The sequence below is a fragment of the Emydura macquarii genome, unplaced genomic scaffold (assembly GCF_026122565.2).
Source record: "Emydura macquarii macquarii isolate MOO-44397 ecotype Brisbane River unplaced genomic scaffold, CSIRO-AGI_Emac_v2 contig_374, whole genome shotgun sequence".
In the NCBI taxonomy this organism is placed as follows: Eukaryota; Metazoa; Chordata; order Testudines; family Chelidae; genus Emydura; species Emydura macquarii.
Window position 1 is genome coordinate 11,164,210 of NW_027130511.1, and position 244,722 is coordinate 11,408,931.

Consider the following 244,722-nt stretch of genomic DNA (forward strand, 5'->3'; position numbering starts at 1 on the left):
TCAGCATCAGAGGCCCTTTTACTCAAAGTGAAAAAGCACTGCAAAAATAAGCTTAACTGGAATACGTTGTCTCTGTCTACACTACTAGCACACTCATAGCCACAATTCTGTACTAGTGCAGCTCCGTTGGGGAGCGGCAGAAGCTATGACGTAAAGAGGACTCTAGTATTTTTACCACCACGCTTCCTAGACCTGCTCTGAGCAGGGTTAGCTGGTATGGTGGTAAAAACACTGGTGGATGGTCTACACCTATGCTCCCATAGGCACCAGCACTAATACACCGATGAGAGATTTCAAGAGAATTGCTAGTTTAGACCATTCCATCTACAAGTGCTTCCTCCCAGCATAGATAGGAAGCTGCAGGTACTGCAGCTGCTCCACTTCAGCCAGTTCACCCAAATCCCCATGCAGTGTCCCATATTTGCAAGTCACACAAGAGCCACACCTCGCTGTAGTAGTGCTGGGCATTCTGGGATGGGGCCTCTCATTGCAAGGAAAAGTAATGCAAACAACTATTTAATGCAATGAATGTCCATGCAACAACTTCCTCCCAAAAGTGAAATCTCAGCACCCAGCCTAGGTTGCTGGGCTGGACTCTTAACCACCTTCATAAGGGGAAGAGATGGAGGAATCCTTTCAGACAGTCCATGGAGCAGGCGTGGAGCTGCTCTACAAAGACTCTAGTGGTCTAAACCCACCAAACCCTGAGGCAAGGGACCCTGAGCTGCAGCCCAAGTCACAACATCCACCTTGCCATTTTTGGCGCACTAGCTGTTTCTTTGGAGTTTCCCTCTATTCAGGGAGCAGCTTCCAGCTGCTGAGAATGCAGAAAGCTTTGCCAAAATGCAAGCTTGCATACTTAGCATGCTGGCTCCCACATACGAGTGTATGTAGGAGCCTGGCCAGCCCTTTTGTTTCACACGGTTAGATTTGGAAGGTTAGGGGATAACCAAGCCAATTTCTACAACCTTTGAAGCAGGAGCTACCAGCCCCAACGCCCGCCCCCACCCCCATTCTCCTCATACCAGATTAGGGTGGAGAGTTCAGAGCTGCTGCCATGCAGTGGGGGGCGGGGAGGGGAAGTTAGGGCTAGAGGTTTCTGCCCAGCAGGGAGGGGGTTCTCAGGGCTTCATCCCCAGGGGGCACACCTATCAGGGCTTCAGCCCCATGGTGCAGTGATGGGGCTAGGGGTTTTGCCCTGTGGAAGGCACCTGCTGGGCCTCCAGGCTTCCACCCCACGGGGTGTGCTTGCCATGCCCTGAGCCCCACCACCACTCCACAGGGCTTAAGCCCAAAAGCCTGGCAGGTGCACCCCGGCTCTCAAACGTCTGAAAAGTGTTGTATGTGGCTCTGAGGAGCAGTAAGTTTGGTCACCCCTGTCATAGACTTTAAGGTCAGAAGGGACCATCATGAGTATGTAGTCTGACCTCCCACACATTGCAAACCACAGAACTTCACCCACGCACTCCTGTAATAGACCACTAACCTCTGGTTGAGTTACCGAAGTCCTAAAATCATGGTTTAAAGGCTTCAAGTTACAGAGATTCCACCAGTTACACTAATTTAAACCTATAAGTGATCCGTGCCTCAGGCTGAAGAAGAAGGCAAAAAAACAAAAACAAAAAAAAACCAGGGGCTCTGCCAATCTGGCCTGGAGGAAAATTCCTTCCTGATCCCAAATATGGTATTCAGTTAGACTCTGAGCATGTGGGCAAGACCCACGAGCCAGACACCTAGGAAAGCATTCTCTGTATTAACTCAGAACCCTCTTCATCTCGTGTCCCATCACCGGCCGTTGGAGATACACGTGGATGTGGTGCCAATAGTTATGCATGTAGGGAACCTCCTGTCACTACTATTTGTAACAATATTTCCAATAACCCAGCACTTCACGACACAAGTGACTAGGCCACTAGCTTACTGTACAAGTAACAGCAACTTTGACCTCAGAAGGCCCTAGGCAAAGCATGGTTCTCATGTTGAGCAAAGATTCACGCTAATAAAAGCAGCTGCTTGTGGAACTGCTCGGAACACATTGAGGACGAATAGAGAAGGGTGACCTTGGAAGCTGTAGTCAAAGATAAGCAAACCAGAGGAAACCCAGTACTGGGAACACTTTGAACCACAAAGGGCATCAGTCACATTGTAACTGCTATTCAACTCCACGTGCTACACAAGCCGTTTCAAGCAGCTTCAGGATGAATGGGACTGTTTGGCATTTGGTTACCAGTTTCCTTGTGTCACCACTTACTCCATACGCCTGTCTAATCTCAGGGTTTTCCATAGAGCCCAATACTCTGGTATCTAAGTGCTGACTTACCCTGTGTAACTAGTGAATAAAGGCACGGTCCTTTTTTTGAACAATGACAGAATGTCATAGATATTTCAGTGGCATTTGCAGATTCATCCTACAATACCTGCACTAGTGAGGCTCAAATTACAAAGGATGAATCTGCAAATGCCAATGGAATTCCTGTGCCATTCTGTTGTTGCTCAAAAAAAGGACTGTGCATTTATTCATTAATTACACAGGTCAGTCACAGTCAGCACTTAGATACCAGAGTGTTGGGCTCTATAGAAAACCCTGAGATTAGACAGGCATATGGATTAAGTAGTGACACAAGGAAACTGGTAACCAAGATTTGCTAAACAATCTCTACCATTCAGTGAGTAAATTCCATAATGTATTCGTGCGACATTAGTGAGAATGACTGTGGATTATATGACTCAGAGACTCCTCCTAAAAAAACCAGAGATTCAGCATGAGCACATGAAGCTGACACCAGCCAGAGACTTCTGCAGCAGAGACTGGACATGATGACTTCGCCATAGCAACATACTGAACAGTGTTTTCCCCCCTTTGGACTGAAAGAGCATCACTAAGTGTTTTCTAAAGCTTTTCTGTTCAGTTTTAATTCTTTGTACTATTAGGCCCGTAGTTGTGCCAAAATACATAGAAGTATCTAACATTAAAGCTATTTATTTTGCCTCAGGAGGCAGAACCCCTCCCCCAGAGATAGGGCTGCTTGATAAGTCCTGGAACTCTGAACAGTTTACTGCTAGAATCATCACACCATTTGATTTAGACCCAACCTTCCACAGAGCTCAGGTGTATTTGGATCTAGGGTTTTGTTGTAACTCATCTCTGCTGGCAGCTACTGCTAGATTGCACAAGCTGTCATTGTACCATGGTAGAAGCCAAGAATGCTGGGGTGAGGAATCTGCAGGCCTATCTGGAAGACAGCGGGGAACATCTGAAGGCTTGTCATGTGGGTCAAAAGGGAGAGCCAATAGGACTGACTGCACAATAGCTTGTGAAAACAGAGAAGAGGTTGGGAACCCTGAAGCTGAGACTGTCAGAGAGGAAAAAAGGCTTGGGCTGCGAATGGTGCCTGGGGAAGGTAGGCAGGCAGGCAGGCAGACATGAAGAACTGTCAGGCCACAAAACTCAGATGAAGGGCTGAATCACCATGCTGATCTGTGGAAAGGCAACTGGCAATTACAGTTGAAGAAGGATTCATTGGTTTTTGGCGTCATCACAGCTGAGGGACATAATTAGTATGTGTTTAATTTAGTTATGCTAGACATAAACCATTGTACTTTCTGAAGTACAACCCACAAACACCCTTGCAAAAAATAACCTACCCAGACTTATCCAATGTAAAACTGTTCTGTCCCATGCCATACAGTTCTATTTCCTGGTGTTTGTGCTGCCTTCAGTTGTTAATTTGTGATATTGCTGGAGTTTTTGGAAAGCTTTACCTGCACTCTGTTAGCTCAGGTAACATGGTTTATTTTGAAAAGATGCCTGACATCAGATTAACTGAGCCCCAGCCCTCAGGGGTTTTTCATTAGTCAGTCAATTAATCAAATACAAGCAGTCTCTGCTTGAAGGCCGTGCAAGTGCCTTCATGGAATGCTTTCCAAATTCCATCCGTCCGGAGAGCATGAGGTACAGAGACAAAATGGAAGCCAATTAGCTTAGGGAGAAACCATCTGATTAGAGCCATTGCTGTCAAGGTTGGAAATTTCCGAGGCTCCTCCTCAAGTTAATTGGCCCCCTTTTCCTTCCCTCTGCAAATTTGTTTTGTAGGCATGCCTATATAAAACTAGTCTATATAGATAGAGTAAATGCTAGAGCCACAGACAGAATTTCAGCCCACACAGAACTACTAAAGCAGCTTTGTGGAGAGCTCTCTTGTTAGCCCTGTGCGTGCACATCTGTCTACCTCCCATCTCTGCGTGTTCAGGAGTTTTAGATGGCTTGATATGTCCCAGCTAATATTAAAATGTGGGTTGTGATTGCCATACCAGTGGTCAAAAGGGTAGGTCATTAACTGCCTTGATCAGAGTAACTGAAAAGTTTCAACAGCATGTGGCTGCATTTGAAATATCTGCAGTTGGCAGTAATATTTTATAGAAACCAATAGCACCAAGGGAAAATCAGTTTGTATTTGAAAGATATTGATGGACATTTATCAAACCTTAATCTGCTGCTACACTGCACCTTAACTAAATGGCTGGGGGACTAGAAGAAAGCGATGCACGGCGAGAAACTGACAAAAGCAGGTATTTTTACTGTGAAACTGAACGCCTTTTCTTAGCAACTTGTCAGTGTGGTGTGTGTAGCTTTGTGCCTGCTGTGATTTTGTTTTCGGTACATTAAAAGATGCAATACACAGAAAGCAGTTCTCTGCTGGGGGCAACTGTCATTTTGAATTCCTTCTGGCCAGGCTTGCATTCCTACAACTGGCACTGCGGTGTGATCAAAACATGCAGTGCATCCCACTCTAGCGATTGCATTATAAATGCACACACCCTGTAAGAAATGCAGTGTCTGTGGATTGTTGCACCTATCCCATGGTCGTAGGTTGGCTTGTCATATCCCAGACACTGCAACCTCTGCAGCCTCGGTCCACCTTAGCTCATAACCCTGTCTCCCCCCCTTCAGGGAGTGTATTTCTTTTTAAAACCAGCCAAAGTTCTGTGTTTTCTCTTGTGTTGCTTGAGTCTGGTTAAACCAGTTTGGGTGGCTCACCAGGGACTCAGAGTTCAGGTGTTTGTGGTGCAGCTATTGACTTTTTACCTACTTCCTACATGTGCACAGTCAGCCTGTGATGAATTAATCCCTTATAGACCTACAGTAAACAACACAACAACAATCAGAATAACAGCACATATAATATTCATAGGTTATTACAGCCAGCCCCCCCATGTCCTTCACAGGCATTTTACCATTGACTGCAATGGGAGCATAGTTAGGCTAACTCAGCATTTTGAAAATCCCACCCATAATGTTCAAGGTATATTTTCAACTATTCACGTTTTTGGTTTGTTCTGTTCCTTTCTTTGAATGGTCCTGTCCTGCACCAGGATCTGCTCATGTGACAAGAGGGACACATACCTTTATGTCTGGTGAAGGGTCAGTATTTCTCCTGGCACCCACTGACAGACACATGACCAGGGGACTTGGCCATCATGACAAGCACTGTCACTGCTCAAGGAGATTGGGAGCATCATATTCTTTTCTTATTAGTCAGCAATTTGTGGAACTGAGCTGTTGTTTTTTTCTCCTCTTGCTGGATGTTTTATTTTGTAGCTGCACTTTTGTTTCCCTCTCTCTGGCATTTCCCTCTAGGAATCTGAGACAGACTCCCTCTTATCAGGGTTTGGTGGTAGGGCATTTTTCCAGGCCCCTCCAGTCCAGTGAGATTCCCCCACCTGACCCTATACTCAATACCATTGGGTTGTGTCAGGGGAATAAGGAGTGTAGAGTAAGTGCTGGGGCTCCTTGGTGGGAGGGTTCACTTGGCATTTTGATGCGAGGGTGGGGAGGTGGAATTATAGCCTGGCTGTGCATCTGAACTAGCAACCCTCCTTTGATTTCTCTTTTACAGATCTCAGCAGCATGAGAGATGTGTGGACACATTGCCATGGCAACGCCCTTTAGAATATGTACATAGCTGGAGATGCCGTCTGAGTGTCTGCCAGCTAGCCATGATTTTGCCCATTATTGTTTTTAAGTGAATCACCATGGGACAAAGCAAACAAAAAAGTGTACATCTATTAAAGAGTCTTATTAAACTGTTCTCCTTCCCCTCCCCCAAGAGCATCCCAGACACTCTCCGTTCTGCCTAGCTCCACCTACCCACTGTTCAGGGCAGGCCTGAGAGCATCTAAGGCTAGTCTTAGTCCTGGCCCCTTCCACACAGTCTCCCTACTGTATGTTGAAAGCAGGGGCAACAGAGAGGCTGTGTGGAAAGGGCCATGGCCAGGGCCAAGACCAGACAAATGCTGCCTCAGATGCTTTCAGTCCTGCTCTGAACAGTGGGTAGGTGGGAGTACGCAGCACCAAGAGTGCCTGGCACGCTTAGGGATACATACAGCCAGTAGGGGTGCAGTTCAACAGACTGCAAAACCAGAGCTCGGAGCTGTCAATGCTTTTACTGAAGGGGGATAGGAGGAGTGAGGAAGTGCAAGAGTTACCTAGCCACTTATGAAATACCTACAGAGGTTGTGAGGTTTGACCTGAAATAACTCCCTATAAAAGCATTGCAGCCAGTCTGTAGATAAGGTTCTGAAATACAATGAAAGCTTTCAAAATATGAAGCTTTGGCCAAACAGATTTATTTTCCTAGTCACCAGGCCAATGGGGGAAGCCTGCCTTAATTTTCAAACCAAACACAAGAGTGTGTTTTAACTTTGATAGATATTTAAAAAGATGATTTTGCACATATCTTTTGCCAGTTCCTGTTTACTGTCCTTGGCACCATTTTTTTTTTTTTTTTTTTTTGCTGTTATGATTTCTTTCAAGTATAAAACACTGTCTCTGCCTGCTGCTGCTAAATATCTGAGTTACAGGGTCACGCACATTTGATAACATCTATAAAGAGCTTTTAATCAAGCATTCTGGAAGGCTAAGCTATTTCCTGAGCAATTAAAAAAGGGAAAACTGGTACTTTCCAGTTAGAACAGACATACAGCCTGACAATATCACCAATGCTGTGTTCAGAAATATGAGTCAGTCTCTCTCCCCCCCAAAATCGTATTTTTAAAAATAATAATACATTTAGGGTTCTTTTTATTTACCTTCTGATTTTTAACCCTTTAAAGTGCTTTCAGGTTCACATTTCTCCATAACCATTAGGGCAAGCAACATTTTTTTTTAAAACCAAAACCTGAGATTGTTATTTATTCCTATGATTCTATGCAAGGCTTTGAGAAAAACCACCAAATATTGTGATAATTGGCAACAGTTGCTAAACTGCCACTTTAATGCAAAGCTGTTTAGCTTTGCCAATCTAACAGGGGTTGGGAGTGGCGAGGAGGCTGATTCCAAACTGGCAAGCTGGGCAAAAGTTCTTGTGAAATGCAATACTATAGAGGGGAGTTACGCCTTGTCTGTGTTAGTGGTGTTACACTGGTCCCTTCCCCGCTCAGTATCGATTGCAAAGTACCCACTTTGTCTGTACATACAAATGTGCTGCAGTTAATTTTTGGGGAATGAGCAATTGGCATAACTTGCCCCAAAATTGTATAGGCGAAAGACCTAGAGTAGCCTGATTTGGGGCAGACTGTGCCTGCCAGGGTGAATGATGCACACGGACACACTGGCAAATGAGAGCGGACAGTGCCCTCAGTCAGCAGACCTCATTAGTACAGGAGCAGCGCATGCCTAATGCCCCCAACTGTTGTGCCACTCACACACCACCCCTGAAATTCCCCGGCGCATGCGCTGCCATGCTGTCGCTGCTCATCCAGCTGTGAAGTGCTGGATCAGATGACAACATTTGTCTCTCCCGCTTCCCTCCTCCCGAACTCCAACGTTTTGCTCACCCATTCCAGCCATACCCCAGGCACTGGTAACTGCAGGCCTCCTGATTCATTTTTGTATTTCAAAGAAGCTGCCGCTGTGTTTTCAGTCTGCTGCCCTGAGTGATGTTGCAGCCAGAGAGTCTGTGCTGGATTTAGGCCCAGCTTCCTGAGTACACAGCGTCTTGTGTGCAAGTGCTAGGCATTATTATTCCATTTATTAATTATTAAGCAATTATTTTCCTTGACCACAAAGCACTAAGCACCAGGTTCTGGTCCCAAAATGCCAAATGTCACCGTGGCTCTCTTGCTTTCCTATCTGATGTTGTGTCATTTGAACTGATATAAAAATTATTAGGCATGGGGCATGGACTGTATGTTTGTTCTGTGTTTGTACAGCACCTAGCACAATGGGGTCCTGGTCCATGAGTAAGGCTCCCAGGGGCTATAATACTAAAACCAATTAATAATAGTGATGTTTGCAAATATAACAAAAATTCGTGGGTCACTTGGTCTACAATGTTTCATGTGACTTTTATTTAAAGATCCTTCTACAAAAGATGCCACGTTCTTTAAAGCCTGTGCGAAAAAGTTACCGATCTGTAGATTGGAGGTGAAAAATGTCAAAAGACTGTGCCAGATATTTCTGCTGATTTGTTAGAAACAAAATTAAAGAAAACGTAGCTGAGTTGTAAATCCGGGCTATCAGCTTCACAACGTTTTCCAAAATTGGGCATATGACTCCCAGTTTTCTGGTGGCTTTGCCCCACAATTGAACTTAGTAAGAGCAAAAAAAAGCATCAGCCAAGTGGAAAAATAAAGGGAGAAAAAATGTAGCCCCCTTTTGCTGTTTGCTGCAGCAGAGATAGGGGTAGGAGCGGAGCAGGACAAGCTCTAACATCAGTATAGGTGGCTCATTGCAGCTTACTTGGCTCCTGCTGCAGGGGGAATTTAAGAGGAAGACAATCAGCATTGTAACAAAACCCACCTTCCGTTCTTGCAGTCAGTAACCAACCTCTGGCCTCTAGGAAAGGAATGAAATAAAATGGTGTCACTGCTATGGAATGCTTGCAAGCCACGCTATCAGTACCCAATTTAATACCTAGCAGGGTGGTTGGTGTGGGGGGGATCTAGCCTATGGTTTGTTTTGTTTTTATTTCCTAATTTGTCAGTATATTTAGCTGAGCTTGACGGCAGAACCGGCTCTGGAAATTTGAAGACCTCCAAAAAGATTCTTCTTTGCAGGCAATTTTTCTCCTGCACCTGTCTTATTGGCCTAAACGTAGGTATAGCTGGTGAAGAGCCATAGGGACTTTAGGCCTGTCCTGTAAATCAGTTGGAGAGAGGGCACAGAGTGTATGTTTTGCACATCCAAAAAGCCAGCAGTGGCTGGAAGTTTCCACTGCTTGGGCTGATTCTCTTGGCAGGCTGAAGCACCTTAAAAATGACCATACCAAATCTGGTTTCTAGAGTGCACTTTCCCATAAGAACAGTCAGTACTAACTGCAACACCTTGGGGCAAAATCTGACAATGATCTCTCATTTTTGCATAGAGAACATTTTATTGTTCTGTAATGTCAAAGCCCCTGCATTTCCTCAGAAGGCAGAGTTGAAATGAGGAAGGAAGCTGTGTAAGACTGGGATTTCCCTGACTCCAGTAGTGTCTCATACAAGGGTGCTTCTGAAATAGCAGAAAGTTTGGAAATACGGAAACCAGGAGGGTTGTTTGTTTCCCCCTTTTTTTCTTAATCCTGAGTTACTGACTTCATTGTAGCTTGGATTCCGGTTCTGTGACACATTTCTTCTACCTCAGGGAGAAAGATGGGCTTGTGAGACCTACTCATTGCTCAGAGGACTCATGCAAAGCATTAAAGGGCATGAAGACTTGAAGGGAGACAAATGTGCACAAAGCGCCCTCCACAGACAAATTAACAGGACTCGAAATAATTTTAAGTCCAGCTGCTTCTACAGTAAAGAATGTTGGTTGTCTTATTTGACTTTGGCCCCATTTGCAGTACCAGTCTACTGGCAGGACTAGGGTCAGAATACGATTCTTTACTATGGATATAACATGGTTGATTCTGCCCACATTGGTCCCATATATTTACAAAATCATCCAAAACCTGGCTCCATCTTGCAGTGTAAACAGAACCTAGACACATTTTAACAGTGTTCCCAAATCACACAATCACTTTGAACAAAATCTAGTGTTTAAACATGGTACTTATTGTGGTAGAAACCCAAGAAGTGTTCTAAAATAGTTTGCTCTGAGTTGTTTCCATCAACACTGCAAAATCAACTATACTTGAGGATGTGCTTATAAATGCCATGCTTTAAAACATGATTAGGTTCTATCTACACTACATGATGGAAATGTATTTTACACACAACATAGATGATGTATGTGGACAGGACTATGCTTCTGGTGTTTACACCTTGCAATTGAAATAAATATTGTGATTGCTTGGATGTCATCCTAAACTCTGCAGCTGAGTGGTTTCAGATTGGTCCATTGTCAATAGATTATAAGGTACTTGGATAAAGGATCTCCAAAGGCATGAAGGATATCCAAATGGCTGTGTGCACTAATGTATTTATTTTATGTATAAGCATTGCTGTAGAACTCAGTATGACAGTGCTGATGTTGGTACGTGCTGCTGATCATGGGAATTCCCTGTAGGGTGTAGTCCTGTTTTTTCAAAGGGCGTGACACTAATAAGTTTAAGCACAGTTCTTTTGCTGATCCCTTTGGGGGTGTGCGGGAGGGAGCTTGCTTTGCATCCTCCCTGCTATTAGCATTTTAGTAGCTATTAGGTGTTAAAATCAGTCAACCCACCTAAAAATCATTTAGCTGTTTCTGTTACTTTATAACTTTCTTGCTACTATTAAAGACAACAGCTAAAATGTTTTTCTGGACTTATCATAGTTTTTACATCAAATAAAAGAATATTTTCCTGATCCCCTCTCATCCATAGCAAAGATTCACATCTAGATCACGTGATTAATAGATTTCAAACATGGTCACAATCAAAACTGGTTTAGAAAGAAGTTCATCAGCCTGTGTGGACAACAGCCAAACCATGTTTAAAAAAATGTTTGGTGTTGGCCACATAGCTATTTTGGGTAACTAGTTCCCACAATCACTAGCACTGGGGCTTACAACAGTGGGAGATGTAGCAGCCAGTGAGCAGAGTAAAATGACAGTATTAGGCCAGTAGGAGCCTGTCCAGACTAGCACTATCACCAGTGAAGCTGCACCAGTGTCAGTAATAGTGCACCATAACCAAGCACAGACACAGCTGAAACAAGCTGCGCAGGTTTTGCTGCAAACATGGAGTTGCCAATTTTGATTGGCCGTATTCCTGGAGGTTTCATCACATGACACAATATTTAATTTTCTTTCATTCTGGAGACGCCAGGACGATTTGGCAACGCTATGCAACCATGTTTAATCACTCTTTCTAAACGCTGTTTTACAGCCAACGAAAAGAGGGCTTGTGGGACCCATTGACAGTGCTGTACTGAGGCACAAATGCCATTTCTAGCTTGGATGCTCGCTGATGGATGACTAGTGCAACAGCCTTTGACTGCTGTTAAACGAGGACGTGGTTATTTTTCTTTCCAAATTTACAAAAGTGGGTGACCAAAAAGGAATGCACCATATTGCTCACAGACAGTTATTGCAAATGCAGTTATGGTAGCTGCATACATAAAGGACCAGACAGAGATTTGAGCAAGACTGTGGCTTGCCCTACAGGCCTCCCCAAAGTAGGCATAAGAGCTGGGGCGTGGCCAGAAAGAGGAGGGAAATGGGCAGAACCCTGACTCTGCCTCTCCGCCCAACTTGCCAGCCAGTGCAGCTGAGCTGGCACAGCCGCCAAAATAATGTGCTGTTCGTACAGACCAAGAGCAAATTCTTCCACCAGAGTAAGGGGAGCCTGGAAGTTGTCACAGTTCTGTACCTGGTGTGTTCCTGAGGCAGCTCAGCTATATGAAGCCTCCTCCTGGGAGCTGCGAATAAACTCTCAAATCTTGTCCTCAATGCACCAGTTTTACAAGCAATTGCAATAACTACACAGGTACATTTTGGATGTGCCTTTTTTCTCCATCTGTGTTTCTGAACATTTGGGCCCAAGTCGCAGAACGCTTACTGCAGTTGCAGTGATGACACCTGATGTTACTTCTGTTGTTGGGCAGTGCTACCATATTGTAGTGGGGAGCTATGGGGGATGGGGAGGCGGGGAAAGTGATTTTTTTTTTTTTTGGTCCCATCTCAGCCTTCCAGCTCAAGTTATTTTTTTTAAAATTACCCCCAACGTGTAGCAAGCTGCTGTGTGTTACCCTTTTTTGCATGTACAAGTCCAGGGTCATGTTTTTTACATTTTGACAGGATGGAACTGTGAAAATCCAGCCTGCACTAAGTGAGTATGCGTCAAGCACGTCCTCTCGAAGCCTGAAGCAGCGACTCTAACTCTGGAAGCTGCTCCACCCTCATAAGGCTTTTTTTTAAGAGCACGTTGGCATCGCCAGCACTTTTGCAATCCCCCGGCACACCCGTCACACACCGTGCAGACATACATGCAAATTCCTTCCTGCCTGCCACACATGCTCACACCCCCCACCCCCTTTGCAATGATTACATCTGCTCCCAGCACCTGCCAAATGGGGAAAAGTCACATGCACAATAATCGTTCAAGCAGCTCAAAGAAGGGTTCTAGCCGTAGTTGCCATGTCATGCTGTAAAAGTTTTCTGTCCAGCTGTGTGACATCGGCGCCAAAGCCCACTGCTTCTTCAGTCTCCAGCCAGTTAAACACGTTGGGTGGGCTCCGCGAAGGGACTTAGGCTGCAACACTGAGCCACGCAGCACCTAATGTTTAGGCAACTAGAAAATCACTGGAACAACACTGCTGTGATCTACAGAGCCCCGCGAGGCTTCCTATACCAGGCATGGGGAGGGGCAGGCACCTTAAGGTGCAAGCCCCACAGCCAGTACATGAGGCAGGGAGCCATCTAAGCTAGCCAATGGGAAATGCCAATAAGAGGGGTTTATGCTAAGCCCGGCCCTTCTCATGGAGACAGGCACCTAAATCCAGGTTGCAGGGAGATGCCTCTCTCTGATTAGTGAGCCACCAATGGGAATCTGCTGCCTGGAGGCAGGCAGCTTCGTCACCTAAGGCATTGCTTGCAGGAGCGAGGTAGGTACCTGCCTGGCACCACACAAAATGGCCAAATGGCCCAACGACTGTTCCACTACGGATACATATTTAAATAGCTATTGGGCCAGAGACCGAGAGAGACTCTGTGGTCCAATGGTGAGGGCATCTCCCTGGTAGGTGAGAGAATCCTGGGTCCAGGCCCCCTGCTCCAATCACGCTTTCATTGTTTATCCACAATGGAATGGCTTCAACAGGACCCTGAGGAAAGCCCACATCAGAATACCCCCGAGCTCAGTGGTTAGCGCGCTCATCTGAGAGCTAGGAAAGCCCCTCTTCCAATTCTTTTGCCCCCTCTGGCAGAGAGGGGGAAACTGAACCTGGGTCTCCGAGATCCCAAGCTCTAATCACTAGGCTAAAAATTATAAGGTGGGTGGGCAGCACCACACCACCTCCTCCAGCTGTATAGTGAATGGGACCTGATCTGGCAGGCATGCTCAGAGGCCACCTTCGAGATCAGACCCCCCCATGTGGCTGAGTCATTCTTCATTGGTTCACAGATCACTCTGGGTGGAGCTTAGTTGGGAGATAGAGAGCTGGGCAGCTAGAGGGAGGCAGCAGTGTATATACCCGAGTCGAAAACTTAGGTACCTAGGGAACTTTTATAGCAGAAAGTTAGGTGCCGAGTGTAGGCATCTACAGTGTTAGGCTGCAGCACAGGGACTGTGCTGCCTAATTCTAGAGTTTAGAAGCCTAAATTGCTTTGTGGATTGCACCCTTCATTCATGCTTCCATAAATGTTGTCTTTGGTGCCCTCTGTATCATCAGAAAAGATGATCCATTTTACCTCCTCTATCATTTTGTGCACTGTTCCTTCTCATTCACATCCTCTTTACATTAAACTGTCATAATCTTTTCCACTCTCTCCTCATACTGAAGACTTTCCATGCCTCTAATAATTTTTGTTTCTGGACCCTTGATAGGTCCTTTTTGAGATGATCAGAACCTTGTGTTCCAGGGCATGCCATTGATTTATAAATATTCATTATTTTCATTTGTTGTTTTCTATCCCATTTTTGTACACTCCAACTGGACAGTCACTGCACATTGAGCAGCTGTGCTCATTCAACTACCTACGGAGATGCTCAGGTCTGTTTTCTGAGTGGGAGTGAGGAAGTTGTAGGTGTCTGCAAATAACTCGATGTAAAAAAATTGCCTTCAGTGAGCATTGTGGTCACGCAGAGGATGTGACTATTTTTAAATTTTGAAGGCTAATTTTACAACAATTCCATATCATGTTTATTTAAAATGCTGCTCACTAACATAGCCTGCTAACAAACACCTTGCCATGAGGTGAAAAGGACAAGAGTCAAACAGTCTTACTTAATTGCATCATACACACATTACAGAGGTGCTATTTTTTCTGTCCACAGAAATTTGGTAATAAGCACAAGAAATAGAGAAAACCAGATCAAAATGGAAAACAATTCTTTAGGTAAAAAAAGAAGTACCAAAAAAAATATTCAATCCTTTTCTTCCTTAGACAAATCCAGGTCTGATTTCAAATGATGGTGTTCTACAGTTTTACTTTTGCAAATTCATACAAGTATGACCAAAGTTCATATTCTTATGAGATTTTGGACAGGATGGCTTCCATTGTTTCAAGTGGTATTTGGACTACAAAAGCAAACATTCAGTACAAAACAAATCTGCACTTGCAGAATCAGCTGGAACAAACTGTGACACTTTAAGAACATCCTGTCTGGAAAATGACTGAAATGAAAACTAACTCCTCTAAAAAACATACATAATCAGAGTGATTATGCTACAAGAAAAACAGACTATTGTACGTGTCAGGCAGTAACCTGCCATTTTGAGTTCTCAAAACAGTAACAGCTTTTGTGTGACGTCAGGTAAGAGAAAAATCCAATGCTAATCTTTTGCTTTCCACATGTCAGCAAGCTACATAATTTAGTAGCTACTTCTAATAACTCGGTCTGCCAGGTACACTACCATGTTGAGAATAAGTCTGAAGCATTACAAGAAAGGGTTGGTTTGCTTTTTAAAATAAACTTTTTGTACCAGTAATTCCTATTGTGTCCATTGCAGATGACAGATTTTCTCTCCCAACCAAAACTTTCTCATTGTAGGTACTTTGGTTATCAGATTAACAAGGCGTGGGAGGTATATAGGAATATGTGGGAGGGAGGTAAGGGGAACGCAGTATCTCTTGTCATGCCATTAACAATGTTGATAAGCATGTCACATATGTAGAAAAATCTGTAGAGCATGAATTGGAGTCCGCAGCCATCTTAAATCTCATCAATGACTTTCCCGCGGGCAGACGTCATTCTCATATCGAGGGATAGCCACAGCCAATGAGCATGAATCAATTTAGCAATTCCCTGTACAAGGAAGTAATTGACTTCACTGAAAGCTTTCCAATAAAGCAGTGTGGTCTGGCTTTGTCTACTACAAACTGGGCAAAGATCTGCTCGATTAAGTAGTGCCTGAAATCCTGGAAAATCATACTACTCATAACACTACCTGATTTTCCATCTACCACGATGAAGATAGAAAGAAATTGCCACCATTAACATCAAAACATTCTCTATAGGACAAAGTGCAGATCAAAAATGGGATTTTCATTATTTCTGCAGTTTCAAGTCAGCCATTTGGTAAAAACAAGACATTCAGCTATGATGCTGTTGGTTGATATACTGCATTGGGAATAACTTTTCTCCATCCAGAGCTCAGAGACGTGGTGAAATATGTTCTGATGCACGGATGCAAGCTATAATGCTGTGTGAACACCTACTGTTGTCAAAGGCCACCTGTGAGTTATACAAGCACAAAAGAACTTTTTGCATCCAGCACTCAAGATGTTCAAAGTGAGTTTTAAAACTGGGGGTTAAACATTGAACAAGCTCAGCCATGAGGCAGTGTGAACAGTTGCTTTCTAATCTATGTTTTGTGCAGCAAGGGTAATTATTGAAATTTCTAAAGAGCTGAAATTAATTGATTGTTTTTGTATTAGCTCAATGGATTGTGTTTTACGATAGAATTAACAATTGCTAGGTACAGCCAAGATTCCAGGTATTCTAGGACACTCGAACTGTGGACGTGCCAAACAAAGTCTGAACAATTGTACTCCAGAAACTCAGTTTTCATTTTAAAATAAAAAGTTCCTAGCTTTTGTGTTGGAAAAACCCTTCCATATATAAAGTAAAAACCAATTATCTTTCTGACTAGAAAGATTGAAATAACACTCTTTGATAAGTTTGGTTGACAAAGGTGATTGTGTAGATTTAATAGACTTTTGTAAGGCATTTGAGTACTGCATGACATTCTAGTTAAAAATTAGCACTATACACTATCAATAAAGCACATGTTAAATGTATTAAGAACTGGCTAACTGACAGATCTCAAAAAGTAGTGTCAGTAGGGAATCATCATACAAGGGCATTTCTAGCAGGGCTCTGCAGAGATCAGTGCTATGGCAGATGCTATTCAACATTTTCATCAATGATCTGAAAGTAAATATAAAATCAATGCTAATAAAATTTGTAGATGACAAAGATTCGGGGAATGGTAAATAAGGAGGAGGACAGGGCAGTCCCATGAAGCAATCTAAGTTGCGCAGTAACCTAGGCCCATTCAAACACAATACATTTTAATACAGCCAAATGCAACGCTATACATCTAGGAACAAGGAATGTGGGTCATTCCCATAGAATGGGAAACTGTATCCTGGAAAGCAGTGCCTCTGAAAAGGATTTAGGGGTGATTGTGGTGTGGATGAACATCTCAACATGCGCTCCCACTGCAATGCTGTGACAAAAGGGGCTAATCCAATCCTTGGATAGATGAACAGAGGAGTAGTGAGTAGGGATAAGGAGGTGATGTCTATCTGTATTTAGTATCGGTGTGACCGACATTGCAATGCTGTACGCAGCTCTGGTACCCACATTTTAAAAAAGATGAACTGGAATGTGTCCAGAAAGAGCCACAAAAGTTATTCAAGGACTGGAGAACATGCTTTATAGTGAGACACTTCGGGCACGTCCACACAGCCCGCCTTGACAGACTCAGGCTGGTGGGGCTCATGCTAGTGCTCTACAAAAGCTAGGCCGATAGCACTTTGAAGTTGCAGCTTGCGCTCTGAAGCCTTACCCAGCTATTTTTAGGGCATGAGCCCCACTAACTCAAGTCTGTCCCATTGGAGGGGGGGAAGGGGGGGGGGAGAGAGAGAAGGCTCGCTGCCACACACTGTGTAGACACACCCTAAAAGAGCTCAGTCTATTTAGCATTCCCCTCCCACCAAAAAAAACAAAAACCAACCCCACACAGATTGAGAGGTGACATGATTACAGTGATAAGTACAGTCAGGGGGAGAAAATATCAGGTACTAAAGGGCTCTTTAATCTAGTGGAGAAAGGCATAACAAGCGTCCATGGCTGGAAGCTGAATCCAGCCAAATTCGGGATAGAAATAAGGCAAATATTTAACAATGAAGGTGTCCACTGAACACACTGCAAAGAGAAGTGGTAGACTATCTGCTGATGTCTTCAAATCAAGGCTGGATGCCTTTCTGGAAGATATGCTTTGTCAAACAAGTTATTGGGCTCACTGAAGAGTAACAGATTAAAATGTAATGGCCTGTGATAGCCAGGTGGTCAGACAGATGATCTAATGGTCATTTCCGGCCTTAAACTCTATGAAAAGATTGGCACTGTTCTGTACCAGAGTGCCACAGAATCCAGCAGCTTTGCTGCAGGTTGTAGGTGAAGTTTACAGTGCAGTAGCTGCCACCATTCATACCTTCTACAAGAATCTGATCTATAGCCAGAATGCATGCTGGGAAAAGTAAAACTATGTCATTTCATTTACCAAGAAGCTGGATGTGGTTAACCAATAGCTGTGTCTGTATCAATGGCCTGACTTCCAACAGATTACCTTGCTCTGCTCCACACAAAACCATGACCTAGATTCAGGTAGTCTACGAAGACATCAGGGTGATACCTGATAAATGAAATGATTGTAGTAAGAGTCTTTCCTTTTCACAGATCACATGCAACACAGATTATGATTAATGAACCCTGAGTAAAGTCAGTTGTATAGAATTGGGGGTAATGGTTTTTAAAGTAGAAGTCTCACTGTGCACTTTAAACTGTGAAGGATTAGCATCAGTAAACCCCCAATTTTATATTAAAAGTCCCTTGGAAAAACTTTTGCCTCTAGCCTTCCTGGGGTTAAGCAGACTTTGTGGGTTCTGGTCTAAACTGCATCTGCAGTAAAAATCTGAGCAGCAGCACGGAACAGAAAGACAAAGTCCTGTCCTAGGGCATTGTTTAGTGGGAAAAAATATTCCTCCTCTGCTGAGGAGCCTTAGGTGGGAGCAGAGGTGTAGGGCTCGGAGAGAAGAATCAAATCTATTGGTTCAAGGGGCAGAAGGCTGTATATCTGAGCAAGGAAGTAGAGAATGCCAATTGCTTAGGTCATGGTTTAAGTGACAAAGTTGCCCTTTATCTCTTCTAAGGGATTGTGGAGAACCGAGAGGCAGGGAGACTCCCACAGATGCCTATGGGGTATTGAGAAGCCAAGTAGGGGTGCCAGGCAGGGTCAAGGAGTGAAGCTAAGTCAGATTGGGGTTCTCCTCTGCAGGTTCTTATCCTTCTAAACAACAGCAGAACTCTTGGTCCCATACTTCTTTCCCCTCCCTGCCCCCAGCCTTCCTGACCTCACCTCTGCTGTTCAGACTCAGCTTTTCCTACAGCCAGGGTGATTTTGTCCCCACCTTAAATTTTAAGATTTTGTTGCCCTTTCAACCTTCCCCTTAAGATAGTTCTTTTGGAAGAATGAGGATGAATATCCCCCTTTTTGCCCACCTCTAACTTATGCTTTCATGGCATATATACTGCTGTAACCCAAGTACCTCTTGATGCCAACTGGATGCGGGCAGGGCTACATGGATTCCCTGCATTCACCAACAGGGATCATGTAAGTTTCTACTGAAAGTGTGCATCACACTGGTCATCATCATCAGGTCATCATCATCAGTGTGAGATGTATGTGCAAATAATGCATAAGGAGTACGTATATTGAAAATTATGTTCTTAACACTTTGTAGTTAAAAGGCAGGTCCCTCAGTGTACATTGAGACAAACTTCTGCAGATAGGAGGTGGGAGACACTGGGATTCTGTGATTTTCCAGGGCTGGAGCAGCTGTCAGCTCGGGGACTGCCACCAAACAGCTCATCAGCCAGCCAGAGCTGCAAGCTGAAGCAGCTGCAAGCGCTAGCAGCTCTGTTTTCCCTCCTTCCTCAAGGTATTTTTAGTAAAAGTCAGAGGCAGGTCATGGTTTCGTGATTTTTTGTTTATGTCCCTGACTTTTACTAAAAATACCTGTGACAGAATCTTAACCTTTGTGTATCTTACAATGGAATTCTATTTGTATATTGAGTCAAATGCAAACGAATAGACTGAGTGCTGCGAGAAAAAACAAAAACAGCAGGGGTTTTCCTGTTTACAAGACAATACATTTTTGGAAGTAAAACTTGGGTACAGAGGTACACCTGTTATTCTTCAAACTGAAAAGACCAGGGTAGGAAGATCTCAGCCATCCTGGTTGAAAACACTGGGAAAGAGACTTGGGGTACACTATCCTATGGGAGACGGGGGAATGTCTTCTGAATTAAGTTTATGCTTTAGAAAGCATGTGATGATTTTGTTTTAAATGTAACCATTTGTTTCCAATAATGTTACTTGCTATCAAATGCATCTTTATTCTTTGATAATACTCAAATTCTTGTTTTCACTACAAGTATATCTAAGTGTTGTGTGTTAAGCAGAGTGGTGATCCTGAGTTGAAGTTAGTAAGTTGGTGTGTACTATTCCTTTGGGAACATGGAATCTGAAAGTTCTGAGAGTGTTCAGTGGATGGGGGCTGGGCACTCCAGAGGGACACTTGGAGGACTCATAGGCTGGTGCATGCCTATTGCTAACATGTAGAGAGACAGCAAAGCCTGTGGAGAGCTGAAAGGCAGTACTTGTGCTGCCAGAGGATAATGATATTGGGAAACTCACCCACAATAGACACAGACAAGATGCTAAGGGCTCATGCCCTCATGCTAAGGGCAGGTGATAAGCGTTGTGAGGCACCTCCCTAGGTATCCCTGGGAAGCATCACAATTGCCAAGAATGTTAAAATCAGGAAGCGGAAACAGACATTCAATTTAAAGTCAAATGATTTATATATTTTCTCCTCAACTGAAAGTGCAGAGTGGCTAAACCGAACATTGTGATGGAGAAAGCTGTCCTGTTATATTCAGCATCTGTTCTGAAGAAAAAGTCTGATCTTGAAGAGTGTTGTCTAATGGTTGAGGAGTTTTGTTGCTGTGTCATGGTATGAACTTGGGCAAGTTACTTTACCTTCTCCAATTCTCATATTTTCCATCTAGCATGTTACTGGTTTACCGAAGTGATGAAAGGCTTGTAGTGAATGGCACTACAGAAATGTATAGAAATATTACAGGATAAAATCAGGACTATAGTTCAAAGTAAGCATTTTGGTTAATAGTGACAAAAAATTAGTTATGCCAAATCTAGGGAATCAATTCATTACCAAATTTTCCTTCAAGACCCCATTAAGCAAGAGGCAAATTATTGCAAAGAAATGTCCCAAGCTATCAAATATTTTGAATTATGCTTTCACAGCACTGAAAAAAGGAAGCTCTTGTATGACAATTAATGCAAACACCAAACATTTTCAAAAACCTCTGTTTTATTTGGCCAGAGTAAAATACACCATATAGCATTTTGTTTTCAAACCATAATCCAGAGCCATTAATACATGTTTTTTTTTACCGAACATCCTGGCCAGGAAGCACAGTCAATGTGATAGGAAAACTAGTTAATCTCTCTCTGCTAGAGCTACGAGGTGAGTATCAATCTCCGCTTCTGTAAGGATCCTAAAGGGGGAAAAAGCATTTTGGAAATAGTTTTGTTTATTTTTTCCCTTAACCCACCATCTTCCATCTTCAATGTCCCCACAAATAAATGTAAATAGTACAGTCACATCTTTTGTCTGTTTAAAATAATTGCTACAGCAATGAATGAGCCATGCTGATTCTTTTGAAAAACCAGCAGGAGAGTCTAGGGTCCTGGAGAGCAATGGGGACAATAGTGAGACAGAACAGGAATATATGTCATTAGCAATATACTTGCAAAGCTGATGAGGTAGCTACCATGATGTACTGTGGTGGGACAGAAATAAGAGTGGTCCATAGTAATCAGTAGGATGATTACGCCAAAGGAGATTGAAATTCTGTGGCCCTCTTTTCTGGAAAGGATGACTAACGACCAGCTTATGGAAGGCCCTCCTCCCTCAGCCTACTCAACACACCCAGTGTCAGGGAATGCAAGGGCAGAGCCTTAGCATGGGCCCCTGAATGGCAGCGGCAAAAGGGGAGTATAGGAATAGGTGTTATGTTAGGGAGGGAATCTTCTGTGCCACTTCACACTGGGCTAACCTGCTTTTAGTTTTCCTAAAACGTGTTAAATGCAAAAAGACGGCATTATTTCATCCTTAATGTTGCATTAACAAGCACCGAAGTTAAGAAATCCCAAAAACTGATGTTATACCATGCCTGCACAACCCAAATGTTAAGAAACATACTAAAATTAAATTTAGCTAAGTAAACATGAATAGAAGACATATGCACAACACGGTCAGGTTAGTGATGTACACAGCAATACAGTGCTGTGTATTTGGTATTTCACCTTAAGGGTGCATTGATGCGAGTTTATTTTAAAAGGGAGAGAAAGAAAGAAATCCAGAGCTAATTGAACTAGGAAGCTTACAAATTCCATTGGCTTCACAAATAGAGCCTATGCATTCCTTAAACTTAGGTATATTCTAAAGGTTCCCAACCTCCCAGCAACTCTAAAAGCAGCTCAGCCATCCTCAAATGAGTTCGTAAGAAACTTGATATGGAGCTATTTGGCCTGTAGAGTTTACAAGATTTGCAGGCTTTACCAATGGAATAGGATGTCCTTAACTGGAGTCTCTTTCAAGTGTGCTTGGAAAAAAGTTCCAAACAATGCAGGTAGAGCTATTAAGCTCTTTAGCTTGTTTTATAAAATATGTATTTCAGGTGGGGGTTGGCCATGTTTACATAAAATTTATAAACCAAGTTCATTATTCCTGATTAGCTTTAGAAATCCATGAGTGAAGGACCAATACTATAACTTGGCTTCCAGTGAAATAACAGAAAAGGCTTACATTAACATTAAAAATATTTACACCTGCTCAAAATACAGATTAGCAAACAACTCCGACTAAAGAGCTCTAATTTACCTGACAAATTAAGACAAATGGGAGGGACATGGGAGAAACAAGGGGGGAGTGTGATTCAAGAGTTTTCATTTGGGATTGTCAAACATCGGAGGTTTAAAAAAGAGCTCACAGATAAATCAAAGTCACATCTTATGTGAAGAAATTTCTTTTAGCTCTTGTATGGAGAGTTTGGGGTTTTGCAGTTGTGAAGGATGTGGGAGCAGCCTGTTATATTATACATGTTCCATCTGATAGTTATTTCTGTTGCCTACTATTATTACAAAGCATTTATACAAAGGGTTAGAGTGCAGGCAAGAAGAGGGTAATAGCCGCAGACAGCCCCATTTGCGGATACTAATGGACAATGCAGAAAACCAACTTCGTTGGAGTCTCACCCAGACACCCCTCCCAAAAGCTGACCAAGCCAGTCTGACTAGGCTGAAGGAGCAGAGATGACAAAGGACTTAGAGGGTTTTATGAAGTGGGTAGACAGAGAATGAGACACAAACTACCAGGAAGTTGAACCCCACAACCCAAGAGGGGGTGAGTTTGAGGTAAGCTACACCCTACCTAAATTTAGTTAAGATAAATTGTGCGGAGACCTTTTGTGTTAAAAATCCTGTTCTCTTGCTATGCTTCCTTCCTACTATTGACTTTAAGCAGTATGTGTTTTGAAAGAGCTATCTGCGTCATGGTATTCACCAGTGGTCACTCTTCCTTTTGGGAGCTCTTGCTGGCACAGAACCCAGTCGGGCCTGCTGAATAAACATGGTTGGTGAAAGGGTGCTGTAGCCCAGGGAGTGGGAGAATCACAGTATTCCACCCCAGAACAGGTGAAGGCAAGAGACCCAAAAACTGGAGGGGTAAACTCAAAGACCAAGGGCGGAAAAAGGTGCAGCTAACCCTGAATGGTTATAATGATTTTAAAATGTTTTTTAAACACTGATTTAATCTATATTTTAAGTTGCATGCACCCATAAATCTATTAACTAGCTGGAGAAGTTATGATCTGCCACTTTTCAAGAATGAGCAAGAGTTATCTCGATATTCGCTCCAGAAGATTTACTTGAAGGCCTTCTCTATACTAAGAAAAAGTGTTTTTTTTTTTTTTTTAAAAAAACATTAGCAAACATGTTTTAATGAATGTGTTCAATATCTAATATTTTCATTAATTACTTGGATAATGGAGTGGAGAGTATGCTTATAAAATGTGCGGATGACATCAGGCTAGGAGAAGTTGTTAGCACTTTGGAGGGCAGGATTAGAATGCAAAGCAATCTTGACAAATTGGATAAGACTTGGTCTAAGTTGACAAGATAAAATTGAATAAAGAGAAGGGTGAAGTACTACGCTTAGGATGGGAAAAAAAAAAAAAAAAAAAATCAAATGCACAGACACAAAATGGGGAATGACTGGCCAGGCAGTAAAACTGCACAAAAGGAACTGGGGATTACAGTGGATCGCAAACTGAACAAGAGATAACAATGAGATGCAGTTGTAAAAAAGGCTAAAATCATTTTGGGGTGTATCAATAGGAATGTCTTATGTAAGACACAGAAGGTAAAAGTCCTGCTCAATTAGGCACTGGTGACACCTTAGCTGGAGTACTGTGTCCAGTTCTGGGCACCATACTTTGAGAGATGTGGACAAATTGAGGCAATCCAGAGGACAGCAACAAACATGATAAAAGGTTTAGAAAACATGAGTATGAGGAAACTTCAAAAGAACCGGGCATGTTTAGCCTTGAGAAAAGAAGACTGAAGGTTCGTGATAATCTTAAAATATGTTAAGAGCTGTTATAAAGAGAACTGTGATCAATTGTCCTCCATGTCCACTAAATGTAGGACAAAAAATAATTGGCTTAATCTACAGCAAGGGAGATTTATCTTAGATATTAGGAAAAACTTTTTAACTATAACCACTGGACTAGGCTTCCAAGGGAAGCTGTGGAATCCCCATCCTTGTCCAATCTGTTCTTAAAAGCCTCCAAACACCCGTCAGGGATAGTCTAGGCATATTTGGTCCTGCCTCAGAAATGGTGATGAGGGGCGGAGGGAAATGGATTAGAGGACCTCTGTAGGTCCCTTCCAGTCCTACATTTCTATGATGCTATGTTTCTAAACATAATTTAGCACCTAGCATAAACAGGGTTTATCACCTCTACATCTTAGTTATCATGGTCAACAGTAAGAGAAGAGGATAGTAGACCATGGCTAGTCAGTAGCAGTCTATACTAGGTGCTAATAAGTTTTTAAGCACCACTTAATTAAAACATGATATATAATTTTTAAAAAAGTTTTCCTGCCTAGTCAAGAGTCTCAAACTAGGACCACACTTTCCAACGGCAAAAAATAATCTGAAAGGAACAGTCACCAAACTCTCATCCCCCTACATTTTTAGAAAGTGGCAAGTAATCTTATTTTCACTTTCTTTTCATTTCTATCTATTTTTTATCTAACTTTATGAACAGAGGGAATTAATTATCCATTCATAACCAGGAAAGCACACCAAGATCTACCAAAGTAATTTAACTTACCTGAATTTAGGGTTTTCAACTGTAACTACTCCAACTTCTAGTTCTGAAGGTTTGAAATCAATGGACAGAACAGTAGACAGGCAGGTTATTGCTGTCTAAAAGTAAAAGTCAGGATAAAAGATAAATACTGAAGAAAGAGTACTCAAAACATTTAGTTTTTCTGAATGATACTTGATATTGTCAAGACCTATCCATTTTCCAATTTCAAGTTACCTCATTCCCCCCACTCCTCAACATATTCCCACAGAAAATAATTTTCCAACATAAATTGCTCCTGTAGCAAAATTCAAGTCTCTCTCCTCACCCTAGGCAAACAATCTACAAGGACTCCCTTAATAATCAACGTATCTTGCGTTTTCATGAAAACAAAACACATTTGCCACCAGCAGAAAAAACAAAATAAGCTAGACATCTTAATTACAAGTCCGTTTTAGCCTGTTGGGTATGGGTGTGTTTTTTTTGAGGACTTCGAATCGCCACCATGCTTTTCACAAAGAGATTCATTCACATGTCACTTGTGCAGTTACTATTTTATGTTATTCTTTTTATAACATGGCCTTACTTTGGGGATTTAAAAAATACTGCACTTAATGGTGACTATTACCTTTTCTGTTTTTACTAATTATCCAAGGTTTGTGTTAGAAATTCTCTCAACCTCTCTTTCCATACTTAATCCTGCACTGAAGTCACGATTGTAATGTTGAGGCTATCTTCCCATAATGATAGAGGGAAAGAAAAGATCTTTTGTAGGTGGCTAGCTGGCCGAATTGATTTTAATATTGTGGCTATTTAACTGTATTGATAATGGTGCATTAGGGTGACTAGAGCCTTGGATAGGCATATTCTTAGTTTTTTAGGCCTCATCTACACTTACTGGCAATTCGGCGGCAGTCAACGGGAGTTACACAAGCTACGCAGAGTAGCTTGCATAACTTCCGTCAACTGCTGTGCTTCCCTTCTGCACACCATCTTCACTGCACCGCACCAACGGGAACAAAGTTCCCATTGTTGCAGCGCTATGCCACTTGAGGGGGTGGTTTTACTGCGTCGACTTCTGGATCGATTGAGCAGGTCTTCACTGACTGTTCAGTCGATCCAGATAGGTCGATCTGACGGCGGTGACTTTGCTGCCGTCAGTGTAGATGTACCCTTAAATAGAAAAAAATAGAAATGCTGATTTTGCAATAATTTATGAAGCAGTAAACTGATATGTTATAATAGAATTATGCCTTCAGTGCAGAGTCCAGTAGAAGCCAGATTATGAATGAATTTCTTTTTAATCAAACATACATACAGGACGATCATTTAAAGCCTTCCAACCTGCAAGACTATGAAAGGATTCTGGGAAAAGCATGAAGATGCCATCAGGTCTCTTGGCTTTGCTCAGCAGAGTCACTTCTTATGGCTGACTCACAAATTTTAAAAGGGACATTTAACAGGGTCAACATATGCCCAAAATACAGGTTTATGAAGATTTTTTTTTTTTAAGGTTTTGTAAAAATATCAATAGAAATGTTTCTATGGATTGATTAGAACCGTAATATATTTGCATTTAAACATTCCTTTCAAGCATTTGCTTCCAAAACATTGCAGTGCTGTGCACTAAAAAATGAATATGAAACTGACTATGAATAGACTCATTCTACTTCAACTGCCCAATGTGAGGGACATACAAGATGCCAGCAAACAATGGCAAAAGAATAAATTTGATTTTGAAGACAATTATTTTGAATGGGATAGTCAAAGGAATCTGAGAGAATTATGTATTCCTCTCACAATGAGCTTCAATAAGATTTGAGTACCTAAGGGCTAGTCTACATTTAAAACTTACAGTGGCACAGCTGTGCCAGTACAGCTGTGCGGCTGTAAAAGCACTTGTTTAGTCACATTATATCAACAGGAGAGAGCTCTCCCGCCAACATCATAAAACCACCTAAATGAGCAGCAGTAGCTATGTCGGTGGGAGAGTCTCTCCTGCCAACACAGCGCTGTTCACACAAGCCCGTATGTCTCCATAACTTATGTCGCTCCAGGGTGTATTTTTTCACATCCCTGAGTGACAAAAGTTTTGCCAGCCTAAGTGACAGTGTAGACAAGGCCACACTTTCTTAAGGCTCTTTTGAAAACCCCCATCGTCTTCAGTGTTAATTGTTTCAGATGTTAAAATGTTGAATGTTTATTATCCCTTTAAGGCTGTAATTTATATCTGAATACAAGCAATGTGTGAACATGTTTTAATGTTAAACAAAACTTTTTAAAAGAGTGACTTTTCACTGTATTGCAGACTAAGAAAAACCCCAACAATTTAACTAAAAACCTCTCAACTTCATTTCTAAGCATGCATCTGTATTTAAATAAGACATTTCCCGCTTAATCTTGCGGTGAAGTCAATTTTATTTTAAGGTTATTATGTCACTGCAGTGTTTGGTGTATCACAAGAACAGCATTATAACTTAAGAACAAGATCAGACAGGAGAAATAAATGGGCCATGAAGAGGACTATTTAAATTAAAATCTCCTATGTTTAGCTGAAACAGTATGGAAAATGATGAAATACAAGGTAGAGTGTTGACCTATTTTATAAGTAGGTTACATTTTAAGGCTGTGTTTTGAACAATAATTTCCATAACAGCTAGTGTTATACTTACTGCATATACACATATGCAATAACTGTCATACTATTGCTGAATGGAGTATCACAGGAGTCAGACAGTGCATTTCTACACCCAGCCACTCTCTGCAGTGGTAGTGTTAGGATCATGGTGATTTCCTGGCTCTTCATCTTTCAAACCAGTGGAAAAGCAGGATAAATAGTATCAATGTACTAGAGATTAGAGTGCAGTGGGACTAATGCTCAGTGGGGAAAAATACTAGCTTCCATAACTTATTTTTAGGAGCTACTTATTTTATTGTCAGTTTCACAGGGGGAAAAAATTTACAACTGAAAAAACAACCCTCCCCCCACACCTGATTTATAGAATGTCATTTTAAAGTGTGCCTTGGACAGTAAACTCACCACTTCCTCACTGCAAATGGCACTATAATCTCTGGAACAACTGCACTTTTAGTACCCTGCCTCTCTAACAGGACAAATATTGAGAATCAGGAAGTCAGTATCTTCCTATCCAGGCTTCTATTGGTAGCCCTATGGGTATACATGTGCATTAGAGGGGATGCATTCTTGCCCAAAATAATTCTAGTGCTACTGCTGCTGCAAAAGGCACATCCACACACCACAACACCAGCTGTCAGCACTGGTATCCGAGTAACTTTCCTATTTTAAAGTGCTTTCCAGCATAAAGTTGGTTTAAAGGCCTTTAAAACCATCTGCAGTGGCTTGCTCCTCAGACAGCAAATTCAAGATGACAACTACAAACTGATATGGCACTATTTTCTGGCTTCCACAATGCAGGGAGAGTCCTGAGCAACCCACACACTTAAAATGGCAATGGTGACTCTGCAGTAACAGGCCAGGAGCAGTGAAACTTCATAACCAAGTAAATCACTTTAGTTCAGTTTATGTCAATGAAAGAGTCCTGTTAAAGAAAAAACAGACTGTCTATACTCCGAAGAACTTGAAGGGTGGAACAAAACTAGATTTCATTGCTTTTGTCAGTTTACCAGGAAGGAAAATATTACATCCCAAAATCTAAACAATGACAACATTAAGAAAATCCTTAAGGTGAAGCCCACTACATGTAGATATGGAAGGGCAAATGGTGGCAATCCAATAGAACATTCTAACATGGGTTTCGTTTTTTATAAGGAATTTTCAATACATAGACTAAAGTGTCCCACCAGTGCAATTACCCCACTTGGACAGATGAAAAGCCTTATGAAACATTATGATAAAATGCATAGCACAAGTACAGGCATCAATTTGGTTAGCTCTATTTAAGCACTTTCAAAATTAAGATTTTGCTTAGTATGGCAGTGACGCTGGGCACCAAAACAAAAAAGAGGAAACAAAGAATTGTTTTCATCATAACCCGCTACACAAGTACTACAGTTAGTGGAGTGCATTCAGCTCAGTTTGATTTTCCCCTATTGGCCTACCTCAACTGTCTGTTCAAATGTCCAGTCATATTTCTTCTTCACTTTCTTTTCAAGAAAGCTGGTTGACTCTGTTTGTTTGACTCCTGCAGCTGTGGCCTTGAATCCACAGTAGTAACCTGCAGGATCACACTTGTATACCTGAGGGCCATGTTCTTCATCAATACCAATCAGTATCATGCCTTTTTAAAAAAAGAAAGACTTTTAAATATTTATTATTAGTATAACCAAAGTTTCATGCAATTGGGAAGTCTGACTTTTAGAATGTAGAATGTTAGGTACAAGTAATATTAAACATAGATGCTGAGTTGAGATTTACTAATACATATATATTCAGCATGCACTTTTAAAACAATAAATTAAAACCAGTATCAAAAACAAACTGATGATTACATTCATGTCAAGCTGAAAGCTTCAACAACTTGATGTAGTTCTACTAAAAGAGATCATTAGATATTTCTACAAAGGGAAAAGGCATTTTTCCCATTCATTCTCCTGCAATTAATTAAAAAATTAAATTTTTTTTAAAGTTTTTGCCAAAACATTTTCAAGAGAGATAAAGCATGGAAAATGTCTGAGAAAATTATGAACATGAGAAAACAAAGTTACAACAGAAACTGTACTGCAATCTTAAATATGTAACTCTAGTAGGAACCACTGATGCCTGTTATAATTACCAAAAATAATTCAACATTTCTAAAGTCAATCTTGAAACTATTACAGAAAATTAGATATGTTGTGTAAAAAGTTGGCAGCACACTGTTTCAACAAAAAAGTCATGTGACACAAGTCTCATTCTGGATCTCTAACATTTTAAATGCTGTTACCCATTTGGCAATCTGACACACACAAACCCTCTAATAAGAAAGGCCAAGTTGCAAACACTGTTTAAAAATATGAAACACGAGTTCCTGAAGACTTCATGCATCACCTCTTTTCACCTATCATAACTGTGACTGCACAGACTCTTGTGAAGTTATTTTTATGAAAGTGTTATATGTAGGAAGGCTGAAATTCTCCATTGTTTAGAAGGTCAGCACAAGCCCCATGCATTACTAAATTCCCATGTAAACCCTCAATATAGACCTTAAGTAGCACTTAACTGGCGTACAGGCCTTCTGGTGGACGTCAGCACAAGTTAATTTTACCCTAAATACATATCGAGCTCACACTACACAGATCAATGTAATCAAATATAAATTTTACAGCATAAATTATACATAATCAATTAAATAGTATCAAATTACATTTTAGCTCCAAATAACTGCACTTTTAATTAGGAACATGTGAAGGAACATTGACATTAATACAAGGTGCCCTACATGTTAATTGTACCTTTCCTCCATGGGCCTCAGAGCTCTCTGAAAGGATTAAGCACTCTAAACTAGAGTTGGCGGAAACTCGTATTTTCAGTTGGCAAGAAGTTTGGGGTTTTTAATTGGGGTTGTTTCGCATTGGAATGAAACCAAATTTGCCAAAATTTCTCAGCAAACTGAGAAACTTCTTTCAAAAAACCAAAAGACTGTTTCCAAAACAAAACATACTTCACTGAGCTGCTGCTAGTGCTCCCAGTGTCTGCAGCTCTGGTGCAGCCAAGGACTGGGCTCTCTCTGGCCCCAGGAAAGTCTGCATTTTGGGGCAACCCCAGAGCAACAGACCCTTTAAGCCAGCCCTAGGTCCAAGCTCCCATTTCTGTGGAAGGAAACTTAGAAGCACTGAGAGCCTCAGAGTTATTTGGGGTTCTCTAGGCTTCCAGGCTCCCTCCCGGGGAGTGGGAAGCCCAACCCCAGCTAGAGGTGAGACTCCCAGGGCTTTCAGGATCTTGGTTCCAAGCAGGCAGACTGGAAGCCCTGGCTTGGTCTGGCTACCCTTAGAGCAAAGCTCTCAGGACTTGTAGGCTCCCCATTCTGGTGCACTCCCTGCTACACAGCTGGGAGCCTAGAAGTCCCAGGAGCCCCAGCTCCTTGTTCCATGAAAGGTAGTTAGCTACTTCAGGGTCTCCAGCCCCAGGGTAGTCCTGAAGGTGGGGATACTCTGGAGCTATGGACCCCAGAACCCGGAATGTCAGCAGCCCACTAGGAAACTAGGCAGGTTTCCCAAAAGTTTAGTGACACCTATAATGGGTTTGGAAAAACATTTCGCCCCCTTGAAACAGCATTTTCTGACTAAATTAGGTTTCCTCAGAAAGCATCAAACCACCTCTACTCATAACACCAATTAGAAAGATTGGCATAGAGGTTAAATGGTTTGCCTAAGTTCATATGGTGAGTCAACGGCAGAATCAGTATCCCACAGTGCTGACTCTAATGCCTCCGTTCTAACTATAAGTGACCATTACTCTTCAAATTATGCCCATATCTAGAAAAGCTGTTTAAATAAATGTATGGAAACAAATGCTAAAAAAAATAAAATCAGTACCTGTTTGATTTATCAATGTTGTACACTTTACTATACTTACAGCAACCAAGAGGCCTCATTTCAGCATTTTGTGTGTAGACCTGAGAAATATCCGCAATCCTTTTACACAGCATGTCTACTGGGATATCATAACCGTACTTGTATTTCCAGTTAGCAGCCTCGTAGCGGGCTCTCTGAACCTGAGACCTGCTGTCAGCTAATATAAAAGACAAAATATTTACTTCCACTAAAGTAAGCATTATTTCTACTAAAAAAAAGTTTAGTGAAAGATCCTGAAAACACACCACTTCGTTTTGTTGGATGTGCAATTGATGGCACTAATCTCCACCCTTGAAGATCCCGATGTACTAAATTTATTTAAATAAATTCTTTGTCAGTTTGTAAATAGCAAGTCTCTTAAAACTCATCTCTAGTTTTGGATTACAGGAGTTTGCAAACATCAACATAACGTGAAATGAAGTAACAAAAGAAAAAATATTTAAACATTTTGGATACTTAAACAGAAGGTGAATTAATTACCTGTCATTCCTGTCATTACACATCCAATAGTTTCGGTAATTCTGAATAAATGAGTCACTGTGCTGGAATCCAATAACTTGTCCTAATGGACAAAAATACTGAAATAATTTAAAAGAAACAATAGTCCTTTACCCACATATGAAAGTCCTTTACCCATATATGTTAATATCAGATCACTGAGAACAGGTTTACACTGCAGACCTATGTCAGTATAACTCAGAGGGGTGAAAACCCATATTCCTGAGTGACAGTTATACGGACCGTAATCCCATCGTGCAAATAGTGCTACGTTGACAGGAGAGCTTCTCTTGTCGACATAATTACCACCTCCTGGAAAGGTGGATTAACTACACCTACAGGAGAGCTCTATTGTGTCGGAGCATCTTCACTTAAGCGGTGCAGCTGTATTGATGCAGTGTTTTAAGCGTAGACCTGCTCTCAGACCAATAAGAGCCAGAAATCACAAAATTACGGTGGAAAGGGGAAAAAAAGTTCCAATATCATACTGCATTTGCAAAGAGTTGCTGAACTTCCACAAGTTCCTAGTACATTGTTTCTGCAGAAATGCAGGAAGAATTTCTACTGCTGTGCTCCAGTGAGCAGTCATAAACAGTAAAGGAAGAAGACGACACAGCCCAATGCCCATAAAAGATTTGTCATTGAAGGGCAGTGGAGCAAGATAGAGTCCTCATTCGCAAGGAGGATTTTGAGGCTCTCTATACAAAGATTAAGGCCATGTCTACACTAGCATTTATGTCGGCAAAACTTTTGTCACTCGGGGGTATGAAAAAAACAAACAAACCTCTCCCCCGCCAACAAAGCTATGCCCCCTTGTTGAGCTGGTTTTACTATGTCAGCATAACACAACTACATGAGCACTCTTACAGTGGCACAGCTGTATCGGTACAGCTGTGCCACTATAAGCTTGTGAGTGTAGACATGGTCTTAAGAACCCCATGTATGTTTGCTGCTCTTCAAATTATGAATTAATTTTTTTTCCATGTTGTTTGATTCTCTTCCTCAGCAGTGCTGTGTCACTCCATCCAACATGCTGACAGACATTTACTCAAGTCTTGCTTTCTGTATCATTGATACAGTGCTTTACTGGAAAGGTTTCTATTACTAGCAAATGAAGGAGAACAGCAGCACCGGAAAAATGCACTAGTAAACAGTCCCAAGCCTCAAAGACAGACATATTCTCAGGTGGTCCAACGCTTTGCAATAATAAAAGTAAGTAGTGGGGAGTTGGGGTGCTGAGAAGATGCTTGAGCACCAAATGGGAGACGAGTCAGGGCTGGCACAATGCCAAACAGGTACTGTTCAGTTCACAGACACATGGCTAATAATTTCATTAAATCTACTACTCACATTCCAGAAATGGCTTGTTTGTTCTACTTACAGGTACTTTCTTCTGTGTTACAATTACTGCACAATCTTTCCCACGAACAGCTACTGATGTAAGGCCACCCTGGTTTATAGCCTTAAAAGCATATTCTAGAAAGATACATATAAAAATAATGAGAAATACTTGTACTATTGCCACTAATACCATATTTGGGGGGCAGAGCCTACAAGCCCACCACACACACATATCCCACTGAGGATTGAGCCCTATGTTTGCAATAGCTTGTCCTAAAGGACAAAAATACTGAGTTTTACTCTCCTCTGTTCAATTAGAGTGCTGAACAATATTAGACGTTGTTCTCCCTTTTGAAATTTGAAACAAAAAATTCTGTGTCCCCGCCAAGACAGCATGCAAGCAACATTAAGGTTTTTTGTTTTTTTTTTAATTAAAGAGAGTCAGGAAATACAGATTTAAGTTTGAAAGTTCAACCTTAACTTTACAACTAAATGCTTATGCTTTAACATATGGCCTCACCTTCAAGAAGTTATGTTAAATATAGCATATAAAATAGAATTCCTTATAAACCTTACATATAGCAAGCTACACTACAGTGCAAAGTATTCAGGCTTGGCTTGATTTTTAAGTCTCAACAAGATCTGCAAAACAAGCCAATTTGAAGAAAAGCAGTTCAGTGGTTGATTGAAATGGGCCAATGTTAAAAAATTAGCTTTGAATCTATGTAAAAACTGAATAAAAAGTGTTCAGTTTGCAGGAACAATGTCAATTATAAAACCACTGGATTAGAGATTAATTAAGACTTAAAATTAAATCAAAACTCAAGTTTGTACTGTAATTTATTGTAAGAATCAATAAGCAATTCCTATTGATTATATGATATACCCCACACTGAATCAACTGAAACAATTTGTGACAAAGAGACCATATAAGAAGAAAATCACAAGAGGCCCAGAAATAAAGGTTGAGCTTTCGGCAGTACCTCAACATTTTTTGGCTTTGGATCTTTACACTGCATTAATGGCTTTATTTCTGAACAAGGATTTTTTTATACAAGAAAAACTGACAATTTAGGCTGTAAGTTCACTTATTAGAATTATTTGGCTCCATCTCTTAAACACAGCTGCTGTTGACTATGGCCTCCTAAGCACCACAAGTAAGTTCCCCATGATCTTTATTTGGTAACTTGAGTATTAAAAGATAAGAGTTTATACATTCATATTTACATAATACCCTGATTAACAACCACTTAATTATTTGGTACTAGCTAAATTTATAACTAGTAAACAAAATTTATGCTAATGTTCTGATTAACCATTCATTATAAATTGCTCTACCTCATTTTCCAGGGAGGCATCCCAAGAAAGCCTCTGTTGCAATTTAACTTGTCCCAATAAAGTAATTACATACTGCAATAGGATTTTATGTTTATACAGACTCTTTCATCCATCAGTGTTACTGTGCATATGTACGCAAACTGCAGCATCCTCTGCACAACATGCAGAACTCCACAGTAGTGGGAAAAGGGAAAATTGAGACACACTTTGCAACAAATTCTACTTGAAAGAAACCTCTCTTTTCTAAGACTGACACAAGATAAGACAAAGGAACACCCGTACCCTGATATAGTTTAACAGCAACCAGCGGGGCTTCTGAAATAAACTGTTGCCTTCTCCAAGATCCCATGCATCATTTCAGCAGCAAGTTTACGAGGTTTTGGGAAGCAAAAGACAAAGTTCTTTCTGAAGTCAGCTCTTCCACATGGTATATAATCATATCCAATGTGCTATCCAGTTGTTTTCAACATCTGATTTAGCAAACTAACGTATCTTTTGAATAATTATATTAAGCAATTTGAATTTATAAAGGATTAAGTGGGTAGAAAAAGCCATAGTGTACTACATAGACTGCCCAGTTTATCACTGTGTTAAATCTACATTCTAAATTTAAAACAGTTTTCTTATTTCCAAATCAGATTATCCCAATTCACTAATTATACTGCAAAAGTATTTTGTATTTATTCAGTTCACAGTTATTTTTCTAATCCAATGGGATTCAGCATTTGACTAACTTGGGTATGGCAAGTGAGCGATAGAGCTTTGCCATGCCATGTTCAATTCCCAAGCTTTTGGGCCGTTGGATGACATGGGGCTAGGAATACTGCAGAAACATCACACACAACCACCACCCTTCAAGCCAGTGAAGGTGCTGTAACAGTTGGATCCTATGAATAGTGCTCCCATCTAATCTAGTTCTCTAACTGCAGAGATGGTGACTGTGGAAGGCTAAGAAAGTGAGGTGGGGAAGAGAAAAGGTAATAACTGCAGGAAATAATTGTGTACGTGGTATAGCAGAGGAAATCCTCTTGACTTTGAAAGGAATTCTAGAGACTGCCCAATCTCTCCCCAATACCTAAGAAGTTTGCTAATAAGCATATGCACATCTGAGAACACTGTTAGAATGACATAACTGGAGAGTCTAGCAGGACACTAATCAGTGGTTTGTGTTGTTTCACTGGTATAGAAGCCAACACAAGCGTTTGGAACCTACAAAGATTCATGGGCCATCCAAGTAATTGAAGAATCAACCTGAAAATTGGTGAATTAAAAATATTATTCCTGAGCAGCCAGTCAAATTCCATTACTTTGGGACTAATTCCATTCCTTCAAGTACTTCAGGTGATCATCTAGCAAACCTGGAATCCTAAATTCTCACTATATTTGTATTACTTTATGGGAATTATAGACCAGTCAGTCTATCTAGCTTCAATACTTGGAATGATATTGGAATAAATTATTAATCAATTTATATGCATCTGGAAGATAATAGGGTTTAAAGTAATAGCCAGCATGGATTTGTCAAGAACAAATCATACCAAACAAACCTAATTTCCTTCTTTGACAGGCTTATCAGCCAATGGAAAAGACAGAGATGTGGTTTTAGTAAGGTTTTTGACACAGTCTCACATGCCCCATCTTAATTTTAGTAAGGTTTTTGACATGATCCCACATGACAGTCTCATAAACAAACAAGGGAAATGTGGTAAAGATTAAATTATTATAATGTGGGTGCACAAATGGTTGAAAAACTGCACTCAAACGATAGTTATCAATGGTTTGCTGTGAAACTGAGGGGACATATGTAGTGGGGTCCCACAGTCATCTGTGCGAGGTCCAGTACTATTCAATATTTTCATTAATGCCTTGGTTAATGGCGTAGAGAGGATGCTCATAAAATTAACAGATGGCCCCAAACTGGGAGGGATTGCAAGCACTTTGGAGGACAGGATTAGAATTCAAAATGATCTTGTCAATTTCGAGAATTGGTCTGAAATCAGTAAGATGAAATTCAGTAAAGACAAGTGCAAAATATTACAGTTAGGAAGGAAAAAAAATCAAATACACAACAACAAAATGGGGAACAAATGGTTAGGCAGTAGTACTGCTGAAGAGGATCTAGGGTTCATAGCAGATCACAAATTGAATATGACTCAACAGTATAATCCGATTTTGAAAAAAGCTAATATTCTGGGCTGTATTAACAGAAGTGTTGCATGCAAGACAGAGATGGTAATTCTCCTGATCTACTCGGCATCAGTGAGGCCTCAGCTGGAATACAGTGTCCAGTTCTGGATGCCACACTTCAGGAAAGATGTGGACAAATTGGAGCAAATCCAGAGGCAAGCAACAAACATGATAAAAGATTTAGAAAACCTAACCTATGAGGAAAGGTTTAAAAATCTGGGCATGTTTTGTCTTGAGAAAAGAATTTTTGGAGGACCTGAGAAAAGAGCTATTATAAAAAAGATGATCAATTATTCTCCATGTCTACTTCTTGTCCCACCTTCAATGATCAGCTTAATCAGCAGCAATGGAGGTTTAAGTTGGATATTAGGAAAAACTTTGTAACTATGAGGATAGTTAAGCACTGGAACAGTCTTCGAAGGCAGGCTGTGGAATTCCCATAATTGGGGATTTTTAAGAACAGGTTAGACAAACACCTGTCAGTGATGGTCTAGGTACATTTGGTCCTGATCAGTGCAGAGGAGTGGACTAGATTACCTCCTGAGGTCTTTTCCACCCCTACACAAATTATATGCAGCACAAAAAGTCACAAAAAGTCCTCTCTATGCTAATAGCCAAACATTTAAACAGAAAAAAGTTATATGGGTATGGCAGTGGCATCATCAGTGGAAAAATTATATTAGGACATCAAAGAGCAAGAGGAAAAAATCAAACTGGAGATAAGACCAATTATTAAGCTACCAAGAGGATGTACAAGTGACTGGTGAAAGATTGTTCCCTAATTAAGATGTGTTTTTGTACCATTCATAATCAGAGAGTTCATGGCTAAATTTAATATAAGAATGGCCATACAGGGTTAGACCAATGGTCCACCTAGCCCAGTATTCTGTCTTTCAACAGCAGCCAGTGCCAGGTGCTTCAGAGGAGAGAACAGAAAAGAGGAATTTGACCCATCCCATTTCTAACTTTACTTCTGGAGCTTTTTAAAAAAAAGTAATTGCTTTTTTATTTAAAAAAAAAGTACTTGTGACAAACCCAAAATGCATTCTCTAAACTATTCTTCAATATTAATCAAACTAAATTGATTTGTTCTAACAGATAGTTCCATATCATGTGATAAAGCTGTTTCCTATTATTCTTATCCAGAAGACAGCCTAATTGATTAAATATTTTAAGTGTTTACATACATATTTTTTCATAAAAATGTATACACTTACAGCACACAACATGTATTACATATATGAAATAAAGACAAGATTATCATACACTTGCTTTTAAGCATCAATGGTACCTTCAGTATGCAGGAACCTATGTTTACACTCCCTCCATTATATTTGCGCTGTCTATATTTGAAATGCTACAGCTGCACCACTGTAACGCTTCAATGTGAGGGAGATTTCCAAACCTGAGCCATTCTTTTTAGGTGACAAATCTAAGGAACTGTCCCAGATTGAGGTGTCATTAGAGGAAGTTTTGGAATAAAATAAATTAAACAGTAATGAGTCACCAGGACCAGATGGTATTCATCTAAAAGCTCTGAAGAAACTCAAATGTGAAATTGCAGAACTAACAACTGTGGTAGGTAACCTATCATTTAAATCAGCTTCTGTACCAGATGACTGGCAGATAGCTATTGTGACAACAATTTTTAAAAAAGGCTCCAGAGGCAATCCCGACAATTACAGGTCAGTAAGCCTAACTTCAGTACCAGTCAAATTGGTTGAATCTATAGTAAAAAGCAGAATTATCAGACACATAGATTAACACAATTTGTTGGGGAAGAGTCAAAATGATTTTTGTAAAGGGAAATGCCGCCTCACCAATCTACTAGAATTCTCTGAGGCGGTCAACAAACCATGGACAAGGGGGATCCAGTGGATATAGTGTACTTATAGATTTTCAGAAAGCCATCGACAAGGTTCCTCACCAAAAGATCTTAAGCAAAGTAATATGTTATGGGATAAGAGGAAAGATCCTATCCTGGATCAGTAATTGGTTAAAAGATAGAAAACAAAGGGTAGGACTAAATAGCCAGTTTTCAGAATGGAGAGAGGTGAATAGTGGTGATCCCAGGGGTTTGTACTGGGACCAATACTGTTCAACATATTCATAAATGATCTGGAAAAAGGGGTAAATAGTGAGGTGGCAAAATTTGCCAATGATACAAAACTACTCAAGATAGTTAAGTCCAAAGCCGACTATGAAGAGTTACAAAAGGATCTCACAAAACTGAGTGACTGGGCAACAAAATGGCAGATGAAATTCAATGTTGATAAATGCAAAGTAATGCTGTGACAGGGTGCGCCCACCCTACACTAGAGACAGGGAGTTGCCCCTGCATTATGGGCAAAGGAAGTCCCACCCCTTAGACCATGCTGGGCATACTCCAACTGCTGCCTCAGTATAAAAGGGAGCAGCCCAGCTCATTTGGGGCTGATCACAAGGAAGGAAGGAAGGATGCTTGGTATAGACTCCAAGCAGGGAGCTGCTACAGCCCCTTGCTGAGGGAACTGGAGACCAGCCATCCACAGCTGACTATTTGGAGCCAGACATTCAGAGAGCTACTGACACTGGGAAACCTGAAGGGCCTGATGAGATCTGGGCCGCAGCACCAGGAGGCTCGGAGACGGAGCGAGTGGTATCTCTGGCCCGAGACTGGTCAGTGCATTGCAGTTGGATCCCCGCTGATCAGGATGGGGACCATGCCCAACCAGGCACTGATTCTGGCCGGTGGGCCATATTGCCTCACACCCACAGGCAATTGAACCTTCAAAAGGGGATGGGGGTGCCTACCCCCCAACAAATATGCACTGGAAAACATAATTCCAGCTGTACGTATAAAATGATGGGGTCTAAATTAGCTGTTACCACTTAAGAAAAAGATCTAGGAATCATTGTGAATAGTTATCTGAAAACAGCCACTCAATGTGCAGTGGCAGTCAAAAAAAGCTAACAATACTGGGAATCATTAGGAAAGAGATAGTAAGACAGAAAATATCATATTGCCTCTTAAATCCATGGTACGCCCACATCTAGAATACTGCATGCAGATCTGGTTGCCCGACCTCAAAAAAGATATATGAGAATTGGAAAAGATACAGAAAGGAGCAACAAAAATGATTAGGGATATGGAACAGCTTCCATATGAGGAGAGATTAATAAAACCAGGACATTTCAGCTTAGAAAAGAGACAACTAACAGGGGTGGGGGGATATGATAGAGGTTTATAAAATCATGTATATAAAAACTGGTGTGGAGAAAGGTCTCAAAACACAAGACGTAGGGGTCTACCAAATGAAATTAATAGGCAGCAGGTTTAAAACAAAAGTATTTCTTCCCACAAAGCCCCGTCAACCTGTGTAACACTTTGCCAGAGGATACTGTGAAGGTTAAGCATATAACAGGGTTATAAGATAAGTTCACAGAGAATTGGTCCATCAATGGCTATTAAGCCAAGATTGGCAGGGATGCAAAAACATGCTTTGAAGCTTCCCTAGCATCTGTTTGCCAGAAGCTGGGAATGGGTGATGGGATGGATCAATTGATGATTACCTGTTCTGTTCATTCCCTCTGAAGCACTGTGCATTGGTCACTGTCAGAAGACAGGATACTGGGCTAGATGGATCTTTGATCTGACCCAATATTGCCATTCTTAATGTAGACACCTAAACTGGCAGGCAGGGTTCTCACATCAGTGTAGGTAATCCACCTCCAAGAGGCAGTAGGCTCAACAGAATAATTTTTCCATCAACCAAGCACTGTCTATGTCTGGGGTTGGGTTGGTTTAAGAATGCCACTCACGTGTGGATTTTTTACACCCCCGAGCGATGTAGCTGGATCAACCTAACATTTTAATGTAGACCAGACTTAAAACACTGACTCCTATTACTCTACTGGGACAACTATTTTCAACACTAGCTTAGGCTGGATACCCAGGGGAGTGAGTGGCTACTGCATTTGACTAAGGTGTAAGGTTGTATTTAACAATTAATGTTTCTATGGCACATTTAACATGTACAGCACTATACAAGAACTAAAAACTGACATTCCTGGCCAAATTTTCAAAGTGACTTCTCTTTGTGCTGCTCAACTTTGTGTATACAAAGATTTTTATGTGCATTTTCGTGCCGTTACCTGCTCACACTAGTACACATGTAAGTTCTATCATCCATGTAGGCCAAATGACAGCACATATTTGCATATCCAATGGAATGCAAACACAAAAGCTAGGCTAAGACCCCCTTGAAAATCTAGTCCTTTGCATCAAACAGCAGTTTCTTACAATATAGGTGGCACCCCTTAGCCAATTTTAATACATTTTATTTGGGATACATACTTGCCCAAAGGCATTAAACTCTTGCTATATTAACATAAAGAACAATTAGACCTATTTGTAAAAAAATAATTAATCTATATAACTAGTGATCTGTTTTCTGCAAATGTTTTCTGGTGACTACGGACAGGACTTCAAAATTTCAAAAAAGCTTTTTTACCATCTATTTGATAATCACCTCATTACTTTATTTGTACTAGAGCAGTGTTGAGACTTGAGACAAGATGTTTCTGCACTGGTTTAACTACATTTATTTAAAAACACATTTCAAATTAAACTGGTGGAATTCTCACGTACACAATTCCTCTCTTTAAAATTTGTCTCCTAAAACAGGGAAACGGGAGGTGCCCTGACATCAATGTGATGGGCAGAGCATAACAACCTGGACTGAGCCTTTATTCATCCAGGGTTGAAGACAAGAGAAAAGTCTCTCCCCCCACTCGAGGGCAGATTCTTGAAGCGGGGCGTTTTACAACCCCACCTCCCCGGTGTGGAGAGAACTTTGCTGGGGGATTTTGCTGAGCCCCTGAGGGAGGAGGGGCCGCGCTAGGGGGGAAGCTGACGGGGCGATTCAGCGGGGCTGGTTACACTCCCCCGCCGCAAGCCATGGGTCGGGGTCTCTAGTGGGGCGCGGCGCAGGCTCCCGCGCCCCAGAGGCGGTTGCGGGGAGAGCGTGCTGAGCTCCCGCCCCCCTGACGGTGCAATCAGTGCGGCGGCGGGCGCTGCCCCCATTGCCGCCCCGAGAAGCAGCAGGGGCGGCTTCACCCCGAGCCGGGCATTGTCAGACCCGAGCGCCCAGGGCCCCTTGCCGCTGGGTCAACTCGCACCCGCGGGCGGCCCCGAAGGCGGCGGAGGAGGGGCGGAGCGGGGGAAGGGGGAGGGGCCCGGGCCGCACCATGACGGGGCAGTTCGGCGGCGGCCGGGCCGGGCCGGGCCGGACACTCACCTACTTGGTAGAGGCGGCCCTCGGGGGAGAAGATAGTGATGTGGCGGTCGAAGCCGGCGCTGGAGCCTCGGGACATGATGGCGGCGGCGGCGCAAGGAACCGGCCGGAGACAGAGCGTGCAAGGCCCGCTCCCACACCACCACCGGTCTGGGTCTAGGACTCGGAGGAGCCCGCTCAGGGAGTGCTTCCGGGACACGCAGACACGTGCTCCGCCGCGCAGGCGCAAATAGCACACCGTCGATGCGCCACCAGCGCCGAGGAGCCGCTAGCTCGCCTATGCTCACGGCGTGCAGCGAGAGCACACGCCCGCTCCTTTGCGCATGCGCGTAATCAACAGTCTCCGTCCTCTCCCACATGCAGGTACAAACCACGACCTGCTGCGCAGACGCAGAAGCGTGAGGGCTCTTTGATATTGAGCATGCGCACGAAGGAGGGGGGTGAGCGGTACTCACGGTGTAGGAATAGGGGCTTTCTGCTGTCACCTCTTTCCAAATTCCAGTGTGGTGGAGGTGCCGGCCTGCCCAGAGCGGGCGGGGGGGCGTCGCTGTGACCCATGCACCTGCCCCTAGCGCACAGGGCAGGCCTGTCGGGGGCAGGTGTCAGTGGATCCCTCTGCACCTTTGGGTGCGGGCCCTGTTAGGGCTGGGGTAGCTAGCATTGCTCCTGGGGAAACGGGGCTGCCACTCCCGTAGCCTGGCTCGTGCCCATCATGGGTGTTGGCATGTTGCCACCCATCCACATCAGGATGCTGGCGCAGAAATTGCAAGATTAAAAAATTTAATCCTAATTTGACAGCAAGGCGTGGGGGTGCTGTCATTCACTTGGGCAAGGCTGTCTGGGAAACGGTAACAGCTGGGGCCCAAGGGCTGGGCCATCAAGAACAAACCAGCTATCCTCAGATTCAAGAGAAAATTGCACCATTGCAGTTTACCACTGCCACCCGCCACTGTTGAATGCTGAACAAAAAGAGCAACCACACGGATGCCCCCACTGTGCAGTTCCTACATTGTGGGAGTGCTGTGTGACAGACACATCATACTTGCAACTTTCACACAGTTCACCTGCTACCTTCCAAAAGGATTTGTGTGAAGTGGATGGAACATTAAACTCATGTACAATCAGTGATCCACATAATGCAATTTGGGAAGCCCTGCACTAAGCCAAATTGGGAAGTTGGCCCAGCGCAGGGAAGCTGCATGATCCATTTAGCTTCCACTGTGAACATACTCTTCTGGTTATAGGATTGGGTGGATATTTGCAAACAGACCATTTCTTCTCCCTGGTAGTAGTAGCCACAAATACAGCAACACTTGTTACCTTAAAAATACACCTTTAAAAAAAGGGTGCTTCTCCATATATGCCAATCATGTTTGATCTTGAAAGGGTTTTTTAGATGTATTCCTGGAGAATAAATCCATCAATGGCAATTAGCCAGGATGGGCAGGGATGCAACACCATGCAAGTGTCCTTAGCCTCTGTTTGCCAAAAGCTGGGCGTGGACAACGGGATGGATCACTTGATTGCCTGTTCTGTTCATTCCCTCTGAAGCACCTGGCATTGGCCACTGCTGGAGGATAGGATAATGGGCTAGATGGACCATTGGTCTGACCCAGTATGGCTATTCTTATGTATTTTTAACATATTCCCAGCCTCGGTTTCTGAAGCAGTAGTACCTACCCCAAGCAATCAAAAATCATTAGACAAGCTCCTAAAAAGTCAGATTGGTTTAGAAAATCTTACATTTTAAAAATAATGTATGGGTTCTTTTTATTTGCTTTCTGTTTTTTTATTTGTATGTTTGAGACTTTAGGGTTCACAATTTCAAGCTTTACTCCATAATCTTGAGGGCTAGAAACTTTTTCAAAATAAAAGTTGAGATTCTCATATAAACCTGTGACTCCAGGACCTGGGGCTTTGAAAAAAGCCAGTATTGCAAGACTCATGACAAAAATCACAAGAGACAAAGTCACACTGAATTATCTGAGTACCTCACAAGATTAAACAAAAGGTCTTAGCCTGGCCCCAGTGATTCTGCACTCATGGCGTTCCGCTCAGACCTTGGACCAGGTGGGCATCAAACTACACCATCTCCAATAGACTTTCTCCCCTCAAAGACAGATGTATTTGTTTGAGTGAGAAAGGGGAGAGGAAATGGAACCAACATCCAACCAAGTATTTTGGATCAAACAATCAATATTTCATTCAGACCCAGCATGGATAAAAAAAATAAAGAGCTACCCAATACTAAAGGGCATAAGAGGGTGGATGACAAACCCCATTCAGAGCACCTTTCTATCAGTTGCCTCAGCCCACATAGCAAGTTACCAAACATTACACCATGCTTTTGTATCAAAATAGCAGTCAAGAAACAAAATGGGATTTTTTTAGTCCAGTCCTCATCAGCTCTCTCAAAGTCTTATTACAATCAGATTCTCTGCCACAGGAAATCAGAACTACATAGGAAGGCTCTGATTTTTTTTAGTTAATCTAGGGCACATCTACACAGACCTGGGAGATGTAATTCCCCTCTTGAGTAGATGGACATTCACTACCACTGCTCAAGCTAGCACCTAACAATAGCTGGGTTGGCACAGGCAACAGCTCAGGCTAGCGACCCAAGTACAGTGTCGCCTAGCCCCTCTGGGTACATAGTCAGGGGACTAGCTTAAGCAGCCATCCCTACCGCACACTGCTTTTGGGTGCTAGCGTCTGTCCACCCATGCTGGGAATTACACTTCCCAGCTGCCATGTAGGCATGCACTTAATGCTAATTAGTGATAAGCTGATAGCCCTGAGCCTGAAAATCTATTAAAAGAACAGTAGAATCAGTTCAAGCTTCCTCAGTATTACCCTGCCAATGTGCCTCAATCTGTTCTCAAGGAATCACCTCCACATGTGAGATAGTATTTGATTATTTATTTCCATTCAGTTCTTGGTCTCTTTACTAAAGCTGCCAACAAGGGGGACAGTCAGTGCCATTTGAAATGGTAATATGGGCACAGACTATGCATATGGTTTAGTATGGGCATTTGCCTACTAGTAAATGGACTGAGATCCCTAAACACAATAAGCCACCAGAGATCATCGGATTTTTAATAAGCAAGGAAATAATGGAATCTAGTTGCAAGGGCAACAGTACTATGTGGTACAGTCCCCAAACCTTCCAGTAATCATTTTGTAAGAACATTTTTTTTTTTGCAGGTAGATCATTTTGTTTTGGTCCTCAAATTTAATTTCAGTTGTTTCTTTGATTTCCCTTTAAATATTCAATAACAAATTGTGACATTCACTGCTATTTCCAAATTTTTTTTGGAATCCCACCCATTCAAATTTATCAGCCAAATGCTGTTGGAAGGAGTCAAAACATGGAGTTGTATTCATTTGATGATCTGTCACCTCAGAATGTCAATGACGAGTTAAGTCACTATCCAGTCCTAAATAGACCAAGGCCCCTGCAGCTGGTGCAACATCTCTATGGACAGATGGCATCAAGTGAAGAGTCTGTGGCTTAGACGCAGACTACTGCAATTTCTCTTTGGCTTCACAGAAAGAGGAAACAGTTAATTCCTTTCAAGGACCCAGTAAAATTAACAAGAATAAAAAACAGAGAAAAATAAACAAAAATTGCTCAGATTTGAGCCTCAGACCATTTGACTTTTCTAATATTCCGACACTCCTATCTTCCTCTTCCCCACAGCTCAAATATTAAAAAAAAAAAAAAAAAAAAAAAGATAATATAATGCAAATAAAGAAAGGTTATTTGGTGGCTGCAGTGCCATGTTACTGCATTGAAAAAATTATTCCAACTGATTCTTATATTCATGTAACAGAATAAAATAAATTTACCTGTAATGATATCAATTTCACAAAACTCATAAGAATGGCCATACTGGGTATGTTTACACTGCAATAAAAGAGCTATTGCTAGTCCATGGCAGTTGACTTGGTTAGTAGGGCTATAAAACTGCAGTGAAGACATTTGGGCTCAGGCTGCAGCCTATGCTCTGGGATCCTCTCTCCTTGTGTAACTGGTCCATTTACCCCAGCTTCCTGTTTTCTGACAGTGGCCAGTCCCAGTTACTTTACAGGGAATGAACAGAAAAGGTCAATTATTGAGAAATCCATCCCGACATCCAGTCCGATTCTTTGCAGTCAGAGGCTTAGGGCACCCAGAGCATAGGGCTGCATTCCTGATTATCTTGGCTAATAGTCATTGATGGACCTATTCTGCATGAATTTATCTAATTCTTTTTTTAACCCAGTTATACTTTTCATCTTCACAATATCCCTGGCAATGAGTTCCACAGTTTGACTATATTGTGTGAATAAGTACTTCTTTTGTTTGTTTTAAACCTGCTGCCTATTAATTTCATTGTGTGACCATTGGTTCTTGTGTTATGTGAAGGAGTAAATAACACTTCCTTGTCCACTTTTTCCACAAATTCACGATTTCAGCTCTTAAGATGAAGAGTCCCAGTCTTCTTATATGGAAGCTGTTCCATTCTGGTAATCATTTTTGTTGCCCTTCTCTGTACTTCTTCCAATTCTAATTGATCTTTTTTGAGATGGGATGACCAGAACTGTATGCAGAATTCAAGGTGTGCACACCATGGATTTATAGAGTGGCGTTATATTTTCTGTCTTATCTAACACTTTTCTAATGGTTCCAGACATTGTTAGCTTTTTTGACTGCTGCTGCACACAGAGCAGATGTTTGCGGAGAACTATCCACAGTGACTCCAAGATCTCTTTCTTGAGTGGTAACAGCTAATTTAGACCCCATCATTTTATATATAGAGCTGGGATTATGTTTTCTAACGTGAATTACTTTGCACTTATCAACACTGAATTTCATCTGTCATTTTACTTCCCAGTCACCCAGTTTTCTGAGATCCCTTTGTAACTCTTCACAGTCAGCTTTGGACTTAATTATCTTGAGTAATTTTTTATCACCTGCAAACTTGGCCAGCTCATCTTGACTCCTTTTACCATATAATTTATGAACATGTTGAACAGCACTGGTCCCAGTACAAACTACTGGGGGACACCACTATTTACCTCTCCTCATTCTGAAAATTGACCATGTATTACCCTTTGTTCCCCATATTTTAACCAGTTACTGACTCAGGAGACCTTCCCTCTTATCCCATGACATCTTATTTTGCTTGGAACCTTTGGTGAGGGCTACTACAGGGTAAAATGAACTCCGATCAGCTTAAGGATCAGTGCTAAATTTAACTGGTGGATAGGAAACATATGAAGTGGACCAGATTGCTCAATTTACTGGATCTAGGAGATGTGTCAATGTACAGTAGAGTCACCATGTCAATTTTCATGCTCCTCTGGAAAGCATGATTTCATAAAGATCGTCATAAACATAATGTTTCTCAATCTCACTGCTTATGCAAAACGTAAGTAAAGGGGATATAAGACACAACTTGAAATTCAAAGATGGAAAAATAAGGTTAATTTCTAAGTCAGTTGGTTAAGATAAGGGAAATGTCCTGCAAAGATGCAATAGGCCAAATTTATCCCTGCTGTTACACCACTGACTTTGATGGAGTTACAGCAGGTATGAATTTGGCGAACCATGTTTACTGAACATATAGTCAGCTGCAGGATTCATATATGGTATATTAATCCCATGACTGTACATGAACACTGGATTCTGCCCAACAGCAACAGTGGCAAACAATTGTAGTTTAAGTTTGTAAAACGGCATTCTTTATTATTTCCGTTGAAGGCAAAGCCACTTTGTTGGCACTTCATAGGAATATCTTTCCACCAGCTTTTCATCATAGGGAATATGCCATGTGTCTCCTGTAGTCTGTACCACTGTGTCATAACTGGGAATAGGCTGTGGGTAAAGACAAGAAAAAAATGTTATACTGACTTAAACAAAAAAAGGTTGTTATGACTAGCATACATTTCCTCCCCTTTCTCAACAGTAGAAAGCTGTTAGATGATTCTGCGGAACAGCAAACACAAAAAGCAGAGCATGTCAAAGCACATAGATAGAGGGTCAGACTGCAAGCAACACTGGATATTTCTATTCATAAACCTTGCACCTAAACCACCTAAGACGTGTATAATTCACACTTAATATAAATATACAAAATGTTAACAGAGTCCTAGTATTCTTGTCTAACTACATTCTATTGAACTCAAGAAGCACTATCGCAAGAATCCTTTTGCTGACTTCAAGATTTCTACTGTTTACTCAATCCTTCTCACTGGACCATAACTCAGCTTCTCAATATTTTTTCTTTACACAGAATCTTTCTGGTCTGTGTATCTTTAAATATTTGATCTTGATATGAAGACATCAAGAGATGGAGAATCCACCTTTTTTCTTAGTAGTGTGTTCCAATGGTTAATCAACCCTAATGTTTAAAAACGTGTGCCTTATTTCTCAGTTGAATTGTCCGATTTTAACTTCCAGCCATTGTTTCTTATTATGCTTTTCTATGCTAGACTAAAGAGCCCTTTATTTTCTCCCTGTGAAAGTACTTATATACTGTAATCAAGTCACCTCTCAATCTTCTTTTGATAAACTAAACAGATTAAGCTTTTTTATTCTCTCAATGTAAGGCATTTTCTACAACCCTTAAATTGGTTTTGTGACTCTTTACAGTTTAAAAATAATGTTGAAAAATTGGTGAGCATGCAGTCGACACCATAACTGTATGCAGTATTCTAATATCGGCCACATCAAGGAAACAGCAAATAACTTCCTCCAGCCAAAACTGTGTGTACTATGCTCAGAAAGACGTCACTCATTTAGCTGTATACCGATTGCACACCTGACTAATACCATGTATCTCTTTACTGTACCAAACACTTATCTATGAACCTGCCTGTTTAGAATAATGCTACACTGAATACCTCTATTTGCCTGTGAATACATCTTTAAATTAAATTGGAATTAAAAATGCATTCTATTTTGGGATTAAAAATATGTATTTTACAGAAGAATTGAGAGGAGAATGATCTATTTTCAGGCTTATAACAGATGCAAGAAAATGCAGAATTTGGAACCAGGACATAGAGGGCTCTAATTTATGTCTACACTGCAGTGTAAGCCAATGTTCGAGCCCAAGCTCATGCTCAAGCCCCTTTGCATCTACACTGCAATTGTTCTAATTTAGGGCTCAGACTCAGAGTCCCAGGACCCTCAGGATCCAAGTTTGAGGTGAGCTGGGAACCAGGGTCCAAGTCCTATTGCTGTGCAGTGTAGATGTAGCCCTGCTTGATTTGGGTCTTGGAGTTAGTCGCAAGTATCTCACAGTTCCCTGGGACAATCTCCTTAGCCCTCTCTATCCCGATAAATATGCAATCCACTCTATTGAAAATGTAAAACACTCCTCCCCCCCCCCCCGCCTTTGCGAACGGCAGCAGCTCATATCTGCATTAACCCATTCTCTTCTGATCACGATCTGCAAGCACACTATTGTAGAGCCACATTTCCGGGGTGAGGGGCGCTAGAGACTCTTGGATATGGTTTATTTTACTATGGTTGACATGGGTCTGCGCACGGCAGTGTGGATGCTAGAGCCCTAGGTTTGAGCATGGGCTAGAAAAGTCTTAACCCTTTGTTAACACAATGTAGACATTCAAGCTCAGGGTTCCCTAACATGGGCCAGCTGACTCAAGTCCCACTAACCCTGCACTTACATTGCAGTGTAGACATACCATCAGGGTAAAATTGTGCACCTATGATACACTGTACCCAAAAGGTCTGTAAAGGCAAACAAGTAACAGTGCATGTAAACAGCTGTTTATGCACTTTCTTGTCTATTCATCAGTCCTCTTGCCTACAATGACAAATCACACATTTTGTGAGCAAAAGTGCTATTTGAGCGCCAAACTAGAGTTTTGAGCACACTGCCCCATGTGCTCATCTATACAAATCCTGCCTTAGGCCTCAATAGGATTTTTTTCTAGTTTTTTTATTATTTGTGGCTCATATTTTATACATTTAATGAGTATGTTCTGTGTGTTCTCTGAAGAGAGCAGAGATCTTACGTGAAATGTTATTCTCCTTCCTGGCCTGTAGTTGGAAATCATCATTTGGTGTCCACGCTGCCACTTAAAGAACAGCTGTCGAATAAAGCTGTCGGGGAGACAAGCCTTGTGATCTCGCAGGAGGTCTCTAGTAAGAAACTTACAATGACTGCCTGAATGAAGAGCGGCATATAACAGGAAGGGGTCATCTTCTGATCTAAATACACCACAAGGAGAAAAGACAGATGTCACTCATGGGCACTAGAAGGTTGCGGGAAATGAATCAAGAATTCAACTGAATTTTATGCATCATTAATGAAAATTCCCATCACCACTAAGCTCTCTATTAAAACAAGGAACTTTTCCTGTTTACCATAAAGCATCCAAATGTACGGAAGGAGATTAAAATTTAGCTTCCTAAAAGAAAGAGCATTTTCCCCTCCCATTACAACATGACAATTAACAAAATGGCAACTTGCCATGTGACTTAACAATAAACTGCTACACTGAATAGAAGCACTAAAATTCAAATTTTGTCCTCAGGAGCACCACATTGATGCACAAAACTGTACTGCATCCATCCAGATCAATAATTTCATGTAAGCATCTGATAAAGTGTCTCTAATTTTATGCATACCACAGCGCAACTCTGATTTGTAGACTTGTGGGTGGGTTTATTCCCCAGAAGCTCTAAGATTTTTTCATAGAATATACTCAACTTCATCTTTCATTCAAATGAGGCAGATTTTGGAGGGGGACATGAATTTTTGTATTAAATTTTTTTCTCCCTGTGAGAAAATCCCCATGATATAATCACAGCTCTGCAATTCTACAGTATTTTCCATCCAAGGATCTCAAAATAGGTAAATTAGAAGAACTGTTGCACATTTATTATAGGTGGAGCCAGCAGGTGTGTCTATAGTTAACACTTCACATTACAAGATCCTCTTTTCAGTTGCTTATAACAGTGCCAAACTTTAACCATTCGAGCTGAAATTTTCCATGCTGGATTTCTGCTCAGGTTGGATTTTTTATTTATTTATTTATTTATATTTTAAGTTTCAGCAAAATTGGTTCAGCTGCTTCTGAGAAGCTTAAAGAAAAATACACTGTTTTGCCCATGTCAACAATTATTACAACCATTTTGCTGAGACGCTCTTTAGCACCTCCAAGCTGAAGCAGGAACTCAAAATTTAGCATGGGGATGATGGGGGAAGCACCTTTGTGCCAGGGATGTGACTTTTGCTGTTCCCATGAAAAAGCACCCCATTTGGCCAAGTTATGAGCCTTTGAAAAATCTTAGTTCACACATTCTCAGTAGACACTTGTTAAGAGTTTGGCAACTAAATTCTCTGTAGATTCCATTTACACTGGCATGGTCCATCGCAGGGCTGCAGAGGCTAATGAAATTGCTCCTCCTGACTGCCAAGGGCTGCTGGGCACAGGAACTGGGAGCAGGGATACCGTCCATCCTTTATTCTCAATGCTCCCTCTGCTGGTGCCCAGGCAGCATGTAAGCAGCAGCAGCTTGACTCAAATGCAGAGGAGACAAGAGCCAGACCCGAAGAGGGGGTGAAAGGGGTGGCAGAGGGAGTAGATTGGAACATGGAGATTAGGGGAAGACTGGGTTTGTCTTGGCAAGGAGTCTGGGAGCAGGGGGAGAGGGGTTGGGGACTGAGATTGGATGTGGGGGAAGGGACTGGGACTGGCTGGGCAAGAAGACAGACACAAAGCCAGGAACAGAGGCTGAGACTCCAAGCCAGAGAAGGAGACTAGGACTGGGAGCTAGGGTAGGGAGGAAGGCTGGGACTCAAATGGGGATCCTGGAGGGAAGATTGGGATTAGGAGCTGGTGACCAAACTGCAGCAGCAGAAGGCGGGTCTGTGACCACTAGAAACCCCTTTCCAGCATCTGGAGTAGAACTCAAGGCTCCATATTCTCAGCAATTCTCTGCTGTCAAGAAATATTTGGAAAAGTGTGCATCTCATCCCCTTCTAGTGCTGGTCCACATAGAGGATAACAATCTACTATTATCAGTAACTCTGTTAGCACAACTGGCAGAGGTCTCTCTGTGGATCTAAAGTTTCCTACCCTGCTGATGATCAATATAGGTGTCAATATGGGTACATCTACACAGCAATCCAACACCCATGGCTGGCCCAGCTGATTTGAACTTAGACGGAGGGGCTGTAAAATTGCTGTGCAGACCTTCAGGCTCAGGCTGGAACCTGAGCTCTGCGACCCCGTGAGAGGTGAGGGCCCCAGAGCTTGGGCTACAGCTTGAACCTGAACATCTACACAGCAAGTTTTAGCCTCACAGCCTGAGCCAAAGTCAGCTGACCTGAGGCAGCTGCAGGTCTTTTATTCCACTAAAAGACTCCACATTATGAGAGTTCTGTGTTTTAGCACAATTTTTAATCTGTTTTGTTTTCTCTGTCCATTCAGACTGCAAACTCCATGGAACAAGGAATATGCTGTTCTTTTTTTGCATGTACAGGGCTGAGCACTGTCCGTGCTTAACAATAAATAGTAGTAAGTCATGAAGTCAGCTGGTTTAAGTCATTTAAAATAAAAATGAATCTAGTTTTGACCTCCATTAAGTTTAGTCATCTTCTTCAATACTTACGTATTTTCAGCAAAAAAGAAGTCTGCTTTCTTCTGCACAGCTGCCACAATGTGCCTTTTCCAGTTCCGAGATCCAGTCAGCATATGTTTGCGGCCCAGCACAAGCAACCGCAGATTCTGCTGTGTCAGGTGGAAGACAACATCAAATAGCTGCAGAAAACAAAGCAAAAGCACAGTCTATTTTAGCTGTAAAAACAAGAATGACAGGAAATACATTTTCTTCTGTGTCTCTAGTCAAGGGACTCCTATCATTTTCAGTACAGTCTCCCACAAATCTTTCCCATGGTCAGCCATAGCTAGGAAACTTTCATTTTTAAGTATTAAAAAATTAACTAACCTGTTAACAAGTGTCAATTAGCAAACACATACACAAAAAGAAAAATGTAGTTATTAACTGTTTAAACTTTCACAGTGTTCTTGTAATTAATACATGGGAATTGATGCAGAGCTCCCTGGACAGCTCAGCAGATAAAGAAACAAATGGAAGACTTGAAATCATCTTGGGATTCTCACACCCAGGGCTGGCAATGATGCAGAGATGAAGCCCTTGGTCTTAGTTAAGGAAATGAAGAAGGATTGACTTTTTAGCCTGTGCTGCTCCAGTAGCATCACCTGCTGTAATGGTTTCATAAGTATTAGTGATCAGTACTGCTCTATAAAAGGAAAAATAAGAGCTTAGTATGAAGGGAATGATGAAAGACTTATTCGGACAAGCCTCCCCACATGCATGAATCAATATTCCAGGGTGGCGAATGTTGCCACTATGCCAGATTCTCCACAGAGGGACCTTACACCAAAGGAGTAAGTTAGAATGGCACCTCTGCTATTTTAACTTTTGCTGGGCCCAGGTCACTGAGGATTGGCTCCCTGTCACAAGTGACTCCCTGTGGCCTTCCCTCTCCATTGCACCCAGGCAAAGCTTAGACAGGGTGGAGAACCTGACCCTCTAAGAACACTGAATGCACGTATGGGTTGGTTACAATTAATAGCATTATCATATTGCCCAAAAAAGGAGGAAAATTAATTCTTTATTGATAGACTCCATAGACTGTCAGTATTTTTTCTCTACTGCCACTGACCTTCTAGCTCCCACCCCTTTCCCTCCTCACTGCTTGTTTTTTCTCCCATCTCTGTGACTATCTTCAACAGGCTCCTTTGTCATTGGAACAAGATAGGGTTCACTTAGTAGCCACAGGACCGGGAAAGAGAGCCAAAAATATTTTATGGTTTGTTGTCTGCTGGCTCTCCTAGCTGCTGCTACAGTACTGGAGCTATGGGGATGAAGGCTCTGTACACTGAGCTCTGGTCTAGACTACAAACTTATGTCGGTATAACTCTGTAAGTGTCCACACCCCTGAGTGACGTGGTTATACCGACTTATCTCCCAATGTAGACAGCACTATGTCAATGGGAGGGCTTCTCCCATTAACACAGCTACCACCTCTCAGGGAGGTACAGTACCTACACCATCAGCATAGGTAGCATCTTCACTCGGTGCCACAATGTCACAGCTGTACCAGTGTACTGCTATAAGTGTAGACAAGCCCTGAGTTTAAAGATGGGCCTAGGGGTTCTCGGTGCTACAGCAGATTACTGGAGTTTAATAATGGCTAACAGAGTTGGCTGCCATTTGCAGGCAATCATGTTAGACATCCAGCATTTCTTTGCATGCATGGAGTCTCCTTTCCTCTGCTTGAAAGAAATAGCTCATAATATCGTCATTAGACACTAGCTAAACAAAATGATTTTAGCCTATAAAATGACAGATAAAGTAAGTTGTCTAACTCTCTCTCTCACACACACATGCACACACACAAATGGAGACCACAAATGTTTCAGAACTTCCATTTTGGAGTGCAGAACTGAAGGGTCTAGAAACAAATCAAAATGTTTACAATAAAGGGATACTGTCAGATTAAATATATTTTTAAATAACAAATGTCCTTATCCTACGTTCCTAATAACACAATTAGAGTTGAAATAATTTTAAAGTTCAATTATATTTTCTATTTATGTTATTTACTTTTGGCATGTCCCAACTGTACAAAGGTAACTGATTGGTCAGTTTCACTTTTTTACAGTCACTTTCAGGATCTCAAGCCCAGGTCTGGTGCTGCAATGTTTGGGATGCAAAGCCTGAAGAAGAATATGTTTGGTTTTTTAAAATTGTTTCCACAGAAATTAAAAAACTTAATGGAAATATTTTTTGTTGGTTTTCTAAAAGTTGATTGTCACAACAGGGAGGGCCAGATCTTAAACTGCTGTAAATCAATGTTACTCCAATGTACTGATTTATACCACTTGAGACTCTTAAATTTTAGGCCAAAAGTTTAAAGGAAGACAGAACTCTTCTTTTTGCCATTTACATCATTTCCACTCAAATGCCTATTTATCATAATCCTACATAACTAACCAGTTCACACAGCCTTTTAATTATGCACTAAAACCTTTTTTTAAAAAAAGAATGAATTCTTCAGGGCAAGGTTATATTGCTTTAATAAAACATTGTGTTCCAAGTATTCCCACACAGTAGAATTAACTGCACAAAATGGCTTTCAGGAAACTAAGTCCATCTATGGGTAAAGTCTCACACAGTGGTCTGAGAATAGCAGAGAGATTTTCTGAGTAATCCTAGACAGCAAATAGTGCTTCCTTTCCATTTTTGATAGAGCTATGGTAGCAACTCTATAGTTGATGTAACTAGCTTATTCTTAAAAGCGACCTGAAAAGGAAAAGGAAATGGACTTGTGCTTTCTTTTTGTGTGTTTTTTTTTTTTAAATGTACAAGGCGACTGAAAGCCTGGGGAGTTGAGGGGTGGGAAGGGCTGAATTTTTTTCCCCTCTGCTTGTTTTTTGCCTTAAGAATATCAGAGCTTATGGTAGGTCTGCACACACCACTACCCAAATAACTAAACTGGTTTTAATTAACATCTTCTGCTATTTTGTTGCAAAAGTTTACGTATGGACACTCTTACTTTGAAATACAAGTGTCTTATTTTGATTTAGTATAAATCAATTCCTTACTCACTTAAACTTAGGCCTGACCTACTGGTTTAAATAACAAACAGTGTGATTTTAAACTGATTTAGTTATATCAGACTCCCTTATAACAGTTTAAACATAGCTTATGTTGGTTTAGCTTGCATGTGTAAATTTACAGAGTATTTAAAAATAAATTTATTTTTATTCTGAAATCAGTGTCCACACACACAGAACTTGCACCGAAATAACAAAAGGTGCAAATGACAACCACTTTAGTTATTTTGGTGTAAGTTTGTTTGTAGACCAACCCTCAGTCAATTAGAAACAGGTTTCAACTAAACTTAGATAAACCACTCAAACTGAAATAAATATGTCTACACAGGAGTTTGCACCACTTTAATTTGTGTAGACTGAATAAAGCAGGCTGAATAAAAATAACCCTCCTTATCCAGGGTTTATGCTGCTTAGTATCAAGGGGCTGTCATAATCCTATTTTCTCTACACGTTCAGAGTCTTCCTGGAAAAACAAGAGCAGACTTTTAATGAAAATACAATATTTAAAATTTTTCTCCATCAAACCTCCCTTACTCCACACCCCCCAAAATCCAAACACCCAACTTTCAGGCTTTCTTTATATATTACGAGGACCATAAAACCATTTTAAAAATCCTTTGCAAATCACATTTAGCTTCTCCTCTTCCCTGGAATTTCCCCTATAAACTGACGAATCTTGACTGACTGATGATAATCTTTGTTTCTGACCCCAAAATGAAACTACAAAGGTGTTGGCATTTATCTGGTACCAGAGAGGGGCGGCTATACTTTTTGTCTCCCTGCTTAATAGTAAAAGTAATACTTGGTATATGTTTTTATATCTCTCTGAAAAAAACCCAACCAAATCCTGAGGTCTCTCTGTTTCCTCCACCTCTCTACCTCACACAAAATCCTTAGTTTGCCTTCACTGGGATTTTATATGAATAAAGACCAAAATATGACAATATTTTGGGATTGTGGTAAACTAATTTTTGACTCTATGGTCTTGTGTTATTTGTAGATTTGATGCTCACCACTGTAGCGTCTAGCCGCTGTATAAAATTTTGAATTATAAACAGTTGTACAACCTGCAAAGAGTGGAAAATCCCACCCCTCTGATGCTTATTGGATCTTCCTGTCTGAAGCATCAATAATTATGTGAAAGCTATGCTGGAAAGGTGCACTGCTTTGCACTGTGCCCATAAAGCCATGTACATTGGACTGACAGATTAGGAGAGGGTTGGCCAAAGAGAGGTGACCAGAAAAATTTCAGTCATAGACTTTCCACTGACAACTTCCAGCCACCAGACCCTCCCCCAAAGTTCAAAACTAGAGGCTGACAACAAGAGTGCCTCAACTGATTTTAGTAGTCACAATGCGACACCAAAGAAGAGGCAGTCCTAAGACCAGTCTACATGCAGCCTCAATGCAGCAATCAGGGTAGCTACTTGGTGCTGCCTCCACAGATAAAGGTATGTCGGCATTTGCGCTGATAGGGTTTGCTCCTGCTTGAAGGAGTAAACCCTAATAAGCTCAATTGGTGCAAACCCTTCCAAGACCATGTTTACACTTAGGGGTCAGCACAGGCCACAGATTGTTGAATTGGGGCAACACCCGAATGTACACAAGTCTTAAGTAAGCTAGATTCCGGCCACTAAGTCTTTATCTTTAAAAATCATATAAAACGTGACTGGATTGTAAATGCTAGTCATTTGGACTTTCTGCTCCCACAGAACAGAGCTCATATCTTAGTGGCACCAGTGATTCGCTACTTTAAAGCGGAAGTTACTTCCACTGAATAAGGGAAACAAAGTTAAAGTGTTTGGGAAACATTTTGGAGGTATAAGTATTAAATTGCTTCAGTTTTGCAATGGAAAAACTAACAGTTGATTAAAATAAGAAAATTAAGTGGAATTACTGTAAGAGTGATTAAAAATCCTTCTTGCATAATAACGCCTCCCTCCATCTTCCATTAAAATTAACCTTTATTCATACCAATTAAACATGTTACCTGAACCTTAGAATAATGCATTTTTGCTTGTAGAATATTTTTTAAAACCATGATTTTTCCTGAACTCTCCTGTTCTTGGTGCTACTTGACTGGGTACTTTGTGTCTAATTTTAAACTTGGACATTTATTGTGGTGGTCTATACATAGTCACAGCACTTGTGCGGGGGGATTTCCTAACTGAGTATACTCCCACGCCTGACTGTTTCTCAAGAAAGGAAGACATGAGACACATCATCAAACTGCGTTTAGTCATAAAGAAAACAGGCTATAGCACAAGTAACAAGGAAACAGCAGCAGAAGTCCCTTGCCCCAAAAGGCATGAATAAACCCTTTCTTGATCTGCCAAATAATTCCAAATTATCTAAAAAATGGTGAAGTTACTTAATTACTCTTCCATGTAATTGCATAATGCAAATGTGCTTCAAATAATGAGACTCAATGCATCAGAATTTGTCTAAGGACTTCCACACCACTTACGTGTGCAAATATTAGCTATGCAGCTGGATAATCTGTTCAGCAGAAAGTCTTTTGAAGACAACTGAAAAAAATGCCACAAACACACACACGCCACTTGAGAATTCTCAGAATCAGCTCCTCTCCATCTACAACATTTCATATTAACTTGAGCCTGACAGCCTTACTGACCCCAGTGTGGACAAGGGCTTTTGACATGTTATTTGATCAAATCTAGGATTCCACCTTTACCAGTGAAAATAAATTGATGCTTCAGAGAAAGGTGAAAGCACCCTGTAATTCAACCAATTGTGTGTTGCCATGGAGAAAAAATACTTCCTGATATTTACAGGCAATTAATTTATTCCCTGAAAGTTGAGGATTGCTTTCTCTGCATCATTTGAGCCTGCATAATTATAAGTGTTATCCAATCTTAACAAATCCTCCTAAATTACCTGTCTCAATGCATTTCTGTGTCAGTCAATCCCACATGAAGGATATGCTGTGGTAGGTAAGAGTTTCCTTATTTTTTAAAAAATGTGCTGCCCACTAGTTTCATTGAGCATCCTTTGTTCTCTTATTGAAGAACATGGTAAGGAGGAGGAATCAGTTAGTTCTCATTCTACCCCACATTATTTTGAGGAGACCTATGAAATAACGATCATCCTTCCCCTAGTTTAATGGAATCTCTTGTTGGTATTCAGGTGTATGGCTTCTGATGGCATAAACAATGATGGCTGGTAATTTGCACCATGCCTCTTAACCAGATTACTTGCCCTTTACTGAACATCTGCAATCTCTGTTTATTATTCTTGTAGGGAATTGATTAAAATTAATAAAATGATGGTAGTTTACACACATATATCGCTTCATTTATCTGAGTATCTCAGAGCCTATTACAAATGTTAAATAATAAAGTCACACAACATTCCTGAGAAATAGGTATTATAATCTCCATTTTGCACATGATAAACATGAGGCAAGAAGAGGTTAAAGGGACTTGTTCACACAGCAAGTCACTGATAGCGCAAAGAGCTCAACAGTTCTGAATCACTGCTCCCTCATCACAGTCATGCACTGTCACCACATTAACACAGTACTTAAGGAACAAGCACACTGCTGTTTTATCAATATTGTAATTAAAATCATTCTTACTTTCTATCTCCTTTTACATATTCCAAAGGAACGTTATTTCTTTCCAAGTGCACTGGGCAGACATTTTCACTGAGCTATTATGAAGATTTCTGGATTTTATCTCTGAGAGAATCCTGCTAGTTCAGAGCCTATCATATTAATAGTTTCTTCTTAATATGCATTCATTCCCATTTATGAAAATTACATTTCAATTTGTCACTGCCCAATTCCTTCATTTAATTAGAGCCTGCTTGAGCGTCTCCTTAACCGTAGAATTTTCTAACAATTTAGAGTTCAAAATATTTTGCTAAATTAGGCTCGGATGAGCCCTGTGCCTGCCTGAAGCCGCACTGAAACCACAGGAATCTGCCTGCACAGAGGTCACTATAGAATCGGGGTCCAACTGTTCACTTAGTCTTCCAAAATGTAAATAAATATATCAAAGCTGCTTCCAATTCTGATCTCTGACCACTGTCAAGTTCTTTCTCTAGGAGAAGCAGGATTACATAGATGCATTTATTCAGTGTGCACTGCTCCAGATAACAAACCAGGGTACAGAGTTAGAACTATTGAAAATGAGTGGAAAACGGCACACTGTATTCTGGCTCAGTGCCTGTGGCCACTGCTTCCCTCTAGTGGCTGACTCCCAATGACAACAGCAGCATACTGTTAAAAGAGCTCTCCTGTGGTTCAAATGGTAGAAGCCTCTGCTTTTGGTGGAGAGATCATAGATTCTGACATCTGCAATACCTGCAGTGACGCAGCCACAGTTCATTACATACTCAAAAAAATGCCATGATTTATAAACCCATATAAAACATTTTTTTTCTGAACCATATTTCTTCAAACTTATCAGAGGCACTTATCCTCTTTGAGGACAAAGTCCATGAGAAGTTGACAAATAAAAAGTTTTCTGAGCATAAATAACACATCTGAAAAAAGTTGTAACTGGTAATTTAACCTTAAAAAATTTATAAAAATCTTATTGCAATATTTTTAAAAGTCACTTTTCAATTGAGAACAAATATGAACAATCTGAGGCCAAAGGGTATTTTTTTGTACATTATAAGCACCTGAAAATAAGGGCAGAGATGGGGAGTGTTTTCACAACTCTGCACATTTTAACAAAGGATCAAATGTAACAGTGAAATCAATGGGAACAGAGTGCGCTCAGCACATTTAAGGATGAGAGCCTAATTCATTAAACCTCACAACACTCATGGAGTAAGTATATAATCACCTCCCCAATTTACAGAGGTCTATAATGAGACACAGAGAAGTTGGATGACTCTCACCATGAGTATTAGCAGAACAGGTGACAGAATCCCAAAATCCTGATTTTCAGTCATCTGCTCTAATCACTACATCACACTCTGTACAGCGTGTCAGATTTTCAAAGGTCAGGCCTGTCATATGAAAACCTGCCTCCTCTGGACTTTATTGGGAACATGTGCCAGGTAGGAATTCCCTAAATACTTCTCCAGAAAACCATGATGTGTAATGACTCAGCCAAAGGTGGCTCACCTGTTTGATACGTATAGCTCAAAGTAATGAATCACCATAAAGGGAAGTCAGCTTTGCTGTTAATAATTCATATTAAATGGCTTTTAAACATTCTCCACCCTTTGCAGTTCTTGAAGAACTCTATAGTCACTGCCCCAACATACCACATAGCAGCACAGGCCATTCTTACCCCTACTACTCCACAAAGGGGGACAGTGCGGAAAACCACAGTTTCACATACTGACCTGAAAGAACCACAGTTGGTGTATGTGTAGCCACAACAGACTACATTTGTTTACTCATGTGGTGAAATATTTACTTCCTTTCTAATTTTAAAATTTTCACCCCGTTATGTTAAAAATTTGTATAACATTGCCTGTGTGGTTTTTTGCACACTGATCTTTCACACTGTTTTCTCTCCTCCCCCCGTCCCCCTCCCCGGCCAATGAAGTTCAATTTTTAGATAATCAAATTATCTTTATTAGGTCACAACAAATATTCCAGAATGCATAGCAGTAGTCAAAACAAAATGCACACCAAGCACCACAAAATACACAGCTTTAGGAAAACAACCAGCCCTGTTTATAAATGTACAGGAAGCACATACAGTTTTTAGTGGTACCCAAAGCTCCAACCCCGAGAACCCTCCAGCACAGAATGCTACTGTGGTTGACAGTAAAGTGCTCTTTCAAAAGCCACCCTCAACTGCATAGCTCCACATTGGGCTCTTGTAACGTCCCTTGTGTCTGGCTGGTCAAACATAGCAGACAGCCATTCCACCTCCACCCTGGCATCAACTTTATCCCTTTTATCTCATAGTTGTTATGAATAACAACTATTATTATAGGCAGCTATAACCACTGAAATATTTTTCCCACTGAGATCCAATCTAGTAAGTAAACAATGCCAGTGTCCCTTCAATCGCTCAAAAAGGACATCCAACTGTCATTCTGTATCTGCTGAGCCAGTAGCTCAATTTTTTCTTGGTGCTGTCAAAGTGTACGGCTCATGAGCCAGGGAGCAAAGAGTAGACTGGGTCCCCCAGACTCACTACAGGCATTTCAATGTCACCAATGGTAATTCACTGGTCATGAAAGAAAGTCTCTGCTTTCAGCTTACTGAATAGTCCTGTGTCCTTAAAGATGCGAGCATCATGTACCTTCCCTGATCAGCCCCCATTGATATCAGTGAAGCAACCCCAGTGATCCACCAACACTTGCATGACCATCGAATAGTAGCCCTTTCTGTTGATGTACTCTGTGGCAAGGTGGGCTCGTGCCAAAATAAAGATATGCATGCTGTTTATCATCTACTGCATTTCTGGAACCCCACTGTAGTAAATAAGATAGTTACTAACCTTCTGTAACTGTTGTTCTTTGAGATGTGTTGCTCATGTCCATTCCACGCTAGGTGTGTGCGTGTGTGCACTGCTGCCAGAGAACATTTTCCCCCAGTGGTATCCATAAAGGCTGGCTCTGGTACCCTCTGCAGTGGCGCTCTAATGCGGCAGTATATAGGGTGCCACTGGCCCCCCCCCGCACTCAGTTCCTTCTTGCCGGAACTCCATCAGCAGGAAAGAAGAGAGGGTTATGGAATGGACATGAGCAACTCATCTCGAAGAACAGTTACAGAAGTTTAGTAACCGTCTTTTCTTCTTCAAGCGCTTCCTCATGTCCATTCCATGCTAGTTGATTAGCTAGCAGTAGACCCTGTAGGCGGGCTAGGAGTTCATGGACGTACTGATTGTAAGACTGCTCTGCCAAAACCCACGTCATCTCGTGGTGCACAATCGCTGCACAATCGCTAGTGAGATGTGAAGGTGTGTATGGAGACCAAGTTACAGCCTTACAGATATCCTCAATTGGCACATGAGCCAGGAAGGCTGCTGAGGAGGTCTGGGCTCTTGTTGAATGTGCTGTCAGAGAAGCTGGGGGAACGACCTTAGCCCTGTTTGTAACACACACGAATGCAGGAGGTGATCCAAGATGAGATCCTTTGTGATGACACTGGTTGGCCCTTCATGCAATCAGCCACCACCATGAAGAGCTGAAACGACTTCCTGAAGGGCTTTGTCCATTCCAGATAGAAGGCCAATGCTCGCTTGATATCAAGGGTGTGCAGACGCCTCTCCTCCTACAAGCCATGGGGCTTAGGAAAGAAAACTGGAAGAAAGATGTCTTGGCTGACATAGAACTGTGAAACGACTTTAGGCAGGAATGCCAGATGGGGTCTTAACTGAACCGTATCCTTATAGAAAACCATGTAAGGAGGCTCAGAGGTCAGAGCGTTGATCTCAGAGACTCGCCTCACCAACATAATCGCCACCAGAAACACTACCTTCCAGGATAAGTGTAGGAGGGAGCAGGAGGCCATGGGTTCAAAAGGCAGCCCCATAAGCTTAGAGAGGACCAAGTTAAGGTCCCATGGGGGGACCGGGTCCCTAACATGCAGGAAGAGCGTCTCAAGGCCCTTTAAGAATCTAGTTGTCATCTCATGGGAGAGACCAGGCTGCCCTGAACCTTTTCCTGGAAAGCCGAGATCACCGCTAAATGCACTTTGACGGACGACAATGCCAGGCCCTGCTGTTTTAGGTCAAGTAAGTAGTCCAGGACAGCTGGCAACGGGGCCAGAGATGGACAGAGCTCACGTTCTTGTGTCCAGGACGAGAACCGCCTCCATTTTGCCCGGTAGGTGACCCTAGCAGAAGGTTTCCTGCTCTCCAGCAGGATCCTCTGAAACCGGGAGGAACAAGATCGTTCATCCCAGCTTAACCATGCAGCATCCACACCGTCAGGTGCAAGGAGATCAGGTTCGGGTGCAGCAGGTGACCGCGGTCCTGAGAGATCAAGTTTGGATGGGCCGGGAGTGTCCAGGGAGAGGTCACCGACAGGCTCATGGGCATTCTGAACCAGTGCTGGTGCGGCCATGCTGAAGTGATCATTATGACATGCACCCTGTCCCTTTTGATCTTTATTAGGACTCGATGAATGATTATTGGAGGGAAAGCGTACAGGAGCTGCCTCGACCATGGCAGAAGGAAGGCGTTGGACAGGGAGTCGCTGTCCCGTGCTCTCAGAGAACAGAACAGCTGACACTTCTTGTTCTGCCTGGTCGTGAACAAGTCCATTTGAGGAGTTCCCCACTTTTGGAAGATAGCTCTAGCTACCTCTGGGTGCAGAGACCACTCGTGGTGAGAAAAGAAAGATCTGCTGAGGTGATCTGCAAGGGAGTTCTTAGCCCCTGGTAGATGAGCGGCCTCCAGGGTGATCACATTTTCTATGCAGAAACTCCACAGGTCGAGCGCCTCCTGGCATAGAGCCGAAGACCGTGCCTCTCCTTTCTTGATGTAGTACATTGCCGCAGTGTTGTCCATCAGCACATGTACTACCTTTCCTGCCATCTGGGAAAGAAACACCTCACAGGTGAGCAAATTGCTCTGAGTTCCCTGACATTTATGTGCAGGGACATATCCTCCACAGATCTGAGACCTTGAGTTCTGTGATGGCCAAGGTGAGCCCCCCAAACCAAATCCAAGGCGTCGGATACGAAGGTAAAATGAGGGGTGAGGTGCCACAAATGGGACCCACTCAGACACTTTCGATGAAACTGTCCACCAGAATAGGGAGGTATGCACCCGTGGTGGAATAGTGAGGACCATGTCTATACTGTGTCTTGACGGAAAGTAGACCGAAGCTAGCCAGTTCTGCAAGGGTCTGAGGTGGAGCTGAGCATGGCACACCACATACGTGCATGCCGCCATGTGATCCAGTTGCCTGAGGCACACCTGTGATGTGGTGAGAGGATGGGCTGTGACTTGGTGAATCAAGTCCGATAAGGCCTGAAATCTGGCCCTGGGTAGGAATGCTCTGGCCTTTGTGGCATCGAGGAGTGCTCTGATGAACTCTATTTTTTGTACAGGGACTAATGTGGACTTCTATTTATTCACTAACAGATCCAGTTCTCTGCAGGTCGCTAACAAGACCATGATGTTGTGTCAGACCTCACTCTCTGATTGACCCTTGATGAGCCAGTCATTGAGATACAGGAAAATCTGGATTCCCTAATGCTGGAGGTAAGCTGTCACGACCGCCATACACTTTGTAAACACTCTTGGAGCAGTTGAAAGCCCAAAGAGGAGGGCTGCAAACTGATACTGGCTGTTTCCCACTACGAACCTCAGGAAGTGTCTGTGACCTTGAAAGATAGAGATATGGAAGTACACATCCTTTAGGTCAAGGGTGGTATACTAGTCTCCCGGATCCAGGGAGGGAATTATGGAGGCCAGGGACACCATACGGAACTTTACTTTTTTGAGGTACTTGTTGAGGCGACACAAGTTCAGTATGGGCCTCAAGTCTCCCTTGGCTTTTGGGACCAGGAATCAGCGAGAGTAGAATCCCTTTTCCCTCCAGTGGAACTTCCTCCATGGCCCCTAATCGCACCAGAACTTGTACCTCTTGGAAGACGAGTTACTCGTGAGAGGGGTCCCTGAAGAGGGACAGGGAAGGGGGTGGGAAGAAGGGATAGAAGTAAACTGGAGGGTATTGCTGTCACGATGGTACTTAGGACCCATTTGTCCGATGTTATCATCGACCATGCAGGCAGGAAGGAGGAAAGATGTTTTGAAAAGAGTTTTGGGATTGGATCCTTTCTTGAGACTGCTACTCCGCCTCTGGGCGCACCCTCAAAAGTTTTGCCTTCCACCTGATGGGTAACGACTTGAGGACGAAGGTGGGGGGTAGAGGAGGCCCAATGAAAACTGGCCCTGATGACATTTATAACTCCTGTTTCTCTTTTTACAGGCTTGCTTCTGGAATGGCCTCAGAAATGGTGCTGATGCTGTGGCTGGAAGTGCTTTCTGGATGCCTGGGGAGTGTACAGGCCCAGTGATCATAATGTGGCTCTGGAATCCTTGAACCTGTGAAGCTTGGCATCCATCTGGTCTGAGAATAGGGATGTTCCATTAAAAGGGAGGTCCTGCATAGACTGCTGGATCTCTAAAGACAGGCCAGACGATTGTAGCCATGATGCCCTTATCACAGAAACAGCCAACACCATTGTCCTGGCTGCTAAGTCCGTGGCGTCAGAGGCTGCCTGAAGGGAGGACCTGGCTATCGTCTCCCTTCTTCCAGGATGGCCTGAAACTCTGACCTTGATTCCTGAGGCAGGGAGTTAGCAAACTTTGACATTGAATGCCAGACATTAAACGCATATCTCCCCAACAGTGTCTGTTGGCTCGAAATGTGGAGCTGCAGGCATGCTGTCAAATTTTTCACCCAAAGTGGTCCAGTTTCTTAGCCTCTTTATTCTTCGGGGTCAAACCCGACTGCCCTTGCCTGTCATGCTTATTGGCAGCTGTCACTACCAGAGATCCCGGAGAAGGGTGGGAGTACAAGTATTCAAAGCCCTTTGCCAGGACATAATACTTTTTCTCTGCCTGCTTTGAGGTTGGGGGCAGAGAGGATGGGCTTTGCCACAAGGCCTTCACCATCTTAACAACCCCTTCACGGACAGCAAATGCCACCCTAGAGGGGGTTGCCACTGCCAGGATGTCAAACAGCGAGTCAGGAGGGTCTTAAATCTCTTCCACCTCTAGACCCAAGTTAGCTGCCACCCATTTCAGGAGTTCCTGGTGGGCCCTGAAGTCGTCTTGTGGCACTGCATTACAAGGGCCCCTCACGGCCTCATCTGGAGATGAGGAGGAGGATGCTGGTGGCAGGGAGGTATGCAGTCTCTCCTCCATGGCTTGGGCCACCTCCAGTAAGGACCTCAGTGTCCCCTCAGTCCAGGATAAATCATCATCAGAATCCATGGGAGGTCGCACTGTTATGACAGAGCGATGCTCTGATGCCCCCGAGACTGACTGGTGCCGAGATGCAGGGGTAGCGGGAAACCCCCACGGGTTCCAAAATTGCCATGGGCCTCGCCACTGCATGGTCAGCCAACCACCTGGTGGAGCAGTGAGAGGGAAACCCATCATCGCAGCACAGGACCCATGAGAAGGACCTTCCTTCGGGTCTGATTCCGAGGTAGAAGACCTGAGAGACAGTAGGTCCTCGGCTGCTTGGAAAGCTTCAAGCATGGATGGGATGACCAGGTGCCTGAACCCCCTTCTGTTGCCTTGAATGAATAGGAGGGGGGGAGGGCTGGGAGATTTCAGGAGTGAAGCCACCACTGCTCCTGACTGTGGAGAACACAAGTGGTCCGTCTCGGGTCTCGCTTCGCTGTTCAACCCCGACTTGCCCCGTTGGTGAGGAGAACGCCCCCTATCACCGTGGGTCTTCCTGTGCCACTTCTTTGCAACCGATGACGGGGAGCAGTGCGGAGATGAACCCAGTGCTGATGCCGGTGTTGGGGGCGCGCTTCTTGACAACAACGCTGTACTCGGCGCCGAGTCTAAACGACTGGGGTCGGACACCGGTCTAAGTGCTGATTCCATGAGATGAGCCCTAATATCTCGGTCCTTCTTAGTGTGGGATAGAAATTTCTATAAATCCTGCACTTTTCTCTTATATGCTCCTCGCTCAGACACTTAAGGCAACTCCTGTGAGGGTCACTCACGGGCATCGGCTTCTTGAAGGCTTCGCAAGGCTTGCAGTCCAGGGAGCGGGGCATGCCCCGACCCCCTGGCTGTCCTGGATAAACGGACAGTCCTTAAAGTGGTAAAAGTCACTACAACTACTAAAATTCACTAAAACCTGGTAAACTTTAACTGCAAAAACTATATACAATACAATACAATGGAGAGAAGAAACCACTAGGAAGCTGCTTGCCAAGGCAAGGATGTTTCAGCACTGTCACAGGTGGTAAGAAGGAACTGGAGGGGGAGGGGTGGGGAGGCTGGCAGCGCCCTATATACCAGTGCATTCGAGCGCCACTGCAGAGGGTGCCAGAGCCAGCCCCTATGGATATCACTCAGGGAAAAAGTTCTCCAGCACCAGTGCAAGTGGCAGACACACACATGCTCCTAGCATGGACTGGACATGAGGAAGCACTCGAAGAAGAACCATCCACTATGTTTGTGCACATTGCAGAGAGTCACAGTTCTGCGTAGCAGGAGATAATTAATGGCCCTACATGCTTACATGACAACAGTTCCCATTTCAGATTTTCCAACTCCAAAATAATTGCCTACTGACCACTTGCAGTTCTGCCTCCCAAGCTTCCAGAGTGCAACTGCCACTTGCTTCTCCATTGTCATTGAAACTTTCATTCTGGTGTCCATGCACTATAAGGTTTGGGTGAGCTCAGCACACAGATCCAGGAATGTGGATTTCCACATCTGAAAGTTTTGCAGCCACTGCTCATCTTCCCAAATCTGCATTATGATGTGGTCCCACTGATTAGTGTCCATTTTTCAGACCCAGAAGCAGCGTTCCATCATCTGCAGCTACTCTGTGAATGCCACCAACAAATCTGAATTGTTTTTTGCTACATCTCTCAGCAAATTCTCCTAGAAAAAATCCTCATGTCCTTGGTTGCGGCAATGCTTCCTGATGATCTGCAAATACTGCAGACTTATGCATTCTGTATTTGCAATGTTCATGAGACTAGTGTCTCCATGCTTCTGTCAGAGATGGCAGAGACTGAAAGTGCTGTGTGTGTTTCTGGGATTTAAAAAAAATGGCATGGCATGACATTATGGGATGGAGAAAGTTGCAGGCTGGAAATTTAACCCTTGCTTCCAGAGATCCCTGAGCAAATCATTATTATCCCATGAAATATTGCAAAAGGCTTTGTGGTAGATGATGGAATGTAGCATACTGATATACCTACCCATGGTGCACCACACTTTACATATAAGCGATCCTGGTGAGTACATGCAGCACCAATGCAACAAGCCAAGTATGCACGTATTCAAGTAATATACAAACATTGGCAGCTGTGGGGCAACAAAACTTGTTTCAATTAAAGTTTCCAGTGTAGACATGGCCTAAGTAGTACTGTGAGGCTGGAAGACAAAATATGGCATGTTGTGGATTCAATTCCCACAAGGGATACATTTTCTTAACTTTTTAGCATTATTTGTTTTTGTTTTGTTAATTTACAATGACTAGAGGGGGTTCAATAACACTAATTGTATACCTTGCCTCCATGCTCAAATATAGATACAGCTGAAGGGAAAAGGTATGATGGTATTCTCCCTACCACAGTCAATTATAGTTAAGGAGTTTGGGGCATTGCTCTCAAGTTTAAACAACATGAGAGAGTCTGGTATGATAGCTGCCTAACTGTGCATACATGGTAATTCCACGGTAGCAGATTCAGTTTATTAAAATACTGCAGGTCCAAACATGGTCAGCATGTTTGAATCTTGCAGCACAGATAGGACTGCAACCGTGACAGAACCCTATTGAAGTCCAAGAGACTCATATGATTCAATAACAGAGTTAAAACATGACTTTGTTACATCCACACTGCAAGACTGAACAACGTATTAAGTGTGTTGGAGGACCACCCTGTGGTACCCAAGCTTTCCAAGTTATGAAATACTTCCATGTAGATGGGACCTTAGATTAAAAAGCAACCAGAAAGATTTGAAATCATGTTTTTTTCATATTCCTCATGAACAGAATGAGGAAAAATTTAATTTGCCTCCACAATTATGAATAAACTAAAGCAGCTCTCAGTCTTAACTGTGTGGCAGCCGGCTTCCCCCTAGTGGATCTCATGTTTCTGTCCCTTGTAGTGGGCCAGGGAGTCGCTGGTTACCCCGTCTTCCCAGGGAGGTACCTTGGTGTGGCTCCCTCCTGCTAGCTGGGGCCAAGGGTTTTCTCCTTCCCTGCTCCTCTGGCTGTAGAGAAGTCCCATCTCCTAGCCTAGGGGAAGCTTCTCCAGCTGCTACTAACCTTCTGGCAGCTTCCTCCTCTCCTGTCCTGATCCCCTCCCTCCCTTTAGGGAAGGCAGGGTTTAGGTACACCTGGAGTAGCTCTTTATTGGATCCAGGTGTCTCTAATTGCCCTGCAGCAAATCTCTCCTCTGTTTGCAGGAAAAAGGGCTTTTGGCATTCTTGGGCTCACACCCCGGCTCTGGCATACCCTTTTGTGGCCTTCTGGCCTGACTTTACCATATTTGTTATACTGTAACAAATAAAGAAATCAGTTCCCTAATTATTTCAATAACATTGTTTTGGGGGACTTTTAACTTATCCATATACAGAAAGTAATTATGAACAAAACGTTTGTTTTAACTTTGAACTTTGTATCAGAATCTTAAACATTATGTAAAGGTGTTTAGTTTTGATTTCTTTCACCAACTGTTAAGATTATGTTCTGTTATGTTACCCCACCCATTGTCCATCCATTTAATTTTACTGATTTCACTAGGAATGCTCATGAAAATAACAAATTTACAGACTTCTGTATGGACAACTGCTTAAAATTTGTTTGTTGTATGGCCAACAAAAATACAAACTATAGCAGTGCACCCCATTGAGATCGTTTGTACAGGACAACAGAAGAGCATCACCCTGAGAGCTGCAACCCCTAGGTCCCCTGGAGTAATATTAGGGAGAGCTTTCTGTTCATTTGGGACACAAAGATGTCCCATAGCAGTGTACCCCCTTGTGTAAATATCTCACTTAGCTCTGCATCATGGACCTTCCACTTGTGGTCTTCAGAGAAGCTTCTGCTTAGTCTGTCTACAAGGAAGCTATGAATGCTGGGAAGGCAAGCAGCCAGTATCAGGATGTGGTTCCTGACACACCAGTTGCAGAGTATGACAGCCTCCAGTTAAGGGGGATGAGATCTTGCTCCTTCCTGTTTGTTTATATAGACCACAGTGTTGATATTGTCTGACAATCTGTACATGGAGAGAGGAAATGAGCGGAAGGAAGGCCTTGCATGCAAGGCAGACAGCCCTCAGTTCTAATATGTTTATATGTAATCTGGCCTCTCATGGGGTCCAAGTACCCTGAGCAGTGTGGTTGTCCAGATGAACACCCCCTACCCCCCGGAGGGTGGTGTCTATTACAATGGTGGCTCTGGGGATGGGAAAGCTGACACCCACCATGACATTTTCTGGGATCAACCACCCAACGAGGGAGGTGATAACTCTGGTGGGAACAGTCACATTGGAGTTGATGTGGTGTTTGATACAAAACTATTCAAGATAGTTAAGTCCAAAGTGGACTGCGAAGAGTTACAAAGGGATCTCAGAAAACTGGGTGACTGGGTAACAAAATGGCAGATGAAATTCAGTGTTGATAAATGCAAAGTAATGCACATTGGATAACATAATCCCAACTATATATATAAAATGATGGGGTCTAAATTAGCTATTACCACTCAAGAAAGAGGTCTTGGAATCATTGTGGATAGTTCTTTGAAAAAATCCACTCAATGGGAAGCAGCAGTCAAAAAAGCTAACAATGTTGGGAATCTTTAGGAAAGGGATAAATAATAAGACATAAAAAGGCAATATGATATTTTCTAAGTCCATGGTATGTCCACATCTTGAATACTGCGTGCAGATCTAGTCACCCCATCTCAAAAAAGATGTATTGGAATTGGAAAAGGTACAGAAAAAGGCAACTAAAATAATTAGGGGTAAGGAAAAGCTTCCATATAAGGAAAGATTAAGAAGACGGACTTTTCAGCTTGGAAAAGGGATGACTAAGGGCGGGGGGAGATAGGATAGAAGTCTATAAAATCATGACTGGTGTGGAGAAAGTAAATAAGGAAGTGTTATTTACTCCCTCTCATAACACAAAAGGTAGGGGTCACCAAATGAAATTAATAGGTAGAAGGTTTAAAACAAACAGAAGAAAATATTTCTTCACATAACGCACAGTCAACCTATGGAACTCCTTGCCAGAGGATGTTGTGAAGACCAAGACTAGAATGTGGTTCATAAAAGAACTACATAAGTTTATGGAAGATAGGCCCATCAATGGCTATTAGCCAGGATAGGCTAGGCAGGGATTGCTTTTTGACAGAGGCTGGGAATGGCCAACGGGATGGATCCCTTGATGATTATCTGTTTTATTAATTCTCTCTGAACCACCTGGCATTGGCCACTGTAGGAGACAGGATACTGGGCTAGATAGACCATTGGTCTGACCCAGTATGGCCATTTTTATGTTCTTATGTCAACAGAGTGAGTGGAGCCAAGCTTGAAGGCACTGCAAGTGAAGCCTGGTGCACAGTGTCACACTGATGTACGCAGCCACGTGGCCTAAGAGTGAACTGCATTACCTGTGCACTGTGGGCTGCAGGTAATGCATGGAATCAGGCTGCTCATTGTATGAAATCTGTCTGCAGGGAGGAATGCCCCCGTGAAACCAGGTACAACATAGCCCTTATAAAATGTATTGTCTTTCTGGGTGACAAAACAGACTTTTCTCCATTTATGCAAATGCTTAGGACTGCTAAATGTTGTATGAGGAACACTGTCACTGATCTGATCTCCTGACATGATCAGCCTTCCAGAAGCCAATCGTTTAGGTATGGGAATACCGTATAGCCATGGTGTCTCACCTGGGCTGCTACCACAGAGAAAACTTTTGTAAATAATCTGAATGCTGTCGCTAGCCCAACACGGAGGACTCGAAAATTGATGTATTCCTGTCCTACCATAAAACACAGGAGCTTCCTGTGTGAGGAGTGGTTATCCATGTGGAAATAAACATCCTTCATGTCAAAAATCACAAGCCATATCCCTTCTGGAAGGAAGCAGATTATCTGTCCCAACATAATCATCCAGAATTTCAGCTTTCAAATAAAGATGTTGAGTTGCCGAAGGTCCAGGACTGGCCTCCACCCTTTTGTCTTTTTTAGGAATTAGGAAATACGGGAGTAGAACCTCCTCCCACCATTCTGAAACAGGACATGTTCTACTGCCCCGTAGTGTAAAAAGGATTCTGCTTTCTGTTGAAGAATCACCTTGTGAGAGTGGTCCCTGAAGGGGGACCGAGAAGGGGATTTGTGAGGTTGAAAGGAGAGAAACTCCATGGGAATAACCATGACGGATAATCTCCAAAACCAATTGTCCATAGTGATCTTCCTCCAGTTGTGGGCAAAGAGTGTGAAATGGCTCCCAAATATGATAGAGGAAGAGGTGGGTGGAATCAATGGTGGTACACGGGTCTTATCCAGTATGTCAAAAATGGCCCTGGGCAGGCGGTTGGAGTGAGTAGAGGTGTGGCAGTAGAGGGGGCCAAGAAGTGAGGTTTCCAAACCCTCTGTAATCAGCGTAGAGGCTCATCTGGGTGCTGGTAATAAGGTGATGAGGAGAAGGTGGTCTTGGTCTATATGATTGTCTCTGGTGTTTCCTCTTGGGGGCTGGAGTATAAATCCCCAGGGAACACAGAATCAATCTCAAATCCTTTAATGAATGCAGGGACTCATCCGTTCTTTCATTAAAGTGATCTGACTCATCAAAGAAGAGGTCCTGGATGGTATTCTGGACCTCCCCAGAAAACCCTGACAACTGCAGCCAAATGTCACTCCTCATGACTAAGCCAGTGGCCAGGCTTCTGGAAGCTGCATCTGCCACATTCACTGTGGCCTGGAGAGCTACTTTTGACACTAGTTTTCCCTCAACTAAAAGGGACTGAATTAGGGCTATGTCCTCTGTGGGAAGCTTGTCTATGAAGGCCGCAAGCCTGGAATAGTTATTAAAATTGTATTTTGCTAACAGAGCTTGGTAATCAGCAACATGAAATTGCAGACCTGTGAAGGAGAAGACCTTCCTCCCCAGGAGGTCCTGTCTCTTAGAACTCTTCTCTCTCAGGGTAGCCCTTTGATAGTGTGACTGAGCCCATTCAGTACCTGCCAATACCACTAGTGAGTTGTAGGCAGGGTAGGAGAACAAAAATTCAGCTCTCTTGATAAAAACAAAATATCTCCTCTCAACTTTTTTTGGTGTAGGGGCACAGGACGCTGAAGTGTGCCATACTGCTCTTACTGGTTCTTGTATGGCTTCATTGATCAGGAGGGCCACCTTACTAAATCTCTGAGGTTGCAAAATATCCAGGAGCCAGTGTCGAGGGTCCTGGACCTCCTCTAGTGGAATCTGGAGGTCATTGGCAACTCTTTACAGTAGTTCCTGGTACTGCCAATGGTGGAGATAGTGAGGAAGGAGTGACTGCTTTGTCCAGGGATGATGAGGAGACACCTGTCAGAACCATCGGTATCTGCGGATCCAGGTCCAGCTCTTCCTCCTCATACACCAACAGATCCAGTTGGCAGGAGGGAGAGAAGCAGCATGACTCTTGAGAAGGATCCAGACGCCTGCCATAAGGATCCCAAAAACCCCAATAAGAGTGATCGATCTGTTGCAGGAGACCACAAGGAAATTGGCACCAGCAGTTCCAAAGGAAGAGGGGGTTGTACCCATAGAAACAGCAAGCATGTCTCCTTGACTGTTGGGGGCTCTGCTGTCTCTGCGGCAATAAGAGAATAGCTATTACCTCTGACTCATCTGAATCAGAAAACTGCTCCACCTGTAGCAGCGGGGCAGTCAATACTGAAGCACTCCTACCAGATGGTTCCTAGGATAGCAACATAGAACCCTACACTGGAGTAATAACATCCCTCAAGAGGGTTGGGCCGGAGAGAAGTGGAGAAGATGGATAGAGAAGGAATATATCATCTGGTATTATACAAGTTTCTGTATGCCTTGGTGTCCGAGTCAAAGTCTACTGGACCCTGTGTGTCTATGGCAGCCAGGTAGTCCTTATACAAATGAGGCGGCACCAATGATGGGTCACAGATGGAGCTGGCGAACATCAATTCTTATGCTTTGGTACCCAGGTGACCGATGGAACCAGTGGATCTTTTTATGTTTGCCCTCCAATCTGGAGGTGTTTAGAGGAGCCAGTTCCTTAGGTTCTGAGCACAACATCTCACCCAACCTAGACAGGCTCAGGAAGGGAGCATGTCTCTTATGGACAGTCCTCAACATGGATCTGTCCTTATTCCCATGAGATTGCCCTCCACTCTCATGGAAAGCCCTGGATGAAGAACCCTTGGGCTTTGGCACTGATGGCTCTGCTTCTAAGCATATGGTTGGAGGGGCACTGCTGGTTAGTTGAGGCAGATATACAGGGAGAAGTCTCCCTGAACCAGATCAGAGAGGGGTCTCACAGCTTTCTCCATCAGGTGCTCTCTCAGGTGAAGCTCCCAGGATGCTTAAGTTTTCAGCGGGAAAGAGTGACAGATACTGCACTTTGCAGAGATAAGCACCTCATCCAGAAAGTAGATGCAGCACTGATGTTCGACGGTGATAGAAAAGGAGTAATGGCAAGAGATGCAATCCTTGAATCTCAGAATTGCTGAATCCCAACCAGGAAGAAAGAAAACACTCTATACTAACTATACTATGAACTTTAACTAATTGTTACACTAAGAAATATAACTATTTGCAAATGTCTTTACAGATTGTACAACAAACTGAAGGAAGACACAATCCCAACTCAGGAGATGCGGTGGTAAGAAGAACTTTCGGACTTAGGCATATGTATATCCACGTGTGGAATACACACAGGGACCATCATTTGAAGAATAACTACTTTATTTCACACTCATTTTTCATAAAAATTATACTGAATACCAGCTTCTGCTCAACAGGGTGCTAACAGACAGGCAGATACTGGTTCAGCAATCATAAACTAGACACAGAAACTGGAGACAAAGGATGTACCAGACATCCAAGGACGCAGTTTGATAGAGCAGTTACTGAAACTCAGACACATTAATTTTCAGTGTACGGAATACAAGTAGCATGAAAAAACCTTACTTTATCTGAAATAGAGACTATTCAATACACAGCAAATAAAATGATGTCTATAATTTCTGTAGAATAATTTCTGTAGACAGGAAATAGAGTGCTGAAATGCACATTTTTGTCACTCTACCATTGAATCAGCCATACACACTAATTTAAAATGGGTACCTTGGGTTAGATTTACCTAAGATGACACAGAGAGATACAAGTCAGACCTATCTGCACTAGTCTGCGCCCACTATTACCCAGCGAGGATTCTCCCTAAGGGAGGGTAGGTACTGTTGCCCCATCACTTGCCCCATTCAGGTTTACCACTGATGGAGTAAAGCAACTTTAAGATGGGGTCAGGGGTCGATAGGAGCCACGCTGGCAAAGACAGATAAGGGGAAGTGATGAGTCAGTCCATCAGCATAGTTGCTCTGGTTGTGCCCCTTCCACACAGCTACTGACATGAACTTTTGAGGCTGGGGAGGCTAATAGCAGCAGCCAACCAGCACAGCCTTCCCTGTACAATGGACTTCCTGCCACCAGGTTCTAAAGCAAAGGTCCACACAGGCTTTTGCTAGCCTACTCACTTGACTGTTTTGGGGCCACTGTAAAAAATTCATTTGGTCCATTATCACTGTAAAACTACACATATATTTGATGTAATAATGTTGGTAACATGTGTATATGGTATCATGCCAATAAAGTGATTGAAATAAAACTCTGAAAAGTAAAGAGATTTACTAAATAAATTAGAAAAATATACACAGAGTGCAACAAATTGGGCTCAGCTACCTGCCCTATATCATCATATTGACTTTAAAAGGGCTGCATGGACCTAGGTCAGGGCAGATACTGGGTGAGAAAGAAAATGTGTGTCTGTATTCACCTCTACCCCCAGATGGGATATAGAAAAGAAAATACAAATTCCTCTTTTAGAAAAGAAGTAAAAATAGTTCTGAGTAAGATACTCATTGCTATAGCAAAACCCAGATTCCTAAACTCTTAGTACACTATTTGGAAGTACAAGAGGAATTCAGGAACACTGCACAGTAAGGGCCAAATCCTGTTGCCATTGAAGCAAGCCAGAGAGAGAACTCTATGAGGCAATATTTATAGACAAGAAGTTCTTCTAACAGAAGCAGAACACATTAGTTATGTTCCTCAGGTAATTAAAAATAAATTAAAAACACGAATCACACACATTGGGTGCTGTAATTATTAACCTGTCATTTCTGTAATACATAATGCCAACTTGAAAGGAGAGCTATAGACATTTGCCAATGCATTGTGTTTCTCAAGACAATTAGCTGGCATGTGTTCAAAAATGTTTTATAAACTAGCAATAAAACGACATAGGTATGATTCACAGATCCTCTGAGTTTTAAGCTGATTTTTGGGGTCTTTTTTTTATTTAAAAACTTGTTTTAATTAATGAGGGTAAGGGGCTCTGAACTGCTATCAATCTCCTCTGCTGCAGATGAAGCACAGACCAGATTCTTGTGATAGGGTCCAAAAACAAGTTGCCAACTTTTGAATCTTTTTTCAAAGAACAATTTGCCAGTAGGCTTCCAGAGGGAATTTCATGGTGTTTTCCCTAATCGGAATTAGCCAGCACTTGTCAGGATTGTTATCCAATGCCTTTCCATCCTTTACATGTAAAGGACATCAGTTAGGGAAATGCAATATAATAAAGGGGCATAAATATAAATTCACTAAGATTAGAGTTCTGTATCTTTTTCTTTCCTCCCACTTCATTCGTTTTCTTTACTCCTTCTTGCTCATACTCTCTCTGCTCATCTCCATATCAGTTTACTTTTCTCATCTGTACACTATTTTCTATTTTATTACTCTCTCCTTTTCTTTCTTTGAAAAGCAGTATCTTCTTTCCTCTCATTCTCTGTCTTTTATATTCACTCCCTTGTTCTCTATTGCTCATAGCCATTTGTTCTTTTCTGTGTTAGATCAACTCCTCCCCTTGGGTTCCTTGTTCCTGACTCTGTGAAACAGTTAACAACATTGACATTTAAGTCATCATCATTGGGATTCAGAGTTATCATCCAACAGACAATATTTATACTTCTCATCCCTATTGCTTCTGCCCCCTTGTTTCTAGATTTAGTAAAACAACCACTCGTCAGGTCAAATTTAGAAGGCTTTTTCTGCACTGGCATAAGTGTTCGAAACTTAATTTTAAAGAAAAACCTTTTGGTTCTGAAGATATTGATTGGTTTTGGTTCAATCCTATCCCTGCAATTAAAAGTGAAAAGCAGATAAGAAGAGATTAGGAAACAAATTACAAAAGGAGTTAAAAGTCTGGAGAATTGTGCACATATAAGAAAAACAGACTTTCAGAGCCAAGGTCTGCCAGGCAGCTGAGAAAGCAGATTTTTTGCTCTAAGATTAGTCTTTGCTGTCAAAAACCACATTCATTTCAGAAAGCAGCAATGAACTAGGAAATCAAACTGAAAGGAAAATTAGGTAACAGTCCTGAAATACTCATTTGTTCCAAACTGGGTCAGTTTTAGACTGCCATTTTAAAATCTTGTGGAGATTATTCATTGTCTGTTACAGTTCCTTGGAAACAAGATTGAAAATCTGTATCACTGCAGTCTCTTCAGGAACAAAAGCATAATTTCATTGAAATGCTGCCTTTTCTCCAACATTGTAAGAGCAAAATTTACTTCTCATACATTTAAAAGTTATTCTAGACATACTACACATATGCCAAAAAAGTCACCCTTTTAAAATATTCAACTAAATCTTCACTAATAACAGGAAGAAACAGAAAAGACTGAACCTTTTCCTTGCTGAAGAACTAGCTTTTCCCTAACAGTTCATTCTATAAGCCAATACCATAAATTAAACAAACAGGGTGTCCCCCCCAAAGTGAAGATAGAGAAGGGAAATTCAAATAATTAAGAAGTTACTAATCCTGAATCACCTTGTTCTCTTTACTAGGATTATAAAACCCAGAGGGCCCATTTACCCAAGAACAACTGTATCAGGGGCACAGCAGTCCCTCCAGAGTTAAGACACAGTTCTGTCTTGAAGCACAGATAAACCCAACCATCTTTTAACCTACTCCTTGAGCTATATTACAGTTTCAGACAGAGCAGGGCTGTAACTGTTATGGACTCGGATGTAGGTTGTTTGGCCTAGTAGTCAGAGCAGGAGTCATGTCTAGTAGGCGGAGCAGGCATTCAGGTTGGGGAACAAAGCCTAGGGTCAGTACCAGCATCAATTGCCGATTATCAGAGCCAGGGATCAAGCCAGATTCAGAGCCAGGAATTGAAGTTGAGGGTTGGAGCTGGGGTCAGATGCCAAATGCCATAACCAAGGGTGAAGCCAGAGTCAGAAGTTGGAAGCCGGAGTCAGAGCCAAAACTAGTAACTGATGGTTAGAAGTGAGGCATACGGGCAGGAACCAGAAGAGAGTAAGAACATGGTGGGAACAAGAGTGAACATGGGTGAGGCAAAAGCCTGGTACGGAGCAGGAATCAGGAATAGGGTTGGAAGCAGGCACAAGCCAGGTCCAATGCAGCCACAACAGGAAAGCACCTAGTTGCTCAGACAATTTTCAGTAGTTGAACCAATTGGTGGAGTTAAGCAATCAGGGCTCTCGAGGGTGGTGCCTTGACTGAGGCTAACGTCCTACTAGCTTCTCAGCCCATGAGGTTTCAGCAGGCATTGGGTTGGGGCCAGGATGCAATAGCTGTCTGGGAACTCACAGGCCTGGGTTCAAGACTTGGCACATCACAGCAATATGACTTGCAGAGATCAATGAAACATTGTTAATTTTCATCTACACTGCATGACAGAACATAAGAACTGCCACACTGAATCAGATCTGAGGTTCATCTGCTCCAAGATCCTGTCTTTGACATTGGCCAGTTCAAGATGCTTCAGAGTAAGGTAAAAGAACACTGCAGCAGGCAGATGTGGCATAATCTGACCCCCTCATTAGGTCTCAACCTGATCTCTAATATGGTAGTTAGATTGAAGCATGATGTTTAATATCACTGTAAAATGTTAATTAATTAATTATAACTACTCTGGATATTCTTGTTATCCATATAAATGTCCATCCCTTTTTGAATCTTGCTAAATTCTTGGCCTCAATGACTTCCACAGTCTAATTCATGTTATACACTTTTATCATATCCAGTCTTATCTGTCTCCTTTCTAAAGTAAACAATCCCTGTCTTTTCAATGTCTTCATATGAACCATGTTTTAAGTGTCAGAGGAATTGTTGTAACCAAGTCCCCAGACATTACTGTTTCCATTGTATACATGGCCTAATTATAGCTGTGATTATACAAGTTGCAAAAAGAACATCAAGTTCTCAAGAATACTTACGGTGTATACTAATAACATTTGGACCTTTCCTTTTTACAGATCTCTCATGAGCACTTATGTTTTATGCCAATAACTGGATCTGCTATACAGAGTTAACATATCAAACCTCCTTTTCACTGGAGATTCAATACATCTTTTACATCTCTAACATTTGATTCTATATCAATAGGACAGCAAGCAGACAAAGTCCAAAGCACACATGCAGTATTGACCAAAAGCTTTAATTTATCAACTCCCTTGTTCTCATTCCTAGATTCTTCAGCACTTCTTGTTTCTTCTGTATGTTCTTACTGTACCCTATGTGGCACCAATTAGTAAGCACTTTAAATACTTCACCTTTGTGCTTCCCTTTATAGGATATAATTTCACAGAACATGATCAGCTCCAGGAAGCCAGGTGAAGTGAGTTATATAAAAATGAAAAAGTGTAAGGATTTACAATTACTTTTCCTATAGCACAGAGAAGCTAAATTGCATTTATCAGAACCACAGATGTAAACTGGAGAATTTCCCAATGAGCACTATCACCATTTTGGCGACTTCATTCTCTAGGACTGATTTCAATTTATTAACCATTTCTCTGCCTACTACCTCTCAATTTAGGCCCGGTCTTGTTTGTGTGTCACACAACCCAGACACTGGTTTTCTCACACTTTTACTATTACTGCAGCAGGTGCATAGTAGCACCCATTAGAGTTAAGACTGCAAGAGAGTTTCTGTTATCACTTTCCATTTTGGAAATAACGTAAAAGGATAATTATAGGGGAAGATTTGTGAACCAGATGCAGCTGTGCCAGTATCATAACTTTTTAATTGTAATTTGTGACCCATTAAACGGTGAAGTTCCAAGATGTGGGCTGGATCTTGAGGGGGAGTTATGAAAGCAAAAGCACAAGCATAGTGATCTTTTCCACAGATTGTACACAGAACTTTGTACAGGCCAATAGTTAGATTTGTAAGACTGAAACTGATTTTTTAAAAGATATCAATATTTTAGCTCTCTGAACTGGCCTACACATACATCTGCACCGTGTCACCCTCCCTGTCTGATGTAAAGTGGCTTCCCTCCTCACCCCATTTTGTGGTTGAAAAAACTCCCAGAAGGTACTTTTATTTTTTATGGAAGGGTGCCATATGAATTAAGAAGATGACCAGTATTGAAGACACTAGCATGATGCAACCCGAAAGCATTTCAAAGCACTTTAAACTTCAACTTCTATTGAGACATTCTACATTCAAATAAACTTGAAGTTATGCAAAAACTTCACAGCCACGACCTGCTACTTTCATTAAAGCTACTACAGCTTAAAGGTCAATTTAATTCTGATCTAAGTAGTACTATACTGGAATCAAAGTAAACAAATCAGTGAATTAATCATTAACTCACAGTATATAGTCAGATTGCAATATGCAATATTCTCTTTGCTATTCACTTTGGCTGTCCATGCATGCACTGTTTAATAAGCAGATACAAAAAGACTACCACCAAAAAAAATTCTTCATCACAACCATTGTTCTTTTTATGTGGTTTGACTGAAAAATTAAGTAAATAGAACCAACGATTTATCATCTACTTATAACACCTACCATATCTAGAAACATACTACCACGACTGATAGTTTTTTTAAAAAATGGAGTGCCATTTTTATTAAAAAAGGAAAACTAATTATTATAAAAGATAAACTGGTTCAAAGGAAACTTTATATCTCTGGAAAATCTTGATTACATAGCAAGTATTGTTCTCTCATTTACATGGAAAGCATTTCTTACTCAGTTTGTGTCTATCCTGATAAAGAGTTTTCCAATCCTTTACACAAATAAATACATTAACAATAACTATACAAGATCTGTGCAATTCTCCTTATGTTAATTCAGAAAACTGATAAACTTACTGTATATCATGGACATGCATATTAGGGAACAGACAAAAAGAAATATGCTTCCCTCTGCCTGGAGAGAAGTAAATGGATGCAAGTTTGGTACAAAGGGCCCAAGAAGATCATATGAAAAGGAAGAATGGCTAAGAAATGTCATATGATATTACTGTGCAATCACAACCAGGTCGCTCTGCACCCTGTGTATACCAAGGGCTAGTAGGAGCTGGGGCTTTCACATAGAGGATTAGAGCCAGGATTAAGTAATACCCACTATAAACATGCCTTAAATTTAGACAGAGCTGTCCAGAGCAGAACTCTGGCAAATATTTTCAAACCTGTGGAGAGTCCTGGCACACCCTCTCCCCGCCGAGTCAAAAGCTCCAAGCCCTGGAGTGCCACGCCTCCCGCCGGGGCTAAAGCCCAGGGACCGTGCTCCCCGGAGCTGAAGCCCAGAGCCCCGCCACCCCACAGGGCAGAAGCCCATAGCCCTACCACCCTACCACAGGGCAAAAGCCCTGAGCTCCTCCCCACACAGCCCAATGGCTGAAGCCCTGAGCCACAAGCCCCCCCACCCATGCTGGGCCCTGAAGTTTTTATAAAATGGTGGGGAAAGAGGGGCTCCAGGAAATAGGCTATGAGAATTTAAGCCCTGACTATAAGTAATATACGATCCTTTCAAAACAGTATCAGACCTTACACAAATTCTATCACAAGTTAACAGTGACTGCATGTCAGCATTATTCAGCACATGGCAGTCCATCTAATCCCATTCCAGTATTGTGCAATGCTACCAGTTTACACTACTTACTACACTACTAACAACACCTAAAGCCATTGTCTGTCTATGCCTGGAGATCTGAGACAGCCAAGGACCTGAAAGCCTGAGCACCACTGGCAGAGGAGTCCACTGGTACAGGTGTTTGTTGGATTTTTCTTTTCCTCTATGTCCTTTTCCATGAAAGCAAGATTTTCTATTTTCCCATAACAACATAGCCCAAAATACTGAAAGAGCAATACTCAAGTGAAAGACAAACCTAGAAGTACCTACAGTTTGAGAAGTATTTTGCATTAGCCATTTAAGTCACATGAATGCTAATTCAGCAGCTAGTGAGTAGCATTCAATTTTAGAAAATATATGTCTCATTATTGATTATTTCAGCTAGTTGGGTGAGGGGAGAGAGGAAGGAAGGTAGAATGTGGAAATGGTGAGAAATGCAACTAACTTATTGAAGTGAAAAGTTCGTGGGATGGAAAGCAGAAATCCCACCCCATAGCAACCATGCCTCTTGAAAGGCCCTTTGGGGATGCCCAACCAACAGAAAATTCTTTCAGTCTATGATGTATGAAAGTCTGAAGTTGAACTAAATATGTGTCAACCACAAACTAAAATGTCAAAAAAAAAATCCAACCTCTTTAATTCTTTCTTTTTAAAGCTACAGCTCCTAGACACTTCCTTCAACTACCGCTACCGCACTGAGGCAAAAAACCCTTAGCTCAAAAAGGTTTTGTAACTCTTGAATTCTGGTCTCCATTCACTTTCCAGTAGACAGATGTCAACATAACAAAAAAATCACTTCCACAATTGGCACCTTGTGGGCTATTTCAGCAAAGTGCCTAAAGACTGCACAGGCACAGAGACTGAGGCATTATCTACAAACAAAAGTTATACCACTTTAACAATACCAATGAATTTAAAGTAGTACAACCCCTTCTAGCTTAGATACTGTTATATTGGTATGAAGGTGTTATAGCAATTCTCACACCGGAAGTGGAATAAGCTATTCCCATATAAGGCACTTCTTTTATACCAGTATAATGTGTCCACATTAGGGGTAGTACTGGCATAGCTATTGTAGTTAAAAAAAATGCATACCCTTGAGACCGACAATTATATCAGTACAAAAATTGAGCGTATGCCAGGCTTGAACGACTCATTTCATACTGTTTATTCTATGGACAAGATTGCAGACTTTAGAACTGTCAATGTGGAATCTCTCAGGAATATGAGGTTCCCATTAAAATTATTTTAAAACTTTAAAATGCTGCTGTAAAGGTAACAACAATGGGGGGGAGGGGAACCTAAGCAAAGAGTTAATCAGGATTATATGAGGCTATAGACACCAATGAACTGTTTACTTTCATCATAAAAATATGTTGAAAAGAGTTCAATTAAGGATGCTGTATCAAATATATATTATAATGATCTGGGAGTTTTTCTGAATGGGGGTGGGGGTTTAAAATTAATAAGAAGATTACATCTTTTTGTTCTGTGTTTGTACAGTGCCTAGCACAATGGGGTCCTGGTCCATCAGTAGGGTTCCTAGGCACTATGGTACTATAAATAATAATAATAGTCCATATTGTTCTTTTATTTGCAAGCAGAATGGACAAAAATAAGGTGGATCTGGAATAGGAATGGGGCCACCTTCACATCACTGTTCCTTTCTGTCCCTTGATCTGAAGTCCCCTTTACAGAGGAATGGGCTCTGAGTATTTTGAAGAGATGGACTATGGGAACAGCCATCCTCTGTGATCTTGCTCTCCCACCAAACCTGTTCTAGGATTCCAGCAGGTAAATACTGACTCTATCAATGTTAACTTATCCTTTTTTCTCCTGTACATTGTGAAACCCCTCTGAGGAAGGATTTCATGGCCAGTGGCAGGATGGACTCTGGACAAAGGAAAAGGGGAGAAGGGCAAGCACGTGAAGCAACATGTACAAGTTTGTACTGCTTCCACCAGGAAGTATGTGGGTACATGCTTGTCTGAGATAATGTCTCATGTCACTAGTAATAAAACTTCTTTAGAGTTTCTAAAAATGATAAATGATAATTCCTTAACAAAGAAAGTCCTGCACTTAACACAGGGTAACTCCTTATTGGACCTCATTCTGACAGAGAAAGGAAAGTTAACTACTGACCTAAGAATTAGCAGTTGTCTAGGTACCAGTGATCATGATCTGGTTACATTTACTTTGAGCAAAAAGAAGATGGCATTAACCATTAATAGGTATATGTGGAACTTCAAAAGGGCCAATTTTCCAAAGTTTAAAGCAATTGCTAACATAATTAACTGGGAATATAAATTTAAATTAGGAAGTGTTAACAAAAATTGGGAATTGTTCAATGACACCCTACAGGAGGCACAAAAAGCCACAATTCCAGAGACATGAAAAAAAATGCTTGGCAAGAAGAAACTCTGGTTAAAAAGAAGTGGCATTAAAACATTTAAAAAAAAAGATGAAAAAAGCAGAAGTAAATGGTAATGAATATAAGATACAAGTTAAAAAATGTAGGTGACTGATGAGGAAAATGAAAGGAATCAATGAAATATTAATGGTTAATATGGCTAAAGACAGTACAAAGGCATTTTTAAACACATTAAGAACAACAACAAATAATAATCCTAAGTCAGGTATAGGTTCATTGCTAGATGTAGATAGTAAAATCGTAAACGGGGATATAGAAAAAGCAAAAATGTTCAATAGATATTTCTGTTCCGTATTTGGAATGCAGCACGAGGATGGTGTGGATGGAATAGAAAATTTACCATCTGTAACAAAGGAGGATGTGAGGCACCATCTACTAAAATTAAACATTTTCAAATCATCAGGCCTGGATAACTTACATCCAAGAGTCTGAAAGGAACTAAGGAGTTCTGTGAACCACTAATGTTAATTTGTAATAAATCTTGGAAAACCAGGGAAATTCCAAAGAATTGGAGGACTGCTAATATATTTCTAATATTTTAAAAGGGTAAAAGAGATGATCCAGAGAACTATAGACAAGTTAGCCTAACATCAGTCCCAGGTAAAATAATGAAATGGTTAATTTGGGACTATCAACAAAGAATTAGAAGCTAAAAAAATAATTAATTCCAATCAACATGATTCCATGAAATGTAGATCTTTTCAGACAAACCTGTTGTCTTTTTTTTTTTTTTAAACACAAGATTACAGGGCTGGTTGATAAAAGCAACTGTGTTGATAGAGTATACTTGGATTTCTTAAAAGGAATTTGATTTAGAACCACATGACATTTTCATTAAACTTGTATTATATGAAATTAACATGTCAGATAGATTAAAAACTGGCTCACTGACCGATCCCAAAATGTAGTTGTTATTGGGGAGATATCACTGAGTGGGACTGTTTCTAGCAGAGTTCCCCAGGGCCTGGGTCCTTGTTCAACACTATTTAACATTTTTATCAATTATCTAGACAGTAGTATAAAATCTTTGCTGGTAAGTTTGCAGATGACACAAGGATTGATGGGGTAGTAAATAATGAGGACAGGTTACTGTTATAGAATGATCTGAATCACCTGGTTAATGGACACAATCCAACAAAATGCATTTTAATACAGTCAAAAGCTAGGTAATACACTTGAGAGCTAAGAATATAAGTTATACCTACAGGATGGGAGATTCTTCTTGGAAAGCAGTGACTCACTGAAGGACTAAGGGGTTGTCATAGATAATTGCCTTGTATCTGGGAGGTGTGACAGCGAGGGAGAGCCAAACCTCCCTGGGAGTTGGAACCCAGGAGTACACCACCTGACCGGAAGCAGGTAGGTGGGACTAGAAGTATAAAAGCTGGGCCTGTCCGCTCAATCAGAGCCCAGCGGCCGAGGGAGAAGGATGCCTCTCCCTTGTTGCCTGAGGCTAGGGCCGCACTTGACCACTCCACGGAGGAGAGGCTGCTGGAGCTACCCATGGCGTGGGGCCCTGAGGACCTGTCTGAATCTAGCGAGCCAGAGGAGACCCCCAATCTTGCAACCTGGAGGAGAGGCTGCCAGAGCTGCCCACTGCCTGAGGACCTGGCGGAGCTACCCGAGCTGCCAACCCACTGTGAGCCAGAGAGGACCCCAGGACCCTGTGACCTAGAGGAGCTGCCCTCTACAGACGACTCCAAACAGCTCCCAGACCTGCCATCAAGCGACAAGGCCAAAGGTTTCTGGAGCTTCCCTCGGGCACAGTACCCAGAGGAGCTGGGGTACACGGCTCAAGAGACCAGGTACTCTGGGGAAAGGGTGGAAGGAAGTAGCCCAGGGGAGTCGACTACAGTCTAGCTGAGTTTGCGTTAGCTCTGAGGCAGCATATTTCAGCTGGAGCCCTGCTGACCAAGTGACTGATAGGATGTGCCGTCACTGACCGGGTCCTGGGTTGGAATGTAGTGGAGGTGGGTGGGCCTGCGTCCCCCTATCCCCTTCCTATCCTGACCTAGAGGTGATTGCCCGCTGAGGGCCAGAGCCTGTTCCCTGTTATCAGCCTGCCCTGCTGGGGGCGAGGCCTGAAACTATTTCCTTGCCATTCTGCAGGCTAGAGACTGCTTTCCCCATTGCCAGCCTGCCCTGCTGGGGGCTAGGCCTGAGACTATTGCCTCGCCCTGCTGAGGGCTGAAGGCTACTTCCTGCTGCCTGCCCAACCTGCCGAGGGCTGGGCCATAGACTATTTTCTTACCCTGCCTTCGCCACCAAACCCAGTCTGTGGTCTTCCTTTATGAATAACATCAAGGTCTGCTGAATCAGCAAGCTTCACTCTATGCTGGTGCTGAATACACAGGCTCTCCAGAAACCAACAGCACCAGCAGGAACACCACTGCAGCACTTACAACAGGATGCTGATGGGCGGCTGAGCTGAGAGCATCAGTACATCCATAAACCAGAAATGTCTCGGCCAGTTGGTCACAATAACAAAGACCCGAGCTCTGTCTTGACGGATTTTTCAAAAAACCTGTGGCATTAAAGGAATGGGAGGGAAGGCATATCTCAGATGATCCCACTATAATATCAGGAGGCGGTCTCTCGTTGAGACCTTGCCTAGGGCTGCTTTGGAGCAGTACAGAGGATGTTTTTTGTTTACCTGTGAGGCAAAAAGGTCCCAGGATGGCATTCCCTATTGGGTAAAGATCTCACCAAGAACCGAATCATGAATCTTCCATTCGTGGTTCACAGAAAAATGTTTGAGACTGTCTGCTAGGGAGCTCTGCACCTCTGATAAGTATGCTACCGAAAGCGTTATGTGATGGCTGATGCACCAATTCCAGAGGTTGACTATCTCTATACAAAGAGGGAGGGATCTTGTTTCCCCCTGCTTCTTTATATGGAATATGTTGCCTGATATTACTTAAACGCTTTGGGATCAGATGAGTGGGATAGGGCAGTCTGTTGAACTTGCAGCGCCTTTGAGTTCTAGTAAATTGATAGGCATTCTGGACTCCCGAGCAGTCCAGATGCTTTGTGCTGTATGATTGCCAATATAAGCATCCCAACCTAAGAGAGAGGCATCGAAACAATGGCTGCTTCTGGAGTTGGTGTACGGAAAAGGATCACCACTTTCTCCAGCTTTGTACACCAGACTAGAGTCCAAAACTTTGGATGGAATTGTCACCATGTCTCTGATGTTGCCTCTCTCTGGTGAGTACACAGAAAGAAGCCAGGCTTGCAGAAACAAAGGGAAAGCCTGGCAAATGGCATCACATGTGCATGAGGCCATATGGCCAAGGAGGGAAAGGCAAGTTCTGATTGAAGTCCGGGGTCTGACAATGACTTCATATATGAGTGTGTCCATAGTCTGAAATCTCTCGAGACCTTATTGTGGATGAGTCCAACATCACCCTTATGTAGTTTAGAGATCTCATGGGAGTCAATGGGGATTTCTCATGGTTGACACAAACACGTAAGGAAGGCAGTAAGTAGACTGAGAAGAAATTTTGGGTTGCCAACTTGACTTCTTTGTAGGAGCTGCCTGTCAGAAATCAATCATCAAGATACGGGGAAGATGACAAATCCCTTCCTTCTCATACAAGTTGCCACCATTGAAAAAACCTTTGTGAAGACCCGGTGCCAGTAAAAAGAGGAGGATTCTAAATTGGTAATGGTCTTGATCAAAGCGGAATCTGAGGAACCTCAGATGGGATTGGTGAATGTCTATGTGAAAGTATGCATCTTTCATGTCAAAAGCTACAAACTACGTGCCCTCCTTTAGAGAAGGAATTATTGATGCCCAGGAGATCATGTGAAATTTCAGCTTTCGGATGAATATGGTCAGTTGTTATAGGTCGAGAATTGACCTTCATCCTTCATTTTTGGAGGGGATCAAGAAATAAGGGGAGTAGAACCCCTTCTCTTGATGTTGCGATTTTTCTTTGGCATATTGGAGGAGAAATAAGTCAACTACCTGTCAGAGAATCTCCTCATGAGAGTAGTCCCTGAAAAGGAACTGGGAAGGAGATTTGTGGATAGGAGTTGCCAGAAAACTGAATAAGATAGCCACCATTAATAATTTTCAATACCCATTTATTGGTAGTTAGGATCCTCCTATTGTTGGCAAATCGAGTAAGGTAGTCTCCAAAACCTCAGAGGAATGATGTGGCATTAATAAAGGGATGCAGGTCTCCACAGTCCTGCAAACCAAAACAAAAACTCTTTGCGGGTTAGAGTAAGATGTGGTGGTGAATGTTGCAGAAGCTGGGATCCTATGCCTATAAACCTTCTCTCTTTTACATGATGGATCCTGAGTATGTTCAAGATAAAAAGAACTGAGGCGGCGGTCTCACCCTATACCTCATCTGTGATATTTGCTTTTGGGGGTAGGGGTATAGATATCCAGCAAGTGAAGAGTTGTCCTCGAGAATGCACAGAGATTCATCTGTCTTCTAATGGAACAGATTGATTGTATCAAAGGGTAGATTCTGGATGTTAACTCTACAGGGAAATCTAAGGATTGTAACCACGAGTCTCTCCTCATAACAATGGCTGTAGCCATTCCTCTAGATTATGTGTCTGCTGTGTTCACCGCAGCCTGGAAGGAACTTCTGGCTACCAATTTGCCTTCATAAATTAAGGCTTGGTCTCGATCTTCCTATGAGAGCTTGCCCTTAAATTCTAGGAACTTAGCATAATTAATAAAATCATATTTGGCCAGGAGGGCATGAGAATTTGAGATCCTGAACTGGATCAAGGTGGACAAGACTTTCCTTCCCAGGAGGTCAAGCCAGTTGTGTCCCTTGTCAGAGGGAGTAGTTTTGGGGTGCTGCTGCCTTGATCTCTCTGTAGCTACCTAGACCATGAAGGAGGTAGGTGGTGGGTCTAAGAATAAACACTCTCCCTCTTTGGACAGAACAAAATAAAGCTTCTCAGCCCTCTTGCTTCTTGTACATGCACCACTAAGAGTGTGCCACACAGTCTTTGATGGTTCCATGATGGCCTCGTTGATTGGGAGGGCCACTCAACTGGAACTGGAAGGCTGCAAGATGTCTATTAATCTGTGTTCAGGCACCTGGACTGAATTTGCAGCTCAGACACCACCTGGAAGAATGACTCTGCATCCCTGGGATATTCTCTTCCTTAGGAGTAACAATAGAATAGAATAGAATAGAAGAGAATAGATCCTAATCATACAGGTGAATGATGACAGGAGAGAGCCAAGATGTCTTCCAGGGAGACAGGTCTCCAACAGCCCTGGAGTGTGGGGAAAGTCCACTGGACGAACCATTGGAACCAGTGGAAGTTGGATCCATCTGGGGCCATGTTGCTACAGATGTGGACAGGAGTGCCACAGGCTATTTGTCTTGAGCCTTAACCATTGGAACTGATGCCAGAACTCAGAGATCTGAACCTTTGCATGCCACTTTCTCCTGCCAACATCTACTCAGACCTACGTCCTTATTGCTCGTGCACACAGGCTCTCCCAACTTTGACGGGGTCAGGGAAGTATCCTCTCTCTTTCAAGGCAGTGTTTGAAGAGGATAATTTGCCCCTATGCCTATGAGAGTGCCCCTTACTCTCATGGGAAGCCTTCTCTTTAGGCTTAAGTCTTAGTTTCTATTAATCCACCCCCACAAGAAGAGTAACACTACGTCAACTGGACGGCATTTCCAGTCAGCGCAGTGCAATGGGGACGCCATGTTAGGTAGAAGTTAGTAAGTCGACAGGAGATACACAAGCTACTGCCAGCAGTGTAGACAAGGCCTAAGACTCAGTTCCTGACCCTCATGAGTTCTGGTAGGGGAGGGGGAAGAGAGGAGCGGAAGATGCTACCCTTGACTGAGATGTGAGCCTCACCCAGACAATAGAGGCAGCACTGATGTTTGTCATTCACAGAAAAGGAGTGGGGCAGGAAAAACTGTTTTTGAACCCCAGAACTCTGGACAGAATCCCCATCTTCTCGGGGCAGAGGGGAACCAGCCATATTATATTATATTAGATAACTACTAAAAGAAGTAGTGCGGCTTCAGAGCTGAAAGGTCTACTATCAACATGATCTTCTTGCTGAGACAACTACAAGAGAAATGCAGAGAAAAGACTGTTACTCACCTTGTAACTGTTGTTCTTCAAGTTGTGTTGCTCATGTCCATTCCATTGTAGGTGTGTGCTCGTCCCCATAAACAGTTACCAGAATTTTTTCCCCTTGGCAGAACCCATAGGGCCGGCTTTGGCGCCCCCTAGAGCCCCACGCACATGCAGCGGTACATAAGGTGCTGCCAACCTTATGGCCCCTCAGTTCCTTCTTTCTACCACTGATGGTTACTGGAACTGCGTTCATTGCTTGCTCAATCCATAAGTGCCTCAGCGTTTAGTTTTAAGTGTTCTTAAGTAGTTAAGTAGAAGTAGTTAACGTATTTTAGATAAGTAGTTGTAAATAGTTAGTAGTTAAGGTGTAGTCCCATTAAGGACCTCCACCCGACAGCAGGGCATGCCCTGATCTCCGGGCTTCAAGCCCTGTAAGTCTTGCAGCAAGCCCTTCCCACTTAGCGATCCCCACGACAGTTGTCTGAAGTGCCTGGGGGAATCGGATATGAAAGACAAGTACCGTATATGCAAGGTGTTCAGGCCAAGGACGCAGAAGGAGCAGGAAATTTGTCTGAAGGCCCTACTGATGGAAGCTGCCTTAGGACCAGCCTCGGAGCCATCCTGCTCCCTCTCGGGGCAGAGCACTGCATCGGTGCAGAGCGTCCCTCTGGCACCAGAACTTCCATGGCACCAATCTTCTACCTCACTCTCAAAAAGAAAGCAAAAGAAACAGCACTCTGAGAGTGGTCAGTCTCCCACGCCTTAGAAGACTAAGGAAGCGGGGTCAAGCACAGGGCCTTCACATCAGCAGGCCGAGCAGACTCCGCAGAAGCAGAGCTCGCCGCCTAGAACCCTCAGTCCTCTGAGGGAGCCTCCTCCAACTCCAGGGAATGGAAGAGGCCCTCTGCACCCCGTGGTGCCATCAATGCAGGAGGCATTTCAAGCGGTGAGACACGAGCAAGCACTCGAAGAACCAAAAAAGCCCCTTTACGTAGCCTTTATTGATCTCACAAAGGCTTTTGACCTTGTCAGTAGAAGTGGACTATTTATGTTTCTAGAAAAGATTGGGTGTCCCCCAAGCTCTTAAGCTTGATTTGTTCCTTCCATGAAAACATGTACAGCACAGTCCAATATGACGGCTTAGTCTCCGAGGCTTCCCAGATTCATAGCAGGGTCAAACAAGGCTGTGTACTTCCCCCAACTCTGTTTGGGATCATCTTCTCCTTGTTACTGAAACAAGCTTTGGTTCTTCAACTGAGGAAATCTACTTGCACACAAGATCTGATGGAAAGCTGTTCAATCGTGCAAGACTTAGAACCTAAAACCAAGACTCGGGAGGTCCTTATCCAACACCTCCTCTTTGCTGATGATGCAGCAGTGACAACCCACAAAGAAGCCCATCTCCAAAATCCAATGGACCGTTTTTCCAAAGCCTGCCAAGACTTCAGGCTTACTATAAGCTTAAAAAAGACAAACATAATGTGCCAAGGAGTTGAAGAAGCACCTTCCACCAACAATTATGAACCAGAAGTGGTGAACGAGTTCACATACCTGGGGTCCACTATCGCAGACAACTTTTCACTTGAAACGGAACTCAATATCCACATCAGAAAAGCTGCCACCACAATATCTAGACTGCAGAAGAGGGTATGGCAAAACAATAAACTGTCAGAACACACAAAGATTTGTGTGCCTAGTGCATGGGTTATCAGTATACTTTTGTACTGGAATGAGACACGGACCTTATACTCTCATTAGGAAAAAAGACTCAACGGCTTTCATATGCATTGTCCTCAGTGAAGTTTTGGAATCTCCTGGAGGAACAGACTCACCAACACTGAGGTGCTCAAACAAGCCAGCATACCCAGCATGCAAAATTCCTTAAACAGAGATGCCTCCGCTGGCTTGGGCACGTGTGCCGAATGAATGATGAGTGCATCCCAAAGGACATCCTATACGGCGAATTGGCAACTGGAAAAAGACCTAAAGGACACCCAAAATTCCATTTCAAGGATATGTGCAAACGAGACCTCAAAGAACTGGACATGGATATGGATAACCGGGAAGATCACATTCAGGACCGCAGTCTTTGGAAACAAGCGCTCAATAAAGGTCTTCAAACGTATGAGAAGAAGCAGTCCATCTTAGCAGAGCAGAAAAGAGCTCACAGAAGGCAGAGTCAAAAAGGTCAAAACACCACCTTTAAATGTGACAGATGTGGCACAGGTTGTCTGTCTCGAATCGGTCTCTTCAGCCACAGCCATGGCTGCCATAAAACCAACTGATCAAATTTTTTACCTCTCAGGGGTGCATGCTCATGGTCTCTTGAGACTAAAGGATGCCTACTACTACTACTAAATACTAAAACAGCTATATACAATATATTTACCAAAATGATGCAATAAGGAAGGAGCTGAGGACACTGAAGATTCAGCTCAGACTGTGCAGCAGTAAGAAGAAACTGGAGAGGAGCTGGAGAGCACCCCCCTTTATGCCTTTGGTTTGGAGCGTAAGAAGAGCTATGGCACACGTGGACCAACAGACATAGCTTGCAAAAAATTCCAGACTCAGGCACATGCATACTCATGTGCATAATACACACGAGGATTATTATTCGAAGAACCACCATTTTTACCACCACTTTTCTGAGTAGATCTGCATTGTAGGCCCAGTCCAACCCCCAATGAGCCACTGGGAGTTTTCCCATTGATTTCACTGGGGAAAGTATCACACAAATAGACAGGCCCACTGACAGCAATTCCAGCCCCAGGACAGAACAGTCAATGGCCCACCTAGAAAGAGATGACTGAGGTCCGAGTGGGCTTCTGCCATAAGTTTTTACTTATTTATTATGTGCCATGCAGGTTCCCTCATGGCTGAGGAGACGGTATCTGCTACTCAGCTTCCAAGGTCCCTTGGATTCCCCAGGGAGGTTATTGATGAACTTGGAAAGCTGAGGAGTGTGTGGAGGAGAGAAGGATATGTATCTATCCTCCCATCCACATGAGCCCTTTTAAAACGCCAGGCCCCTGGGCAATTGCCCCCCTTGCACTGCCCTGTCGGCAGGCCTGCACATGGAGTGGAAATTCCTTTGAATTTTTTTTTCCTAATGCTAAAAGCGTATCATTCCCTGGAGTGATTTTGCCCATTTACTTTAAAAGATTTGATGTAGAAATTAATCTGTAGTATGCAATAAAGCTGTAGGTAGTATTACAAGTTATAGGATTGCGGGCACCACTCAATGATGATTGAGTCTGAAGCATGCTTTTTGTATTTTAGTCCATTTATTCCGATGATCCCAGTGTGGGACCAGTTTATACAGATATTTTTATAACAAGCATGGAAAAAAAAATCTTACAACAGAACAAACTAAACTATTGGAACTGGAGCTCATGGAATATGTGTTCTCCAACACATCGTATGGTCTCACCCTTTCATTTACATATTATACTAAAGTTAAATAACAATTTCTAGTCATAATAAATAGCAATTATAATGATGAGCACTTAGGACAGCACTTTTCATCTTCAGAGCACATTATCAACAATAACTAATTAAACCTCACGCCATACTGCTTGGTAGTTAAAAAAAAAAAAAAAAAGGTACTATTATCACCATTTTATAAACAGAGACGCAGACTAAGGGCCCAATTCTTCTGTCACTTACACCACATAAATCAGGAGCAATTCCACTGAAGTCAATGGAATTCAACTGGCATTTGTCCTCTTACACTAGTTTATCAGATGTAGGAAATTTAAATAGCTTCCCCCAGACAGAGTACATGTCAAAGCTAGGATTAAAACTGGAGAAGGAAATGAATTCAAAATTATACTAGAAATAGAAGAGACAGGCTGTTACCAGTCTAATATTGTTCCTTAGAACGTAATAGAAATGAACAGCTACAGAAACGAGCACCTGACACCATAATGAGGACAGTCACAGAGGATGACTAATGTGTTTTCCTGATTTAGGACACAGGCAAGTCAGCATCATTATAAACAACTACAGACATGCAAGTCCAGTTTTTAGGAAATACTGATTAAGAATAGGATGAGGCAACATTTGGAAATACTATACATGATTTGGTAAAATTAATAAACAGCCAATAAACTTCAGTAACTACATCACAGAATTGGCTCAGAAACATGCAGTATATTGTGTGCATATAACCTCACTACTTTATGTACTCAACCACCCTATAACACAGATATGTGTGTCCAAATAGAATAGTCAGAACTATTGAAATCAATAAAGAATTGACTGATGAACAGTAAACCAGAAGGGAGTGGCAGTTGGAGTGAATAATTCTGGGTAAAAAAGGGAAAGCAAGTAGAGCCTTGCTAGGGTTAGCATCAAATTAATCTTGTATATAAATGACCTGGAACAGGGAATTCTTCACAAATAGGTAGGTTTGATGATGACGCAGTGCAGGGTCACCACATACTAAGCCAAAGATTAAACAAATTCAAAATGATTTGAAAATGTGATTTTTCAGGAACATATTTACAGAAGAATATTTATCTAAATGGAACAGAGGACAAGGAATTTTTTTTAGATGCAGAGGGATTCAAAGAAAAGGGAACTTCCCCCACTCATCTTTTAAATGTAAGTGAAATACCACAGGCATAATCTAATTTCACACAATGGGGGTTTTGGATAAGAAGACGTTTACTCAGATTGTAAACTCTTTGTAGCAAGGACTATCTTTTTGTTCTGTGTTTTTACAGCACCTAGCACAATAGGGTCCTGGTCCACGACTAGGCGTCAGGGCCCATAATGGGGGCAATCTATCATAGCGGTTGGAGCCAGGAATGAAGTTGGTGTAGTGATCAGAAGTTACACCAAGAGTCAAGTCGGAGTCATAAATCATGCCAAGGGACAAGACCAACGTCAGAGTCCAAAGTCACACCAAGGATTAAATTAGAGCCAGAGTGAGAAGTTGTGCCAAAGATCAAGCTGGAGCCACCAACCTGGGTCAGGGCAAGGAAGCAGGAACAAGGTGTGGTAACAGGAGCAGGAATGGAGTATGGCAGCAGGAACAGGGAACAAGGAGTAGCAGCAGGATCCAAGGAGTAGGAAGCAGGAGAGGAGGCAGGGACTTGGTCTCAGGGGTCTGGGCAGCAACAGACCTAGTTGAGAAAAGGTGTGGACCAGGAATAGAAAGTCTTAAACCTGTTGAAGTCCAATCAGAAGTTTGCTGCTGGTCTTCTGATTCTGCTGACAGGTATAGCCTCTGTAGTGGAGTTATAGCTGCGGTTCCTGCACTTGACCTTGTAGCATGGTGATACAGAGCTTAAGGCTCTGCTTGACAACTCTAAGGGCCTAGGTTCAAGACCTATAGCGCCTGGCAGTAGGGCTCCAGGGACAGTGATACAAATAACAATAAATCTATTTGCGTTCATGCTCTACAGTGTAGCAAGATGCAAGTCAAGAGTGTAATATAATGGCTCCAAAATAAAACAAAACTAGAAGTAAGGACATAAAAGTATAGTAATGCACCAAGATTATCCAAACCAGGCCAAGACCATCAGGCCTCCTGACCGAACAAACGACCCACTACAGGTATTAAGAAAATCTATTACAAAGACCTCACAGAAATTATCTTGCTTTAAACCCGGAACTAGGCATGACCCCATAGAGAGGTTTGTAACCACACAACAGTGGCCATTCCAGTACAGGAATACAAACATATGGATATAAGGGGAACCACCAGAGGCCAAAGCCCATCTGCTAGAATGAGGTATTTCGGGGCTGCCCTCTCAGCTTCTCTGCTTGGGCCATGTTTCTCAGGTCTTACCTGCTGCATGCTGGGGCATGAAATGCCCCTCCTCCCTTTTCAGGGAGTTTGTTCTGTTTTATGGAGGGGAAATCCATACAAATTAATGCTGACTGAGCCAGAATTAATTTGTAGTGGATTTTCCTGCAAGTCTAAGGAAGCAGAACATTGACATGAGTAGCTATATCCTTTTTATTATGTTGCTAATATTGGTATTATTGTTTCAGCACTCCTGTTCCTTGCCTGATAGCTAGTAATGAAACCATCTGAAGTTCCTAGCACGTATGGTAAGAATTTTACTATGATTTGTAACTATTAAATTTAGGTTCATTTTAAATTTGTATATAATGCTCAATCCTGTGTTTCCGAATCACCCAGTGATTTCACATTTTGTATAATTTCAGACTGTATTTAAATTGGATTAAAGAAAAAACCAAACCAAACCCACAGCTCCCTCTGGGTGAGAGCTCTATTTCCATGATTTAACAGGTCCTACTGCAAAATCACAATACATTACCCTCTGAAGAAGGCTTTTGTTTCTTTCTAAATACACTGATACTGAATTACTACTGCAGCACATACAGTAGGACCTCAGAGTTATGAGCACCAGAGTTACAAACTGACTGGTCAACCACACACCTCATTTGGAACCAGAAGTACACAATCTCTGCAGCAGAGACAAAAAAAATACAGTACAGTACTATGTTAAACGTAAACTAAGTTTAAAAAAAAGATTTGAGACGGCAAAGAAACTGTCTGTTTGTTTCATATAAATTAAAATGGTTAAAAGCAATGTTTTTCTTCTACATAGTAAAGTTTCAAAGCTGTATTAAATCAAAGTTCAGTTGTAAACTTTTGAAAGAACAACCATAAAGTTTTGTTCAGAGTTGCAAATATCCTTGTTCCGGAGGTGTTCTTAACTCTGAGGTTCTGCTGTACCAGAACTTACACTACCTTCTTGTGGCCATATTGAGGTACTACTAATTCAATTTCAACGTCAATTAAAACCCACTATTGTAACTGCCTCCTTATATTTAACTAAAAGGGGAAAAGATTAACTCCATTACATTTTTTATTCTGTAAGAAACTAACTCAATTAAAATAAAAACATGTAAAATGTGCTAGATGCTTTTGCTAATTAGATTAGCCATAAGCAAGACAAAGATACTTAAAAAGCATTTCAGCTTGGTTTTCAGGAGCCAGCTGCAAGAGCTAATGGGAAGAGTAAGTTCCATTTCTATGTTGCCATTTTAGTGCCTCAGTGGGTAAAAAACTAGCAATGATTTACTTTGACCATTATCATGTGCATAACATTAAAAACAATGTTAAAGAATCAGTTATTTCCCTCAGCTCCCTGCCCCATCTCTGAAATACTGAACTTACTACAAAAATTAGATCTCTGTGCCAAGTATGTATATGGCATAATCAATATCCCCTTCTCCCTCACTCTTTTCACAAGTTTGGACCTGCACAATTTTTATTTTGTTGTAAAATGTATTTAAGTGGGCTTAAGGGAATTTGCTGAAAGTACAGGAATGGCCTGACAAATCATTTTACATATCACTTGTGAATCTGGTGCAACAAATGTAGGAACCTGATGTTGAAAAGAATAATCATTTTTCAAAATCAATATACTGAGTTGGTGGCTCCAAGAAAAGTATTCCCATTTGAATCAAGTAAAATGTCTTATTAGACAGAATAATCTTGCACCTATATACAATGTGAAACAGGGAGGAATAGACTAGTGATACTTCAACCTTTTCATTCTGAAGACCATTTTGTGAAAGGAATATGCTCTTGTGGATTGCTTCCTAGCATTTTAATAATATTGCTCAATAGTGAGGGTTGCCACTTACAATCACTTCTGAAGATGAAATACAGCTCAATAAAACAAGGATTTATATCTGGAGGTCCAACACACTTGTTCTCACTGTAGAAGTACTATGTCCCTACCTACTTGAATGAATCTAGCTGCCCAAGGAAAGTTTAAAAAAAAAATTCCTTCAGTTTCTGACTAATCAAAAGAGAACTGAAATAGCAAGAGTTATATTATCCAGTTCAGCAGATCCTTTATTTGATATCTGATTTTACAGACCAGATTTGGAAGATCTCTTTGTAATATACAGCAAATAACACGAACTGTTGCTACAGTAATAGAGATTATTCAGCAATGATTCATCAGCACAACTCCACTCTGCTTTACTCAACTCCACTCTGACGTTTTCAATGACATGAAAGAACTGCTGGTACAAAAGATACAACGTAATAGAACTTTCGCCCCAAGGGGCTACCTGGGAGTTCCTGTTCTGATCTTACAGTTTGATATCTTACTATTGTCATATACAAAGGCTGAGGGCAATGAATAGCAGAAAGATTGATACATAAATCAGCAACTTAATCAGAGCGGTTTTTAGTCAGAAATATAGGCTGCCTATAGAGCTGCTGGACACTAATTAAACATCTACACTGAGTTTTAAAACCCATAGCAATGAGTCTCAGAGCATGAGTCTACCGATTTGGCCTCACACTGAGGCATTAAGACCAGCTGTGTAGATGTTTAGGCTCAGGCTGCAGCTTTGGCTCTAAAGCCCAAAGATCAGGGTGGGTTTCAAAGCCCGAGCTGCAACATCTACTCTGCTGTTTTTAGCACTGTACTGCAAGCCCCATGAGCCAGAGTCTCTAGACTCAGGCTCTGAGACTTACTGCTGTCGGTTTCTAAGGTATGTCTACACTGCACACTAAGCCAGGGCTATAACTCAGGTTTGAGCCCAAGCCTCCCTTCTGCCATTCAGGTCAGCAAGCACTAAGGACTCAAGTCCTAGGACCTTGGTATGGAGATGGGTGAGAGACCAAGTCTTGGTGTGAGTTAGATCCAAGCCCTTTCATTTTGCGGATGCAGCTAAAGCCACAGAGCTGAGTCAGAAGGTCTGTGTAATGCAGTAATGCGTTAGAATAACCATGAGACATGAGTCCAGCAATTGTAAACCTAGGTTTACAATGAAGTGTGGATGCTGAAGCATTGGCTTGGATACATCAAGTCCACAAGCCTCGATTAATAGAAAGATGAGAATGGGATAGTTAGAGCTGACCTAGCTGTGTGATTCAGATGTTTGGAGGAGACAACACATTTTAATTTTTATTTCCCAACCTTCCACTCCCCTTCCCCAAAAAAATCGAAATATTGGTCCAGATTCTCAGCATCTGCTTGGTGCAACTGAGAGGGCGAGCTGACTGCATACCTGATGCAAAGGTAAATTCTACATCTGCCGTGGCATGTATTAGAGTGGTTTAAAGGGCTTTTCAATCTATGCTAGCTGACTATGGCCCCCATAGGCTCACATGCAAACTGGGGCTAGCTGAAGCATAGTGTGTTCTAGTTCCACCACTCTCCATCACACTCCCTTGAGCCCAGCACAGGGAAGAAGAGGGCTGCAATGGGGTAGCATGGTAACTGGCTGTCATCTCTTGACCCACTGGCACTTCCTCATGCCAGGGGAGTACTCAATTGGAAAGATCCAGCTGCTTTCCAGTCCCTATGCACTGCATGGCTGACTGCACAAGGGGGATGGACTGCAGCAGAGTATTCTAACCCATAATTTCTTTGTCCAATCAGTGGACATATTTTTGGCATTCCATTCTGTTTATACTTTTCCCTGTACACACATTACTAAACAGTGTTTTAGCTTCTGAAAGGTACTATGTAAACTAGTGTAGCTCTCCTACCGAAGAAATATCCCTACGCTAATCAAAACACTCACAAAACTGAAGTAATGAGATGAAGTAACAGGAATGCATAAATACTCTTGGGGCTGGTAGTTTTCTTAAGGTTTATCTAAATGAACACGTAGTTTGCAGCAAGCTGAGGTATAGATCTACCCCATACTAGCCTGCCACGCACTGAATGTCCATGTGGACCCTGCTGCTGTACATTAAAGTGCCTTCATGCACTTTGATCTTCTCCTGTTTCAAAGTGAGACAGATCAAAGTGCAGTACGGAGCTTTAGTGGGTGGTGGCAAAGTCCACACACTTAGTGCACTGCAGGGCTAGCGCAGGCTAGATTTGCACCCCAGCCTGCTGCAAACTATTAGTTTATACAAGCCCTCAGTAATTCTACATAGCTTCATTCAAAAAGCCAGGGACTATCTGAAAGGGGTAACACTGTCTGCTTCTTACTGTGTAGACCTCAGAGAATTTTTTTTTTTTTTTTTTGCTTTCCCCAGACCCTCCAAAGGCATGATCCCAGAGGAGGCAAGTGCCCTCAGCTTCCATCAGTTTAAACAGGAGTCGAGGGTGATCAGTACCTCACAGCATTTATTCCCAATTTTTTAAACATTATTTCCTCTAATTCTAAGGACCAGTACCAAGTGACACAAGCAGGTAAACTCAGAATACTTCAGTGAAACTTCCTGTTGGGCACCCCACTGCAAGGAACATTTACGTAAGAAAGTGCACAGAGTTAGTATACAGGAACACATTTCTAATACTTATGTAACTAGTTTCTGTTCTGCTAAAAAAAACCAAACAACTAGCCTCCTGACATTAATCTTTACTAGGTGAAAGGCAGAGGCACTGTTAGAAGGTATGACAGTGTCAGGCTGGGAGTGCCAAAATTCTATTGATTAAGGATTAATGTTATTAGGCAAACCTGGAGACAAGGATTATTTGAAATAAATCCGTGATGCAGCATGAATCACTTCTTCGTAGGGTTCTCCTAATCAAACCAGGAAGATATCCATGTTTGTACAACTACAAGAAACAACGAGTGTCCCTAACAGCGGCTTAGAAACACTGAGTCATCAAGGCAAGTCTGCTTTATGCAAAGCATTAAACTAAAGTGGTTGGCAATGCATACAAAATTGCAAAAGATATAGCACAAACCTATTTTTTTAAGAGAGGTCACAGAGTTGATTTTTGGGGTTTTTTTGAGTCCATAAATTAGTCATGTCATATAATCCAAAAGCAAGAAACATTCTCTGACATTCTTCTATAAGGAAATGATTGTAATGTCTGAAAATGTAGTGTTTAACATCAAACGATAACAGTCTGAGAATGTTCTATTTCTATTCAAATAAAGCTTTTCATAAGAGACTTGTACAGTGTTTACACAAAGAACAGCAGTTTTTGACTTTGTTAAAATCTTTCTCTAAATGAACAATGATCAAGCCATGTTGCTTGGTCATTTCCTCAACTTTTGCCATTTTATCCATTCTGTTCTAGAGAGAAATTCCCCCTCGCCCACACGTTCCAGGCATTTCCCAAGACGGCCACCAAATGCTAGAAGGGAATTATAGGCATTAGGTAATTAGAAAACGAGAGCAACCTTACATCACTACTTTGGGGTTTAATCACATGAATATGAACTTAAATTTCTCCTGCTTGGTAGGGTGCTGTGCTGTCACTAAGCTACCAAAGCCATGAGAGCATCCCCTAATACACAGCCAGAGTAATTAACTCACAGTTTTACCCTAGCAAACTTACTGACTCAAACTCTTTTGAAAGCAGAAATTCTAGGCAGGTCTACACTTAGAACGCTGCAGCTGAGCCTCTGTAGCACTTCAGTAAAGACGCTACCTACAACTGGAAGGCTTCTCCCATTGGCATAAGTACTCCACCCTCCCGAGAGATAATAGCTACGTCGAAAGGAAAAGCCCTCCCATCAACATATCATTGTCTACATCGGGAGTTAGGTCAGAATTTTTCACATCCCTGAGTGATGCAGTTATACTGATTTAAATGGCTAGTGTAGACCAAGCCTGAGTAACAGCAACAGCCCATGATTACCCAGAGTGGCTCAGATGATTAACCTAGTGCTCTGGCTAAATGATCCCCTCCCAGAACAAGACTGGTGTGAACCCAAGCAATTGTCCCCTTGAATGAAAGGATGTAACAATCACATTCTCCCAACATACAGATACTTGGGATCCATTGGAAAGAGAAGCCCTAGATCTACAGATAGAGAGGCATTCAAGTGGAAAGCTGGCCCCTCCACACTGCCCTGCTGGATCTCCCTGGCATCCTGACTCCTGAAGTCTCCCTCTGACTATATAGCAGCAGCAGCTGCAGAGGGATCCCAAAGGGAGTCAATGCTGCTTAAAATATTATTAACTCCCAATCAGATTTCTGACTTGAAACTAGTGGGCTCAGCAGTAATGATATTGTAGAGTGACTGGACTCCCCTGTTCCACTCCTTCCAGCTCCTACAAAGCCTTTAGAGCCCTGACTATGTGAAGTTCTCCACCAGAGAACCTTCAGTGGAGTTGAGGAAGAATGCCAATAAACCAACACTATCCTCTTTTCACTCCCCATCCTTGTCATACCCAGGGTAGAGCCAATGGAACTGGATCCCTGTGTTTGAGGAAGTGGAAGATACAATCCTGACCTCTGTATTTAAAATAAAAATACAAAACAAAACAAAAACCTGCAGCATGTAGTGCACGGGACTTTTCCGGGATTAACAATGCGTCCTTCACTGTGTGTTCCCAATTAATAACTTATAAACTTCCTGTTTTACTTTCTTAACTGGGAAAATACCGCCACTCCTGGGCTAATAACTCCACTAACATCCTCACTGTTTTAAAAAATCTTACTTAACCTTCCTGCCTCAGTTGCTTTTAACGCTACATACTTTAAATGAACACTACTTACTTACCTGCTGCTCACACAAGATTTGAAAAGCACTTCTGAGAAAAGCAATTTACAAAAATTATGTTTTTATTATAAACAGCATGCAGCCTTACTTCCCTTCAGCATCTAGCTCGTTTTATAACTCAGGTTTTTTTTCAAAAGCCTGAGAGCTTAAAGTTTAACTTTAGAAGAAATACCAGTAACTGAATTTTTTCAAAATTTTAAACAAATATTTGCTTGACAAAGAATCTACATAGCTAAGAGCTCTCTAATAATATGTATCATTAAAGCAAGATTACAGTCAACACTGAAGGGAAAGAGTGATCTGAGCTCTCACTGTAATATCAGAGCTCAAAAGCTGACATAGCCCCCTTGTGTGGACACCTTGCATGCTGACAGAAGGCGGTCGTCAGTGTAGGAATTCCTCCTCTTGGAACGATGTTACCTATTCTGACAGAGCAGCACTTCTTCTGTTGACCAGCTATGTTTACACTGGGGGTTTTGTCAGCATAGCTATGTTGATCGGGGTGCGTTTTTTCACATCCCTAACTGACATAACTATGCCAATATATGTAATAAGTGTAAGCTGTAAGCCAGAGACAGTGAGATTTTTCGGGAAGTGATGTTCTTGTACAGGATATGGCTTTAAACTGCCACCAATAAGAGTCTACTCAGGGAAATTGACCAGCAGGAAGTCTCCTATCTAGTAAAATACATTACAATAGCTATCTTCCTCCTGACTGATTTGCATTAACTTATACAGTATTCAAATTCAAAAGATTTCTCTAACATGTGCTACATAAATGCTTCTGATCACATGCAAAAGAAAGTAAGTAATAAAACAAGGCAATGGTTGCTCTATGCTAAGCTTAAGAATACTGAAAAGTGAAACTCCATATGAATAATTAACTAGCACTTACAGTTTCAGACAGGTCCCTTTTGTTAGCAGTGCCGCCAATATTGAGTCCATCTATCACAATATCATACGGACGACGTTTTTCCACAAAGTTTTTAAATTTTTCAAGTTCCTAGAAGGAGGAGAAAAAAAAGGTTGAATTAACATCTTTTTAGCTTTTTAAAAAGACAAAAAAACTAAACCTCTCATTTCACTATCTTCTGCTGCCTTTGTTGTCTTTAATTAAATATTTGCTGCAACACCTTCCAGGGATAGTAATATTGTACTAGATGCTTTCAGTTGCATATTTCTTTCCTTACAACTGAATAAACTCCACAGATCTACCCCCCTTACATGCACAGTATAAACTGAACATTTTAGATAAAAATATGTAGGTCAGTCAAAATTTGACAAAGGCTTCTTTAGTAAACAGGTTTGAGATCTCTTAATGCAAAGCACTAAATAAGAGATTATTATTAATATACTGGCTTACTACTCTGTTTGTGAGATATACACAAAGCTTTTAAAGCTGGTAAAATAGAGCAGTAGTTCTCAACTTGAAGGTCCATGGACTATGTCTAAGGGGTCCACAAAAGACTTAGACTGAAAACTGACTAAACACAATTTCCAAAGGGGTCCCATACCTCCATTCAAAATTTCTAAAGGGAAAGAAAAAAGGTTGATCACTGCTGAAATAGAGAACTTCACAATGGCAGAAATGTCACCCAATGATTGATCAAAGAGCATCTCTCCCACTCTCCTAGCCAAAGGGAAATCATAGTTACATAGACTTGTCTAGAAGAGCTCTAAGTAAGCTCAGAAGATTGTCTCTCTCACCAACAGAAGTTAGTCCAATAGAAGATATTACCTCACCTCTCATTAGTATCCTGGGACCAACATAGCTACAATACTGCATACAGGGCTGGGTAGCATTTAACAGAGGAGGAATTCTGTCATGAATAACTATAGAGTATTAAAGCCTTCAGACATCTCTCCCCTCAGAAGTACTGGAACTTGCATTCCTGCACAGGTTGGCAAACCATAGGACATGGCAGTTACACAGACTAGAGGAAGCCTTGTTCTAGATGGGGCTATCTGAAATTCTGGGAATGGCAATGGCAAAGCATTATCTCTGTGGAATGCTTTGGAGTTTTCCCACACTCTCACACTAGATCACATGCAGCACCTGCAAGACTGTTTACCACCCTAGGTTGCCTAGAAAACTCCATTCCATCCTGGTGGACAATACCCTGGCTTTGGTTTTACATGCCTTCATCATCTCCCATCTGGACTACAGAAACTGCAACAAGTAGAGAATGCTGCAGCACATCACTCAGCAATACAGGCTTCTGTAAGCACATGAGATCTGTCCTATACTCTCTACACTGGCTTCCCACAGAATACAGAATCAAGTTCAAATTCTTGGCCCTTATCTTCAAGGTGCTCAATGACCTGGGCCCAGCATATCTAAAAGATCACCTAGGGTTCCCAGATGAGGAATACGGTAGACAACTCAGCTCCTCAGGCACAATGGAACTTTCTACCACAAGGGTAAAGCTCACCCGTGCAGGAGACAGAGCTTTCTTGGGGGCCGGTTCAAGACTGCAGAATGAACTTTTACAGGAATTAAGGAGCATCCCAAACGTCTTCACCTTCCTCTCCAAATGCAAAGTGCACTTCTTCAGTCTTTCCTTCTCTAACAAACATAATAAAGTGTACATTTAAAAAAAAATCCTACAACAAAACCCTCCACTGCATACACAATTCTCCCCCTAAGGAGAAGATGAGAGAAAGAATGAACCACACATGACAGAGGTTAGTCATGCACTACTGGAAGGCACTCAAATACCCCAGTGATGAGGGAGGTATAGGATCCTGAATAAAAAGAATAGATCATGTCATTTTGGCCCTGATTTAGGAAGGTATTTAAGTACATTAAAATACACTTCAATTGACAATTCAGTTGACTTCAATTGGACTACTCATATGCTTAAAGTTAGGCACATGCTTAAATACCTAGCTCAACTGGGGCTTGAAAAAATTTGCCCAGAATACTTTTTCTTCTGTTTTAATAAATGTATGCAACTTTTTGACAGGAAAACACATGAAATCTAATCATTTTTAAAAAGTAGCTTCAGATTACATACCCCATGGAGTCCCCAGTGTCTTTGTTTTGGGGTTTTACAGCAACACATTTTAGGTTTTGTTTTTTTTTTAAAGTTTTCTCTCTCCTGTTTTGCATTATCAGAATCCACACAAATAACTGAGGAAACTGACTGATTAGAAAGAAAAATGACTACACTCAAAAAGTTGTCAAATGTACAAGTAAACTATGAAAATAGTGGAAAAAATATTTTTCCTCTAATTGCTTTCAGTTACAATAATGTCAACTGTTACCTACAATAGCAAGTAAAACAATTTCAGACAAAAATGTGGCTTGTAAATTGACAATGTCCCTTTCACCAACAAACACAATGTGCTAGATTCTGCTTTCTTTTCTGCTGATGTGAGAAAAGAGAACAACTCAGTTGAAGTCAGTGAATTTACACATAATTTAAGCCCAGTTTTTGAATTACTGTTTAATGGCAAGCATTTTTAATGTAATCACTAGAAAATCTTCAAGAGACCAAGGTTTCTAAATACGTTCAGTTCCTGGTATGTCATGTGTTGTGAAATATATTCCAAGTTAGTCACTGGTAAACCTGAACAATATACTGAAATCACTGGCATCATCCAAGTACATTTTAAACTTTCTGAGGAGAAGGCTGTTTATTCAAATTACCTGACAGCAAACATGCAGGGAAATCCCTTGGATTATGGAACATGAAAATATGTATAGTAGGTTATTGCAGTTTAAGGTGTCTCCAAGATGAACCCAACCAATTTGTGTGTCATCAAACTTTTCTAATTAGCTCCTGCATATCTCTAACACAAAAGGAAAGTAGAACTAGCCACATAAATATACTTTGTTTCTTAGGAAACAGCTATGTGATCTGTTACTAAGTACACACCTTTGCAGCTATTATGTCTAGTATCACCCGCAGTACACCCAAGAAAGTATTTTGTAATTAATGGTTTTACTAATAATTTTTCTTGGGAGAAGTTATTTATACATTTTATAAGGTGCCAAAATCCTGTTCCCACTTAAGCCAAAGGGAATTTTGCCACTGACTTCAAACTGCACTAAAATATCCATTTTTAAATGCAGCTTAATGCATTCACTGAGGTGATGTGATACAAGATGGCCATTCAATATGTTTTGACAATTAAAAAAGGAAGGAATATTTGGGCCAGTAGTACCAAGATTGAGAGAAAATTAGAGAAAAACAGTAGTGGATAAGCAAAGAGTGCAAGCAGTGAAGGGAAAACAAGAAGGCATAAAGACAGAGAGAAGAGGTGAATAAGGCAGAGTGGAGTAACTCCACAGTGTATTTTATTAGCAGGGGCTATTTTTACTATACCAGCACTTGTACTCAATATTTATTATAACCAAGTAGACTGTTTTTAAACTGAGAATTATAGGCTATAATCTTTCTCCACAATGCACTGTCCCTAAAGATTCAATTCAATATGGTACAGATGCTTTGTAAGTAGTTCTAAAATGGCATGTTACTTTGGAGGGGAGGCAGCGGAAGCTATAGAAGATCATTAATAACTGCAGGGAAGATGACAAATGCATTAACAGTGTCACTTCAGATTGAAGACAGTATGAAGTAAGAAGTGTCCCACTTTAAGAATAAACCATGCCAACAAATGCAGAGGAATCTAGTGCAAAACAGACTATAAACGCAACTATCTTTTCATTTCCTTCCTTGCCTCTCAATCCTCCCACCCACCACTGGCAACTAGGGACATACAGGGCTGTTCTGGTTTCATGAGGGGTGGTAGTTGCAAAAAATCACATACAGGGACCACGTGGCTCAAACCTCCCCCAAACAGAGGAAAATTCCAGAAATTCTGCATAGCCTGATTTCCCCTTCTCTCTACAAAGAAGGAAGCGGATGGGACAGCTATGTAATCTAAACTGCCAAATGAAAGATGATAGTAGACCAGCCTACCCAAGAGTGGCCACAAAAAGTTGTGGAAGTGTACACACAAACACACATGACATGAATGTAGTGTTTGATATTGAGGGTTGGGATTTCAACACATCAAGATTTTAAGTGTCAGGATTTGTCTGGATTTTGACCAGGGCCTACTCAGACTACAGTAATGAAAAGATGATCAACCTTCAGTTCTCTGTGGTATTCCCTCCATTAGCCAATTGTAAAAACACCTGGTAGCCCTTCACCATATAGAAAATTCAGTGGAACAGATTTTCAACTAGCAGTCAATAGATGAAGAGAATACAGACATAACAATGGTCCTCAATGCAGATTATAATACCGATATCAGTGCTAATTCAAGCAAATCCACAACCTAGCATACTATTCAATTAGGTCCCCCACTGCAAGGTGGGAGTTCATTGCATGGACCTGCTCTCCCTTTCCTACATACTCCAAACAGTTCTCCCAGCCAACTGGTGGGTAATGCAGGTAGGCAATAGGGAATATGGCTCTAACTGGTGTTTGTTCATGGAGTGGAAGAAGGTTTCCTATTAAACCAAACTAGAGGACGAACTGTGATGTATCCTGATTAAGGGAACACGATAGACCCTGATTCCTCACAGGACTCAAACAGTTTTTCCACAGAGCAGACAGTCAAGAATGAAGCAGCTTTTAGTTCACATCAAGGGATACTAGAGCACAAGCAGTAAACATCATGCTAACATTTCAACGTGTCCCTAGTAGGCTGGGCCTCCAAAGCCTGTGGGAAAGTGACTACGGCTGCAAGTTTGGCAGCACTGCCTAAACCAGCTCTGACTGGCATAAGCATAGCAATTAAAGAGAGAGAACTTCTTCAGTACATTTCTAATACCGCTTATTTATGTGAGGCTCTAAGTGGAATGGAATTGCAGAGAAATACTGCAATTAACTATACAACAACTCAATTACACTCATTACAAAACTTTACAGTAGCATGTGCACTGGATTAATAATGTTTCATTATAGGAAAGAAAGGAAGAACAAAAAGAAAAGAACCCATAGGTGAGATTAGTGATAGCCTATTTACATCAGCAGATGAATATTTTATGAAGAGTACAGAAAAAGGAACTGAAACAGCACCAGACTTAGTACACAGCTGAAGTGGGAAGAATGGGGAATGTCAGCTCTGTGAGTTTTAGAAATGATTCATTGTGACTTTCAAAGAGAGGACTCACCTCTATATCTGAACACCACACAAATTAAATCCGTTTGGTTATCAGATACAAACAAGCCATAGCAAATCCCTTATGGAATTTATACTGACTAGCAAAGAGGCAATAACGTTATTTTTAAAAACTTAATTTAAAATAATGTCATGTGTGTATGTCATATCCATTCACATCTTAATTTAAAAGGCTACAGCACAATCTTATATGCTTTGGGTACCCAAAACTGGATACCTAAATGGGAATTTTGAGCACACAAAGAATGCAAGACTAGTGTTTTTGCGAGATTTTTCAGGTAGAGTTAGTTTTTGTTGTTTTTTTAAGTATATGAATTGTTTAAAAGGAGGAGGCAGTTTTGCGGACTTGAACAATTTAATTTTAAAAATAATCATATTTTCACTGACCTCACACTTGCAAACTGTCTTTACACCAGTTTTACAAGTTTACCAAGCTTTACACCAATGCGACTGAAACAGTGGAGATACTGGATCTGAAAATGGAGACCTTGAAGAAAATTAACTAACACACTTCCAACTAGTACACTTATAAACAAAAAATATATTTAGAAGGGTATTTTAAATACACACATGCATAGACTAAAAGCCTAGTTTGTGAGCACTTTTTCCAGGAGGATGGTTTATTATTAATATTTGAATATTTAATACATTCAACATGGTACAATGGAAGGAAACAAAATGTTACAACTGATGGGTATTACTGCAAGTCAAAATAAAGGTCACATATCAAGACAGAAGTTTGATTACATATATGCAATAGGGACTATGAATGAACAATAGTTTGGAGAACAGAGGAAGTTTTCAAAATACATAATGTACATATCTGGAGACAAGACCCCAACAGTCAGATAAAAGTAGTTTTCAGACAAGAGTTCTACTGCATATGTATTCCAAGGCTTAATACGGAATATGTGGGCAGTTTAAAAAATAAATATAAATTAAGGGCGTGATCAAGTTTCTTGACATTCCAAAACACCTATTGATTTAAGTGCTAGATAAGCAGAAAGAGACGAAGTCCGTAAGGGAGACTGGAGCAAAACCATGGAGGGTTTTAAAGAACAAGAAGAGCGATTTTGTTAGTGCTAACATTTGGAATATTAATAGAAAAACCAAGTAGGCTTACTTCAACTCTTGCAAAGAAGGCAAGCTATAGCTTCTTCTGAACAATACAATTTATGTACAATCACCAGGGACTTACTTCAGTGCAGTGCATATACTTATAAATAGCCCTTGGGCTTGGGGTGGAATTTTGAACATAGTAAATTATTATATATTGTTTGCAGTAGTGCCCACAACATGCTAAGTGCTGTACAAACACAAGAGGCAACACAGCTCTGCCCCAGATTAAACGGAATAACATTAATGCAAAGAAATTAGAGAGTAAATTCTAATTCTAACAAAGTATTCTATAGCTGTTAGAAAATAAAGAGTGAATAAGTGTATCATTTATATGTATCACAGTAGGCTGCTTTTCTTTTTTTTTAATACCAGCTTTCAGAGAAGTGAAAACTTTACACTTTTTTTTAAACAGGTTCACATAATATCAAGTTCATTTACACCTTCTACTGGTAGCAAAGATTAAAAAAACAAGGAACAACGTTATAGCATGAGTAGTAAAATTCTGCTGCCAAATTGAAAGATAGCCAATTTTTAAGGTTCCACTGATTGTCCCTGTTACATCACTCTTAGATCTCTGTCTTCCTATTCCTGAAAGGTTTAGATATTTGCCCCAGGGTTTCACATCCTGGAAATACCTTATGTAAATCTATTAGCTAGAAATTCCTTTCTCAATACCGTGTACAATACTAATAATTCCTCTTGCTTGTGTATGATTTATTAATTTTCTTAGAAGCAAAAAGAGTTCTTATTAAATAAGTAATGTCAAGGGACGACGTTATCATTAAGGAATTACTGTGAAGCAGCTTTCAGAGCTACTTATACAGGGGTGGAAAGTTACACACACGACAGCTGTGTTGAGCAGATATGTCCTGTGCATATATATACACACACATTTCCTCCTGTGATTTTAATAGTAAGCACTATTGTCCTGTGGTTTGCTCCAACCCCTCCACATTAGACATACTGGAAGAGCAAGATTCAGAAAACGGCTGTGACACAAATACTAGGACTTATTGCTGCAGTCAGAGCTACTGCAAATCCTCTCTTCTCTAACACATTTAACTCGGAATGATAGGAAGAAATCTCATGATAACAGCACTCAGTGCTAGTATCCCAGGTGCAGAAATGTTTTAGGTATCATGGTAGCATTGACAGTATTAGTGCCACAGCATCATAAAAATGGACTCATCTCTTTCAGAACAAAATCCTTATAAAACAGATGGACATTTTTGATCTAGTAATACTTTCTAACGAAAAATAAGGGGTATGAATATATTAGCCAAAGTCCCTCTCACTCCAGCAGACTCAGGTGAGTTGCTTTCTGTTTACACTTGTATAACACAACAGGATCAGGCTCTATACATTCAAAGAAACATGTGGAAAACAATTCTAAGCCTGAGCCTACCCAGTGCAGCTACACAGAGTGTATTTATTATAGCGAAATAACAGCTCTCCTATAGTTAAGGGTGAGAGTCGTTTTCTGTTTGAAAGATGAATATTCTAAGTGCTGTAAAATCCACATCCTGACTTGGATTCCCTTGACATTTGTTGTGCCTTGTGGGAGTGCAGAGCAGCATTGGCAATCCAAATGTGGTGTCAAGTGAATGTATTGTTCCCAATATACAGATCCTTAAACAAAAATCCAGTTTTCAAAATTACCTGGTTCTTATAACTGTTTTTGCATACATCTGGGGCTCAAACTACCACTCTGCTCTTCCCCAGGATATCATCTGCTCAGGACTGATGTCAGATAGTACACAGTACCCACTGCTCCTTTAGGGAAACAGTATTTCAACCAGCTACACTATTGTGTCAACAAGACTGAAATGCACATGTGCAGCAAGACTGGGGGATCTGTTGTACAAGACTTTGCAGGAAGACTGATGTCAAGAGTTCCTAGACGGCTCCATGTGATATGCTGTGGTTTTACAAAGGTTTGTTTGGAAAAAAAAAATCACAGTGTTACACATTATTTTGTGAACAGCATGCTGTGCTGGGAAACAAAACTTCTTACAAAAGTGGAGCTTGATGTCTCTGGTACTTACATCCCTGAAACTGATCTGGGATCTCAAACAATTGGGAAAAATAAAAAACAAAAAAACCTAAGCAACTTTCCAGATCACTTTCAGAACAACAGCTTGGATCTGCCCAATAAACTGTAATCACACATGTGAAAGACAGAAGACAAACACAGTCCATCTTTTAACTACAGCCCTAATTAATTCTGGACAATCAGGCATCTTCTCCATGATTTCTTCCTCCAGTCTCAGAATAAAATAAGCAGGTCTTGTTCCCAGGTGTATATCGTGTTTAGTAACCATGGAGCCATTAATTAAGGGGGGGACAGCAATACTGCATCCTTCTTTCTTCATTAAAATGTCATTTAATGCCATTAATTCTTTCCACTTTCTCCCACATATTCTCAATGGCTAACACAGGCCTACAGTTACCACCATCAACATCCTTTATTTGTTTCTTGCAGCAGGCTGAATATTTGCAGCTCATAACTTTCTGAGCATCACCTTAAGTGTCCAGACTTCTTTTTCTAGTTCCGCTTCTTTTCTAACATTCCTTTCTGTAGCAGTGCACAGTGAAAATGAGCTTTTATTTTAGGCCTAGTTCTAATATGCCGGGGATGCTCCCCTTACCATATTTTGAGAGTCCTAAAATCCAGACACTATCTTGTCAAAATAGGTGTCTATAATCCCAGTTCACCAATTTATTGAGATTTATAATTACAAATTCATTTTCTTTAACTGGAGTCTACTTATGAAGACTTATCATCGGAGCAAACCAGACTTCATGCAAGGCATTCGGATCAAGCCAAATCTCTGCTCTTCATTTTCTATTTTAGTCACAGTTACAAGAGGGTTTGGATGGTGGTGGTGCCGTGTTTGTTTTTTGTTTTGCTTTTGGTGGAACAATATATTGCTGTATGAGCTGGTATTTCCATGGTGAAGCCAGTCTTTCAAGTAACTGACTATAAGTGCAATTTTAAATGCTAATGTAAAATATTTGAAGCTCAAAAAAGCTGTATAACTGTTTAATGTTAATAAATAATTCTTTGGAAGTAACATCTACACATGCAACTGTGAAGAATAAGTAACTCTCTAAGGTGAAATAAGTAAAAAAAGAAACCTTATTTATTTCACTTCAGTTGATTTTTTATTTGAACTGTAGCTATCACATGGAACATGACAGGCTGTGGAAAAATGGAACCCCCCCCCCCCGTTTGTCATACTTCTCAGTCATAAATTCTCAATTACCCAAGCCAACACTGCAGCCTCCTCAACTATAATTTCCCTTCAGAAAAGCCCCAACTCTGTATGAAGAGTCGCGTAGCATGCCAACTACCCTGAAATTCAAAGGACATTCCGGATCATCACAAGCCTGTTCTGCATTTTGCAAAGGTAATAAAAAAGTTTCAAATTTAATTTGGACAATCCACCAAGACACATCCACAAAGTATCTTCATTCATTCTACTGCATGGTTGCTTGCTGACAAGCTAGATAATTTAATTGGCTTTTAATTTTCTTTTAAAAAATTACCACCACTGTGAGTATTATGTCCTTCATCTATTAATAGGATTTGCACACCTTCCATCTGTAGCTACTTCACAGCTCTGGTTCTAGATATCCAAGGTGCAGGAATTTCCTTATTAGTTAAATAATTAAAAGTTTTCTGGGGTTTCATGTCTCTGATCTCTCCCAGGAGGCACTCACAACAAGCTTAAAGTATACCTCTCTATTGAGTGCTCTTTTCCAAATGTTGGAGAGTATGGATTGTGCAGATAATTCTTCTAGCACCATTTTGAGAATTTACCTCTAAATCTCTTAGGAACATAATAAGCAGAAATCACTGGTGACACAATGCAGCCAATTTAAGGTTTCCAATAAGGTGCCCAGCAGGATGGTAGATAAGAATTTCTATGACTAAATTTCAGCTACAACAAAAAATCAGCAATCTTCAATGAATAAAGTTTAGAAGCATCAAAATTTAAAACAATCTCTCTCATCTCAGTAGGTTACCGTTTCTGATTAACACAGGTGCCTTTGTAGCAAAGACTAATCCATACCATGGCTGCAGCACTTCTAACTCAGCACGAGTACCCAGTTACCAAAAACTCCTTCCACTGGAATTCCCCTTCTAAATCTTCCCCCTTCCCACTTTGTAATGTTGACCCAAAACTAAGTTACTTGACAAAACAGAAATTTTCCAACCAGCGGTCACTACTTGGCGTATGAGCTCTATACTAGAGCTGCAAGTTGTAATTTCCAGCTCAACAGACATACCTGTGCTAGTTCTGATTGAGCTAGTGTGCTGAAAATAGAAGTGGAGCCATTGCAGTGTGAGCAATGCAACGGGCTCGCTCCCTGAGTATACACCTCTGGTTTAGATGGGATCATACTCAGGACAGCCAACCCATCACTCTGATGCAGCTATACTTCTGGTTTTAGCACATCAGCTACCCTGATCCAGCTAGATATGTCTACACAAGCTGATAATTATACCTCAGCTCCAACTTAGACATACCCAAACAAACTTCATAAATTAGCTTACCTAGTTAAAGAATTAGAGAAAAATAAACTCATTACTTTTACCACGATTTCTATGATGAACTCTAGAAAATAGGTATTATTACTCATGTTATTATGCAACAATTCTTACCAATTCTTGTTTAATTTTAATACTATGGAGCAGCAATAGCCATTTGACAATATTAAGATTGCTGCTACTTTTTTTTGTAAAGCTAATTCTGCAGCCCCTGTAAAATTCACAAAAGGAGTCAGATCTGCTTGAAAATTGGGAGGGTAAATCTGAAGCCAGGATAAATTTTGTGAGGAAAATATGAAGCTATTTGAACAAATGGGGGTCAGAGAAAATGGGTACTCTAAAATAAGTAAGTTGCAAAAGTCTAATTGCTTTTTTGTAAACAAGTAGGGAAGAAACAGTGAGTAAGATAACCATGAAACTTACATAGCTAGACTCTTCTTATTGAAAACTAGTGCATGGTACCATAAGAGATCTAAAATTTGAAATATGAGAAGTTATCAGACCTTCTTTTTGGCACTGTGGAGTAGAACTACAGAAAGCTGGCAATCTATTTATACATTCCTGGCACAGAGCACAAGCTTCCTAACTGAACTGTTAACTGTACTTCCAGCTTCCCCCCAGCCTGTCCAACAAGAAGCCTGGAGAGGACAGAAAGGGAGAACTGAGAGCTGAAGCTGTGTCAGGTGTGCAGACAACAGCTCAGCTCCTCTTCCAGCAGCTCTTTCCAGTACACAGGTTTTAGGGACAAGTTCTACTCCCTCCATCCTCTTGGGGGCAGGAAGAGAGAGGGGTAAGGGACTTGTCCTTGGGACCATTACAGATGAGGTATCAGCCCAGCTCTTTATATAGTTTCTCCATCCAATAAACCATCTGTGGGAACACCAGCATGGGAAAGGCCAATTTGTCAAGTGTATTGTGCAGAATCAGGATGCCTCCCCTGACCTTTGATGTTGTGAGCATACATGGGGGGGCCCAAGGTTTTGGAATAGTTCCAGGAAAGACAGCAGGAATGAAGTAGTAAGTGGAGACATGGGTACCCCTCCAGTGATGGGCCCCCACAATGCCCCACTCTCTTGGGTTTGGTGGAGCTTCTTCATCTGCAGGAGCCTAGAGAACTGGAGCTGCTGTATGCCCTAAAGATCATCAGAGTTCTCTGCCACACAGGTTGGAGCTGAACTCTGGCACCAGCTGCAGCAAAGCCAAGCATTCTCAAAATGGTTTGATCTTGTTTCCATTAAATGTCAGTAAACAACATTTCTGAGATGTGACACTGGCTCCATCTAGTGGTCTTTTATCTTTCAACTCCATTAAGTAGCCAAGATGCTCATTTGTCAAAGTCAACACATAATGAATAAGGAACAGAGCAAAGCAAAAAAGAGAACATAAGAGCATTTGACCATGATTTTGTACGCATTGTACCAGTTTTAACTCTCTCAAATGTGTATGCAATGACCCCTATAAAAAGCTAGATGTTCCCACTGCAGATATTACCATTGCACATGTTCAGTTTTTATTTCTTGTGAATTCTGATAATATTGACATTTCCAAAGATCTTTTCCAGTTTTGACTTAAACTATTGCACTATTATTAAATCTTGACTGCTGGATTTTTCAAATATAAGCAACAGAAATAAAACAATATTTAATGAGACAGCAGAGTTTTTTGCTAGGACGACCTATGTATTTTTTTTTAAACCTTTCCTCTGTGAAAATTTCAGTTATGAATCATGGAATGTTTTCCATTGGTTTTCGGATGGGGGGAAGAAATTGACATCTATGGACATTTATTACTTAAAATGTTATCCTTCCAGTCCACCTATCCACTGCTTGCACCTAGAAAGCTATGAAAAATTACGAGAGTTCAGGACTTGGATTCATTTATTAATTAAACTGTGGATAAAATGTCAGCAGATTATTAAAATATTTGTACGTTTCTTAATGATTACGACAAAAATTCAAGAGAGACTGAAGGATAAAGCCATGATAAATGAGACTAAGAATAAATTGGCATGATTATAAGTAGAATGTCAACATGAATTCTCTAATACATTTTACTATGTCAGTGAAAATGTATAGTGTTAGCGTGACGCAACTTTTAAAAATTCCTTAATTTAAAATTAAGTGTTGAAAAAATTATTAGGGATCTTAGATCTATTAAACATTAGTCACTTATGACTCTCCAGTCAATAAACCTGAAAGCCCTTGAGACCTACCTGAGGACTCGTCTTCCTGAATATATCATTTCCCTGGATCACATCTTTTATTATTTTTTCCTTGAGTGTATTGTACTCTTCTTGGCTCAGATGAATAGTTTCCAGATTTTGGTTACAAACTGAACATTTTCCTCTGTAAGAGTAATAAAACCACAAACAAACAAAGAATGCATGTATGTGAATAAGTATAGTAAAAGAACCATATGTTAAAATTCACTTCCATTTATTAAATGATTATGCATGCATCTTTCTGTGCAAACAAAAATAAATAAGTAATCAGAAAATGACTTGTATCCAGCTTGGGCCAGATCCAAAACCCTAAGGAAATCAATGGAAATGCTCCAACTGATTTCAATGGGTTCTGGATCAGATCCTTGAGGCATTTAGGGGTCAACTTCTGTGCCAGAGCTCCTGGTAGTGGAAAGAGGAAGGATGGTCCAGTGGTTACAGCCCTAGCCTGTGGCTTGAAAGACCAATGTTCAGTGACAACCACTACCACAAACTTCCTGCATGACCTTGGAAAACACATTTAGTCTCTCTGTATCTCAGTTATCCCCATCTGTAAAATGAGGATAATAGTACTTCCCTGCCTCATACATGTGTTGCAAAGATAAAATACAATAAAAACTGAGATGATCAGATACTACAGTAGATGAGTGTGACATTCCCCTCTGCAATCTGGACTGGTGAATTGCTGTGTCACCCCAATCCCTCACTCTTGGAGCCTGTCTTACCCTGCTTTGCTGTGAGAACCCCCACACCTGGGCAGTCATGCACAGTCTATAGCATGTATTGCTCTCAACTCAGCGCGTGAGTGTCTCTAGCCAACCACTCATGGGATTATGCAGTGGCATGACCCCAGCCAATATCACCAGTCACAGATGCAACTCTAGGAACTTCCATCTTACAATGTTCAGTGTTGCCCACTGAACACTGCAAGCTCATAGTTTGTCAATTTATCAAATACATTGATATGTACCAGCCTTGTCACTTCAAATGGAGTCTCTAACACACCTTAAATGAAATGCACTGCTTTAGATAAAACAAACAAAATGTATTAAGTACAGAAAGATTGTAAGTGATTATAAGTCAGAGGAAAACAGGTCAGATTTGATCAAGAGAAAACAAAAGACAAATCAGATTCTAAACCAGGGGTTCTCAACTGTACCACCGGACGGCTTGGTGGTACGCGAGGCGTACCCTGCCGCCGCCGCCGAAATTCCCACCAGGCTGGCTGGTCTGCCTCTAGCCAGGCCCCTTCTTTGTGATCAGCACTTCAGTTGCTTGGTGGTGTTTGCAGGTGGAGGTGGAAGAAAGAGAGATTGCAAAATGTCTCTCCTTTTAAAAATGTTCCTTCTCCCCTCTGGAGCTTCACCCCCCCCCCCCCACCTGCCCCTCCTTCAATATCAGGTGACAATGTTCTTGTATGGTTTCATCCATGTCCTGAGTCAGGGAGCATTCCCTTATCATGGTTCCTTTGTTGATGCTCAGGCTAATCCTTTTTTTCTGTGCATGCCTTAGTGAGGTGCAAATTCCTCCTCAGCTCTGCAGAGTTTTGCTTAGATCAGTTTTAAGCCATGAGACACATTTGAGCATGTTACATAATGAAGCCTCATAACCATACACATGACATTGCAACAAACATATTACTATAATAATAATGTTCAGTCTGCCATGAGCATTCCAAAAACATCTTGCATGACGTACTTTACATTAAACATTACACAGTTACACTATAAAGGTGAACATGAAAGATATACAATTACACCAAAATGGTGTACATGGGGTGCTGTGTATCACAATGAGAGCACAAAAGTAGCCTAAATTTGACTAACACAACTATTGAATAAATTGGTATTTGACCCTTCCCAGCCTCTATTACTTCTAAAGTCTGCATTTATCGAAGCATACAGTTTATTTTTACTGGGCCCGATTCTCTTAGATATAGTGGTGAAAATCCAGTTACTCCATGGTTTTGAATAGAGTTATTCTGGATTTACACTTGTATAAACTAGGGCAGCATTTAGCTCAATTTCTGGGGGGCAGGTGAGTTGGTACAGATGTATTTCTATGCATTTCTCTGACAACGATCAGACTACTAAATCTTCTGAGCTGTCAGTAAGTACAATAACTCATATTTTAAAAGGGCTAAGATTTCTTTCCCCAATCTCCCACTCATTTTCCCATTTCATCCTCAGAGGCTACGTGCACATTTATGGTGGAGTGTAGAGTACTGGCATTATACGTGTAGCTACACGCTGCAGTGAAAGGCTCCGACAGTGGGGAAGCAGCAGGGAAAAGTTCCCCACTGCCGTAGCCTTTCCATGCTGCCTCCCCCTCTGACAGTCTTTCCCCACTGCTAGAGCTTTTAACTGTGGAGGGGAAAGGCTCTGGCAGGGAGGAGGCAGCGGGAAAAGGCTCTGGCAGCTCCCCACAGCAGGAGCCTTTCACTGCAGTGAGGAAAGACTCTGGCAGGAGGGAGGTAGTGGGGAAAGGCTCCAGCAGGGGTGGATGCAGCGAGACACTACACTGCTCAAGGTACCAACTTAGATGTGGGAGGCACTGCTTGCACTGTGGAGATGCCATTTTGCCAGTTAGCGCCCTATTAAACTAAATCAATATATTCAGACAGTAAACATCCCAATAACCAGGTCAACATACACTATCCATAAATTAATTATTGAGCAGCTCCAAATCCATCAGAGACATACCATGCAAAGCATATTCCAACCATAGAATCATAGAGCTAAAAGGGACCACAAGGGTCATCCACTCTAACCCAGAGCCAAGATGCAGGATTTGTTGTGTCTAAACCAGTGGTTCCCAAACTTTTTACACTCCATCCCTTCTTACCCCATCTGCACCCTCTCCAATTCCCCCAACCCCCCCCAGCTGGGGCTGAGAGTGGGGCCACAATCGGGGTCAGGGGCTGTGGCTGGGAGCGGGGCCACGGTTGGGGGCTGCAATCAGGGTCAGGGGCTGAGGCTGGGAGCAGGACCACAGTGGCCAAGGATGCGGCTGCGACAGCCAGGAGCCCTGAGGGCCAGAGCTGAGCCAAGAACTATGGCTGGGGGGCAGAGCTTGAGGCAAAGCAGGGCTGGATGACACTGCCTCCCTGCCCCTCATGGGGGACTGGCCCACGCCCAGCTGTGCCCCCTGAACATTCTTCCACACCCCTGCAGGGGCGCTTGTTCCACAGTTTGGAGACCTCTGATCTAAACCATCCAAGAGAGATAGCTATCCAGCCTCCTTTTGAAAACTTCCAGTGAAGGAGCTTCCACAAGCCCTTCAGCAGTCTGTTCCACTGACTTACTGTTCTTACAGTTAGGAAGTTTCTCCTGAGTTTTAATCTAAATCTGCTATGCTGTAGTTTGAACCCATTGCCTCTTGTCCTGCCCTCTGTGGCAAGCGAGAACAACATTACTGGCATCTTTTTTATGGCAATCTTTCAAGTATTTGAAGACTGCTATAATGTCCCCATTTAATCTCCTCTCTTCCAAACTAAACATATCCAGTTCCTTCAGCCTTTGCTCATATGGCTTGCATTCCATACATTTGATCATCTTTGTCGTTCACCTCTGTATTCTTTCCAGATTCTCCACCTCTTTTCTATACATACCATACTTGGAAAAAAATATTTAAAAATCCCCAAAGCCCATATACAAGGACATCCAAGATCTCAAGTTCATTTGCCCAACTAAAATGTGATTGTCCCAATTTCTTTGTGGTCAGAATGAGTTGTGGTTGATGGTGATTTTTTAATTAAATTGTGTTGCATATCCCTGCCTCAAAGACAAGCTAATGATCTAACATTTAAAAATTCTGGGTGCACTGCCTAACTTATATGTCTGATTGCAGATGAAAAGTACAACCAACTTCAACCTTAGCGTTTTTTGTAACAAGTGACAGAGGAAAAAGAAACAAAGAATCAGCTATTTTGCTTAATTCCCCTTGTGCTGCAGTTTGGCCAGAGGGGCACATTAGCACACTTTGGGAAAACGGAACTAAGCTAATCATGTCTGAGCTCTCCCTGAAAACTTTCATTGCTTTTACAAAAAATCTCAGGTAGCAGACCTGTTTCCATTCTCATCCTCAGACTGCTCATGCCAACCAGTGTATCTAGGATATTTAAGTGAAAATCAGCAGCTTGTCCAGTAGACAGTACTTAGATAAAAAAATCACTTATCCTGAACAGTTCTTTGGTTGTACCAGGCTGCCAAACCACAGGATTTTTCCTTGCCTCTTCCCATTTAAGTCTTTTCATAGACGCAAAGTATAATGTTGATGTTTCACATTTTCCCCTCTACGATGCTCTGTTCAGAGGCTACATTCATCCTGCTGTGCATGCTTTGAACTGAGGGAGGGATCATTCTTTTTAAAGCAATCAACTTGTCAAGCTCTGATATGCACAATCCTAGGAACATTGCCATAGAATTTGAGCTTTAAATGTTAAAAAGCAGCAAGCCATTCTCCCCTGATTTTTGCACAGAGAAAAGCTAAGAGTAAGTTGAGGTATATTTCTTACCCAAGACTTAATCATCACAACAACCTGATTTCTAGTCTATCTCAAAAGCACAGACCACAAAGAAAAAATATGCCAAGACTGCATAAATTATTGTGAGGACAATGTGTTTGCTGACATAACACACTAACAATGTGCCACTTTTAGTATACATTCCAGATGTTAAACAGGCAGAATTAGAACGCCACAATTTAAGAGCCCTCAAGAAAGACCCCAAAAAATGATTGAGATTGCACCAAAATTATTAAGCTTAACATCTACAGACCTTATGTTACAGCTGAAATATTTAAATCTTGATTCTTTTGCCAGTATCATTTTACAGTAGAACCTGAGGCCTGGTCTACACCGCGAAGGTAGGTCGACAGAATGTGGCTTCCGTCGATCATATAATGTATGCGCCTTCACTTGCTAGTCAGATCTGTCGACTTAAATCGTGGGAAAATTTGACATAATAAAACCACCTCCGCAAGTGGCATAACGCTGGAATCAAATTGTTTGGGTCGAATGAGCGGCAGTGTAGGCAAAGTGCAGCGTAATTTGATCTAATTGGCCTCCATGAGCTATCCCACAATGCTCTGCTATGACCGCTCTGCATGTTTGCACTCTGCTGCACTGCAACCACATATACAGGAAACAGCTTCTATCCTCAAGCTCCGGGAAATTTTGAATTCCCATTTCCTGTTTTGTCAGTGTGGAGAGAGCTCGCCAGCAGAACTGATCATGGCGACTGCACGCCCCAAACGTGCTTCAGCCTGGAGTCGACCAAGGTCTTGGATCTCATCCGTCTATAGGGTGAAGAGTCTGTTCTGGCTCAGCTCTGATCCAGCAAAAGGAATTTAAATATTTACAAAAAGATATTGCATGGAATGTTGGAAAAGGGGCACAGGAGGGACGTGCAGCAGTGCCACATTGAAATCAAAGAGCTGAGGCAGGTGTATCACAAAACTCGGGAGGTGAACTGTCATTCTAGTTCGTCACCAAAGACGAGCCGCTTTTATGAGATGCTGCATGCGATTCTTGGCAGTGACCCACCACTGTACCGCCATGCAGCATATACCTCAGGGGAACCCAGGATGAACGAGGAGACCTCTGTGGATGAGGAGGAGGAGAACAGGGGCCAGGTGACTGGGGAATCCAGTCTCCCTGAAAGCCAGGTGTTGTTTTTAAACCCAGAATAGCCCAGCTAGACGCAGGATGCTGTGAGCAACCACAATGCCAGGGAAGGAATATCTGGTGAGAATATATTGCAAATCTCATTTCTGTGGTTATCTTCCCAGTCTAGCCTCTTGTCACAGCAAAAAAAAAAGTGCGGTGGTGGGATAGGCTTCCTCGTTGTTACTTCGCCTAAGCAAGGGGTTCCCCCCGGAAAAGTGTGTTTATGTGCACAGGGATGCTCCAAGAATTCTCCATGGATATCTCCAGAAAACTTTCATTTAGGTACTCTATGATCCTTTGTAGAAGGTTTCTGGGGATAGGTGCCTTATTTCTTCCACCACGATAGGACACTTTCCCCTGCCACTCTCTCATTAATTGTGCAGGCATCATCACAGAATACAATATAGCAGCATAAGGGCCAGGCCTGTACCCAGATGCTCATAGTAAATCCTCCCTTTCCGCCTCTGTTACCCTCAGGAGACTGATATCATTCATGGGCACCTAGGGGAGATGGTGCAAATTTGCAGTACCCGCTCCATGCAATCGTTCGGGTTTTTTTCCTCTGACATGGGAGGTTTTTTGCAGTACGTAAACTGCAAGTTACAAGACAGCATGAGACTGTGATGGGTCTTGAGTGTCGTGAGATAGGTGCCCACATGATTTCGCAAAGGAGAATTTCATCTCCTTCCTGCCCCCCGGGGCCCCCTCTCACACACCCTCTGTACTGCCTTTTCAAAAACCAATTTTTGGGAGGGGTAGGGGGCGCAACAACCCTGCGGGCTGGGGGAAACTATGGACTTATGCAGCATTCACTACGGGGATTTCCCTGAAACGGATGCACCAGACCCTTACTTACCATGGATGGAACAGCACTATGACCCCTGTAATAGGTAGAGATTGGTATGTGGGGCTGCCGTTCCCTTTGGAATATAAAGGGGAGTTATTTTTACACTGTAATATTGCTTTTCATCCATGGGGTTAGCTAACAATGGATACCTTGTGCTTTGCTTGCCTTTCAGTGGACAGCGTGGCCTTCAGTTTAGCATCTAATATTCCCGCTGACCACTTGTCACAGATTAGAAAGCGAAAAAAACCAAAACCTCGGGATGATATGTTCACCGAGATAATGAACCCCTCCACAGCTGCTGACACAGAGCTAAGAGCCTGGAGGATTTCATTATCGGAGAAAATGAACATGAACGTGGAGAACAGAAGGCAGCCCAAGAACATGAACATGCAACGCAGGATGAGATGCTGCGCATAATGAGGGATCGGTCGGACATGTTGAGGCATTTGGCTGAACTTCAAGAAGAGCAATGGCATGATAGACTCCCTCTGCAGTCCCTGCAAAACTCTCAACTCACGCACCCCTTCCTAGCCCCCACTCCCAAGCGATCTAAGAGGAGGTTGAACAGGGTGCAATACGTGCTCCACTCCACGCCAGGTGAGGGGAACAGAAAGACCTCTTAAAAAAAGCACTGACCTCTTCAAAATGCACTGTGTTGTTTGCTGTTTGCACAGTGAAACTTTGCTATGTCTCTGCACAGCCCCATTACAATGCATGCACAGTGTTGAAATAAATTCCTTTCCCTCCACTGTAAACAACCAACAATAAAAATGTAATGCTTTAAAGATCATTACTCTTTCTTTATTGAGACCGTGGAGATTAGCGCCGGGGGGGGGGGGAGGGTGGGGTGGGGTGTAGCATAGTGTTGTAGTGCTGAGGAATGGGTGGGAGATGGGAAGGAAAGACAGCACACAGAATTTTCAGAAACATTATCTCACTGCAAAACCGATTTTTCAAGGCTTCCCTGAGGAGCAGCGCTCCACAGCTGGCTCTCAGCGTTGCACTGCTGTCTGGCTGCTCAAAACTGGCACCCAGCCTATCTACCTCCACGACCCAACCCAACGGAAACTTCTCCCCCTTTGTCTCAGACATTTTGGAGCACATAGCATGCAGAGATAACCACTGGGATGTTTTTTCACTGAGATCTAGCGAGTGAGTAAACTGCCCCAGCACGCCTTTAAACATGCAAATGCACATTCCACAACCGTTCTGCACTTGCTGAACCTATTATTGAACCTCTCCTTCTCACTGTCCAGGTGCCCAGTGTATGGTTTCATCAGCTAGGGAAGCAATGGTTCTCCAAGGATCACTACTGGCATTTCAACATCACCAATATTTATTTTTGGTCAGGGAAGAAAGTCCCTGCTTGCATCTTTTGGAACTGACCATGCACCTTTCCAGACCATCCCACACTGATGTTAGTGAAGCGTCCTCTATGATCTACAAAGGCCTGCAACACCATTGAGAAGTATCCCTTTCAATTAATATAGTCTGTCGCTAGGTGGTCCAGTGCTAAAATAGGGATATGCGTGCCATCTATCACTGCCACCGCCCCCCAGTTTGAGAACCCCATTGCGGAAAACCCATCCACTATGTCCTGCACATTTCCCAAAGTCACTACCCTTCTTAGCAGAAGTCTGTTAATGGCCCGGCAAACTTGTATTACAGCAGCTCCCACGGTGGATTTACCAACTCCAAACTGATTCCCAACTGACTGGTAGCAGTCTGGCATTGCTAACTTCCACAGAGTGATGGCCACCTGCTTCTCCACTGACAGAGCTGGTCTCAAGTGAGTGTTCATACGTTTCAGGGTTGGGGACAGGTCTGCACAGAGTTCCAAGAAAGTGGCCTTTCGCATACAAAAGTTCTGCAGCCACTGCTCATCATCCCACACCTTTGTAACAATGCGATTCCACCAGTCACTGCTTGTTTCCCAGGACCAGAAGCAGCGCTCCACCAACTGCAGTTGCTGCATGACAGCCAGCAGCAAACGGGAATTGTTTTGTTCTATGGCTCGTAGCAAGGCATCTTGAGTAACATCACAATTTTCAGCGCTGCAGCCCGTCTCGCCCTTGAAAATACTGCAGGATAAGACGTCAAGTGTTTGTGACGCTCAAAAGATTGTGCAGAGCTGAGTGGGCTCCATGCCTCTCCCGTAATAGCATGCGCGGAGCAGAGACTGGGTTTACAAAAATGGCACGAAAAAACATGAGTTTGTTTGGGACAAAAAGGGAGGGGGAGGGAGGACGACACATTATAGGAGGACGACAACCTTCCCAAAAGCCTCTGTGGCTAGCTGCACAGTGGGATAGCTACCCATGGTGCACTGCTTTGATTGTCAACCCAAGTGCGCCTAGTGGGGATGCAATCCTCCAATGCAATGAGCGTGATGTGATGATGCTTCTGCGAAATCTGAAATTCGGCGGGTGAAAGTCAATTTAAAATAAATACCATCAACATTACAAACACCTTGGGAATGGAAGTTGTTCATAACTCTGAAATGTTTGTAACTCTGAACAAAATGTTATGGTGGTTCTTTCAAAAGTTTACAACTGAATATTGACTTAATACAGCTTTGAAACTTTACTATGCAAAAGAAAATAGCTACTTTTATTTGTTTAGGTAGTTTACGTTTAACATAGTACTGTACTGTATTTGCCGGGATTTATCATCTTTGCTGCTGCCTGATTGTGTACTTCCAGTTCCAAATGAAATGTGTGGTTGACCGGTCAGTTCATAACTCCGGTGTTCATAAATTTGAGGTTCTAGTGTATATTCATTAGAAAGATCTAAACATAGAATAAGGTAAAGTCACGTGTTATGCTTTGTTTAACAAATTCATAACATTGTTTCCCATGAGCCAAAGCCTGCTGACCACACAAATGCTGTTTGAAATCAATGGGATTTAAAGGCACTCAGCACCTTGCACGATTGTGTCCTTGTTTTGAACTTCTGAATTTCTCTTCAAAAAGCTACTTTGAAATTTTATTTCAAGTTTTGTAAACTGATAGCTCTTATTATGCATACATGCTGCAAAATTCTCAGCAATCACCCAAAGGCCACAGTAAAGTCGGGAGGAAGGAAAGGGGCTTTCTTAAACCGTCAGAAAAGCAGCCAGCAATACCGTCAAATGTATTACAAAGACAGAAGTTGTGCTCATCTCAGAGAGGGTATTCTAATAGCAGCATAACCAATCAAACCACCTCTTATGAAGTAAATTTCAATGATTATTCAGGGTAGCATTGTTTTTAGCATACAGTTAGATGCAGGTTCCTGCAGAATAAAAATAGCATACATTCCCCTCGAGAGTGAAAGCTGATCACACCACTGCATGTTTTAGGAAAGAATGTTTTCTATCTCCCACACACAACATTTCTCTGACAGCGAGGTGTATTATTTAATTATTTTCTGGAGTGGCGGGGAAAACACCAGCCTTAACAAGCTGATGTTTGGATCAGCATAGCAATTGCCAAGCGGAATCCCTAAATGGAAGAGAATTAGAGGTTTCCATAACTGATCTTGGGAAGTCATACAGCCTTTATAATTCTCAAAGAAAAATTAATAGTCTAAGTCTGAAGCTCATGATTACCAGGACTAGAAGAAGCTACAAGCTCCAGGAAGCTGGAGGAGGAAGAAAACAAGCAGCCTGTATGCTGCTAATCAGATTTTACAACAGCCCACTTCTGCTCCCAGTACGTTTCCCCCCACTAACTTCAATAGCAGCAGATGCAATGCATGCTCACACTTCAGAAAATGTGCAAAGACAAATTTCAAAAAGTCAGCACCAGTACACTCTATTTTTATTATAAACTCTAAGAAGCACATAACTCAAAGACGTTATCTTTGACATGTTTCCCATTGCCAAGATCAAGGAAAGATAAATCTGGCCTTCAAATTAGACTGACAATATTTAAGACAAATTTACAAAGTTTCAGATATTTGTATGTTATATTTTGTAGAAATATGTATCTAAATTATCCATGAAAGAAAATACTTTGCAATTCCTTGATTTTGTCCACACTGCAAATGAACATTTTTTGGTGCAAACCACTATGGCAGGGCCAGGTTCTGAGCAATTACAGAGGGACAGTTTAATTTAATCAAAATAACAAACTTAGCATCTCTGGCTCCTGACCACCTCCTATACAGGTTTGCAGTCAGTAAATAAACAAACAGACCAACAACAGAGCAGCTCTTGTTTCCTTCCCACTCTGGACAGCAAAACACTTTTCTCCTCTAGCTACAAGCGTATCTGAGCGTACCTGAGCCCCTCTTTAAGATGCAGGACCTAATTAGTTCCCAGCTGGGAGTGACCCCTGGACCTGTCCTCGAACCCTGCCTGAAAGTTAACTCAAAATAAATAAACCCACCACACATACACAAAGGGCACTGTTGGGGCAGGATTGCAGATCCCTGGCAAGACCGGGTTTGAGAAGTCCTGTACACTCACCAAAAAGAGGGTGTTAGAAATTTTTAATGATCAAAGAATTTATTTCAATAAGAAATTTGAAATAACATAATAGAAACAGTCCTTTTACTTGTTTTATCAACGTAAAGTTCATGGCAAAAAAAAATCAATTATTTATCAAGTTTTTATATAAAATATTGTATTTACCTATTTGTAATGGTGGTTAAGTGTCCTTCCCATTTCTCTCCTGGGATACTAAAAATAAAAATATATATAATATAATTGTTAGACTTCTGTGTCATCATTTTCTAACTACAGCTAAAAGATATTTTTCTGGTCTGTATCTAGAAATAAAATAACTGTTTACACTAAGGAGAAATTATATGAAGGCTCATTTGTTATACCAGCTTACGTGCAACATATGACTACTCAAGTATTTATCCTCAGTGGAATAGGCCCTGGGCCAGACAGAGCGAGAGAACAACTCTGTAGTCCAGTGGTTAGGACACTCTGCTCCAGGAGGTGGAAGACTGTGGTCCAGTCCCCCTGCTCCAATTATGCATTCATTATTGATCCACAGGGGAACAGCTTCAACAGGAGAGTCTGAGTTAGCCCCACATCAGAATACCCCATAGCTCAGCACTCTCCTGAAAGGTGAGATATCTGCTATTCAAATCCTTTTTTCATCCTCTGGCAGAGAGGGGGGAATTGAACCTGGGTCTCCCACATCCCAGGCAAGTGCTCTAACCGTTGGATTAAAAGTTACAGTATAAAAGAGGCCACGGGAACCACCACTATCTCCTCTGGCCATTTTGTATGGAGCAAGGCAGATGCCTAGCTCATTCCAGCAAGAAATTACTTAGAAACCTAAACTCACTAACTCAAGGCAGCTGGTTCCTATTTGTGAATCACTAAGCAGAGACAGGCACCTCTCTGCAGTCGACTGAGGAATCTATCTGATAGAGAAATGGAGCTTAGCACACATCCCCGTCGTCAGCATCTCCACTTGGGTAGGTTAAGTGGCTCCACATCCAGAGAGGCAACCACCTCTCACAATTTATTGTGTAGTGAGCCGAGGCACATAACTCGGCTTTGTGGATCAGCATGTTGGTCCTATGCCTAAACATTAGGCACTGTGATGTTCAGCATTACAATGCCTAAGGGCTGGTTCACACTGACCGCACGATTCGGCGGCAGTCGACAGGAGTTACGCAAACTACGCAGAGTAGTTTGCGTAACTGACGTCGACGGCTCTGCTTCCCTTCTGCACGCTGTTCTCACTGCGTTGAGCCGACGGGAACGATGCAGCGCTACACTACTTGAGGGGGCGGACTTAATCAGTCGACTTCCTGACCGATTGAGCAGGTCTCACTGACCGCTCAATCGATCAAGCAAGATCAATCTGGCGGCGGCGATTTTGCTGCCGTCAGTCTGAACATAGCCTAAGTCTCTTTATGGATCCCACGCAGTCACTGCAACCTGACACTGCAATGTTTGCATTGGGACCTCTTGACACTGCATCATCACAGTGCCAACACACACATCACTACATTGCATTGACCACAATGATATAGGAGGTTCTTTATCTGTCTTGAAAGCTAAGGGACAACAGAAAACCCTGTTATCCTTCCTCCCACCAACTCAACTCTCTGTACACGAGCAGTCTTTCCCCCATCCAAAATATGATGAATTATCCTTTTATTTCTACTAATATGATTTTTTTAAAATTGCAGTTCTACTCTGAGAAGCGATTATGTAAAAACACCACTTTCTTATTTAACAGATCTCATTCTTGTGTGTTCTATAATACCTGCTGACTTTAATGGCTTCTACTGCAATTACTCTGGTTACCCTGTGAACCAACACAGAATAGGAGTGAGCTGAATTTTTTTTTTTTTTGGTACACTACAAACAGAATTGTCTACTTGCTTCTAATCAGTAACATCCGTACTATATCCATCATGAAAACGGGGGTTGTACGGGTGAAACTGAGGGCCCAATTTGACCTGCAAAGTCTTTATTGCTGGTGATGGTGCACAAAGTGTTAAGATACCAATCTGACTCTCAGATTCCAGGCTGCACTTTGCAGGGCTCAATTAGGAAAAAAAATTGGTTATAAATTGAATGCATTTGATATGAAACTCGTTACAAAATAACACACATGGAACCCCACTTGGAATGTTAACTCACTGTCAGAATTTGTTTTCTCATGGCATTTGCTATTTTCTTGTACCATAGAGGGAAACTGTCCCAATTTTGTACAACTTATCAGTTCCTTCCCCTAGTACATTCTGACACTCACCAACAAGCAATATTTGCTATCAAACATACCAAGCCAAAGAAGAGAACTGATAAAGGCAAAAATTCTGACATGTGGGACTTATCAGAATTTGGTACATCCTGTACCAAAAATGGAAAATGAAAAGGTAAAAATTGTGATAGGAAATTCAGACCTGGAAAACTTTCTGCTAACAGCAAATACAAAGAAATGGCATGGCTTTAAAGGAAAAAACGTAAAGCGATAAAGGTTTCAGGGATTTACATTTGCCTTTGGACAACGGTCTTAATGGACCGCAGAGTCAATTCCCATGAATTCCCAGTAACTGCTTTTGAAACAATAAGAACATAAAAACTTAAGAATGGCCACACTTGGTCAGATCAATGGTCCATCTAGCCCAATATCCTGTCTTCCGACAGTGACCAATGCCAGGTGCTTCAGAGGGAATTAATAGAACAGGTAATCATCAAGTGATCCATCCCACTGGCCATTCCCAGCCTCATATTTACCTTTCAAACCAAAGCTTTATACTCTGCATAAGAGCTTCTCCAGGATATTGTTGATTTTCTCTCAGATATAAAAGGATTCCTAACAGTTCACTTTTTAACTGATCATCCTTCAGACACTTGCCGATATCAAAAAAGACCTGCAACGTATCCAACTTTGGTATCAAATCCTTAGCTAGCATTTCATGATACAGTTCCAAAGCCAAGTTTATTTCTTGGTTATTGAGGGCCCCTTTGATACAATCTCCATAATTCCCATTTGAAGGGGTTATGACTTTTTTTATCTCTTCCAGTAGCAACAAGGCCTCTCTCCATCGATTGGAACCACTCAGCCCCTTGATCAGAAGTCTGTAAGCCGCAGTTTCTAAAGTATTAAATCTGACTTTCATTATATCATAGACATCATGAACTTCTGCCACCTGCTCCTGCCGGACACACAGAGCCAGATACTTGACCAATAAACTATAACTGATGTCACCTTGTCTCATTGCCACCACAGACAGCAAAGACTTGGCCACATCTATGGCGCTGTTGCACTTGATCATTTGCTCTAGCATTACCTTTTCAAAACTTCTAATTCCCTTACATTCTTCCCTCAGCTTGTCCCACTCCTCTGCACTCAAAGGTTTTTCTGGTGGCCTGATATTATTCTTTCTAGATGTCACAAGCAGTTCCTCTTGGTTCTTTGATCTCCTCTTGGCAGCTCCAGCAGAAAACGGGGGAAAAGCATGAGAAGAGGGGTCTCCTCTGGCCCTGCCCTTCCCTTTCTCTTCATCTTTACCTTCAGATCTGAGCTTGGTAGACAGCATATGAATTGCTTTGGGATCCACTGGTATTGCAGATTGAGAAGTAGTAGTAAATGGGAAACATTTAACATGTTCCCTTTTAGGAAGATGGAAGATGATAGCAAACAGCTGTTGGCACTTTGGAACAGGCCAAAACATATGGTATTTCCCCAAAGTCTGCAAACCCCAGAAGCTAGTTGGATGGAAGAAAGCCATGATGAAGAGAAAGCATATACTGGTAACACTCTGCAGGAGAGATCTAGTGGGAAATGAAGTTTGTGTGAGGACGTTTATAGTAAAAGTCTTAAGGAGTGTCAAACTGCAGAAGTTTTTGAATCAAGGTCAGAAGAGCGCTTTTAAGACACTCGTTAAAATAAAAATGGCAAAATCCTTCATCACCAAAGGAAGAAATATTTTAAAACTACCAAACTATTAATAGACAGTGGAGGGGGGACAGCTCTCTTCCCAGGAAAGAGGCTTGGTGGTTCTGTACATTACTGTGTCTGCTCTACTGTTGATGCTGTTTAAGGCTTATCACAAATACATGCTATAAAAATGAGGGCAGTGATATGAACTTCCTAAGAAGTAAGAGCTGTTCTGCTGCTTCCATCCAAATCAGGTCAGGAAATTACCTACAGAAAACAGATCACAAATAACACATAATTAGTACTTACATCTCCAGAATAGTAACTTCCAATATTACAATTCAGTTTACACTTTTACAATACAAAAGGTGACCTACATAACCCAACTTAGGTCTGGGACCCAAACTTTGATCACCTAAAAGCCATTGATAAACTACCAATATTTTACCAGGGGGCTTCTACCAAAGCTCCCCCATGATCCTAGCCTGTGATAAACATCAGGTAGGCAGGTGTTCGCATGCTGCAAACATAAAAGCCTATTAATTTTTCTCCCCATTTAAACAAACCCCAACTTCCCAGTGATAACCATAACTTAGGAGGGAGACACCATCATTCTGCAGACAAGTTTTTATTAAGGACACCTTCCAGTAAGCTGTTGGCCATTATTTCCGAAAAAGTATACAAAGGGTATTGATAGCTAGGTATCCAGTTCCACACCATAAGAGAAGAGTTGTTTTTAGAAGAGGCAGAAAGATGCCTTATGAGAGTTTTGTTGCCAACTCTCATGACTTTTATCACAAGTTTCATGCTATTTGATGCATTTCTTAAAGCCCCAGCTCCTGGAGAGGTATAATTAAGCAAAAAAAGTCACTTTTTAGGCAAATTTCACTTTCTCTTTTTAAATAAAGCTTCTAGCCATCATGGTCATGGAGACAAGCTGGAAAACAGGAAGCTTGAGCACCCTACAAAGCTGGGAAGCAGAAGGCAAATAAAAATCATAGCTGTGACTTTGTAACTCCAGCAGTTCTGCACACCTCTAATCTCATGATTTTAAGCCAGTCTCATATCTGGGCCTGACCTTGACTAGAGGTGTCTGACTGCTTGGGCCTAAGGCAACAGCGCAACATGCACGACATGGTCTCTCCACAGCCCTAGGAGACCATTGCTGCCAGTCAGGACGTGCACCTCTGGGCCACGCAGAGATGCTGGGCTGAGCGGCAGGACTAGGGTCAGGTGAACAGGGCCCAATTCTATAGAGACAGTCCCCATATTCGGGACTTTGTCTTGTATGGGCACCTATCGCCCCCCCATCCCCTCCCAAGGTTTCACACTTGCTCTCTGATCACCCAACACGTGGGACTAACCCAAGCTGGGCCAGCTCAGCCTCATCCAGAGCCCATCGCAGGCATGGGCCCTCCTTTGGACCCAGCCTATTGAGGGAGCTCCTCCAGAGCCTGCCTGGCCGGTTGGAGCCGCGCGCGAGGGTCACACGTTGCCGGCAGCGCGCGCACCGAATATCCCGCTCTGGTCTCGCGCGCCACACGCCCCCGCGATTTCTGCCGCCCGCACGCTGAAAACTACAACTCCCAGACCCCGGCACGCAACGCAACCCGGCGGCGGCCTACCCCGGGCGCGCAGCACGTGCTGGGAGTTGTAGTCTCCGCGGTCCGCTCGGGCTACGCTGCCCCTGGACCGGTCTCCTCCCCTCCGGCCGCCGCTGCGCAGGTATCAGTATCGCTGAGCTGAGCTGACCGAGCGGCTGCGGTTGCTGCTGCCAATCATAGCCGCCCGAAGGGGGCAGGTCACGCACGTAATGGCAGAGCCGTCGGGCACGGGCAGTCGCTCTACGTAGGGAAGGACCTTTCCTCTGAACTTGCTCTGTCACACGCTGAACAAGCTCTCCACCAATCAGAGCTCTGTATCTAGGCTCGCCATAGTCCCTTCCGCTGGCTCCTGTTGATCACGTGATTTCAGGGATCCAATGAAAGCAGACTACTTGGCCGTGGCCGCCATGTTGGTTACGGGCAGGGGTCAGAGCCAGGTCAGGTGTCCTCGCCAGTGGGCGGCAGCTGGGGACACACGTGTACGGGACAGGCCGCAGGCACCGGAAGGAATTGCCAGGGTCCTTCTTAGCAGCTTCTTACCCGCACCTAATATGGTGGAACAAGTAACCCGGATGTGCATTGTGCTGCCGTTGGGGCGGAGCCGCATATGATGGAGTGGAAGCAGGCGTTGCGGGGCCGGCTGGCCTCCTGCATCGGCCGTGAGTGCGCGGGGAACACGGAGTGAGCGGGCAGGGAGGGGGTACAAAGGCTGCGGGGTCCCACAGAGAGAGCGGGAGCCTCTCTGGCTCTGCCCTAGGCTCGATCCCGCGTGGGGCTAAGGGGCTGTGCGGACAGCCGGGATCCAGCCCCAAGCTGCCTCCCTTCGGGCCCTCGGTGCAGAGGGACCCGCTGGGGCCGGCCCAGCGCCCCGTGCGGAGTCAGGCGGGCGTCCCTGTCACAAACCACCACCACCGGAGTTGGTGCCAGTTGGCCTTCCCTTCCCTTCCCTTCCCTCCCCCGCTGGACAGCCTCGGCAGGGGTAAAGGTTGAACGGGCCGGGGAGCCCGACCCCTGCAGAGCGAGGTGAGGTCACACAGGCCTCGAGCGTGAGATGTTAGCTAACACCTGCTACCTAGTGCCTACCCTGTCAGAGGGAGCGCTCTAGTGACGAAGAGGTCCCTCACGGGCCTCTAGGCCTGGCAGGCCCACACGTGGACTAGAGCTAAGGTCTTACACAAATCACATTTCAGGTCTTTGCGTGTCAAAGAAAGCTCCCTTTTCTCTGCCACACAAAAATACGCCAGCTGAAAGTGATGCAACCCACAGGATGTTTTACGCTGTGTGTCAGTGCAGTGTGTGCCAGTGATGCGAAGGCAGATTCCAGCAGGTCCCAGTACTTTTGGGCCTGTACTGTATGCTGATAATATCTTCTTTCCCTCACCCCACAACATATTGTTAAAGTGCACAGTGAAATTGATACCATGTCATTGCAGGATGCAAGCTAAAGAAATTACTCTAAAAAAGCACCAATCCCCCAATTAGAAAGTATTAAACTATTGTATGAATCCTAGGAACAACTTGCAGGCTTGTTCTGCCATGGAATTGATTTCAGAATAATAGTGACAAACCTTTGTTTACATCAAGGACCTCAGCCTGATTGGCAGATTGATAAACAAGGAGATATGCCTATCTAATGTATACCCAGCCCCTTGCTTGTGGTATCTTAAGTCCTAATTAGTGTATTTGCATAGCTTTTGTATGAAGAATAAATGCAAATAAACATGTAGTAATTTGTACTTCCATTCAATTGTAACTGAATAAAATGTAGTGCTTTTTATTTCTCATTCACATTTCTGAAGACATTGGTATTCTTACAGTTTTCTTCAAAGATCAGATTTTACCACTTTATTTGTAAAATTACTTAGACTTCCAGAGATAGTCTGTGACACTGTGAACTTTGCATACAATAACACATGGGAATGGAGCAGAGCTGCCTTAGTTCTACCCAAACTCTTTCATTAAATGAAATACAGGTGTAATGTACAGCAGTACTTTCTCTTCAGTGAATGATCTGAAGAGAGAGGGAGAAATAGTCCTAGCCAAAAGACAAGTGTGGGTTGAAGCCAAGTTTTTCATGATAGTTAATCTATAATTTCTACAATAGTAAATGCAAAAATTATAGATTAAATTAATATAAGTATCTGTTAGCAAATGCTAAGCTTTCATTAGTCTTTAGTTAAATATGTGCAGAAAGTTATGCTAAATGCAAATGTAGAGTATGCATTCTTTCTGAGGAAAAAAACACAAGAATCTTGACTTTCCTATTGTGGTGAAACAAACATGATCTTTCTTCCAAAAGTATGTGGGAGTGTGCAAGGATTGTAGCCCTGGAACTGTAAGAAACTTGTAGGGAAATTGGGGTCCAACCACACAGATTCTGGGTCATCTACAATGGAAGCCTGCACCTACTTAGCCTCATCAAATAGTACTACTTCTGTAGAAGCCATGTTGCCACAGAAACCTCCCTTGTGACTGCATATTAAGATTGAGGTGACTTGGTGCTCTTGTAACAGAATTACATTTAAAAAAATTAGCATTGGACAGCTTGCTGCTCCCTGCCTTTGCCAGCCACAGCCCTGCTCCCTACACTCATAGCATGCCAACCACATGGTATTAGCACAGAGGGTTCTCCTGAAAGCCTCAAGAGAGCAAGATGAACATGATATACAGCTGCTATTTTCCAGGCATTTTGCCTTTTACTTTATGCCCTCTGTGGATGCTAAATATCATAGTGACACTGATTATTAAAAATGCAGTTGTATAAAAGCAAAATGAATTTCCTTTAACCCAACACTTTGTTAAAATCAATTTGTCTACCTGGGAGAAAATGTAAGATATTCTGTTCTGTGTTAACCAGCTAAAAAAAGTGAACAAGAATTAAAGGATGAAGAAATGGAGTTGTTTACAAAATACTACATGGAATGGAAAGGAGGAAGAAAAAGCATTAATACATCCTACATGAATATACCACGATTTTATTACAGGGTAAGTGGTATATCCAAGGCTGCTTAAACCTAAGAATATACCACTCAAAGTAGAAAACCTTTACCTGTTTAATTCTGGCATTTTATTAGCAAAAGCTTCATTGGGTCAGACTTTGAGAGAGCTGTGTTGTGAGTGTTTTTCCCCTCTAACTGTGGAGTTCATGAATCTCATACAGCTGCTGAGGAGGATCTGATTAAGCTATGAAATAGTTTGCTAATACTGTAGCCAATTGGTTAATTGGCTTGGCCACTGAACAACACAAAATATCTATTTTCTCACTTTTCAAAACTTGAGAGCCCACTTCCCATCTTTTCCAACCTTTACATGCAGTCCTAGGATGCCAGTATCGTGAAGTCCCTACTCTGTTTCCTGAGTATTTGCAGAAGGTGGCACACAATTAGTTTGACCGTAGTTATACATTTGTCATGACTGCCTGTTGTGTGATTTTTTTTTGTCTCCACTTCCCAACCCTTTTTGGATGAATGAGTAAGAGCTCTCTCTCTCTATGACAATGTCACATCAAGCTCTATGATCTGGAAACCACCTTTTTCTATTTTGTTTTCTACATTCCTGTCTCTCATTAGCCACCCATGAATAAAATACTCTTTTAGCCAAAAGGATGGGTCACTGGTCTCGCAGACTATGGGTAGAGTTGTTGCTTAGATTATCCAACAGAAGGAGTTGGTCAAGCACTTCACCTCTGTAATAAGAAACAAGTAGTTAGTCCTGAGCTATGTTTTTTGACAGTAGCCCTTCATATTGTAGCATAAAATGCCCATGTCAGCCTTTCATTTGTGTTAGTTTTCTTGAAGTTCTTCATTATTTGGGAAAAAAATCAGACTCTTCAATGCAAAGTAGTAATTAATATTGTTTCCTTCCAACGGTAATAAACTTGAAAGCGGGGGAAGGGAAGAGAGGTACCAGAAAACGAAACAAGAATTATTAACCCTGCAATAAAAATAGAATTCTCTGTCCTAGATTAGTGATTAATAAAAATATTTAGTCTACTTTTTCACATATGTATTCATAATGTGAAATAGTATCTTAATTACAACATGCTGGGGATTGAAAATCTACTGAAATATAGATTGCACTGACATCCCATACATCCTCAAGTTCTAGTAACATCCATGGTACTCATCTGAGTGTACTGTGTGGCATATTATGTTTGGCAAAAGTACTTAATGAAGCAGTAATATGAAACTTAAATATTGAAAATGCTTTTAAATTCACAGGAACTGTATTAAGGACTTTATATTATATGAACCAGGATTTGTTCAGTGTCAGATGTTTGGCAATGGTTGTACCATGCAAACGGATATGAAAAGGTGTTTTTGTGCATCAACTAAAGTTGGGCTATAAACCAAGAAGTAATAGGAGACAGTGACTTGAGGCATTTTGCAGTTTTGTCTTTCATGAGATCAGAAACTAAGGTCTTGCAGTGGTTTTGGCTCCATAGTGAACCTAATTCCAGTTCATATTACAGTGTTTATAATATCACTATGGAAATATTTAGGCCATATATAATACGCAGTAAAAACATACTCCTTCCTTCCCTCCATCCATCCTATTTTGTTTGTTGTTTTTGTTAGTTTGCATATTGTTACAGATTAGAATTAGATTGCAAACTCTTTGTAAGGCAGAGACCTGTATTCTGATGTGCTTGTACAACATGTAGCAAAAGATCCTGATTGAGGCTTGAGTACTGCAAAACAAATAATAACATTGTAATATTTTTAGCTGCCAGCTGAGGATGAAGTCTTACTGCAGAAATTAAGAGAAGAATCTAGAGCAGTCTTTCTGCAGAGAAAAAGTAGAGAGCTGTTAGATAATGAAGAGCTGCAGGTAAGAAGGCATTACGAATGTATCCTTTCTTAATCTAGCCATCAGAGGAGTGAAGCTCTGGAATAGCCTTCCAAGGGGAGCAGTGAGGGCAAAAAACAACTGGCTTCAAGACTGAGCTTGATAAGTTTATGGAGGGGATGATCTGATGGACTACTTACAATGGCATGTACCCATTCTATGACAGCTAGGAGCAAATATCTCCAACGGCCAGTGCTGGGACATTGAGTTACTACAGAGAATTCTTCCCACTTGTCTGGCTGCTAGGTCTTGCCCACATGCTCAGGGTCTAATTGATTGTCATATTTGGGGTCAAGAAGGAATTTTCCCCTAGGTCAAATTGGCAAAGACCCTGGGGTTTTTTACCTTCCTCTGCAGCATGAGGCAAGGTTCACTTGTAGGCTTAAACTAGTGTAACTTGAAGTCTTTAAACCATGATTTGCGGACTTTAGTAACTCAGCCGGAGTGGGTGGGTGAGGTTCTCTGGCCTACAATGTGCATCATGATCATCTAAAGCCTATGAATCTGTTGTAGGGTTTGTCTTCACTGCAGAGTTAACTCGAGTTCTTGCCTCAAGTGTTGCCTCTTCTCTGGCTCCTGCCACCCACAAAATCATCTCACCTGAGTGTGGTGGTGCTTTACACCCGAGCTAGTTGGCCCATTTGGGCTATAAAATAAAGCTCAAGTGCTGCTAATCTGCCCGTTTTGTACTGTGAATGCAAGTTAAACCACTCAAGTTCATATAGTCCTCCAATGCCTTCCCACAATTCCTCCTGCATACACAGGACAGACAAGATCTCCCACAATTCACTGAGAAAGAATTAACGAACAGCTTAACTTACTGGCTATAAAGAACCATAGGCAATGGCCCCCCGACTCTTAACAATACACGCAGATTAATAAAGTACCAGTATGAATGCTGTTGAGTGGACACATTCAAGTATAGTTTTGCAATGTGGCTGCTTGTACCTGAGCTAGGCCAACCTGGGTGTTCAGAGCTGAGTGCCAATTACCCAAGTTAACTCTGCGGTGAAGACATACTCTTTGATGTGAGCACGTTTGAGTACATTAACATTTGTTATGTGATATTTCCCTAACCAAATCTAAATCCCTTTTAAGAATTTATGGTTTCTACTGGACAAACATCAGACCCCACCTGTTATTGGGGAAGAAGCAATGATCAATTATGAGAGCTTCTTGAAAGTTGGTGAGAAAGCTGGACCTAAGTGCAAGTAAGGTTCCTTCATCTAGTGTATGCTTAGTAAAGCTAAATAGCTGTTTAAGGTTATAATACTATATACTACTATATTTAAAGTTATAATAGGAAGTTTAATTGAGGGTGAACAAATGGAGGTACATAAGAAAGTTATTAACGTCAGATATGATAGGATCCTTTTGATTGAGATGCCCCCAGTAGATCCTGTTTCATTTTAATTAAGAGGAAGTTCTTATGAACAGAAACACCATTCTAATAGTAAGGCTACTGTTCAGAGCTCATGTGGTTGGGAAGAGGCACTATCTACAGTAGCAGAAATTTTAATCCTGGTGCCTCCCCGCCAGTGTCAGAGGCCTTTCTTGTACATGCAGCATAGCAGCCCAGTTTGTTTGTTTGGTTTGGGAGGAGCAAACTAATAGTCAAGAACAGGCAGTAGTCAGGCCGTTTATGTAGTTTCTCCATACATCATCATAGTAAATGAGACTTGGAAGCTGCTAAAAAGGCAAATAGATTGAACCAGAATTGAAATACACAAAAGACCATTAAATCATCAGAAGGCATCTCCATTAAGTAGCAATCAATGCTGTTCAATATTGAACTTAAATCTGAGCTGTTCTAATTAAGTGGCGCCATTATTTACTTTCTATAAATACACACAAAGGATTTGATATTATAAAGTGGGAAACTACTCTTGAAACCAATGAAGAAAATTGGACAGGGAGTGACTGCAGTATCAGGACATTACATTTTATATTTTGTTTTTGTTGTAGAAAACCAGACAGCCCTGTATATGAAATTCTGGTTCATTTTCTCATCTCTTATGTCTGTTGTATGTCACTGCACATATCTCTTAAAATCTCTTACTTTCCTTGCACAATTCATTCATGTTACAAATTTTCTGAGGCACATGGATAGTATGGCTGAGGTTAATATCTGGCCCAGTGTCTCCTATTTTTTTATTCACTTCCAGAAAAATAACATATCCTATCCTGTCATGAAATAATATTCAGAAGAATGGTGGTAGTTTTGTATATTGTAGTTGGATCAACCAGTCAACTCGGTGTAATCATATTAGGTTTGCACAGTCTGAGTCCTGGTTCACAATAAAAAGTTAGATCGACCCAGCTGCATCAGTCAGAGTGAGTGACGTAGGTAAGCCGACCTAACCCCTGATGTAGACAGTACTAGGTCAATGGAAGAATTCTTCCATCAACCTAAGTACTGCCTCCCAGGGAGGTGGATTATCTATACCAAGAGGATAACCTATCAGTATACGTAGTGTCTACACTGAAGCTGTAGCATTTTAAGTGTAGTTAAGCCCTTACTGTTGTCATTGTTGTTTCATAGGCAGTTCTTTACAGCAAAAGTCTTTGCTAAATTACTCCACAATGATCCCTATGGAAGGATATCTATCATGCAGTTCTTCAATTATGTGATGAGAAAAGGTGGGCTGATATTTATTCTGTGATACTTAAGAATATTTTCAAGAGTATTTTAAGTTGTATTTTATTCCTAGTGTATGGTCCTGCACCTGTCGAAATCCAACAGGACACTTACGGTTCTCTTCAACAGGAACAACATCTGGCCCGTAGATTACAAATCCTGTTTTCCTGTTCCACCTATTTTTCCTAGGTATTGTTTTATAGGAAAAAAGATTCAAACTCTTGAAATATCAATGGCAGATTTCTTATGACTTTGAAATAAAGCTTTTGAAAATCATCTGCCTTCCTGTCCACTCACCCATTGACTTCCTGCTAAGACTGCTCCAAGTTACTGTTGTAGATTTGACACCACACAAGGAAAAGTAGTGAATGGGTTTGGATAGCTATTTAAGATGTTTTATGCTCTTCTTTAAGTAACTGAGTTCATCAACAAGTTTTTTTGTTTTTTGTTATAAGCAGGTTGTCTGGGTTGCACTCTCTTGTGAATAGATCAGTGCACTCTTCTCAGAGCTGTTGTGTCCGGCTATCTTCTTCAGGGAATGTTTGGATTAATCCGAAAACATCTGATAAACAAAAATGAACCCTTCACACCTCTGCACTCCTCCTATGCTGCAGAAGGTTGTGCAGAGCCTCTTCCCCCTGCATTAGCCCCTAAAGTGGAGTCTGGAGCGCCCTTCCACTTTGCCTTATTGCTTCTAGCTGGTAGATGTGCTCCTCACAGCCCATCAGTTACAACGTCCTTCCTTCCCATATCCCCCCAGCTCTACTGGGAGCATGGAGGAGCCAGGAAGAGGGCAGAGCTGGTATCTAAATAGTAGTGAGGTATTCCCAGGAAACCTTCTTGTTGAATCTTGCCTACTTCACTAACACCACTTCCTCAAAAACCAAGAGAAATTCCCTGCCCAGAAACTGAGTTTATACAGGGATAAGATTGATTGCAGAGGCTTGTATCCTTCCAGAACGTCAAATACAGCTATACTTACACCACTCTGCAAAACAGGTAACACAGAATTAAGGCACACACCAGCTCCACCCTGCAATTGTAACTCTGCCCACTCTGAGTGATACCCCAACTTACCCCTGACAGGTGACACAGCACTCTATCCTTCCAGATGATACAGACTACTGTGGAGACAAAGCACATGGGTACTGTAGGAGAAATTGTCAAACCATGTCCTCACTAAGGCAAAAGTTGGGTTTAAGTTGGGCTTAGTGAGCACCAGTTGCCCAGGCCTGGCCTATACTCAAATGATAGCATCCCATGATCCTTGTCCTAAAGATTCATGATGGAATATGTCCTACACTTATCCCTGTCCTATCATGTGCTATCAGGTATACTATCATACTACTACAAATCCCCTCTCTTCCCCCCCAGCAAAGGTGACCTGGAGTGCTCCACTCTTTGTACAGCCCACGTAACTCAGCACAAAAACAAGGGCTCCACATGGGTATAGATGCAATAGCCCACACCACAATATGTGGAGAGGTGCAACTTGCTACAAGTAAGCCCTGCGCCAGTCTCTAAAGGGGACGTTTATACTGCATCTGGAAGGTATAATTTCTAGCTTGGGTACGCTTATGCACCCTAGCTCTGCTCTAGCAAGTTAAGAGTAGCAGTGTGGCCTCAGTAGCCAGCTAGCCTTGAAGTAAATACCCAGGACCTTGGATGGGATTGTACTCAGGTAGCTAGCTCAAGCCACCGCCTGTGCTGCCACGGCTACACTGCTAATTTTAGGCACTGGCTCGAGCAGAACGCATGCATGTCTACTCAAGATGGGAGTTACAACCCAGCTACTGTGTAGATGTACCCTAACAGTAAAGGGCCATTGGAGTACATGAAGGTAAATGGGAGAATACAATTCTGTGGGACATAATACACCACATAAAATGGTGCATTTACTTACTTCTTCCTCATATCTGCATGTGGGGCAGCTTTGGCTGAAACATACTTACAGTATATCCCCGTGACTCCTGCGGGTAGAGTAAAGGTTTTGGGACAGGGTGGTATGTGTCTTAAATCTGTAATTCCTGATTTTCAGAGGATTAAGTATAGATACATTTGACGTTCCGAAAGAGTACAATGTACTTGCCTGTCAGCTTTAACTGTGTGGTAACTATTTATGCTTTACCCAGAAAAAGGGTTCTGTATCATGATTCTAAATCCTTTTTTACAGTATGGCTTCACCAGACAAGAATAGGCCTCAGTTTATATGATGTGGCAGGACAGGGTTACCTCAGGGAATCAGTAAGTACTGCACATTCAGTAAGTTTAATATACTTTATCTGGGGTAACTTAAATCAACAGAGGGAATAAGGTGACTTGTACTTGGATGTTTCTCTATTAGAGTAAGATCCCAATAATTCAGATATCTTAGGTGACACCAAATTTGTTTGGATAAACAGGAGCCTATATAGAGTAATAGAGATTCAGTGGCAAGGGAATTGCTAATTTGGGTAACATACTGGTAATTCCTTAAAGAGGTTTGGATACTAAGATTTCAGATAATTGATATTAATTGTATTTATTGATAAAGAAATGATGTAAAAGACTGGTGCTAAAGGTGCTATTCAGATTTTTTTATCTTTACACTTGTAGCATTCTTAAAAAATAAAATCTGTGATCGAATATTAAGCAAAAACAACATCCAGACCCCACAATTGTGCACTGGCATTTGGCAAAGATTTGGTTTACCACAGATTCACATGTATATTTAAAATACAAGCCTGTATGGCTTCTTCCTCCTCTGTTTTACTAATGGAACAATGCCAGTCACAATGTCAGGTGCATTTTACATGATGCTTATCTAAAAGAAACCACCTCAGTTGTACAGAAATGTTTGTTTCATTATATGAGGGAGCACTGCCTCAGCACCCTCTATGCTTTCTGATGCTCCTAGTATCTTTTAATTTTTATACCAAAAAAGCTGCTGCTGTAACATGCTCTTCTTTCCCTGTCACTTTTACTCTGAATAGAGGTTTTAATTAGTCTCTAATTATTCAAAATATCATCTAATTTACTAGGTGCAGTAAATTTCTGAAATTTATAGAGGGAGAGACCATCACAGATCAAACTCAGGTTTAAAAAATGGAAGAAAGAGAGGTTTTAGGTAATTAAATAACTCAAGCATTACAGTGAATATTGCTGCAGTATAATATTTTCAACAAATAAAAGTTGTAAAGCAAAAGAATAATTTAAACAATTTAAATTGAACAGTGGCAATGTTTATAATCTCAATGCATGTTTTCTGTCCTTTTTTTAATTTTGCAGGATTTAGAAAATTATATTTTGGAACTTATCCCTACTTTGCCACAATTGGATGGTTTAGAAAAATCATTTTACTCATTCTATGTCTGCACTGCAGTTAGAAAGTTCTTCTTCTTTTTAGACCCTCTCAGAACAGGTAAACTTATGGTTTCAAACTCTCAAACATATGTGGAAATGTTTTTACTTTTAAAATATGAATATTGAAGTTGTTTCTATCTTCATAATATTGTACCAATATTTTCACAGGCCCCAGTCCTGCAATCTGATCCCAATGGGCCAAGCTCCACTGAAGACTGGGGTTCTGCATGGTTTAATGGTGTGTCTGTGCAGTCAGATTGCAGGATCAGAAACTGCAGTTTCTCAGTGTTGTACTCCAGAGTACTTGCTTAGAAATTAAAAATAATGTGTTGGTTCATATTGCTGCAAAAGTAAATGAACTAGGATTAGCTTTATATTAATTCCTACTAGCAATTAAGTGCAGTAAAACTACTTCAGTTCTGCTGGTTTTCTGCTAAGTAATTATCATAAAATGCAAGCCAGAGATCTTTCTGTCAGTCTGATATACTTCTTGTTGGTTGGATTCTTGAGTATTTCTGGCCTAGTCTACACTAGAAAAGATTTGTGATATAGCTATACCAGCAAACTCTCCTAGTGTAGACAGAGCTTATACCAGTTCCCTGAATGAAATAAGCTGTTTTGGCCAAACCGCTGTTTTGCCACTAAAATTATACCTACATTAGGGCTTTTGCCAATATAAAAATGTTGTATTAAAGAAAAAAATCACACTCAACCAACATTACTATCCTGTTAAAAGTTTTTGGGATAGCCCTGGCCTGTGACAATAACAAATGCACCAAACACAAGTTGTTTTATATTTCACTTGTGGCTCTGTAATAAACACTCGTACTTTCTATCCTAACTGTCTGATTTTAAAATTGTGTAATTCCATAATGATTCCTTTTTGAACTGAGACACAGTTTGCAAATGTCAGGCTTTGTTTTACGCTGTCATTGTAACAGCTCATTTGTATTTTTTTTTTAAATAATTTGTATTTGATCCTTAAATTTAAACTTTTAATTTGTGTCTTTGTGATATGCTTTTTTGTTGATTCTCTTTTTGAGGGGTTAGGAAGCATAATTAATAATAGAAAGTTCGCATTGTTTTTACTAGTAATTTCTTAAGACCCAATCCTGCTAGCCTTATTCATTCAAATTGTACCACTGAAGTAAATGGAACCATACAAGAGAGTAAGGCCAGGCTGATGGGTAACTAGGTGATTGTGTTATAGATTTTTTTTCTCTTTTCCTGCAGGAAAGATAAAGATACAGGATATTTTAGCTTGCAGCTTTCTAGATGACTTATTGGAGGTAAAAATCTCTTGACATGTTTTGTTATTTCACTTTGCACTTCCTAAATTGTAACTATGTGCTTCCTTTTCACTTAGTTAAGGGATGAAGAACTTTCTAAAGAAAGTCAAGAAACAAACTGGTTTTCTGCTCCATCTGCATTGAGAGTTTATGGTATGTTCCTATATACATACTAATTTGTATGCACTAGCTTGCATTATTTAGTCAGAGACTGAGTATTACCTTTTCTCTGTGGCCCCATACCTATGTAAAACCCCACTGCTTAGATAATCTTCTTTTCTTGCTGTTCCAGCTGCCTCCACTCTTCACTATATCCCTCTCACCTTCTGCATCATGTTAATGCTTTTGGTCCTCAAGTTCACGGTCCCTTACATCTCTCCTCATGCTCCTTAGATTCTTCCCTACCTTCTGTCCTAACTGCTCTCTATGTCTCTTCCCACTCTCATCTTTGCATCTCTTCTTTACATCTGAAACAGCCTTTGTGTGCCAGTCGCCTTCCATTCCTTCTTTAAAACCATTTTTGCCACTAAACTTTCTTACATTGTTGCTCTTCATTTCTGTACTGAGGCTTGTTCTATTCAGTGTACCATCTTTGTGTGACATAAACTGTTAGTGCTTTGGGACTGGGACCTAGTCTCTCTACATTCTGAGTATGCTTATGGTGCTCTATAGATATTATTATAGATCTAGAACATTCCAGTTTAACAACTTTACTCATACATTTAATCCAAAAGAATGTGAAATAGGTAGAGTCCTGCAAATCCGCGGATATCCACAGACCATTTTTGTGGATTGTGGATCAGATGTGGATACAAATTTTGTATGCATGCAGGGCTCTAAAAATATGTTAACTGCATTTGACACTCCTGTGTGTTGTCACATTAAAATTTAGTTCTTCTATGACATAGGGGATTTTTTTATATTTTCAGTCTATTTTTTCTTCCTAGGCCAGTATTTAAATCTTGACAAAGATCACAATGGTATGCTCAGCAAAGAGGAACTATCCCGCTATGGAACAGGGACTCTGACCAACATATTTTTAGATCGTGTCTTCCAGGAGTGTCTGACTTACGATGGAGAAATGGTAATCATGTATTTGTAGCTTGCCCTCTGATTTACAAGTTGTTCTGTACTAAAATTATGATAGATATATTTGCATAAGCATTATCTTTAAAACAAAGAACAGAATGAAGTAATATAACAATTTTATTTAGTACCTGCTTTTGCAAATAGAACAGAGCAGAAGCTTAGAAAATGTAATTATCCGATTATTACCAAAAAGCATAATGTGTTATTCCAGTATATTTTGGAGCGAGGATATGATGTACCAATGTTTAAGAACCGAAATACTGTAACAAACAAAGATAATCCAATATAAATGTTCCTCTCCAATAGTTGAAGGCAGTAATGTTAACTAAATGTGGAGAAGCAGGGATGTTTTAGGAATGATTTTGGCTCTTTCTCTTTAAACAAAGAATGAAATCCAAATGGCAAGTAACTGAACAATGTTCATTTGACAGCTGACCCACAAGCAAGTTAAATAACAAAACCTCATTGTGAAGTTAATGTGAGGTGGAAGACAGTGGTGGTTTTGCTATGCGTCTCCTATAGCTATGAGAGTGAACAGTGAAGAGCCTGTAAACCAAAACTAAGGACTTAGGATGGACAAAGACAATCAGTGAAAACATATATGTATATTGTTTATCTTGAAACACTTCATTTTATCACTTTTCTGGGTGTTTATGTTGAGACAGTTTATAAAATACAAACATAGTTAATTGTGAATTCACCCTAATGGTCTGTGTTCAAGGGCTCCAATTTTAAGTTAAAATGGATAGGGTTGTGATGAATGCTTAGAAATCCAGTGTACACGTAACCTATGTAGGTAGCTATAGTTAATTGCTGTATTGTGAAAAAAACCAAGGCAGCAGCACTAACAGAAAAAAGAGAAAGTATGGTCCAAATTCTACTATCTTTAATGTCTCAGACCAGGGTCTGTTTCTCCTATAAGTCTTGTAGCATTAGTTATCCTGCTTTGAGAGTCCTGTGTTTTAGGTCAGTTGGTCATGTGACCCACTCTCAGCCAATGGCTAGTCTATCAATATTTTAGTGCTATAAATAGAGCCCTGCAAATCCACGGATGCGGGTGCAGATATCTGCAGACCCATTTTTGCAGATTCTAGATCGGATGTGGATACTAATTTTATCTGCTTAGGGCTTCACAGTTGGAATGTCACAGCATGGTGCAATAACTGCTGCTGCTGCCGTAGGTGCAGAGAGTACCACTGCAAATTCTAGACTGCAGCACTGTTAGACTGAAATGCAATTTCCTGAATTCTTCTGTTTGTGTTCAGCTCCCATGCTGAGTGCTGCTGCAATGAATGTTCTGTTGCTTGCTGGGCTCAGTACAGCAGCCCTGACTAAGTGATCCGCAGCCCCGGCTTCCCTGCCCAGCTCAGGCTGAGTAATAGCTGCTCGGATCGTGGCTAGCAGGGGCTCTGAACAGCGTCAGGAGCTCCTGGCTAGTCCTGCCCCCAGCTGTTCCTTGGTCTCCATGAGCCCCAGCCCATCTAAGCCATGTGTTCAGCTGTAGTGGCCAGTCCCCATACTGCGCCAATCAGCTTCTGATAGGCAACTGCCCCCCCGCTCCTCCTTCCCCGGCTGCCAACCACCCCTTCAGCTGAATGGCAACTGCCCCCCCTCTGCCTCCACTGAACAGCTGAGTGATCCGCAGTCCCGGCTTCCTGGGGCCAGCCCCAGGCAGAGTAACAGTAGATTGGGGCCAGTGGGGTCTCTGAACAGCATCAGGAGCTGCCAGCTATTCCCCCCCACCTCCCAGCTGTTCCTTTATCTCTGTGAGCCCCAGCCCATCAAAATCGTGTGTGCAGCCACAGTGGCCCGTCCCCACACCGCGCTGCCACCCAGCAGCGGCTGGGTTGAGTCAGCCCCCAGGAGCTGGAGCAGCTCCAGCAATCATCATAATCACTGTCAGCAGGATAGTGTATCATGCTGCACCCCACCCAGTTATGCTAATAAATACAGGTGAAAGTTCACTTCCCACATTGTCAGTTCGTCAGCATGAACTGAAGTCATCACTGCGTCACACCTGCAGCACTTCCTTGCCAGTTGCCAACAAAAAGGTTTCCACTCTGTATTTAAAAAGCAAATGAACTGCTCAATGGAGAAGGAAATTGAAAAGAAATTAAGTGCAGGTGAATACAGTTGGAAGGGAGATGAGAAAGGCAAATTACCAATTTGGAATACATTCAGATTTCTTATTGATGAAAAGGGAGATAATGTGCTTGGATATGTTGCATGTGTCAAATGCAAAAAAGTACAAACTTTTAGTAGCCATAAAAGTGGTACTTCAGACTTACTTAAACATAAATATAGACAAGAATTAGGATCCAGTTTGCTGAAGATATTTACTAAGAAATGTGTCAATATCACACGAGACATGAAGACAACTGTGACTCAGGAATTATTGAAGTTTGTAACAATAGACATAAGACCTTTCGAGGTAGTCAGCGGTGAAGGATTCCTTGCATTTTCTCAATGTTTGATTAACATGGGTGCCAAACATGATGAAATGGATGCACATGCACTAATACCACATTCCACAACATTAGCCCAGCATGCTGCACTTGTGGCAGAAAAAAAAAGAAAACAAATCTCCACAGAGCTGAAAACCATTCTTGGCACAGTAGGTGGAGAGGTTACTCTTGATCTGTGGACAGATGATTACAGAAAGGTTGCCTATTTGGGACTAACTGTTCATTATATAGAGCCACAACAGTTTGGAATGGTGGAGCAGGAGCTTTGTGTGACTCAGTTTGACAGCGGGAAACCAAAAACTGCAGAGAACATTCATTCGGCTGTTATTCAGGCACTCAGAAGATTTGATATACACAGCATTATCAATCAGATGGTTTTCATTACAGACTGGGGAGAAAACGTGGTGGCAGCTCTCAAGTCCTATGTGCGAATAAGTTGTTCAGTGCACATTATAAATACTGTACTTGAGCACACTACCAAACCTGGAAACCAGAAAGAGGAAGCAGTAACCAAACTCATCCAGGCATGCCGAAATCTCATTAGTTACTTCAAAAGATCTGGACTTCAAAGCAGACTGCAAAAATCTCTGAAAGGAGATGTAGAAACACGGTGGAACAGCAAACTACTCATGTTTAAGACAATCAAGGAGCAGTGGGACAGAACATATGAAATTTTGACAGAAAAGGGGGATGCTCAGCTCATTGATAGCACTGACCACAAGACCTTGTGCACTTTAATAGAGTTCCTGCAGCCCTTCAAGGAAGCATCAGATGTGCTAGAGCAGTCATCACAGCCCACTCTCCACTTGGTGCCCATTTGCTACGAAAGGCTGAAACAGCATCTTCATCCTTCTACCACTGATGTAGATAGTTTAAGTCAACACAAATCCAAAGCCTTGCAACGTCTCATCGAAAAGTTTGAAATCAAGCCTATGCACAGAGTAGTGGTTTTCCTGCACCCACAAATGAAGGGGATGAAAGTTTTCACTGAAGAGGAGAGACAGGAAGTTTATCAAGAGACAGGAAACTTGTCTCATTGCAGGACAAAAATATTCCTCCAATGAATCTTATGCTTCTTTCCTCAGATACACAGATACGATTACCATCTCCAAAGGAGACAAAATGGTCACATACAGAGTTTGAGGATTCGGATGGGGATTGTGAAAGTGATGATGATGAAGTGTCAAAGTATATCAGACTGAAGCTGACAAAGAAAAAAGACGTGCAACTGCTTGAGTGGTGGAGACAACAGAAGCAAAACTTCCCCTTCTCAGTCAAGTTGCACAGTTTGTGCATTCCATCCCTGCATCCAGTGCACCCTCCAAGAGAGCCTTCTCAGTCTCTGGCCACACAATTAATGAGACTCGTACTTCACTGAAGCCAGAAACTGAAATATTACTGTGTAAAAACATTAAATCATCTACAAAGACAATCAGCTGTCCCAGGGAAGACATCTAAGGCCATGTCCTGCAATTCAGGGCAGGTAATAGCCCTGCAGTGATTGAAAAGGTGTCAGCTGTACCTAGGGTACAAACACTGGCTGGGCATCCAGTGAGCACATTGTGATGTGCTGTTATATAAGAGACATAGTTGTAAAAGTCAACAAGGAATTTATTAGGAGCTAAATCAGTTTATATAGATGGAGTCAAACAGCAACAAAAAATGGAAATCCATGTATATTTTTTACCTTCATGCCTTAGTTGCTATGGATTAACATAATGCTTGCTTGTTTGATGAAATGGAAGTGCTTTGACTCTGGGCACTGCATGGCCACACAAAGAACAGCTTTTCAAAATACTAGTAGTGTGGTATGAAAGTCATTTTATATAGCAAATCTGGTTATACTGAAGTAAAAGTTGCAAGTTGTCTCAGTGCTTTTCTGTGGATGTCCACTAATTTTATAGTGAAGCTTCACTCCCGTTGCAGTAGGTTTACTATACTGTTAGTGGTTATATATATTACAGTTCTGATCCCCATGGAATCCAGTGATCCCCAGACAGATACAAAGTGCTGCATTTCAAAGGGGATAAGGATAATCACCTTCTTCACCCACCTGTGTGGCTGAGCAGGGGAGAAGTTACCCTCTCTTGCTGTGGGGTAATGGATGAGGAGTAATGACCTGGATGTGTCTTGCTGCAGCTGCTCCGTGTAGGAAGTGAGGAGGAGCTAGTGAGCACTTGCGGAACACTACAGTGAAGTTTCCAGCCGTAACATGCACAGTTGCTAGTACACACAGAATCCATTTGAGTCATCTCCTGATTGATCCCAGGATCAGACAAATGAAGAGATGGCAATAAAAAGCCACTTTTGCCCACTCTGCCTAGGGTCACCTGCTGTGACCCTCTTAACCAGCCCAGATTCAGCCAACTTTCACAACACACAGAATCATAGAACCAGAGCTGTTCAGAGGCCAGCTGATCAGCGGGGGCCAGCCCATCTCTCTGCCCCGCCACCGATCAGCTTATCTCTGAACAGCTCATGTGGGGTGTCATAGAATCATAGAATATTAGAGTTGGAAGGGACCTCAGGAGGTCATCTAGTCCAACCCCCTGCTCAGAGCAGGACTAACCTCAACTAAATCATCCCAGCCAGGGCTTTGTCAAGCCACAGCTTAAAAACCTCTAAAGATGGAGATTCCACCACCTCCCTAGGTAACCCATTCCAGTGCTTACCACCCTCCTAGTGAAAAACTTTTTCCTAATATCCAACCTTAACTTCCCCCACTGCAACTTGAGACCATTGCTCCTTGTTCTGTCATCCACTACCATTGAGAACAGCCTATCTCCATTCTCCCTGGACCCCCCTTTCAGGTAGTTAAAGACTGCTATCAAATCCCCCCTCATTCTTCTCTTTTGCAGACTAAACAAGCCTAATTCCCTCAGCCTCTCCTCATAAGGCTTGTGCTCTAGCCCCCTAATCATTTTTGTTGCCCCCCCCGCTGGACTCTCTCCAACTTCTCCACATCCTTTTTGTAGTGGGGGGCCCAAAATTGGACACAATACTCCAAATGCAGCCTCACCAATGCCAAATAGAGGGGAATAATCACTTCTCTCGATGTGCTGGCAATGCTCCTACTAATGCAGCCCAATATGCTATTAGCCTTCTTGGCAACCAGGGCACACTGCTGACTCATATCCAGCTTCTTATCCACTGTAACCCCCAGGTCCTTTTCTGCAGAACTGCTGCCTAGCTCGTCGGTCCGCAGTCTGTAGCAGTGCATGGGATTCTTCCGTCCTAAGTGGAGGACTCTGCTCTTGTCCTTATTGAACCTCATCAGATTTCTTTTGGCCCAATCCTCCAATTTGTCTAGGTCACTCTGTATCCTATCCCTATCTTCCAGGGTATCTACCACTCGCCCTAGCTTAGTGTCATCTGCAAACTTGCTGAAGATGCAATCTACTCCATCCTCCAGATCATTAATGAAGATACTGAACAAAAGCGGCCCCAAGACTGACCCCTGGGGCACTCCGCTTGTGACCAGCTGCCAGCTAGACATGGAGTCATTGATCACTACCTGTTGAGCCCGATGATCTAGCCAGCTCTCTATCCATTTTATAGTCCATTCATCCAACCTATACTTCTTTAACTCGCTGATAAGAATACTATCGAAGACTGTATCAAAAACTTTGCTAAAGTCATGGTATGTGATGTCCACCGCTTTCCCCACATCCACAGAGCCAGTCACCTCTTCAGGTTGATCAGGCATGACTTGCCCTTGGTGAATTCATGTTGACTGTTCCTGATCACCTTCCTCTCTTAAAATGGATTCCTAGAAGACCTGCTCCATGATTTTTCCAGGGATTGAGGTGAGGCTGACCGGTCTGTAGTTCCCTGGATCCTCTTTCTTCTCTTTCTTGAAGATGGGCACTATATTTGCCTTTTTCCAATCATCGGGGACCTCCCCGGATTGCAACGAGCTTTAAGAGATAATAACCAATAGCTCTGAAATCACATCAGCCAACTCCCTCAGCACCCTCGGATGCATTGCATCTGGCCCCATAGACTTGTGTACGTCCAATCTTTTAAATAGTCCTTAACCTGTTCCTTCAGCACTAAGGGATGTTCACCTCCTCCCCATTCTGTGCCACCCAGTGCAGTAGTTTGGGAGCTGACCTTGTCTGTGAAGACAGAGGCAAAAAAGGCATTGAGTACCTCAGCTTTCTCCACATCCTCTGTCACTAGGTTGCCTCCCCCATTCTCTAAGGGACCCACACTTTCCCTATTTTTCCTCTTGTTGGTAACATACCTTTAGAAACCCTTCTTATTCCCTTTTATGTCCCTTGCTAGCTGCAACTCCAATTGCGCTTTGACCTTCCTGATTTCATTCCTGCATGCTTGAGCAGTATTTTTATAATCCTCCCTAGTCATCTGACCAAGCTTCCACTTCTTGTAAGCTTCTTTTTTGTGTTTAAGCTCACCAAAGACTTCTTTGTTAAGCCAAGCTGGGCGTACCATATTTGCTATTCTTTCTGCACATTGGAATGGTTTGTTCCTGCGCCCTCAATAACGTTTCTTTAAAATACAGCCAGCTCTCTTGGATTCCTTTCCCCCTCATATTAGCCTCCTAGGAGATCCTGCCCATCAGCTCCCTGAGGGAGTCAAAGTCTGTTTTTCTGACATCTACGGTCCATATCCTGCTGTTCTCCTTTCTTCCTTTTGTCAGGATCCTGAACTCTACCATCTCATGGTCACTGCTGCCTAGGTTGCCACCCACTTCTACTTCCCCTGCCAAATCTTCCCTTTTTGTGAGCAGCTGGTCAAGAGGAGCATGGCCCCTAGTTGGTTGCTCCAGGACTTGCACAAGGAAGTTGTCCGCAACACTCTCCAAAAACTTCCTGGATTGTCTGTGCTCTGCTGTATTGCTCTTCCAGCAGATGTCAGGGTGATTGAAGTCCTCCATGAGAACCAGGTCCTGTGAACTGGAAACTTTCCCTAGTTGACTGAAGAAAGTCTCATCTACCTCATCCTCCTGGTCTGGTGGTCTATAACAGACACCCACCACCACATCACCCTTATTGTTCTTGCTTCTAAGCTTAACCCAGAGACTCTCAACTGGCTTATCTCCAGTTTCATACTGGAGCTCTGAGCAATCATAGTGCTCTCTTACATATAGTGCCACTCCTTCCCCCTTTCGCCCCTGCCTGTCCTTCCTGAACAGTTTATACCCATCCATGACAGTGCTCCAGTTGTGTGAGTTACCCCACCAAGTCTCAGTTATTCCAATCATATCATAGTTTCTTGACTGTGCCAGGACTTCCAATTCCTCCTGCTTGTTTCCCAGGCTTCTTGTATTGTGTATAAGCACTTGAGATAACTGGCCAATTGCCCTACTTTCTCAGTGCAATTCAGGAGGGCTCCCCTGTTGCACCTCCTCCTTCTGCTTCCTCTTGATGTCCCACTTACCTCCGGGCTTAGGTCCCCGTCCTCCATCGAACCTAGTTTAAAGCCCTCCTCACTAGGTTAGCCAGCCTGTCTGCGAAGATACTCTTCCCTCTCTACGTTAGATGAATCCCGTCTCTTCCTAGTAATCTTTCCTGGAACATCCCATGATCAAAGAATCCAAAGCCTTCTCTCCGACACCACCTACGTAACCACGCATTTACTTCCGCAATGCGACGGTCCCTACCTGGGCCTCTTCCTTCAACAGGGAGGATGGACAAGAACACCACTTGCGCCTCAAACTCCTTTATCCTTCTTCCCAGAGCCATATAGTCCGCAGTGATCCGTTTAAGGTCGTTCTTGGCAGTGTCAGTGGTGCCCATGTGGAGAAGTAGGAAGGGGTAGCAGTCTGAGGGCTTGATAAGTCTTGACAGTCTCTCGTCACATCTTGAATCCTAGCTCCAGGCAAGCAACACACTTCTCTAGTTTCCCAGTCCGGAAGTATTCTGGGAGCTTGCTGCCCGACAGCTGATCATGGAAGCTGGGAGGGGCTGGCCACCCATCACTATTTGATAGCCAGCCCCCATCTCCAGCCACCGACAATTAGCTGTTCAAAGTGGTCAGCCCCCAAGCCGCCCCCATGATTGAGCTATTCAGAAGCCAGCTGATTGGCGGCCAGCACCCCCACCCCTGTTGCTGTCGCCACTGATCAGCTGATCTCTGAACAGCTCGGGGGGTGGCCTGGGGACTGCCACCCAACAGCTGATCCAGGGGCAGGGGTGCTGGCCGCCATCAGCTGTTCAGGGGGTGTGGCAGCTATTTGGGGGTCCAGGAAGCAGTAAGGGTCATTTGTTAGGGGGGCAGCTGCTGCCCTCTAGCAGTCTAGGAGCTGACACAGGCAGCTTCCCCAGAAGTCATGGAGGTCGCAGACCAGGACCATATCACTGTTGTATAAGATTTATGTTTAAAATAAAAACGACAACGGTGTGCACATTTATTATGCCACAGCTTTCTTATAGTATAGTACACAGGCAGGCACACAGACAAATGTTCCTCCTCAGAGGCACCATGTGAGGATGAGCTGCTGCGGGGGCGGGAGCAGTGCAGATGTGGATAAATATAAAACATGGCTTGCAGATCACGGGTCGGATGCATGCTGACACTGACGGATGCGGATCCACATTTGTATCTCCGTGCAGTGCGTTTGATATAAACTCTTAACTAGAAGTGGAGGAAATTTTTGGAAACTACCTTGTATCATATGGTCCCCATTTCGGCCAACTGACTATGATTGGCAATCTAAGGATGTAATGAACAGGTATTGTTTAAATGTATATAGGCTGTTTCATTTGGATTTGTGGACAGATTCCTTAGTTTTCATATAAAATGTCAGTGAAAATGTATGGGTATGCTGCATCAGTAAATTATACAAACAAACTTCTTCATTCACTTCAATGGCAGCACCATTTTCTGTTTCATGTTGTCGTCTTCCAAAGAAAACTAACTGCTCCCCTACAGTGAAATAGCCGCCAATTACAATGTTCCTGCTTGCAAAATCAATTTAAAAAGATGACTGAAATAATCATGATTGTATTTGCTTTTAGGACTATAAGACCTACCTGGACTTTGTGCTTGCATTAGAAAACAGAAAGGAACCTGCAGCTCTACAGTATATTTTCAAACTGCTTGATATAGAGAACAAAGGATACTTGAATGTTTTTTCCCTTAATTATTTCTTTAGGGTAAGTCTCTATATGTGTGTATGTGTGTTGTTATAGTCTGTGTGCTTCTACTTACAGGTCTGCAGGGAATAACTTTAAATTACCTATGCCCACTATGAGGTTTTTGTCAACTTTAAAAAAGATGTAAAATGTTAAAACCCCACACTCTAAAACTTGGAAATAATTCAAAAGGCATTTTCAACATCTTACCTGCATTAAAAACTAAACTGCTTTGATTTAATTTAAATCAATAGAAAATAATTTCATTTTTCCAACTGTAGAAATTGCCCTATAATGAAGACTTACTAACAAGTTTAAAAAAACGAAAAAGACAACTAACAGTATGGGATGGTCTTAATTTCTGAATATACAATTTTTCAGTGCCTCAGGGGATCCAAAATTCATAATAAGTAATAGAAAATGCAGTGGTGGTTCTGTGTAGTCACTTAAGGGATTTTATATTCCGTGTGCAGATTGCACATTAAAAACTCATTGCACTTTCTTAAGCTCTGTGAATCCTAAATATTTTTCTCAATATTTAATTGTGAGGAAGCTTCCCACAGTTAAGCTACCATTTAAAAGAAATCATTAAAAATTACTCTGATTCCAAATGGACCTTTCTGTAGCTTTATCTCCCTTTGGCTTGCAACTCTCCCTTCAAACTTTCTGTATGATTGAATCTCCTCGAAAATGTATGCAGTAACTATATTTACAGAAAATAGACTAAGTAGGAAAAGTTATAAATTATTTTTGGTATGGATAGTTTGGGGCTCAATCCTGGCTCTGATTGATCTTAAATGGAATTACTGGCCTGATCCTGTTCTTGTGTCAGATAACTAAAAATGTTTATCATTCTAACTTTATTTGCACATGGCATTTTGTACCAGATTCCAGAATCAACTGCATTTCATTGTATTCAACTCTGCACTGTCCAAATCAAGAACAAGTACATATTCATTCAGCTCATTAAGCATTCAGACATAGCTCATAAAGTCTTATTTATAGTCTTATGCCCTCTTTACTGTTGTTCAGTAATAATCCTTGTGTCTATTAAACAAAAACCCATTACTGGTAGTGACTTCAATTATATCATTCTGGAAAAGCAGGATCTTTCAACAGACATCTTCTAAGCAAACACTGGAAGTTTCAAAGCTTTTCCAGTAAGTGCTGTGCTGGTACAGAATCCTGCCTGAGATGCATTCTATACAGAGCGTGAAATGGATTCACTTTAGTATTAGCTTGTTGCTAGTGGTTCAGATGATGCCAGGGTATTGTAATAAAAGTGACAGTTTTGTCACAGTTGACAGAATAACACTCGTAGTTTTGTACTTCTTAAATTACCTAATGCATGAATGCCAATTTCACAAGGTAAATCTGCATGAATTGGCATTCTTTGCTAGTTTGTATATCTTTTTTTCCTGTCTTCACTGTCTGATCCAGTGCCTATTGAAATCAGTGGAAAGACTCCACTTGACTTCAGTGGACATTTGATGAGGCCCTTAAGTTGGACTGCTTCAATCTATTGGCACCATCTGATCCTTTTAGTGAGAAATCTCTGTTGCTAAATACTATTGGGTAGATTGTCACCATATTGCATGGATTCGTTTAGTTAACTCACTAAATTTGTTAGTACGTTGTGCAAAGATGTTGACCTTCCCTTCTCTTGTGGATTAGTTTAGCTACTGCTATGCATTTTAACCAACCAGAATCCAAATTCCATTTTTCAAAGTAGCTTACTGTACAAAATAGATACAGATTTCTGTCACAAGCATTGATTGGCCCATCATCTGATTAGTTTTTTTCCATTCTGCACAATTTATATAGCTCCACTCATATGTGGGAATAGAGTTATGTAGTGAATGAAACATGTTCTGTGCCTCAATTCAAATTTCTTATGGCAAGGAATCAGTCTTTATTCACTGAGTTTCTAAATTAAATATGTATAGTGCTATCTCTGATTTTTGTCTAATAAAAATTCTAGAGAATAAAAAGCTGCATTTTGCTTCCAATTGGCTGTGTTAGAATGTAGTTCCATGTAATATTAAGTAGTTTGTTCAGATTGTTCATTTCTTTAATCTGCAAGGGTTTCATTGTTAATACAGAACCTGTTGAATTTTTTGCTGTGGAAGCTAAACATTTGAATCAGTATAATAGTTTACGTAACACCCTTTGTCCCAAAACACTTTACAAACTATATATTCTGCATCCAGTACCACTGTAATTGTCACCTCCCTAATGGAGGCAATTGGGGTACAGCTAGTATTCAGAAATTCTACATAAATACAATATATTTTTATTAGATTGGTCATCTACACTCTCTCCATACAGGTGACTCCCTGCTTTTGCAGTAATGTCAGTAATGCATTTTTTAGTTGCCCTTCAATTGGCAGTGTCAAACTTTAAATTAGATCTCTTATTCACAGCAGTAAATCTATATTCATCTGATGTTTATCAAAGTGGGCTACAGTCAAAAATATTAAGGCCTGGTCTTCATTAGAAAATAGTCACTCAGGAAAAATCCACTTCTGAGTGGTGTAGTTGAGCAGATCTAACCCCAATGTTGACAGCACTAGGTCAGTAGAATTCTTCTGTCGACCTAACTCCTGCCTCTTGGGGAAATGGATCACCTACGCCATGGGAGAACCTCTCCTGTCAGCATAGGTAGTGTCTACACTGAAGCACTACAGCGGCCCAGCTGCAGCGGTATAGCTGTAGCATTTCACATGTAGATGAGTCCTAAATGTGTTCTTGCCAGGTCACTAGTAGTGGGGCCTTTGTGCAAGGCCAAATTAAGGCAATCTGGGGCCTCCAGGTACACTTGAGGCCCTTGTGATCCTGCTGCTAAGGCAGGCCTCAGTTACACACGGGTTACATTGCGTCTTTGCCTCTGTGAAAGTTAGAAACAATTTATTTCATAAAAGTTAAGATTGAGCTCATCATGTCACTCCAGAAACTGGGGGCCCAGGCATACAGGGAATGTCTACACTAGAACTGGGAGCATGCCTCCTAGCTTGGGTGGACAGACTTGCACTAGCTCTGCTTGAACTCGAATGCTAAAAATAGCAGTGTGGCTGTTGTGGCACAGGCTACCATCCCAGGGGATTGGGTGGGCTTGTACTTGAGTGGCTAGCCTATGCTGCCTCCTGTGCCACAATGTCCACAATATAATTTTTAGCACACTAGCTTAAACAAAGATAGCATATGTCTGTCTGTCCAGTTGCAGTACTCCCACTATACAAGACATACCCTTAGTGACTGACCTTAATCCAATCCTGCTTTCATGGATGATTGAACTCCAGCTGCTTTCATCATTTGGATCGCTCACCCTATTCATAGAAGGATGGGTTGCAGCCAGTACCACTGTGATTCTCTCATTCTTTAAATACGTAATGTAGTTGTAGCCATGTCGAGCCGAGGACGTTAGAGAATAAAGGTGGGGGAGGTAATATCTTTTATGGGACCAACTTCTGTTGGTGAGAGAGACAAGCTTTTGATTTGAAGAAGCTTCTCTCTCACCAACAGAAGTTGGTTCCATAAAAGATATTACCTCATCAACCGTGTCTTTCTTTAGACAAGAAAAAAAAATTGTTTTTAAATCTAGTACTGAGCAGCTGTATAACACTACATTCAGTTTTGTTTCTAACATTCTGTAACTGAGCTTTTCTTTTCCTATAGGCTATTCAGGAACAAATGAAAATCCATGGACAAGAACCAGTTTCTTTTCAAGATGTCAAGGTTAGCTTTCCTTAAAATATATAGAGTGCTGTGTACACAACTGGAATTTTGATTAAACATATTTGAAATTCTGCTTGCACAGTATTGTAGCCACTGGGTATTCGTGGGGTATTAAATCAACTTTGGCATGCAGCAAGAAAATAAAACTGGTCACTACTGTGACTTTGAAAATTCCCCTTCATTCTAGAAGATACTGTTCTGGAAGCAAAGTTTTTAGTACTCAACTTCTTAGATTTTTTTTCTGATACAAGTACCTAGAGTAAACACACACACATGCACACAAACAGCCCCACCTTTGATTTGAGGAGATGCTTGGCAATCTGTACTCAGTAACTGCAAGTTTATCTTGCTGGCAAAGAAATCAAATAGCTCTACTTTGAGAACTGTCAATAACTAAAAGCATACATCATCTTATTGATGCCATTCTAGCGTAATAGTAGCTAGCACTTCACTATTTAATTTCAGAAGTCTTGAAATAGTGCAGGTGACTCATCTGTAATAAAGAGAATATTCCGTAACATTGAGTGCGGCTTTGCCTGATTTCTTTATGGGGTTTGTTTGTTTTAAAAAGAGGCAAGGCTTCATGCTTTGAGTCCACCATACTTCCTGTCTGGCAGCATAAGACCATTACTAGAGGGGCAGTGTGTGCAGCTGCCAGCTCTGTACTTAAGTTATGAAGCTTTGTTTATGTCTCATAAGTAAATGCTGATGGGAGATAAATGGTTGAAAAACTAGGATTTCAGATGCAATCTTATTTTGGATCAAAGCTTCATGAGTGGGTGGTACTGACTGCCCAAAGGATCATTCTGTATGTGCTATGGATAAATTAATCACTATTCTTTTTATAAATGTGCCTTTTAATTCTATGATTTTCATTTTATAGGATGAAATCTTTGATATGGTGAAGCCTAAGGATCCGTACAGGATCTCCCTTCAAGACTTAATCAACAGTAGCCAAGGAGACACTGTCACTAGCATTCTAATTGACCTGAATGGTTTCTGGACCTATGAGAACAGAGAAGTTCTTGTAGCAAGTGATAATGACAATGCTACTGATATTGATGATACATAAACAGAAATACACTGTACCCATGGAGATGTGCCTAACTGTGCACTAACTCTGAAGCTGAAAGCCTATTCATTATCTAGCTCAGATACTTCCATCTGCCCGCAGCTGAGTGGTATTAAAACTTTGTACAGGGATTGTCAAACTGACAAATGGTGAAGCCAAAATAGCAACAGTGCTATAGCTGTAGAGGCAATAGTGGACTTTAGTGGATTTTAGTAAGCTGAAGAAATTGTTTGGAATCTTTCTTCAGTCACCAGTAGTAAGTAACATTTCTCTTTGAACATTTTGTTTTAGGATGTATATTAAAACCTGCAGAATATTACGGAGGGGCTTTCCAAAAATGCCCACTGTTAGCTTGTCTCTGCTTCTGCTGAAGGCAATAGGAATCTTGGGATTGGTCTAATTGTTCATTGATGTCAACCATGACAGTTTTTAATGTGTCACATGCAGTGTTCACTAGCAACTAGATGTTAAGGAAACACACTTAAGATTTTATGTAGGCAAAGTATACTGTTCCTCTCTCTCCCCCTCTCTGTTCTATTCAACTATAGATGAAGGGTTTTGTATAAACAAATATTTGAATTTTTATTGTAGTGGGAGGGAGGATAAGCAATTAACAGTGAACTGACACAAGCAGAGTTTACCACACTAGCATCGGTGGTAGACACACAAAGTACTGAATGGCATGACTGAACTGTGTCTTGTCGATATGAGAAAGTTGCACTGGTTTAACTTAAATCTGTTTCCAACCCATATAAGTGTATCTACACAGTGTTTTGCAGCAGTTTAAAGAGTGGTCGGTTGTAGCTTAGCTTAAGTCTATTAAGAATTTGTTTAAGCTCAATTAAAATAGGTATTTACAGCAGGTGTGTAATGGTTTAATTAAATTATACCACTAGTCAAACTGGAACAGTTTTTGTATGTAAAACAAGACTTTACTTTCACTCCTCTATATTACCTCTGAAGACTGAGTTGTGTGTACAGAGAAGCTTGCACCAATGTTGTTCTATGTCTATAGCGATAAATCACATTTTGGAAAGAATTAAACTCAAATGACAATCCTGCCCTTGAATTGACAAATATTTATCTCTAAATAGCATTAAGTCTCTCAAGTCAGATGATGACATAACAACTCTACTATCCCAATTACACATAGGTGCAGAGTTCAGCTCAGGATGCATTTTGTGGCTTAGGGGAAGAGAGACATCCTTGAATTTCAATGTCTAAATGGATGCCACCAAGATGACAGACTTAACAGGCATACGTCTTATTTTTTTTTTTTTTATTGAAAGCACTGAGTAATGTAAGCACCCCTGAATCCATGTACACAACTACAAAAGGTCTGGGTCTACACTATGAAAGAAAAACAGAGCCAAGGTACAGTTCAAAATTATATTAAATATAAAATAACCAGTATTATGCATTTACAGCAAACATTAAAGTAACCACTTTCATACAGTTTGCCTAAACTGTAGGAAGGATTAAGTATTAAGGCACCGTGAGTAATACATTTTATACACACAACTTTAACACCATGACAGCGAGCATTCCTTGCTCATTGCAACAAAGTACAACAGACAATAGTGCAGTCGCTGTTGATAAATTTTCAGAAAAAGCTAAACATCCTTCTATCCATTAATAAAGATTTTATTCATAAGTTACTGTAGGCTTCTGCACTGAGCGGATACCAATTTTAGACAACACAGGCTCTAAGTAGTTCATCTATTACCAATGTGCTCTTTGTTTCACCCACAGTTGAGTCAAGCTACCTCTCTTGCAGATGTTCAATGCTGAGTAGTGGCCTTTAAAGAGGACGTTGCTGATTTATGTTCATTAGAAGCTGAAAGAGGCAAAGGGCAGAGCATCAAAGCAAAAAAGGATGGTTGATTAGGATTGCAGCTGAAACACCATAAAGAGACCAGAAAAGATCCATACCTGGCAGAGCGAGAATTCCCTCAGCACAAGTATTCTATAAAGCCACCCTATGTGGCTCTGTAATGGATCCTAAACAAGTCCCAGTGTAGGGAGCACAGTAGGCCTGCTCATTCTTGATAGTGCCACAGCCCAGGAAGATTGTCATAGGTCAGGCAGTCCCCTAGAGTACCCAGCATCAGGGAGCCCTAAAGATGGCAACTTTGCCCCTTGTAGGCTGTTCCACACACAGAATGTCACTAAGATTTCTAATTAGGTGAAATTCCTAACATTTAAGAACTTAAGACAGTAAGGTTTTCATTTGAAATTATTCACATGATGTATATTGATGGAGAAGAAACTATACACCCCTATTGTATTTATCTGCCAACATTCTGCATTGCAAGTGCTTGGGGAATACTCTAGTTACTTCCTCTCTCACCTAGAGCGCTCAGGTATAAATGCCCTGAAATAAACCATTTCTCTTTTGAAAGTTAGGATAGAAAGCGGATTCTTCGCCCTAATCATTATTTGGGCCTGATTTACAATGGTTTACAGGTTTACTTCTGAGCAGAAGCAGTGTATTCCCCTCAGTAAGATCATTTGTTTCCAATACCAAAATGTAGACACTAACATTTTAGCAGAAGGCTTAATTTCATTTAAAATAGATTTTAAAAGAAATTCCAACTGAAAAGCCTTCAAAGTAATTTTGATTAGTTCTTTAGAGATAGATTCTCTTAAAGAAGCAATTTCTAATACTGAAATTTACCAAAATTTGTAATTTATTTTAAAATACTTCAGGGGAGAAAAGAGCTGCAAAGGTGAACTCCTCCCCTGCAACCAAATGCAATATATTTGCGTGATATACACAAATATTCCATTCAGGTAAAATGGGGTATCTACAGCATCATTTAAATGCTCTAGAGCAGGCCAAACAGTCAAATAGCACACTTTTAGCTATAGATAGGTACCCTACACAGAATATCTTTGAAATAATGTTAACAATTGGAGTGTATAATTCAAGCCCAGGCATCCAGTTTCAATGTACTTCCCATGACCTTTTTTATGAAATTATCTATTTAAGTGGCTAGAAGAAATCTTATAAATGGAGCAAGAATGTGCTTCACACAGCTGATGCTCGTACTGTTCTTTGCTAGGCAACAGAATTCATAGTCTGAGCACTGCTCACCTCCACAATTGATGTAGCTTTAGCTGAGCAAGTTCTAAATAGAGCTTACAACCTCCTTTTAAAAAAGGAAATTGTTTCAACAGGCACTCAGACACCTTTAGGTTACACTAAACTAAAACTAAACTAAAAATAAATACATAAAATGGTGACAATAAATAAGGACATTGTGAATTTGGAAGTCATTAAGGTGCCTTGTGAAGCTACTATGGGAAATCAGTTCTAATTAGTCAGACAATCTATTCTTAAAGAGCTAATTTTCAATAAGGATTTTATAAATACAAAATAGGCTTTTAAAAGTAGAAAATAGCACTATCTCCAATCCACAAGTATCAGACAGGCATCAGATGTTTAGATAAAAAGGTCTCTAGTCTTTTCCCTGCTTTGTGCAGAAAAAGATGAGGGATCTAGCATATTTAATTTAGACCCAACTGATGATTTGTTGTCCAAAAATTTTATTTCAACAGAAATCTCAGTTTTGCAGAGTCTTAGCCTTTATTCGATAGCTGTGGGCTGAATAGACATTACCTAGCTCTCTCCTGGCCAACAGAGTTTTAAATGAGTTACATTCTACTGAAAGTATAGCAAAACTTTTCCCACACCTTTGCTGCCAAATTTAAAATATCTGGCATTATGCAGAGCTTTATATTTTAAGTAGGGACAGTAGTTAAATCTTGTTTACTTTCCACAGCAGATTGGCAGTCTCCCTCAATTTCAAAGTTGAGATTCACAAATGCACTACATGCTGTTGTTGCCTCAGGTTGGTCTGTCTGGACAGTAGTCTCATCTTGTGGCTTGCTCTGCTGCTCTTGATATCGTCTCTCTGCCTCTTCTGACATTTTGTTTTCTTCCTCCTCCTCCTCTTCCTAAGAAAAAATTTCCATAAGATACAGTACTTTCTGCAACCTATATGCCTCCCAACTCCTTCTGCAAGAACACGTCAGTTTCAAATCACAGGCACCCAAGCACATCTTTGGACTCACAGAAAAAGTTTGCTTTCATTTGATAATTCAGGCATAACCAAAGCAAACAGTTACAAGTCACAGGTCCATTCCAGTAATCAGCCAGACATACTTTTTCTAGAATCACCTCTCACACTCATCTGAAAAATCAAGTTGAAGAGTTGAACTTTACATGTGCAAACAAGATACACAGATACATTTTGACTTAATAAACCAATTACTTGTCAACAGCAATAATGTGTAATATTTCTGGCTATTACCTTTCAAATAAGGTTTTCATTTTCCACATTTTACAAAGCTATGCAAACAGAAGTCATTACTTATAAAATATCTTCCTCCAGTATGTGCTAACTGTGGCATGTCAGCCCTCAGAATTTCAAGAATTTGCCATTTTAAAATGAAAGATTTTACTATTTTAAAATACTAGAAATATTCTAAGAGGAGCCAATTCAAAGATATAGGAGGTATATGCAAGCCATTAATTTCGTAATATATCACAGCAAAGGAGAAACAAGGGGGACACAAGCAAGGAAGCTCAGACAAGTTAAGTAGCTCATTAAAAGCTAAGTTACTTAGTATTTCTGTAATTGTGAGTGAAAGACTTCAGCATAAAGTGTGTTTCACTGTTAGGCTGTTCTTTCAGTAGCAACAATACTTTAACAGGACAAATCTCACAATTTAAAAAAGCACATCAAAAACAGCCTCCACCACTCCCCTTTAAAGAATTCAGTCAATGTCTAATAGCTGCTACATTCATATCTCCCGCAATCTGCAAATTGTCCTTAAATGCACTGTGCAAAAGACTAGAATGCAGCAGTGACCAGGACCCAATTAGGAGGTTCTGGAAATTGCTAATCCAGTGGTAGAATTCCAACGGTGAAGAAGCATTAGAGCTGCTTTTGAAAAAAAAGAAAAAAGATTCAAAGAAAAGACTGAGATTTAGGCTACATGGATTCAGCTATCTTTAGTAAAATACTGCGGACAATGCAATTTTTACTTTATCAAAAATAAAGAAAAAGGCACACCTCCTTCTTCATCCTGTAATACTCATCAATGGCATACTGGTATTTTGGCGTACTTATGCCCAAAACAGATGCAATCTTTTCCCCAAGGAAGTCACACACTAAAAATAAAACAGAGAGGCCTTTACATGAATTTCTTAGATTTAATTTTCTAAGTTTTAAGTACAGTTCCACTTTAAAAGATAGCATCTTCTTACTCAAAAAGGTCTCATGTAGTCAATCATAAGTGGTCATTTTAGTGACAAATATTTACTGTTTACTGCTGTTCACACTGGGAGGGCCAACCTAGTGAGGTGAAGAGATGGATTCTGTTCCTTATGCATATTGTTAGTAAGGTCAAGTCAGTTCCACTTTCATGTGTGCAATCCCACTGAAAACAACGTGGTTGCATAATGTCACAGAGGGCAGAGTTTGGTCAGCAGAATCTTTATAACCTGCAGCAATGTGCAAGGAAAGAAAGAATCCAGCTCAATTTCCAGGGCCCACCGTAAAAGTATATTCTCTTCAAATACGCACATGTAATATGGAAAACAGAAACAAAACCCCATTAATGCTATTCATTTTCAAGCAGAACTGCAGTTTAATGCACAAGTTGATAATTCAGTGTTTAAAATACAGTACCTTTACATATTTTAATTCATTAGCACATTTAATGTTACCAATAACTGTGAGTAACTAGTCAAAAATGCAGAAATGAATGACAAAACTAGAGGCAACACAGGAAATAAAAGGAACCAAATAGTGTGAAATTTGACTGCAAAGGAAGTACTTTTAATTTTGTAATTCAGTACTTTTGCTTTAACAGATCCCAAAATACTGTGAATATAGATGTTTAACACAATATTCAGAATTCCAAGACGACAAGAGCTAAAACCTTATGCATACTGACTCTTTTCCTACAAAGTTCTTTTTAGGCAAAGTCACAACTGTTTTATAGATATTACTGATGTAGACAAGAAGTTCTACAGAAAAATGACTTACTTGCTTACAGCCCTAATAGTCTTTGGTTGCACAACACTTTATTTTACACATCTTCTGCTACAGTTCTTACCTGTCTAGTGGCACACCAAAATATTTTCCTATTGATCCAATCAAGACGTGTTACACCAAATAAACACTAATGATCTGAAAGTATCTAAAGCAGTTTTGATTCTAGCTTGATTTTGTAAGTCAGTCAGCTGGTGACCCAGCGCCATTCACAATTGACAGATCACACACATTTCTTCCTGGGAAGACAAGTTGATAACTTCTCACAACTTGCCAGAACAAGTGTTTTCTTAGCAAGCCACAGATGAGGAAATTAGAATTTGAGAGGGAGATTTCAGTTCATTCTTTAATTACATTTTCTTCTGTCAACAAAAGATGGAATTTGATTTCTTACAGTTGTAAAATGAAATAACTTGGCTCTGAAGAGATTGAAAGTAAAACCACCACCAAAATGCCCAAATATAGATGTGACACAGACTTGAGGAATGTTCCAAATGGCCAATAAATCACATACCACTTGTTACATCTCATCACGTGACAAGCTTTCAAAAAGCTAGTTAATATTCTTTGGAGTAGTTTACCTTAAAAAGTAAATAAACCAATACCTGATAAGGTTGACGTGGCAACTCTCAGCATGTGAAACCACAAGTAGGGTCCCCAGGTAAGCTTTGTCTGTAATGATAACAAAATTAATAAGAGTAGCATCGTGACCATAAAATTATTGCACATAATACATGAAGTGTAGTATCTTACAAAAATCATGGATCCACAAGAGAAAGCTGCCACTTTGCCTATCTGCCATCAGTTTGTCAATGCTCAGCTCAGTGCTTTGGGTTTATGAATGTGGGTTTTAGATGTTTAAAGCCTGATGTCACTGAACAGGCTATCAAGTTAGCCATTGCTAGGTGTCCATGCACATGTATGTCTTATTACTTAGGAGTACTCCCCCCCCCCCCCCCCCGCAAAAAGAAACTCCACCCCCACTCCATCTCCGAAGATGTGAATAGATGGGCTTGACACACCGTCCTGAGTTCTGTCAGACCAACCAGGAAAACAGATTTCCAGTGTCCTCTCCACCAGTATTCCCTGCTTCTATTTCCCTTTCATTCGTATTGGACATTAACTTAACAAATGCCAATGAAAATGAAGTAAGATTAGAGGCTAAAATAGCAAAGAGCAAATTAAAAATTAGATAAGTTAGATGTCCAAGTCACCAAGGCCTGATGAAATACATCCTAAAATTGTCAAGGAGCTGACTGAGGAGATATCTGTGCCATTAGTGATTATCTTTGAAAAGTCATGGAAGACAGGATAAATTACAGAGGACTGAATAAGGGCAAATATTGTGCCAATTTATAAAAAGGGGAATAAGGACAGCCTGGGGAATTACAGACCAGTCAGCTTAATTTCGATACCCAGAAAGATAATGGAGCAAATAATTAAGCAATTTGCAAACATCTAGACGATAATAAGGTGATAAGTAACAGTCACATGGATTTGTCAAGAACAAATCATGTCAAACTAACCTACTACAACCTAATAGTTTTCTTTGACAGCGTAACAAGTCTGGGGGATTCAGGGGGAGGAAGGGGAGGAGTAGATGTGGTACACCTTGACTTTAGTAAGGCTTTTGATACTGTCTCACATGACCTATTCAGACAAACTAAGGGAAATACAACCTACATGGAACTAATATAAGGTGGGTGCATAAAAGTGTCTGTTTGAGTCAGTGTGAAGCGATAGAAATAGCCTCAAGAATGGCTGAGAGCTCTTTGTGTTCACAACTACACTAGGCTCAATCACAACTGGATTTGTAGTCTACCACCATCCAATTTAAATTCTCAGCCATTTTGACTTAGAATTATACCCATGCAACAGCACAGGTTTTCAACTACAGTAAGGCCTTTATCTCTTCCATGCCAAGAGTCTTTGACCATTGTGATAGAGGTAACTCAACCAATCACCACAATTACTCTACAGCGAGTGTGCATGCAACAATCTCACTGATCACACGAAGGAGACTACATAGATGGTGGATTACTTAGTCCAACTGTCACACCCATGTGACAGCAAGGGCTTTCAGCTACTTTCCACAATTAGAGTTGTTTTAAGAAATACTTGTCACTGTTTTAAATAAATGTGAAAATTCCATTTATCTATGCAGTTCTTATTTAATATGTATTTAACTACCAAAGGTATTAGAACTAATCTCTATGGTTTTAAGACAATGTCACAGTTACATTTTGTGTGTGTGTGTGTATGTATTCAGATTACCACATTTCTGTGCTTATCTGATAGAACATTGCTCTGGCTTACACAAGACCAGCTTTCACACTGCCTGCATCATTCTGTTGACTGCCAACTGAGAATCCAGACACTATGTATTTTTAGCAGGGGTTATAGGAAGTGTCCTGCTATGGTGACAAGCATAAGCAAAAAAGCTGCTCTCCTAGCTGCACAAAAGCACCCCAGGCTTGTTAATTAAGTACTCAGTTGGCAGCCATTCTAATGGCAGTCACTTTTGTGCTTGATTAGTCAGAGAAGAGTGATGGAAAGGATGTTGCTATAGGTGGGAGTAATGGCTGGCACAAGCACAACTCTATAGATAAACAATGTGATAAGGTTAAAAGGCATTCACACAGTGCACAGGACAAACCATTTTAGAATGCTGCTAGTTAGCAGTGAGCAAGCAGTTACAAGTATTATTTTAACATTTAAAAACACCAAGAGGAACTGAGCTGCTCAAAGGAACAGGAATGTAATAAGCTAAATACAAAATGATTTTAACATACTATTGAAGTAAAGCAAATTCAGATACAATTTAATAGCACTTTGAATTCAATGACATGTACATAACCTTCTAGTTTCCAGTATGTTGCCACAATGAAAAATTAAATTTAGTAAGTCCGGACCCCCTCTACGAAAACTTTTACTAAGATTCTAGGAAAAAACAGTTATTCATCACAGAGTCCCTGCTTTGATTACAAACTGCCCTCAATACAACCAGCCATTGCATCCGCAAGGTCAAGGAAAATGTAACTAGCCAATATGAAACATTGTATCCTATAATGCAAAAGATAAATTATGCCTTCAACTGTCTCAAAGGGGGAAGAGAGAGAGACAAAAGAGAAGCTATTTCATGCTAATTCAACAGAAAAATAATGAATGTGTTTGAGTGTGAAACACCAAGAAAAAGGAAACTCATACCCAGGGAGTAATCCTGCTTTCCTTTCTTCTTACTTGCTCCCTCACTTTAAATGGATAGGATTTTCCAAAGGTGCCTAACGTTGCTTTTAGGAAACAGCTAGTTAGCCACTGGCAAAGAGAGGCCTTTCAGAGTTAGATTAATAGGATTACCACAAAATAGCTCAATATATATGTGTCTTTCTCTGACTGTGAAGTAGCTTTAATCTATTGAGTAACATTGGGAAAATGGCACTTAAGGTAAACCTTATTCATGTCTAACACAAAATATGCATCCAGACAGTGCATTTCAATCCCCTATGCTCAAAGAAACCTCGCTGCTTTGATTGGGAGGATGGGGGTGGAAAACTACTTTGATCTTCTAATGGAATTTAGAAAATTTGCATTAGAAGATGGAATTAGTCCTTAACAGAAAGAAATGAAACAAGAGTTGCAACATTAAATACACACACACGCGCACACACCCTCTAACTACATTCAGACAGAGAAGAAAGGTGCAATTAAAATTAAAATTAAAAAGTTTACACACAGCAGTATTCAACTATAGTAGTACACAGCTCTATCCCTTAAGAAGTGGAATTGTGATAAGAAAGCTCACTCGAAGAAATATTAGCCCTGCTATCTAAAAGACACAAAAGGACATTTAATAAGAGCTCTACACAATATGGACCCACCTATTCTTTAGAAAAAAAAAAGAAAACCCCCACACATTTTGGAGAAACAGAATGGCAGCAATCTATCTATCATGACAATAGGACCAGTAAATCCAGAGTAACTACAGACAGTAATGGACTAACCAACTTAACTTTGAACTATCAAAAAGCAGACTAAAATCATTTAGCCAAAGTAAAACTAAGAAAGACTCAACATATAGTGGGAATTAGTTGTTGTTGAGGATGGGGAGCCCTAATGATGGATGACATTCCACCCAATTGTATTTTAGTTGATGGACCAGCACCCCACTGTGCTAGGTGCTGTACAAACACAGAACAAAAAGAAAGTCTCTGCTCTAAACAGCTTGTAATCAAGATACAAACAAAAGACACACAGGCAGACAAATGAGGGAGTACAAGGAAACAATGAGACAATATTAGTCAGTATGATAGGCAGTGGTCTGAGCACAATCAGCAGCCTAACCACTTAAGTCTTTTGTATGAAACAAAATAGTGAAAAAAATTTAAGGACATTTTTGGAGGAAGATAATGAGGTAGTTTTGCAGATGTTTATGAGGAGCTCCTCCCAAGCACAAACAGCAGCATGAGAGAACGTACAAAGGTGCTTTTTTGAAAATTTAACAAGTGGGTGATGGGCCGATCAGAAGTGAGAGTTGACATTCGATAGTGAATGAGAAAACAGGTAAAATGTGTATAGGTCGCAAAGGGCCCTGAAAGTGAAAACAAACTAGCTTATGTTTGATGCACAGAGAAGGAAAAGCCAGTGGAGGGATGCAAAACAGGGGCATCATGGTCAAAGCAGTGGGTTAGGAAAATGATCTTTGCAGCTGCATTCTGAATAGGTAGGGCAAGATTGCATTTGTCAAGGCCAGAAAAAAGAATTACATGGTAAATCAAGACGTGAGATGAGGAGAGCCTGGATGAGAGTTTTAACAGTGTGGATGGATAGAAAATGCCGTATCTTAGAGATGAATCATTAAAGAATCAGCAAGACTTAGACATAGACCTCTTTAGGTCCCCGTGTCAAAGTTAAGTCCACTGGATGCTCAGGTTACAAGCCAGAGCAACTGGCAGGATGGTGGTGTTGTCTACAGTGATCAAAAAAGATAGTAGCAAGGAGAGCTTGGGGGAAGACTAAGAGCTCTGATTTAGCCATGTCGAGCGTGACTGTATGGTTTAGGCATCATTGAAGAGATGCCAGAGACAGGTAGAGATTTTAGTTTGGACAGAAGGAGGCAGGTCTGGAGTAAAGCGGCAGATCTGAGAGTCATCAGCACACAGATGGTAGTTGAATTTACTCATGAGATTACCTAGAGATAAGGTGTAGAGAGAGAAGAGAAGAGAACCAAGGGCAGAGCCCTATGGAACCCACACAAAGTTGGAGAGGTGAAATGAGGAGAATCCTAAGAGAACGACAAGCTGAAGAAGTGATTAGAGAGATAGAAGAACCAGGAGAAAACCATCAGAGAAGCCAAGGGAGGGCCATATTTCAAGGAGAAAAGCATGGTAAATAGTGCCAAAGGTGACTGATAAATCAAGGAGGATGAGGATGGAGTACTGGTTCTGGGCTTTGGCTAGGAAGAGGTCATTAGAGAGACTGGACTGATATAGTCTCATCTTCAGACTTGGACATTTTTTCAGATAATCCTTGAAAATCTAAGATTAAAGCTTGTCAGCTAAGGGAACAGTCATTTTTAGTTTAGTTCTAAAACATTCAGTAAGTGTTTCGGCTTAATTATAATTTCTCCACAACATAAAGAAGTGTTTCCCTCAACTCAGTAGAGGAGCTGTAAGGATGCCAACATCAGCAGGGCTTCAAAATTTTACGATATAGAATTTCCATTCAAATGTACTAAAGGTACTGTAGGTAAATTGGACCAGAAGCTGCTATTATTTGCTACATAGTTTTTTGTATCCCAACTGGGATAATGAGTTATAGACATGCTGGTCCCAGCAAACTGACTATTCATTTGTGTGTATAGAAATCCTACAATACAAAACATTTTTAAAGCAGCTGTTTGCCAAAACATCACAGCGCAGCTTGGGCTGGTATGTCTTCAACTCATTTACTCAGTTGGGATACATAAAATATACTGCAGATAATAGCAGCCCGTCGTCTAGTTTACCTTAATTGAAGTCGTTATAACGAAGCTTCTTCTATAAAAGAAAGAGTGAACAATAAAGCATATTGTGTTCCACAAGTCACAGATTTTTTTTTTTTTAATTTAAAAAGTTAATAAAAATCTAGGAACTACATAGTAACTTGGGGGGTGGAAAGAGAACCAACCTCAACTTGGACACACTTCATGTTTCTTAGTATACATAAAATCTGTAACCAGGAAAATAAACAGCATTTACTATTTCCATTTATCACGTGTGTTTGAATGTACTTTGAAAATGTGTCCATTTGGAGAGTGGTTGTCTCTGTCCTCACTACAGCACAAACTGACACTCCAATGCCTTCCCGCAGCACAGCATAAAGAGGAGAGTACTATTCAGAGGGATACAAAGTAGTGGCCACTGCACTTTCCTTAATGGCCTGATCCAAAGCCCATTACATTCAGTGGGACTCTTTCCACTGACTTCAATGGTCTTCGGATCAGGCACTAAGTGGCTTTCTGGAGTGCACTGAAAAGAGAACAATCTTTTTGTACTTTATGTAAGGAAAGGCAGTGCGCACCTGCATTCCTAATCTTGCATACAATGCACTCTACCCTTGTAACTCCCATCACTCATCGTGGCTTGACCTCCTGCTGATTGCAAATAGTTGGGATCATTTAAATGAGAGAGTGCATGCTTTACATGTTTTTGTTGCTTATCCCATCCTATGTTCACTCCAGCCAGTATCCATTTTCCTCCTTCCCAAATGAACACAAGCTTCAGCCCAATAATAGAGAGCTCAAAGCTACTAATCCACTATGGAGTAACACCAGTTTCCCTTATAATTTGTGTTTGTCCCAATTTCTGCTCCCCCGCCCCACATACCCTCTCCCTTTTGCTGAAGTCCCAGATCTTCAATCTCTCATTGCAGTGCCTTCCTAATACCCACAATTTCTGTCCTTCCCATCTAGTTTAACTCAAAGTCCTTTGAAAGGAGAAAGGTGATCTATAGCCCTTTCCCGCCGCTACCCTCTAATTCAGTGGTTCTCAACCTTTCCAGACTACTGTACCCCTTTCAGGAGTCTGATTTGTCTTGCATATCCCAAGTTTCACCTCACTTAAAAACTACTTGCTTATAAAATCAGGCATAAAAAATACAAAAAAGTGTCACAGTACACTGTTGCTGAAAAATGGCTTACTGTCTCATTTTTGCCATACAACTATAAAATAAATCTACAGGAATATAAATATTGTACTTACATTTCAGAGTGATACCTAAGCTTGTTTCCCCACTTGTAAAGCCAAAGTCCAAGCCCCACTGCCTGCAGCTGAAGCCCGAGCCCCACCTTCCATAATGTAGCGTCACGGGGCTCCCTGTGGCATGGGGCCCCGGGCAATTGCCCTGCTTGCTACCCCCCAACACCAACCCTCTGTAAGTTTCCATGATTTTATTGCCCACATCCTGTCTGTGACTTAATAAAAATACCCAAGCCAAAACCATAGCCTTATATATAGAGCAGTATAAATAAGTCTGTATGAAATGTGTTTGTACTGATTTCACTAGTGCTTTTTATGTAGCCTGTTGTAAAACCAGGCAAAACATCTAGGTGAATTGTTGCACCCTCAGGAAGACCTCTGCGTACCAGGGATATGTATACCCCTGGTTTTGAACCATTGATACAATTAATCCAACCCCATGGCAACCACACTTCTTCAGGAAGAAACAAGCAGAAAACCCATACCAAAGCTACGATCCTCCTTCCTGCAGCCTCACCAGTGAAACTCTCTGTTGGAATCACAGTTCTTTAGGAAGTGATGGGTGTACTGACATAATGGTATGGTTGTGTGATTAGTTCCTCCAATGTGGCATCACTTAGTAGCTACAGCATGTTATCAGCAGACACTCCAATGGAATGAGACAACCTCCTACAGTTCCTGGGTTACACATGCTACAGTGAATTTTTTCAAAATGAATTATTACAGCCAGTGTTCTACTCTTCCAACCCAACATAAATCAGTGGGGATCTGGAAAATATGGATGGTTTAAATAAGATATAGATGTTGAACTTGATGTAGTCTAACATACTTTAAAATATATTTTTGATATTTTGTAAAACATCTCAATTTTCTTTTACTTTTGCAAGTTCTTTACTTCTCTCTTTTCTGTGTATCTTTATAGTTGCTCACTGTGTAACTACTAAAATTACCAGTGGAAGTCCTCACAGTTCCAAATCCCAGAGTACATGAATGCTTTTCTTACATTTTCTGTAATGGTGTAAAACCCAGGAAATGTCAAGCAAAGAATTCTTTGGCAGGCAAGCAAGGTAGAGAACAGTCTAAGAATGCAAAGATTTTAGGACCCATTTCCACAACTCTTGGATGAGTAAACCCATCAAGTTTAATGGGACTACTCATGTGAATAAGGGTTGCAGGACTGAACACTTCAGTGATATTTTTCACATGTTCTTAATGAGCCATAAGATGTTTTATAATATTCAAAAATGGTTTCCTGAAAGAAGGAAGATTACAGATATCTCTGGTTAAACATAATTGTTTCAGTTCCTATGGCCAGTTACTGTAACTGGCTAAGATAAAATAGAAGTCAGATTTGAATTCAATTATTCAATGGAGTGCAAAAAAGTGGTTGTCACTTGTCCAATAAATGGCAAATGAAATAAAGAATTATCAGTAACAAACTTACAGGATCAATAGAAGGCAAGAGGTCTTTTTTTTCTTGCTCAAGATCTTCCTCTTCATCTGTGCTATATTCTTCCATAGTTTCTCCACTGGCAAAGTGAATGATCCTTCTTGGAATTTTCTTTTTTCCTATGATCCCCAGTTCCACATTCTCAAAACCTCTAGCTCCATTTGAGTGCAGCTGTAACAGAGAAAACAATGGTCTCACAAACACAAGCTTCCACAGGATAATCAGTGAAACTGGCTGTTGGTTCTCCAGATATCACAAAATATCTAAACTAAAGTACTTCTAAAGCACCTTACTACAAGTAACAGATACCACTGAGAGCTTTTCTAAATATTGAGGTGGGGGAGTTCTTTGTTTTTAAGTGATGCAGCTGTAGGGTAGTATTTCCCAAACTTTTTAAAGCTGAGCTTGCTCCTCACTTCAAGAAAATAAAACTAACCACATACACTTAATCCCTGCCATCTGTTATTAGAGGCCTACACAAAATGAGCCAGTCACGCCAGTTAAATTGTGTAGATCTTCACAACATGGCACATTCTCTCCTTTTACATGCTCTGGTGAGCAGTGAAATAGTTAATGTTGACGTTTAAAATATCATCATCGGCATCTGAGTACTGAAATGAACGGAGTTCAGATTTCATAACTGTTTCAGGCTCTTTGCAAATTCAGGCAGACACCTCTTATGTTACCTTGAAAACATGAATTGAGTGTATCCTTCACAACCATAAGAGACTAACTTTTAAAAAAAATTAAAGTTGAGAGTCTGGAGAACAACTGAAAGGTCTGTCCATGCTCTCGTCCCCTCCTCTAATACACACATACCCAGCTTAGTCCTTCAGCCCCACTCCTATAAAGGAGCACAACCTACAGCTTGAAAAATGCTCCTGTAAGGAATGAAATCAGGATAGACTGATTTAAATCAAAGTGATTTAAATATCAAAGTGATTTAAATAACCGATTTTCATCATGACCTAAATCAGCAAGCATACAACCTTGATTTTAATAATATTTTGCATTTGTACTTTTTAGTTCTTTTCCTAAAGAAAAATTGATTCTCATTGGTTGGTAACCATTAAAACATGTTGATTTGCAACTAGATTTCACCCTAAATCTGATGCTTAGTTTTTTCTAACCAGGAAGATAGTGTGTCTATACAAAATTTAAATTATACAGCTCAATTTCAATGCTTAATTTTTACATTTTTATTATGTTAGAAAATGATGAATGATACACTTATTTACTAGATTAATTTTTTGCTTGCAATATGTGTCAAGCTCTATTTGGATAGAAATTAAAATACTTTAAAATGTGCAAAAACAGCATTTTATTATTAAATAAAACTGCCTTAAATATGCTGCATACAGAAGAAAAAAGTTTATCAAAACATGTTTTGCATTTAAACTAACTGATTTATTAAACAAGAAAGATTATCTGTAGCTAGTGAATGGAACTGACTGTTTCTGGTCTCACCATGTCCTTCCAGACTTTAGAATCAGTAGATCTCATCCTCTCATACCTAGTGTTCTTTCATAGATTGGAAGACGAAAACAAGCTCTTCCACTTTTTCAAACTCCCAATTGGTATGTTAGGGCTGGTCTATACTTGAAATGATGCCGCAGCAGCGCTGCTGTAGTGCTTCAGTGTAGACACTTCCTATGCCGACATGAAGGGTTCTCCCATCGACGTAGGCAATCCAACCCGAGGTGTGATAGCTAGGTCAACAGAAGAATTCTTCCATCAATCTAGCGCTGTCTACACTGGGGGTTAGGTCGGCTTAACTACACTGCTGAGAAGTGTGGATTTTTCACACCCCTGAGCAACATAATTAAGCTAACTTCATTTTCTAGTGCAGACCAGGCTTTAAGTATGAATGAACTAATCATTGAACTGAATTAGTTGAATAAACTAAAATGAAGATAACATTCTCTCTGCACTTACAGAAGAGGCTACTGCTGGTTTAGAACATCAAACTGTTTCCAGGTGCTTAGCCAGTGACTTCAACAAGTTCAGTGGTTTGACTCTCTTTAAAACTTGGCAGCAAACATTACTGCTTAAATATATTGTGTATTCAATTTCAAATTTTAAGAATCTATTTTTATCCACCCTGGATTAAACTAATGCCCTTTTACAGATGTCAAAAATATTGAAACAAATCCAGATAGTTATGAGTGTCTGACCTACATTATTTGAAAAACAAAAACCCCCAAGAATAATAAGTGTTCAAACTTCCCTGTCCTACTTGGTAAACATTTTTTCCATTTCACATGTTACCCCTTGCTTCTCCTACAAGACCACATCTGAAGGTAGCAGAACTAATTTACTAACATCACTTTAAAAATTATGTTTGCAAGTCATTCAAACTCACCCAATAATACGGTCTTCAAAGATCAGATTTTTATAACTATCCTCAATGATAACATTACTTCCATCCCAGAATAGAGATCAGTTTGAAAATGAATTGCAAAGATTTGGAAAAGTAGGCAAGTCTAAAGATCAAACTGACACAATGTAATTCTAAATAATTCTGAAATAAGTAAGTCATGGCACATAAAAGAAAGATGAAAAGCTGAACTTCAGGGTACCATCAGAGTTAACGGTTAAGCAGACATCGTCCAAACACACATCCCACCAAAGAATTCCAGTGGAAAGGAATTTCATGCTGCTTTTATTTCTCAGACTGAATTCAACATCTCAATCCCAACTATTTATAGTGAAGATGCCAGTGTTGTTGTAGACATGTTGGTCCCGGGACACTAGAGAGACAAGGTGGAGCAGAAGTTGGTTCAATAAAAGATATTACCTCACACGCCTTGTCTCTATGATTGAATAGTGATATTTAGCACACTATTTGTTAAATACATTTTTGCATTCCATTCAGGTAATTAACAAATTTTAAGGTTTGTTAACTACATGAATAGAACACAAAAATTTTCACATATATAAAGGCTTACAGAAAACGTTAACACAAAGTGAAAAAAAATCCAGCCTATTATGTTGAGACAACCCTTTTATTCTACAAATATGTAGTTATTCAAAATATTAAGCAAAGCCAGCAACAGGAAAATTCATCACCACAGTAATGCTCAAAAAACAAAATAATAAAAAATCCTCAGTCACAACATGGCTGAACAAAAGACGAGTTTCTATCAGATGGCTTGGAGGATTTTTTCCATCAACAGAATCAAAATGAAAACAGATACAAACAAGATCCATATATTTAACATGAACAGATACAATCTCTTCTTCTTGGGCAGTATAAAGCCTATTAGGGCTTGTCCACACTCGCACTTATGCCAGCAAAACATAATAAAACCACCTAAACGAGGGGCAGTAGCTATGTCGGCGGGAGAGGCACGGTCTACACTCACACTTATGCCAGCAAAATTTATGTTGCTCCGTGAGGTGTTTTTTTCCACACCTCTGAGCAACAAAAGTTTTGCCAGCATAAGCGTGAGTATAGACAAGCCTTAGTGCTAATGCAGTGTAGCTGTGTCTGTCCCAGGATAGGAGAGAAACAAGATGGGTGAGGTAATATCTTTTATTGGACCAGCTTCTGTTGGTGATAGAGACAAGCCTTTGAGCCACATAGAGCTCTTCTTCCAATCTGGGAAAGGTACTGCTAGCATCACAGCTAAGTGCAAGGTAGAACAGATTGTTTAGCATAGGTTAAATCCAATGTCTGTCTACTTAATTAGTTAGATACTAGATTTATGGCTTATTATTGCAATCTGTAACCCACTAACTTCCACCCCCTTTTCCTCCTATGAGGACAGAGGTGTTAACAGGCCACGCTCCCCAGAATGGTCACAAAGAATGTGCTAACTACTTATGCTAAGCAAGCTCTTCCACCTTGCATTTAACTGTAATGCTCTGAGTACCTTTCCCAGACCTGAAGAAGAGCTCTGAGACTCGAAAGCTTGTCTTACCAACAGAAGTTGGTCCAATAAAAGGTATTCACCCGCCCACCTTGTCTCTCTATTAGTGAAAGTGTCCGCTGATTCTTCCTGTAATATTTTAAAATCATGAAAAGCAAAATGTTATGTTAACAGCAAATAAATGTAAGTTTCCACATCACACTCTCTCTTTTTAAGAAGCCATGATGAAGGTGATGAGACAAGATGGGTGAAGTAATATCTTTTATTAAATCAACTTCTGTTGGTGAGAGACAAGGTTTCTTGTCTCTCTAATTAGAGAGTTTCATTAACTATAAATGAGGCTCTGTGTGATCACAAAGGTCTATGCAGATGGAGCCCTTAGTTTTGAACTTGTAATGGCCTAAATGGATTGGGTTTCCAAGTACGGCCCTGATCTTCTGAAACCTTCTTGCCTTTTAATGTCAAAGGTCACAGGGATTTGGGGACCAAGAGGTACTGTCAATATATCTTTGCTTCTCCAGCTGTCAAGTCTAAAGAATTAGTTATTTCAAAGATTAATAATATGTTTTTAGAATTCTGGTAATGCTTGGACATCACAACAACATGGTCTTTGACAGCAAGCTCCTAGGAACAGAGTCTGTGTTACTAAAGGTTTGTATAGAACCTAGTAAAATAGGGCCTCAATCTTGGTTGGGGCTTTTGGATATAACTGCAGTATAAATGATAAATACATACAAAAATTATGTTATTTAAGTTGCAGAGTCAAGCACTCAAAAGTCATAACATATATACACAACCATAAACCAGGTATTTCCTAACTTTTGAATGTTTGCATTCAGAGCCTTAATAATGTTTTTTAATTCAATTTTCTAGATATACTATTTTAAGCAAAAAAAATTGTATTATGTACAACTGTATATCCCCTTATCATGAATCACTGGGAAGGTCTGAACCCTTCAGCACCACTGAACAAACTTCTACCACTTGAGCAACAGGTGGTAACAACTATATTATCTGGCAGCAAGAAAAGGCTATTATCCAAGAAGGGAGATGGACTGATGGCACCATATACTGGGTCCAGGGGATGGTTGTGGGAAGCTCAACCAAGCTCAGTCTCTTTTCCCTTGTCTCAAAAGATGGGGGACGCCTGCTTCATGTGGTACCCTGAGAGAGGGGGATGGGATACTGGGATCATATGTCTCTTGGCAGTGTGGTCAGGGTGCCCAGTCCAGACATTTCCTACCCTTACAACAACAGCTTCTTATTCCAAGTGCAGGATTTGCTCCTGCTGAAGCAGCAATGATGTTAGCATAGCTCCTTACAACATTCTTGTTTAGTTATTTTTGCAAGACGCCTAAATTTTCCTGAGAAACCCAAGCAAGAGAAGGGAAATGGTAATTTTTAAAAAGTTTAGAACTCAACTAAAGCTGAATGGAATTTCATGGGAAAAAGAAAAGGCACTTCTCCAGCCCAGCAGCATTCAGTCTGCCAAGTTTCAAAAGCCTGGCTGCAAACAAAGGAGGCATTAGAGTATCTTAAATAAAGATTGCAAGAATTTTTTTATAAGGGAAAACATTAGGCAACCTAAATATAGGAGTTGCTACCAGTTCCCCCAATAAATAATTAACAATCATAATAAATCATAAATAGTCCTGTTTCTTGGACTAAGGAGTGCCACAGAATTGGCCTCTTACTATATATTTATGTTCCTTTATGAAATGGTGTTAACAATTGCTTTTTTAAAATTGTTTTTTCTGATAGTTAAACTACTGAACAGCAATATTACCTTTGATCCAATAGGCACCATGAGAAAGATTATTGTGGTAAGTAGTGTGTGCTTGTCCCACAAACGTCTCTAAAGGTCCAATTAAGAATCATGTCCTGATTTTTGGCTTGTGAAGATTTAATACTTTACAATTCATATTTATTTTCACCTCAGTCTAAAAGGACCAATTTAATATAGACGTAAAGAAAGTGGGCTTTAATTGGATTTGGTTGTGGGAATTGTATACTTTTAAACCCACCCCACAGTTTCACTCCTTATGATGCCCACCATAAGAAAATCCAGCATGGACTGGAGGGGGTGAAAAACTTAAAGAGTTTGAGCATCAGTTGGAAAAGAATAGGCAGAAAATAAGACAATAAGCAAGTAAATATATACATGTAAATATATACATGTATAGTATTGTAGCATGAGGGACACCTGAATTTCTCATGAATCAGGCTAGATATTAGCTACGTGAGAAATGTCAGTGTTCAAAATGCTACAACAGTATACAAATATTTAGCTAGCTTAGCACCCAGTTATCTTTTACTCAAATTTGGCAGTTAAGTCATGTAGCCTTCAGAAGCTTTGTTTTTCCCTAACAATCTGAAAAAATTATACATTCTTCATCCAATATAGTCCACATATAAAAACTTAAGTCCTTAAAATTGACAGAACAGTGAGCCAGCCATCTGACTGTTAATGTTCAAAATAAAAACAAAAAAACCAAAAAACCCAGCACCCATATTTTAAAGCCAAAAAGGACCAACTACATCATCAAGTCTGATCACACTGAACCCATAACTTGTGTTGGATTAAAGCATATCTTCCAGAAACACATCCATTCCTGATTTGAAAACATCAAGGGAGAGATAATCCTCTACTTCTATTGGTGGTTTGTTCCAATGGTTAACCATTTTGGCCCAGATCTCATAAATTATTACATAAAAGATACCTGTTACAGACATACTAATAATTTGGTTACAATCACACACTATTATAGATCACAGTCATGTAAATACTGTCACAGGATTCCTTCCCTAAGGCACCACCTAGGTCCTGGCTGGGCTCCTGAACTCAGATGGGCCTCTGCTCTGTGATGTCCAGGTGTTCCACCACACCAGTTCAGTTAAAAGAGGCTCAGCCATGGTTAGTCTACCCCATCAAGGGATATCAATAACTGCAAAAAAAAAAAAGTTAACTCAAACTTAATCTTACCACAAGTGTGGGATGGCTCTGCCATGCCGTCTGGTGTGGCTCACAACCATGATGTCCATTCTCAGGGCAGACTGTCAAAAACAGGGCATACCCCCTCCCCCCCCCCCCCAAACTGGTTGTAAGTTCTATAAAACAAGGTTACTTACCAGTAACTGTTGTTCTTCGAGATGTGTTGCTCATATCTATTCCAATGTAGGTGTGTGCGCGCCCCGTGCACAGATTCCCGGAACTTTTTCCCTAGCAAGCCCCGCATGGCCAGCTCAGGCACCCCCTGGAGTGCCGCGCTCATATCGCGGTATAAAGGGCGCTGCTGGCACCGCGGGTCCCCAGTCCCTTCTTTCTGCCAACTCCGACAGTGGGGACGGGGGTGGGTTTGGAATGGATATGAGCAACACATCTCGAAGAACAACAGTTACTGGTAAGTAACCTTGTTTTCTATCTTCGAGTGATTGCTCATATGCATTCCAATGTAGGTGATTGAGTAGCCATACCTTGGAGGAGGGTAGGAGTTATCGGTGACCTGCTCTAGACAGCACGGCCCTGCCAAACCCTGCGTCTTCCCTCGCTTGTTCCACGATGGCGTAATGCGACGTGAACGTATGGACTGACGACCAGGTCGCTGCCCTGCAGATGTCCTGCAGGGGAATCCTTTCTAGAAAGGCTGCGGAAGAGGCCTGGGCCCTAGTGGAGTGTGCTCTCACCGGCCCTGGGAGGGGTACTCTTGCCTGCTCATAGCATGCTTTAATGCAGGCAGTAATCCACTTGGAGATGCGCTGGGTGGAGACAGGCAAGCCCTTCATCCTATCCGCCACAGCTACGAAGAGCTGTGTCGACTTCCGGAAAGGCTTGCTCTTCTCGAGATAGAAAGCCAAGGCTCGCCTGACGTCCAGCGAATGCCCCCTCCTTTCCTCCTCCGACCCGTGGGGTTTTGGAAAGAACACAGGAAGGAAAATGTCCTGGTTACAGTGGAACTGAGACACCACCTTAGGCATAAAAGCCGGGTGAGGCCTCAGCCGGACCTTATCCTTATAAAAAACCGTGTAGGGGGCTCCGAGGTTAACGCCCTCAGTTCGGAGACCCTTCTGGCCGAGGTGATAGCCACTAGGAAGGCCACCTTCCATGACAAAAGTAGAAGGGAGCATGTAGCCAAGGGCTCGAATGGATGACCCATCAGCCCGTTAAGGACCAAGTTGAGGTCCCAGGGTGGCACCGGGTCCCGCACCTGAAGGAAAGTCCTCTCCACCCCCTTAAGGAACCTCACCGACATAGGGTGAGAAAACAGGGAGCGGCCCTCCATGGGTTGGTGGAAGGCCGAGATGGCTGCTAGGTGGACCTTGAGGGAGGCCAAAGCCAGGCCCTGCAGTTTAAGCTGCAGTAAGTACTCCAAGATGGCCTGTGTAGGTGAGATGCTAGGGTGTAACCCTCTCGCTTCTGCCCACCCCGAAAACCTCCGCCACTTAGCTTTATATGTTACTTGCGTGGACGGCTTCCTGCTGCCCAGGAGGACCTGTTGAACCTGCATGGAACAGGCTCTCTCTCCCTCCGTCAGCCACAAAGTCTCCAGGCGGTGAGGTGGAGGGAGTCCAGGTCGGGGTGCAACAATCTCCCATGGTCCTGGGAGATCAGGTCGCACCGTCTGGGTAGCGGAATCGGTTCGGTGATGGAGAGGTCGAGCAGCATGCTGTACCAATGCTGCCTCGGCCACGCTGGGGCAATCAGGATAATGTCCGCCCTGTCCCTCTTGATTTTGAGGAGGACTTGGGGCAGGAGCGGGACAGGGGGAAAAGCATACATTAAATCCCCTGTCCAGGGAATCAAAAAGGCATCGGACAGAGAGCCCGGCTCGCGACCCCTGAGCGAGCAAAACCTCGGGCATTTCCTGTTCTCCGCTGTAGCGAACAGGTCCAGACGGGGAGTACCCCACCGTTGGAAGAGGCAAGCCAATATGTCCTGGTGTAAGGACCATTCGTGGCGGGGAGAAAAAAATCTGCTGAGGCAGTCTGCCTCGCTGTTCCGTACCCCCGGGAGGTGAGAAGCAGATAAATGAAACCCGTGCCTCACCGCGAAGTCCCAGAGGTGAATGGCTTCCTGGCAGAGTGCCGAGGAACGTGCCCCCCTTGCCTGTTCATGTAGAACATGGCTGCCGTATTGTCCGTAAGGACTCTGACCACTCTGCCCCTGAGGAAGTGGAGGAAGGCCTTGCAGGCCAATCGGACCGCTCTGAGCTCGCGCACGTTGATGTGCAGAGCTCTCTCCTCCAGTGACCAAAGCCCTTGGGTGCCCTGATCGTGAGAAATGTGGGCTCCCCATCCCCGATCGGATGCGTCTGTGATGAGCGTCACAGATGGGATGAACTCTCTGAAGGGGACGCCCATCATCACTTCCCTCGGGTCCCTCCACCAATCGAGGGATGACAGCACCTGTGGGGGAACCAGGACCATTCTAGTTAGAGAATGCCGGTGTGGTACATACACCGAAGCCAGCCACGCCTGGAGAGGTCTAAGCCTCAGTCGTGCCAGTCTCACCACATATGTAGAAGCCGCCATATGTCCCAACAGCTGCAGGCAGTGCCTGGCTGTCGTCATGGGGGACAAGTGGAGATCCGATATGATGGCTGCCATCGCCTCAAATCTTGCTTGAGGGAGGAAGGCTCTGGCTTGTACCGCATCTAGCCTGGCTCCAATAAACTCAATACATTGTACCGGAGTGAGTGTGGACTTTTGCTCATTGATAAGCAGCCCCAGTCTAGTGCACAATTCGCATGTGAGGAACAGACTATGTCTCACATGGGAACTCGACCTCCCCCTGATTAACCAGTCATCCAGGTAGGGGAAGATTTGAACACCTTTACGGCGCAGGTGGGCTACCACCACAGCCATACACTTAGTAAAGACCCTAGGTGCTGAGGAGAGCCCAAAGGGTAGGGACCGAAACTGATAATGGCGTCCCGCTACCACAAACCTCAAAAACCGCCTATGGGCCGGTAATATCGAGATGTGAAAGTATGCATCCTTTAGGTCAAGGGCGGCATACCAATCCCCTGGGTCAAGGACCGGAATGATTGTGGCGAGGGAGACCATACGAAACTTAACCCGCCTAATATACCTATTTAGGCCACGGAGGTCCAGAATGGGCCTAAGGCCTCCCTTCGCCTTGGGGATTAAGAAATACTTAGAATAAAAGCCCCTGCCCTCTTCGGCCAGTGGGACTTCCTCCACTGCCCCCAACGTGAGGAGCGACCCAATCTCCTGCACAAGGAGTTGAACCGAGGCCGGATCCCCAATGGGGGACAGCCGCGGAGGGGTGTTGGGGGGAAAAGCTGTGAGCTGGAGGGAGTACCCCTTAGCAATCACCTCCAGGACCCACCGGTCTGTAGTAATGGCTTCCCAATCCGCAAGGAAAGGGCGAAGCCTATCTGCGAACGGCCGGCCAAGATCCCAGAGAGAAGGAAGAGTACCACCCTCCGGTTCTGGGTCAAAAACGTTTATTCGGATTACCCCCTTTCGAAGGCCCCTGCTGGCCCCCTGCAGAGGACCCTTGGCGGCCTCCTCTGCTGGGACCGCGGTAGCGCTCACGACCCCTCCTCTGCTGGGCGGGGCGAGGAGCCGGCCTGGGCGGGGGTGGTGGTTGCCTCTGGGCTTGAGGCCTGGACTGCTGTTTGGAGGCCTGAGGGGTATACAACCCAAGTGACTTCAGGGTGGCCCGAGAGTCCTTGAGTGCGTGGAGTTTGTCGTCTGTCTTCTCCGAGAACAGACCCAGGCCATCAAACGGTAAGTCCTGAATGGCCTGCTGTACCTCCTGGGTGAGGCCAGAAGCCTGAAGCCATGAACAGCGGCGCATCACTATCGCCGAGGCCATAGCCCTGCTGGCTGTGTCCGCCGCGTCACTAGCCGACTGCAGCGCAGCGGTGGCCACAGCAGCCCCTTCCTGGAGGATAGTGGAAAAGTCTGCCTCCTGGTCCGGGGGCAGCTGGGAGGCAAACCTCTGCATAGAGGCCCACAAGTTTTTATTATATTTCCCAAACAGGGCCTGATGGTTCGCTACTCTAAACTGCAGCGCCGCAGTAGAGTAAACCTTCCTCCCAAATAAGTCCATCTTGCGACCCTCCTTGTCCTTGGGCGTGTTACCCTGGTTCCCCTGGCGGTCCCTCTGGTTGGCCGCATCGACCACCAGGGAGCAAGGTGCCGGGTGGTTGTAGAGGAACTCAAATGGTTCCTTGGGGACATAATACTTGCGTTCCACCCCCTTGGACGTAGAGGGCAGAGAGGACGGGGTCTGCCAGAGTTTCCTGGCTATCTTCATGACATTGTCATGTACTGGCAAGGTGGTCCATGAGGGTCCCAGAGAGCTCGAGGGCCCAAAAAGGGGGTCCTCCTCCTCGGACATGAGCTTAAACTCCATGCCTAAGTTTTCAGCTGCTCTCTTTAGGAGGTCTTGATGAGCCCTAAAGTCAAACAGGGGCCCCTTACGATCCCTGGCTGCTGCCTCATCAGGCGATGAGGAGGAAGAGAAGGGTAGGGGCGCAGTGGAGGGTCCGAATCCTCCGACCCTTGCTCCTGAACCTTAGGTGCGGGAGGCACGGGGGGAGCCCCCGCCGACTGCAGCGACACTGAGCCCTGGGGCATAGTGGCATTCCAGGGCCCCCAGTACGGCCACTGCCAAGGCCCTTGGGTCCACCCTGGGGCCTGAAGGGAAGGCTGCTGCAGCTGCACAGCCTTCCTGTCCCCAGAGCCCGCCGTGCGTCGTCTATGCCGCCGACGCGTGGAGCGGTCGGGCGAGGACGACGCGGACCGGTGCCAACGTCGGCGGTGCCGGCGATACGAGGAAGTCGAGGATGATGACGACGACGTAGCCGACCGGCCTCTGCGGTGAGAGGACTTGCGGTACCGCTTCCCTCCCCGGGACCGGGAGCGGTACCGATGACGGCGACGTAGAGGAGAGTCCCGTCGCCCCGATGTCGGCGTCGGGCCAACCGGTGCCGGGCCCATCATCGGTGCGGCCCCCATCGGTGCCGGGCCTAACGGTGCCTGGACCATCGGTGCCGGAGCCATCGGTGTCTCTGGGCCTTTCGAGACCGACGGTGACCGGGAGCGGTGCCGAGACGGGCTCCGTGCCGAAGAGTGCGAGCCCGAGTTTCGGTCCCTGCTGGCATTGGAGCTGGACACACGGCTCCGGCGACGGACTCGGGACCGCCCACGGTGCCGCGGTGCCGAGTTGCTCGACGACCTAGAGTCGGAGCTCGGAGGGGAGCTGACGCTCTCCACCCTCTGTGACCGTCTGGAAGGAGACTTGGATTGGGAACGTCTCCAACCACCGAGAGCACCCAGCGCGGGTTTGCCTCGAGACGCAGGTCCCTTGTCCCTTGGCCGAGGGGGGGACGGAGGCATAGGCATGGCCATAAGGGCCCGTGCCGCAGTAAATGCCTCCGGCGTCGATGGCCCTTGCGGGTGCACTCCCCCACCCCCAGGAGTCGGGGGAGGCAACCCGCGCGGAGACCCCGGTGCCGGAGTAACCTCTACGGCCCGTGACTGGGGCGTCTCCGTGCTCCCGCCGCCCTGCGAGGGCCGGGGGGAGATCTCCGGTGCGGCCGAGGGCCGTGCCGCCTTCTTGGGACCCTTGGAGGCCTTCTGCGGTGCCAAAAGCGGTGCCGGTGGGGGGCGCTCCGCACCGACGACACACTCGGTGCCGACGGAGACCGGGACGGTTCAGAGGCTGGACGGAGCGCCGACTCCATAAGTATTGCCTTTAGCCTCGCGTCCCTCTCCTTTTGGGTGCGAGGCTTAAAGGACTTGCAGATTCTGCACTTGTCTCGATGGTGTTCTTCCCCAAGGCACCGGAGACAACGGTCATGCGGGTCACTGATCGGAAAGGCTTTGGTGCACAAGACACAGTTCTTAAAGCCAGTGGAGCCCGGCATGACTCCTGAAGGAGGAACCCCGTCCGGGGTTCAGACTTAACACTAAACTATAAACTAACTAACTCTATAAACACTATAAACAACAACTTTGAAAAACAGTCAAACAACTAGGGAATGAGCTACTTGCACGCAGCAAGAGGCGATAGTTCCAGCAACCGTCACAGGCGGAAAGAAGGAACTGGGGACCCGCGGTGCCAGCAGCGCCCTTTATACTGCGATATGAGCGCGGCACTCCAGGGGGCGCCTGAGCTGGCCATGCCGGGCTTGCTAGGGAAAAGTTCCGGGAATCTGTGCACGGGGCGCGCACACACCTACATTGGAATGCATATGAGCAATCACTCGAAGATAGAATTAGATTTCACCAAGCCAATGACAAACATGAACTCCTTGATCACCATAAGAGTCTTACCATGAAGTCCCAGATAGTTCCTTAGACTTTCCAGTCTAGCTTGCCACCCAGGCAAGCTGGATTTAGTGATCCAGTCCCTTCTACCCAAAATCATAAAATATTCTGGTTGCTTCCAGTCCCACGAGACCAGTCACTTACTCCAGATCAATTAGTACCCTAGATCCCACACCAAAGATTGCACCTGTAGTCAATTGTGTAATAAGCTATCTAAAAGTTTATTAACTAGGAAAAAGAAAGAAGATAGTTATTTACAGGTTAAAGCAAGCAAACACATATACACAAACGAGTTGCAATCTAAATTCTAGGAGTGACAGAGAGGTAGAGATCTGTCAATTCAAAAGGTCTTTCAGGGAAGACCAGGGATATCTCCAGCTTCTATTTAGTGTCTCTGGCCCTTTGAGAGTTCAAACTGCAGAGATGACATTTTCCTGTCTTTATTTTTATATTCTTCATTCAGCCTCCAAGCCCATAGGATGATCTTCTTTGCATAAGGCCATTCACCAATCTTTTGTATTGTAATGCTCCTTGACAGCCAGTCTGATTTTGATAGTTCTTATGGACAGGCTGTGGTAAACACTCTTTCCATCTGAGTTCACAAGTTTAGAGCAAACTTTTTCAAAGTTATAAAGCAAAATGTACATATTTCCTTATAGCCTGGAACATAAACATTACAAATAAGATCAACGAATGCAGCAACTTACAAACATTCTATAGAGCCTAAACACTAAATATATTCTTATGAGACTAGTACCTATTTTAAGCAACACTAACACATAAGTGAACTGGTCTGGTCTCCAGCTATGAGTTTGTCAGTTCTGAGCTTATGTCTCCAGCCTTGGAAAGAGCTGGTTCCAGACCCACCAGCATCACAGGCTTTTTCTTCAGACTGCTCCTATTAAATTGGGGCCCAAACTAAGATCGCAGGATAATGTGGAGAAACAGTCCTCTCAAAAGGTGGATCAGCATCAGACCCTTCCTTCAGGGAAGGGCTGCCAGACACCAGTTGTCAGAGGAACTCTTGCTTTTAGTCAGCCCTCTCTTCAGGAGCTGAAGACTGGAGGTTTGCTCTAGTCCCATGTCTGCCGCCAACTGTGCTGTGTTTCTGCCTTTTGGAGCTCCTCCCTCCACATCTGACATGTCTCTCACATGTGGTGAGGAGTGACCATGTGAGCCCACATTAACTCATTAACCCTGTGTCGCCCAGAGTGGGATTTATATACCCCATCACAACACAGATGCATATGAGTTAACTTTTATTCACGTTTATAGCCCCTTTACATTCCATGAGATTATTTATGTATGTAAGTTTCTCAAGTGAATGTTTGCAGGATTGAGACCTTGATGTATAGTTAAAAATCACATTGTGTAGTTGAAAAAAGTAGTTATGCATTTGGTTTGTAATAGTTGTCAATTTTTCTTTGCAAGTTTTTGGCACAGTTTACCCTCAATTACATTAAAATCACAGTAGTCTAATGTCCTGGGTTGGTGGTTTTTTTTTTTTTTTTTTTTTTTTTTTTTTTTTTTTAATATATTTGGTGAAAATATTGTAATCTTGCACCCAATGCCTAGAGCCACTCCCAAAAATTCCAGGATCTGGACGTTAAATTTGTGGACAAATAAAATTGTCCTACCTCTGTAAAGACATAATGAGAACTCCCGGTCCTTCTAATATCACTTTCTGTTCACTTTTTTTGTTTGTGTAGTTGGGATTTACCGTAAACCAGGCTCTCACAATTAATCAGTACAATTCTGTTGAATAAGACAACTGTGTCCTATGTTTTGAAATTTTAAGAGTTGATCAGAATTCTCTATGTAAGTAACACACAAAGGCATGTAAGAGAGAGGAGGTTAACGGTCCTGCACTACTTGACACTAGTGAGGCTTCAGCAGAAGAACTATGCCAGTTCTTGGCGCCACACTTCAAGAAAGATGTGGACAAAGTTGAGAGGACAGCAACAAAAACAATAAGAGGTTTAGAAAATCTGACCCATGAGGAAAGGTTACCAAAATTGACCCTGTTTAGTCTTGAGAAAAGACGACTGAGGGGCGGACCTGATAGTGTTCAAATATACTCAGGGCTATTATAAAGACATCAATCAATTGTTCTCCATATCCATTGAAGGTACAACAATTAGTAATCAGCGTAAGGTGCAGCAAGGGAGATTCGGGTTAGATTTTAGGAAAAACTTAACTGTAAGAATAGTAAAGTACTGGAATAGGCTTTCAAAGGGAGTTTTGGGAATCCCTGCCACTGGAGGTTTTTAAGAATAGGTTAGACAAATACTTGTCTGGAATAGTCCAGGAAGGCATACTTGGTCCTGCTTAAATGCAAAGGACTGGACTAGATGACCTCTCAAGGTCCCTTCCAGCCCTACATTTCTATGGATTATATAAATTTTAGTAACATTTAGACCGAAACATTAATGCTTCACAGATGTACAAGACACATCCCTGTCCCACAGATTTTACAGTCTAAACAGACAAAGGGAAAAGTGAAGGAGAAGAGCAGGCTAATTTTTTTTTTTTTTTTTAATTATTACATTCAGGTTGGTAAATCAAAAGCTATGACATTAGAGAAAGTATTTTTAAAGTATCATTGAATGTAAAAGTGTGTAGTCTTCACTGTTTTCTGCTAGTTCAAGACTAGCTTCAGTTCTTTCAAATCCATACAATTATGAGGTCAGGGGTGCAATCATTTGAATCCGCCAAGAATGTATTTGATCCACTAGTTTAAACAAGATATCTGGTAAATATTACATTTAGAAAGCCCCCTCAGTCTCATTTGAACAAAAGACACTGCAGTACCAGGAAGTAAGTCTATTTTTCCCCCCCCCAAGAGTTTTACTACACATTAACTAATAGGGATTTACAATGTAAATCCCCGTAAGTCTGCATACACAGAGAGGCTCTTCTTTATTAAGTTTTCTATTGTTCCTCTTCTCCTTTCCCCATCTCCATGCTTACAAATGGTACAAATACTTTGAACAGAAATGGCTAGCTAGCAACTCATGAATGAATTCTCTTACTAGTCCTCAACCCATAAATCTATTTTGGAACATGAAGAAAACCTGTTCAGTTGTTTGAGAATCAGACATTAAACTGAACAGGTGCATTTGAAAAAGTATTTATTGAAACAGCTTTTCCATTTTGGCTTCTTCTTATTCAAGATTACCTTAACATCTAAACTTTAACACTGCATTAATTACACAGAAGTCAGTAAATTCCAAGATACAGTTTCTACAGTAGCCTTTACTCTAGTTCCTGTGCATATGGATTATAATATTATAATAATATAATATGGATTCCTGTGCATATGGAATATAATGGATTATAATATGGATTATATGGATTGTCCACACAATGACAACACAATACATCATAGAAATTATAATAATGGAACTGCACTAGTCTATGCTACTCCTACAATACAACTGTAATGATTCAATATTTGTGATTTATGTTTAAATTCCACTTTTTTACTATCCTTGGATGTATGTAGCATTGTGCATTGCTAAATCTATAAAGTAAAAATCCTACAATCTTAACATTTAATTAACACGATACTTTGCTTTTAGTGTTATTTAAATTCCATTCTTAAGAGGTTCATTGCTAAAAAAATCAATATCAAAACAATTTAAGAACATGTGAAGTATGACTCAGATTAAATCAGTGCACCTTGAAGAGCTAAATATCCCAGGCTAGTGTAATAACTCACTTTCTATTTGCATACTTGAGCTCAAATCTTAACTTGGGTCACAACAAAAATTAATTTAATATTCTCATCTCATTCCCATTTGTGCACATCATAAAAGCATCACACAACTAAGCAGTTTGACAAGAACAGCAGCCCAAGAACAGAATAGCAGAAGTGGTCAAGACTTGGCAGTTCTTTCTCCTTCAGATCTTTAACATACACCCCTTCCTATGCATCCATACAGCTAAAACTCTCACCCAAGCTCTTATCAACTTATGTCTGGATCACTACAATGTCCTTTTCTCCAGCCTTGACAAATGCAGTCCTGCCCCACGCATATCCATTGAGAATGCTAATGCAAAGTTCATTCTCTTAGCTCATCAGTTTGACCATGTCACCTTATTCTCTGCATTCAACCACTGGCTCCCTCCCCCTTCTCCATCACAGTACAGTAAGTTACTTGTCTTCAGTTTCAAGGCCTTTCTCAGCTTATCCCCATGGTATCTATCATCTCTCATGTGCTATTAAGAGGTCAACTTCTGTCTCTGCTCATCAGTGATGCCAGCCTTCACCACGCACTTGTTGCAAACAAGCACCTTTATGCTCTCTCCCATACTATCCCTCACAGTTGGGAGCAGCTCCTCGTAAACATCTGTGAAGCTACTTCATTGTGCTCTTCCAAATCACTCCTTTGATTTGATGCCTGCACAAATCTTGACAACGGTTGGGCTCCTGAAGCACTGAATCTGCTGCCTATCATGCTGGCCAATGTTGTCTCATTGTTTCCTTGTGCTACTGTCTGAATCCATCTGTCTTTTTTCTTATGCTAGATTGTAAGCTCTTTGGGGCAGGGGCTTTTTGTTCTGTGCTTGTACAGTGCCTAGCACAATAGGGTCAGAATCCATGACTGGGGTCTCCTAGGTGTTAGTGCAACACAAATAAATAAAAATAATAATAAAAGGATTGAGATCCTTGCTTTGTTTCAGGTAAAACTTGTCAACCTACATAAGCCTAAGCATAGGACAAAAGACCTAAAATGAAAGTGAAACAAAGATCAAGAAGCTTAGAAGCACTGCAAAAGTTGACAGGCCTTAGTGAGAAATACCTCTATACACACTGCCTCCTAATGCTTTTACTGATCCTGTTTTCTTTTGATGTTGGGGTTATTTGGGAGGTGGAAGGGGTTGCACCTTTTTTAAACATTTCAACTGAATTTAAGTAAGTGCTCTACTCAGGGCAGCCACCAAAACAGAATAAGTGGAAACAGCTAGAGACTGGCTATAAAAGTGAAATTCCGTGAAACGCAAGAAGTAAACAAAGCATAAAGTAGTGAAGGAGTATATTTGGAGTTTTTTTTTTTTTAAATGTTCAGTTTTATTCATCTCAGGTGTTGCTGGTAGCAGAGTAAGGAAATTTTTTAGCTTATATATAAGCTAGCTATATTTCAATGCACTTCCCAAGTTAGCACCATAAATTGCTGAAAGCTGATGAAGTCCTGTCTTAATTTAAAATTTATGGGACTCATTTGTAACAGGCATTTATTATGTGAAACAAAAAATTTCTGGGCCAGTGCGTGTGTGTGTGAAGTGTTTAAAAAAGGGAGCATTCTCCCCTCTCAACAAAATGAAACAATATTCTAGTATAAAACCTAAAATAGGTGAAGAATCTAGTAAGCTTCCAATTTCCCCAGTGCTACTCATGAGCCCGGATCCTGCAAAACCTTCCATGTGCAGAAATCTCAATGAATTCATTGGGAATTCCACAGTTGGAGGGCTTGCAAGATAAGGCCTGTGATTCAGGTATCACTAGGGGCCACCACCCACACTACATTACTGCCCCCTTGTTGTAAGAGTTAAAAAAAATTGACAAGACTCTAACTCAGCAACCAATTATTAAACCGAAACCACATACTAAAGCTCCATTGACTTCACTTGCACACCCCCACCCAGGTACACAATTTAGCTACTTTTGCCAGAAACAAATCTTTGTTGACAACCTAAACAAGTTAAAGCTCTGTTTGGAGGGGGAGAAGCAGGCAAAAGCATGACAGGCATTGTATTGTAGTAAATGGGGGTTGTGTTGCTTTGGCAAGCAAGAAAACAAAATGTAAGCTAGGAGAAATATTGAGCGTCTCATACTTAAACTCGAAGCCAAGAAAAGATATCTTTTGCCACAATCCAATCCCACCAACCACTGAAAGGAACCACTTGCTATCACCTATTAAACTCTACAGAGCCTCCACCTGTAGGGTTACAAATAAGCCTTGACAAAAGTGGGCAGTCATATTTAAAGCCAGTCATGCAGTTACCAAAGCAGTGTTTTATGAAAGAGGTCCAATTTTCTAAGGGTGGGACAAGAAGCCATAGGAAAGGGTCTTCAAGCGATGCATAACAAAGTAAAACAAGGATATGTCTCTATATATTTGACAGCTATGGTAAGGCAAAGGAAGAGGCAAGTAATGTCTCACTAGGGCTTGGGAAGCTATTACTACCAACAAAATGAACGAAAACGTTGCACTTATGGAGCATCTTCTACCCAAGACTCTCCAAGCACTTTACAAACATCGATGACCTCAGCCTCACGCCACTCCTGAGTTGCAGGCGATCGCTACCCCGTGGCACAGGTGGGTGCATGGAGCTGTGGAAAAGTAATTTGCTGAGCACCGCACACAGGAAGCGCCAGAAACAGAACCCAGGAGTCCTGACTCCCAGGCCCCTTGTTTTAGCCACTGACCCACGACACCCCCTGCGCTCCCCTGGGGGCCAGGCCACCCTCTGCGGTGGGGATCCCCCTTGGAAGGACGGAGAACAGACTCCGGCCAGCCTCCTCATGGAGGAGGTTAGGCCCCGGAGCCCAGCCCAGCCCCTGTGGGAGGCGGGAGGTGAGGGCTCAGCCGGTGCCCCTAGGGAAGCCGGTCTCACCTGTTCCTGCTCCATGGCGCCGGGGGCAACGGCGGGTGCGGTGCCGGCTGAGGGGGTGCAGTAGAGGGCGATAGCGGAGAGACGTTGCTCCATCCCCCCGCCAGCCCACACAACAGCGGCAGGCAGCGCAGACTCCAAGCCAGAGCCACTGCTCCCGGGCGGGCCCCGGAAGTGAGGTCACCGCCGGCGGCCCCGCCCGCCGCACACACCCCGGAGCGCAGAGGCCGTTGCTAAGAAACCGGCTGGGCTTGGTGCGCGGCGTCCCCTGCGGCAGGGAGCGGAACGGCCTCGCCCCCGCCGCCAGCCCAGATACCGCCCTGCTGCACAGCTGGGCCCTCCCCGCCGCCAGAGAGCCACCCCGCAGCCGGGACACCTCCGCCCCACACCGCCAGAGAGCCACCCCCGCAGCCGGGCCACCCACCTGCATAGCTGGGCCTCCCGTCCTCAGACATCCATCCCCACAACTGGACACCCCCACAGTCACCACCACGCGCCACAGCCAGACCCCCCAACAGCTCAGAAACACATGCACAGCCCCTGACACCCGCTTCCCTCCAGAGACCCACCTCTCAGCCAAGTGTCCTCTTCTCTCCAGAGACCCACAGATCAGTATCCACTTCCATTCAGAAAGACCAGCCCCCTGTGATGCTGATAAACCAGGTGCTATCTCTTCTCAAGTCTGTAGGCATCAGCTGAGCACTGACAGATTCATAGGTGGAAACCAAACTAGCTCACCTGTATGTTAGTTTTGTTCAAAATATTTGTCTTTGTGATACTGAGCCAGCGAGGGTTAAGCAACCAGCAGGCTGAGTGACCCAAAAGCCACCCTTAAGGAGCTATTAGAAAAGTATTGAAATGGTAAACAGGGCCATTCTTTGTAGATAGTTATCAAAGCCATGTGAAATAGACTAGAGTCATGAAATATAGGCCTGTATTGTTAAAGAATTAAGAATATATACTAGTTGTATTTGTGTTTACCAATGTCTAGAAGTTTAACAATGTGATCTAATTAGCTTGTAGATGCTAAACTTCTGTTCCTGTCCATAATGTTTCATTACTGTATTCTATTGATTCAGAGATAAAAAGGAGATATTATCACTTAGGGGTGGTCTACACTACACAGTGTCTTATGTCAACCTAATTATGTCAGTGTCTACACTACAGCCTTCCTCCGGCAGATGTAAGTGCCCTACTACACCAACATAATAACTCCACCTCCATGAGAGGCATAAGGCTTATGTTGGTGGTGTAGTTAGGGTGATACAAGTATGTGTAAATTTCCCTGAGCTGTGAAATTGACAAGGCTGCCTGGCTTCCAGGAGCAGGAGGAGGGCTGAGAATCCAGGGCAACTGGACCCTGATCCCTTGGGGCAAGAAGCCCTGGGTGGCTTCCCACCACTACCAGCAGGGAACAGGGAACAGGGAGCAGGGGTAGCCCATCAGGAGCCTGTAGGGCAGCCGGGCTTCTCGCAGGGAGCTGCCAGCGGAGCAGAGACACCAGGCTCTCAGCTCCCCATACTACTCTTCTTAGGTGGGTGGAAGGGCTCCTGGTGAGGATATGCACCACCAACCCAAGGAGGGTAGTGTGAACATGCACCACCACAGCTGTAAATCAACCTAATATAGGTCGATTTATGTTTCTAGTGTAGACATACCCTTAAATGGGACTTGTGGTGTAATAATGTTATTGTCTTAATTTCTCTTTAAAGTTTGCAGTAAACTACCTGTGAACTGTTTGATGGTTAATTGCCTTATGCTAATGAATGCAACTAGTTACCTATGTATGCCTAGGAAACAGATTAGCTTCAAAGTAACAATGTACTTTACCTATTCTTCATACAAGAAAAGTCTGCTGTGATCATTTGCTGACAAGTGGTGTATCTTTTGAACTTTGGCTATAAAGGAGGTTGCTGTAACGACACTGAATATTGGTATCATTTTCTACAGGCAGTTATTTATTTTAGCTGATATCTCAGTCCTGAGGGCAACAAAGGCACAGAGAGTACAGCTGCTGCTGGTGTCCTGAAGCATCCCAAACCCATATGTCACTAGTCTGTGTACCGCAACGGTGCCTGCATAAGTTATCGCAGACTGGCATGGACAAATGTCCTGCCGCAGAGGAGGAAATAAGGCTCCCATCCCTAGAAACCTTCAGGAGAGGATTGCCATCGAACTCTCTGAGGAGGATTCAAGAGACATCACCAAGTACATACACAAACTGCTCCGCATTCCCCACCTAACCTAACTCTAGAGGGGAATGAAAAGTAGATAACAAATCTGCCTCTCTTGTTGTACTGCTACCTCTTCTAGTGCAAGTAAACTAATTAAAAGTCAATAACTATGTGCACCATTGTAATCAGAAATACATTTACACACTTAACCGAGGTTCTTTCCCCTGCACTGGGCTCAGCCATGCTCAACTGCTGGGACTGTGGTAGAATCTCAGACATGTCCTGGCTCGTGGCATAGCTGGACTTCCCAGTTGCATTTCCCCCATTCTCCTCCTCTTCCTCCTCATCCTTGCTGTTCATGGCAAGGGTCTGTGTCTTGGTCTCCTTGGAGGTAACCAGGGTGGTCTGGGTGGTGCTGTTGATTTCTCCATCAAGTATGGCATGCAGCTCTTTGTAAAAGTGGCAGGTTTGTAACTCAGCCTGGATTGGCTGTTGGCCTCCCTGGCCTTCTGGTATGCCTGCCCCAGTTCCTTCACTTTCACATGGCACTGCTGCTGTTCCCTCTCATAGAATCGTACAATTGGAAGGGATCTCAAGAGGTTTTTTAGTCCAGTCCCCTGAACTCAAGGCAGAACGAAGTATTATCCAGACCGTCCCTGACGTGTTGGTGTAACCTGCTTTTTAAAATCTCCAATGATGGAGATTCCACAACCTCCCTAGGCAATATCTTCCGGTGCTTACCTAGTTAGGAAGTTTTACTAATGTCCAGCCTAAACCATCCTAGCTGCAATTTAAGGCCATTGCTTCTTGTCCTCTCCTCAGAGGTTAAAATGAACAATTTTTCTCCCTCCTCTTTGTAGCAACTTTTTATATATATTCTTTAAAATTGTTATCTTATCCCCCCTCAAGTCTTCTCTTCTCCAGACTAAACAAACCCAATTTTTTCAATCTTCCCTCATAGGTCATGTTTTCTAGACCTTTAGTCATTTCTGTTGATCTTCTTTGGACTTTCTCCAGTTTGTCCACATCTTTCCTGAAATGTGGCACCCAGAATTGGACACAATACTCCATTTGAGGCCTAATCAGTGTGGAGTAAAGCAGAAGAATTACTTCTTGTGGCTTGCTTACAACACTCCTGCTAATACACCCCAGAATCATCTTTTTGCAACTGTATTACACTGTTGACTCATATTTAGCTTGTGATCCCCTATAAGCCCTATATCCCTTTTCGCAGTGCTCCTTTCTAGGCAGTCATTTCTCATTTTGTGTGCAACTGCTTGTTCCTTCCTAAATTGAATACTTTGTATTTGTCCTTATTCAATTTCATCCTGTTTACTTCAGACCATTTCTCCAGTTTGTCCAGATCATTTTGAATTTTAATCCTATCTTCTAAAGCACTTGCAACCTCTCCCAATTTGGTATCATCTGCAAATTTTATAAGTGTACTCTCTATGCCATTATCTAAATCACTGATGAAGATATTGAACAGAACCAGATTCAGGACTAATCCCTGCGGGACCCCACTTGATATGCCCTTCCAGTTTGACTGTAAACCACTGATAACTACTCTTTGGGAACAGTTTTCCAACCAGTTATGCACCCACCTTATAGTAGCTCCATGTAGATTGTATTTCCCTAGTTTGTTTATGAGAAGGGCATGTGAGACAATATCAAAAGCCTTACCAAAGTCAAGATACACCACAGCTATCACTCCTCCCTATCCACCAGGCTTGTTCCCCTGTGAAAGAAAGCTATTAGGTTTGTTTGACATGATTTGTTCTTGACAAATCCATGCTGACTGTTAATGATCACTTTATTATTTTCTAGGTGTTTGCAAATTGATTGGTTAATTATTTGCTCCTTTATGTTTCGAGGTACTGAAGTTAAGCGACTGGTCTGTAATTCCGTGGGTTGTCTTTATTCCTCTTTTTATAGATTGGCACTATATTTGCCCTTTTCCAGTCCTCTGGAATCTCTCCCATCTTCCATGACTTTTCAAAGATAATCACTAAGACTCACAGATCTCCTCAGTCAGTTCCTTGAGTATCCTAGGACGTATTTTATCAGGCCCTGATGACTTGAAGACATCTAACTTGTCTAAGTAATTTTTAACTTCATGTCCCTTCTCCTACATCTCCTGTGCAAGCTGTTCATAGATGTCCACATTTCTACAGATGGTCTGTAGCTGTGCCTGCACAGCCTCTTCCCCCCACAGGCCCATGAGATCCAATAATTCCTGTCTGGAGCATGTAGCCAGCATGGTCATCTGGGCAGTTGCACACCACAATGGAGAGCTGCATGGTGTGCTCGCCAAGCTGGGCAATCAGGAAAAAGCATTTCCAAAATTTGTGGGATTTTAAATGTTGGGGTAGGCTTCCAGTCTCCATGCCCCTTGGGCAGCTCAGTTTACAAATGTGACCATAGTGGTCAGTGTTGGATATTGTGGGACAGCTGCTGGAGAACTGTTAGGGTTGACATAGGTAACACAGTGTCTACACTTGCATTGTGTCGACCTTAGTACATCAACCATGGCTCTATGCCATTTGGGGAAGTGGTGCCACTGCATCGCCATAATGAGGCGCTTACATCAGTGGGAGACAAATGTAAGCGTAGATACATGCACAACTAGGTCAATGCAAGGAGGGTTATGTCAAGCTAACTTTGCAATGCAGACAAGGCCTCAGTCAACAAAAACCCACCACAGACAGACTCACAGGTTTTGTCTACACTGGAAAGGGTTTACTGATATAGGTAAACTTGTATAGCTAGACAGGCAAAATCTTCTAATGTAGACATAGCTTATACCAGCAAAAGAGTTCTTTTGGCAATATAGCTTATACCAGTTCCCTGAATGTAATGGACTATATCAGCAAAAACACAGTTTTGCCAGTATAATTGTGTCTACACTGGGTATTTTGCCAGCATAGTTACATTGGTTAGGGCTGTGATTTTTTCACACTCCTAACCAACATATCTATGCCAGCAAAACTTTTATATGTAGATCAGGCCATACCCAGACACACACCCCCACCTACTCTGCTATCAGCACCCACATATAAACACATACACAATCCAGGGGCAGATGCATTTGAAGCTGCTCTTTAACAATTTATATTGTATGTGGGCCTGATTATTGAAGTGTTTTCTGTATGATTATATTGTTTTAACTCAACAGGATTCTGTCTGGAAAAACAGAAAGGGGAAAAAATGCCTCAAAATAAGCCTCCGCAAACATTTAACTCATAAGGGACAATGCCAGAACTATTAGCTTTGATGATTCTGCCTCCTTTCCAGCCAACCTACAAAGTTGGTTTGGACCAGGACAGGAAAGCTTGTGAACAAAGGAGAACAAAATAATTCTGGGAGTATTTAAAGGGTCCTTCTTTCAAGAGAGAGAAGCAGACATCATTGAGGGAAACCAGACTGAGGAATCCCACTGGCAGTGTCTGAAGAAGGTAGGCCTGCCTAGCTTACCAGCAGGGGACAATAAGACTTTAGGTAAGATAGACCTGAGTGTAGACCATTTGTTGTTTTAAAATCCTCTTTCTATAAAGGCTTTATTCTCATTGCTAAAATAAATACTGTGGTTTTAATAAGGCTGCATTGTCCTATATGCCACTGGTCACAGACTCCCACAGGGAAGAACCACAGATGCCATGAACATGCTGGGTAAGCACTGTTGATACACTGTACTGTAGCCCAGGGCCCTGTCTAAGTGGGGGAGAATTATGGAATTCTACCCCAGAACTGGTAAAGACAAAAAGCCTGACACCTGATGGGGCATAGGTGCTGGAACTAGACGTGCGGGGTGCGGGCTTGAAGTGGTTTCTATTATATACAGGGTTTACAGTTTGATTCAATGGCTCTCTGCACCCCCACTATAAAAATTGTTCCAGCATCCCTCAGAGGGGGAGCATGTAAAGAGACCAGGAAGGGGACAGAGGTGAGGCTAGCCCTGTAACTGAGACAGGATGGTTTAGGGAAGAGCACAGCAGCTGCAACCACCACTACCACAAAGGCAAGGGAGGCTGGAGGAGAACTCTGACTCCCTACAAACACACACTCTTAGAGTTCACGTATGGGCAGGGGAGAAGAGTAGAAGGCCGGTGTTGTCTATGTTTAGAGACAGCGATCTTAATTGTATGTGGCAAGGATCCCAACTGTAGTACAAAAATACATAAGCTTTGTAGAAGAGTATGTTGTAAGAGTAAATAAATAAAAGAAAATAGAAGAAAGAGCTTGAAATGGTGCATGAGATAGAAACTTGATAATTTTCTTCAATCTGTAAAACGTCAGGTAGAAGACAGCATTTCTACTGTCAATAATGGATAGAATTATAGTGCATTCAACAACAGAGGTTCATGTGGGTCAGACTCATAATAATTGGTTGTGAATTCTAAAAAGAGCAATTATCTTCTTTTTAAAGAAGTATTATTCTAAGGAACCCACTTCTATTGAACTTGGAGAGTAAGACTGAAATATTAGTGAAAGAAAGAAAATGCCAGATTATTATATTTACAGAAACTGTGAAGTGTTCCCTAGATTTTCAGATAACACAGTATAAAAATCCCTAGTGTATTTAAGATAAAGTAGTATAGTTTAAAACTGAACAGAAACACTATGATAAGCACTCTATGGAAAAATAAAAATGACTTCACCTCTGCATTGCCAGTTTAAATCCCACTTAGGTCAGTGCTAACAGAAAAATATTAACTATACTCAGAGCAGGATTTAGGGGCAGGTGACCCAGGCAACTACCTGCAATGCCAGGCTTGGGGGAAGGGCGTGTGCCAGGCTTGGGGTTCTGCTTTTGTTGTTAGCAACAAAAGGGAAAATAGAATGTTTGAAGTAAAATGTTTCAGGTATTCCATATGTGGATTTATTTTTCACTAACCTCTTAGAATGTTCTGGACCTTTGTAGAATCTTGTGGAACATTCCAGACTTTCTGAGAACTACATTTTCCTCAAACCTCCTAGAATGTTGTCAGCCATGCCCTTGCGGGTATATAAAGGGTGGGGCATTACCAGTCAGTCAGTGACATATAAGAACAAACTGAAGTGAAGTGAGAGCCCAGCTGCAATATTGTGAACTTTGTTTTATTGTGTAATTGCGAGTGTACTTGTGTTTTAAGACTTGAAGAGTGTAAGTAGGAATAAATCATGCATCAAAGTCATGAAATGGGCTACAAATGTAATTAAAAAAAAAGATATTTAAAGTTTAACAAATAGTGGGGGGGGGGCATCAAAGACTATCCTGGGGTGCTATTTGTTCTAGGATCGGCCCTGACTATGCTCAGCAGATGGTGTCAGCAGCCAGTTTGCTGCCCCCTGCCAGTACTATAACCAGAGCCCTTGTACAATAGCATTGTGCCTGGCCTTCCACCAATGTGCCCACTAACACAAGAGATTAGTGTATTTTAATTTAGCAGTGTATTGATAATACTAATGAAGAGTAGAAAGGCTAGGAAATTAAGAATTCAACACCATGCCAAATGCTTGCCTGCACCTATGCCCTTTAATAGCAGTTTTGTTGCCTACATGAATTAATGTCTAGTTTCTAATGAACAGGTATCTGTCCACCATTACAATTACTGCGGGATTGATTGAGCGGCAATGGAGACGCACTCAGTCAAACCAGGAAGTCGACGCTGTTAATCCACCCCCGCAAGAAGAGTAACGCTGCATCAACTGGAGGGCATTTCCCATCGGCACAGCACAGTGAGGATGCCGTGGTAAGCAGAAGTTAGGAAGTCGATGGGAGATACACAAGCTACTCTATGTAGCTTCGTATCTCCCGTCGAGTGACACTGAAATCCGCCAGCAGTGTAGACTAAGCCAGACATTCTTTTAGAGATTCTTTGGGAGGAAATAGCTTGTTCTCACATTCCACAACAGTATACTCTGATCCGTTTTGTCCTTTGCAGGTAAAATGCCAATGCTCATCTCATGATGAGAGAATGGAGCCTCTTCTCATTGCTGGAAGCACGGAGCTTTGGGAAGAACACAAGTAAGTGGATAGTCTGATTTATGTGACTTCCAAAACCACCTGATAGGTGAATTTCGAGTGTAGTCATAGTGAGCCTATCTTTATGGAATAGTGTGTGTGGTGGGTCTGCCATTAAGTGGCATTAAGGCACCAAGTTCACCTACTGACACTGCCTGAAATATTACAAAATTGCAATGGATATTACAAGATATGCCATGCAAGGTATAATTGGAAAAGTTAGAATTTACTAAGTATGATAATATTGTTTATATGTATGTATCATCTTTGTATTGTGAATTATAAATATGTGTGATATGTTTGTATCTCAAACTGGTGCTGTGCTATTGGGTGACACCCCCAGGCAGATTAGCGTCAGCACTTTCCAGCCTGCTTGAGGGCCCATCAAGGATAATCAGCTATACAATAGCCCAGGGAGAGAAGCCAGGGGCTATGCCTATGAATCAACAGGATATAGAAGGATATGCCTGTAGAAAGGGGACTCCAAGAGCTTCTCCTTGCACATGTGCTGTGGATTTGTGTTTGAAACAAGCCACATGGCAGAGAATATAAAAGGCAACTTCACCATCTCCATTTTATCTTTCATTCCTGCTTCTTACTTCTGGCTCAACTACTCTACAACTGAAACTTTGAAACAAAGGACTGAGACCCATCCAGGCCCGGGATGTACTGCAGAGGAACTTTATAAGCCCGCAAGCTCACCAGTACCACTAAGAATCAGATATATATGAACTTTGAAATCATTTGTATGTATGTGATTGCTTTGATAATTTAACATCTCTCATCTTGTTTCTTTCTTTTATAATAAACCTTTAGCTTTAGATACTAAAGGATTGGCTGGAAGCAAATGGAACTACTGCAAGCTGAGGCAAAAGTTTCCAGACTTAAACTCCAAGTCAAAGTAATAAAAGAACAGTATACCCCTCTGGCCCAGGTGATGGCAACAAGGAAGGTACCTTCACTGACAGGTGAGAGATTGAACACATAGCTAGGGATTCAAAGGGTGGCATAATGAGTGCCGAAAGAACTACATTAAGTTCCCAGTGAGGGATTGGCTTCATTACAGATGGAAAGGTCCTGATTAAACTTTTTAGGAACCTAGACATTACTGGGTGAGTTGAGACAGAATAGCTGTCCACTGGTGAGTGACCTGTTTGCCACCAGGTGAACCTGTAGCAATCTAAGGGAAAGATCTGTTGTCTTCAGGTTAAGGAGGTAATCTAAGATAGCAAGAATACCTGTTGTTTCTGGAGACACATGATTCTGCTGGGCCCAGGTAGAATAACTCTTCCACTTGGCTAGATAACATTTTCTATTGGAGTCCTTTCTTTCCTTTTGGAGGCCGTGGGGAGAGAAACTCAGTGGTATAGTTGGAATGAATGAGATCCAGTACCCACTTGTCCATTGTTATTGCCCTCCAGTTGTGGGAAAAGAATGCTAGGTGGCCACCAAAGGAGACCTGAGGCTCAGGTGGGGCTGGCATCAATATTGGTTTGCAACTGTCAAGCATCTCATCAAAAGTATCTTTTGGCCAGGTTGGGGTCAAAGTGGTTGAATTGGAAGGAGCAGGGTATCGTGTTCTTTGCATCTTCTGTCATTTGCAAGGTACTTTGTAAGGTGTGACAATAAAAGGTTGCAGCACAGGCCTTGATTTGTAGGGTTGCTTATGGCATTTCTTCTTCAAGGCCAGTGTATGTAGCCCCAGGGAGTGGAACATTGCCCTGGGGTCTTTTAGTGAGTGCAAAAAGACTTACCTGTCTTTTTGTTTAATAAACTGGTCTCTAAAGGCAAGTACTCTACAGTGTTCTGGACATCGTTGGGAAACCCGGAAAAGTATAGCCATGATTCCCAGTTCATCACAATGGCAGTTGCCATTGATCTTGATGCTGTATTAGCTGCACTGACCACAGCCTGTAGCAATGTTCTGGCCACCAGCTTGCCTTTATCGATAAGGGCCTGAAACTGAGTCCTGTCCTGCTGTGGTAATTTGTCTTTGAAATCTAGGAGCTTTGAATCATTTAGAAAATCATACTTAGCCAACAGCGTTTGACAGTCCCCTAGTCTAAACTTGCCGCTAATAGATGTAAATCCCTTCCTCCCCAGAAGGTCCAGATATTTAATTTCCTTATCAATGGGAATGGTTCTTGGGTGCTGCTGCCTGTATCTTTCTGTGGCTGTAATGGAATGCTACATTGTATTATACTCTTCAGTCACTAGGTGACACTGTGTGTAAAATACTGTACATTATTTAAATGAACGTTAGCCATACCTGGTAGAGCAGTGGTTCCTAACCTGTGGCCCGCGGGGGCTTTCAGAGTGGTCCACCACTCCCCTCCCACTGGCTGCAGAAGGGAGCTGTTGCCTAAGGACCCAGACGGAACGCGTAGCTGCGTGGCTAAAAGACCGGTTCAGTCTCCTTGTTGCAGTCAAGGGGACGGGAGATCAGCGCTCCCCTCTCCCTGGCTGTAGCAGGGAGCACAGCAAAGTGCTCTGCCTGAGTCCCAAGGCGCTGGTGTCCCTGCTGGAGCCAGAGGGAGGAAAGCACTGATCTCCCATCCCCTTAGCTGCAGAAGGGAGCCACAGCCTAGGGACCCAGGTGGAGTGCATGGAGCTACAGGACACCTTCAGTTTCCCTGCTGCAGCCAGGGGGACGGGAGATCAGTGAGGAGGTAGGCAGCCTCCTTGCTTTGAACTCCTTCTGTCTGACTGCAGTGGGAGGACAGGGGAGAGGGCTGCTGGCAGAGATCGGTGGCCCTTCAGGGTTGTAACGATATCTGTGGCCCATGAGCCGGAAAGGTTGGGAACCACTGTGGTAGAGGATTAAAGGCTTGAATGATGAACACATCTGCTGTGTATAAGCAAGCTCTGTGACCAGTCCATATCTGATACATGACCATGGCAGCCTGAAAACCAGGGAGTTTGGTATAGGGTGGTTACATAAAAATTCCAATCCTTTTGCCAAGATACAGTAACACTTCTCAGCCCTCTTGAGGATAGGCGATTATGCTGACAGGAAATGCCAGCAAGCCCTTGCTGGTTCCAATATGGCTTCATGTACTGGAAGAGCTATCTGGCTGGATCTCGTGCGTTGGAGGAGGTCCAAGAGCTTATGCTGTGTGTCCTTGGACCTCCCCTAAGGAGATTGGGAGCGCTTCCACCACCCTTCATAGCAACTTCTGGAATTGGTTGTGGTCATCTAAAAGAGATGGTGAAGATGGAGGAGCTGCCTCATCTGGAGAGGAGGAGATATCTGTTGGTACCAGAAGAACCAGATCAGACCCCTTCTCTTCTATGACTTCAGGAGGCAACACTGGTGCCTGTTTTCTTGGAGGGGAGGAGTGATATGACTCTCTATTAGATCGCACAGATCCTGTATCTTCTGATTTAGGTGGATGAGGCTGGGTCAAGGAAACACTCAATTTCTTGTCTGGACTGAACTCCCTTATTGGAGGTGATGGTGGTTCCTCCAGCACAGCTGATTTTCTCAGCTCAATTGGCAGTGTTGTCAGTTCCATTGAAGGGCAACCAGAGCTAGTAGACAGGATGGGAGTTGGACTTATTTTCCCATAGCCCTTGTCTCCTGATGGAGTCAACTCCCTGATCAAGATTGGTCCCAACAACAGGGGAGATTGCAGATCTGAGAGAACAAAGATGTCCTCCAGAGTGGTGTATATCTCTGTACTCCCTAGGGTGCAAAGGGTCTTGTCTGCCTATCCCCTTGGACTTGATGTGGGAAGACGCTTGGTTGACAGAGCCACATGGGGTCGTTGTAGTACTATCAGTGAATGACTCTCCTGTCTGTTACTCTTTGTCATTATCAATGGTTTTTGGACCCTTGACCTGAATGGTACCGCAGGCAGCATTACTGCCATTGCAGAGTCTACTATCAGCAGAACCTTGCCTCTGTGCATCTTTTTATCATACTTCTGAGGCTTAGGACATCCTAAGTCCTTAGAACTTGGGTACAAAGACTCAGCCAACTTAGACAGGGTCAGGGAGGGATTTATCATCTTAAAAAAGTGGACTTAAGGAGGATCTACTCTAGCACTTATGAAAGTATCCCCTACTCTCATGAGGAAACCCTAAAGAAGGGTCTCTCGCTTTCCTTTTTCCCACTTATGCATCAGACCTTGTGTTAGGAGATGTGCTCCTCAATGACTATAGCCAATGTACAGGGAGGTCCTCCCAGCCTGTGTCTGACTGAGGCCTCATAGCTTTCTCCTTGAGGTGCTTTTTAAGATAGAGTTCTCATGCCTATTGGGTCTGGCTGGGGAAGAAGTATTTTTCCTGAGACAGTAAAGCAAAGACAGCACTGGTGGTCATTGCTGACTAAGAAGAAGTGAGGATAGGAGAGAGTTTTCAAAGCCTGGTATTCTGTGCATAAGCTAATTCCTATACCACAGAGGTGGAAAGTTTCTCCTAGACTGGAGATTCTAACTGTTCACTAGTTACCCTAATAAAACTATTAACACTAACTACACTAGTGATCTAAAACTATGTAAAACTTTGACATATTTACAGGTTTGAAGACAAGGATTAAGCTGTAGAGAAATGAGAAGCTCCAGCCCCTGGAGATTCTGACTCAGACCATGTAGTGGTAAGAAGGAACTGTAGAAGTAGTTGGTCTGCACTGCCCCTTATATCCTCAGAAGAGCAGAGCACAGGGAGAGCAAAAGCAGAGGTGCAGACCAACGGACACTGCTTGGAAGAGTTTTCCAGTCTGAGGTGTCTGGAGCGTATGCATACCCACAGTAGAATTTACATAGGGACCAGCACTTGAAGAAGAACTGGACTTGCCCAGTCTGTCAATCTATCCCCTTCAGTGGACCTTCACTTCTCTAAGTTAAGACAAATTGACAAAACACATATCAGTTCATGTTAACTGAGGCTGTACACAGCTGGTAAGAGATAAAAGGCCGCAAAAGTTACACTTTTAAAATAAAATTGTTGTCCTCTAGCTGCTTGCCCCTAACCAGAATCTCAAGGACACTCTCTTGAAATTCTACATGACTTTTTAGAGTTTATTTTTAGGAAGTGCCTACTTTTGAGTCAGTAAAGCCTAGTAACCTAAATTTTCTCTGGGTGTCCATTAGTTGCATTCTTTCACCTGCCCTGGCCATCTGTTTGAATTCAGTAGAAATATAAAGTTATGTATTTTAACTAACCAAAGACATCAGTGATTACAGTCTTTGCAAATGATTTTGTGATAAAGATAAAAAATCTCTAATCTATGAAAATAAGAAAAGATGCTTACAGCAATAGTTGAGTATAAAAGAGGTAAACCAGTTTTGTATGCTACCTACTTACCAATTTAATGTGCTGCTGCCTTGTTCTCTAGTTCTCTTTAGTAGTTCTTACAATGCACTACAGTTACCAGAACTTCTATGGAAAGCTGAAATGCAAATCAAAGCACTGGTTTAGGTCTTTTTGCTTCTCTAAAATGTCAGGCCTCCTTATAAAGTATAAAGGATAAAAATGTTCCTTTTTCAGAATTGAGCAGGGTGCTGAGGGAGGCAGGAGAGGGGAGAAAGGGGCATAATAGGCTTTGCATGAGGAGGAGTTGTAGGCATTACTGCTACTGACTCCTATAGGTGCAACATTTTCAGAAAGCTTCCCCGTCTAGTGTAACCGTATTACAAGAGTATGGCTGGGAACATGATCCCAACCAGAGATGGCACATGGAGGAACTGCAGATAGTGGAGCCAGCAGCTTAATTTGGCTGTCGAGGCAGTGCTGTAGCATAGTCTCCTACAGATATCCATTTTCAGGACCCATTATTTCCCTTTAATCCACAGCATCCTGGATCCAGTAGGATCCAGTTTTTGCACTGCTTTATCATAGAGAAATCAACACATCAAACTCAGTGTATTCTCATTTGTAGATCATGTTTAAGAACAAAGCCAACACTAGATAACTTCCTCTCCCTCCCCCTATAACAAGCTCCCTCCAACATTCTAAATCTTAACTTCTTTATAAAAGGTGAACTACTACACCTTCACTCACCTCTTCTGGCAAGTATCTCTCTTCATAATCCACCTACTTATCACTTTTCAGCTCTTGTCTTCATATCATTATTACAAACTCTGATTTGAAAACAAAAGCTTATATTAAAAATAAAAAGATGAGGTCATACCTCTATTTCACTATTGAGCTAGTAATTTGTGTACAGTGATGTGTATATCTATCTATGTAAAGACTGGTCCACATACCCTGCAGGTTAGGAAATGCCTAGTGCATGTGCTGCTGCAGGAAGACTTCAGCAGTGTTCTGACCGGACTGTCACTGTGTAGTGGCAATAACTGAGATTTGAGACAACCATAAAATTGTAAGAAAACCACAGTTGTGCAATGAGTTGAAAATAGAAATAAAGAGCCATTTGTTGATTTGACAGTCTCTGTGGATTGGCCCGTACAGAAGTACAGTGCTTCACTGTTCCTGTTCAATATACCCCCTTCTTTGTAAGCTTCATTTTCATTAAGGGCATTCAATCTCTAAACTCTTGCATACAAAGTTCTGGTTGAGAAGATGGTTATATGAATCTTCATCTGTTGCTAAAACAGAAAATGTGTTACCTTTTAAACTTTTTATAGATTACATTGATTTTGATCTTTGTTAATAATGAACCAAAGTAGGTAGTTTGAGTAACCTCTTCAATTCCTTTACAGATATTTGAAAACAGCACCTGGGCAACTGCAGGATTGCTCCAATATAAAATGGTAACATAAAAGTGTTCATAGTTTTAACACAGGTAGTTTAAATATTTTTAGACAAAGGAACAGTTACATAATCTCGCTCATACACATTACATAAAGAGGCAAAAATCTAATGTTTTCATCTGAGAAACTGCATGCCAAATTTACTAAGATATTACACATTTGATGCATAGAATATGTACCATGCTAACAATGCCAAGAACAATACTACAGGTCAAAGTTATAAATAAAACCAAGTCATATTGTCATTTTGCCCTGAACAGTATACAGTGATTTGGGTAGACATTCCTCAGCATCAGTTTTCTTTGTGTATGTCTACACTGTAGGCTTGCCATGTTTGTGCCCAAACCTATCATCCACACTCAAAGCTCTTTGCATCTAGGTGCATGCCGAACATGTTGCATTTGTGGGTATGCATCAGAGCCCACCAAAATTTCTTTACTTTTCTCAGGAGACATTTGGCTGACAAGTCCCCAAACAAGTCTTTGTTGTGAATGTTTACTCAAACTTTAAAAAGCATTGATGCTATTAACCCTATCCACAGAAGTTCATCTGGGTCTTTGTTAACCCTTTTTTTCTTTACAAAAAAAAGAATTTTTTTTTGTTTTTGTATAAAAGGGTCTGTCCACATTACAGTCACAACCAACTTAGGAGACCCACATACAACACAGGACCCTACTTCCATTTCATACTCAGATTAAAAAGGTGGGTTCTAGAAAACAGGGGGGTAACTAGCTCAGAAGCCAAGTTGACAAGACAGATGTGAAGAAAGGACCAGGATCTGAGAGATAGCAAGAGAAACCTCTTTACACAAAAAGGATTTAACTACTAATAGGAGAAATAGAAGCTGAAGATATGAACATATGCTAAAAAGTTAAAGCTCATAGAAGGAAGAGCATTACTGGGTTTGGATAGGTGAATGCCAAATGTTATATAGGAACCCAGAAACCACTTTGGGAAGAGGTGAGAAGGGCTGTAGAGGTCTCCTATGCAAGAACAAACGATATAAGGTACACTATGAATTTGGTTCTCCCATGCTATAACTAATTTTGATATTGCCTCCTACAATATGTACTCCACAAGATAGGGAAAATTGTCTGAGCAGTAGAATTATGTCGGTAGCTAATACGCATTTATTCCAAATTACACTTGCACAATATTTAGCTGCTTATTTCTAAACAGAATAGTAACATTCTGTTCAGACTATACTTGAAGAGGAGACAGAGTGTGTAAAGCCATGATTATTACAAGCACTCAAAACAGTCACACTTAGTCACACTTTAGACAAAATCAAAACCATACAAAGATGAACATTGTAGCAGTATAGCTAACACTTCCCCACCTGCCAATAAGATTGAGTTTCCCCACATACTATTCTTTCCTAAAAATCTTGACAGGAAGTCTTGATTAATCTCTTGCACAGCTCAAAGTCAACATTTTGTCTTTTCACAGCAAGGCCCTGTCTATATTATAAATATAGCCATATCAGAGACCTGGCTTCAACACAATTTGGTTTTCCACTGACTTATTTGCAATGTAAAAAGAGTAATAAGAGGAAAGCAAGAATAACAAAGTATGTTTTACTACAGATTTCACACTTGGGAGAAATGACACTTGTCACCTAAGGAAACAGAGCAATACAGTTGTAAAATGTAAACAAATCCTTTATGGCCTTCTAATGCTGTACTAGATGCCTCAAGTTTTTGCCTGTAAATCAAATCTACATAAGCCATGTTACCCAATAGGCAATATTTAATTTCTTTTGACTAATTATCACACACAAGCTAAAAACAACTGTTCATTCATGATTCTAGAGAACTTGAGAATATTTCAAAATACATGCACAATGCAACAGTGTTATAATAACTGGGCCCACAAATTTACCCTAATTGTAAGCTTGATTCTATAAAGTGAAAGTTCATAAAACATCACAACCTAGAAACAATGTTGATGGGAAAAGATGCAAGTTGGAGTCAGAAAGACTAAATTAGTCCAAACAAAAAGGCTTATTGATATAATTCAAGGACTGTGTTATAATCATGCCTGGTAAACAAGAGAGGTATGGGATCAAAAATGGTTTGTCAGAAGTAACGCCTAATTGGTGAACAAAATAATGGGGAGATGAGCAGAATAGCCTATCAGTCCATTTAGGGATCCTCAGAGAGACTTCGGAGGGAAAATTAGAGGAAGCTGTCTAGATGGACTGGAAAGAGCAAGTTTTTCATCATAGCTTTTACCCTCACTGTCTCCTGGAATCCACCGTTATATCTGTGTCGTCCTGATCTTGAGAGATGTCCTGACCAGACTGGGCCAGAGAAAAGGATCCAGATGACAGCACACCTCCACTAGCACTGGCTACATCCTGAACATCATCTGGGAATGCGAGACTGTCTCCTTCCCAGCCCTGGTTTGTCCCCTATTCTTTCCCCATTTTATTCGTTCCTTTCCTCTCTCTCTCAATTTACAGTTTGTTTGATAAGAGTCTGGCTTAGCCACGCAAAAGTGTCTACTTCGCAGCACTGTGACCAGAAAGAGGCAGTTAAATGCAATGCCCTAAACAGCCTGATGCTGGTACAAGTTCGCCAGGTCTCAGAGTGACTGGTAAGACCATGTGCTGTGCCCGTGTTTTTCCAGCAGTGAGGCTGCAAGTGAGAATCAACACCAGAGACAGAAACTGCATTTTCTATCTTTACTGTTCTTTTATCTTCCCTTTTGTGTGTTTGTCTTGTTTTGTCTAAATAACAGGATTAGACTTTAACAGCAGGAGCCATAACAGCAGCTTCAGCCCTTCTCAACTAAATTATTTTTTTTCCCAAAAAGGACAGTTATGACCATCGAACAGACTCTCAAATACAGGGGGTTTCCTTTTAAAAACTCCCTCCAGCTAAAGGGAAAGACAACAAGGGATGTTGTTAAAATTAAAGACTAATTTAATTTTTCTTCTTTCAGTACCGTTAATGAAAGTTTTAAAAGATTTTTAATAGGGTATTTGCAATGGTACTACACCAACTGATGTCTCAGTATAACAAACCCAAACCTTGTTTAACTGTTTAATGTTGGGACACTGAAACGGTAACACTTTTGACTCTTTGGGCTCATATATTCCACTGAAATTAATACAAACACCCTACCCCAGTCAACAATTGGTAGACAGAAAATAGATATTGAAAAGTCTGTTCTTCCCCCTCTCCCAAAAACCCCTCAATAATTCTTCCATTATTCCAGAAACCAGGGATAATAGATTAATTTTGAAGCATGCCCCAAGGTCAGTAGATTCTGCCTATTTCAGACCATGGCTGAGGATTGAGTTCCAAAATTAGAGACCCTCACACAATTGCCAGCAAACTCCTCCTCTTTTATACAAAAGGAGTTCTAGCTCAAGCACCCCTGCTCACTGCATTTATCCTATCTAATGGGGCCAGGGGCCAGATTGGATTATCAAAAATTCAGATAATTCAGAGAATGAGAAAATGTGAGGCTGCAGTGCCATCTAATGGCCACACAAGAGATCACCTGCTTCTGGACCTGTATGTACTGGTTTGTTCAATTAATAAAGAGAGCCAGATAATGGAAGGTTGGATAAATAGGGTTCTGCTGTATAGGGAGAAAGGTGGTCCCCCAGTTCCATCAGTCCACGGCCATTTAGAGCTTTATGGTCAATGTCAATACTTTAAATTCCACTTAGTGGAAATTATAAAGCACCAGTGTAATATGCTCACAAGAAAATATACTGATTAATTAGCAGTCTGGTGAGATTAAGACAAAACTAGATGTCATGAGCATACTGAAAATACTTGAAACTCATGTCTCCTCAATAACCCTCTCAACAGGCTCCTACATGTACTAAACAGGAGAAAAAATCAAATGCAATCTTGTGAGATTCTGCCCAGGATGGCCACAGCAAGAAGCAGCAGTCCCCCCCCCCCCAAACCATTCTCTGAAAATGCTCAGCAAAGGAGACACAGAGTCAGGAGCAGCCCTATCCACCCTGATTTTGGTCTACAGGCAAGTCAACACCTCACATTCAAGGATATCAAAAGGCATATATTGTGTCTCATCTCTCTAGTAACTGTTATTTAAGTACCGCTGTAAGTGAACAGTGGCCATCTACATACACCACATAAAAAGGTGCATTCCTAATACAGTTTTAAAATCCAAGAAATAAGCACATCTTTCATTTACAACCATTTAAGTTTATTTTACAACATACTTCTTGTGACATTTTATGTTACTATTAACCAAAGATCTGGATTGTTTACAAATATAATGGCTGCCCTTTAATGCAAACAATTAAAAAGTGTCTCTACATATTAAAATATTACATCATGATTTTTATTTATTAAACTTAAGAACTCTCCTTTTGATGGGAAGGAACTAATTTAAGCAAAAATATAACTGCTTTCCAGAAATCAATTTAGAATCTAATTGAAAAGCCCAAATAGAAATTTCAAAAGGTCACTTCTCCCACCCCCATCAACCCTCTTCTTTCTCACTGTAAAAAGGAAGAAAACAAATCCTTTTACTGAAGTCGCAGCAAATGTCATCAGCCAAGTCAGTTTTTATTAAGGCTTCTTTACATATTATTGAATCCCATCATGCCTTTCATGTTTCCAGCAGCACCTTGTTGAAACTGTCTCATCATTGACTGCAATCCTGCCATGCCACCTAGGGAAGAGAGATCAATGAGAATTGGGTAGCTAAGTAGCCTGGAAATTCAATTAGTGGTAACTCTTTTTGGTTAAGAAACTTCATACTTCACCACTAATGCATAGCACTATAGGTGTTCACTGTTCTTTACAAACACAATAGGCACAGCCCAGAAGAGCTCATGGTCTAGTTTAGATGGATATTTAAACAAAATAAATAGTATGTGAATAGGAGTAGATGGGTCAGAGGAAATCAGCAACTGAAGGCTAGATTTAAAGTAGGTTTTAAAGAAGAGATATACAGAAGGAAGCTGTTTCATGCCTGGAAGCTAGAACTAATTCATCTAATTATTGGTGCAAGCTTTTGTCAATGAATAGCCCAGTCACAAGACAGTTCTGGAGCTCTCAGGAGAAATATATGCAAGGTTGGGACTGGAAGCTGCTGTGCACTGTGGTTCAGCACAGAGGCATCAGACAAAAGAGAAATTTGCTGGCAATTGTGTGAACCTTTTTAGTTATCACCTCTCTCATCTAACTGCTCCCTCCCACACTGTCAAACCACCCCAAGAGGAGGCTCAAACAGGGAAAGATAGCGGCAAAGTATTCCATGAGCTCAAGTTGTGTTTCCAGGTTCTAATTAAAAGAACATTAAAAATCTTAACATAAAAACATATACATAATCATAACAATGAAGTATGCTCTCTTCTGTCACATGCTCCCTATTGTTCCTTGCAAATTCCCTAGTTTATACTGTAAAAATGTAACATTTACCCATATGATGAAGAACTCTCGGATCCATCATCTTTGCCATCTGTTGATTCAGTTTTGCCATTTGAGATGGATTTACATTCTTTGACATGTCACCTCCTTAAATACAGACAATGACCAGAAAAATGGATTACTCAGGAGACTGACAATGTAAGAGCCTCCCTTTAGTTGCTTGATTCAACTCAGCTCAGGTTAACAATGATCAAGAGTCATGCCACCGCCTGATAAATGGTTGATGATCTATTCGTGTTTGGCAGTGCACATAAAAAAAAAAATTAAAAAAAATCAGCAGTCTTTGTATATTTGTAGTAGAGAGAGTTTTCTCCTCATCAACAGAAAATCTTTACTACCAGTCTGATACTGTTCATGAACTCCACACTTAATTAAATTCAAAAGACACAAGTGCTTTATCTCCCTGGCCAAGTGCGTGTTAACTGTCACATAACTGGCAAAAGCAGCAGTACAGCTAGTAAAGAATTTTATATAAAATGAAAGTGGACGTATTTTAGATGTACATGAAGCTATTCAGCAAAGTATTTTCAATGGGTTAGCAGAAAATGGCATTTCCAGGTGCACTTCTCAAACAAGTAACTTCCCCTTAAATCTAATCTACATGCAGCAGTAACAGCTGGATTGAATTTACCATATATAGCAAAAATTAGCTTATACAAAGGATATAGGAACTGTTGGGTAAATGATGTTTCTGACCAATAAAAGATAAGGGGGAGGAAAGCAAGATTTTTTCCTTACTATTGGGGTCCAAAAGGAATCCTCATTAATCAGATGTCTCAATCTTGTCCACTTCCATTGAATGAACACTAACAGTACTTTGCCTTTCTTTACTAACTTCAAATGACAAATACCAATTTCAGCTTTAGTCTCATTAGATAGCTCAACTGTCTATAGGGTTCACAGGGAGCTATTCCCCACCTTAATTCTGCAGCCACACATTCCTTTTCCTCCCTCAGCCCTCAAACTAGATTTTTAAATCCCCTCATCTTTGCCCTATTCCCACTAGTAATCACCACGACAATGTCTTTTCTACTGCTGAGTAATTACCAAGTAGAAGGATGTTTTACTTCTTACCTTTGAAAAGTCCCTTGATACCTCCCATCTTTTTCACCATCTGTGCAAACTTCGTGTACTGTGTCAAAAGCTCCTGAACATCTCTGGTAGACACACCCGAACCTCTTGCTACTCTTTGGATTCTTCCTGGTTGTTTACTGAAAACCTTCGCACCATCTGTACTATCTAGCTCTGCAGTTAAAAACAATGCAAAATATCTATACCTGAACTTTATATGAATGTATTAACATTATCAGTATGCAATACAGGTTTTAATGAGAACTCAGTGGTTTAAAATTAAAACAAAATTTTTAAGTGTGGTTCAACCCCTAAAGTGACTGAAAGTGGCAGGAAAGAAACTGGGTTTCCTTCATTCTTGTGCATCATCATTAACAACAGACATTCTACATAACAAATTATGCCCCTAACTACATGTGTGCAACCCCACTAAAAGCTACTGGGATTTGCAGAGAGAGACCTGAGAGCATAATCTGCCAGCAAAGCTTCTATGACTAGTGTTGATGTGCAAGATTAAAACAAACCAAGTGGAATGCTAGAGACCAGGGCGCACATGTAGGTCTGACAGCTAGAAAACAATCTTTTTACTTGCAAACTGAGAAAGTTTTATATGGAAATCAGACAATAAATATGCAACCTCACAAGGAGAATTTTTGCAGTCAATTCTACCCTGACAAATGACTTTGAGGAAGTGATTGTCAATCATAAAATTAATGAGTATATGAAATGTGTTTACTCCTGTTCCAAAAGCATGCTTAGAAATCTCATCTAGTTACTAATAATAAAATAAAATATCCCTATTCAGTCTTATTTCTGAAAGCCTGTCTGCTATGTGCACCTAAATCCTGATGTGGTTTTCCAATTGTTTCATTGGCTAATACATTATGTATGGCTATTTATATGAGCAACATGATAAATTCGTACTTCTCTTTCTTCCCATCCTCCCCAACACTTGTTTCCCTGACTTGTTTCAGTAAAATAATGAACACAGCTATGAATTATTTAAGTAACTGTTCTTAACTTTCTATTGCTGGAACTTGTTTTACCTTGATCATTCATACTGTCCATTATAGTCATCAATTTTTTTAGCCTTGCCATTGATTCCTGTTCATTGCCTTTACTCATAAAATCTGTTCCAAAACCAGGGATCATACCCTGCAAAACAGTACAGTTAGAGTTAATTGTGTCAAGTTTCACAATTTACAAGAGACTACTATGTTTGAGTGACGTGAGAAATAGATAACTATGTATTTTAAATAAGCAAATCTGCACGTGTTCAAACGCAGAAATAGGCAAGTTATTTATGTTTACCAGAAGCCATGAAAATTATCTGGTAGCATTTCAGACAGCTATCAGCTTTAATGTGAAGAATTCCTTAAAATTCACAAAAAAGAGTTCTCCAGCACTTTCTACAAAACAAACTGAAAATGAGTGAAGTTTGAACAGAACATTTTCAGGATAACTAACCAAGATCTGACTGAAGGGTCCCATTTTCATGATGTTTTGGAATTGTTCATACATATCTCTCAATGTAAACTGACCTGAAGTACAACAGAAATGGAAAGTTAGTGAAGATCACACAATGACATTTTTATTTAGATTGATTCTGTCCGTTCATTTCTGATTACACTTTATGAAGAGAATTGACATATAGCCAAATAGTGTTAGCAGAGAGATTTCTTCTGCATATTCGTCTATTATTTGGCTGAATCTCACTTTCCACAACACATTTAAGAACCTTAGTTAAGCTGCAATTGTGTTGAGAAGGCACACAAGTAATGCTGTGTAACAGGAGCATCCATTTACTTTCATATTTCAACTGTTCATGAGAAGTCTGGGTTTTTTGGTTTTTTTTTTTTTTTTTTTACTTTTGTGATTTAAAAGTTATATGTCTCTTTAATTATTCAGGAGTTTACCAGGACAAGAAAAAAAACATGAATTGTTACTTCAAATAAATGTTCTACAAACTGAAAATTACTCATAGGGTTAGCTCAAAGTATTACATCTGTTATCTAATATGAGGGGGAGAAATAGCTTACCATGTTTGAGCTTCTCTATGAGTGCCTCGTTATCATCCAACTTTAACTCGTTTACTTTATCTATCAATCCTTCAATATCACCCATACCTGGAAAACAGAAAGCCTCCTTCAAAATGTGTGATGAAAATTATGCTCCAATTTTTTTCCTGTGACAGTGATATTTTTGAGAATACTTGTGTACACTCTGTAGTTATAAATAGTACATACCAAGGAGTTTGCTGATGAAAGGCTGTGTTTTGAATGGTTCAAAGTCATCTATGTGCTCTCCAGTACCAATAAAAATAATAGGACTTTTTGTGGCAGCAACTCTGCAATGAAGTATAAGTAATAATATTGTGTGTCTAAACAAAATCAATACTGCCTCAAATTTCGCTTCCTTATATTACAATAAATGAACGTAATGACATTAGTCAGATTTTACTTGCCCACACTATTCTAGTAGCTCCTCAAAACTACCAGTGCAAAAGGATTCAGCATAGAGGACTTATAACAGCTACCTTCCAGTGGCAATTGGGGAATCATTCCCTAATAAGCCCAGGGATTTAACTCAGCATTTTAAGCTTGTAATATTTTTTTTAAATTAAGTTTCTATTCCTTATGATTATAAATATAACCTTCAAAATATGAACAAACTTTAAAAAGATTTGAAGACTCAGAAGGACAACAGACAGACTCAGAGCCTGTACTGACAGCTTTAACAAGCACCACTAAAAGGAAATTAAGGTGGTCAGTTTCGCTGTTGATATTCAGCCTTGTAGGCACCTAAAACTTAACCATGTCCATTTCCTTCTGCTGCTGGGAAGCCAACAAAGGCAAATACTGAAAATATTCATGGAAAAGCAGCCAACAAAATGGAGTATAGTGGAGACCTCTCTTTCCTTCCACATCTTTAAAGTAGACAGGTGGCTTCCAAATGAGAAGACAGATAAAGCTTCTCCGGAGCTTCAAAACTGTCAGATAACTACTAGCAAGAGATATGAAAGGCAAAACTCTAAAGCAGGGGCCACACTCTGCTAGATGTTCCAGCATTCGAATTCCCAGTAGCTGGAGAGGTGTACTGTAAAGAAAAAGAGGGCACCTAGTTGTCTTATTAGTATAGCTCACGACCTGCAAAGTGCAATCCTCACCTTCAGTGTCTATTTCTGGCTAGTATGCTTAGTCTTCTGCCCAGACTAGAATAGACAGAATAGAATATTTATATTTAAGAGCCTAAATTTTTCAATTCAATCAGACACGGACTTAATGAGTTGGCATCAGAACAAACAGACCAAGTTGTTCTGCCAATATTCTCCATGGTTCCTATAACCAACCTAATTTCTAACCATTATTTTCTAAACAAGAGTGTTTTTCATGTCTGCCTGTATAATGATTGATGCTTAGATATATTTCTGATGTGTTCTAGTAACTTTAGGACTGCCTTCAGTTTCAGGATGCTGTGCTGCATGGCTTTCGATAGAAGCATGGAATTAAATAAAATGTGACTGAGGAATCTCAAAGTGTACTCCTTTGACCATTTTCTGGATTTTTACCAATCAGAGATTTGACTTGCATTCCACTGATACAATGAATCTCATCCAAGCATTGCCTCACCATAACTGACATTTCAATTTTATCTTTTTTGGAGGTCATCTTGGACTCTTAAAGCAAACTTTTCACCTGATCCATGTCTATAAGGCATTTATCTACTACGTTTTAAGGGTATTAAGATGAACTCCCAGTAACTTATCACCCCTCTCACTTTTACAGAAAGACTTGTGATGCTATCCTGAGAAAACAAGTTGATAATTACAGAAAGACGTGTAATATCAAAAATATTAAGAAGTGCCACATAGTCTGATCCTGAAAGCTGGTAAAGCACCCATAACTTCCCCTGAAGTCAAGATCAGGCCATAAGTGGTTTGCATCAAGGCCAATGTCACTAACTGAGCTTTCAGCACACCCAATTGCATGTAACAAAAACAACAAGAACCCATAGCAAGGGCTTCCCTTTAAGAGAACATTGTTTAACATCTCTTCTGGTAGTTCAAACATCATACACAGTACAAAAGTACTGAAACCCCACTCCCGCACAATACTTACGCACTGAGAGCACCACCTCCTTTTGCATGGCCATCAAGTTTTGTCACAATAACAGAGGCTACATCTACTTTATCTTTGAAAGCCTTTGCCTGAGCTTCACAAGCTTGACCAATAGAGGCATCCATCACATAAACAATGTTATCTGGTTGCTGGAAAAAAGTATATGAATTATTTCTGGGTCTTACCTCTACCTTTGTATTATGTTCTGTAGTAAAATTTATCTTTTAAGTATACTGAAATTTTTAAAGAAATGGTACAAATCTAGAAGGTATTTAAAGAATTAATCAAATTGAACAACGATCAAGAAAAACAGCAACCTGAAATATATTTTTACACTTTGTTCCCCAAAGAAAATTCAGGAAAACTGCTGATATTTACTTCCAAAGATGGTCTATAACTATAATAATGCATTTTTTCACAAGTTATGATCCTCTACTTAATATGACTATTAAAATATTTGTAAACATTATTATTTATGCTGAACAATGTTAAGCCAATATTTGACTATGCTCTCCTACTACTACAACTCTCTTATTAAATGTTAGAGTTACTAATAAAAGATGCCCAAAGATTATCTTCCATTTGGTCCCAAGCATGATGGAAAGCTGAGGCTTTGTTACTTCGTGAAGACTGTTCCTCAGTCCATATGTGAGCATAGTCACCAGGTTCATTTGTTCATCAACATGACTGATAATTCTCATCTGTCTCATGTAGACCACATGCGAAGAAGTGGCAGATTAAACCTAGCACATTTCTTATAATTTCTGTAATGATGTAAATACACATCAGTTCTTTTCTTTGAATCTCTCAAAGCAAGGATCCCCAAGAAAAAGATCACATTGTCTGAAGTGATAATGCCAGCCTTGATATATGCAAGCCACCTTTAATTCAATGACTAATTATATAAATGAGCAGAAGAACAGTTTAAAATTAAGTAGTTTTCCTGAACTTTCACCAATTGGAGGCTAATAAATTTCAGGCTTCATTTATCCTTGCTGTTACACTGGTCCAGAACTGTCGCCACATTTCAGAAACTCCTGAGATGACTATTAAGGGCCCGACATGTTCTATAATATACACAATCTATGTAAAACACATTTGGTAGATAGCAATATATTGTATTCAAATTACTATAAAAACAAAAGCAAAACAAGAACAATTATTACACTTCCAGTGTACTCACTATGGCATTAGCAACTTGTAACATTTCTTCAAACAAAGAGTCTTCCTGTTTGTGACGCCCACTTGTATCTACAATGATTATCTCAAAATTTTCATTCTTAAATTTCTCAACACCTTCTGAGGCAATAATTACAGGATCCATTTCTGTGTAACTGTTCAAAAGGTAAAGACATATATAAATTATGTGAAATAACTTTTTGTCTCCATGCCCCCTCCCATCCCAAGGAACTATTTCTAGGAAACTAACTTTTCATTAATTCATACGTATGCAATCAATCCCAAATCTCTAGATATAGGCATTCTTAGTTATAGAGTACTGGTTGTTTATATGATAGAATGTCTAAAGATTTTACATCTAATCTTTTTCCTTGGGTATCTATTGCACTGAAAAGCATAATTTATACACTGTACCTTATCTGAGCTCTACCGATATAAGATGGACCAGGTTTAAATCAATATCCTTCCATCAGTGTGCACAGAGTAGTAAGTTGGAAAGCACTGAGATAATGCACACAAAGCACAATTCAGAAGAGTGATCCACTTTTTGTTCTACGGAATTGCCATCTCATTGTGAGCTTCCTATCACTGTTTATATTTGGGAATAGAGATTAAGTGCTTGCTAACATTTCTAAAGATCAAAAAGTAAGGAGATATGTATGTTTCCCTGAAGATCTGAATGTGTCCAACAGCCTAATCATTTATAATGGCTCTGTTCTTGTTTGGCAGCCTATTGATCCTCTATATAGCTTTTCCAAATATGTAACATTAGAATGAGGTGACCCATTCCCAGAACGATAGGTGCATACCTCCCATAAAATGGAATTCTTGCTTTTGTTGCATTCTGTTTTAGCTGGTCAAAAGCACCTGTAAAATGGAGATATTCATTTTAGATGGTCCACTGACTAAGTGCTGTAAAAATGGAATAAACCATTTAATTAAAGTTACTCATAATACCTGCTCTGTATGTGTCTGCACATATCAAACATGTCTTCCAACCTTTCCTCTGGTAATAGTAGGCTAACTGTTAATAGATACAAAAATGTGATTACAGTACCAAGCATTTTAGTGATTTATGTGATATAAAACCCTTATTCTTAAAAATAAAAAGTCATAGATTTAAGAAAGCTAAATAAGTCACTGAAGTCCGGTACTGATGTATTGGTATTTTCTAAATGACACAGGGTCAAGAAAGTTTTCCTGGAACCAAAGACCTTTGGTCATATAGTATAGCAACAGTTAAAATTTAAGGCATTATCAGATGTTATGGCCTTCATTTAGTATTTAAATCAAAACTTTTCTACCATGTGACTCAATAGCATCCAGATAATGGTGGATTGGCTTTACCATGACATGAAGTAGGCAGGTTTGGAATGGGCCATAGAATTTTAATTTCCTGAGCTAGGGATGGTCAAGCAAGATGTAGAAGTATGTGTTGAGAATGGAAAGGTGAACAATTACTGTGATATTTGCCATCTCTTGTGCCTACTTTGATCTTGGAGACTGGTTGCTCGGCCCTGAACCTTTCCATTGATAACAGAACAGCTTTTGAAACTAGCTCCATTGCTTTAAATATTTGCCTTTGTGAAATGAAAACCCTCATTATATATATCCATCCCATTCTACCACATTAAAATTCAGATGCAACAGTAGTCAATTATTTTTCATGAATCCATTTTCAGAAAAATATTAGAGTATTTCATCCACTCCATAAACACTTTAGTAAGAGCTGAACCAGTTTGCTCCTTACTGTAACACTGACACTAAACTGCAACAGTGCAAAGCAAATTTCAGAGAATGTTAAAGTGATTCAATGAGAGAAAGAAAATACTTTAACTATGTAATCCCTCTGTCAGAACACGAATTACCTAACAAGATCAGACCAGTGGTTTTATCTAATCTAGTACCCTGTCTCCAACAGTGACCAGTACCCAGATGATTCAGAAGAAGGTACAAGAACCACCACTCATTGAACAGTTCTGGAATAACATGTGCATGGAAGGAAAGTTTCTTCCCAAATCTCATCAGCTGGTGGCTGTCAAACTTTTATTTGTCAAGGTCTCTCTTCTATCTTCAATCCCAACAAATATAAATGAATGTTCTCATTATCTATGCAAGTGCTTAATTTTTCTTTTAATTATGCATTGTGTAGGAAAAAAGGTTTCCTGCAGAGATTGTATCTATGCCCCAGTAAGTCTTTTATATCAATAGAGTTGTACTGTATTCAATAAGATATATTAATAATCATGAAAGTTTACAAGCCAACAGTAACACCTAACAGAAATTTGTGTTTCAGACAGTTTAATTTTTTCTGTTTTCTATATTAAGTGTTGTAAAATGATACAGTATAACTTACCTTTGAACATGTTGTGGTTTTACCACTTCCCTGCAACCCAACAAACATTATAATGTTCTGTTTTCCTTTTGTTGGTGTCCAAGCTTTGACTCCAGGATCTACAAGCTGTAAGACAAAACATAATAAATTATAGAAATTTAAACCTCAGAAGTGTGGAATTGTTAGAGAAGTCGCAGTTAGACATATGACGCTCCTACCTTCACCCAAATCCCTATGTACAGGGATGGCTTGAATTACATACCCAGCTGTGTGTCTGAAATGGGTCTTTTAAAAGGCTAACTGATCTAAACTTTGCTATTAATTACACATTTCATAGGTCTAACTCAAGATAGATTTGGCTAGTCCCTAAGTACATGCACATAAAATTTCCTTGAGTTCAGATTTTAATTTGTTTGGTTTATTTTGCTTAATTTAAAACAAAACATTTAAACAAACTTTAGTCTATATTAGAAATCAGAATTAAGAAAGGATAGACCAGACTAATTTGCCTTTATAACCCTATAAACAAAAGGTACACCCTATTATTCATGGCTGACAGCAAAAACCAGAAACCAGCCAGTGCCTGAACAATCCATCTGCCCATGGCAAGTAGGAAGCTTACCAAAGAAGCGAGTCAACTTTTGCAGGATTTAAGTTTTTGGGGTTTTTTTAAAGTTATGTTTCTAGTTCTTATGGCTGCAGTTCCTTTCTTAAAAGCAAGAGAAGAAAATTAACTGATGCAATGGTATCTTCCTGAGTCTGTAAAGCTTTGCCAATGTGCAGCTGAGTGAAAACAAGGCACAAACCTACCAATTTTCACTGCTTCTACTCAAAGCCCTCTAGGGAAGTGTGAAACTGAAAAGAATCTGGCTAATTTCTCTCTGATGCTGCTGCTGGGAAAAGCTCAGTAATTGTGCAAACAGGCATTAAAGTTATTAATTGAGGGCAACAACTCAGAAATGGAGATGAAAAAGGGGTGAGATTACTAGAGATACCACACATCTTGAAGCAGCATACAGGATGTGGAAGGAAGGAACACAGAGGAAGAATGCTCCTTACTCCTCCTTGCAGCCTTGGGGGGGATTGGTATGCTTCAAATTTTCAGATGTCTTCTAGATGGAACCTAGGCCCAGCCCTATGTCCCTGAAGCAGCATCCTGGGACACCACAAGGGAAAAATCATAGCACCCTTTCCTTTCCCTGCAGCTGGGGTGTGCTGGTTTTTCCATCTTGATGTTCCTCACAAACAATACCTCCATCCCTCTCTTCCCTATCACTTGGTCTTTGGTTAGTGGCTTTAGTGTTCAGGCTGTTAAGTGTCTGGTAAAATGTCAAACCCTATGCACAAATGGATGGAGGAAGAGAATGTGTGCAAATGGGAAAAAAAAAACACATGCTGGGGGAGTAAGTAGGAAAGATTGATGGGATAAGTTAGAAAGGCTGAGAAAAACTGGGGGAGAGGAAACAGAGGAGAGGCAGAAAACATAGGTGAGAGAACAGGAAGAAACACTGAACTCAACTCAACTCAAGAATAAGATACAAAGTGATCTAGTAAGGGGAAAAGAAAGAAGTGGAGCGAGTCCAAGAAGGAAGAAAATGTCTAAGGTCAGGTCAGCACTATAAATTTACATTAGTATAACTAATTTGCTCAGGGGTGTGAAAAATCCACACTCCTGAATGATACAGTTATGTCGACCTAACCCTCATGATGACAGAGCTATGTCAATAGGAGGGCTTCTCTAGTCAACATAATCCACCTCTGTGAAAGGCAGTAGCCCTCCTGTTGGCATAGCAGTGTCTTCACTGAAGTGCTACAGTGGTGTAGCTGCAGCGTTTTAAGTATAGACCTGCACTAAGAAAAGCAAGAGAGATTTAGTTGGTTGCAATGTGTTTATTTAATAAAATGTTAATAAATGTAACACTGTTAATGAAAGAATAAAACAATATACAGCTGCTTTATTCCTTTAAATTGCAGTATGGCTTGGGTGGAGGGCATGGCAGAACAGCTCTTTTCCACTTGCTAATAGGCTTATTTCTCAGTCTTGCAGATGTTGGACAAATTTTTCAAGATCCAGTTACAAATAGGCCATTTCTATGTGAGCACTAATGTTTGAAAGACTTCAGTTACCTAATTCAACATTATTTCAAAATTCAACAGAAAGAATCTCATACAGAAACATTTTTTCTAATCTCTCTAGTTACTAAGATTTTTTTTTTCCTTTTTCCATTGTCGGGTCACAATTTAAGAAAAATAAAATATTGTTATTAAAAATAAAAAATGTTAAACATCTTTGCATTAAATGTCCTGGCACAGGTGAATGCAATGTATCACAACAGGAACAATGTTTACCAATACCACTCTATTGTAATATGTAACAGAAGCTCATATGTTGTAACAGAGATGTTTGTACAGTATGTTCATACATGGACTGTTATTTGGACTTGATGGTTATTTAAACAAAAAACAGAGAAAAATCCAAGATAAAAATATGCAAATTTCATACAATTTTACCTTGACAAGTTCTTTAAAGACAGCATGCTGAATCATTTTCCTTTTGTTAAGGCCAGATGCCATCTCTTCAAGATCAATAGCAGACCTAAGTTTTTTAAAATTGTTTAAAAAAAAAAAAATCAAAATAAGACAAGGAATGTTATATGGTTTAAGCACACCTTGAAATGTGCATTATTACTGTCTTAGTTTACATGAATTGAGAAAAATGCCTTATGTTCTGTGTCTTGAACTGTCTATTTTTTCTTAAACATTGAGACATACAGTAGAAACATTATCCTCGTATTTAGAGTAGATTACCAGCTTTCCAGTATACTTGAATATTTTAGAGTGCATAAATTCAAGTAAAGTGCACTAAAAGTTAGACATAAGTTAACAGTACTGCCACATATAAATGAAATTCTGTCTATATCAAATGAAACAGGCGAACCTTAAAGAGTCATTAGTATGGTTACTGTTATAGGTATGATGTACAGCCAACTCAAGTTAAACTCTCAAGGAATTTCAGTAAACTACAATGTCTAATCTGACTTCATTACTTCTCATAAAAACTTTAGGACATATTAGATTTGATATAAAAACAGATAGCATATACAAAATCTATTTTCTTCTTTAGAAAAGGAACATCATCAACTAGTTAACTTGAGGAAAGATTTCTTAGGTAAAACTGGATTGACACTGACATTTAAGTGTTCAGACTGAATCTGTCTAGTAAAGGAGAAGTGGAATGGTAGGGGGAAAAAAATAAAAATAAAAAAATCACATATTTCTTCCTTTAAGGTATTTTATGTAAGTTACTCTACACACCTCATTCATATGCAACATCCATACGAGCATAATAGAATTAGTCCATTTAATTTATTTTGATTATTTGACTTACTTGACATTTTCTCTCAGCTGCTTCACTAACTTAATGTTAACATCAGCTTCCAGTAGTGCTGTACATACTTCTTTTAACATAGCATTTAAAACCTTTGGGGAGATTAAAAAAGGGCACTTAAAATTTACAATTGTGCAGAAATCAATTTGTTCATATCTGCATCATGAAAACAATGACACTTTTGTTTTAGTATATTCAGTAAACAAAAAATGATTAATCCTTAATGTAATCCATTAATCTGATGTAAAGCGCAGACAGAACAATGATAGTCCTTGAAGTGGAAGTTGATGATTTTAGATGAGTCTTACTAGAAAACACGAATTTAAAATGTTTGATTCAATTGTGTAAGTATAGGAAAAAGACAAAAGTACTAGTTCTATGAAAAAAATGTTCAGATATGGAAAGCACAGTTGATCAATTTATAGCATGTAACTTTAAATCTTCTACTATATTAAAGGAATGAGTTCCTTCCCTTTCACCAAGGAACTTACCATAACACCAACAAAAAGAAATACCGTTACATGTGGCTGAATTCAAGTTCAATTTAGCTGAAAACATTGTACTGTACAAAACAATTATTAATGTGCATAAAATAGTTATGACAAATAGCAGATGAAATGAGGATGAAAAGAACACATTGTATCCAGTCACAGACAAAAGTGAACAAGAACAAACATCAGAACACAATAACATCCATAAATAAAAGTATTCCCTAGAAGCAAAAGAGGCACATTCAATACAGAAGGTACATGATGAACTAGGGTAACTAGTGTTTTCAAACCAAGGTGGCTAGAGTTAAGAACTCAAGTTACAAACTTTAAAAAGTGGCTTTTGAAAATGAGAGTTGGGTCCATTTAAGAATTTTACCACTAATCCATACTCTATACAGCTTTCTTAGTGGCCTGATTTTCTGAGACACTGAGTTCTTGTAGTTCTTACTGAAGAAAACAGGAGATGCAGATGCTCGCCCCTCTGGAAAAAACAGATTACTTATTTAGCTGCCTAACTTTAGGCATCCAGGTCTGAGAATTTTGTTTGAGGTGTTATATTTCTCCCAACATAGATACCAGCTTGGGGTTAAATTAAAAATTTGTGGTCTCAGTCAAATCTGATAATTTGATATAAAAAACACTATAAAAATTTGGGATACTTGGCAAACTACTCATAGATTTTAAGGCCAGAAGGGATCATTGTGATTATCTAGTTGCATAACACAAGCCATACATTCTCTGAATTAATTTCTGCTTCAAGTCCAATAGCTGTGATTGAACTAAACCCTATTTTATAAAAACATTCCATCTTGATTCACAATGACATAAATCCACCACAACCTTTGGTAATTTGTTCCAATGGTTAGTTAAGTCTTATTTCCAGTATGAATGTGTCTAGCTTTCACTTTCAGCTACTGGATCTTGTTATACCTAGACAGAAAATTGCTAGATTGAAGAACACTCTATTACCACATTTCTAATCCCCACAGAGATATTTAAGGATTGTGATAAAGTCACCCCTTTATCTTTTCTTTGTTTAGCCAGATAGTAACTGAGCTCCTTGAGTCTAAGGCATATTTTGAATCATTCTCATGGCTCTTCTCCGAACCCTCTCCAATTTATCAACACCTTAAGTGCAGACACCAGAATCAGATATGCAATATTCACAGCAGCTGTCGCACCAGTGTCAAGTACAGAGGTAATGTAACCTCTACTCCAACCTGATATCCCCCTCTTTACACATGTAAGGATCACACTAGTTTTTGGTAGCAGCTTTGCACAGAGGGCACATGTTCAGCTGTTTATCTACCATGACCCTAAGTCTTTTTCAGAGTCACTGTTTCCCAGTCACCGGAATACTGTGTCCAGTTCTGGAATTCCTCCTTCTTGTATCTATGGCCTACATTCTTTGTTCTTTGATGCATGACCTAACATTTGGCCATAATGAAACATATTGTTTGCTTGTGCCTAGTTTACCAAAAGATCTAGATTCCTGTGTATCAGTGACCTGTACTCTTCATTATTTACCACTCCTGCAATCTTTGGGTCATCTGCAAACTCGCACAGATTGTTTGGGGTTTTTTTCAGATCATTAATATTTTTATCAAATAGTAAAGCACCAAGAAACAATCCCTGTGGGATGCCACTACAAACACACCTGCTCAATAACTCCTCCCTGTTTACAATTAGATTTGAGTCCTGTTAGATAGGTTTTAATCCACTAAATGTGTGCCATGTTGATTTATTGTTCTAGTTTCTTAATCAAAACATGGTGTAGTATCAAATCAAATATCTAAAGAAATTAAGCATATTACATCAATGCTATTATCTTTATCAGAAGACATTTAGTTAGACAAGATCTATTTTCCATAAACCCATGTTGTGTTGATTGGTATTAGTTACCCTACTTTAATTCTTTATCAGTTGAGTCCCATATCAGCCACTTCTTGTTTTTTTGTTTTTAAAAACACCCAGGATTGCTGTCAGGCTGATAAGCCTATAATTACCACTGTCATCCCATTTACCCTTTTTAATTATTGACATAACATTAGCTTTTTTTCCAGTTCTTTGGAACTTCCCCAGTGTCCCCAAACTTACTGGGAGAAAAAACCCCACATTAAATGGTCCAGAGAGCTCTTTGAACAGCTCTTTTAATTCTCCTGGATGTAAATTATCCAGACCTGCTGATTTAAAAGCATCCATCTTTAGTAGCTGCTGTTTAACATCCTCCTTAGTTGTTCATTGAATGACCAGTATTTCATCATATGATATGAATACATCACTTTGTTTCTTCTCAAATACAGAACAGAAATATTTATTGAACATTTCTGCCTTTTCTGCATTATTGATAATTCCACCATTTTCATGTAGTGATTTTCATTTTCATTTTAATTATTATAATCATTTTCATTAGTAAAGAACTAATACCATTGTTAGGATTACTTTTGGGTCTAATATAATTAAACTCCTTATTGTTCTTTACCCTGCTGGACATAGATTTCTGCTAGTGTCCTTTTTTTATGCAATTCCCAGCTTCTAATTTATATTTATTGCTATCAACTTCCCTTTATTTCCATTTATTTTATGCAGAACTACTTTTATTTTCCCCTTAAGCCAGGATTGTTTTTTTAACCAGAGTAGCACTCCCACCCCATCTTTAGCTAATGGCTTTTTGGGCATCTAACAAAATGCTCAGACTTAAAAGTGAAATGAAACACGTGCCATGTGGGTCAAGAATAAGAACTTCCCAGAGTTTCTGCCAATGTTACACAACTCTGACCACACTATGCCTGCCTCTAGTCAATGTTGTTAGTTTCACAACAAACACTGTAACTGAGAGTCACTTTAAAGGAAGAATTGTCTAACCTCTTTTTTGCTAAAAGAACCAGCACTTAAATTAAAAAAATACTGGATTGTTATTGGATGGAAAAGTTTAACTCTAATTCCATATGTAATGGATGTATGCTTAACCAATTCTAAAAAATTTACATTAAAAATAAAATTATTCACTAAAAAGTATTTAAACCAATGCAAAAAACAAGTTACAGAAAACACTCAGTAAATGTGAGGCAAATACATGCTCACTACTAGCTAGAAAGATGTATAAGAGAAACAAACTTTTTTTATAGATATAATGGAGAATTGCTCTGTTGCAACTATATTTGTGTCACAACCCTTGAATACATATCCATCAGCATTGTTTCCTCGTCAGCTCATTTAATTTTTAAGTGAGAAAAGAGTTTTGCTGGGTTGTATTCAAAATTCACTGTCTAAAAGCTTAAGATTGACAGAAAGACCTGTTCATTTCTTTTAGTTAAACATACGCCGTAATTACAAAGAAGTCCAAAATCATACGGAAGATACTCAAATGAGCTTAAGGAAAGAACATATGTTTAATAATATATACATTATTCATTCTATCCAGTGAAGTTAATGCAAAAGATTTATACTCCCTTACGGATGTGCCTCAGTACCTTCTACTGGCTGACAGACCCAACTTTGTGTGTTTATTTTGTTCCTTGTCTTGTTCTTTCATTTTCTCCTTTGATTTCAGCTGCTCACTTCCTTCCCCAGCCCATTTCCTCTTAGGAAAAGACAGTTTGATCCCCTGCCTATGCCCTGTAGACGTAGTTAAAATTAAATAATTGGGGCATCTTCAAGCTGACACATTAGTTTTGCCATGTGACTTTGGGGCGACTAAATTCCAGTAGTTATTCATCAAGATCAGTCTATCCACCACAGTAAATATTTTGCTTTCTCTGTGATTATAGCTCTATTATGTACACAAATATTACATACCTCTTCATTGATAATTGTAGCATTGCTCAGTGAGCGCAATGCTGAAGTTATTTTTCTTCCGAGGTCTGCTAACACCATTTTGGCGACTTCTGAGAAATCTCACACAACAATCTGTAAAGCATTAAGAAAAGGTAAACATGTTATAGGAAGTTATTCCACCCCATATTTGCTCACCAATGAACTACTCCAACTTTCTTCTGGCTAAGAAGTCTGTTTGGCTTTTCATAATGCACCACAAAAGTCTTATTTCTTCATAACCATTAATTTTAGGAAATATTCAGTTACAAAAAAATAAGTATGTCTAGATGGACTACTTAAACACAAGTACAGGGCTGCAATTAAGAAATGTTTAATTCTGCTACTGGTATATTTCAGTGCAGATCTCCACATACAACAATACTGTTGAGAAAATACAATAATTTGCAATATGTGTTATATGATAATGAAAGCAAACAGGATAACCTGGAAGTCTTGCAATCTACACTGCAGGGACGTTAAGGATACGGCCCGTGAACCTTTTTTTGTCCAGCCCGGGGGCGGACGGATACGGCCCACAATCCTTTTTGGTCTGGCCCCTGTCGGCTGCTGCCGAAGAAAGACGCTGCGAGCTGCTGCCAAAAGTGAGGATGCTGCGAGATTTCTCGGTGGCGGGAAAGACGCTGCGAGCTATGGATGAGGGTATGGCCCATTTGAATTACATTTAATTACAATCTGGCCCGCCATAGGAAGTAAGTTTGACACCCCTGGAGGATAACTGCAAGCATAAGCAGAAGCAGTTCATGTTTGCCCATGCAACTGAATAGGATTAAGCAGGTTAATTTACCTCCCCACCCTGCCATATCAAACGAGACTGCTCATTTCAATAACCCTACAGATATACTCAGACCAGTTTTAAAATGTGAAATTCATAATGTTCAGAACTGGTTCAAGTGTAATTTATTTATAAAGCACTTCTATAGAAAAGAACAATGTTAGTCAAATATTTTTGCAAACTAAATCTTTCCACAGACAAGCTAAATTTAGCCTCAATTCAATTAAAAAATGTTCACTAAACATTCTGTAATTTTATTTCTTGAAAGGCAACTTATGACATGATGTGAACTATAATTACTACTTGAGTAATATTCTTATTTCAAGGATTGGAGTAATAGTCTCAAACCAACACAAATTTCAAGTGTATTTATCTAACTGCCAACATATTACTTCATACTGGAACTTTGCCACGTGCTCAAACCATTATCATTTGTTTTCAGCTATATTGTACTTTCTCCTCCCTCTGGAATAGAATGTTGCTCTTCAAGGGAAGTGAAACTGAATTCATATGGTCCTTTTTGGATTTTGTAAGAGGAAGAAACTGCCTACCCAAACAATGCATATGACCTGAATGTTGATTCAGGCAGACACAGGTTACTTTTAAATATAAGAACTGCCTTTATAAGATATGATCCTTCCCCAATAGCTGGGTTTGGATTTTGCTGTCCTGTGACTTTCTACTTTTTAGTTTTTACCACCTATATCTGTAATTTCCACAGACAAGTCCTCCCGGTGGCTCTCACAGATAGTGACAGTTAAAACAATAAAAAAGATTTGTCACAATCTTAGAAACATACAAGTGCATAGGTGTTTTGTATAAGAATTTAATAAAGAATTATCTTGTTGGCATATTGTAACGTACTTAAAGTATATTAAAAACAGTAGACATAATTAAGCCTACTGTGTGTTTTAATGATCTCACAACCCACTATAGCTTCAGTGGAATAATGTTCACCCTTCTGTTTTAGCAAAAATTCACAAGACCTGGGGCCTTAATATCCCTATAGCTGTTAATACCAGTTCTAAAATAGTCAGCCTCTATTGTCTAGCTATCCCATCTTCAGAAAATACTATATGTATATACACTTATTACAAACCTTTTCTGATTTACTTCCATTCTTAAATGTTAGATAATCTAGAAGAGTATAAAAACAGACCTCTACTGGCTAGAAACTGCAACTAAAAGTTTTATGAAAAGCTAAAGTCATACCACTCAAGAATATTACACTCTAAACAAATTATTAATTTAAAACTTCATGCATACATTTTAGTATTTTCTATACTTTAAAAAAAATGTAAGGTATTTGACCACACGAATCAACACTTAGTGATATTTTATTAAGAAAGCTGTATTAAGGGCTCCTTCTAATGGTATTCTGTTGTTTACTAACTGTATTGTAAGCTTCTAGAAAAACAAATCCAAGTTATAATTTTGATTTACTTTGAGGATAAGAGATCATATATAGCTCTGTAACTTATAAAAACAGAAGTCAGTCATGCGATCTAGTCTACTGGTTACAGAGTTAGTTCATTGATGTCTGGACAGTGACACTGAGTCAACAAGTTAGAAAGCAGAGATAACCCATTTAAGCCAAACCTTTCAGCCTTCTGAAGACAGTGAGAAACATGAAAAACAAACAGCTTTACTGGATGTAGGATAAACATCTTTAGCATAAATTTTGCCATTAACTGCAGCTTCATGATTCAACCTAATGTATTAAAATTTAGAAAAAAAGGAAAGTATAGTTTATAAGAATGCAAATTTGATTTTTAGGTGAGGTACATTACAATGATGTCATCTTGATGTTTATACAGTGTGAAAGAGAAGTCTCTGTCTCATGATCAGCTTTGTTCTAAGACTATTTAGAGATTGGTATAGAGCAGCAAAACTATCTGAATTTCTCATTTCCTGGGAATATTTTAATTAAAAACAGGCTATTTTGGAGTTTGTTACTGCTGCTCATTTCTCATTTGAAGTCCAAAGTTCTCTTTAGAGCATTTCCAAGCAACTAATTGTGATGTCACAACCAGATTTGACTTATGGCAAGGAAGATGATATGAACAAACTCAAACTTTGAAGTGAAAGATTCTTGCAGTGAAAAATACCAAGTAAGAGACCTACATTCAAATCTAGACCTTGCTCAGTGAGCCAAATGATATTAAGGGCTTGTACACACTATACATAATATACATTATGTTGGTATAACTTTTGTCACTCAGGGGTGTGAATAAGCCACCCCCATGAGTAACATAAGTTACAGCAACCTAAGCGCTAGTGTGGACAGTGTTATGTCGGCGGGAGAGCTTCTTCCATTAACATAGCTACTGCCTCTCATGGAGGTAGCTTTTATTACGCCAGCAGAAGAGCTCTCCTCTTCTGGCACAGAGTGTCTTCACCAGACGTGTAGACTAGCCCTAGGAAAACACCAGAATTAGATGGTAAATCTTGCCTTACTTACAATATATATCTGATGACCTGTCAATAAAAAATATTGTGACAAAAGCCATGTGAAAATTAAATGTTACATAAAGGTAAGAAAGTAGTTTTGACCAGTACATTCCCATCTTTCAATACTTTACTTAAAAAATTGCAGCATTATGGGATACACCTTCTGGGTTTTATTTCTGTCAATGCTCCAGGTAGAGGGACACTTAAATTTGACTAGTCTTCATCGATTTTCCTTGTCCAAACTCTGCGAAACCCACAGTTTAAATAGTAAAGAATAAAGATCTATTATTAAAGTTACATTTTAATAGCTTAGTGTTGTTAGCAATCAAAGCACCAATCCTGCAAACATTTACAAAAATGCTTAACTTTATATGTCAAGTTTGATGGGACTACTCATGTGCACAGAGCAGCTAAGTAAATATTATAGAATTTAAAATAAGCTTCCAGAATTCTGCTCATCTGCAAGTACAGATGTTACATATTGTTTCCTGACAAGTGTTACTTTTGCCACAAAAATTTGAAACAAAAACTAAAAGAAATCCAGTGGCTCAGCTTGTAACAACCTTACAGCGAGACTGTAAATAAGTAATTGGGGATGGGGAGGCAAAAGACTACAGTTCAGCTTCAGCATTTTTAGCATCAACTACCATTCTCTCATGAATTAGCAGCCATTGGCATAGGAAACACATTTCAATAGAAGGGTTGGGAACTGCTGAAGTCTAATGATGTTACAGCAGTCGTCCCCCCACCCCCCAACCATAATAGATTCTGTCCGCACCCTGCCCCAGGAGCTGCGGTCGGGAGCGTGAACCAGGAGCAGGGCCACAGCAGCAACGGGGAGCAGGGCTATGGTCGGAGCTGTGGGTCGGGGCCGGACACAGAGCCACTGTCGGGTCCACGAACGGAGCCATGGCCGGAGCTGAAGCTGCAGCCTTGGCTGCTGCTGGGAGCCAAGGCCAGGCCCGGAGCCATGGCTGGAAGCCAAGGTCAGGGCTGGAGCTGGGGCCAGGATGGCGTGCCCTCCGTTCCCTGTGGGGGCTGGACTAGGCACCACCACATCCCCCCAAATGTTTCTCTGTGCCTCCTTAGGAGGGCACACCACACAGTTTGGGGACCACTGTGCTATAGGAATCTGAGGCTCAAAGAAACCGTGCGTATTTTACAGAAATTTGGATAAAACTGACAAAGATCAGATGGGCAAGGAAGACTACCAATAAATTTGCTTTATTCCTTCTTCCTCATCATAGAGCAAACACCTATTTTTTAAACGGATGTATCTCATGTGGTAGAGAATCCAAATATTTATTTTTGTGAAATTCTTTGAAATACTGCTATGGGGGGAAAAAAAGGAAAAACATTACTCAATTCATTCTTTTATACCAGAAAACTTCATGAGGATTTTTTTTTTTTACATTTGTAAAAGCTTATATGGTTTAAAGTTAGGCACATGAATACTAACATTGAGGAACTCAAGTTATACTGTAAGCAAACATTTCTTTACCTATATTACCAACATGTTGGATTATTAAGAAGTGAAAAAAATGTTAAATACAGATCTCTTTTCACTATACGTTTCCTTTTTGCATTTCTCTCAGCATGCACCATGGAAATCAGTGAAGTCAGCTTTACTTTTGTTTATAGTCCATTTAATTTCCAGATTGTTTTGGGTCACAAACATTCCAGGAGAGTGTTTGTTTAAACAGCTTTTTCTGTTGTAGCCATGTTGGTCCCAGGATGTTAGAGGGCAAGTCTATGCTTAAAATGCTGCACAGATGCAGCTGCCCCACTGTTGCACTTTAATGAAGATGATCTATGCCATAGTTTCTCAACTTGTGGTACATGTACCCCTGGGGGTACGCGAGACATAGGCAAGGGGTACGTGGCAAAAAACCCAGTGAAGGGAGGCAGGCGGCAGCTGCTGACTTCTGGGGGAGGCGGGCTGCAGCCATCGACTTCCTGCCCATTCCCACCTCCTAGCTGGGAGGTAGATGGCAGCCATCTCAGTCCTGGGAAGCTGGGCGGCAGCCGCCAGTTTCTTGGGATGCCAGGCGGCAGCCGTTGGCTTGGGTAGTAGCCGCTGGCTTTTTGGAAAGCTGGTCCAAGCTCCCAGGTGGGAGCCCAGCGGCAGCCTCCTGCACCCTGTGAGCTCCGAGTCGAGAGAGAGTCTTCCGGGCACTGGCTTGAAGATGGGCAGCAGCTGCCTGCCCACATCCCCAGGTCCCATTCTGTGTGGAAGCCTCCTCCGTCCCAGCTCAGAGCATGTGGCAGTTGCCCACCTCCTGGGCTGGCAGCCAGGTGGCAGCCACTTGCAAATTGCCCAGGTGGCAGCTCCCCTCCCTGGCTCAAAGCCTGGTGCCGAGAAAGCCACGTGGAGAGCCCAGCGGCTTGCCTGGTCCTGGTGCCCGACTCTACCCTTAGGCTTACTTGTCAATTTCACTGTTCTAACTGAGCAGTGAAAGTGACAACTATGACAGCCCCAGATTTTACTAGTATAAAAATCTTAAGGGGGTCCACACAGTGTGATTTGCCCCAGGCCCACACCTCCCTAGGGATGGCCATGTGGAGAGCTGCTATCCATTCCGATGGGCCGCTAGTGCCTGCTCATACCTCACAAGTTCCCGCCTGTGTGAGGAGAACACCACCTGACCCCGCCATCAGGCCATAGTGACTGGCTGGAGTTGACCATTGCTCCTCTATGGAGGAAGGGGAGGAAAAAGGAGGAGAGAAACAGCAGGGGGTTTTGTGATCTGCCACAGCCACACAGCACTGCAGAACTCAGAACTCTCCTGCTTTACGAGAAATACAATCTTCCAGCAGTAAAGGGGAAAAAGATTGTATTTCTCAGAGTGGAAAATTGAGTGTTGGGGTACTTATTAAAATTTTCAGAAGTTAGGGGGTACTTGCTACCTAAAAGGTTGAGAAACACAGATCTATGGCAAGGAGAGAGAGCTCTCCCATTGGTGTAGTTAATCCACCTCCCTGAGAGATGTTAGCTATGTCAATTGGAGAAGCTCTTGCACTGACAAGCACTGTGTAAGGTGGGGTAAGGTTGGCATAACTACATCACTAGGGGAAGTGGATTTTTCACACTTATGTCAGTGGAGGAGGGGTCGCGACTTAGGATGGCTTCCAGCTCCTTACAGAAGCAGCAGGTCTTTGGCTCTGCACCAGAACAACGGTTTGACACCCTAGTCTCTTGGTACTCCTGCTGCAGCGCCTTAATTTTTGCACAGCACTGCAGCATGTCCCATTCGTAGCCCTTTCTCGACAAATGAGAAAGTTGACAGTACATATCCAAGTTCCTTCGGCTGGAGTGGAACTGGGATGGCACAGCCTCCTCTTCCCAAATGCCGATCAAATCCAGAAGCTCCTGTACACTCCAAGCAGGAGAGCGTTTGGTGCTTGGAGCCGCCATGGTCAGCTGGGAAGATGCGATGTGAGCTCTCCATGCTGACCAAACAGGAAGTGGAATTTCAAAAATTCGTGGGACATTAAAGGGGGAGAGGCGGATGGCTGCAGGGCAGCAGAGTTCAAATTGATGGCCAGAGCAGTCAGGATGGGCACTTGTGGGACACTTCCTGGAGGCCATTTACTACAACAGAACCAAGCATGATGCCTACACTGACGCTTTGTCACTAAACGTTTGGCGCAAAAAGCTCTCCATCTCTCATCGAGGTGGTTTTATTTTGTTGCAAAATCAGAGGAGTTGGGTCAGTGAGGGGTTGATTGCAGTGTGTACACCACCACTGTTTTGGTTCACCAAAAAAACAAAACAAAAAAAGTGTAGACCAGGCTTAAATGAGTAGATGATCTTCCAGTCACATTACATGGCATAACAACTGCAGGCTCTCACAAAACAAAGAAGTTTGAAAATCCAGTGCTATGAACCCCAGATGAGGCCTACCCTGCACACCTGAAAGCCCCATATAATTTCTACTCTTGGGATATAGAGTGTAATCAGACCGGGGAATAGGATTGTTATGATTGACTGCTCCATTGAGATAAAGAAAGCATTCCTAGAAACCCTGATATGTAAACATACAAATGTCCTATTTAATATCTTCTTAGAGCCCAGAGCTGATTAAGTTTATCCAAAGGATTAAAATATTGTTTTCTTGCCCGGGGAATGCAAATTATCTACTTCGAGACAGGATATGTTTATTTCAGGTTATATGATATTTATGGGGTCTTCTCTGCTCCTTTTATTTTCTGTAGGATTATACAATGCAATCGGGAGTGATATGATTAATGAAAAATATTTAGTATTGTTGAAAGAACATGTGTCAGTACTTTAAAATCCAGACTGGCAAACCTAAAACCCTGCGTGACTACATGTGAACAAATCCATGGCCAACTAGAAATTATTTGGCATAATACAACGCAGCCACATTTTGTCTGGAACTCCACCAACTCAAGAAAAAACAGTTTATGCCCCAAGCGTCAGACCTGCCGTTACAAGAGGCGACGGTCCGGATCGCTGGGAGTAGCGACCAGACGCTCCCGTCTCAATCCGCGCACAGCAGAGTCCGGACCGTTTGAGAACGAGAGCGCGGCTCTACAGTCAGTCGCGGGGATGGGCCGGAGCCAGGGGCAGGCTGGTGCTTGGAAAGCTTCGTGTCGTGTTTCGAATCTGCCCGGGTGCACCGGCGGCGACACCCCGGCTCAGTCTCGGAGCGAGCGAACCTATTGGGACTTCCGCCAGCGGCCCCGGCTGGACAATGCGGGGCCGGGCGGCGGGGCCCGCCCGGTGAGCGCGGACTAGACGGGAGCTCACCGGCAAGGCTGCACGGCCAGGAGCGCGGCGAGAGGCTGACAGCCGGGGAGACAGGCCACGGAGGGAACGCGCTCGGGGCGGGGGGAGGGAAAGGAACGAGAACGGGACCGTCCCCGGGACTCACCGGGGCGCACACGCGCAGAGCGGTCCGGCAGCGGCGGCGGCCCGGTTCCCCCGTGGAAGCAGGCGGTGGGGGCAGCCCCCACAGCCGCTCTCCCTCCTCGCCGTGAGTGGCCGCGGTGCAGGCCGGGGCGGCCCGCGGGGGCCAGGCTCCTCTCGCCCCCTCTCTCACCCTGTCTGCCCGACCCCGTGTGAGTGGCGCCGGGATTCAGCACAGCCGCCCGCCGCGCTACCTTCAGCCTGAGCTGCCCTGCAGCGCCGTGCCTGGGATATGAAACGTCACCACTCAGCCCCCTGACCTGTGACCTCCCGAGTCCGGGGCAACCGTTTCCGTTTCCGGGACACGCCCGAATGTTACGTGCCGGTTAAGGTGGAGCTGGGAAGTTCGGCGGCCTGTGGGGGTCGCGCTCCAGCTGCCTGCACACTCTGAAGGGTCGATTCGTTTTCTACTCACTTTCTAAAATATCTCCAGCGGGGGGGAAACCAACACAACGAACCACAGTTAAACGTCTCACAATCGATTAACCCTTGGCTACCCAGCCCTAGCTGTCCCTGACACGTAGAGTGCTATACATAACCAGCCACAGTGTAAATCAGTTCTTTGTATCACACAACTTCAGGGAGAAACAACATTTGTTTCTATCAGTGCAGCTAGTTCAACCAAAAAAAAAAAAAAAAAAAGATCAAGAACAGAAGCAAAAATTCGGAGGAGGGCCGGGAGGGGAGGGGGGGTAGGCGAGGGGGGACCCTCTGTACATTTAATAGGATGGTTCAGATACTTCCAGGAAAGCATCCCATATCTCTTGATTATTTTTCCTGAGTATTTTCGTAACGATGTGTAATTCTTTCCAGGGTGGCCAAGCCTACAATGTCTGTTATGCTCCAGTCTTCAATTGTTGGGCGCTTCTTGTGGATTTTCGTTTTCGCAGCACTACTCTGCTAGCAATTGTTGGTGCTCTGCTGAGCAACCTTTTTTTGGATTTCTTTAGCTTCCAATTAACATCCATTAGGTTTAAAATGACAGGTTTAGCTTGTACCACAACTTTATTTGATGGTGAAAAATTAACTCTGTCCAAAACATACAGATGTGGGAGCATTTCCAGAGCATATGGGTTAAAGTTAGCACCTGCTGAATCATACCTTTGTCTGGTTTAGCAGAATGTGTTTTGAACAGTGGAAGAAGGGACCAGCGCCTGGTATCCGTGTGATTTTCTACTGGACTAATCTTAAACAAAAGTCGAAGGACTAGTTCAGAGCCTTAGTTAAAATGTGTTTCTATTGGTTAGCAGAGAATAATTGGGCTAGTTCTTCTTCCTATTTCTTTTTTATGGAATCTGTGTTTAATTCAAATTTGCTGCCCAAGTTTGCATATAGTGTTGCCATAGGTCTTGGCAATCTGGGTAATTTTTGGAGAAATTAAAGCAGTTCAGGTGGGTCAGGGATAGTGCAGGCATCAAGGCCAAACAGGCAGGAGATGGATTTACTTCCACTCTTTCTTAGTCTCTAAATTGAATCTTCTTTTAATGTTGGATGAGGGATGAAGATATTATTTTCAGTAAATTGACTGATGGTCAAAATCCCTTTCCTAATCCAACCTGGTCAAATGATGGGGTTGCCTGCTGTACAGAGTTTCAAGTGACCCCAGATAGAGACCTTGCTATGTAGAAGGGGGTGATTTTTTAAATTAGTAACTATAGTACACCATGTATTTCTGGCTGCCACAATAGTTGGTAATTGTTCTCTAGGGAAACAATCGGAGTGCAGTACACAGGAAACAGGAAAAGAAGCAACCAGTTCTGCTCCTAGGTGGAGCTGATCAAGAGCTCTGCAACATGGGGGAATGAACCACTGTGCTCCTTGGCTAAGAATTATTGCCTGATGGTAAAGTTTAAAGCTGAGAAATCTAAAACCACCTGCTTTGATAAGAAGCTGTAATTTTTGTAAGGAGATTGTCACCAGCACCCCACAAGAAGGACCTGAATATGATGTTATCAATTTTAATAAAATAAAATAAAATATTGACATGGAGGAAATTCAGAATAAACAATAATCCTGGGAAGAACATTCATTGTGATTGTGATGCTGGCAGACCAGGTACCAGTTCATGCTAAGGTCCCTGTGTCTCAACTGACCCTTGACAAATGCAGCTGGAATCGCTATGGCTCATCTCTGTGTTAGTATTGTTAAAATAGGTATTAGGATTATAAGAATGTGTTTAGTATTTAGACTTTATTGAATACTTGTAAATTACTACTTGCATTCATTTCCCATGTGTATCCCCTATTGTAAGGTAATATTTAAGCATTTTTATTGCACACCTTTGTAACTGTAAATCACCAAACAGGAGAGGGACATTAAATAGAGTGAAGTGCTGACCTCCAGCAGAAGGTGTTATGTCCTTCCCAACAGAAAAAGGCCAACTACCCCAGATGAGCTATTGTGGGACATTAAAAAGGACAAAAGACTTTGTTTGGCTATTCCACCCACCCCAGGAAGGTGAGAAATGTAAGTGAATTTCTTCCATCATCTGAATTTGCAGTTCAGAGCACAGGGCGAGTGCAGGGGAATAAAAACCCCTAACAAACTAGATCTCTGGGCTGCTTGGACTCTGGGAAGCAAAGTTGTTTCTAGGCATCAATAAGGGATCCCTGCTGCTGAGCCTGGGTTGGCCAAAAAGGACGTATAGAGCTTGCTTATGATAGAAGCTTCGATTACTTTTTGAAACTTGATTGCAACTCATTTGTGTATGTTTACCTGCTTTAACCTTGTAAATAACTCATTTCCTTTTTTATTAACAAATCTTTAATTAGTTTATTATGGGACTGGCTACAAGCGGTGTCTTTGGTTGTGAAATCTAAGGCACGCTTCCAACAAAACCCAATGAGATCTTTATTGTTTCTGACTTATCCCAATTTATCTCAAAGCCAAATAATTTATCTGTTACCTGTTGTATATAGGATATTTGGACTAGATTGAGCTGAATTTTTAATAAATAGGAGAAAATTGTCTGCGTATAGGATTTTTGTCTCCTGAGTCTCTGATTCGATCCCTTGAATACCTTGGTGTTCCCTAATTAGTACTGGAAGTAGTTCTAATGCTAGGTAGAACAGGAGAGGGGAGGGGTGGCATGCCTATCTACTTACCTAAAACTGATCAAGGGAGGGGGATATTGTGCTATTTGTTAGATATAAGAGTTTGGATTGGAAAATAACAGCTTCATCCACGAAATAAAGGATTTTCCCAATCCAAATTTATCCAAGGTAAGAAACAGGTATTGCCAGTTCACTCTGTCAAACACTTTCTCTGCATCTAATGAAATGATTGCATGGGAATTTCTAGGGTGTTGGTGGAATGCCATAACATTAATCAACTGATGTGTAGTACTATCTGAATCATATATTTTTAAAATAAATCCCATCTGACTGGGATTAACCATATCATTCATTACTCTTTCAAGCCTCTTAGCCAATATTTTTTAAAGTATTTTTATATCAGTATCGATTAAATAGATGATTCTATAGCTGTGAGGCTATTGTGCATCCTTACTTGGTTTAAGTAGTATGATAATTAGGGTTTCCTTCACACTAGACAGTAAAACATCTTTCTTTAAGGCATCTTCGCACATGTATAACAGTTTACGGGCTGGAATTCTTTGGAAGTTTGATAGAATTCTATCCATAGGTCATCAGCACCAGGGGTCAGGTCTTGCCCTAACTTGTTCCTTCATGACCTTGATTATTTACTCTGATCGCAAGGGAAAAGCCAGCTTAGCCTGCTGCTCTTCTGAGATTTGTGGAGGTTAAGAGTTCAAACAAAATTATTCAACAATTATTCACTTACCCTTGCTCTGA

General features: G+C 41.5%; 4 protein-coding genes across 12 annotated transcripts; 1 reads left to right on the top strand and 3 right to left on the bottom strand.

The window, feature by feature from the left end:
• Positions 1–20,731: 20,731 nt before the first annotated feature.
• On the bottom strand, positions 20,732–42,173 carry PSMA6 (proteasome 20S subunit alpha 6). Of its 3 annotated transcripts, none has more exons than XM_067534025.1 (7): positions 41,997–42,173; positions 33,229–33,323; positions 31,830–31,911; positions 31,351–31,506; positions 28,896–29,074; positions 24,840–24,934; positions 20,732–20,936 (listed from the first exon to the last, which is right to left on the bottom strand). In XM_067534025.1, exons 3-7 carry the CDS (start codon positions 31,843–31,845, stop codon positions 20,879–20,881), a joined length of 504 nt encoding a protein of 167 aa, XP_067390126.1. In that variant the 5' UTR covers positions 31,846–31,911; positions 33,229–33,323; positions 41,997–42,173; the 3' UTR covers positions 20,732–20,878. The 3 variants fall into 3 exon arrangements, with proteins under 3 accessions (XP_067390126.1, XP_067390112.1, XP_067390118.1); XM_067534011.1 differs by having other exon boundaries at positions 41,993–42,171; XM_067534017.1 differs by lacking the exon at positions 41,997–42,173 and adding an exon at positions 34,809–34,890.
• A 5,520-nt stretch (positions 42,174–47,693) lies between these two features.
• On the bottom strand, positions 47,694–134,282 carry PRORP (protein only RNase P catalytic subunit). Of its 4 annotated transcripts, none has more exons than XM_067534039.1 (8): positions 133,919–134,184; positions 131,147–132,560; positions 128,567–128,614; positions 117,428–117,560; positions 104,299–104,406; positions 52,623–52,771; positions 50,018–50,213; positions 47,694–47,849 (listed from the first exon to the last, which is right to left on the bottom strand). In XM_067534039.1, exons 2-8 carry the CDS (start codon positions 132,142–132,144, stop codon positions 47,721–47,723), a joined length of 1,761 nt encoding a protein of 586 aa, XP_067390140.1. In that variant the 5' UTR covers positions 132,145–132,560; positions 133,919–134,184; the 3' UTR covers positions 47,694–47,720. The 4 variants fall into 4 exon arrangements, with proteins under 4 accessions (XP_067390140.1, XP_067390145.1, XP_067390158.1 ...); XM_067534044.1 differs by lacking the exon at positions 133,919–134,184 and adding an exon at positions 133,658–133,891; XM_067534057.1 differs by lacking the exons at positions 47,694–47,849; positions 50,018–50,213; positions 52,623–52,771 and adding an exon at positions 98,611–98,993 and having other exon boundaries at positions 133,919–134,282.
• A 169-nt stretch (positions 134,283–134,451) lies between these two features.
• On the top strand, positions 134,452–162,536 carry PPP2R3C (protein phosphatase 2 regulatory subunit B''gamma). Of its 2 annotated transcripts, none has more exons than XM_067534086.1 (13): positions 134,452–134,556; positions 136,755–136,882; positions 138,623–138,727; positions 139,844–139,956; positions 141,288–141,385; positions 143,557–143,627; positions 144,651–144,783; positions 145,959–146,014; positions 146,092–146,167; positions 146,944–147,098; positions 156,552–156,689; positions 160,344–160,403; positions 161,287–162,536. In XM_067534086.1, the coding sequence occupies exons 1-13, from the start codon at positions 134,505–134,507 to the stop codon at positions 161,473–161,475; spliced, it is 1,374 nt and encodes a 457-aa protein (XP_067390187.1). In that variant the 5' UTR covers positions 134,452–134,504; the 3' UTR covers positions 161,476–162,536. The 2 variants fall into 2 exon arrangements, with proteins under 2 accessions (XP_067390187.1, XP_067390196.1); XM_067534095.1 differs by having other exon boundaries at positions 146,962–147,098.
• A 272-nt stretch (positions 162,537–162,808) lies between these two features.
• Positions 162,809–241,151, bottom strand: LOC137143977 (signal recognition particle subunit SRP54). Of its 3 annotated transcripts, XM_067534077.1 has the most exons (18): positions 240,876–241,151; positions 232,716–232,826; positions 228,427–228,518; positions 227,550–227,634; positions 225,060–225,164; positions 223,661–223,727; positions 223,513–223,570; positions 222,708–222,858; positions 221,525–221,673; positions 219,653–219,753; positions 219,446–219,532; positions 218,874–218,947; positions 218,453–218,561; positions 217,410–217,580; positions 216,327–216,422; positions 166,557–166,654; positions 165,252–165,435; positions 162,809–163,312 (listed from the first exon to the last, which is right to left on the bottom strand). In XM_067534077.1, exons 2-18 carry the CDS (start codon positions 232,791–232,793, stop codon positions 163,257–163,259), a joined length of 1,761 nt encoding a protein of 586 aa, XP_067390178.1. In that variant the 5' UTR covers positions 232,794–232,826; positions 240,876–241,151; the 3' UTR covers positions 162,809–163,256. The 3 variants fall into 3 exon arrangements, with proteins under 3 accessions (XP_067390178.1, XP_067390172.1, XP_067390169.1); XM_067534068.1 differs by lacking the exons at positions 162,809–163,312; positions 165,252–165,435; positions 166,557–166,654 and adding an exon at positions 215,452–215,574; XM_067534071.1 differs by lacking the exons at positions 216,327–216,422; positions 217,410–217,580; positions 218,453–218,561; ... (10 more) ...; positions 232,716–232,826; positions 240,876–241,151 and adding exons at positions 168,146–168,212; positions 176,220–176,396; positions 196,022–196,296 and having other exon boundaries at positions 162,809–165,435.
• Between the last annotated feature and the right edge of the window lie 3,571 nt (positions 241,152–244,722).

Coding starts and splice junctions, on each gene's coding strand:
- PPP2R3C (XM_067534086.1), top strand. CDS start 134,505: ATGATGGAGTGGAAGCAGGCGTTGCGGGGCCGGCTGGCCTCCTGCATC. Junction 147,099..156,551: donor TGACTTACGATGGAGAAATG/GTAATCATGTAT, acceptor ATTTGCTTTTAG/GACTATAAGACCTACCTGGA. Junction 160,404..161,286: donor TTTCTTTTCAAGATGTCAAG/GTTAGCTTTCCT, acceptor TTCATTTTATAG/GATGAAATCTTTGATATGGT.
- PRORP (XM_067534039.1), bottom strand. CDS start 132,144: ATGGCTTTCTTCCATCCAACTAGCTTCTGGGGTTTGCAGACTTTGGGG. Junction 117,561..128,566: donor TTAACCACCATTACAAATAG/GTAAATACAATA, acceptor TTACTCTTACAG/AGGAAAATGTTCAGTTTGTA. Junction 50,214..52,622: donor TTCTTTTTTGCTGAAAATAC/GTAAGTATTGAA, acceptor TGGTGTATTTAG/ATCAGAAGATGACCCCTTCC.
- LOC137143977 (XM_067534077.1), bottom strand. CDS start 232,793: ATGGTGTTAGCAGACCTCGGAAGAAAAATAACTTCAGCATTGCGCTCA. Junction 223,571..223,660: donor TGCAGACACATACAGAGCAG/GTATTATGAGTA, acceptor TCCATTTTACAG/GTGCTTTTGACCAGCTAAAA. Junction 219,754..221,524: donor GGAGGTGGTGCTCTCAGTGC/GTAAGTATTGTG, acceptor ACTTCATTGCAG/AGTTGCTGCCACAAAAAGTC.
- PSMA6 (XM_067534011.1), bottom strand. CDS start 42,068: ATGTCCCGAGGCTCCAGCGCCGGCTTCGACCGCCACATCACTATCTTC. Junction 31,507..31,829: donor TGTAATGACAGGAATGACAG/GTAATTAATTCA, acceptor CTTTTATATTAG/CTGACAGCAGGTCTCAGGTT. Junction 20,937..24,839: donor GTTGAAAACCCTAAATTCAG/GTAAGTTAAATT, acceptor TTCCCCCTTTAG/GATCCTTACAGAAGCGGAGA.